At 45.1% G+C, this 264081-nt stretch overlaps 2 protein-coding genes across 5 annotated transcripts in view; both read left to right on the top strand.

Moving 5' to 3' along the window:
- The window catches only part of LOC115089460 (synembryn-B-like), a 161345-nt gene extending 142956 nt beyond the window's left edge, over positions 1-18389 (top strand). The window contains exon 8 of the mRNA XM_029597551.1: positions 18360-18389. Coding sequence (XP_029453411.1) covers positions 18360-18389 — 30 coding nt within the window. The remainder of the gene's footprint in view (positions 1-18359) is intronic.
- Positions 18390-21945: 3556 nt separating this feature from the next.
- Positions 21946-255973, top strand: LOC115089258 (synembryn-B-like). Of its 4 annotated transcripts, none has more exons than XM_029597384.1 (10): positions 21946-22059; positions 44649-44696; positions 64156-64764; positions 77009-77103; positions 110170-110320; positions 126242-126337; positions 149503-149647; positions 201896-202040; positions 212262-212381; positions 254494-255973. In XM_029597384.1, exons 1-10 carry the CDS (start codon positions 21961-21963, stop codon positions 254612-254614), a joined length of 1629 nt encoding a protein of 542 aa, XP_029453244.1. In that variant the 5' UTR covers positions 21946-21960; the 3' UTR covers positions 254615-255973. The 4 variants fall into 4 exon arrangements, with proteins under 4 accessions (XP_029453244.1, XP_029453243.1, XP_029453246.1 ...); XM_029597383.1 differs by having other exon boundaries at positions 201881-202040; XM_029597386.1 differs by lacking the exon at positions 254494-255973 and adding an exon at positions 219191-219731 and having other exon boundaries at positions 201881-202040.
- The last annotated feature ends 8108 nt before the right edge of the window (positions 255974-264081 follow it).

Genomic DNA, 264081 nt, shown 5'->3' with positions numbered 1-264081 from the left:
TGTCTTTATCACTGCTACTCTCCCCTGCACTGTCCCTGTGTCTCTCTCACTATTACTGCCATCGACTGTCAGTGCCTCTGAGTGTGCTTATCCCGTCACTATCATTAGGAGTGTCACTGTGGACTCTCCCTGCCCCTGCTGTCTTTAGCACTGCTACTCTCCCCTGCACTGTCCCTGTGACTCTCACTATTACTGCCATCGACTGTCAGTGCCTCTGAGTGTGCTTATCCCTGTCACTATCATTAGGAGTGTCACTGTGACTCTCCTGCTCCTGCTGTCTTTAGCACTGCTACCTTCCCCTGCACTGTCCCTGTGACTCGCTCACTATTACTGCCATCGACAGTCAGTCCAGTGCCTCTGAGTGTGCTTATCCCTGTCACTATCATTAGGAGGTCACTGTGACTCTCCCTGTCCCCGCTGTCTTTAGCACTGCTACTCCCCCTGCACTGTCCCTGTGTCTCTCTCACTATTACTGCTGCATTGACAGTCAGTGCCTCTGAGTGTGCTTATCCCTGTCACTATCATTAGGAGTGTCACTGTGACTCTGCCTGCCTCCTGCTGTCTTTATCACTGCACTCTCCCCTGCACTGTCCCTGGTCTCTCAACTATACTACTGCCATCGACGTCGTGCCTCTGATGTGCTTATCCCTGTCACTATCATTAGGAGTGTCACTGTGACTCTCCCGCCCCCTGCTGTCTTAGCACGCTACTCTCCCCTGCACTGTCCCTGTGACTCTCACTATTACTGCCATCGACTGTCAGTGCCTCTGAGTGTGCTTATCCCTGTCACTATCATTAGGAGTGTCACTGTGACTCTCCCTGCCCCGCTGTCTTTAGCACTGCTACTCTCCCCTCACATCCCGTGACTCTCTCACTATTACTGCCATCGACTGTCAGTGCCTCTGAGTGTGCTTATCCCTGTCACTATCATTAGGAGGTCACTGTGACTCTCCCTGCCTCCTGCTGTCTTTAGCACTGCTACTCCCCCTGCACTATCCCTGTGACTCTCTACTATACTGCCATCGACTGTCAGTGCCTCTGAGTGTGCTTATTCCCGTCACTATCATTAGGAGTCACTGTGACTCTCCTGCCCCCTCTGTCTTTAGCACTGCTACTCTCCCCTGCACTATCCCTGTGACTCTCTCACTATTACTGCATCTGCCACGACTGTCAGTGCCTCTGAGTGTGCTTATCCCTGTCACTATCATTAGGAGTCACTGTGACTCTCCTGCCCCTGCTGTCTTTATCACTGCTACTCTCCCCTGCACTGTCCCTGTGACTCTCTCACTATTACTGCCATCGACTGTCAGTGCCTCTGAGTGGCTTATCCCTGTCACTATCATTAGGGAGTGTCACTGTGACTCTCCTGCCCCTGCTGTCTTTAGCACTGCTACTCTCCCCTGCACTGTCCCTGTGTTACTCTCACTATTACTGCCATCGACTGTCAGTGCCTCTGAGTGTGCTTATCCCTGTCACTATCATTAGAGAGTGTCACTGTGACTCTGCCTGCCTCCTGCTGTCTTAGCACTGCTACTCTACTCCCCCTGCACTGTCCCTGTGACTCTCTCACTATTACTGCCATCGACTGTCAGTGCCTCTGAGGTGCTTATCCCTGTCACTATCATTAGGAGTGTCACTGTGACTCTCCGCTCCCCTGCTGTCTTTATGCACTGCTACTCTCCCCTGCACTGTCCCTGTGTCTCTCACTATTACTGCCATCGACAGTCAGTGCCTCTGAGTGTGCTTATCCCTGTCACTATCATTAGGAGTGTCACTGTGACTCTGCCTGCCCCTCTGCGTCTTTAGCACTGCTACTCTCCCCTGCACTGTCCCTGTGTCTCTCCACTATTACTGCCATCGACAGTCAGTGCCTCTGAGTGTGCTTATCCCTGTCACTATACATTAGGAGTGTCACTGTGACTCTGCCCTCCCCTGCTGTCTTTAGCACTGCTACTCTCCCTGCACTGTCCCTGGTGACTCTCTCATTACTTAACTGCCATCGACAGTCAGTGCCTCTGAGTGTGCTTATCCCTGTCACTATCATTAGGAGTGTCACTGTGACTCTCCCTGCCTCCTGCTGTCTTTATCACTGCTACTCTCCCCTGCACTGTCCTGTGACTCTCTCACTATACTTCCATCGACAGTCAGTGCCTCTGAGTGTGCTTATCCCTGTCACTATCATTAGGAGTGTCACTGTGACTCTCCCTGTCCTGCTTCTTTAGCACTGCTACTCTCCCCTGCACTGTCCCTGTGACTCTCTCACTATTACTGCCATCGACAGTCAGTGCCTCTGAGTGTGCTTATCCCTGTCACTATCATTAGGAGTGTCACTGTGACTCTCCCTGCCTCCTGCTGTCTTTAGCTCTGCTACTCTCCCTGCACTGTCCCTGTGTCTCTCTCACTATTACTGCCATCGACAGTCAGTGCCTCTGAGTGTGCTTATCCCTGTCACTATCATTAGGAGTGTCACTGTGACTCTCCCTGCCTCCTGCTGTCTTTAGCACTGCTACTCTCCCCTGCACTGTCCCTGTGACTCTCTCACTATTACTGCCATCTCAGTCAGTGCCTCTGAGTGTGCTTATCCCTGTCACTATCATTAGGAGTGTCACTGTGACTCTCCCTGCCTCCTGCTGTCTTTAGCACTGCTACTCTCCCTGCACTGTCCCTGTGACTCTCTCACTATTACTGCCATCGACAGTCAGTGCCTCTGAGTGTGGCTTATCCCTGTCACTATCATTAGGAGTGTCACTGTGACTCTCCCTGCCTCCTGCTGTGTCTTTACACTGCTACTCTCCCCTGCACTGTCCCTGTGACTCTCTCACTATTACTGCCATCGACTGTCAGTGCCTCTGAGTGTGCTTATCCCTGTCACTATCATTAGAGAGTCACTGTGACTCTGCGCCTCCTGCTGTCTTTAGCACTGCTACTCTCCCCTGCACTGTCCCTGTGACTCTCTCACTATTACTGCCATCGACTGTCAGTGCCTCTGAGTGTGCTTATCCCTGTCACTATCATTAGGGAGTGTCACTGTGACTCTCCTGCCCCGCTGTCTTTAGCACTGCTACTCTCCCCTGCACTGTCCCTGTGACTCTCACTATTACTGCCATCGACTGTCAGTGCCTCTGAGTGTGCTTATCCCTGTCACGTCATTAGGAGTGTCACTGTGACTCTGCCTGCTCCTGCTGTCTTTAGCACTGCTACTCTCCCCTGCACTGTCCCTGTGACTCTCTCACTATTACTGCCATCGACTCAGTGCCTCTGATGTGCTTATCCCTGTCACTATCATTAGGAGTATCACTGTGACTCTCCCTGCCTCCTGCTGTCTTTAGCACTGCTACTCTCCCCTGCACTGTCCCTGTGTCTCTCTCACTATTACTGCCATCGACAGTCAGTGCCTCTGAGTGTGCTTATCCCTGTCACTATCATTAGGAGTGTCACTGTGACTCTCCCTGCCTCCTGCGTCTTTAGCACTGCTACTCTCCCTGCACTGTCCCTGTGACTCTCTCACTATTACTGCCATCGACTGGTCAGTGCCTCTGAGTGTGCTTATCCCTGTCACTATCATTAGGAGTGTCACTGTGACTCTCCCTGCCTCCTGCTGTCTTTAGCCACTGCTACTCTCCCCTGCACTATCCCTGTGACTCTCTCACTATTACTGCCATCGACTGTCAGTGCCTCTGAGTGTGCTTATCCCTGTCACTATCATTAGGAGTGTCACTGTGACTCTCCCTGCCTCCTGCTGTCTTTATCTCTGCTACTCTCCCCTGCACTGTCCCTGTGACTCTCACTATTACTGCCATCGACTGTCAGTGCCTCTGAGTGTGCTTATCCCTGTCACTATCATTAGGAGTGTCACTGTGACTCTCCCTGCCTCCTGCTGTCTTTAGCACTGCTACTCTCCCCTGCACTGTCCCTGTGACTCTCTCACTATTACTGCCATCGACTGTCAGTGCCTCTGAGTGTGCTTATCCCTGTCACTATCATTAGGAGTGTCACTGTGACTCTGCCTGCCTCCTGCTGTCTTTAGCACTGCTACTCTCCCTGCACTGTCCCTGTGACTCTCTCACTATTACTGCCATCGACTGTCAGTGCCTCTGAGTGTGCTTATCCCTGTCACTATCATTAGGAGTGTCACTGTGACTCTCCCGCGCCCCTGCTGTCTTTATCACTGCTACTCTCCCCTGCACTGTCCCTGTGTCTCTCATCTATTACTGCCATCGACTGTCAGTGCCTCTGAGTGTGCTTATCCCTGTCACTATCATTAGGAGTGTCACTGTGACTCTCCCTGCCTCCTGCTGTCTTTAGCACTGCTACTCTCCCCTGCACTGTCCCTGTACTCCTCTCACTATTACTACTGCCTCGGACTGTCAGGCCTCTGAGTGTGCTTATCACTGTCATGTCACAGCAATGTTTGGGTCTGTAACATTATCATCATGTTCACTCAGTGTCTCATGTATTGTCACTAACATGGTCTCTCTGTTTCTTTTACTGAGCGTCATTATCTCAAATTTTCATCAGCTTTGTTTCTGGGCATGTTACGGTCACTGATTATCAATCTCTATCAAAAGCTTTTTGTTGCTGCGTCAGTCACGGATTGTTCTGTACCCCTTTGTCACAGACTGCAGGGGTAGCAGTAGTCAATCTGCTAACAATAATACTCCCTGAACAGAGGAATCTATAATAGTATATAGTATAGAATCCAATACAAAATTATTACAGTCAGGCTGATACAGTATAGTACAGTGCGCTCGGGTTTAGCCTATTAGTCATTCCCGCGCGATTCAGAAAGTAAAATGTGCAGCCAAGCCGCACATTTTACTTTCAGAAATTAACGCCTACCCAAAGGTAGGCGTTAATTTCTGCCGGCGCCAGGGAGTGTACAGAAAAGCAGTAAAAAACTGCTTTTCTGTATACCCTTCGACTTAATATCATAGCGATATTAAGTCGGAGGCCCCCAAAAAAAAAATTAAAAAAAAAATAAATTTAAAATCGGCCGGAAGACGACGCTCAATTATGCCGGCATCCGTTTTCCGAACCTGTGGCTGTCAGCGGGTTTGAGAACCGACGCTGGCAAAATTGAGTGTTGGCTGTCAAAACCCGCTGTCAGCCGCCGCTCCTGTCAAAAAGGCGCTAGGGACGCACTAGTGTCCCTAGCACCTCTTTTTACCGCGGGCCCTAACTTGCATAGGCCACCCTCCTGTATCGCGCGCCCAGGAGAGTGGCCTGTGTGCGCGCCGGGAAAGCGGGCACTCGCTGGCTCTCCCACGCATTTTTCTGTATCGGCCTGAAAATGTTTAGAAAATCATTTATCATTGTAATACAAAAATAGTTTACTGTCTTTACATAATAAACGTATCATAAATAACATATATTTTATCTGTAACATAATTGCGGCAACACACCCCATAGCAACCCAAAAATCCCATCAAAAATTTAAACCACATCCAAACATAAGAACATAAGAAATTGCCATGCTGGGTCAGACCAAGGATCCATCAAGCCCAGCATCCTGTTTCCAACAGTGGCCAATCCAGGCCATAAGAATCTGGCAAGTACCCAAACACTAAGAAGATCCCATGCTACTGAAGCAATTAATAGCAGTGGCTATTCCCTAAGTAAAATTGATTAATAGCCATTAATGGACTTCTCCTCCAAGAACTTATCCAAACCTTTTTTGAACCCTGCTACACTAACTGCACTAACCACATCCTCTGGCAACAAATTCCAGAGCTGTATTGTGCGTTGAGTGAAAAAGAACTTTCTCCGATTAGTCTTAAATGTGCTACTTGCTAACTTCTAGTCCTAGTCCTTCTATTATTCCCCCTAGTCCTTCTATTATTCGAAAGTGAAAATAACTGAGTCACATCTACTCGTTCAAGACCTCTCATGATCTTAAAGACCTCTATCATATCCCCCCTCAGCCGTCTCTTCTCCAAGCTGAAAAGTCCTAACCTCTTCAGCCTTTCCTCATAGGGGAGCTGTACCATTCCCTTTATCATTTTGGTTGCCCTTCTCTGTACCTTCTCCATCGCAACTATATCTTTTTTGAGATGCGGCGACCAGAATTGTACACAGTATTCAAGGTGCGGTCTCACCATGGAGCGATATAGAGGCATTATGACATTTTCCGTTCTATTAACCATTCCCTTCCTAATAATTCCTAACATTCTATTTGCTTTTTTGACTGCTGCAGCACACTGAGCTGACGATTTTAAAGTATTATCCACTATGATGCCTAGATCTTTTTCCTGGGTGGTAGCTCCTAATATGGAACCTAACATCGTGTAACTACAGGAAAAGGTTATTTTTCCCAATATGCAACACCTTGCACTTGTCCACATTAAATTTCATCTGCCATTTGGATGCCCAATCTTCAAGTCTTGCAAGGTCCTCCTGTAATGTATCACAGTCTGCTTGTGATTTAACAACTCTGAATAATTTTGTATCATCCGCAAATTTGATAACCTCACTCGTCGTATTCCTTTCCAGATCATTTATATATATATTGAAAAGCATCGGTCCAAGTACAGATCCTTGAGGCACTCCACTGTTTTACCCTTTTCCACTGAGAAAATTGTCCATTTAATCCTACTCTCTGTTTCCTGTCTTTTAACCAGCTTGTAATCCACGAAAGGACATCGCCTCCTATCCCATGACTTTTTAGTTTTCGTAGAAGCCCTCTCATGAGGACTCTGTCAAACGCCTTCTGAAAATCCAAATACACTACATCTATTGGTTCACCTTTATCCACATGTTTATTACCCCTTCAAAAAAATGAAGCAGATTTGTTAGGCAAGACTTCCCTTGGGTAAATCCATGTTGACTATGTTCCATTAAATCATGTCTTCTATATGCTCTACGATTTTGATCTTGTGAATAGTTTCCACTATTTTTTCCGGCACTGAAGTCAGGCTCACTGGTCTATAGTTACCCGGATCGCCCCTGGAGCCTTTTTAAATATTGGGGTTACATTGGCCACCCTCCAGTCTTCAGGTACAATGGATGATTTTAATGATAGGTTACAAATTTTAACTAATAGATCAGAAATTTCATTTTTTAGTTCCTTCAGAACCCTAGGATGCATAACATCCGGTCCAGGTGATTTGCTACTCTTTAGTTTGTCAATCTGGCCTACTACATCTTCCAGGTTCACAGTTCAGTTCGTCTGACTCATCACCCCTGAAAACCATCTCTGGAACTGGTATCTCCCCAACATCCTCATTAGTAAACACGGAGGCAAAGAATTCATTTAGTCTTTCTGAAATGGCCTTATCTTCCCTAAGAGCCCCTTTAACCCCTCTGTCATCTAATGGTTCCAACCGACTCCCTCACAGGTTTCTTGCTTTGGATATATTTAAAAAAGTTTTTATTATGAGTTTTTTGCCTCTATGGCCAATTTCATTTCAAATTCTCTCTTCGCCTGTCTTATCAATGTTTTACACTTTGCTTGACAATGCTTATGTTTTATCCTATTTTCTTCAGATGGATCCTTCTTCCAATTTTTGAAGGATGTTTTCTTTGCTAAAATAGCCTCTTTACCTCACCTTTTTAACCATGATGGTAATCGTTTTTGCCTTCCTTCCACCTTTCTTAAGGCGTTGAATACATATGGACTGCGCCTCTAGGATTGTATTTTTAAACAATGTCCATGCCTGTTGAACACTTTTAACCTTTGCAGCTGCACCTTTCAGTTTTTTCTATTTTGCTCATTTTATCAAAGTTTCCCTTTTTAAATTTAGTGTTAGAGCTGCAGATTTACTTATTGTCCCCCTTCCAGTTACTAGTTTAAATTTGATCATGTTATGATCACTGTTGTCAAGTGGCTCCACCACCGTTACTTCTTTCACCAAATCTTGCGTTCCACTAAGAATTAAATCTAAAATAGCTCCCTCTCTTGTTGGTTCCTGAACCAATTGCTCCATGAAGCAATCATTTATTACATCCAGGAACTTTAGTCTCTAGCAAGTCCACACTCATACATACAATAAAACATACCAAAATATCCAAAATAATCTAAAACTCTCTGAAACACTTATCGCTACTCATCCCACACTAAATCTTCAATATTATCAAACATCTCGATCCTACTGCCGCTGTCTTCAATCCCTCCCAACAAGGTTCCTCGTTTCGCCTCAGAGGGCTTCATCAGGGGATACTTCTTGCACTGCTTACATCCGGGATCTCGCAAACAAGTATTCGGCACTGTAAATTAAAAAATACAAAAAAACCTCTTAAAATATCTTCCTCAATACTCCTATATTATATTTATATCAATTTAACTACCCAAAACTTACCTAAAAAAGAGCATTGGTATGAATTTTCACATCAGTTTGAGGATCTAAAGTTTTGTGTTTTGGGGCAGAGAAGAACCGATACCATCATGGCAGTGGACATTAGCTGTAGAAGATGGATCAACAATTCATATTTAAATGGAATACTGTAACACCTAATGGTTTAAACAAGGATGTAGAGTGGGAGGCATTTTATTGAGTTCATGTTTAGGCGAGTAGTAACTCTGTTTACGTTTGTGAGATACGGGGGCTTGGCATATGAGAGATAAACTGGATTGGAATGGCAGAGTGTCATGTTTTGATTGTTGATAAGATATGTGTATGATAGGTTGGTAATCTCTTCTATTGGTCGTTTGGAGGGCTGGGGATTATTTCTGATTGGTTTGTAAAGATTTTTAAAGATTGCCGCCGGAGAGTGTACTTGGATGGACCTGGGCATCTTTTGTGAACACGGGAATGTTATGCTGATTTTGAGACATGTTTTGTTTTTTGAATGGCGCTTTTGTAGTGAGGTAAGTTGTTGTGAGAAGTTTGAGTGAGTGGTTTAGTTTTTTGAATATACATATTGTTACGCTGGTTGGCCACGAACCACACGGCCGATCCCACTCACCTTCCAGCTGGGGAGGGTTTCCGGCACGGCTGCAGGCCAGAGGAGATGCCTGCAGCGCATTTCTCTTCGCGGCACGAACCTCCGACAAGGAGCCTTATTTATTTATTTATTTAAAAACTTTTATATATCGATTTTCACGGAGAGTATCCGACCAAAACGGTTCACAAGTTCAATTTATAACAAGGCAAAAATAATAAAAAATTAATAAATAAAAATAAAAATAAACAGAAAATAAATAAAAATATAGTAAAGGTTTGAAAAAAAAATACATCGTGTAAATATAATCCCTGACTCATTTAAAGAGCCTAAACTAAAAATTATTACAAAAAACAAGAAAAAGCCAGAAAATATACAAAGTTAAAAAACCAGAAGCCATAAATTATTAAGTGATTAGAATAAGCAAGCTGTTAAGGGTCCAACATATCATAACCTGGTACTGACATTATGAGGAACTTTGAGGAAGGGTATTTTTTTCCTCAATTCTGGCATAAGCTATCGTGAATAGGTAGGTTTTCAAGCCTTTTAAATTCCTTGTGATCCGTAATAGATCTCAAGGTATTTGGAATCGAATTCCATAGAATGGGACCCGCCACAGAAAAAGCCCTCTCCCTAGTTATGTTTAGTCTAGCCAATCTGACAGTAGGCACATCAAGAAGATATTTGGAGGTAGACCTAAGTGCAGAGCCAGGTAGAATCCGGATCATGAATTAGTGTATGTATTAATGACAAAATTTTGTATTTCACCCTAAACTTAATGGGTAACCAGTGTAACCCATACAATACGGGGGTGATGTGATATCTCATAGGTACTCCTGTTAACAAACGAGCAGCAGTGTTCTGAATCTGTTGCAAAGGTCTTAAGGTGGAATCCGACAGACCCAGAAAAAGACTATTACAGTAATCTAGACCTGAGAAAATAATAGCTTGAATGACCATTTGAAAATCTGATTTAAATAGAAGAGGCTTTATCCTTTTTATTGTCTGTAATTTAAAAAAAGAAGTCTTAATCAGATGAGAAATGTGATGAGTTAAGGACAAGTTGGAGTCTAATTGTATTCCCAAATTGCGAACTACTCTTTTTATCTCAATCACCTCTGTACCTAGTGTGACCGATGAAGGTGGACAGTTGATAGGATTTTCGATCACACTTAACAGGAGTAACTCCGTTTTTTTTTTAATTGAGTTTAAGCCTACTATGGCTTAGCCATTGTTCAATTGTCTTTACGTACAAATTACATAATGAGATGGTCTCTGTCCAAGATGTTTTATAAGGGACGTAAAGCTGTATGTCGTCGGCATAAATTCTAAATTGAAAGTCCAAGGCTGACAGTATCTGGCACAGTGGAAGAAGATATATATTAAACAACACTGGTGATAGAGAAGACCCCTGTGGCACCCCTGTTTTTTGAGTGTACAATTGTGATGATTTACCTTTAAAATTAACTTGCCAGCAACGGTCTGAAAAATAGCTCTCAAACCAGTTTAATACTGTACCTTGTAACCCTATACTTTGAAGTCTGGATAAGAGAATTCTATGATCAAGCGTATCGAACGCTGCAGATATGTCCAATAACACTAACAGATAGTCTATATTGGAATCGAATCCTCTTATATAGGTATCAAATGTAGAGAGAAGAAGGGTCTCAGTTGAGTAACCCTTTCTAAATCCGTGTTGATTTGGGTGTAAGATGTCATAATCTGATAAATATTCTCTTAACTGATACAAAACCGAGGATTCGATGATTTTTGATAAAGATGTCAAAGCCGCAATGGGCCTAAGGTTTGAAAGATCCATCATAGAAGAAGTTTTTTTCTTTTGAATAGGGGTAATGGAAGCTTGCTTCAGGTGACGAGGGAAGATTCCCGTTTCTAAAGATTGATTTATGATTGAACATACCAATTCTGGGAAATGAGCCGCCAGATCTTTAAATAAGTTACCAGAACAGGGGTTTAGGTGAGAGTTAGATGGCTTATGTTTACTGATTAGTCTTTGTACTGTCTCTATAGTAATTTTATCAAAAGAACTCCAAATATGTACAAACAGGTTGATCTGGATAAACAGGGTAGGGCAAGTTCTGAAAATCAATTATAATGTTTTCAATTTTTGATTGAAAAAATATGGCTATTTTATCACAGAAGCTATTATCAATTTCAGCAGACTCATGACTCGGGGAAGAAACTAAAGATTTAACAATGTTAAATAACACATGAGGATTTTTATTTGCTAGATTAATTTTATGTGCATAATATTTCTTTTTTTTCTGCATTAATCTCAGATCTATACACTCTTAACTGAGCAAAATAACTATTTTTGTGTGAGAATTTTTATGTTTTCTCCATAGACGCTCCTTTTTTCTTAACAGTATTTTTTGCTTACGTAATGAGTCTGTAAACCAAGGGTTCTTTACTTTCCTCTTGTATCATAATAGTTTTTGCAGGAGCTATTGTATTTAGTGTATCTTTTATAGTATTGTTCCAACATTCAAGAGTATTTTCGATATCATTTTGCATTATTGTATCTAACTTGTCAGACAATTCTGTAAGAAATTCCTCATTAGTAAATTTTCTTCTAACTTCAACCATTTTTTTTTGTAGTATTGTCCCTATGTTGATTCTGTATATTTACTGGGAAAAAGATTAAATGATGATCAGACCAAGGTACTTCTTCATTCTTCACCTTATCTAGGGGTATTGTGAAAACTGTGGGATTATAAAATACTAAGTCTAATGTATTACCTTTTTTATGAGTAGGTGAAGAAATTAATTGTAGCCAACCTAAACCTTTCATAGCTTCCAAAAATGCAATGGTAGACATAGACTTATTTAACACATTCACATGCATATTAAAATCACCTATTAAAATAGTATTTTCAAAATTCAAATTCATTGTAGTGATAAGTTCTAAAAACTTAGATAACTGAGTTTCTAAGGTAGTAGGAGGACAATACATAATCACTATATTTAGAAGGGAAGTTGTGATTATGAGCATTTCAAATGGGTCTATATCTACGATTATTTTCTTACTCGGTTTAAGGGATGCTTTTCTAAGGGCAACAATTCCTCCTCCTTTACGTTTTACTCTAGACTGGGAAAAAAATAACATATTCTTTCGAACATAGACTATTTAATAGGACCGTATCTGATTCTGCTAACCAGGATTCGGTTATTAATAGGAAATCCGGTTTCTTATCTTTAACAATATCTGCAAAAATTGGAATTTTTTGTCTAATAGACTGTGCATTACAGTACATAATCGTTACAACAGTAAAAAGGACAGAGTATGTTACCATTGCCGGGCTAATAGGACACAGACATTGCCTATTAATACTTTTTGATTTATAGTATGGGTTAAGAATCTTAATGTAAGGACTGTACCGTCCCTGTCCCATTATGGTATGGATATCCATAGTGTAGATGTACTTTCTCGGTGTCTCTCGGATCTCGCGAAGGGGCTCGCCCCTTTGACTCGCTCCTTCGACGCGCGACGCCTCCAATTTCGCCGCGACTTAATCTCAGCGTCTCCCCTTGATGACGTTTCGAGTTGGGGGCGTGTCCAGCCTGAGCTGGATCGCTGAAGCGCGGGAAGGGTGTTAGGAGATCCCAGATAGCTTGCAGAAGCTTCACCACTCAATAAAATCACAGTCTCTGGTTAGTAGCAAGGAGGACAAGGCCAAAAAGTAGCCCCTCCGATTTCGCCACGACTTTATCTCAGCGTCTCCCCTTGTTTTGCGGTAAAGACCCTGCCGCCGTTCCCTGCTCTGCCCGCGGTCCTTCTTAGGTGCGTGCTCGTGCTACTAGGACTACATTTAAAGGGCCCAAGGCGGGAACCCTAGGGTGAACCCCGGTTGATGACGTCACTTCCTGGGACTACTTAACTCCTTCCTGGCTTTTCCCACTTTGACTTGGCAAAGAGATCCTTCCTTGCTAACTCCGCCTCACTTCCTGAGGATCCTGTGTTCCAGTTCCTGCTTCCAGCGTGGACGTCTCAGGTACCCGCTCCTCGGGGGCCTCTCTCTCGTCCTGGCTATCTGCTCCTCGGAGGGCCTGTTGCCTGGAACCCTACCTGCTCCATTACCTGGGGCTTCCCTGGAACTTCCCGGGTACTCCACTCTGCGGATCATTTCTGCTCTACCAAGTGCCTCCCTGGTGTACCCCGCGCTGCGGGCCATTACCATCCTTCTGAGGACCTCACTGGCGCACCCTGCCTTGCGGACCGCTATCAGCTCTGCCAACGACCCTCACCGGCGTACTCTGCTCTGCGGGCCAGTACCATCTCTACCAAGGGTCTCATCTATGTACCTCACTCTGCGAACTGCTGTCATCTCTACTGAGGGTTCCACCAGCATACCCTGCTCTGCGGGTTAGTACCATCTCTACCGAGGACATTCTTGGTGCACCCCTCGCTGCGGCCACTGCCATCTCTACAGGAGACGTCTCCAGAGTATATACTCCACAGGCCACCACCAACGCTACGGAGGTATTCTCTCTGGGTATATCCCACTCCACCGACCCTGTGTGACCTCCTCTCTGGCACCCCCTGCTCTGTGGGTAGTGGTTATATCTCTTTAATAAAGACTCTATACTGCTCCTGTGTCTTACCTCGGCTGAGACCTAGCCTGACGACAGTGAGGCTCATGGGGCTTCTCCCCGTGGGCGGTACCACCTCTCAGTGCGGTCCAGGGTTCACACACCAACTGGGCTTACAGAATCCAAACAGATTGCCAAGTCCATGAACCCGGCACAGATCTTCGCCATCCAGGCCATTCCCAGTCTGGCCCAACAAATCTCGGAACAGCAGAAGTATCTAGATACCTTGGCTTCTTCCTTCGACCGCCTAAACGCCCGCCTGGATTCTCAATCAGGTGATTTGGCGGTACTTAAATCCATTCCCGGCCTTATCCAGAAACTCCAGAATCTTCAGTCAACCTTGGAGTTGGTAGTGGCAGACGTTAACCGTCTTGCTGCCTGCCAAGTCGTGCTGACTCAACTCAATGTGCCACCTCCACTCCCGGCACCTCTCACACTAGTTTTGGATCTGGGTAGAGCGTCTATTTAGCTGCGGTACCACCGCGTTACTTGGGAGACCCTAAGCCGTGTCATGGATTTTTAAACCAATGTTACATGCACTTCACCTTGAAACCAGCATTGTTACCAGATGAATCGGTTAAAACGACCTTTATACTGTCCCTTTACCTCTATGGTGACTCCCTCCGGGTCTGATGGACAGCTGGCTGACATGGCGTCTCCATGCCGTCTCCCTCCAGCGTCTCCGGAACTTCTCGACGCTGCAACTCCGCCATCTTGTCCTGATGCCTAGGGCGTGCGCGTCCCGACTCTTGTACCAGCAAGGGCGCGAACCTCAGGGGCGTCCCCCTGAGATGACTTCATCTACTTCCAATATTTAAAGGTCTTTGAAAACGCTAACAAATCAAGTTAGCAAGGATTCATCCAAGCTACTCTGCCTCCTTGGACTTACCAGGGGTACCCATTCCTCAGGGGCCTTGCTCTTTTCTTTATTTTTTAGATTACAGATAGGAATCGGTACTCACTCCTCGAGGGCCCATGTTCCTGAACACTCTGAAGATTCTCTACTGCCTGGAAGCGATCGCAGATACAGACATGTGTGAGTTACTATTTCAGATTACAGATAGGAACCGGTACTCGCTCCTCGAGGGCCCATGTTCCTGGACACTCTGAAGATTCTCTATTGCCTGGAAGCTATCACTGTTACAAACAACTGTGAGCTACCATTGCTCTCTCAGAGCTTTCCCTGGAACCAGGTACTTGCTCCTTGAGGGCTTAATCCTTTCCAGCTCCTGAGCTTACTTGAAACCTTTCGTGAGTTTTGTCATCTAGTTCTATTCATGAACTCTGCCTATTCACTTTCTACAGTTTCTCAACAGCTCAGCCATCCTGGGATTGCTGTTCCAGTACCTGAGGGACTTCAGCCCTGCCGGGCATATCAGTTCACTACTGCCACCTCTGGTGGTTTCTAATAACCCGCTTAATGAAAGAACTAATGTGTGTCTGTCTCCATACTCCAGCCTAGCTGGTGGTCCCGCTCGGGGTATCCTCCCGGGAGCGTGGTCATCTGCCATCGGCCCAGGGATCCACCCACAACTATTACAGATTGCTCCTCCCATCAAGCATCTTCTCCATAACAGATTGCTAACTAGAGCAGCAGATATACAACAGATTGCTAACTCCAGCAACTCAGTTCCTAACAGATTGCTAACTCCTCCCTTTTCAGGAGCCCGCAACACAGATTCATAAAACCTTCTTAGGCGCGTGCGCGCGCTACTAGGACTACATTTAAAGGGCCCAGGGCGGGAACCCTAGGGCGAGCCCCGGTTGATGACGTCACTTCCTGAGACTACTTAGCTCCTTCCTGGCTTGTCCCACTTTGACTTGGCAAAGAGATCCTTCCTTGTTAACTCCGCCTCACTTCCTGAGGATCCTGTGTTCCAGTTCCTGCTTCCAGCGTGGACGTCTCAGGTACCCGCTCCTCGGGGGCCTCTCTCTCGTCCTGGCTATCCACTCCTCGGAGGGCCTGTTGCCTGGAACCCTGCCTGCTCCATTACCCGGGGCTTCCCTGGAACCAACGCTGCTCGCTTGCAAGTACTCCGCTCTGCGGATCACTTCTGCTCTATCAAGTGCCTCTCTGGTGTACTCCGCACTGCGGGCCATTACCATCCTTCTGAGGACCTCACTGGCGCACCCTGCCTTGTGGACCATTATCAGCTCTGCCGACGACCCTCACCGGCGTCCCCTGCTCTTGGGCCAGTTCCATCTCTACCAGGGGTCTCATCTATGCACCTCGCTCTGTGAACCGCTGTCATCTCAACTGAATGTTCCACCAGCATACCCTGCTCTGTGTGTCAGTACCATCTCTACCGAGGACATTCTTGGTGTACCCCGCACTACGGGCCACTACCATATTATCAAGGACATTCTTGGTGTACCCCGCGCTGAGGGCCTCTTCCATCTCTACAGGAGACTTCTCCAGAGTACATACTTCACGGACCACCACCAATGCTACGGAGGTATTCCCTCTATATCCCACTCCACCGACCCTGTGTCTCTGGGTCTGTGTGACCTCCTCTCTGGCACCCCCAGCTCCGCGGGTAGTGCTTCTATCTCTTTAATAAAGACTCTATACTGCTCCTGTGTCTTACCTCGGCTGAGACCTAGCCTGCCTACAGTGAGGCTCACGGGGCTCCTCCCCGTGGATGGTACCACCTCTCACTGCAGTCCAGGGTTCACACACCATCTGAGCTTACAGAATCCTAACACATATGCCTTTATTTTTTGATTCAGTTGCCACGCAATACTTTGAAGAACAGCGGCAGGGAAGAGCATATTAAAGTACAGTTATTGAAGGATTTGAAATGTATTTTTTGCTGACTTAGAGATGAGAATCGTTATCTGAATGAGCCTAAGTTGTTGGAGGATATTTGAATAAATGGTTTAGTTCTTTGAATACATACAAATTAAATTTTCCATTTTGGTTTAAGGATATTAGGCACACCCTGCTTTGAAGAACAGTGGCAGGGTTGTGTATATTAGAGTGAAGTCATTGAGGAATTTGAAGTGCATTTAATGCGGGTTTAATTAATTTTTTGGTATGTATCCTTTTTATATTATGTTATTGTTCGGTATTGATTATTAATATATGGGTTATGTTTTTGTGACAGTGAGTGTTCAACAGGTTATTAATTGGGTATTGTGGCTGCACTTGTGCACATCTTTTTTAGGTAAGTTTTGGGTAGTTAAATTGATATAAATATAAGATAGGAGTATTGAGGAAGATATTTTTAGAGGTTTTTTGTATTTTTTAATTTACAGTGCCGATTACTTGTTTGCGAGATCCCCGATGTGAGCCGTGCAAGAAGTATCCCCTGATGAAGCCCATTGAGGCAAAACGAGGAATCTTGTTGGGAGGGATTGAAGACACTGGCAGTAGGATCGAGGTGGTTTGATAATATTGAGGGTTTAGTGTGGGACGAGTAGTGATAAGTGTCTCAGAGAGTTTTAGATTATTTTGGATATTTTGTTTTATTAATGTATGAGGTATGAGTGTGGTATGTTTGGATGTGGTTTAAATTTTTAATGAGATTTTTGGGTTGCTATGGGGTGTGTTGCCACAATTATGTGTTAGATAAAATATATGTTGATTTATGATACGTTTATTATGTAAAGACAGCAAAAATATTTTTGTATTACAATGGTAAATGATTTTCTAAACATATTGTAATCATTTTGTATTGGATTATATACTATATCCTATTACAGATCCCTCTGTTCAGGGTGTATTATTGTTGTTGGTATACAGAGGGAGTTATTTACTCCTGAGTTTTGTACCAGTAGTCAATCTGCTGCCAGAGGCACGGGTTGAAATGGCAACCCTCTCTCCCATGGTTTGAGGACTTATAGTGAGGGATGGTCCCCCATGGGGGTTTGCTCTGCTGAAAGGGCGGGATTGGGGCCCCTGCTTTTTTACCTGCTTAAACCCCACCCGGTGTAGGGACGCTTGGGTACATCCCAGGAATCTGGACTGATCTGGGTACATCCGGGGAAAGGAAAATTGGTTCTTACCTGCTAATTTCCACAGATCAGTCCAGACTCCCACCCGAGTTTGGAGAATCCACTTGATCTGTGGTTTTTTATATATAAGCTGAAGTATTTCAATTGGCTTTTGTGGCTCAGGTGATGGTTGAGATACTCAAAAAATAATAATAATCCATAGAAGGCTAGTGAAAGATAACAACAACCAAATTTGAAAATTCTTTTACTGAAACAGAACAAAAATATTCAAAAGAATATCTTGGATTCTTGGACAAATGTTAAGAAGGAGGAAAAGACCTCAGATCTCTGGCGCATACTATCTCAGCTGATTTGAAAATATCATTGTTTTTCTGATCATGGGTCAAAAAACCTCCATCCAACATATTAAAGGGATTTTTTGAAAATTTAATTAAAAAAAAAGTTTGGATTAGAAAAACACTGACATCTTCAAGTCGGCTGAGATAGTATGCCAGATCTCTGAGGTCTTTTCCTCCTTCTTAACATTTGTCCAAGAATCCAAGATATTCTTTTGAATATTTTTGTTCTCTTTCAGGTGATGGTTGCACCTACTGACTTATATTGTTATAAGGATCGTTCAGATTTTTAGATTCTTTCTTCTACTGCTCATTCAGTGGGAAATGTTTTGTTAGGTTACGTTGAGTTTTTCCATCTGTTTTCCCTCTTGGTTTGGGTACAGGTCAATACTAATGGACCATAGGTGGCACACCAGGTTAAGTGACAGTGTCAGTAAAACTTTCTCTGTCTCCATCTGCTGGAAGGAAGGCAAAACCCAGGAATCTGGACTGATCTGTCGTACTACAGGAACAAAACTTAGCAGGTAAGAGCCAATTTTCCTTTAACTCTGTTGCTGCTGTCTGTGACTGTCTTTGCAGGTCCCTGTCACTGACAGTTTTTATGAGTAACTGGTTAAGGCTAATGACTATGTTTGTGATTCTGTGAGTGTAACTCAGTATGTCTCAGAGTCTTTGACTATCTGTGGTGTTTCAATGGATATCAGTGTCTGCGACTTTGAGTCTCTGACTCTGATTGTATTTCAGTGTCACTGTTTCCTGCAGCCTTGACATTTATTTATTTATTTATTTATTTCTTTTGTATACCGACATTCGATCGAGATATCACATCGGTTTCCAGAAAACAGGTTGAATAGAGCCGGAACTGCCCTATTTTACATTGTAACAAGCGAACAGTTGATTAAACAATAAATATAAGGAACATTGTAACATATGAATAAAATTAAAATTAAATATTAGATGTGGGTATATAGAAATGGCATATAGCCTATATACAATATGTACAATATGACTTGGTAATGAGTAGGGTGGGGGACAGGGAAGAGGGAGGTTACGAGAAGGGTGGGGGACAGGGAAAAGGGAGGAAAGAGAAGGGGGGAGGGGTTATGCGTTCATGCAGAGTAGAAATTATGCGGTAAGGCTTTCAAGAGTGTTTATTATAGGATGTTGGGGTTCAGGAGGGAATGCTTTCAAGAACAGCCATGTTTTGAGCTGTTTTTTAAAGACTTGAGGTGAGGGTTCGTTTCTGAGCTGTGGGGGGAGGGAGTTCCAGAGGGTAGGGCCAGCTATTGTAATGGCTCGTTTGCGTGTTGTATTGAGGTGAGCATTTTTAAGAGTTGGGATGGAGAGGAGACCTGAGTTGGTGGATCTGAGATTTCTTTGTGTGAAATATGGTTGGATGTTGTTGTTTAGCCAGACCATTCTGTTGTTGTTTATTTTTTGTGAAGAAGGGTGAGGGTTTTATACTGGATTCTTTGTGTGATGGGCAGCCAGTGGAGGTCTTTGAGAGTGGGTGTGATGTGGGAGGATTTTCTGTGATTGGTGATAATTCTGGCGGCGGCGTTTTGTAGAACTTGGAGGGGCTTGATGTGGATTTCAGGAAGTCCAAGGAGGAGGGAGTTGCAGTAGTCGAGTTTTGAGAAAATAATTGATTGTAGTACTGTTCGGAAATCATGCGGTTGGAGGAGAGGTTTGAGTTTTTTAAGTGTTTGAAGTTTGAAAAATCCATCTTTGATTATATTGGAGATGTGTCGTTTAAAGTTGAGTTGGCTGTCGATGGTTACTCCTAGGTTTTTTGTGGATGGTGTGAGTGAGGTTCTTGATAAGTTTGGCATCCCAGTGTTGTTTGCGCTTCCTGTGTTGTTTGAGGGGGTGCTCTCGAGGGGGGAAGCGGGACGGTCGTCCTGGATGTGAATGATTTCTGTTTTGGCTTGGTTGAGGCAGAGAGATAGTTGTGATAGCAGTTGAGATAAATTTGAACTGAGTTTGTTCCATCTTTCCATGGTGAGTTCAATGGATTTGGTGATGGGGAGGAGAATTTGAATGTCGTCTGCATAAACGAAGTAGGTGAGGTTGGCATCAGAGAGGTATTTGCATAGTGGGAGGAGGTAGATGTTGAAGAGGGTCGAGGATAGTGAAGAACCTTGAGGGACGCCATGGGTGAGGGGCACTTGGGGGGATTCAGAAGAGTTTGTCTTGACAATGAAGGATCTGTTAGAGAGGTATGATTTGAACCAGTTGAGTGTAGTGTCTTGCAGACCGATCTCTTTAAGTCTGGTGAGGAGAGTTCTGTGGTTGATGGTGTCAAATGCGGCTGATATATCGAGGAGGATCAGTAGAAATGTCTTGCCACTGTCTCGGCCTCTGAGGATGGTGTCGGTGAGGGAGAGGAGGAGAGTTTCTGTGCTGTAGAGTTTTCTGAAGCCGTGCTGTGTTGGATGGAGAAGATTGTGGGCGTCGAGGTGGTCTGTGAGTTGATTGTTGACAGTTTTCTCGATGATTTTTGCTAGGAATGGGAGGTTGGAGACAGGTCTGTAGTTTGCAGGATCAGATTTGTCGAGTTGCGGTTTTTTTATGATTGGTTTGATGATGGCGTTTTTGAGTTTGTCTGGGAAGATTCCTTGTTCGAGGGATAGGTTGATGATTTGGGTTATAGGTTTTGGCAATAATCTCTCTGATGAGTTTTAGGGTTTTGATGGGGATGGAGTCTACGGGGTGGGATGCTGGTTTGGTTTTTTTGATGAAGGGTTCAATTTCTGTAGATGCAACAGGAGTGAATTGGGTCCAAATGTGGATGGGAGGAGGGATATTTGTTGAGTCGTTGTGGGAATGGGGAATCTTGGCAATGATGTTGTCGACTTTGTCCTTGAAGAATTGAGCTAGTTTGTCACTGGAGATGTTGTTGGAGTTTGGCATTGTGTCATTCTGGATTGGGTTGGTGAGTTCTTTGACGTATGAGAAGAGGGTCCTCGGGTTGAATTGGTATTCATGAATTCTGGATGTGTAGAAATTGCGCTTTGCTGTGTTGAGGTCAGCTGTATATTTGTGTAGAAGTGTTCTATATTTGTCTTTCAGGTTTGGTGTAGGTGTTCGTCTCCATTGTTTTTCGGTTTGTCTGAGCGTTCGTTGGATGTTTTCAGTTCGGGGGTGTACCAAGGAGCATTTTGTTTAGTAGATGATCTGATTTCCTTTCTTATTGTGGGGCATAATGTATTGGCTATGTCAGCGTTGATGGAGATCCAGGAGTCTGTAGCTGAGTTGGCATCATGAAGGTTGATTGTTTTTAGTGCTTCCGGGAGTAGCTCTGCTAGGTCTTCACTGGAGCAAGGTTTGGTGTATTCAATGAAGCAGGAGTCTGTTTTTGCTGTGTTCGATTGATGTTGGAGCTTGGCTTGAATGAGGTAGTGGTCGGACCATGGAGTTGGAGTAGTAGTGGGTGATTCAGTTGCAGATATTTTATTGTTAATGAAAATTAAATCAAGGGTGTGCCCAGATTTCTGAGTGGGGGTGGTAATGATTTGGGAGAATCCGAGAGCTGTCATGGAAGATAGGAGGAGTTCGCAGGTGGGAGTTGTTGGTTGGGTGTCAATATGGAGATTGAAGTCTCCTAGTATGATGGCTGGTTCTTGTAGGTTGATGTGTGATGTGATGGCTTCGATCAGGGGGGAGAGGTTGTGTTGTAGGCAGCCGGGAGGAGCATAGAGGAGGAGTATTTGTAGATGTTTTGATTTAAATAGGTTAGTCTCGAAAAGAGGGGGTAGGTTTAGGGGGAAAGAGGAGAATTTAAGTTTTTTGTGGGCTAGGAATAGTAGTCCACCTCCCTTTCTTTTGCTCCTAGGTATGGACATATCCTTATTTGATCTTATATATTGTTGATGGGTACTGTAGATCTTTGTTGATATTGAAAAAACACGTTGCATTGAAAATTAAATTTTGCAACGTATTTTTTCAATATAAACAAGTTGTTGATCGCTGGACAATTTACAAATTTGATGTTGGTATCTAAACAGTAGATCTTTGACATCTGTGAGTATCACTGGTTGTCTCTGATTCTCTTAGAATATCATTTGTCTCTGAGGAGTTGTGGGAGCCTCTCCCTGCTGCTCCTTCCACTTTGCTCTTTTGGTGTCTCTCAGTTCCTGCTTGTTCACTTTCTTCTTCTTCTTCTGCTATTTTAGCATACATGGAAGAGAAACTAGAGCTGGACTTGGTCTTAGCCGTGCTTCTGTCAGGAGCTTCTGAAGAGGACATAGAGACTTCCCTGGCAGCCTACTACAAACAGGTAAAAATGAATAATTATGGCAGATAATATTAATATTAATAATCAGTGTCATACAGTAATTATTTGTAACTACCGGTAGTAGTCAAGGTAGGTCATTCATTGCCTCACCCAGGAACTCGTGACTTCGTGCTTCTTCTCCGTATCCTATTTTTTATATGAAACCATACCGTTTGATGATCACTGGTGCTGAGGTGGGCACCCACCTGGTCATTAGAGACATTATCTCCATTAGTGAGTACTAAATCGAGTATAGCTCCCGCCCTCGTGGGTTCCATTACCATTTGTTTGAACAGAGCCCCTTGCAGGGCATCCACTATCTCTCTACTATTGTTAGATTCTGCAGAAGGGATTCTCTCCAGTCTACATCCGGCAGATTAAAGTCTCCAACAATCACCACTTCTCCATTCTTTCCCATCTTTTGGATGACTTCAACCAGATCTCTGTCAAGCTCTTCCTTTTGATTTGGAGGCCTGTAAACCACTCCAATAAAAATAAGGGTTAGTAACTTGTGGTATCCTTCCTTGATTTTGTTAGTTATGTGGATCCTGAAAGATAGCTCGCTGTCGATGAATCCTGGGTTTCGAGCATGCGTGACTGGTGAGATGGATGTTTTTTGGTTCTCAGTTTTAAGTGGTGGTGTGGGTGATTTGTTGTTATTTCTGTCAAGGATGAGTATTTCTGTTTTCTCTATGTTTATTATGAGTTTTAAATCAGTTAATAGCTGTTTAATTTCTGTGAGGTACATAGCTATTTTTTGTAAGTTTCTTCCAAGGTGTTATTTATTGGGATAAGTATTTGTATATCATCTGCATATAGGAAGTGGGTCAGACCAAGGTGATCTAGCAGGTGACATATTGGAAGAAGATAGATGTTGAAGAGTGTTGCGGATAGTGCTGATCCTTGGGGAACTCCTGTGTTGAGGTTTATTTTCTTTGAGAGGGTATTGTTGAATATTACTTGGAAGCTTCTGTGTGATAAGTAGGATGAAAACCATTGTACAGTTTTGCCAGATGCTCCTAATTCAGACAGTCTTTGGAGAAGGATTGTGTGGTTTACTGTATCGAATGCAGCTGATAAATCCAGGAGAATCAGCAAGTAGCTTTGGCCGCTGTCAAATCCTCTGAGTATGGTGTTGTTTAATGAGAGGAGTAGTGTTTCTGTGCTTAGGTTTTTCCTGAAGCCAAATTGTGAGGGGTGTAGTATGTTGTTCATTTCTAGGTGAGCTGGGAGTGGACTATTTTTTCTATGATCTTGGCAATGAAAGGTAGGTTGGATATGGGTTGGTAGTTTAGTAGGTTTTCAGGGTCTAGGTTGTCTTTTTTATTAAGGGTTTGATTATTGCTGACTTTAGACATTCCAGGTAATTTCCTTCAGTGAGGGATAGGTTAACTATGTCAGTTATCGTTTTGGTTATTGAGGTCTCGATCAATTTGATTGTTGGTATGGGGATGCTGTCGATGGGGTGATTTGCTGGATTCATTTTTTTGATGATTGTTTGGATTTCCAGTGAGGAGGCCGGGTCGAAGTTCGACCAGTTTGTTGTTGTTTTATGTGTCACTTTTACGTTTTGGGTGTTTGTGTTGAGATTGTTATTTATTAGATTCTTGATTTTCTCGTTAAAGAAGTCTGCAAATTTGTTGCATTTATTTATGTCAGGTGGTATTCCCAGCTCAATTGATGCTTTGATAAGGTTCTGCACAATGGAGAATAGCATTCTGGGGTTATGTTGGTATTTATTTATTTTGCTCGAGAAGAATTCTTTCTTGGCATTGTGGATACGTTTTTTATAGTAGGCTAGGTGGGTTCGATAGGTGTTGAGAAGTTGGGTTGTTTTGTTCCTACGCCAGGTTTTCTCTTTTTTTCTAAGTTCTCATTTGGCTGCTCTTATGTTGTCGTTGTACCATTGGTTTTGATGTTTTGGATTTTTTAATGTTTTTTTGATGATTGGGTTTATGTTGTCTGCAATAGATTTGGTAATATTGAGCCATGAAGTTGTGGCCTTTTCAGTGTTTGATAAGTCTATGTTTGTGAGTTCTGGTTGAAGTTTTTGTTGACGTGTTCAATATCAAAAGGAGGATGGTATGTGATTGTCATTAGGCTGTTTTGTTCCATTGTTAGTTTCGAGTTGTATGTCAGGGTGGACTGTATTAGAGAGTGGTCTGACCAGGGGATTTCTGTTATCAATGAGCATTATCTTGATAGGGAAACGTTAAGGTCAATATTCAAAAGACATTTAGATGGTTAATGTAATAGTTATCTATCTAAATGGATTACCTGGCTATATTTAGCCCTTGTCCAGTTAAATTCTAGGCGGGTAACTAATTCTACCTGGCTAGAATTTAGCTGAATAAGAAGGGACAATTTCTGGGGGGGAAGGAAGCATTTTGGGGCAACCCAGAGTTAGCCGCATAAGTTATGCTATATGGCGAAAGTTGGCCGGGTTGTCTGGAGAAAGATTTGTTTTTTTCAGAAGAGGTTTCAGGATGGCAAGTTTGAGGGGGTCAGGGACTAGGCCCTGAGCTAGGGAGCAATTGATGATTTGGGCAATGGGCTTGGTGATGGCTTGAGAGCTGGTGATGAGAAGGTTGGCTGGGATCGCATTGAGAGGATGAGAAGCTGGTTTAAGTTTCTTTAGCACATTTTCAATCTCTAAAGAGGAGGTAGGCTCAAAGAACTCCAGGCTTGTGGTTTGTTGTAGAGGAGTAGAGAAGGGAAGTGGAGGAATAAGTTCTTTATTTTCCTTAAGCGGGGCCAGGAGGTTAGAGATCTTGTTCTTGAAATAGGTGGCTAGTTCAGCGGCTTTGCTTGCGGCTTTATCATCCGGAATGGACGTAGCGGGTGGTTTGGTGAGGGATGACACCATGGAAAAGAGGGCTTTTGGGTCAAAGATGAAGTGGTGGATTTTCTGTGAATAGAAGTCTCTTTTTATGCGAAGGATGGAGATCCTGTATTGGTGCATAAGGGATTTGAAAGCCGACAGGTTTGCAGTAGACGGGTTTTTGCGCCATAACTGTTCTCTATTTCTGAGTTCACGCTTTATGGTTTTTAGCTCTGGTGTATGCCACGGTTTTTTGTTGTCTTTGTTTGATTGAATGACTTTGGTGGTTAACGGGCAGGTAAGTTCTGCCACTTTTTTAGTGATTTTAGACCAGGAGGCTGCAGCTGAGTCAGCGTCCGAGAGGTCAAGATGGATTAGTTCTGCAGATAAGTGAGAGCTGAGGGTTTCCTGGTTACATAGCTTCCTGAACTGGACCGTGGTTTTCTGTGTTGACACGGGGGTAGGTTGGTGGGTCTTCAAGGAGGTGGTGATTAGCATATGGTCCGACCATGGGACTGGCAGGCAGACTGTGTGAGAAGATAGGGTGAGGCCCTGGTTTATGAAGATAAGGTCCAACGTGTGTCCTGCTTTATGGGTAGGTTTATTAATGATTTGTTTGAAGCCCATGAAGTTAAGAATTGTTAAAAAAAAGAGCAACCAAATCAAAATATGTTTAAAAGAACAACTTTGATTTTATTTTACATTATTATTCTTTATTATAAATCATATACTGCGTATAAGCAAAAATGGATACACAGGAAGCAAAAGTATACTTACATAATATACGTAGCACAGCGCTGGCTCTGGAACAGATTTGTTTTTTGCTTAGCAAACTGCTACATCCCAGCTCTACTTATATAGGTTAAAACAGCAAAGTCAGCAAGCCATCTGGTTTCTGCTTGTATGTTTCACACCACAAACTTTATTGCTTTGTTTGCTTTGTCTCCCCCTTATCTCTCCCTTCGCATTCCTTCCCACAGATTATCTGCTTCGTACCCCCAGCGCTGTCTCCTGCTTCATCCTGTGTCTCACTTTGTTGATTCTGCTGTTATCTATGAAGTCCTGCAAGAATGGTTTATAACTTTTTCTCCAGAGCCTGGCATTCACGGTCTCCGGTATTTTCTGGTATTTTGCTATCAGCAAAACTTGCTGGCAAGCAGAGTCTGCAGAGTGTTGAGGAATGTGTCGCAGCTGGAAGAGTGTGGGGTTGCATCCACATGGAGATTGAAATCTCCCAGGAGTATGGCCGGCGTGTCAGTATTGATGTGTTTAGCTATGCATTCAATCAGAGGAGATGGGTCTGCTTCGAGGCATCCTGGTGGGGCATAGGTGAGTCCTATTTGCAGGTGGGAGGATTATGACTGCAAATTCAAGAGAATGTGATGCGTTTGTGACCTGAAGCGACAATCCTAGTTTTTTGTTAGCTGCAAAAAGCAGACCGCCTCCTCTTTTTTTCAGTCTGGGGATGGAGAATATGTCGTAAGATTGAAGAGGAAGTTGGTTGATTATAGCAATATCTTCGGGCTTTAGCCAAGTTTCGGTGATGGCACAAAGGTCAGGATGAACTTCCATAAGATAGTCGTATAGGAGGTGAGTCTTTTTCGATAGGGATTGTGCATTCAGCAGAGTTAAGGTGAATAGGGTAAGGCCCAGCAGTTGGTTCAGAGGCGAGATCATGATTGGGATGAATCTTTTTTGTTGTATGGGGGGGTATAGCTTGTTTTTTTGCTGGGTTTCTCCTGATATTGTGAATAATAGGGATGGCTGAGGTGTTCATGCCAGATTCCTGTGGGGGCTGTCTTAGGTTAGGGTGGGGAGGATGAGCAGTGCCGGGTGAGCCGGATGACGCTGTGGGGTGAGAGCTGCTGTGTCTGTAAGGAGACGAGAGGAGAAGACGCTCTGGGAAGGAAAAAAGATTCTATCAGATTTCACGGGCTGTCCTACGGGGCTGCACTAAGGGGCGCACAAAGGGGCAGGCCCATTTGTCATGCGACGCCGGGAGGGAGAGCCCGGGATTTAAAGGGCTCTTACCTGGCTTCCGTTCCTGCTTTTTTTTCTCTTTTTTTACTTCCTTTTTCAGCGTGGCTTCAGACGTCTGGCTTCTGATTGGGTGGGTGGGTGGCCGGCTTCGGGTCCCACGTGGTCTGATCGGAAATCTTTGTAATCTTTTGTAAGCTGGGTACATGGGCTTCATGGAGCTTCATTCTGACCCGGAATTGCCCCCAAACCTGCGCTTAGAATCTTGTCAAAAAAGATTCAAACAGAACCTCAAGACCTGGCTCTTTAAACAGGCTTTCACCTAATCCCTTCTCGCAATCCCCCTATTCCACCCTCTCTCTCCTTGAATTTACTATCACTCTACCCAGTATGATCCAGCTTGTTCCCCCTTCACCCTGTCCACTCTCCTATTACATCTGACCCTGTCCATATCACCTGCCACCCTCCCCTCACTTCTTCCATTATCTCATCCAGGTTCTTCCCACCTCAGATAACTTCCCCTCCCCTGGCTTAAGTCTGATTTCCTATTACATATGTTACTATTATGCCTTACTACCCTCATCTAACTTAACCGACCTAACATAATCCCTGTAAAAGCTCTCCCTGCCATCTTTTCCAAATATTCATGCTTATTTTGAATTATCGTTCTCTGTATAACCAGTCAGCTATATAGCATGTTGTGTTATTTGTTCAAACTTATCACGGTTTACTTTATTTACTTTCACTTTGTTATTTGTTCTCTGTAAAGCCTGTTGCAGTTTTAGTTTTCTGTGAACCGACATGATGATCCCAACGTATCCCGGTATATAAAAACACTTAAATAAATAAAATAGAATAAATAAATTACTCTCTCTCGCTCCCCCCTCAGAGTCTCTCTCACGCTCTTTCTATCAGTCTCTCCTCCCCTCAGAGTCTCTCTTTCTGTCTCCCTTCAATCTCTCTCCCCCCTCAGAGTCTCTCTCTCTGTCTCTCCCCTCAGTCTCTCTCTTTCTGTCTCCCTTCAATCTCTCTCCCCCCTCAGAGTCTCTCTCTCTGTCTCTCCCCTCAGAGTCTCTCTTTCTGTCTCCCTTCAATCTCTCTCCCCCTCAGAGTCTCTCTCTCTGTCTCGCCCCTCAGTCTCTCTCTTTCTGTCTCCCTTCAATCTCTCTCCCCCCTCAGAGTCTCTCTTTCTGTCTCTCCCCTCAGAGTCTCTCTCTCTGTCTCTCCCCTCAGTCTCTCTCTCTCTGTCTCCCGTCAATCTCTCTCCCCCCCTCAGAGTCTCTCTCTCTGTCTGTCTCTCCCCTCAGTCTCTCTCTTTCTGTCTCCCTTCAATCTCTCTCCCCCTCGGAGTCTCTCTCTCTGTCTCTCCCCTCAGAGTCTCTCATTCTGTCTCCCTTCAATCTCTCTCTCCCCTCAGAATCTCTCTCTCTGTCTGTCTCTCCCCTCAGTCTCTCTCTTTCTGTCTCCCTTCAATCTCTCTCCCCCTCAGAGTCTCTCTCTCTGTCTCTCCTCTCAGAGTCTCTCTCTCTCTCTGTGTCTCTCCCGCTCAGAGTCTCTCTATCTGTCTCTCCCCTCAGTCTCTCTCTTTCTGTCTCCCTTCAATCTCTCTCCCCCTCAGAGTCTCTCTCTCTCTCTGTCCCTCCCCCTCAGAGTCTCTCTCTGTCCCTCCCCCTCAGAGTCTCTCTCTCTGTCTCTCCCCTCAGAGTCTCTCTCTCTGTCTCTCCCCTCAGTCTCTCTCTTTCTGTCTCCCTTCAGTCTCTCTCCCCCTCAGAGTCTCTCTCTCTGTCTCTCCCCTCAGAGTCTCTCTCTCTCTCTGTCTCTCCCCCTCAGAGACTCTCTCTCTCTCTGTCTCTCCCCCTCAGAGTCTCCCCCTCAGAGTCTCTCTCTCTGTCTCTCCCCTCAGAGTCTCTCTCTCTGTCTCTCCCCTAAGAGTCTCTCTTTCTGTCTCCCTTCAATCTCTCTCTCCCCTCAGATTCTCTCTCTCGCTCTCTCTTTCTATCAGTCTCTCCCCTCAAAGTCTCTCTTTCTGTCTCCCTTCAATCTCTCTCCTCCCCTCAGAGTCTCTCTCTGTCTTCCCTCAGTCTCTCTCTTTCTGTCTCCCTTCAATCTCTCTCCCCCCTCAGAGTCTCTCTCTCTGTCTCTCCCCTCAGAGTCTCTCTTTCTGTCTCCCTTCAATCTCTCTCCCCCCCTCAGAGTCTCTCTCTCTGTCTCGCCCCTCAGTCTCTCTCTTTCTGTCTCCCTTCAATCTGTCTCTCCCCTCAGAGTCTCTCTCTCTGTCTCTCCCCTCAGTCTCTCTTTCTGTCTCCCTTCAATCTCTCTCCCCCTCGGAGTCTCTCTCTGTCTCTCCCCTCAGAGTCTCTCATTCTGTCTCCCTTCAATCTCTCTCTCCCCTCAGAATCTCTCTTTCTGTCTGTCTCTCCCCTCAGTCTCTCTCTTTCTGTCTCCTTTCAATCTCTCTCCCCCTCAGAGTCTCTCTCTATGTCTGTCTCTCCCCCTCAGAGTCTCTCTCTCTGTCTCTCCCCTCAGAGTCTCTCTCTCTCTCTCTCTTCCCCTCAGAGTCTCTCTAACTGTCTCTCCCCTCAGTCTCTCTCTTTCTGTCTCCCTTCAATCTCTCTCCCCCTCAGAGTCTCTCTCTCTCTCTGTCTCTCCCCTCAGAGTCTCTCTCTCTGTCTCCCTTCTCTGTCTCCCTCTCTCCCCTCAGTCTCTCTCTGTCTCTCCCCTCAGTCTCTCTCTTTCTGTCTCCCTTCAATCTCTCTCCCCCTCAGAGTCTCTCTGTCTCTCCCCTCAGAGTCTCTCTCTCTGTCTCTCCCCTCAGAGTCTCTCTCTCTGTCTCTCCCCTCAGTCTCTCTCTTTCTGTCTCCCTTCAATCTCTCTCCCCCTCAGAGTCTCTCTCTCTGTCTCTCCCCTCAGAGTCTCTCTCTCTGTCTCTCCCCTCAGTCTCTCTCTTTCTGTCTCCCTTCAATCTCTCTCCCCCTCAGAGTCTCTCTCTCTCTGTCTCTCCCCTCAGAGTCTCTCTCTCTCTGTCTCTCCCCTCAGAGTCTCTCTTTCTGTCTCCCTTCAATCTCTCTCCCCCCTCAGATTCTCTCTCTCGCTCTCTCTTTCTATCAGTCTCTCCCCTCAAAGTCTCTCTTTCTGGCTCCCTTCAATCTCTCTCCTCCCCTCAGAGTCTCTCTCTCTGTCTCGCCCTCAGTCTCTCTCTTTCTGTCTCCCTTCAATCTGTCTCTCCCCTCAGAGTCTCTCTCTCTGTCTCTCCCCTCAGTCTCTCTCTCTCTGTCTCCCTTCAATCTCCCTCCCCCCTCAGATGCTTTCTCTCTCTCTCTCTCTCTTTCTATCAGTCTCTCCCCTCAGTCTCTCTCTTTCTGTCTCCCTTCAATCTCTCTCTCCCCTCAGAGTCTCTCTCTCTGTCTCTCCCCTCAGTCTCTCTCTTTCTGTCTCCCTTCAATCTCTCTCCCCCTCGGAGTCTCTCTCTCTGTCTCTCCCCTCAGAGTCTCTCATTCTGTCTCCCTTCAATCTCTCTCTCCCCTCAGAATCTCTCTTTCTGTCTGTCTCTCCCCTCAGTCTCTCTCTTTCTGTCTCCCTTCAATCTCTCTCCCCCTCAAAGTCTCTCTCTCTCTCTGTCTCTCCCCTCAGAGTCTCTCTCTCTGTCTGTCTCTCCCCCTCAGAGTCTCTCTCTCTGTCTCTCCCCTCAGAGTCTCTCTCTCTCTCTCTCTGTCTCTTCCCCTTAGAGTCTCTCTATCTGTCTCTCCCCTCCGTCTCTCTCTTTCTGTCTCCCTTCAATCTCTCTCCCCCTCTGAGTCTCTCTCTCTCTCTGTCTCTCCCCCTCAGTGTCTCTCTCTCTGTCTCTCCCCTCAGAGTCTCTCTCTTTCTGTCTCCCTTCAATCTCTCTCCCCCTCAGAGTCTCTCTGTCTCTCCCCTCAGAGTCTCTCTCTCTGTCTCTCCCCTCAGAGTCTCTCTCTCTGTCTCTCCCCCTCAGAGTCTCTCTCTCTCTCTGTCTCTCCCCTCAGAGTCTCTCTCTCTGTCTCTCCCCTCAGTCTCTCTCTTTCTGTCTCCCTTCAATCTCTCTCCCCCTCAGAGTCTCTCTCTCTGTCTCTCCCCTCAGAGTCTCTCTCTCTCTCCCCCTCAGAGTCTCTCTCTCTCTCTGTCTCTCCCCCTCAGAGTCTCCCCCTCAGAGTCTCTCTCTGTCTCTCCCCTCAGAGTCTCTCTCTCTGTCTCTCCCCTCAGTCTCTCTTTCTGTCTCCCTTCAATCTCTCTCCCCCCTCAGAGTCTCTCTCTCGCTCTCTCTTTCTATCAGTCTCTCCCCTCAAAGTCTCTCTTTCTGTCTCCCTTCAATCTCTCTCCTCCCGTCAGAGTCTCTCTCTGTCTTCCCTCAGTCTCTCTCTTTCTGTCTACCTTCAATCTCTCTCTCTCCCCCTCAGAGTCTCTCTCTCTGTCTCTCCCCTCAGTCTCTCTCTTTCTGTCTCCCTTCAATCTCTCTCCCCCTCAGAGTCTCTCTCTCTGTCTCTCCCCCTCAGAGTCTCTCTCTCTCTCTGTCTCTCCCCCTCAGAGTCTCCCCCTCAGAGTCTCTCTCTGTCTCTCCCCTCAGAGTCTCTCTCTCTGTCTCTCCCCTCAGTCTCTCTTTCTGTCTCCCTTCAATCTCTCTCCCCCCTCAGAGTCTCTCTCTGTCTTCCCTCAGTCTCTCTCTTTCTGTCTACCTTCAATCTCTCTCTCCCCCCTCAGAGTCTCTCTCTCTCTCTCTCTTCCCTCAGTCTCTCTCTGTCTACCTTCAATCTCTCTCTCTCACCTCAGAGTCTCTCTCTCTGTCTCTCCCCTCAGTCTTCTCTCTTTCTCCATTAGTCTCTCCCTCGATCAGTCTGTTCCCTCAGAATCTCTCTCCATCTGTCTCTCCCCTCAGTCTATCTCCCTCTCTCGTCAGTTTCTCTCTCTCCCCCATCAGAGTCTCTCCCTCCCTCTCTCATCAGTTTCTCTCTCCCCCCCCATCAGAGTCTCTCTCTCCCTCTCTCCCCCTCAGTCTCTCTCTCTCTCTCCCTCTCTTCCCCTCAGTCCAACCCCATCAATCTCTTCCCCTCAGTCTTTCCCTCTTTTCCCCATCAGTCCATCCCTTCAGTCTCTCCCCCTCGGTCCCTCCCCATCACTCTCTCCCCTCAGTCCATCCCCCTCGCTTCCTTCTCAGTCCTTCCCATCAGTCCATCCCACCAGTCTCTCTTTTTCCACCTCAGTGTACCCCACTTCTCCCTTTTTCTCTTCCCCCTGTCCATCCCCACCTCTCTTTTTCTCCCCTTCAGTCCATCCTCACGTCTCTCTTTCTCCCCTGCAGTTCACTCCTTGTTCCCTCTCTCCCTTCCCCCACCTGTCCATCCTCAGCAGTTTATTTCATTGATCATTACTTAATATTAAGTTTTATATGTTAGGAATTATTCTGGTTTATACAACATTAAATCTTTGTTATTGCATTAATATGTTTTCCATTTATAGCAGATTGATTGGAAAAAAATTAAAGAGAGCATGTGGGGAGTCCAAAAAAGATTTAGAAGTTGAAAAGGTGTCCATGGTATCAAAGTATTTTGGGAATCCCTGGTACAGAGTATGCACAGTACCCGTAGCATGAGATGAAAGGATGTAGCTGCATTAGAGAACAATAAATCTGAGCAATGAACGGATAGTTATTGAGTCATCTTAATCTCTGAATCCTTACTTGTACATAACAAGGTTTGCTGCAAATTGCTCGCGGGACCTAACCCTTGGGATCTGAATACGTAGCTTACCTTCTCACTATTTGTCTCTCAGTAACAAGGGCTTCTTAAAGCCGTGATACTAAGAGAAGTTGCAAATTGCGGTCTGTCCTGGGAGGGATGAGAGTCTCCACAGCTCTCCCTTTCAAGTAACTGAGACTCCTTCCTTTCAGTCTTCTTCAATTTCAGATTCAGGAAACCTTATTAACAAGACAGTTGGTACATATGCTGCTAAAATGATACATTTGAAGGTACGGAATACATTTATTATCTTTATCTTGATTTAAGGCTTATATACCGCCAACTGCCAGGGCCCAAGGCGATTCACAAAAGCAAACACAGTAAAACATAATACACAAGGTAAAAACAAAACAACAAGTAACACTTCATATAAAAACTTCAAACAATAAAATAAGATGTAAACTTATTGCATTAAAACTTGTAACCAGTAGATTGGTTTCAATCACATTCAAATAAATCAATCTTTACCATTCACTTAAAAAGCCTATATACAATGTAAAAGACATAACCACGAGATCAGATAAAAGCAGGTTTGAATAGATAAGGCTTCAGCATTCCCTTAAAAGTCTTTATACAATTTTAAAGACACAATGTTACAAGAAGGGAGTTTCAGAAATCAGGGGTGGCAATTGAGAAATAATGCTCTCTTGTCTTTGATAGTCTGGCTCGCTGAACAGATGGTACATCTAACAAGTCTCTCTCCATACAACATAAGGCCCGACATGGGTTATAAATACGCAGCAGAGCATACACCCATGGGAAGGAATCCAAGGACAGTAGATTGTGAACCATCAGCGACACTTTGTTCAAAATATGTGAACAAACTAGCAACTAATGGAGCTCTTTGAGTATCAAGGAAATGTGCTCCTGCATTGAGAGGTCTGTAATCACTCTCGTGGTGGCATTTTGCAGCAAAGTTTTCAGAGAGGATGCAGGGAGAGCATCATACAGAGCATTACAATAATCTGGAGGTCTATTTTCAGACACAGTCCGCATAGCAAAGTTAGCCAGATAAATTTATTCGGCTAACCTTGAAGGCAGATTCAGCAGTGTAGCCACATTAAGTCATCTGGCTAACTTTTAATATTGGAGTTAGCCGGTTAACTTAGCTGGCTAACTCAATTCCAGTTATGCCCCTGGACCGCCCCTAAATTATCCGCCTAACTTCTAGCCTCCTAACTTATTAGCCGGCTAGAATATAGCCGGGTAAGTCATTTAGATAGATCATTTTTACGTTATCCGTCTAAATGGCTTTTGAATATGGACCTCCTAGTATTTATTAAAACTTATTTATATTCCACCTATACTAAAGCATCTATTTTAGGAAGGTGCATACATACAAACAATTGCGATACAAATAAATGCATTTCAAAAGAAGACCAATAAAACAATATTACAAACAAAATTCAAAGTAACAAACACAATATCCATACTATATAAACAAAACAGATTTAAAATGTAAATAAAAAATAAATACAGTATAGAAAGCAAAAATTACAGTAGATGTACATTAAAAAGGTGTTCAAGAAAATGCTTGATGAAACAAATGTGCCTTTATCACTTTGTGAAAAATCTTATAGTCACTGATGTTATGAAGTGCCACAAGCAGATCATTCTACAATATGGTATTGGCCATTGAAACCACATGTTGGTGAGTGACTTGAAGACAAGTGTCTTTGGACAATGGCAAGTTAAGTAACTTATAGTTCGCAGAACACAATGCACAAGAAGGAATATATGCCATTCCCTGTACTTACCCGGATCAGGCAACAAGGTGAGAATTAGAAGCCAAAATGTCCAAATTTTGGATTCTTTATTGTGGAAATAAATATCTTTAAAAAGCCCGACTCAGGCCGAGTTTCGCCCTCTCAGATTGGGGCTGCGTCAGGGGCTGTACTTCATATAATAAGAATTCTTGATTAATTTCATAGAGTGTATAAAGAAGTATCACATGGTCTCTGGATAATGGCGCCAGTCAGTGTGGTGATGTAATAAATATTGTTGTAATTAATTACCAGACATTAATAGTCAATTCAAACAGCACATTGTATCTTTCGGTGCATCTCAGGACGTATTTTTCCGCAAACTGCTCAAGCTCTTATTATATGAAGTAGAGCCTCTGACGCAGCCCCAATCTGAGAGGGCGAAACTCGGCCTGATTCGGGCTTTTAAAGATATTTATTTCCACAATAAAGAATCCAAAATTTGGACATTTTGGCTTCTAATTCTCATCTTGTTGCCTCCACGGCTTTGTTAGACAGCCTTCCTTGTTGCTTTATCGTACCCGAATCAGTCCAGACAGTGGGTTGAGCCTCCTGTCCAGCAGATGGAGACAGACTAAAACTGAAAGAGTATCCTATATCAGGACAGAGCCTACCCTGCAGCCCTTCAGTATTTATCTGTCTCCAGCAGATGGATCAGTTCACCCTGCGGTCTCCTGATCTGGGCTGTCCAGCCCTTGTTTTCTTTCCTTATAGGATCAAGTTTTCCCATTTCTTTAATCTTAAAAAAAAAAATAATAATAATAATTATACATTTTGGTAATTTGTCAGGTATTGGACTCTGTCTCTTTTCAGGAGACGCTTCCGTCTCCTGGCTCTTTCCGGACCTAGGGGGGCTTGGCCCCTTGTGCAGGGCATAGCCTAGGTCCGTGACTGCTTCCTCGGTGGGGGGGGGGGGGGGGGGGGCGATATTGGTGGTCCAGTCACTCACCCCCCCTCCCCTCGCTGGCTGCATTGAGGGCTCCGGGCTCTCCCTTTTCTCCCCCTTAGTTAAAAAAAAAAAAAAAATTGGATAAAAGGATAATTAATTTTATTATAACACAGGCTTGCAGGAAGGGGGATGTAATTTTAATTCTCAAGCAGGCCGGTAGAGCTTGCAGGGTTCACTCTCCTGCCTCCGCTCCTTACCGGCACTTTAAAGACTTCCTCTCAGCTGTTTTTTTTCTTTCTTCTGTGCAGTTCGCGGCTCCTCTGCACTGGGGATGCTGCAGCCAAGTGCCTATCTTGCATGTGGGGAGCCCTCGGCGTGCTTATTGTGCGAGGTGCTTTGCTCCGCATGGCTGCCGGGTGAGGAGGGTCCCTCCTCGGCAGCGCTGACAAATTTAGCCCGGGGACGCGCTCCCCCCACATGGCCAGGCCGTTCCCGGATCGGCAAACCGTGGGAACGGTGGCCATTTTGGGAATTTCGGCAGCTCCCGATTTGGAGCTGCCAGGGGCTGGGGATGCGATTTTGGAAGAGTTTTCCCTCGATTTAAGCCCCGAGGCTCCTAGGGATGAGGTCCCCTCCCCCCCCCCCCCTTGGCAAGGCTAGGGCCCGTTTTTCTTCAGAATTTATGCTTCTTTTGCACAAATCTTATTTGGCCAGCTTGCAGGAGGAGGTGGACACTTCCCCAGGTCCCCTGCCGGCAAAAATCCCTCAACCGACTCCGACGCCTGTCCTTCCACCCCCGGAGCTGCAGGGGCCCGTTAGGGTGCGGGTGGTCCTGGGGGTACCCCCCATTCCTGACCCCCAGCGCCCCTAGTTGCCCCAGATCCGGATCCCACTACAGATTTAGCGGGGGCCCTCCCCCCCCCCCGGAGGGGCGATGACCCCCGAGTCCTCCGCATGTTTCAAAAGGAGGAGTTAGAGCCCCTCATCCCCTTTGTCCTCCAGGAACTAAGGCTGGAGGGGCCCCCTGTGGATACGCTTACGGCTTCTTTGCCCAAGGATATGGACCCAATCCTGGCGGGACTCAGGGCTCCAGCAAGTGCCTTTCCCTTCCACCCTATGCATAAGTTATTACTCCTATGGGAATGGGAAGCTCCCGAAGCGGGGCTCCGGGTGGGGAGGTCTATGGACAAGCTCTACCCCCTCCCGGAGGACTGCTTGGACATGCTGAGGATTCCCACTGTCGATTCTTCCGTCTCTGCGGTCACCAAGCACACCACTATCCCAGTGGTGGGGCGACGGCCCTGAAGGACGTCCAGGATCGTAAGCTCGAGACCCATCTAAAGTGTATCTTTGAGGTTTTGGCCTTGGGAGTCCGGGCGACTATCTGCAGTAGTCTCATGCAGTGGGCAGGTCTCAGGTGGGTTCAACAATTGCTTGGCACCCAGGACCTCCCGTCTGCAGGGGCGGAGCAGGCTGAACGTATGGGGCAGATGCGCTCTATGACCTCCTCCACGTCCAGGCGAAAGCAATGGTCTCGGCAGTCTTCGCTAGAAGGCTTCTCTGGCTGCACAATTGGTCCGCGGACCCATCCTCCAAGGCAAGGTTGAGCACGTTGCCTTTCAAGGGTAAGTTGCTTTTTGGAGAGGATCTTGAGCAGCTTATCAATTCCCTGGGGGAAAACAAGGTTCATAAGCTACCGGAGGACCATCCGAACAATCTCGTTCTTTTGCGCCCTCCCGTCCTCGCTTCCGGGGTCAGCGGAGATATACACCCCGCAAATGAGGTGGCTCCTCCAGCGCACCACCCCAAAGCCAGCCCCACAATGAAGTTCAGTTGACCCATTCCTTGGTCCCCCTCCTAGGCGGTCGTTTCTCCCTGTTCTTCGAGGAGTGGGTCAAAATCACGTTGGACCAGTGGGTCCTCGAGATTGTCCGAGACGGCTACGCTTTAGAATTTGTTCGAGACCTACCGGACCTCTTCGTATTCTCTCCATGCGTCCGTCTCAAACGGGAGGCGGTGGACCAAACCCTCACCAGGCTTCTCAATCTGGGTGCCATTGTCCCGGTCCCGAAGGAGGAACTCGGCGTCAGCCAGTATTCTATTTACTTTGTGGTACCCAAGAAGGATGGTGCCTTTCGGCCGATCTTGGACCTCAAGAGGGTCAACCGGGCCCTCAAGATCCGTATATTTCGACCAGGCCGTTTGCTTTTGTCTAGCGGCCTGGCTTTTGAACGGAGACACCTGAGGCGTAAGGGCTATAAGGAGGAGGTTATCGCCACTTTACTACGAGCTCAGAAGCAGTTACTTCCCTAGCTTACGTGCGCGTGTGGAAAGTCTTTGAGACTGTGTGGAGTCAGGGGTCTCAGCACGCTCTGCTCCAGTTTCGTTGGTTCTTCCTTTTCTACAGAAGGGCCTCTCCAAGAGTCTCTCCTTCAGTTCCCTATGCGTGCAAGTTTCTGCTCTTGGCTCTCTCCTCTGGCGGGTCGAGGGTCATCCCTTAGTGGGCTACCTGGATGTGGTGCAGTTCTTGAAGGGAGTCAAATACCTGCAACTGCCTGCTCACTCTATTTGCCCCTCGTGGAGTCTTAATCTCGTCCTCTGGGCTCTGTGTGGCTCCATTTGAACCTCTTCGTCGGGCTATGGTAAAGGATCTCACGCTCAAGACGGTCTTCCTTGTCTCTATCTCTTCCGCTCGGCGGGTCTCAGAGATACAAACATTGTCCTGTTGGGAACCTTTTTTGCGTTTTTCCGATTCAGGAGTGTCGCTCAAGACGGTGCCTTCTTTCTTGCCGAAGGTTGTTTCCGCTTTCCATGTCAACCAGTCGCTGGGGGCGATCTTCGCAGACTTGATGTCAAACGAGTCCTACTCCAGTATCTCCAGGTTACCAATGACTTTCGGGTCTCGGATCACCTTTTTGTCCTCTGGAGTGGCCCAAATCGGGGCAAACTGGCTTCTAAGCCTACTATTGCTCGGTGGTTGAAGGTGGCGATCTCCTCGGCCTATCTTTGCCAAGGTCAGGCGGTTCCTGAGGGCCTAAAGGCTCACTCGTTGCGTTCTCAAGCTACTTCCTGGGTGGAGAGCCAATCAGTTTCTCTGCAAGAAATTTGCAGGGCCGCTACATGGACGTCCTTGCATACTTTTGCTCAACACTACCGCCTGGATGTGTAAGCACCGGGTTTTGGTTCTTTTGGTCGGCACGTGCTTTGAGCGGGACTGTCTCGGTCCCACCTGGTTTAGGGAAGCTTTGGTACATCCTACGGTCTGGACTGATCCGGGTATGTACAGGGAAAGGAAAATTAATTTCCTGTTAATTTTCGTTCCTGTAGTTTCATGGATCAGTCCAGACACCCTTCCCTGTTACTTTTTCACGTCATCCACTCGAAGCTTTTCCTCAAGGTATTAGGATGTCCGTACTGTTTTAGTCTCTTCTCAACACTGGAAACATTGGTTATTGAGGATCAAATATATGCAAGAACGTTTCTTCCTACAGAGCTCCTTACAAAGTTATAAAGTTACTCCATTGAGTTTTTGTTGTTACTTGCTTGATCTTGTTCTTTATCTTGTTTTTCTGCTTTGACAATAGTTATACTGAAGTGCTGCAGGGTAGGCTCTGTCCTGATATAGGATACCCTTTCAGTTTTGGTCTGTCTCCATCTGCTGGACAGGAGGCTCAACCCACGGTCTGGACTGATCCGTGGTACTACAGGAATGAAAATTAACAGGTAAGAACTAATTTTCCTTTAGCAAATTAGCAGGATAGGTAGGGCGCTCCCTGACTAAGGACTTAAAAACAAAGTAATCATCTTGAACTGAATCCTCCGGGCCACTGATAATCAGTGTAACTGTTTTAACAAAGGAGTGATGTGTTCCTAATGTGAGCATGAAATAATTAAATGGACAGCGTCCTTCTGAATGGTTTTTATGGCCTGGATTGGCCACTGTTGGAAACAGGATGCTGGGCTTGATGGACCCTTGGTCTGACCCAGTATGGCATGTTCTTATGACATTTAACTTAATAGTTTTATAACATGTGACTGATATTTTGATTTTCTTTTTAAATTCCAATTTTTAGATTTTATTGCATTTTCACAAATTTTAACAGCATTAACATGCTTCTGAAATCAGGACAAATAGTATATCAATTTTTAAACAGAAAAGACAGTATACAAGAAATTATTTATCCATTATCCTTGGTAAGAAGGAAATTGGGAGATTCAAGATACAATAGAGTGCAATATAACAAAATCATATCTACTTGTTCTCCTTGACCTATCCGCCGCTTTTGATACGGTGAACCATGCTATCCTTGTAGAACGACTCACAGACATAGGCATCAAGGGATCTGCTCTCAGTTGGTTCAGATCCTTCCTGTGCAACAGGTTCTTTAAAGTTAGGATAAACAACAATCAATCTCACCCCGTCTGCTCCAACCTGGGTGTTCCCCAAGGTTCTTCTCTCTCACCTACCCTTTTCAACATCTACCTTCTACCACTTTGCCACCTTCTCACAAAGCTAAAACTAACTCATTATCTTTACGCGGATGATGTTCAAATACTCATCCCGATCACAGAATCGCTACAAAAAACCCTTAACCACTGAAACAACTGCCTTCTATCAATCAACCACCTTCTTTCCAGCCTCAACTTGGTCCTTAATGCCAACAAGACAGAGATTCTTATCATCTCTCAAGAAGACCTCATCACTCATCCTACCTCATCATTTGCTGCCCAACTAACTAACTCAAATATAAAACACTCTCCATCCGTTAGAGACTTAGGCATTATCCTGGACAATCAGCTCAACCTAAGGAAATTTGTGAACACCACCACACAGGAATGCAAGTCCTCAGGAAGCTTAAACCACTCCTTCACTTGCAATCTATCATCCTGTCGAAACTTGACTATTGCAACTCCCTTCTTCTCGGTCTCCCGGCTAACACCATCAAACCTCTTCAGATGGTTCAGAATTCAGCAGCCAGGATTCTCACCAACACCAAAAAAAGGGATCACATCACCCCCACCTTACAGAACCTCTACTGGCTACTCATTAAATCCAGGATTCTCTTCAAAGTCCTCACAATCATACATAAAGCTAAGTACAACCTCACAGCGCTCAACTCAACTATCCAACTAAGACCGCATACTTCATCTAGACCAATCAGAAGAGCTTACAAAGACACACTGTATGCCCCCCTAGCGAAAACATCCTTAAGGAAACATGCCTTATCGACAGCAGGACCCCATCAATGAAATGCGCTGCCACCCGACCTCCGGCAAGAACCTTGCCCTTCTGCTTTAAAAAAAAAAAAGCTCAAAACTTGGCTATTCAGCCAAGCCTTTCAGGATACTTAACATACCCTCTCTCTCAGCCGGACATTTCAGCCTGACATTTCAAACTTGACAGTCCATTCTGACATTTCCTCTCTCTGTTTGTTTATTCACCGCTACCTCTACCCTTATTACACATAATAATCGCTCACTGTAAACCGCCTGCTGTAGGCACTACTGTTCCCAGTCCGGAACCCTACCTTTAACAATCAATGTTTTCAAGCTCCCTATGGCTAGTGGTACATCAGTTTTTTTCTAGCTTGACTTCAATTTCGCTCACTATTGGACTTAAGCATATCCATTCATTTCTCTAACTGCATTGTAATCCTGTTAATTAAATAGGCCCTTGTTCACTTTTGGTTTTTAAGGACGGACCCTATCAAGTGGTCTTAAGACACTCATATGTTATTTGCTCAATGTTACAACCTAGGATACTCTTAGCTTTCAAGGCTGTCTTAGCCTATAAAGATTGGGATTTTCCCTTCGCCACAGCTAATTGTATCCCTTGCTCCTTGTATCACCCGAGCTAAGTTTACAGTTATTTGTTCTCTTTGTTTAATCAGTTATCAACTCAGTTGTTCTTGTAAGCTTTATCACCCCTACCACTGTTAATTGTATCCCCTGTTCTCTGTATTGCCCCCGTGCGAATTTTCGAGTTGCATTGTAAATGATGTGATATGTATTTTATACAGGAACGTCGGTAAAGAAAAGTAAAAAATAAATAAATAAATAATACAGGGGAGATTGGATACACATACCCTATATATACTGCTAAAGTCTAACTAGCCTTCTCAGGAGGTTGAAGGGAATCCAAAAAGGCAATTAAATGAGAAGGTTCAAAGAAAACATGTTGTGTATTATTAACATTTATAACACACTTACATGGGAAACGGACTATAACTCGTGCACTTAACTGTCTAGCTCAAGGGCATTGGGTGTTGTGGGAACGCTGGTAGCGGTCCCATCTCTGGTGATTTCGTGTGCCCCTGGGCCCTGACGCAGTCGCAGAGGAGCTCCGGCAAGTGCCGAGGCAGGTGAGAGATGCCCCAGCATGGGTTAAAGATGTAGGAATGCTGGGCTTGATGGACCCTTGGTCTGACCCAGCATGACAATTTCTTATGAATGATAGCCCTGACCACAGCCGAACCTGTATACAGCAGAGAGACCCAAACAACACAATGTTGGTCTAATGAATGGTCCTAGACTACTCCAAGCCCTTTCAGATCTGCCGCACGGAGCAGCAACTACGACAAGGCGAACAGTGGTCGAAGGATAAGGACATCAAACGAAGACTTGAAGTGAGACGAGACTCTGGATACGTGGAGTGGAACAACACTCTGGATACATGAAGTGAGACGAGACTCTGGAACTTGAAGAGACATGAATCTGGATATGTGGAGCGAAGCAAGACTCTGGTCACATATAGAAAGAAACTCAGGAAAGGCCACGAGTTGCTTGAAGAGTACTGAGTCAGTACTGCACATCATGCGCCCTACACAACCTAGCCAGACTGGTCTCGCCTACACAGACGGGTAGGCTGGTCACGGATCACGCTAGTGGTTCCCCACACAAGTTGCTTGCAGAATGCTCAGTTGGTACTGCCACATCACGCGCCCTACTCACCCAATGAAGCAGGTCATGGACCACGCTGGTGGCTCCCCACATAGAAAGAAGAAATGATGAGGCGAAGACTCTGACGAAGCCTGCACAAAGTATGCCCTGCAAGCCAACCAAGGCCAGGCATGGACCCCGCCAATACAGGACTGATAACAGAGTTCATTCATGGATTGGAGGCAAGAGGGGACTCCTAGGATCCAGACAAGGTTTAGGATTCGAGGGAATGCCTCAGCGACGCAGTCAGGGTAAGGAAGGTAAAAGCTGGAATCTCTTGGAGACTTGTGCTGCCATGAAGGTAGATCATCCGAAGAAAAGGAAACATCTAGATGAGAAGACATCTGACGGAGGAACATCTGGAGCACAGAAGCTTGACGAGAGACCAAGGAGAACGAAGACACGGGATCCCTCGTAGAATGAAGTGCCTTGAGAAGCTGAAGATGACAAGTCCTAAGGAGGACTGGCTCCTTACGAAGGCAAGGTTGAAGTGAAGACTGAAGCTTTTTATACTGCAGGAGAGGCAGATCCCAAGATGATGTCAAAAGAGCACCACTCCCATGCTGCCCCTTTAAGAAGGGAGAAGAGGCGCGGCTTCGCCCCTTAGGAGAAGGGCAGGACCTTGGACAGCAGCCCTGCTGCGATGCAGAGTGCAGGAGATGAGCTAGGCCGGGAACCAGGCCTAGCACGTCGGAGGCGGCCTTCCTGCCGCTGAAGGTGGACCGAGGGCAGCTCCAGCCACCAGGCGAGACCGGGGATGTCGGCCTTCTTCCCCATGGGTAAGCTCGGCGGCCACTGGGCTGCACGGGGGTGCGGGTGACGTCCTCCTGGCTGTATAGAGACCCGGGCATCGCTGGCCTCCTGCTGCAGACTGCAGTGATGTCGGCGGCCTCCAGGCCGTGCTGGATGTAGTAGCACGGCTCCAGCAGCATGGAAAATGTGTCAGCGGCCTCCGGGCCGCACTTAGTGTGCTTCGGCAGCCTCCGAACTGCTTTTTTGAAATATTTTATTGGTGTTTGGAGAATTTTTAATAGTTTTTATGAGTTTTTAATTGTTGGATGTTATTCTGTTCATAGCTGTTTTGAAACATTTATTTTGCTTATTAGTATAGTTTTACAATTATTTCTGTGTGGGGATCTATAGCTGCTTGCTAGTTCTGTTTTCCTGATAAGAGGTGTATTGGTTTTTAGGGCCTGATTTAATATTTGTAGTGTTGCCTTTTCATAGATTGGGTTGCTCCTGTTTGAGTGTATTCCATAATACAGGTGTAACTGTGTGCGGATTAGTTTATGTGCATTACTACAGATCCTGGGAGTATGTTAGGTCAGTTCTGTGTCTGTTACCGAGATATTTTACTAGATGTAAGCGTTTGTATCAGTCTTATTTGTTGTGTTTTCTCAGAGGACATGCATTGGTGGTAAACTGCTGTCTTTTCATAAGTAGGGCTATTGAGCCTGGAAGTAGGAGTTTGTGTTGCTGTTACTGAGATAACACCAGAACCAGAATATCTTTTTTGTAGGGTGAGTTGTATGGGGAATGTCGTAATTCTGCTTTACATCCATTATTGTGGGTCAGGGGGGTTCCCGTGGATACAAACTGTACTTTTACATCTAGCCCCGTGACGATCATGGGTCAGTGTGCCATGCATGTGAGAACCTATGGTGAGTTGAGTCACATTCACATTATAAATGTCATAATTAAATGATAAGTGTGCACTAAAATCCAACCCCCTCCATAACCCCGCCCTCATATGACCAAAGCCCCGCCCCTGCCCCGCCCTGCCGGGCCATGGAAAAATGGTCTTGCTTGAAGCCGGTCCCTGGTGCAAAAAAGGTTGGGGACCACTGGTGTAGAGGAGAGGCGAGAGAGGGGGTACACCTCAAAGTTATACATCATGTAACAATTAGCAAACTGTGTTAATTGTTTTTAATATGATTATGTTGTAAATTGCTTTGGGACCTATAATCAGTAAAGTGATAAATATTTTAAAAATAAATAAAAAAAATAAAAGACATAAACCTTTTTTTAGAGGCAAAACAGCATGAGGCTGTAAGGAGGTGGACTCAAGTACTATGAGAAAATACTTCTTGAAGGAATGGCCTTACAGGAGAGAGATGGTGGCGGCAAAACCCAAAACAGAATTCAAGACAACCTGAGATAAGCACAGAGGCTCCCTAGTTGTGAAAACTTGAAAGGGAAGACAGAAGACAACAGTGGGCAGACAGTGGGTTTCTGCAGTGAAAGGAATGTAATATGATTTCGGGAATGTGGCTTTTCCTATGGTGTTCGGATACAGAAGGTTTCACCTCTAGGTCTGGATGGCATTGGGGATTTGGTTCAGGGATGTAAAATCTTTCACCACCACTGCTAGTGTAATGTGGTATTGGAAGTTCCTGGTTAACAAGGATAATGTTATCGCAATCTCTTTTTAATATAATGTTTTTCTTCCGCAGAACTCTACTGTTTTCAAATTTGATGTCTCAGATGAAGAGAAAAGGAAGGTAGGTTGTGAATCTTTTCCACAGGTTACATTTATTGCTTTCCTTTCAGTTAAAGCACAGATGTACTGGGTGCAAAAAGCAAATTAATCTGATTCTCAGAGTAAGTGTTTGCAGATCTGAATCCAAGAAAGCATGGTATAAAATAGGGGATCTCTAAGGAAGTGATGGGAATTACAATGCTAAATTAATTGGACGGATGGGCAGCCTGGATGGACCATACGGTCTTTTTCTGCCGTCATGTTTCTATGTTTCTAGATAAGCCTGTTGCATAGCGGAGGATATCTTGAGCACCAGGTCTTTTTGTGGTTCTCGAGGACCAGGTTGTTCACCTCCAATATAGACTCTCTCTTTGACCTTTCTCACTGTATTCTGTTATTTAGAACACACGATTTGTCATACTGGGTCAGACCAAAGGTCCATCAAGCCCAGCACCTTGTTTCTATCAATGGCCAAGCCAGGTCACAAGTACCTTGTAGGATCCCAAAAGGTTGATAGATTCCATGCTGCTTATCCCAGTCCACCTTAATAATGGTTTATGGACTTTTCTCTAGGAACTTGTTCAGACCTTTTTTAAACCCAGCTACACTGAAATCTTTTACCACATCCTCTGGCAATGAATTCCGGAGCTTTAATTATATGCTAGGTAAAAAAATATTTTCTCCTGTTTTTTTAAATGTACTACTTAATAACTTCATAACATGACCCCTAGTCTTTGTACTTTTTGAAAGAGTAAACAACAGGTTTGCATTTACCCATTCCACTCATTATTTTATGGACTATCATATCTCCCCTCAACCGTCTCTTCTTCAAGCTGAAGAGCCCGAACCTCTTTAGCCTTTCCTCATAGGTGAATCATTTCATCCCTTTTATCATGTTGGTTGCCCTTCACTGTACTTTTTCTAATTCTGCTGTATCTCTTTTGAAATATAGTGACCAGAATTGCACACAATACTCAAGATATGATCGCACCATGGAGTGATACAGAGGTATTATGATATTCTCTGTTTTATTCTCCATTCCTTCCCTAATAATCCCCAGCATTCTGTTTGTGTATGATATATGAACACAAGATGAGGATGCACCATGGAGTGATACAGAGGCATTATGATATTCTCTGTTTTATTCTCCATTCCTTCCCTAATAATCCCCAGCATTCTGTTTGTGTATGATATATGAACTCAAGATGAGGATGCACCATGGAGTGATACAGAGACATTATGATATTCTCTGTTTTATTCTCCATTCCTTTCCTAATAATCCCCAGCATTCTGTTTGTGTATGATATATGAACACAAGATGAGGATGCACCATGGAGTGATACAGAGACATTAGGATATTCTCTGTTTTATTCTCCATTCCTTTCCTAATAATCCCCAGCATTCTGTTTGTGTATGATATATGAACACAAGATGAGGATGCACCATGGAGTGATACAGAGACATTAGGATATTCTCTGTTTTATTCTCCATTCCTTTCCTAATAATCCCCAGCATTCTGTTTGTGTATGATATATGAACACAAGATGAGGATGCACCATGGAGTGATACAGAGGCATTATGATATTCTCTGTTTTATTCTCCATTCCTTTCCTAATAATCCCCAGCATTCTGTTTGTGTATGATATATGAACACAAGATGAGGATGCACCATGGAGTGATACAGAGGCATTATGATATTCTCTGTTTTATTCTCCTTCCTTTCCTAATAATCCCCAGCATTCTGTTTGTGTATGATATATGAACACAAGATGAGGATGCACCATGGAGTGATACAGAGACATTATGATATTCTCTGTTTTATTCTCCATTCCTTTCCTAATAATCCCCAGCATTCTGTTTGTGTATGATATATGAACACAAGATGAGGATGCACCAAGGAGTGATACAGAGACATTATGATATTCTCTGTTTTATTCTCCATTCTTTTTCTGTTAATTCCTAGCATTCTGTTTGCTTTTTTGGCTTCTGCTGCACACTGAGCAAAGGATTTTAACCTATTATCCACAATGATGCCTAGATCCTTTTCTTGAGTGGAGACTCCTAATTGTGCAATGTGTAGTTATAATTTAGATTGTTCTTCCGTAAGTTCATCACTTCACACTTATCCACTTTAAGTGTCATCTTCTATTTGCATGCCCAGTCTCATAGTCTTGCAATGTTCTCTTGCAATTTCTCACAATTTTGAATAATTTTGTATCATCAGCAGATGTGATCCCTTCACTCATTGTTCTCATTTACTGGTCATTTAAACATATGTTAAAATCTAGTGATCTCAGAACAGATCCCTGGGGCACTCCACTATTCATCTTTCTCCATTGGGAAAATTTACCATTTAGGCCTACTCTCTGTTTTCTATCTTTTAACCAGTTCTCAATTCACAATAGGACATTGCCTCCTATTCTATGGCTTTTTTTTTTGTATCAGTAATTTTTATTGGCAAGGCAAAACAATCAGTACAATAACAGCATAACAAGCAGAGTAGAAAGAAGGTATAATCAAACAAATTTGAATCTAGACTGCAAAATCAAGTACAGGATTTAAACTGAATATTATTGAATAGTGCCGTATTTACCCTATCCTACTCCCTTTCCTCATAATTTTTATGACTTTGCAGTTAAACATGTTTTCTCAAAGTACCATTCACACAACGCTAACGGGCAGATAGAGGATAAGCAAAAACGCATACTTATCATAAGGAGAGAAATAGAGAGATAACACAATAACACCCAGAATTAAAAGTCATAAATCAAGCAGTAAAGCTTTAGATCGAGATGGTAAAGAATCACTTATGTAAATAATCAAACGCTAATTTTGCTCACAACTTATCATGAGGTTTGGCCTCTGCCTCCATCCCATACTCCATTGTATATAGTAATTTATTGTATATAATAATTTATCTTTCGTTCTCCCCCTCTTTTTTCCTTCTCCCAGTTAAGGCAACCTTGTTATAATGTAACTTTATGCTCCTTCTAAATGTCTCTTGTTGTCATTAGTTCAATGTAAACCGAGTTGATTTGATCTGTATCAAGAAAGTCGGTATAAAAAAGCCTTAAATAAATAAATAAATGTAATCTCCCCAAATATCCTTCATTCTGTCAAGTTTCTTTTCAGTCTCCAGACACAACAACCTATGGATCCGCTGCTGCCACTGGGCCAGCAAAGTAGGGGCCTCTTTGGTCCAATTAGTAGATAAAGTTACACATTTAGCGATTAAAGAGACCTTATCCATAAACTGTTGTTGGGGTTTGGTTAGTCTAGGCATCATATCTTCATAAAAACCAAATAACCAAACTTTAGGTTCCATGGGAACAATCAGGCCCCACAATAAGGAAATACATTTATCAATATCCTCCGAGAATTGTTGGATAAGTGTATGAGACCATAAAGCCATCCTTCTCCTTCACACATTTAATACAAATCTGGGAAGGCAAAATGCCTATTTTAAGTGCTCTGACTTGAGAAAAGTAGGCCTGGTAAGAATTTAAATTGCTTCTCTCGCAAAGGTACACTTTCAGAAAGCAAATTTATATGCTCAAAACAATTCTGTAACTCAAATATATTAATATAATAGAGGGGATATTATTCCATCGAGCTAAGAGAGCCTGACAGCCCATCCTTACTTGCAGCTCCAAAAGAGCTCTATAATATTCTGCACACGAGTGCCTCTTACCGTCTACCCCAGTCAGAAGCTCCTCCTAGAGCTGAAAATTCCACAATTGGGCATTCTCCTACATTAAATCATGCATGCAATGTCTGAGTTGTAAATATCCTTAAAAGTCTCTGGAAGAAAGGTGGTACATGTCTCTTAAATCCTGAAAGCTATAGAGAGATGAAGTCCTAAAGGAATATAACTGAGATAAACGAAGAAGACTTTGCTTTCCCCATTGAGAAAAAAGTGCATTATACAGGGAAAGAAGGATTGCCCTGAATTGGGAGATATGTCGTTGGGGTGCTTCGAATGTGCATAAGGGAGCAAATTGCCTTTCAAGCATGCCTGCAAGCAAAAACTATCGAGCTTTGTTGCACCAAAGCCGGGAGATCTTTTTGTGCCACTTGTAATATAGCACCTAATGGAAGAAGTCACACCCATCCTTGTAAATAATCTAGTGGAGTAGTAGTAGCTGTCTCAAAAATCCAATCTCGTATATGCTTTAAAAGGCACGCAATATTATAAAGGGGCAAATTTGGACAATTTAAACCCCTCACTTTCCAGGGTCCCATTAAAATATGTAAAGGTATCCTTGGTTTCTTTCCTTCCCAAAGAAGATCCCAATATGATTGTTAATCTCTTGAATAGTCTTTTTACGTAGCCATATAGGCAGCATATGGAACAGGTATAGCCAGTTAGAGATTTCCATCATTTTCAGAAGACAGACTCTTCCCGTCAAAGACAAAGGTAATCCCTGCCATAATTGAACATTTTTAAGAAGGTTCTTTTTCATGGGGCCTACATTATAATTGTATAACTTGGTTGCATCTGAAGGGATATGAATACCTAAATACCTTATTTCTTTGACAAACCATTTAAGGGGGAAATTGCCCACCTAGCCTAGACCTCAGTACACCAGAGACATCTAAAGCTACTGATTTAGATGTCTCCATCGTAACTATATCTTTTCTGGTCGCCTCATCTCAAAAAAGATATAATTGCGATGGAGAAGGTACAGATAAGGGCGAACAAAATGATAAAGGGAATGGAACAGCTCCCCTATGAGGAAAGACTAAAGAGGTTAGGGCTGTTCAGCTTGGAGAAGAGACGGCTGAGGGAGGATATGATAGAGGTCTTTAAAATCATGAGAGGTCTCGAATGAGTAGATGTGAATCAGTTATTTACACTTTCGGATAATAGAAGGACTAGAGGGCACTCCATGAAGTTAGCAAGTAGCACATTTAAGACTTATCAAAGAAAATTCTTTTTCACTCAACACACAGTTAGGCTCGGGAATTTGTTGCCAGAGGATGTGGTTAGTGCAGTTAGTGTAGCTGGGTTTAAAAAAGGTTTGGATAAATTCTTGAAGGAGAAGTCCATTAACTTCTATTAATCAAAATTTAAATTCAATAAAGAGAATCTAGGATCAACAGCTGAAAGCCAAAGCTAGTCATTTATCCAGGTCCTCCAAGAACTTCTGGAGAATCATACACCACAGTTTTCCCCTCATGCCAAACCCGAAGTTTGGCTGGGAATTGCAAGTTGAATCATCTGTTTCTGAATTGAAGATGTACAGATTAGGGAGAACTCCTGTCGCAGCGCTCACACTGAATAGTCCTGAGCAATTCGTATCCGCTGTTCCTGAAACATTAGGTCTGGGTTTCTTCGAGAGGCCTGCAAAATGTATTGCTTATGCACAGAGTTTAAAATTTTTGCAGTGACTATTCTTGGTCTCATAACTGTTGCTCTTGTCGTACCCAGCCTGTGGTCGCCTTCGATCTCCAGAATGCCTTTCAGATCAGACATGTTCAGCGCCTCCGGTATGCAGTCTAACAATTAGCCTTGCAGATTTTTCTCAATGATGGATTCGGGCAGACCAATAAAATATAAGTTAGATCACTGTGAACCTGGAAGATGTAGTAGGCCAGATTGACAAACTAAAGAGTAGCAAATCACCTGGACTGGATGGTATGCATCCTAGGGTACTGAAGGAACTCAAAAATGAAATTTCAGATACATTAGTTAAAATTTGTAACCAATCATTAAAATCATCCATTGTACCTGAAGACTGGAGGGTGGCCAATGTAACCCCCAATATTTAAAAAGGGTTCCAGGGACGATACGGGAAACTATAGACCAGTGAGCCTGACTTCAGTGCCATGAAAAATAGTGGAAAACTGTTCTAAAGATCAAAATCACAGAACATATAGAAAGACATGGTTTAATGGAACACAATCCACATGGATTTATCCTAGGGAAGTCTTGCCTCACAAATCTGCTTCATTTTTTTTGAAGGGGTTAATAAACATGTGGACAAAGGTGAAACAATAGATGTAGTGTATTTGTTTTTTCAGATGGCGTTTGATAAAGTCCCTCATGAGAGGCTTCTAAGAAAACTAACAAGTCATGGGATAGGAGGCGATGTCCTTTCGTGGATTACAAACTGGTTAAAAGACAGGAAACAGAGAGTATGATTAAATGGTCAATTTTCTCAGTGGAAAAGGGTAAACAATGGAGTGCCTCAGGGATCTGTATTTGGACCGGTGCTTTTCAATATATTTATAAATGATCTGGAAAGGAATACAACGAGTGAGGTTATCAAATTTGCAGATGATACAAAATTGTTCAGAGTAGTTAAATCAAAAGCAGATTGTGATAAATTGCAGGAAGACCTTGTGAGACTGGAAGATTGGGCATCCAAATGGCAAATGAAATTTAATGTGGACAAGTGCAAGGTGATGCATATAGGGAAAAATAACTCATTCTATAGTTACACGATGTTAAATTCCATTTTAGGAGTTACCACCCAGGAAAAAGATCTAGGCGTCAGTGGATAACACATTGAAATCATCGGCTCAGTGTAGCTGGGTTTGAAAAAGGTTTGGAGAAGTCCATTAATTGCTATAAATCAAGTTTACTTAGGGAATAGCCACTGCTATTAATTGCATCAGTAGTATGGGATCGTCTTAGTGTTTGGGTAATTGCCAGGTTCTTATGGCCTGGATTGGCCACTGTTGGAAACAGGATGCTGGGCTTGATGGACCCTTGGTCTGACCCAGTATGGCAATTTCTTATGTTCTTATGTTCTTATTGGTGAGCGCGAGAACATCATCCTCTAACACAAAAACCCAGCCTTTGGCCTGCTCTATCAGAGATAGTTGATTTTAAGTCCGAAATTTGCGCTGATATGCCACTAAGTTTTTCATCTAGTACTGCAACTATCACTTCTTTAATCTCAGCAATTGTCATGTCCATCTGCGAGTGATTTTCGGTAGGGTCCTTTTTGGATGTCATCTTGCTTTCCCCACCACGTGGTTTTTCTTTTTCTTTCTTACTTGCCTTAGGCGGCATTCCAGTTGGTGATTTATGCATGTAAGGGACGATTGACATAAGCGTAGGCGATAAGAAGAGCAGTAGGTGGCAAAAAGACCTTTATACACTGGATTACTGGGATTATAGGAACACGGCACCCCAAGCTGAGAGAGACACGACCTCCTCGGTTCACCACATCACATACAGGTCGATACAGTAAGGCCGCGGGTAGAAACAGTGCGGCAGTGTCAGGCGCACCCTTCCTCCCCGCACGCACAGTTCTCTTCACTAAGTCCCCGATACTCTCTTCTAATTGCATGCAAATGCATGCCGTGGCTGTGAAGCGTTAGGGAAGGGTTATGCCCGCGCAACCCATTTTACTGTATAGGCGCTGAGTACAGCGCCTATACAGTAACCTGGGTGCGCTGGTACCTGTCATTTCAAATGACATTTGAAATGACAGGTACCAGGAAGTGTAAAAAACAAAAAACCAAAAATATAAAAACCTGAATGTTATAAAAAAAAAATAAAAATTTTTAAATACCTGTCACTTTCCGAATCGTGCAGTCATCCAGGCAGCAGCGGGAGCCGGAGGGCCGCGTGGGTCCAGGCGGCCGGCTGCGGGAGCCGGGTGTTCGATCGAGGCTGCGGGCGGATGGGCGCGTTTAATCGAGGCCGCGGGCGGATGGGCGCGTGTTTAATCGAGGCCGCGGGGGCGGGTGGGGCGCGCGTTGGTTTCAGGCGGGCGGCAGTGGCGGCGGGATCCGGGTGGGCGCGTGTTTAATCGAGGCCGCGGGCGGATGGGCGCGTGTTTAATCGAGGCCGCGGGGGCGGGGGGGCGCGCGTTGGTTTCAGGCGGGCGGCAGCGGCGGCGGGATCCGGGTGGGCGCGTGTTTAATCGAGGCCGCGGGCGGATGGGCGCGTGTTTAATCGAGGCCGCGGGGGCGGGTGGGCGCGCGTTGGTTTCAGGCGGGCGGCAGCGGCGGCGGGATCCGGGTGGGCGCGTGTTTAATCGAGGCCGCGGGCGGATGGGTGCGTGTTTAATCGAGGCCGCGGGGGTGGGTGGGCGCGCGTTGGTTTCGGGCGGGCAGCGGCGGCGGCGGGATCCGGGTGGGCGCGTGTTCAATCTAGGCCGCGGGCCGGGTCGCACAGGCGCGCATTCATCCAGGCGGAGGAGCCGGAGGCGAAAGCGGCCTCCGGCAGCCCCCACCGGCAGTGAATGAATGCGCGCCTGTGCGACCCGTGCGATTCGGTGCTCAAGGCAGTCACATGCCGTGACGTCACGCCGTGAGCGCCGAATCGCACAGGTCGCACAGGCGCGCATTCATTCACTGCCGGTGGGGGCTGCCGGAGGCCGCTTTCGCCTCCGGCTCCTCCGCCTGGATGAATGCGCGCCTGTGCGACCCGGCCCGCGGCCCAGATTGAACACGCGCCCACCCGGATCCCGCTGCCGCCCGCCTGAAACCAACGCGCGCCCACCCGCCCCCGCGGCCTCGATTAAACACGCGCCCATCCGCCCGCGGCCTCAATTAAACACGCGCCCACCCGGATCCCGCCGCCGCTGCCGCCCGCCTGAAACCAAGGCGCGCCCACCCGCCCCCGCGGCCTCGATTAAACGCGCCCATCCGCCCGCGGCCTCGATGGAACACCCGGCTCCCGCCGCCGCTGCCTGGACCCACGCGGCCCTCCGGCTCCCGCCGCTGCCTGGATGACCGCACGATTCGGAAAGTGACAGGTATTTAAAAATTTTTTTTTTTCTGATAGGTTTTATGTGTCCCACAGCATTACATTTTCTCGATCATCTCTTTATCGCTTTTTTTTAAATTGTTTTTTATTGTGTTTGAGTATCTTAAGTGGTGTCGATGGATTTGTTACAAGACTCACAGTCCTAACTCCTACTAGGGGGAGGCGGTAAACTAACACGTTAAGGCCGCGGCAAAACAGCGGGTTACTAAGGAGATAATATCAGCGCCCATTACAGTATCGGAGGGGAATAGCTAATTCCTTCATTATACAGCTAATTCGTTCATTTACACATCATTTACATGCTGGGTGCGGAAAGGGTTATGTGTCTATTTTAAGAAGCGCTACGGACGCGTGAAACTGGAGACTGTATTGCTGGATCGCCTTACTCGTCTGTATTGTGCGCTCCCAGCTTGTTACAGACGGGAAATCTTTAACTGCACGTTACTGTATCGACCTGATAATCTCCATCCTATGGCTTTTTAGTTTCCTCAGAATTCTCTCTTGAGTTACGTCAAATGATTTCTGAAAATCCAGATACACTAAATCCAGTGGCTCACCTTTATCTACATATTTATGTACACCTTTAAAAAATATAGTAGATTGGTGAGGCAAGACTTCCCTTGGCTAAAACCATGTTGGCTTTGTCCCATTATGACTACCTATATGTTCAGTAATTTTGTTCTTTGATAGTATCTACCAGTTTGCCTAGCACTGACATCAGGCTTATGGGTCTCTAGTTTTCTGGATCTCCCCTGAAACTCTTTTTAAAAGTGGGCATTACGTTGGCAACCGTCCAGTTTGCAAGTACCATACATGATTCAAAAGATAGTTTACAAATCACTAATAATAAGCCTGCAGTTTCATTTTTCAGTCTTTTTAGCATTCTGGAATATATACCATCTTGTCCTGGTGATTTGCTACGCTTTAATTTGTTAGTTTGCCTTATTACATATTCCTGGTTCACTGAGATTGGTTTCATTTCCACCTTTAAATATCATTTCTGGCTGGAGTATGTCTTTTTATATCTTTCTTAATAATGGCTGAAGCAAAGAATTAATTTAGTTTCTCCGCTATGGCCTTGTCTTCCCTAAGTGCCTCTTTTACTTCTTGATCATCTAATGGTCCAGCGGATTCCCTTGCAGGTCTTTTGCTTTGAATGTACCTGAAAACGTTTTTATTATGAGCTTTTGCATCTAACTTGCCAGTGCTTATGCTGTTTCCTGTTTTCATTTGTATCCCTTTTTAATTATAATTGCCTCTCTCACCTCACTTTTTAACCTTGCCAGTAGTTCTTTAGTCTTTTTTCCACCTTTTGTAATGTGCAGAATACATGTGGTATGGGCTTCCAAGATGGTATTTTTAAAAAGGTCCATGACTGCTATAAATTCTTATTCTTGGCAACTGCTTCTTTCAGTTGTTTTCTAACCATTTTTCTCATTTTCTCATAGAATTTAATTTTGAAAGGAAAACTATCTCAGATTTTGTTAGTGTCTTCCCATCAGTTATTAAGTAGTTAAATCACAAGCAGATTGTGATAAATTGCAGGAAGACCTTGTGAGACTGGAAAATTGGGCATCCAAATGGCAGATGAAATTTAATGTGGATAAGTGCAAGGTGATGCATATAGGGAAAAATAACCCATGCTAAAGTTACACAATGTTAGGTTCCATATTAGGTGCTACAACCCAAGAAAGAGATCTAGGTGTCATAGTGTCAATAGGCTGAAATGTAAATATTGTGCTGTTCAATTTCTCCCCTTCCATCCCAAGTTTATTTTCCTTGTTTTTTGTAACTTTCCCTCTCCCTTTTCTGATTCACTGTATTTAAAGTTCAAGGTTCTTATTGAAAATATTGTTTTTTACGTTACGTTATGCTTTACACTCCTTGTTATTTGTAAACCGGGTTGATGTGATGCCTATCATGAAACTCGGTATAACAAAAACAATAAATAAATAAATAAATAGTGGATAACACATTGAAATCGTCGGCTCAGTGTGCTGCGGCAGTCAAAAAAGCAAACAGAATGTTGGGAATTATTAGAAAAGGAATGGTGAATAAAACGGAAAATGTCATAATGCCTCTGTATCGCTCCATGGTGAGACCGCACCTTGAATACTGTGTACAGTTCTGGTCGCCGCATCTCAAAAAAGATATAATTGCGATGGAGAAGGTACAGAGAAGGGCTACCAAAATGATAAAGGGGATGGAACAGCTCCCCTATGAGGAAAGGCTGAAGAGGTTAGGACTTTTCAGCTTGGAGAAGAGACGGCTGAGGGGGGATATGATAGAGATGTTTAAAATTATGAGAGGTCTAGAACGGGTAGATGTGAATCGGTTATTTACTCTTTCGGATAGTAGAAAGACTAGGGGGCACTCCATGAAGTTAGCATGGGGCACATTTAAAACTAATCGGAGAAAGTTCTTTTTTACTCAACGCACAATTAAACTCTGGAATTTGTTGCCAGAGGATGTGGTTAGTGCAGTTAGTATAGCTGTGTTTAAAAAAGGATTGGATGAGTTCTTGGAGGAGAAGTCCATTACCTGCTATTAAGTTCACTTAGAGAATAGCCACTGCCATTAGCAATGGTAACATGGAATAGACTTAGTTTTTGGGTACTTGCCAGGTTCTTATGGCCTGGATTGGCCACTGTTGGAAACATGATGCTGGGCTTGATGGATCCTTGGTCTGAGCCAGTATGGCAATTTCTTATGTTCTTATGTTCATTCTTTGTCTGTTCATTCTGGCCAGGTGGATGGTAAAACACCCCATTACTATTTTATTCCCTTTTTCACCTGGAATTTCTATCCACAAAGATTCAGCATTGCATTTGGTTTCCTGCAGAACTTTTATCCTGTTTGACTCAGTGCTCTCTTTCACATATAGCACCACCCCTCCACCAATTTGATCTTATTTAATATGGAAAAATGTAAGGTGATGCATATAGGGAAAAATAACCCATTTTGTAATTACACGATGTTAAGTTCCATATTAGAAGCTACCACCCAGGAAAGAAATGTAGGCGTCAAAGTAGATAAAGTATTGAAATTGTTGGCTCAGTGTGTGCTGTGGCAGTCAAAAAAGCAAAGGGGCAGATTTTAAAACCTGCGCGAAGGTGCAGATCTGTTCATGCAACCCGGCGCGAACAAATCTACGCCCGATTTAATAACATGTGTGCGCAGCCGCGAGCATGTTATAAAATCCAGGGTCGGCACGCACAAGGGGGTGCACAATTGTGCAACTTGCGTGCGCTGAGCTGCACAGCCTGCCTCCATTCCCTCCGAGGCTGCTCCGAAATCCGCCCGCCCCTGGACAGCCCACGCCCCGCCCCTTTTTGCAAGCCCCAGGACATATGCGCGTCCCGGGGCTTGCGTGTGCCGCCGAGCCTATGCAAGATACGCTCGGCGCGCGCAGGGGCAGGTTTCCAGGGGTTGCGTACGTATCTTACATGCGCAACCCTTTGAAAATTAACCCCAAACAGAATGTTAGGAATTATTAGAAAGGTAATGTTGAATAAAACAGAAAATGTCATAATGCCTCTATATCGCTCTATGGTGAGACCGGTCCTTGAGTAATGTGTACAATTCTGGTTACCGCATCTCAAAAAAGATATAGTTGCACTGGAAAAGGTACAGAGAAGAGTGATCAAAATGATAAAGGGGATGGAACAGCTCCCCTATGAGGAAAGGCTGAAGAGGTTAGGTCTGTTCAGCTTGGAGAAGAGACGGCTGAGGGGGGATATGATAGAGGTCTTTAAGATCATGAGAGGTCTAGAATGGGTAGATGTGAATCGGTTATTTACTCTTTTGGATAGTAGAAAGACTAGGGGGCATTCCATGAAGTTAGCATGGGGCACATTTAAAACTAATCGGAGAAAGTTCTTTTTTACTAAACGCGCAATTAAACTCTGGAATTTGTTGCCAGAGGATGTGGTTAGTGCAGTTAGTGTAGCTGTGTTTAAAAAAGGATTGGATAAGTTCTTGGTCAATTTATGCTATTAATCAAGTTGACTTAGGGAATAGCCTCTGCTATTACTGTCATCAGTAACATGGGATCTACTTAGTGTTTGAGTACTTGCCAGGTACTTGTAGCCTGGATTGGCCACTCTTGGAAACAGGATGGTGCGTTTGATGGACCTTTGGTCTGACCCAGTATGGCAATTTCTTATGTTCTTATGTTCTATTTACCCAATAAAATAGATCAGATTTATGACACAATTTTCCTCAGGTAAAAACATTCTTCTTTGGATCATGCAACCCACTTTACTATTTCAGTAGGGCCTCTATTAATTTTTCCACTACCGAGGTAAAACTATCCAGCCTGTAATTTTCTGTCTATTCTCTGTTACTACTTTTGACATCCACCTTTCTCCAAAGATCTACTGAACAGATCATTCAGCAGACCTGCCGGAAGCTTTCTGAGCTCCCTTAATATTTCTCTGGGATGGTCTTGAACTGGTGAGCTCCGGGATGGGAGACTGGAGCCCGTCCCTCTGAACCACTGAGTGTTACTAATAAATCCTCATTATAAAAGAGATGAGGCCCAGTATTGGTCGTGAAACAAAGATCAGTGTTCATGTCAAGGAACTGAATCTTTGGGAAGGCTTCCTTGTTTCTAGCAACTCACTGGCTACTTAGCCATGCAGCCGGACCCAATGAGCTCCATGACGCTGGATAAAAAGAGAAGTATTGGATACTTAGCATACTTGGTTTGCAGCTGGATGATCTTTGAATTAGACCTTGCTGCGAGTACCTGTTTGCTAATTGTACTGAAGTTAACTAGAACTAATATTGAACTTGTTTATTATTATCCATGCTCAAGGACAGCTGATATACTGAAATCCTTTGATAAAATGAACTTGCATATTTGTGTTATCCCTGTGTTTAAATAAAAGTTTAGAATTTAAAGATTGGGTTTTAAATGTATTCAGGCTGAGAACCTGACAATATCCTAATATTTATTTATTTTAAACCTTTTTATATACCGGCATTCGTTGTGGACATCATGTCGGTTTACAGTAAACAAATAAGGTTTGGAAAATTACATTTTAACCGGAAATTCAACTGGGAGGGGGGGTAACGACAGGCAGCTAAGAAAGACAGGTTAACTAAAACAAGGTCCTCGAGGTGAGGAGATGGAGTATAACAAAACATAGTTCCTCAATATGAGAAAAAGGGGTAGGCCTATTGTGGTCTACTTTGGCATGGATTAAGGACTTTTATTCTGGGTAGGCTTGGATGAACAGCCATGTTTTCAATTTCTTCTTGAAATTGTTCATAGACGGTTCGAGGCGTATGTCTGGTGGTAGTGAGTTCCAGTGAGTGGGACCTTAATATGTATTCATTCAGCCCCATAGCTGTGTCCACTTGTAATAGCTAGAAGAGTATTTGCAGATCATTAGGCAATTGTGCCTCTTCCTACAATGCTTGAGACTTCTAACTTTTGTCTTCTCTATACCATGTTAATAGTTAGGTTACTACCCTTGTTATTTGTAAACCGACATGATATGATCTGTATCATGAATGCCGGTATAAAAAAGCACTAAATAAATAAATAACTGTCATGCAGGTAGTAGTCCTATCCCTTCAGACTATTGCAACTTAGTCTTTTTGGGCATTCCAAAGACCATAGCTCATCTTCAAATTGTGCAAAATGCTGTAGTTTAATTACTGGAAAAAAGAGATAAGATGGCCACTTCCTTGCTGATTTCTTTACTTTGGATTGGGTTTACTTTAAAATCTTGTGTCTAATGTTCAGAGCCCTTAGAGAGCCCAAGTGTTATCTTCCAAGCGTCCATCATGATGTAGTCAGCAGTTTTGTTGAAACTGAGAAGGTCCAGAGGAAACTCTGTCATCGGGATGGCACCCCAGTTGCTTGTAAAGCTACAAATGGAAGCTATGCTACTTGATCTTCTGCAAAACTCTTCCAACCTGGTGTTTTGGTTAGTTGACCTGAATCTCTTTGGTTTTAGCTTCTTCTCTGGTATTCTTGTTCAGTGAGAACTTCTGATTAATTTATTAAAAATCTTATATTCTGCAGTTTGCTTGCACTTAGAATTTAGACTGAATCACACAGTAAAAATTAGGAATGTGAATCGGGCTTCGGACGATTGAAAATATCGTCGATATTTTCAAAATCGTCAGAAATCGGGGGCTCCCCCGAAACGATAGGAAAACCCCACGATATTGATTGTGGGGGTTCTCTTATCGTTTTGGGGGAGGGCGGGAAAAACGGCACACAAAAATAACCCCTAAACCCACCCCGACCCTTTAAAACTAATCCCTTTGCTTCCCCCACCCTCCCGACCCCCCCCCCAAAAACATTTTACAGGTACCTGGTGGTCCAGTGGGGGTCTCGGGAGCGATCTCCTGCTCCCGGGCCGTCGGCTGCCACAAATCAAAATGGCGCCGATGGCCCTTTGCCCTTACCATGTGACAGGGTATCCATGCCATTGGTTGGCCCCTGTCACATGGTAGGAGCACTGGATGGCCCGCGCCATTTTTACAGGGTGAGAAGCCTTCTTGTTAATTCCTATATTGCTTTGCTTGAACGTACTTTGCGTTTGGTCTTGCCCATAGAAGCAGTCTTGTGCTTTCTCCCTAATGTCTGCATATCAGTCCCCAGACTGTAAAAGTCAGGGCCCAGCATTGACTGTTATCTGAATCCAGTTCCACTTCCCATCCCCCTCCTACCCCCTATCGAAGCAGAGAGCGATGCTGCAGTTGTATCAAAATCATGCAAGCTAATTGGTTAAGAATAGTAATCCCCCATGGCCTTCTGTTAGGGTAGTAGCTGCCGCTACCTTATCGTGTTGTCACCGAGTCCCAAGCTTCTCATTTTATTCATGAGACTTCTGTGTGTGACCGTATCAAAAGCTTTGCTGAAATCCATGTAAATCACATTGAGCCTTCTTCCTTGATCCAGTTCTCTAGTCACTCAATCCAAAAATCAATCAGATTTGTTTGACAGGACTTTCCCCTGGTGAATCCATGCTGCCTTGAGTCCAGCAATCCGCCAGATTGTAGATAAATGATTATCCTTTCCTTCAGAAGCATCTCCATTACTTTTCCCACCACTGAGGTGAGGCTAACCAGCCTGTAGTTACCAGCCTCTTCTCTGCTACCACTCTTGTATAGTGGGACCACAACCGCTCTTCCCCAATCCTGTGGCACCACTGCTGTTTCCAGGGATCTATTGGACAGGTCTTTCAGTGGACCCGCCAGCTCATCTCTGAACTCCCTCAGTATCCTGGGATGAACCTCATCAGGCCCCATGGCTTTGTCCACTTTCCAGGGATCTATTGAACAGGTCACACAGCGGAGCCGCCAGCTCATCTCTGAGCTCCCTCAGTATCCTGGGATGGACCTCATCAGGCCCCATGGCTTTGTCCACTTTCCAGGGATCTATTGAACAGGTCACACATCGGACCCGCCAGCTCATCTCTGAGCTCCCTCAGTATCCTGGGATGAACCTCATCAGGCCCCATGGCTTTGTCCTCTTTCTAGGGATCTATTGAGCAGGTCACACAGCGGAGCCGCCAGCTCATCTCTGAGCTCCCTCAGTATCCTGGGATGAACCTCATCAGGCCCCATGGCTTTGTCCTCTTTCTAGGGATCTATTGAGCAGGTCACACAGCGGAGCCGCCAGCTCATCTCTGAGCTCCCTCAGTATCCTGGGATGAACCTCATCAGGCCCCATGGCTTTGTCCTCTTTCTAGGGATCTATTGAGCAGGTCACACAGCGGAGCCGCCAGCTCATCTCTGAGCTCCCTCAGTATCCTGGGATGAACCTCATCAGGCCCCATGGCTTTGTCCACTTTCCAGGGATCTATTGAACAGGTCACACAGCGGAGCCGCCAGCACATCTCTGAGTTCCCTCAGTATCCTGGGATGAACCTCATCCGGCCACATGGCTTTGCCCCTTTCAGTTTACCTACCTCTTCCCATATATTTTCTTTTGTAAATGGAGTTTCGTTTACCCCACCCCCATCTACGGTCTTCTCAACCAGCAACAGTCCTTCTTTAGGGTCGTCTTTAGTGAAGACTGAACTGAAGTATTTGTTTCCCGTCAATAGGGCTGAATTAGCCATGCTGTCATGGGAACTGCCAATCAGGGCTCGGGAGGCGGAGCTTAAGTAGCAGAGTGTAGACTTTTTCAGACTCTGCGGCTGCGCGTGTTTTCCCGCGCAGGAAAGTAACAGATTCTCCTCAGTCTGTTTTTTCCGCGTGCGGGAGCGCACGCGGAGCCATATTCTCCTCACAGGTTTTTAAAAAAATGTAGGGAAAATGTCGAAAAAGCCTTTGGGATTCAAACCATGTCCCTGCAGTAAGATCATGTCCATCACCGATGGACATGATCACCGTTACCGATGTTTGGGACTGGATCGCAATCAGTCCGATTGTGATTTTTTTGGACGGATGTCCCCGCGAGCCCGGCGTCATAGGGCCTACAGGATGATGGAACTCAAGCTCACAAATAGGCCGTCGACGACTCATTCTTCACCGGGGCCGGCGTCGCGGGCGCCACCCCAGAAGAGAAGGGCCTCGTCGTGGGACCAATAAGCCTCCGGGACCGGAGGTAAGGTCATGGAACAAAACCCCGTATCACGGAAGGTTTCGAGAGACAATTCACCCTCAACTCAAAAAAGTCGGCGCCGAATGAATGAGTCTGTGCGCATCGGGATCCATCAACGCAGAGGGCAGATTCCCTATCAGAACACAAAGCCCGCCCGACGCAAGTAACATCGATGAAACAGCGGACTGGGAAGGAACTTCGGACCCCCCTAGCCTAACCTAACCTTCCTTCCCCTTCCCCTATCCTGCCCTCCCCCTATCCCTATCCCCCCAAATTCTGAGCAGGAGCAAGTTGCACGCGCAGGCAAAGCGGCAAATGGCCACTGTGCCAGGCGCCTCTAGCCCTGCCCCGGGACCGCTCCCCTGGATTTCCCCGCCCCAAGGACCTCCCCTTTCGCTAACCCCGGGACTTACACGAGTCCCAGGGGTTTACGCACGCGGCTGGGCCCTTTGAAAATTCGGCCAGCGTGCGTAAGGCCCGTCCACGCGCGTAAACGATTTAAAATCCAGCCCTTAATGTTTTGCAGCCCCTGATGGAACTCAGCCTGAGTCGGCCATATTTTATCCAATTCTGTGATTTTAAACTACAAATTTAATAAAGTGTTCCCTTCACCTAAGGCAACTGGTCTCATTCTACTTCTTTTGCCTCCCGGCTCTACTTGACCGTCTTCCATGTTGTTTTTTAAGTAGAAATGTAGCTCATCCTTACCATACAGTCATCTCTTCCTCCATGCACGCCCCCAGCTTACAATGTATCCAAATCTACTTTCTTTAGACCATGTTTTGATCCATAAATTGAAGTTATCTATATGGCAGAGCCTTTCCTTACCCTTTCCATGAACAGGTAATACTTGTGAAAAGGCAGTGGTCTTTGCCATGTGTCTAATCTTCTTCCCTAGATTTTGGAAATCTTTCCGTGCTTCAAGGATATCATTTCTAGCAAGGTCATTGGTTCCCAGATGGATAATAACATTGATACTGGAGTCTGTACTTTCTTCCATAATTGCATTGACTATGTGGTTGGTATTTCTACTGGCAGAGGATTCTGGAAGGCATTTAACTTTACGCCTCCATCAAAATGGTTTCCCAATTTGGTTCCTCTGATGACCAAGTTTCCCAGGAGAAGAAGCTTCCTCTTATGACATTTAATACTGTTTAAGGGTTTCTGGGTGCACTGGGTGACTACACCCATTTTCTATTGCATGCAGAAAAAGTATAATGTAAGAGAAACAGTGGGGAGAGTGGATGTCTCTTTATCACAGGCCTTATTCTGCCAGAGTCCACTATAATCCATTTATTCCTGGCTGTTTGACTTCTCTGTGGGGGTGGGAATTCAGGATGTGCACAGTTGGGGAAATTGGGTGGCATACAATATGATCTGCTTTTTTTGATATGAAGCTATTGATACTTTCTTTCTCCTAGTAGCATAATCTCCATTTTATCATGTATTATATATAATTTAAGTGTTGGGGGGGGGGGGGTATTATTTTTATTGTTACTCTGATCTGCTTTGAATAGGATTTTCCTAAGCAATGGACGAATACAAATCCTGTATTACTTTAAATTAAAATTTATTCAGAGTTACCTGCTATGCTGTTTAGTGCCTACATACAAAAGAAATGTTACTTTAAAAAAGAAACATTAAGTAAACCAAACTACAAAATACTGTAAATGTGGAAGCTCCTGGGCCGGTGTGATAGGCAGGCATCTTAACTAGGGGGGAGAAAATCCCCCAGTGGTGGCTGGACAAAGGGGAAAAGTCAGGGTTAGGGTCAGCAGGTGACTCGCCCTGGCTGGGTAGGTAGCATGTGATGGAGGGAGGGGGACAGGTTATGTACGGAAGGAGTATGTCGCAGTTCTAGGGCAGCCAGTAAGTATTCAAAGGAAGTGTTAGCCAAATGGCTGGAGGGTGGTAGAGACAGGTATGGGCTGGACCTGCATGGCCACTCCAGCTGCTACCTCAGCCTGACTGGCAGAGGGCAGTGGTGAGTGGAGAATCACGTGAGGGATTGAGACTGCTGGAGCATGGGATATCACATGTAAGTAAGTAAAGCTACAACCCTGTCATCCCAACAGCGCTTGTGCTGTGGTGTGTGTTGGTGAATGGGGTAGGAGGGATGAAGGGGGAGTGTATGGCTGCCTCAGGTAATGGTGTTTGTGATTGCTTCTCTTCTGTGTGCAGGAACTTTGTGAGGAATTATTAAATGTCCTTAAGACAGGCAGAAAGCCCTCCTGTCATCTCAGATGCCTGGAAACTCTTCGCATTCTCTCAAGAGACAAGAAGCTGCTAATTCCTGTAGCTTCCAAGGGAAGCCTGCAGATTCTGATGAAGCTGGCCCAGCTGGATCCTGGGCAGGAATGCCTGGGGGAAGATCTTCATTTCCCCATCATCGTGGAAGCTCTGAAGTGCTTGTGCAATATTGTGTTTAACAGCCCTGTGGCCCAGAAGCTCAGCCTGGAGCTAAATGTTGCTGCTGCACTTTGTAAGCTCCTGCAGTTGTGCCAGGATCAGCCCAATACTCAGGAAATTAAGTCCTTTACCCTGCGCCTTCTCTTCCTGCTGTCACTTTTGCACACAGACATCCGATCCCAGCTGCGGAATGAGCTACAGGCATTGCCCCTGCTGACCCATACTTTGGAGAATGTGCTCGGTATAAGCTGGCTGGGTAAATACATAGCAGCAGAGGATGATCAGGCTTCTCGCCTATCGCTGAAGGATACTGAATGTGCTATTGAGGCACTCAAAGCTCTCTTTAATGTGACTTTGGACAGCAGGAATGTACACAGTGAGGTAAGAGCTTTATTACGTTCTCTATATGACTCCCTGTTCCTTCTCATACAGCTTGCATCAGTGATCTGTAATCTGCAATCGTTTTCCTTACTGCTTGCCAGCCAGGTGTCATCAGGATGCCATCATACACAATAAAGTGGATTACGCATGTAGATAATGGATGTTAGGCACATGGCTGGGCCTTGCGTGCATTTTTGGAAGGGCCCGGCCACATGCGTAACACCCGTTATGCACAGAAGTGCCGGGCCGGGACAGCGGGTGAAGATTACTTCTGCGCCAGAGGAGCTTGGAAGGGGTTAGGGGTCTGGGAGGAGAGGGGACAGGGTAGAAAGATTAGGTAGGGGTATAGGGAAGTTCCCTCCCAGTCCACTCCTTAATTGGAGCTGACTGGGAGGGAACTGGGGAAGTCCTACTCCTGTCGCTGTGCGTGGGCTTTTAAAATCCCCCCCCCCCCCGCGCATGCGGCAGAGACCACCTGCCACATATGCGCGTGCAGATGTTAAAATCTGCCGCCCATTGCACGTGGCTATAGTATTTTATAAGACGCAGTTTGATGCGAGCGTGTTATAAAATAGCCACGTCCATGTGCGCGCGCCGGTCTTAAACTCGACCCTATGTTTTTATATTCTGCATGTTTTTACTGTAAATCACTTTGAAGTTCATGTGAACGGCACATAAATGGGCTAAACAAATACATTTCTCTTTGCAAGCTTCCTCACCACAGAACAGCTACAACATTGGCATCAGTAGTGCAGGCCACACACATTGCCCCACCACAGTACAGGTACAGTATAGACAGCAACAAAGCATGCCACCCTCAAACACTGTACCAGCACGGTCTGCAGCAGTGCAGGCTCACACTCACATACACAAGTGCACACACACACACACCATATAACAGGTACAGCACGGTCTGCAGCAGTGCAGGCTCACACTCACATACACAAGTGCACACACACACACACCATATAACAGGTAGAGCACGGTCTGCAGCAGTGCAGGCTCACACTCACATACACAAGTGCACACACACACACACCATATAACAGGTACAGCACGGTCTGCAGCAGTGCAGGCTCACACTCACATACACAAGTGCACACACACACACACCATATAACAGGTACAGCACGGTCTGCAGCAGTGCAGGCTCACACTCACATACACAAGTGCACACACACACACACCATATAGCAGGTACAGCACGGGCAGCAGCAGTGCAGGCTCACACTCACATACACAAGTGCACACACACACACACACCATATAACAGGTACAGCACGGTCTGCAGCAGTGCAGGCTCACACTCACATACACAAGTGCACACACACACACACACCATATAACAGGTACAGCATGGGCAGCAGCAGTGCAGGCTCACACTCACATACACAAGTGCACACACACACACACCATATAACAGGTACAGCACGGTCTGCAGCAGTGCAGGCTCACACTCACATACACAAGTGCACACACACACACACACACACCATATAACAGGTACAGCATGGGCAGCAGCAGTGCAGGCTCACACTCACATACACAAGTGCACACACACACACACACCATATAACAGGTACAGCACGGGCAGCAGCAGTGCAGGCTCACACTCACATACACAAGTGCACACACACACACACCATATAACAGGTACAGCACGGTCTGCAGCAGTGCAGGCTCACACTCACATACACAAGTGCACACACACACACACACCATATAACAGGTACAGCACGGTCTGCAGCAGTGCAGGCTCACACTCACATACACAAGTGCACACACACCCACACACACCATATAACAGGTACAGCACGGTCTGCAGCAGTGCAGGCTCACACTCACATACACAAGTGCACACACACACACCATATAACAGGTACAGCACGGTCTGCAGCAGTGCAGGCTCACACTCACATACACAAGTGCACACACACACACACACACCATATAACAGGTACAGCATGGGCAGCAGCAGTGCAGGCTCACACTCACATACACAAGTGCACACACACACACACACCATATAACAGGTACAGCACGGTCTGCAGCAGTGCAGGCTCACACTCACATACACAAGTGCACACACACACACCATATAACAGGTACAGCACGGTCTGCAGCAGTGCAGGCTCACACTCACATACACAAGTGCACACACACACACACCATATAACAGTTACAGCATGGGCAGCAGCAGTGCAGGCTCACACTCACATACACAAGTGCACACACACACACACACACCATATAACAGGTACAGCACGGTCTGCAGCAGTGCAGGCTCACACTCACATACACAAGTGCACACACACACACACCATATAACAGGTACAGCACGGGCAGCAGCAGTGCAGGCTCACACTAACATACACAAGTGCACACACACACACACCATATAACAGGTACAGCACGGGCAGCAGCAGTGCAGGCTCACACTCACATACACAAGTGCACACACACACACACCATATAACAGGTACAGCATGGGCAGCAGCAGTGCAGGCTCACACTCACATACACAAGTGCGCACACACACACACACACACACCATATAACAGGTACAGCACGGTCTGCAGCAGTGCAGGCTCACACTCACATACACAAATGCACACACACACACACCATATAACAGGTACAGCATGGGCAGCAGCAGTGCAGGCTCACACTCACATACACAAGTGCACACACACACACACACACACCATATAACAGGTACAGCACGGTCTGCAGCAGTGCAAACTCACACTCACATACACAAGTACACACACACACCATATAACAGGTACAGCATGGGCAGCAACAAAGCATGCCACCCTCAAACACTGTACCAGCACAGCACAGGTACAGCACGGTCTGCAGCAGTGCAAACTCACACTCACATACACAAGTGCACACACACACACACCATATAACAGGTACAGCACGGTCTGCAGCAGTGCAGGCTCACACTCACATACACAAGTGCACACACACACACACACACCATATAACAGGTACAGCACGGTCTGCAGCAGTGCAGGCTCACACTCACATACACAAGTGCGCACACACACACACACACCATATAACAGGTAGAGCACGGTCTGCAGCAGTGCAGGCTCACACTCACATACACAAGTGCGCGCACACACACACACACCATATAACAGGTACAGCACGGTCTGCAGCAGTGCAGGCTCACACTCACATACACAAGTGCACACACACACACCATATAACAGGTACAGCACGGTCTGCAGCAGTGCAGGCTCACACTCACATACACAAGTGCACACACACATACACCATATAACAGGTACAGCATGGGCAGCAGCAGTGCAGGCTCACACTCACATACACAAGTGCACACACACACACACCATATAACAGGTACAGCACGGTCTGCAGCAGTGCAGGCTCACACTCACATACACAAGTGCACACACACACACACACACACACACACACACACCATATAACAGGTACAGCACGGTCTGCAGCAGTGCAGGCTCACACTCACATACACAAGTGCACACACACACACACCATATAACAGGTACAGCATGGGCAGCAGCAGTGCAGGCTCACACTCACATACACAAGTGCACACACACACACACACCATATAACAGGTACAGCACGGTCTGCAGCAGTGCAGGCTCACACTCACATACACAAGTGCACACACACACACACACACACCATATAACAGGTACAGCACGGTCTGCAGCAGTGCAGGCTCACACTCACATACACAAGTGCACACACACACACACACACCATATTACAGGTACAGCATGGGCAGCAACAAAGCATGCCACCCTCAAACACTGTACCAGCACGGTCTGCAGCAGTGCAAACTCACACTCACATACACAAGTGCACACACACACACACCATATAACAGGTACAGCATGGGCAGCAACAAAGCATGCCACCCTCAAACACTGTAGCAACACAGCACAGGTACAGCACAGTCTGCAGCAGTGCAAACTCACATACACAAGTGCACACACACACACCATATAACAGGTACAGCACGGTCTGCAGCAGTGCAAACTCACACTCACATACACAAGTGCACACACACACACACCATATAACAGGTACAGCATGGGCAGCAACAAAGCATGCCACCCTCAAACACTGTAGCACTCTTATCATGACAGACCATTGGGTTCTCAACATTCTCAAAGAATACAGATTGAAGTTTGAAACTCTTCTGCACATTTTTTCTATTTGTCATATCAGGTCTTCAGAGGCCAATACTGAGACTAGAGCTAGCATCTCTCCTTGTGTTACATGCGATAGAACCAGTTCCAAAAACAGAGGAGGACAAGAGGTTTTACTCAGAGTACTTCTTTATTCCCAAAAAATCATTTTGCTTTCACTATATCCTGGATTTAAGAGAATTAAACAAATATCTTGAATGAGAAATGTTCAAAACAAACTCACCAACCACCATTCTTCCCCTTCTAGAAGTGGATAATTGGTTGACAACATTAAATCTCCAAGATGCGTATGCACATATTTCCCATCCATCCAAACAACAGTAAATATCTCAGGTTCACAGTAGATGACAACTATTCCCAATGGAAAGTCCTTAAATTTGGGCTTTCAGCAGCCCAGAGAGTCTTCATGAAATGTTTAGCAGTGGTAACAGCTTATATAAGAAAGCACATTGTCAGTATTTTCATATTCAGACAATTGGCTCATATTGTGCAGATCCTTACAAATAAGCCAAGATCTCACAACTCTCACAATTCGCACTCTCTTCTTGCTAAGATTTGTCTTTGATTATGACAAATCCCATTTAATGCCCTCAAATCACTTAGCATTCTTGGAAGCAGGATTCTATACTCAGGCCAGAAAAGACTTCCTTTTTAAAGGATGAAACTAGTATATTAATTTTGCAACCTGAAATCAGTCTCAGCCAGAGGATTCATGGAACTACTCAGTCCCATGCCAACTACAGTCCTTGTGACTCCTTTTGCGTGCTTGCACATGAGAATACCACAGTGGCATCTAAAATATCATTGGAACCAGCATTCTCAGCCACTTTCATACAGAATACTGATTTCTTTCCCTCTTTTGCACACTCTGTATTAGTGGAATTGCTCATCAAATCTGCTATTAGGATATTTTTTCCAGCCACCTCAGAGTCAACAAATCTTAACAACATATAGATCCAGTCAAGCTTGGGGAGCACACTTAGTCCACAGGCTGTTCACATGAATCGCTGACTTACCTTCCCCAGCCAGCTCGGTCCCGCTGCTCCCCAACACAGCTAAAAGGCTCCAGCTAGCCACACGACAGGACTCCGCTCTCAGATATGGTGAGATGCCACAGGCATGATGCTGCCTACAGCAACACACTGTGCCTCCCCTTAGGCACGTGCACTCACCACTTCCTGGCATTTAAAGGGACCAAGGTGGGAAAGTCCACGTGGCCCCTAGAGCTGATATCATTAGCACTGCTTTATATAAGGGCAGCTTCCCAGAAGGTGGAAGGAAGGCCAAACAATTTCCAGTATAATTAAAAGGTGAGGTGAAAGAGCCTATTTTAGCCAAAAGATCTTCCTTCAAAAATTTGAAGAAGGATCCATCTGAAGAAAACAGGAAAAAGCATAAGCATTGGCAAATTAAATGTAAAACATTGATAACACAGGCTAAAAGAGAATTTGAAAAGAAGTTGGCCAAAGAGGCAAAAACTCATAATAAAAACTTTTTAAATATATCCAAAACAGGAAGTCTGCGAGGGAATCAATTGGACCGTTAGATGATCAAGGGGTTAAAGGGGCACTTAGAGAAGATAAGGCCATCATAGAAAGACTAAATTAATTCTTTGCTTTGGTGTTTACTGAGGAGGATGTTGGGAAGATATCTGTTCCTGAGACAGTTTTCAAGGGTGACGATTCAGATGAACTGACCCAAATCTCAGTGAACCTGGAAGATGTAGTAGGCCAGATTGACAAACTGAAGAGTAGCAAATCACCTGGACCGGATGGTATTCTCAGGGTTCTGAAAGAAATAAGAAATTAATTTCAGAACTATTACAAGTAAATTGTAACCTACCATTAAACTCATCTGTTGTACCTGAAAACTGGAAGGTGGCCAATGTAACCCTGATATATAAAAAGAGTTCCAGAGGTGATCCGTGAAACTATAGACCAGCAAGCCTGACTTCAGTGCCTGAAAAAAGCGTGGAAACTATTAGAAAGAATAAAATCAGAGAACATATAGAAAGACATGATTTATTGGGACACAGCCAGCATGGATTTACCCAAGGGAAGTCTTGCCTCTCAAATTTGCTGCATTTTTTTTAAGGAGTGAATAAACATGTGGATAAAGGTGAACCGGTAGATGTAGTGTATTTGGATTTTCAGAAGGCATTTGACAATGTCCCTCATGGGAGGCTTCTAAGAAAACTAAAAAGTCATGGGGTAGGAGGAGGTGTCCTTTTGTGGATTGCAAACTGGCTAAAAGACAGGAAACAGAGAGTAGGATTAAATGGTCTGTTTTCACAAAGGAAAAAGGTAAACAGTGGCATGCCTCAGGGATCCGTAGTTGGACCAGTGCTTTTTAATGTATTTATAATGATCTGAAAAGAGGTATGATGAGTGAGGTGATCAAATTTGCAGATGACACAAAATTATTCAGAGTACTGAAATCACAAGTGCATTATGATAAATTGCAGGAGGACCTTGCGAGATTAGAAGATTGGGTGTCTATATGGCAGATGAAATATAGTGTGGACAAGTGCAAAATGATGCATATATGGAAAAATCATCCATGCTGTAGCTACACAATGTTAGATTTCATTTTAGGAGTTATTACCTAGGTAAAAGATCTGGGCATCATAGTTGATATTACATTGAAATCATCAGCTCAGTGTGCTGTAGCAGTCAAAAAAGCAAACAGAATGTTAGGAATTATTAGGAAGGGAATAGCAAACAAATTGGAGGTTGTCATAATGCCTCTGTATTGCTCAAAGGTTAGACCGAACTTTGAATACCTTGTGCAATTCTGATCACCTCATATCAGAAAAGATATAGTTGCACTGGAGAAAGAACAGAGAAGGGCGACCAAAATGATCTACGGTCATGGAACGGCTCCCCTATGAGGAAAGGTTAAGGCTGTTCAGCTTGGAGAAGAGACGACTGCTGGGGGATATTATAGAGGTCTTAAAAATCATGAAAGGACTGAACAGGTAAACATGAATCTGTTATTTACTCTTTCGGATAATACAAGGACTAGGGTGCACTCCTTGAAGTTAGCAAGTAGGGCAATTAAAACAAATCAGAGAAAATTATTTTTCACTCAGTGCACAATTAAGTTCTAGAATTCATTGCCAGAGGATGTGGTTTAAGTCAGCTACTGTAGCTGGGTTTATAAAAGGTTTGGATAAATTCCTGGAGGAGAAGTCCATAAACTGCTATTTATCAATAGGGAATAACCACTGCTTGTTGACAGCAATAGTACCATGGAATTTATTTAAATTTTGGGTACTTACCCGGTATTTGTGACTTGGATTGGCCATAGTTGGAAACAGGATACTGGGCATGATGGACCCTTGGTTTGACCCAGTATGGCATATCTTATGTTCTTATTAAACAACTCACCTCAGCAACAGATCCAGCTATCGACCATAGTGCATGTTGCTTCCCAAGTCTATTCCAGTCTTCATCTTCAGCCTGTTCCAGTCTTTGCGCCTGCCCGACTTGCTCTTGCCTTGCCTGTCTGCCTCAGCCCTATCCATTCATCTTCTTCTCCTCACTGGATATGCCTGACTGTCTGCTGCCTCTGACCCTTGCCTGGACCTTGACATGTCTACTCGCCAGCTGCTTATGACTTTTGTTTGGCCTTGGAACACATCTCCAATCTAGCAGAAATCCTCATCTAAGTCCTGCCACCCAAAGGCTCAACCCAAGGGGAACGTGGGCTGGTATAGGTTAAGGACCTGTTTGGTCTCTGCTTCGCCTAGGTCCACCTGCTGCTGATGAGAACCTGCAGGGCTCCTTCTTGCAGGTAGAGCCGATCTCATTTCAGCCCACGGGTCCACAGACATAACATTATGGACCAAAAAGGATCAAAGCTTCACATAAATATTATAGAAATAAAAGCAGTTTTCAAAGCACTCCTAGCTCAGAGATGAACATGATCTCAAATATTTTGTCAGTAAGCCTTATAGGTACAGAGAAATCTACACCTCGATGCCTTTCATATTCCAGGAAAAACCAACATTGCAGCAGATTCTTTGAGCCTTCACCTTCAACTTCACAAGTGGTGTATCTATTACAAGACCCTTTGGAACATTTTCCAACAATGGGGTCTTCCTTGAGTGGATCTCTTTGCAGCTCCTTTCAACCTCAAACTTCCTCTGTATTGTTCAAAGAGACTGGATCCCAATGCCACAGCATCAGATACATTTGCCATCTCTTGGTCAGAAGGGCTAATGTATGCATTTCCCCTAATTCTGCTAGTTGCCAAGTAATCCTCAAGTTGTGACAAGGGCAAAATTATTCTAATAGCTTTTTTCTGCCCATGCCAAGCTTGGTTTCATTATCTTAAAAAATTGGCAATAGCTCAATCAATACTCCTTGCAGTCTTTCCATATCTTCTAACCCAATACAACAGGTCTCTTCTTCACCCTAGTCTTTGCTCTCTAGCGTTTACAGCATGGTTGTTGAGCACAGAATCTTAGAGGGCATGCCTCTTCTTTCAGAGATAAAAGCTATTCTACTAACAGCAAGGAAGATCTCTATTACAGTCCTACAGTTTCAAATGGAAGAGTTTCTCTCTCGGGTTTAGATCCCAACATCAAAATTCCTTTCATTGCAAATCCTCCACATTGTTGCAGTACCTTCTCCATCTCTTAAGTCAGGTCTGAAGTCTAACTTGATCAGAGTACATCTATGCACTATTGCAGCATATCATCACCTTCTGAAGGTCTTCCGGTGTTTCCCCTTCTGATGGTAGCAAGAGTCATAAAAGGAATCTTCCATCTTCACCTTCCTATAACAGCCCTGCCAACTCACTGGAACCTAAACCTGTCAAGATTGATCAAGCCTCCATTTGAGCTTTTGACATCTAATAACATCAAGTTAGAAGGCTCTTTTTCTTGTAGCAGTTATTTCAGTTTGTAGAATGTATGAACTCCAGGCACCAGCAGTAGGTACTCCATATAATAAATATTAAAAAATGGAGTAGTACCGAGAATTCACCCAAAATTTCTGCCGAAGGTCGATTCTTAATTCCATTTGAATCAGTCAATAGTCTTTTCTTCTTTTTTTTCTCTAAGACTTCATGACAGTAAAGCAAAACAAGCACTCCACACCTTGGCTATAGAAGTTCTATACTCTTTAATTTGGAAAGGAAAAAGCCTTATAAGAAAACTTCTCAGTTATTCATCTCTCATAATCTAAACCAACAAGACCATATAATGGGAAGGCAAACACTTTCTTCTTGGCTGTGAGATTATATCTCCTTCTATTATAAGGATGCAGGCATAGACCTTACTAAAATCTTTGGAACTCACTCCCACCAGACCTTAGAATTGAACAATCGACTCCCACCTGTAAAAAAAGACTAAAGACCTGGTTGTTCAACCAAGCATTCTCTTAATCTCAAACTCAATATCTCAGCTTTGATCTCCAGGACTGTCCACCACTTTGTATATAATTACTCCTATTAAGTTATTATTATTTATTTTTTCCAAGTTCTTTTTACCCTGTTCATTGTAAGACATTATTCTTTATACTATCAATCTATTGTTGTAATGTAAACCGAAGTGATTAGTAACTTTGTTACCAGAACTTCGGTATATAAAACTGTTAAATAAATAAAATAAATAAATAAAAGGGTCAAGAGTAATCAGATCACAACAATTGCAACTTTAGTAGATTTTCTTTGCTCCGTGCAACTGCTTAGTCTCTGTTCACATCTTTGTCAAAAATTATTGCCTGGAAAAAGTCTCTCACACACAGGTCGATCCAGTAAGGCCGCGGTAGAAACAGTGCGGTAGTGTCAGGTAGTGTCAGGCGCACCCTTCCTCCCCGCACGCACAGTTCTCTTCACTTAGTCCCCGATACTCTCCTCTAATCGCATGCAAATGCATGCCGCGGCTTTAAAGTGGTAGGGAAGGGTTATGCCCGCGTAACCCATTTTACTGTATAGGCGCTTAATACAGCGCCTATACAGTAACCTGGGTGCGCTGGTACCTGTCATTTCAAATGACATTTGAAATGACAGGCACCAGGAAGTGTAAAAATCAAAATTTTTAAATACCTGTCGGAGGGCCGCATGGGTCCAGGCGGCCGGCGGGATCCGGGGGGCCGGTGGTCGAGTGTTAAATCTAGGCCGCGGGCGGGTGGGCGCCTGTTCCGGGCGGCGGGTGGACGCGCGTTAGTTTCAGACGGCCGCGTGGGTACAGGCGGCCGGCGGCGGCGGGAGCCAGGTGGTCGCGTGTTAAATCTAGGCCGCGGGCGGGTGGGCGCCTGTTCCAGGCAGCGGCGGCGGGGGGACACGCGTTAGTTCGAGACGGCCGGCAGGTGGTCGCGTGTTAAATCTAGGTCGGGTCCGCACAGGCGCGCATTCATTCATCCAGGCGAAGGAGCCGGTGGCGAAAGCAGCCGGCTCCTCCGCCTGGATGAATGAATTCATTCACTGCCGGTGGGGGCTGCCTCTCCGGCAGCCCCCACCGGCAGTGAATGAATGAATGTGCGCCTGTGCGACCCCTGCGATTCGGCGCTCAAGGCAGTCACATGCCGTGACGTCACGCCGTGAGCGCCGAATCGCAGGGGTCGCACAGGCGCGCAGTCATTCACTGCCGGTGGGGGCTGCCTCAGCCCCCACCGGCAGTGAATGAATGCGCGCCTGTGCGGACCCGGCCTAGATTTAACACGCGACCACCCGCCGGCCGTCTCGAACTAACGCGTGTCCCCCCTGCCGCCGCTGCCTGGAACAGGCGCCCACCCGCCCGCGGCCTAGATTTAACACGCGACCGCCCGCCGGCCGTCTCGAACTAACGCGTGTCCCCCCTGCCGCCGCTGCCTGGAACAGGCGCCCACCCGCCCGCGGCCTAGATTTAACACGCGACCGCCCGCCGGCCGTCTCGAACTAACGCGTGTCCCCCCGCCGCCGCTGCCTGGAACAGGCGCCCACCCGCCCGCAGCCTAGACTTAACACGCGACCACCCGGCTCCCGCCGCCGCCGGCCGCCTGGAACCACGCGGCCCTCCGACAGGTATTTAAAAATTTTTATTTTTTCTTCTGACAGGTTTTATGTGTCCCACATCATTACATTTTCTCGATCATCTCTGTATCGCTTTTTTTTTAAATTGTGTTTTATTGTTTTTGAGTATCTTAAGCGGTGTCGATGGATTTGTTACTAGACTCACAGTCCTAACTCCTACTAGGGGGAGGCGGTAAACTAACACGTTACGGCCGCGGCAAAACAGTGCGTTACTAATGAGAGAACCTGAGTGCCCGTTACGGTATCGGAGGGGAATAGCTAATTCCTTCATTATACAGCTAATTCGTTCATTTACATGCCGGGTGCGGGAAGGGTTACGCGTCTGTTTTAAGAAGCGCTACGGACGCGCAAAACTGGAGACTGTATCGCTGGTTTGCCTTACGCGTCCGAATTGTGCGCAGCGAGCTCGTTACAGACGAGAAATCTTCAACTGAACTTTACAGATAGCACCTTTGGCCAAACAGTATTTTAAAACCTCTTCAAATAGCAGCTTCCACTGTCCCATCTTCTCCTTTCTAAGGGGTTGCATATTTATTATAAGAAAACTAAAAACTATTTCATGCAACCTTCAGCTGGGGAGTTTTCACTTGTGTGGCTGAATTTTCTCCTTCTTGTCCATGTGCAAAGTGAATTTGCTTACCTGTAACAGGAGTTCTCTGTAGACAGCAGGAAAATTCAGCTGCATAGTCCCACCCTTCTCCCCTTGGAACTGAAACTCAGCTAGTAAAAAGACTTAGGAGACTCATCCAACGCATGCTCAGAGAGAGCATATCCATATCAGCGCCATCAGATAATATCACTCACTGACGCAGCTGATTTGTCCTGCTGTCTTCAGAGAACACCTATTACAGGTAAGCAATATTCCTTTCTCCTGAAAAGCCTTGATTTTGTTTTCAGTTTTGTTGTTGAATGATTGATTTTGAATGATATATGTGATGCTATCCTCTTAGCCAAAATTATTTGCAATGCAGAAAATGAATGTATTCCTTGTTGCATTTTGTGTCACACAGAATGATGCTCAGCAGTTCCGTTCCATGACTGCCATTTTACGCCACTGCTTACTAATAACAGGTCCAACAGAGGACAAAATGGAGGAGCTGCACAGGTTGGTGTCCAATAGCTTGTGATTCTTTTCTATAAAACTACAGAGTAATCATTAGATCAGGTCCCAAATGTATCCTATTGACCCCACAGCCAATCTATTTTTCAGGATACCCACACTGAATATGCATCCGAAAAACCAGACTGGCCATGAGATCAATAGGACAGGCCTCTGCAGTTGACTGCAGTAGATCCTGATCACTGAAAGATTGTTTTTTGTCGAGCAGTATTCTGAAAATGAATTGCCTCTTGTCCTGATTTTCTTCTCATTTAAAAAAATGAATTCCTGTTTTAGGAAAAACAGTTAATGAGAGTAAAATATTTTCTCTGATGACACCAGTCATATGGATGAATGATGTTACCTACAGTGCCAAAGCATAAAGTACATTTTCCAGAACTTTCTATCAGAAAGGTTCCTGCGCTCACATGACTGCACAGCATGTCCCAGTTCTTTTGTTTCCGATGCCAGCAACAGATGCATTTTGTGCTGCAGAGTGCATTTTTCTTTATTTTCTATGACTCTGTGTCTTACTGTTATTTTTTCATGCCCTTGTGCCCTATTTAGGTTTATAGTATTTTAAGCTTTTTAGATACTCTTGTCTTTAGGCCTTCACCAATTGGGAAACCTCTTTTTTCTTTGCCTTGCCTTTTTTAAAAGTTTCTCCGTCCGTTGATTTTACTGACGATGTCAGAGAAGACCAAAGACCAACGATGTCAGAGAAGACCACCAGTGGATTTCAGATTTTGCCTAGTGTGCAGGCAGAAAATGTTCATTATAGAGGCCTGCGTGAGGGATATGATGTGTCTCATTGTGGAGGGCAGGAAGGACAGCTGTACTAGGTCTCCATTGTGAAGGAGGCCCCACTGCCAGAACTTCTCATATGCAGGGACCCCGGCAGGAAGAGCATCAGGATCAGGCTCCCTCCCGTGTCCTCCTCTCCTGCTTTCTCAGGCTGGCGATGGAAGGCCTGCTGAGCTTCTTCCCAGCCTCCCACAGCTGATTGGCTCATTCTGTTCACAAGAACTAAGCTGCAGGATGTAGGAGAAGGAGCCAGTGCTGAGAAGTAGCCTCTCTTAGCAAGTGGGAGCACTGTTGGGGAGAGGTAGAGAGATGTGGGACGTAGGAGCAAAGACCAAAGGAAGTGGAAGGTTGAAATTAGGGGAAGAAGAATAAAAGCATGGGATGTAGAAGGATGAAAGTGCTCGTGGGTGAAAGAGTGAGGAGAGCACAGGGTAGAGGAGAGAACAGTGAGAACTGGGCAGGGTAGGAGAATGATGCAAGAGTATTGGCTGTAGGATGAGAGCACTGGGGGGGGGGGGTGAGCACACTAGTCAGAGGAAAGGGGGAGAGGGCACTGAATGGGGGAGAGGAGGAGGAAACCCTTGAGCAGGGGGGAAGGTGGAATGAGAGCACTGTGCAAGGATAGAAAGATGGGAGTGCTCTAAGCAGGGGGTGAATGTAGGGTAAGAGCACTGGGAAGGTGGGCATATGGGCTGAGAGAACTAGGCTGGGAGGAATGTGAGTGAAAGAACTGAGCAGGGGGAAGGTTAGGTGAGATCCCTAGGCCGTGATGGGGGGGGGGGGGGGCATTTTGGTGTGAGAGCCCTGGGGAGTGTGGGGTGAGAATCCTGGGCTGGGGAGGAAGAGGGTGGGAGAATGTTAGGGAGAGTGTTGAGCAGTGGACGTGGGAATGGGGAGGAGAGTGGGGTGAGAGCCCTAGACAATTGAGAGGGAGAAGTGTGGAGGGAGAGTCTTGGGGAGTGGACGGTGAGAGTCCTGGACTGAGGGAGAGAATACTTTCTCCATAAAGCTATCATTTATTCCATCCAGGAACTTTATCTCTCTAGCGTGTCCCGATGATACATTTACCCAGTCAATATTGGGGTAATTGAAGTCTAAAAGTATATCAGAGCAGACTGCACTTTAAGATAATCTCACATCAAACGAAAAGTGCAGGGAGAGGGTCAATCCTGACAAAAGACTCCAAATGGATTTCAAAGTTGATAAAGATTTTTATTCATTTATGAGGCAACTCCGTAAAGCATTGCTTGGGATTTGAATCAGTGGAGTTGCCTCATAAATGAATAAAAATCTTTATCAACTTTGAAATCTATTTGGAGTCTTTTGTCAGGATTGACCCTCTCCCTGCACTTTTCGTTTGATGTGGGTAATTGAAGTCTCCCATTATTACTGCACTACCAATTTGGTTAGCTTCCCTAATTTCTCTTAGCATTTCACTGTCCGTCTCACCATCTTGACCAGGTGGGCGGTAGTATACCCCTATCACTATAGTCTTCCCCGACACACAAGGGATTTCTACCCATAAAGATTCGATTGTGCATTTAGTCTCATGCAGGATGTTTATCCTGTTGGACTCTATGCCATCCCGGACATAAAGCGCCACACCTCCTCCCGGGTGCTCCTCTTTGTCACTGCGATATAATTTGTACCCCGGTATAGCACTGTCCCATTGGTTATCCTCTTTCCACCATGTCTCTGAGATGCCAATTAAATCTATGTCATCATTCACTGCTATACATTCTAATTCTCCCATCTTACTTCTTAGACTTCTGGCATTAGCATACAAACATTTCAAAGTTTGTTTTTTGTTTGTATTTTCATTCTGCTTTTTAATTGATAGGGATAAGTTAAAATGTTTTAGCTCAGGTGAGTTTTTAGTTACAGGCACTTGGACTACTTTTCTAATTATTGGAACCTCACTGTCGGGATGCCCTAATTCTAATGCGTCATTAGTATCCTTTGAAGATACCTCCCTCCAAACCATGCGCTGCTAAGCAACTATCGGTTTTCCCCTTTGTTCTAGTTAAAAATCTACTCTATCTCCTTTTTAAAGGTTAACGCCAGCAGTCTGGTTCCACCCTGGTTAAGGTGGAGTCCGTCCCTTCGGAAAAGACTCCCCCCTTCCCCAAAAGGTTCCCCAGTTCCTAACAAAACTGAATCCCTCTTCCTTGCACCATCGTCTCATCCACGCATTGAGACTCCGGAGCTCTGCCTGCCTCTGGTGACCTGCGCGTGGAACAGGGAGCATTTCAGAGAATGCTACCCTGGAGGTTCTGGATTTAAGTTTTCTACCTAAGAGCCTAAATTTGGCTTCCAGAACCTCTCTCCCACATTTTCCTATGTCGTTGGTGCCCACGTGTACCACGACAGCCGGCTCCTCCCCAGCACTGTCTAAAATCCTATCTAGGTGACGCGTGAGGTCCGCCACCTTCGCACCAGGTAGGCAAGTTACCAGGCGATCCTCACGCCCACCAGCCATCCAGCTATCTACATTCCTAATAATCGAATCACCAACTGTGATGGCTGACCTAACCCTTCCCTCCTGGGTAGTAGGCCTTGGGGAGATATCCTCAGTGCGAAAGGACAATGCATCACCTGGAGAGCAGGTCCTTGCTACAGGATCCTTTCCTGCTACACCAGGTTCATGCTTTCCAATTATGAGACCTTCTTCCTCCAAGGCAGCACCAGGACTGCCAGTCTGAAGTTGGGACTTGGCTACTATGTCCCTGAAGGTCTCATCTATATACCTCTCTGTCTGCCTCAGCTCCTCCAGGTCTGCCACTCTAGTCTCCAGAGATCGGACTCATTCTCTGAGAGCCAGGAGCTCTTTGCATCGCATGCACATGTACAACTTCTCACCGGTGGGTAAAAAATCATACATGTGACACTCGATGCAAAAGACTGGGAAGCCCCCCTCTTTCTGCTGGACTGCTGCCTTCATCTCAGTTTTGATCAGTTCCTAGTTAAGTTTAAGGTTGCTAAGGGAGTAGGAATGTGTCTAATTAACGTCCTTTAAATGTATTAGTGAATTCGCTATAATTCTGGTAGTGGCCTACAGGGGTCTGATCAAACTCTCAATAAAGTTTTTGTTGTTTTTTGGGTTTTTTTTGTGAAAGTGGCACCTGCCTATAAATTAAAGGATGAGCTAGGGGTGGGAAATACAAACAGTCTAACTTCAGTTAGTCAGCCAGAGTGACTCGCTGCTCTCTTGATTAACAAATGTTGGTACTTATTCAAACCAAATCACACTACCTCAACACCTTTCCAAGGTGAGTAACTGAACTGAACTTTTCCAACCTTTTTACTTAGGTATACACTGCTTCTTGCTTATTTCTAGCTTCTGGCTACTTTTTTTGTTTTTTGGGGGGGGGGGGGGTTGGTGTTTTTTGTTTTTTTTTAATACAAACACTCAGTTCTGCTTACTAGCTGCCTTCAGACTTTTAAAAATAAACACACTACCTACTGCTTACTAGCTGCCTTATTGACTGACTATTTAAAAATACAGTCTAACTTTTTTTATTCACTGCCTTACTGACTATTAAAAGCACAAACACACTAAATAATATTTCCAAATAGTTAACTTTGCCCCAATACTTTTAAAAAAGACAATGTCCCAAGCAAAAACTTACTGATTCCTTTCAGCCACCAGCAAGGTGATCTCTCCTCTCAGTGCTCCCACTGGAATGTGGGAGACTGGAGGGTGCCAGTGTAATGCCGATTTTTAAAAAGGGAATAAGGGATGATCCAGGAAACTACAGATCAGTTAGTCTGATATCTGTGCCAGGCAGCATGATAGAAACTATCATAAAGAGCAAAATAGTTGAACATATAATTAGGCATAGTTTACTGGGACAAAGCCAACATGTTTTTAGCCAAGGGAAGTTTTGCCTTACAAATTTGATACATTTTTTTGAGGGCATAAGTAAACATGTAGATAAAGGTGAGCCAATTGATGTAGTATATCTAGATTTCCAGAAAGCATTTAAAGTCCCTCATGAGAGACTTCTTAGGAAATTAAAAAGTCATGGGAGAGGCGTCCAGAGGTCACCGCAAGCGATCCAGGGATTGAATTCCACGCCCCAGCTTCCAGATGCCCCGCACCCTTTGCAGTAGAAGAGGACCGGAAGGCTTATCTTCATACTGCTCCCAGCATCCCCCAGGAGAGGCGTCCAGAGGTCACTGCAAGCGATCCAGGGATTGAATTCCACAGCCCCAGCTTCCATAGGCCCCGTACCCTTTGCAGTAGAAGAGGACCGGAACGCTCATCTGCATACTGCTCCCAGCATCCCCCGGGAGAGGCGTCCAGAGGTCACCACAAGCAATCCAGGGATTGAATTCCACAGCCCCAGCTTCCAGAGGCCCCGCACCCTTTGCAGTAGAAGAGGACCGGAATGCTCATCTGCATACTGCTCCCAGCATCCCCTAGGAGACGACTCCAGAGGTCACTGCAAGCGATCCAGGGATTGAATTCCACAGCCCCAGCTTCCAGAGGCCCCACACCCTTTGCAGTAGAAGAGGACTGGAAGCGTGCGCCATTAGGCGCGCAAATCTCAAACCCTTTAACTGAGTGAAGATCAATTTAATGGTGGTTAAAGATGATTGGTAAGTATATCTTTGGGAAATCTTTGGACTTATAAACGTTTGGTGAAAGGTGAAACAGAGGGATCTATTCTTTAGAGTTTGTGTGTGTCTGAGGTAATAAGCAAGCCAGAGATAGTTAATTCTAGTGTCTGTCTTTCCCACCCACTCTTTTAGGCAAGAGACACTTTCTCATTAAAAGTCAATCTGGGTCTTATCTAAATCATACTATTGTACCAGCCCTTATTATTTATTTAGATTTATATTCCACTTTTTTCAGCACTTCAAAGTGGATTACATTCAGGTACTGTAGGTATTTCCCTATCCCCAGAGGGCTTACAATCTAAGTTTATAGAACTTGAGGCAATAGAAGGTAAAGTGACTTGCCCAAGATCACAAGGAGCAACAGTGGGACTTGAACCCTGGTCTCCTGGTTCATAGCCCACTGCTCTAACCAATAGGCTACTCCTCCACTCGATTCCACTCCTACTGAAAGTTTTGAAAGTTTAATCATCCCCTTGTAGGACACTAGCTGATTAGTAAATTCACCTGGAAATTTAAAGTAACCGCCGGTGAGAGATTGAATATGTGCACTTGGTACAAAGAGCCCCTGGCACTCAGGGAACGAGTCTAATCTCTGGAGGCTAGAGTAGCAGACTTGGAGGAGCTGAGGTAGACAGAGAGGTACACTGATGAGACCTGCAGGGACATAGTAGCCAAGTCTTAAATCCAGTCTGGCAGCCCCAGTGCTGCCTTGGATCAGAAAGGTCTCCCAGTAGGAGAACATCACCCTGGTGTAGCAGGAAGTGATCCTGTAGCAAGGAACTGTTCTCCAGGTGATGTATTGTCCTCTTGCTACTGCCCAGGAGGGAAGGGTTAGGCCGGCCATCATAGTTGGTGATTCAATTATTAGAAAAGTAGATAGCAGGGTGGCTGGTGGATGTGAGGACCGTCTGGTAACTTGCCTGCCTGGTGCGAAGGTGGCAGACCTCACGCGTCACCTAGATAGGATTATAGACAGTGCTGGGGAGGAGCCGGCTGTCGTGGTACATGTGGGCACCAATGACATAGGAAAATGTGGGAGAGAGGTTCTGGAAGCCAAATTTAGGATTTTAGGTAGGAAGCTGAAATCCAGAACCTCCAGAGTGGCATTCTCTGAAATGCTTCCTGTTCCACGCGCAGGTCCCCAGAGGCAGGCAGAGCACCAGAGTTTCAATGCGTGGTTGAGACGATGGTGCAAGGAAGAGAGATACAGTTTTGAAAGGAACAGGGGAAACCTTTGGGGAAGGGGGAGATTTTTCCGAAAGGATGGGCTCCACCTTAACCAGAGTGGAACCAAGCTGCTGGCACTAACTTTCAAAAAGGAGATAGAGCAGCTTTTAAACTAGAACAAGGGGGAAAGCCAACAGTCACTCAGCAGTGCATGGTTCGGAGAAATGTATCCTTGAAGGATACTAATGAAACAAGAGAGTTAGGGCATCCCAACAGAGAGGTTCCAATAAAAGCAAACGTCCATGTACCTAAATGTAAAAAATCACCGAAGCTAATGATTTCCAAATTATCCCTAACAACTGAAAAGCAGGTAGTTAATACAAACAAAAAACACACTTTGAAATGTCTGTATGCCAATGCCAGAAGTCTAAGAAGTAAGAGGGGAGAGTTAGAGTGTATAGCAGTCAATGATGAGATTGACATAATTGGCATCACAGAGATTTGGTGGAAGGAGGATAACCAATGGGACAGTGCTATATCAGGTTACAAATTATATCACAATGATAGGGAGGATCAACTTGGTAGGGGTGTGGCACTTTATGTCTGGGAGGGTATAGAGTCCAACAGGATAAAGATCATACAAGAGCCTAAATGCTCAGTAGAATCTATATGGGTAGAAATCCCATGTGTGTTGGATAAGAGTATAGTGATAGGAGTATACTACCGTCCACCTGAACAAAATGGTCAGGCAGATGATGAAATGCTAAGAGAAATTAGGGAAGCCAACCAATTTGGCAGTACAATAATAATGGGAGATTTCAATTACCCCAATATTGATTGGGTAAATGTAACATCAGGAATTGCTAGAGACAAAAAGTTTTTTCCTGGGCATAATTATAGCACTGTATCTGGGCTAGCATCTCTAGTTTCTTCACAATTCACCCACAAGTTATTTCTATAGTTTTATATGTTAAGTTACGGGGGTGTTTAGTGTGCCCTTGGGCCTCAGCCCGACCCCAGATGGATCCAGGACCGAACCGAGGGTTGACGGCGTGATCCACCATGGCAGATGGTCTTACCCTCCGCCAGGCCGGCAAACTCCCAAGGCCAACAACAGGATGATGTTGGAATGTGAATGGTCCTCCGACCATTCCAAGCCCTTTCGGACCTGCCGCTTGGATCGGCATGGAGCAGCAGGCCTGGCTTGAGGTCAAGGGCAGACGGGCCTTGACACGAAGACATGGCAGACTAGGATTGATGCGACGGCATCACAGACGAAGACTTGGGTTGATGCAACGGCATCACAGTCGAGACTTGGGTTGATGCAACGGCATCACAGACGAAGACTTGGGTTGATGCAATGGCATCACAGACATGACGAGGAACTGGAAATCCAAACAAGAGAAGACGCAGGGCAGGAGGACATTGGCGCTGTCTCTCAGGGCGCCCTACTCAGTCCACCTGTGGGACCAGTGGCGGACCACCCTGTACCACTGCGCGCCCTACACAGCCCGAGGAGACTGGTCACGGACCACGCTGGGAGCGGGACAAGCGCAGGAAGGATCCAGTCGAGGTGGGACTCTGACGATGAAGTCGATGTCATCCGAAGCACCAACACGGCTGGCAGGACGAGACTGCTCAGGAGATCAGGACACCAGTCCACCTGCAGGCCTCTCCAACCTGGGAAAGACGTCATCCGAGGGAGCAGGACTGACAGGACCAGAAGGCTCAGGAGCGCAGATGTGAACACCAAAGAGGGCATAAGAACATAAGAAATTGCCATGCTGGGTCAGACCAAGGGTCCATCAAGCCCAGCATCCTGTTTCCATCAGAGGCCAAAACCAGGCCACAAGATCCTGGCAATTACCCAAACACTAAGAAGATCCCATGCTACTGATGCAATTAATAGCAGTGGCTATTCCCTAAGTAAAATTGATTAATAGCCATTAATGGACTTCTCCTCCAAGAACTTATCCAAACCTTTTTTTAACCCAACTACACTAACTGCACTAACCACATCCTCTGGAAACAAATTCCAGAGCTTTATTGTGCGTTGAATGAAAAAGAATTTTCTCTGATTAGTCTTAAATGTGCTACTTGCTAACTTCATGGAATGCCCCCTAGTCCTTCTATTATTTGAAAGTGAAAATAACCGAGTCACATCTACTCGTTCAAGACCTCTCATGATCTTAAAGACCTCTATCATATCCGCCCTCAGCCGTCTCTTCTCCAAGCTGAACAGCCCTAACCTCTTCAGCCTTTCCTCATAGGGAAGCTGTTCCATCCCCTTTATCATTTTGGTTGTCCTTCTCTGTACCTTCTCCATCGCAACTATATCTTTTTTGAGATACGGCGACCAGAATTGTACACAGTATTCAAGGTGCGGTCTCACCATGGAGCGATACAGAGGCATTATGACATTTTCCGTTCTAGTAACCATTCCCTTCCTAATAATTCCTTACATTCTATTTGCTTTTTTGACTGCTGCAGCACACTGAGCCGACGATTTTAAAGTATTATCCACTATGATGCCTAGGTCTTTTTCCTGTGTGGTAGCTCCTAATATGGAACCTAACATCGTGTAACTGCAGCAATGGTTATTTTTCCCTATATGCAACACCTTGCACTTATTTATTTATTTATTTATTGTTTTTGTTATACCGAGTTTCATGATAGGCATCACATCAACCCGGTTTACAAATAACAAGGAGTGTAAAGCATAACGTAACGTAAAAAACAATATTTTCAATAAGAACCTTGAACTTTAAATACAGTGAATCAGAAAAAGGGAGAGGGAAAGTTACAAAAAACAAGGAAAATAAACTTGGGATGGAAGGGGAGAAATTGAACAGCACAATATTTACATTTCAGCCTATTGATACATTAGAATAGCAAGTGAAAAAATAAGACTATGAAATGGTACATAGGTAATCAAATGAATAAATATGACACAGTTGTGAATGGTAATAGTATGATAAATATTCAGCAGGAATTAGTGAGAGAGGGTTTGAGGTTGGTTGATTCGTGTTTACATTCCATTATTGCATACGAGTTAGTGCTAGTGAGAGGAGGTTTTATTCAAGGCTTGGAAATGCTTTTTTGAAAAGCCAAGTTTTTAGTCTTTTCCTAAATGTTAAAGAGCATGGCTCTTGTCTCAAATCAGGTGGGATCGAGTTCCAGAGAGCTGGACCTGCTGATGAGAAGGCTCTGAGACTCAAGGATTTATGTTGGTAGGTTTTGGCCTTTGGAATTTGGAGTGACTCTTTGTAGTGTTCCCTGATAGGCCTGGCGGAGGTGAATTTTTTAAGTGGTATTTGTAGGTCGAGTTGCGTGTGTTGGTTGATAGTTTTGTAAATGATGTTAATGGTTTTGTACATGATTCTATAGTGGATCGGAAGCCAATGGAGGTTTTTGAGAATAGGTGAAATGTGGTCAATTTTCCTGGAATTTGTAAGGACTCTGGCTGCAGAGTTCTGAACCATTTGTAAAGGTTTGGTGTAAGAAGCTGGGAGGCCTAATAGTAATGAGTTGCAATAATCTAGTTTGGAAAAGATTATTGCTTGCAAGATTGTTCTGAAGTCCTGAGTGTGAAACAGCGGTTTTATTCTTTTCAGGATATGTAATTTGTAGAAGCAATCTTTGGTGGTTTGGTTAATGAATGTTTTGAGGTTGAGACGATTGTCTAGGATGGCTCCTAAGTCTCTTATGTGGGTTGTTTGAAGGAGTGTGGGTGGTTTAGGAAGTGTGTTATTGTTTTCCTGTGATATGAGCAGGAATTCTGTTTTCGAAGCATTGAGTACAAGGTTTAGACTGTTGAGGAGAAGTTTAATTTCTAATAGGCAACTGTCCCAGTATTCCATTGTTTTTGAGATTGATTCTTTTATAGGGATTACGATCTGTACGTCGTCTGCAAAAAGGAAATGTTTCAGGCTTAATTTTGTAAGTAGTTGGCAGAGTGGTAGCAGGTAGACATTGAAAAGGGTGGGTGAAAGTGATGATCCTTGCGGCACTCCTCTATTAGAAGGGTGGTATTGGGATTCTTTATTATGAATTTTGACTCTGTATCCTCTGTTTTCTAGAAATGTTTTGAACCAGTTTAGTGTGGCACCTGTTAAACCAATGTTTGCCAGCTGTTTTAGAAGAAGTGCGTGGTTGACGGTGTCAAAGGCCGCCGAGAAGTCAAGGAGGATTAGTAAATATGCTTGGCCTTTATCAATACCAGAGAGTAGGTAGTCCATGAGTGAAATTAGTAGCGTTTCGGTGCTTGCGGCTTTGCGAAAACCATATTGGTTTGGGGACAGAATACTGTGGTCCTCTAGGTAGTTGGATAGTTGGGTGTTTACCAGTTTTTCCATGATTTTAGCTATAAATGGTAGGTTGGAAATAGGGCGGAAGTTGTTGGGATCACATGCATTTAGATTTGGTTTTTTTAGCAGTGGCTTGATTGAGGCAGTTTTTTAGGTCATCTGGGTAGATGCCATGTGATAAGGAGCAGTTTATAATATCTGCTAGGGTTTTTGCTATTGTGTCCGGGATAAGAAGAAGCATTTTGGTAGGGATTTGATCAAATGGGTGTGATGACGGTTTCATTCTTTTTAATACATTTTGTATCTCTGTGATTGTGATGGGTTCAAAGGCATTAAGCTGGATGTCTTTATTTTGGGGAAGATATGTGTTATCTGGAGACGTAGTGTTTGGAATCAGCTGATTAAGGAGATCCGATATTTTTTTGTTAAAATGAAGAGCCAATTCGTCTGCTTTAGTCTGGGCTTGTTCGGGTGATGTCTTGTTCGGGTGATGTCTTGTTCGGGTGATGTCGGTTATATCTGGAGTGATAGGTTTAGTGAGGCTGGAAACGAAGGCGAATAGAGCTTTTGAGTCAAAGCTGAGATGATGAACCTTTCGGGCATAGTAGTCTCTTTTGATTTTCAACGTGGTACTTTTGTAAAGATGGAGTGATCGTTTGTAATCAGAGAGTGAGGCTGGTGAAGGGGCTTTGCGCCATTTTCTTTCTTTTTGCCGAAGTAATTGTTTGAGTTTTCGTAGTTCATCATTATACCAGGGATGTCGTTTGGATGTATTAGCAGACCTTGTTTTGGTTGTCAGTGGGCAGAGAGTGTTTGCTATAGATTTTGTTATTTTGGACCAGGATTGGAGGGCAGCGTTAGGGGTAGATACTTCAATGAGTGGTAGATCCGAGGTTAGAGCTTTACTTAGATGTTCCGAGTTGCAAGGTTTTCTGTATAGGAAAGAGGGTCTTGAGTTGAGTTTGGAGTCTGATCGAGGTAAGGAAAAGCTGGTGGAGATTAGAGAGTGATCTGACCATGGGACTTTTTTGCAATTTGGTTGTTTTGTAAGAGAAATACCAGTGTTTGTAAAGAGTAGATCGAGCGTGTGGCCTGCTTTGTGGGTGGGTTTATTGATTTGTTGTCTGAATCCCATCGCTGACAGTGCGGTGAGGAGGGCTTCACAGTTTGTAGAGAGGGGAACTTTGTCAACATGTAAATTGAAGTCACCCAGGATTATAGCAGGGGAGTCAAGATTGAGATGCAGAGTTATGGTTTCGATGATAGGAGAGGAGTCTGACTCTAGTAAGCCTGGAGGGGCGTAGACTAGCAGGATTTGGAGTTGTTCTGATTTGAACAATCCTAGTTCTAGTTTAGTTACTGTACTGATGGGGTGGTGTGAGAACCTTAAGGATTTTTTTGCAGCTAGGAAGATACCCCCTCCTCTTTTTTTTTTGTCTTGGGATGGAGAAGAAATCGTAAGTCTGCGTTGGTAATTGGTTAATGAGTGTGATGTCCGTGGATTTGAGCCATGTTTCTGTTATGGCGCAAACGTCTGGGGTTGTGTCCTGCAGTATGTCGTTGAGTATAAGAGTTTTGTTGGTGAGAGATTGGGCGTTGAATAGGATTATGGTGAATAGGGTGAGGCCTAGTAACTGTGTAGTGGGGGAAATCATGATTGGGATGAGTGATTTGTAGGTGCGTGGTCGGTAGTACATTATTGTTCAGGTTGGATCGGTGCTGGATGAGTGCTACTGGAGTTTGGATGTGCTGCTAGAGACTGGATGTGTGCTTCTGTAGCCTGGATGAGTGCTGCAGGAGATTGGATGAGTGCCTCTGGAGACTGGATGAGTGCTGCTGGATGAGTGCCTCTGGGGACTGGATGAGTGCTGCAGGAGACTGGATGAGTGCTGCAGGAGACTGGATGAGTGCCTCTGGGGACTGGATGAGTGCTGCAGGAGACTGGATGAGTGCTGCAGGAGACTGGATGAGTGCCGCTGGAGACTGGATGAGTGCCTCTGGGGACTGGATGAGTGCCGCTGGAGACTGGATGAGTGCTGCAGGAGACTGGATGAGTGCTGCTGGATGAGTGCCTCTGGGGACAGGATGAGTGCTGCTGGAGACTAGATGAGTGCTGTAGGAGACTGGATGAGTGCTGCTGGATGAGTGCCTCTGGGGACTGGATGAGTGCCTCTGGGGACTGGATGAGTGCCGCTGGAGACTGGATGAGTGCTGCAGGAGACTGGATGAGTGCCGCTGGATGAGTGCCTCTGGAGACTGGATGAATGCTTCTGGAGACTGGATGGGTGGATGTGTGATCGCTGGATGGATGGATAAGGGTGGGTAATGGCTCTTGCTCTGGGATGCTCCAAGGGGCGCGCCCCTTAGGTCACGCTCCTTCGGGTGCGCGACGCCTGGTGCGCGACGCCCCAGGGAGCGTCTGCAATTTAAGGGCCTGAAAACAGTGCTGGGTTAGACGGCTGGGTTGGGGGTGGGAGCAGTATCACTCACCACGTGGTCCTGCTGCTTCTCTTTATTTTGCAGGTTTCTGAGCCCTCTTGTCCCTTTTTTTCTCTTAATTTCCCGGTTCACTGTTCACTGCTGGCTCACAGAAGGGAGGGGTGAGCGGGCTCTTGCCCCGACTGAGCTGTGCCGACCGCACGAGCCCCTGCAGTGGAGGAGGACAGAGACTGAGAAAGGATCCTAGCAGAAAGATCCTAGCAGAAAGCACTTGTCCACATTAAATTTCATCTGCCATTTGGATGCCCAATCTTCAAGTCTTGCTAGGTCCTCCTGTAATGTATCACAGTCTGCTTGTGATTTAACTACTCTGAATAATTTTGTATCATGCGCAAATTTGATAACCTCACTCATCGTATTCCTTTCCAGATCATTTATATATATATTGAAAAGCACCGGTCCAAGTACAGATCCCTGAGGCACTCCACTGTTTACCCTTTTCCACTGAGAAAATTGTGCATTTAATCCTACTCTCTGTTTCCTGTCTTTTAACCAGCTTGTAATCCACGAAAGGACATCGCCTCTTATCCCATGACTTTTTAGTTTTCTTAGAAGCCTCTCATGAGGGACTTTGTCAAACGCCTTCTGAAAATCCAAATACACTACATCTACCGGTTCACCTTTATCCACATGTTTATTAACCCCTTCAAAAAAATGAAGCAGATTTGTTAGGCAAGACTTCCCTTGGGTAAATCCATGTTGACTATGTTCCATTAAATCATGTCTTTCTATATGCTCTACGATTTTGATCTTGAGAATAGTTTCCACTATTTTTCCCGGCACTGAAGTCAGGCTCACTGGTCTATAGTTACCCGGATCGCCCCTGGAGCCTTTTTTAAATATTGGGGTTACATTGGCCACCCTCCAGTCTTCAGGTACAATGGATGATTTTAATGATAGGTTACAAATTTTAACTAATAGATCAGAAATTTCATTTTTTAGTTCCTTCAGAACCCTAGGATGCATACCATCTGGTCCAGGTGATTTGCTACTCTTTAGTATGTCAATCTGGCCTACTACATCTTCCAGGTTCACAGTGATTTCGTTAAGTTCGTCTGACTCATCACCCCTGAAAACCATCTCCGGAACTGGTATCTCCCCAACATCCTCATTAGTAAACACGAAGGCAAAGAATTCATTTAGTCTTTCTGCAATGGCCTTATCTTCCGTAAGAGCCCCTTTAACCCCTCTGTCATCTAATGGACCAACCGACTCCCTCACAGGTTTCTTGCTTTGGATATATTTTAAAAAGTTTTTATTATGAGTTTTTGCCTCAATGGCCAATTTCATTTCAAATTCTCTCTTCGCCTGTCTTATCAATGTTTTACACTTAGCTTGACAATGCTTATGTTTTATCCTGATTTCTTCAGAGGGATCCTTCTTCCAATTTTTTAAGGATGTTTTTTTTGGCTAAAATAGCCTCGTTCACCTCACCTTTTAACCATGATGGTAATCGTTTTGCCTTCCTTCCACCTTTCTTAATGCGCGGAATACATATGGACTGCGCCTCTAGGATTGTATTTTTAAACAATGTCCATGCCTGTTGAACACTTTTAACCTTTGCAACTGCACCTTTCAGTTTTTTTCTGACTATTTTCCTCATTTAATCAAAGTTTCCCTTTTTAAAATTTAGTGTTAGAGCTGCAGATTTACTTATTGTCCCCCTTCCAGTTATTAGTTTAAATTTGATCATGTTATGATCATTATTGCCAAGTTGCCCCCACCACCGTTACTCCTCCTGGTGTTTCACCAGGAGGCGAAACACCAGGAGATGAACACCAGGACACCTGGACGAGGTCCTCAGGCACGAAGACATAGCATGAAGACATAACTTGACATGGCGAGACGAAGCGAAGAGGAGCTCCACGAAGAAGACCTGACGGAGCACTGGCAGGCAGGAGCCTCCAGAGTGAAGTAACTCCCATGCAAGGCGAAGACGTAGTGACGGAGCAGCCCTTTTATAGGGCTGGAGCAGGAAGTCCAATCAGAGGTGGGGCCAGCACACTTCCTGTGTCTGGCCCTTTAAATACAGAAGACCGCGGACAGCGGCCTGCACCGACGTCCTCACGCAGAAGGCAGGGCTGGGCCTGGAGAGCAGGCCCTGATGACGGCAGTGGCTCCAGCTGCTGCAGGAAGCCCCGGGGGCGGCTCCAGCCGCCACTCGAGCCCAGGGACGCGGCCTTCGCACCGTGAAGAAGGAGTGACAGCGGCGGCTTCTAGCCGCAAAGAGAGGCAGAAAGTCTGCGGCTCCGGCCGCGGTCAAGAGGACATGCCTGGGCGGCCTCCGGGCCGCAGAAAGAACTTCAGTCTGTGACTCCAACCGCGCGGCAAGGCCCGACTTTGGCTGCATCCGTGCCGCGTTGGGTGAAGAGGCAGCATGGGGTGAGTGCCTGCTCGCGGGGGGACCCGCAGGCAGGGATCCATAACATTATACTTCTGTCATCAGAGTTATGTGGCCTCCAGTTTATATAAATATATTAAGGATGCTAAATCTTCTCAATGAAACGGTTTGAAGAAACGGTGGGATATGATTTCAACTAAGTAGTAACTTTCTATTGGAGATTTTCTGTTCGCATATCACTTTCTTCTCCCAGTGTTTTTTGCTGTGCATTGTGCTCTATGGTCCCCCTGGAAATTGCATAAGTCTGAGTTACTCTCATAAGTGTTGGTCTTGTGCTTCTCTTTATGCTACATTCTGTCTACTATTGATCTACTATTGTTCTTTAAGATTTTTTTTAGCAGGAGTTATGGGAGGAAATATCAGCACTTTTGAATATTAATCATTCACTTTCCTATACTATTATAATTTTTATTATTCATTTTATTTATTATTTATTATAATTTTGAAATCTTTGGCCATGCATTCTCCACTAACTGTTTCTCAGGGGAAGCTGTTGGATTTTTTACTTTCTATTTCTTTTAAAGCGGTTTTGACTAACTGGAAGAATAATACTTGGCTTAATATATATTTCTGGTGGAACTCTGCATGTTTATTTTATAACTATGAAAAATAAGCGGCTGTCAAGTATAATAGACTTGCCATATGGGTAAAAATGTGGGGACCTGTAGATCACTCTTGTAATCTTTTAAGTATCTGGTATAATGGTGGCCATGTTATCATTCTTTATGTCTGAAGAAGAAAAGGGAGGACATTTTTGTGTATAGTGGTGTGAATCTCTGAATATTGTTCTATCTTACTTTACCTGTGTTACCAGCAGAAGTTTAATTATTATCATTTCTTCAATTTTCCAGTTATGACTTTAAAACTCAATAAAGAAATGTGAACTAAAAAAGAAAATACCACATATTGGTACCACAGGGTGTTTAGTGTTTATGGCTTAGTAAATGACTCCCTAAAATCCTAGGTGTAGCCTTCCTATGTCACTGGTGCTCCTCCCCAGCAATCTCTAAAATCTTATCTGCCACCCCCTGAGTGGCTGCCAGGAACTGACCCCATGGTTCCTTATGATACTGATAGGCACTGAGACAGGAAATTCTCCCAGATTTAGTCACTCTTCCTCCTGCTGCCCCCTTCCTCACAATTTTGTCAGTCCTTCCCATATTTCTTCTTGTGTTCCTTCCTTCTCACTTTCTCCCCCTTTCCTTATTTATTCTTGCTTCTGTCTTTGTCCTTCCTGTAGTAGTTATTTAGGTAAGAACAATGTAAAATTCTGCACTTTGAATAGTTAGACAGGGCCATTTGTGCTGTTGGCGGTGTGGGGTTGCTTTAAGATGTGCGGCTCAGGAGGCTTGGGAGCTGATGGGGCAGTGTGTCAGATCTTAGTGATTAATGATCTCTGGGAAGGGAAATGGAAGAGGGTCTGCCTGCCCCCTGCAGTAGGAATGCAAACACCATTGTGTGCTTTTGCACACTGCCAGTCACTTCCCATAGCTGGAGATTTTCATACACTCCTTTGCCATAAATAAACCTGTCAGAGGATGACAGAGATCAGAAAGTCAGGCTGTTCACTCTGAAAAGAATAACTCAGGCACAGTCACCCAGAAAATTAATTTTGTAGGTCTTTTGAGAACTTAGTTCTGTAGAAAGAATAATATATAAACAAAAGGATAGCCTCACCAAATATTGCTTGACCAGAAGTTGGCAGATTTATTCCTTGCTCTTTCCTGATCTTGGGAAAGTCTACTACACAGGAACATAACTTTCACAAAATCAACCATCAAGAAAAGCTCCATGTTAGTATAATTTTTTGTTAGTTTTATATTCTCTGGATTGTAATTTATAAATTGCATTAAGGCTTGATGTATTGCAATAAATGTAACTAATAATAATAAAGATGGGTGTGCATCTGACAGTGGATCTTGATTTTTTTTTCTATTTCTATACTACAAATATAAAGAAATGCATATTAACTACATCAGCCCCACAGTGTCCCCACTCCAGTGCCACTACACTGCATATTGAGGTAGTTAAGCATAGTTTTCTACTGTTCTTTTATGGTTAATGGTGTTAACGGGAGAGTTCCAACGTGGCCCAATTAAATTGTGGCATATGCAGCTGCAAGCAGGGTAACCCAAGAACAATAGGGTGCATGGCCTTCTCCAAAACAGAGAAGGAAATTACTTCAGTATGGAGAGCTCTGGTGCGGAGGGATACCGTTTCGGTACAACAGGTAACATTACCCGGTAAAGGCTCCCCGTGTATAGATGATAAGAGTAGTGAAGTCTTCAGAGTGGTGAGGTGAATCCTCAAATGTTCCACTAGTCGTTGAAGAATAAAATTACCTCCTGCCCCTAAGTCCACCAGGGCAAGAGTCTGAAATTCCAAGGTCTGCAGATCAAAGAGACCGGGAGAGAGAGCGGAGGAGAGGGCGTAGTGAGGCCTAAGAAGAGTCCTCCCGCAGGACTTCGGCCCGTCCGTTTCCCGGACATATCGTGCATGTTTGGACTGCATGACCAGCTTGTCCACAGTACATGCACAATCCATTCCTTTTCTGAAGTCTTCTCTCTTTGGATGTCAGGTGACTGCAACCTAGCTGCATCGGTTCTTCCCCACTGGCAACAGGAGTCAAAGGAACCATCCTGAGTGCAGGTTTAACACGAACTTCCTTCTGAACAGGTCCTTTACAAGGCTTGAGTTCTTGCACCTTATTTATTTATTATTATTTATTTAAACATTTTTATATACCGGCATTAGTTGTGGACATCATGCCGGTTTACAGCAAAACTGGTAAAGTTTGGAAATTACATTTTAACAGGGAATTAAAAAACTGGGAGGAGGGGAACAAGAAGTAGGATAGAAAAAAGAAATAACAGTAACATTAACATTAACATGGTTCCTCGGTATGAACGAGGAAGGAGGATAGCAACATATGGTTCCTCAGTATGAGGAAGATGGAGTAGACGCAATGTGGTCTATTTTTATTGGAGACTGTGTAAGTTTTTTGTTTTTTTTTATTCTGGGTAAGCTTGTTTGAACAACCATGTTTTCATTTGAAAACCATGTTTTCACCTTATCACGAAGCTGGTGATCAGTCCTAGTAGCTAAGGCCACTAGCTCATCCAGTGAGTCAGGTGTTTCACGAGCAGCCAGCTCGTCCTTCAAGCGGGAATCCAAACCTTTGAAGAAGAGAGTTTTCAGGCATATAGGGTCCCAATGTAATTCAGCCGCAAAAGTCTTGAACTCTATAGCGAAATCAGCCAGGGGTCGGTTGCCTTGCTTCAGGTCCACCACTGTAGAACCAGCGACAGTATATCGGGCAGGATCATCAAAAACAGATTTAAACAAGTCCATAAATCCGGCAGTATCCTGAAGTATGGGGTCTTTGCATTCCCACAGCGCGGAAGTCCAAGTCAAAACCCTTCCATCCAGGTAGGATAGAATATAAGTATTCTTGGCGTACGCTGTGGGGCAATGAGTGGGTTGTAATGCAAAATGCATACAACACTGATTTAAGAAGCCTCTAGTTCTCTGAATCTCCCCAGAAAAACGTACTGGAGCAGCAAGAGGCACAATAGTCTTTATAGTTACTTCAGGTAACTGATCTTCATTACTAGATGTAGAACCTTGATTCCTCTGTGCGTGCAGCTGATGAAACGCAGTAGTCAATTTCTCCAATGCGTCTTGTTGTTCAGCAAGGCCAGGCCTGGAATGGCCTAGGCGTTGAGCTGAGCCGGATCCATGGAATTAGCAATCTGTTATGGTTAATGGTGTTCGGGTGGATCCTTGGACATTGTGGCAGCTGACCATGCCCACAGAGGCAGTCCCGTGAGGGACCATGGTGTCAGGCTAGACTCCGAACAGACAAACACAGATTTGAATCTTCTGTTAGAGGTGGCAGAAGTGAGTAGTGGTTGTAGAGCCCAGCTGGGCATGTCTCACACAAAACGCTGGAACAGCGGATCCTCTGCAAGGCAGTGTTGTAGCGGAAAGAGACTGGGAGTTATGAGCACACAATAAGAATAACATTCAGAGTCCCAGTGTAGAAATAGGAGAAGCTCCGAGGCAGGGAGAGCAGGCATTCGAGGAGCGAGTACCTGATCCCTTAGAGCAGAGAGACTCAGTAGCATTGTACTCACTTAGCAGTAACAGAGATTCCACTAGACGAGAGGTCTGACACTGGAGCAGAGAGCAGGCCCTCGAGGAGCGAGTACCTGATTCCAGTGAAGCAGTACTGTGGAGAGAGATGGTTTCTGTACTCAATGATGGTCACTGTAAGTTAGTTCTTCCAAGTAGAAGGGTAGAGGTTGCAGGCAGCAGCACAGGGAACATGGGCCCTGGAGGAGCGAGTACCGGTTTCCTGATAGCACTTGAAAGAAGCAAAGAGGCCCCCGAGGAGCGGGTACCCGGTTAGAGACCCCGAAGGGTAGTAAGAGTTCCAGATAGCGCTGGAGTGGCAGAATAGCTTAGGAACAGAGAGCAAATCCCATCCGTACGAATCCTGTTGCTAACTCAACGAGCTAGCAAATAATGTAGACAGATATACCCGGACGTCATGACGTCAGAACAGGGGGACGCCCCTGAGGGCGAATGGCGGGAGGCAGCACTAAAGCCGGTCCGGGGACGCTGGAGAGAACGGCAAGAACATAAGAATATAAGAACATAAGAACATGCCATACTGGGTCAGACCAAGGGTCCATCAAGCCCAGCATCCTGTTTCCAACAGTGGCCAATCCAGGCCATAAGAACCTGGCAAGTACCCAAAAACTAAGTCTATTCCATGTTACCATTGCTAATGGCAGTGGCTATTCTCTAGGGGGTAGATTTTCAAACCGCGCGATTTGGCGTACTTTTGCTGGCGCATCAGGCGCAAGCAAAAGTACGTGGGATTTTAGTAGATACGCGCGTAGCCGCTAAAATCCTGGATCGGCGCGCGCAAGGCTATCAATTCCGTATAGCCGGCGCGCGCCGAGCCGCGCAGCCTACCCCCGTTCCCTCCGAGGCCGCTCCGAAATCGGAGCGGCCTCGGAGGGAACTTTCTTTTGCCCTCCCCTCCCCTTCCCCTCCCTTCCCCTACCTAACCCACCCGCCCGGCCCTGTCTAAACCCCCCTTACCTTTGTCGGGGGATTTACGCCTCCCGGAGGGAGACGTAAATCCCCGCGCGCCAGCGGGCCGCTAGCGCGCCGGGACGCGACCTGGGGGCGGGTCCGGAGGGCGCAGCCACGCCCCTGGACTGCCCGGGCCGTAGCCACGCCCCCAGGCCCGCCCCGGAACGCTCCCGACACGCCCCGAAAACGCCGCGTGGTTCGGGCCCGCCCCCGACACGCCCCCCTCAGAAAACCCCGGGACTTACGCGAGTCCCGGGGCTCTGCGCGCGCCGGTAGGCCTATGTAAAATAGGCTCACCGGCGCGCAGGGCCCTGCTCGCCTAAATCCGCCCGGATTTGGGCAGATTTAGGCGAGCAGGGCTCTTAAAATCCGCCCCTAGGTGAACTTAATAGCAGGTAATGGACTTCTCCTCCAAGAACTTATCCAATCCTTTTTTAAACACAGCTATACTAACTGCACTAACCACATCCTCTGGCAACAAATTTCAGAGTTTAATTGTGCTTGAGTAAAAAAGAACTTTCTCCGATTAGTTTTAAATGTGCCACATGCTAACTTCATGGAGTGCTCCCTAGTCTTTCTACTATCCGAAAGAGTAAATAACCGATTCACATCTACCCGTTCTAGACCTCTCATCATTTTAAACACCTCTATCATATCCCCCCTCAGCCGTCTCTTCTCCAAGCTGAAAAGTCCTAACCTCTTTAGTCTTTCCTCATAGGGGAGCTGTTCCATTCCCCTTATCATTTTGGTAGCCCTTCTCTGTACCTTCTCCATCGCAATTATATCTTTTTTGAGATGTGGCAACCAGAATTGTACACAGTATTCAAGGTGTGGTTTCACCATGGCATGAAACAGAGGCATTATGACATTTTCCATTTTATTCACCATTCCCTTTCTAATAATTCCCAACATTCTGTTTGCTTTTTTGACTGCCGTAGCACACTGAACCGACGATTTCATTGTGGTTATCCACTATGACGCTAGATATTTTTCCTAGGTGGTAGCTCCTAATATGGAACCTAACATTGTGCAACTATAGCATGGGTTATTTTTCCCTATATGCATCACCTTGCACTTATCCACATTAAATTTCATCTGCCATTTTTATGCCCAAATTTCCAGTCTCACAAGGTCTTCCTGCAATTTATCACAATCTGCTTGTGATTTAACTACTCTGAACAATTTTGTGTCATCTGCAAATTTGATTATCTCACTCGTCGTATTTCTTTCCAGATCATTTATAAATATATTGAAAAGTAAGGGTCCCAATACAGATCCCTGAGGCACTCCACTGTCCACTCCCTTCCACTGAGAAAATTGTCCATTTAATCCTACTCTCTGTTTCCTGTCTTTTAGCCAGTTTGCAATCCAGGAAAGGATATCGCCACCTATCCCATGACTTTTTACTTTTCCTAGAAGCCTCTCATGAGGAACTTTGTCAAACACCTTCTGAAAATCCAAGTATACTATATCTACCGGTTCACTTTTATCCACATGTTTATTAACTCCTTCAAAAAAGTGAATGTTCTGATTTAGAAGGCGGACCCTTGGTCCGGCGATGAAGGTAGTTCTATCGTCGGAAGGCGAGGCCAAACACAAGGATCGCTGGAGAGGCTCGATGAAGATCTGGATGCAGGCGCCTCCTGCAGGTCGTTTAATCCAGATAGCTGGCGCCTCCAGCAGGTCGTGGAAACAGAAGCTGGCGCCTCCAGCAGGTCGTGGAAAATAGAAGCTGGCGCCTCCAGAAGGTCGTGGAAACAGAAGCTGGCGCCTCCAGCAGGTCGTGAGGGCAAACGGTACCACAGCCAGTCCAGGGATCAAGAGCCAGAGCACTCTGCAGCCAGTCCAAGGGTCGAGAGCCAGAAAGTACCACAGCCAGTCCAGGGATCAAGAGCCAGAATATTCCGTAACCAGTCCAGGGGTCGAGAGCCAAGCAGGAACGTCAGCCAATCCAGGAATCACCACAAGGAGGAACAAAACAGGAACAACGAGCAGGAAACACCACCAGAGCCACGAAGCCAAGGCAAGGTCTGACAGCTCAGACCTTGCCTTAAATAGTTTACAGAAGATGGAGCCTGCAGGAAGGGAACCCCCCTAACTTCCTGTAGGGGTTTCTTTAAGGCCAGGTTCTTGCCGCCCGCGCGGCCCTAGTGAGTTTCAGGGGGCGGGGCTTAGCCGCGGAGAGAGGACGCCGTGGCCATCTTGGAAAGTAGCAGCACTGCCGCGGAGGCGGCCTGCCGACGCCAGCCTCGGCGTCCGTGCTTGGGCCTTCTGCGAAGGTGAGCGACCGATCCCCGGTCGCGGTCTGCCGCGGCCGGCGGTCATAACAGTACCCCCTCCTTTAGGCCTCCCCCTAGAAGGCTTGGGCTTCCCAGGATGACTGATGTGGACATTTTTGAGGAGATCCTTGTCCAAGATGTTCGTAGCAGGCTCCCAAGAATTCTCCTCTGGGCCGAATCCCTCCCAAGCCAGAAGATACTCCCATTTACGACCTTGCCTGCGAACATCAAGAACCTCTCGAACTTGATAAGTATCTTCTTCTGCCCTCAATGAAGAAGAAACAGGAACCTTCCGAGAGGGCCAATTGAGGAGTAACAGCTTCAAGAGGGAAACGTGAAATGAGTTGTGAATGCGTAGGGTAGCCGGGAGGCGTAATCGATAAGTCACTGGACCTAATTGTTTGATTACCGGGAAAGGCCCGATGTACCGAGGGGCTAGGTGCTTCGAGGGAACCCGTAAACAGATATATCTGGTACTGAGCCAGACCTTATCTCCAGGACGAAAACATGGTGCTGGTCTCCGATGTTGGTCGGCGAATTTCTTAGCGGTCAGGGCCGCTCTCCGTAACATTCGTTGAGTACGTGTCCAAAGTTTTTCAAAGTGGGTGGCGGTGAGCTGGGCCGCCGGAGAGGGGGCAGGCAGAGGTAGTGGTACTGGCGGAGCAGGTTGGTGACCAAAGACAATTTGAAATGGAGAGACCCCAGTCGAAGTACAGGAATGGAAATTATGGGAAAATTCTGCCCAGGGCAGCAAAGCCGCCCAGTCATCTTGTCGGGTGTTGACGTAAGAGCGCAGGAATTGTTTCAGAGCTCGATTAGTTCTCTCTGCCTGCCCGTTGGCCTGAGGGTGGAAAGCAGTGGTGAAGTCCAGTGCAATCTGAAACTTGGTACAGAGGCTTCGCCAATATCGAGCCGTGAATTGAGACCCCCGATCAGACGTGATGTGCTGGGGTATACTGTGGAGGCGAAAAATATGTGACATAAATAGCTGTGCCAATTGGGGAGCGGAGGGAAGGGCGGGCAGTGGTGTAAAATTGGCCATCTTAGAGAATCTATCAACCACTACCCATATTACCGTATGTCCCTCGGAGACTGGGAGGTCGACAATAAAGTCGGTGGAGATGTGTGTCCATGGTCTAGTGGGCGTTGGAAGTGGTTGCAACTGACCCCAGGGTTTCCCTGTAGGGTTCTTGTGCTGCCCACAAACAGGGCAAGAGTCAACATACGCTCGAATGTCCTTGTGCATCCCCGGCCACCAATAGTGTTGTTGAAGCAGATCCTGCGTTCGTCTACGTCCAGGGTGCCAAGCCACCTGAGAGTCATGTCCCCATTTTAAAACTTTATTGCGGATCCTCTTGGGTACCACTGTCTTGCCGATAGGAACTGTGAAGGTCGTCGAAAGAATGAAACGGGCCGGGTCAATAATGTACTGTACAGGTTCTTCTGCGTCTTCTGTGATAAATGATCACGATAGTGCATCGGCTTTAATATTCTTGCTTGCTGGTCGATATCTTAATTCAAAGTCGAAACATGTAAAAAATAACGCCCAGCGGGCTTGACGCGGGTTCAGGCGATGGGCTTGTTGCAAATACGTCAGGTTTTTATGATCCGTAAAAACTGTGATCCGATGTTGAGCCCCCTCTAACCACTGACGCCACTCTTCAAATGCAAGTTTGATGGCTAACAATTCTTTATCGCCAATGGAATAATTGCGTTCCGCAGGAGAAAATTTCTTTGAAAAATAGGAACAAGTGTGGAATTTCCCAACTGCATCGTTCTGACTCAGAACTGCTCCAAACCCCTCTGTAGAAGCATCCACCTCCACCGTGAACGGATGTCTGGGATCCGGGTGGCGGAGACAGGGTTGCCGTAGGAAAGCGTCCTTGAGAGTTTGGAATGCTTCTATAGCTTCTACTGGCCAGATTTTGATGTTAACCCCCTTACGTCTTAGTGCAGATAGCGGTGCGGTTAGTTTAGAAAAATTCTTGATGAAATGACGATAATAGTTAGCAAAAACTAGAAAACGTTGGAGTGCTCGTAGACCATTGGGTTGAGGCCAGTCTTGTATACATTTTACTTTGGTCGGATCCATTTGGAAACCTTGTTTTGAGATAATATATCCTAAAAAAGGTAATGACTCCGCTTCAAAGATGCATTTCTCCAGTTTAGCATATAAACAATGTTCCCTTAAGCGTTGCAACACTTGCGTCACATGTTGGCGATGCAACTGTAGGTCCCTGGAAAGGATTAGAATATCATCGAGATAAACAATCACACAGATATATAATAAGTCTCGAAAAATCTCATTAATAAAGTGTTGAAAGACAGCAGGAGCATTCGTTAATCCAAAGGGCATAACTAGATATTCATAGTGTCCATGTCTGGTGTTGAATGCCGTTTTCCACTCGTCTCCTTCCCGAATCCGAACTAGGTTATAAGCCCCTCGCAGGTCCAATTTGGAGAATATTTGAGCTCCTTGCAGACGATCAAACAGCTCCGCAATAAGAGGCAGGGGATAACGATCCTTAATGGTGATAGCGTTGAGCCCACGAAAGTCAATGCAAGGGCGTAAAGTCCCATCCTTCTTTTCAACAAAGAAAAAACCGGCCCCGCAGGAGAGTTGGATTGACAGATGAACCCCTTCTGTATATTGTCCTGGATGTATTCCGACATCGCCTGTGTCTCCGCGGCAGATAAAGGATAAACCTTACTACGCGGTGGTGTGGATCCTGGAACCAATCTGATAGCGCAGTCAAATTCTCGATGCGGGGGTAAGATATCCGTGGCCTCTTTGGTGAAAACATCTGCGAATTGTTCGTATTGAGGGGGTAGTTTCTGCAGTACCGAGGTGCAGACGAAACCAGAATCAGAAGTAGGTCTCTGTAAGCAGGTCCCATGGCATCCGGACCCCCATTGGGTAAGTCTTAAAGATGTCCAGTCAAATTGAGGATTATGGCGTTGCAGCCAGGGGATACCGAGAACTATTGGGTGAATGGCTTTGCTGAGGACGTAGAAGATGATTTGTTCGGTATGGTCAGGTGCAATATGGCAGTTAATTGGTTCCGTCTGATGCGTTATCTTCCCTGGTAATGGTTCGCCATGGATAGATGAGATGATCAAAGATGTGGAACAGAGTCGAGTGGGAATCTGGAGTTGATCCACTAGTTCTTGTAATATGAACTCTCCCCCCGCACCAGAGTCTATTAAAGCCAAAGTGTTAAACTCATGTCCATTGATGTCAAGGGTAACTTGTACAGTGAGTGGGGAAGATGGGGATACAAGACCTAGAGTAACTCCCCCTGAGCACCCTAGGCTTTGGAGTTTCCCGGCCGATTAGGGCATGTGGCTATACGATGACCAGATCCCCCACAATAGAGACAAAGGCCAGCCTTGTGACGTCTCAGACGTTCTTCGGGGGTTAGAGGTCCTCGGCCTAATTGCATGGGTTCTGCTGCAGGTCCCTCAGAAACGGAAGGCTCTTGTGGAGTAGTGGAGGTGAAGGGCGGGACATAAGGAATAGCCGGGCGTCTCCGTGATCCTAGCGCTTCCCTGGCCCTTTCTTGCAGCCGTCTGTCAATCCTGGTAGCCATTTCTATTACAGCATCTAAGGAGGATGGAAGTTCTCGATCGGCTAGCTCTTTAATTCTGGCAGATAGTCCGTTCAGATAAATTGATCGCAGAACAGGTTCTTCCCAATGAAGTTCCATGGCCAGCGTCCGAAACTCAATGTTGTAATCCGTAATGGATCGTCCTCCTTGACGGAAATGCAAAAGGTCAGAACTGGCAACAACTTGCTTCCCTGGTTCCTCAAACGTTGTTCGAAACAGTTCGAGGAATCGTGGTAGATCCTGCAATACTGGATCCGAGCGCTGCCAAAGTGGAGAGGCCCAGGCCAGAGCTTTACCTTCCAGTAAAGATAAAATATAGGTGGTTTTGGTTATATCATCCGGAAACAGAGTTCTTTGTAGACGAAAATGCATGCCACACTGATCCAGAAATCCTAAGCAAAGACGAGGATCCCCGGCATATCGAGGAGGAGCAGGTAGTGGAATAACAGGCGGATGGTATCCTTGTGTAACCGGTGGAACTGGTACCGGCGGAGGAATGGGAGCCGGAGGGCTGGAATGAGTTGCGACTACAGCGTCAAGCCGAGCATTGAGTCGTTTTGTGGAGGCTGCCATAGATTCTAACATACTCTGTTGCTCCATGATCCTCTGAGCCAAACCAGGAACTGCTCTTAGGGTGGAGGCCTCGGCCGGGTCCATGGCCTTGGCTTACTGTAATGATTTGGAAGGTGGACCCTTGGTCCGGCAATGAAGGTAGTTCTATCGTCGGAAGGCGAGGCCAAACACAAGGATCGCTGGAGAGGCTCGATGAAGATCTGGATGCAGGCGCCTCCCGCAGGTCGTTTAATCCAGATAGCTGGCGCCTCCAGCAGGTCGTGGAAACAGAAGCTGGCGCCTCCAGCAGGTCGTGAGGGCAAACGGTACCACAGCCAGTCCAGGGATCAAGAGCCAGAACACTCCACAGCCAGTCCAAGGGTCGAGAGCCAGAAAGTACCACAGCCAGTCCAGGGATCAAGAGCCAGAGCACTCCGCAGCCAGTCCAGGGGTAGAGAGCCAAGCAGGAACGTCAGCCAATCCAGGAATCACCACACAGAGGAACAAAACAGGAACAACGAGCAGGAAACACCACCAGAGCCACGAAGCCAAGGCAAGGTCTGACGGCTCAGACCTTGCCTTAAATAGTTTACAGAAGATGGAGCCTGCAGGAAGGAACCCCCCCTAACTTCCTGTTGGGGTTCCTTTAAGGCCAGGTTCTTGCCGCCTGCGCAGCCCTAGTGAGTTTCAGGGGGGCGGGGCTTAGCCGTGGAGAGAGGACGCCGCGGCCATCTTGGAAAGTAGCAGCACTGCCGCGGAGGCGGCCTGCCGACGCCAGCCTCGGCGTCCGTGCATGGGCCTTCTGCGAAGGTGAGCGACCGATCCCCGGTCGCAGTCTGCCGCGGCCAGCGGTCATAACAGTGAAGCAGATTTGTGAGGCAAGACTTGCCCTGGGTAAAGCCATGCTGACTTTGTTCCATTAAACCATGTCTTTCTATATGTTCTGTGATTTTGATGTGTAAATATCGCAGGCTGCCCTTTGGTCTAGCATCATACATTTTCACAAAATGACTGGCAATAGTGATGGTGCATCTATGCAGATTGGAGGTGCAGTGTTCCTCTATCTGGATGACTAGCTTATCAAGAGCACTTCTCAAGGCAGTGCCTCAGAATCAGTGACATCTCGCTGACAGTCCTGGAGACCTTGGGCAAGTCACTTCACCTTCCATTGTCTTAGGTACAAATTTAGGTAGTAATTTTCAAAAGGATTTAAACCCTTAAAACTAAGTTTTATGAATGTAAATGCACATTTGAAAACTGCTACAATATATGCCCTTGAATTGTCAATAGGTTTTACATATGTAAGTGCACTTTAAGGGGCAGATTTTAAAAGGTTGTGCGTAACCTTTTTAAAATCCGGCCCTAAGTGCATAAATGAGCTTTTGAAAATTGCTACGATATATGCTACTTTTACATGCATGAATCCTTCTGAAAATTAACCCCTTAGATTGTAAGCCCTCTGGGAATAGAGAAATACCTACAGTACCTGAATGTAATCTGCTTTGAAGTATCACAAAAGATAGAATTAAAAAAATTATTATGAGCAAAACCATCCTGATATTGGAATTACACAGTTTGTCATTAACTACCCCACTTAAACCTGTCATCTGAATTAGAATTTATAGGAGCACTGCTAGACATGACTCGGGCAAAAGCATCATCATTCTCAGACCTTAAGCTTGGATAATCATTTCAGCAAATAGAAGGAATGACTGAAAATCCACCAGCACCTGAATGGAAAGAAGAGAAAAATAGCTTTAAAGAATTAGACTAACAAACAAGGAAAGATAACTGACAGAAGCACAAATATAGTGGGAAGTACAAAGAGCTACTTCAGAAAAAATCTAAAAAAATATTTAAAACCCTCGTGGATCAAGATTTGACAAGGCAGTGGTTAAGGAAAGGTAAACTCAAAGCTATAGTTGAGACATTGATAATTGCAGCACAGGTTAGTGGACTGTAGACAAGATGGTTCACAGTTAGCATAAAAATTAATGGCAAAACGGACAAATGCAAATTGTAAAGAATAGAACTGGAAAGTTACATATCTCATCACTGATGTGACGTGCTGATGTCAGAAGGCCTGTATACAGAAATGCACAACAAGGTGGCATAGCTTATCCATTAGAAACTGTGTAACATTATAACACTGATGTACCAAAAAAATACTGGGAGCATAATGCTAACAAAATAGAAGAGAATAAAGAAGTTGTGATCACATGGGAGATTCCTATTCCAACTGATAGGAAGATTGAACCTAGAAAATTGGATATTGTGGTAAAGGAGAAAAACACAAGAATGGCATTGTTGCTAGAACTGTTTATATCCACCGACTATTCTGTGGATTGCATGAAGAAAGCCATGATCCTTAAATACCAAGAGATGTAATCAAAGACCAAGAAAATGTGGCAGAAAGATACAGAAATAGTCTCAATTATATTGGGTGCCACTGATTAACAAGAATTTTCAAGTGCACCTTGATATGTTGCCTATAAAAATTACATGCTATGAATTCCAGAAATAGACACTCTTTAACGCAGTGCAAGTACAAAGAAGAGCATTAGCAGTAAAATTGAGAGATTGAGATTATTCCCAGCATACCTTGGTTTACGAATGAGGTTCATTCGTGTCGAGGTATGCACAAAACAAACCTATTTGGAGACATTGTTCCAAGAGGTTTATCACATTTATATCCACAGGCCGAGTATAAGAATGAGTCAGCATGTATTAGCATGGAAAATGTTGAGGATATTAGGCCTCATATTAATAACAGGACATGTCTGATCCCAATAGACCCTCAGAGTACAGTGGGTTCAAGCCACTCAAGATCTTCAGGGCAGCATATGAGTCTCCCAGTCTCTGAAGGGACTACCTTTCCTGGTGGCTGATCCAGGGGTATTGCCTTACAAATTTCCCCAATTCAAACTGTTTTAACTGCGGATGAGTCCAACCTGAGATGGGAAGGCCATGTAGAGAGGTTGTACATCCAGGGTCTTTGGTCTGCTGAGGAAAAGCTTTATCAAATAAACTTCTTCAAGATAAGGGTGGTTTGGTAAGCTCTGAAGGCTTTCAGACATCAATTGGCCAACAAAATTATCTTTGTCCAGGCAGACAATTAAATAGCAATGTTCTAGATCAACAAGCAGGGAGGAGCAGGATTGTACCTCCTGTGTCAGGAAACTGTACTGTGTGAGATTTGGCCATCTTTCAGGGGATGATCTCAAAGCCATTTAGCTGGCAGGTGAGGAGAAGGTCCTAGTGGAGGCTGAGTCACATGAATGGTTCCAGATAGGAAAGTAGCAAACCAGATAATTTGTAAGTAGAGCACACCTGAGGTAGGTGTGTTTGCATTTCCTCTGAACAGAAAGGTCCTGCTCTTCTGCTCCAGAAATGGGACCCAAGCAAACTAACCTCAAATGCCTTTGCCCTAAATTGGGGCCAGGGTCTCCTATACATAAATCCTCCAATCCCTCTTATCTCAAGACCTTGTTGAAGCTTAGAAGAGACTGGGGGATTATGATTCTCATAATGACCTTTTGGCTGAGACAGATTTGATTTCTATTGCTGCAGGGGATGTCCATTAGAAAACCAATTAGGTTGGGGAATTCCCCCATCTCTAATCACTCAGACTGTTGTGCCATCCCAGCATCAGATCCTTGGCCCTTGCAGCTTAAATGTTGAGAGGGTAGCTCTACAATCCTTGAATCTTTCTGAAGATGTATTTTGTGTTCTTCTGGCCTCCAGGAAGGACTCCATGGGGAAGTGTTATGGCTGCAAAGTGGAAGAGGTTTGCCTTTTGGTGTGAGGGAAGACACTGGATACTTTCTCCTGTTTGACACAAAAACTGCTTGATTACCTTTTACATCTTTCAGAGTCGGACCTATCGCTGCATAGCTTTAGTTATCCGTTTTATGTGGGATTTGTTTCATTTGAAGCCTCCCGTTGTGTCAGAGGATGTCAATGTATTATTGACCCAATTGATGAAAGCTCTTGCTGAGTCTGTAGACTCTTGCAAGCTGAAGTATCTGATCTGGAAGGTCATATTTTCGGTGATGGTCACTTTGGCCCACAGAATCAATGAGCTCCAAGCCCTATTGATTTATCCACCTTATACCAGATTTTACACAATAGGATGGTTCTGTGCATGCATCCTAAGTTCCTGCCTAACAGGTAAATTTAAAAATGCCGGTGTGCATAAAAACCCAGAAATATGGGTGGCTAGGCTGCGTGCACGCTGCAGGGATTTTTAAAGGGCCCAGGCCATGTGCATATCTCCTGGTATGCGCCAAAAACTGTCTCAATTCAAAAGGGGCAGGCCGGGGTGGGGTCTAGATGGAACGTGGGTGGGCCTTGAGTGGGCTGGGTCAGCACCATTGGGCGCTGTCCCACTGAAGTGTGCGCCGATAGCCAGCTGGCCAACCCGCGCAACTTGCAACTTACTACTGCTCGGGAGAGCAGGTAAGTATAAAAACAAAAAAAACTAGCTAGGGGGGTTTTAGGTGTCGGGGCAGAGAGGGGAAAAGGGAGGCAGGGTAGGTAGGGGGTTCCCTCCCAGTCCGCTCCTTTATTGAGGCGGACTGGGAGGGAACTGGGGAAGGCCCTATTGCGTCGCCATGCGCTTCTAAGAAAATTCCCCCTTAATGCGCGTGCCGATATAAAATCGGTGCATCCATGTGTGCGCGCCGGGAACCATGCACACATGGGCGCCCGCATGCCGGTTTAAAAATCTACCCTAAAGAGAGAACTGGACTCCCACCTTAACCACTCAGTCATCCTTCTAACATTCTTTGCCAGGTCACATGTCCAGAAAGCTGAACAAGAGCTACACAGTTTAGACTGCAAGAGAGCCTAGGCTTTCTATTTGGAGCAGACTGAAGCCCTTAGAAAGTCCACCCAGCTTTTTGTTTCTTTTGACACCAACAAACCTGGAACTGCTGTTGCCAAACACTTTATCAAACTGGCTTGTGGATTACATTTTCTGTTATGCCCACTTAGGCCTGAATCTGGTGGATCATGTCAAGGCTCGCGCTCAGAGCCATGGCAGGATCAGTAGCCCATCTAAGATTGTTCTCCATGGAGATGTGCAAGGTTGCGACATGGGGTTCTTTCCACACATTCACATTGCACTGTTGCTTGGACAGGGACTCCCAAAACAACAAACGTTTTGACTAATCTGTCCTGTGGGTCTCTTGAGGTGTAGAATCTAACTCCATCCCTCCTAGGGCCTGCTGTTTTTATTCCAAGCTGCCCCTATAAAAAAGACAGAACAAAATAAAAATGGCTTGTTGCCACCAACAAACAATTTTTGCCTGTTGGCACTGTTTTAGGTTTTCCCCTTTTTCGTTCAGGGCAGTTTGTAGCTAGGGATTCCTCATGTGTAGGGGCTGCTATCCTGCTTGTCCTCGGAAGTAGACTTGCTTACCTAACAGGTGTTCTCCAACTTCATCAGGCTGTCAAGCCTCACAGAACCCAACCACTTCCCTTGGCGTTTGTTTCTCCCTGCTGGACAGGCCCAATAGGACATGCTCAAAGTTTCTAAACATTTTGAAATCATATTTGATGCCATGTGCGAGGCTGACATCCTGCTGTCCTTAGAAAACATCTGTTACAGGTAAGCAGGTCTGCTATACCTTAACAATGGAACCATATGAAGGCATATGATTGTTGATATTCTAGCATTGATTGATTTTAAGAAAAATCTTTTATTTTAAATTTCTGTTTCTCAGTAATTCAGTCAACCTTTTAAGCAATGTTCCTGTTTCCTGTCTGGATGTGTTGATCAGTCCTGAAGCCCAGGAAGGATCCTTGATGTATAATGGGATAAATATGGAAGCCATTCAGGTTTTGCTGGATTTCATGGAGAAGAGGATAGATAAGGTGAGCTGCCATATCCAAAAGAAAAATGAACATAGTTTCTGGAAACCTGTAACGAGCTTCACCCTGCTATGAGCTCTTGGCCTCACTAGCTCTAAGACCTTATAGCTTCCTTTCATCTTCAGAGTGTTACCCTCATTCTAAAGCAACCCCATTCACCTCTGTAGACTTCACTAGAATACTGTACATTTTACACTTAACCCTTCAAAACTGTCTTTTTATCTTAAAAAGATACAGGTCACGTATATCTGTTTCATATGTTGAAAGATAGCAAATTATCTGTTTCCTACTTATATTTTAGTACTCATGGCCTTTATTTTCACCACCTTCTTTGCTTCAAACACTTTTTTCAACGATCATGCTCTCATATTGCTGCTTCATTTGCCTTGTCTCTCAAACCGGCAAACTTGAGTTCAACAAAGCATGTGTGGTAAGTTTTATGATACTTAAGAAAAACAACTCCCAAATGAAAGTGAACAAGTATTGTTAATGCTGACATCCACCAACCCTGCTGCTGTTTAGCATTTTGATGCCTATCTTTAAAAGGTTCCCATTATTGCATTTCTTATCACAATCTATATATTGATTTACAAGAACTGTGTTAGAAAAAATGTTCCAAAGAAAATTCAGGAACTTCAGTGTTATGCACACTAACTCGGAGACATTCTACACGCTCATTTACTGCAAATGTTTTTCTCTGACATCATAAAACAAATTATATAGAATCCAAAGTTTGATTTGTTCAACTGAAGAGTTTTGGAATCCTCTTATGTACTCTTAGGACAATTTTCAAAAAATGGCTGTGTGCCTGATTTTCAGCAGAATCTAGCAGACTAGAATTTGGCTGAAAATCATCCCTATATCTAAGCATCTAAAACTTAGCCACTATGTTAACCCTGACCCCTACCCTAACCGGGATGCCCTTCCTTCTTTGTGCACTTTTAAAGTAAAGCCAGTGGTTTGCCAACCCTCCAGAATCCCCTCACCCTCGCCCACAATTAAACCATTGATGCTAATGGGGATGGGAGCCAGAAACCCCTCCCCCCATGCCCTCTTGCATCCTCTCCTGACTGCTTTTATGGACACTACAAAGCAGATTACATTCAGGTACTGTAGATATTTCCCTGTCTCCAGAGGGCTCACAATCTAGGTTTGTATCTGAGGCAATAGAGGATGAAGTGATTTGCCCAAGGTCACAAGGAGTAGCAATGGGATTTCAGCCCTGGCTGTCCTCTTTCACAGCCAACTTCTCTAACCACTAGGCTTTTCCTCCACTCCTTGGAGGGCCCCTCCCCCCTGAATACAGCCATACCTAAAGGGAGAGAGGATGCCAGGGTTGTGTGGCTTAATGAGAAAGGGTCAACACGTTTTACAAAGGGAAGTCTTGCCTTGCAAACCTTAGGTTGTTTTTTTTTTAATATCTAGACTTATTTGGTACACAATGATCCTTGAAGTACATGTCCTTTAGATCTCAGTATCTTGACAGTTTGTTATTGCACATGTCCTATATCTTATATCTGTTTCATTTCTTTTATAAGAAATGAAACTGATTTTTTATACTTTTTTTAATACTTTTCTTATACAGATTTTTTTATACTTTTATACTACTACTGTTATAATATGTTATAATTGTTTTTTTGGTTACCATGTTATAATGTAAAATAGGGCTGATATCGCCCTATTCTCTTGGTTATCTGGAAACCGATGTGATATCTCGATTGAATGTTGGTATATAAAATAAATAAATAAATAAATAAATAAGGATTTAGGGCAGCTTCCAAAATCAATGCAAAGAAAAGGTTATGTGGAATCATACAAATGTTGCAGTATAACGAGAAAAGATAGAAAGAGAAACCTTGAGAAATGTGACGGTAACTTTCAAACTGGCGTCCAGGTGTTGCGCCCATCGGTCGCAGATGGCTGCGCCCTCTGATGCTCACCTCTTTTCTGCCTATCTCATCTTACCTGGGATCACATAGGCGCTCGCGCACACAAGGGCCTCCTCTAAGTACACGTCATGGCGGGAACCTCGGGGGCATCCCCTCCCAATGACGTCAATCTCCACCAGTACTTAAACTGATCGGCTCTTGACTGAGACAAGTTAACAAGGAGTTTCTTATTTATTTATGTATTTATTTATTTTGCATTTTTATATACCGACATTCTTGTATCAGATACAAATCATACCGGTTTACATTAAAAACAGAGTATGCAGGAAAATAGGTTTCCTAAGTCAAATACATTGAACATATTTAATAAACAAAGGATTACTAAACACTATGAAAAAGGTTAATTAACAAAGGAAAACTTAAGGGAATTAAAATAAGCGTAGCACAAAGGATTGCACGAAGGGGTGCACAAAGGGGAGTGCCCCTTTGGCGCACCCCTTCGGCACGCGACGTACGGTGGAATGTGGCCGTTTACCGGCTCGCCGCTGGGCATGATGATGTCAGGGGGGGCGGGTCTCTTCATCCCTGAGTTCACAGCATTCTTAGTTTCAGCGCGAAGTGTTTTTTCAATTTTTTTGGTCTTTTTGGTCTCTTTTTCTCTCAGCGATTGCCCCTAAAGGTGCCCGGTACTGGTGGGCTGCCCCTCCGCATCACTGCCTGGTGGAATGTGGCTGTTTACCGGCTCGCCGCTGAGCATGATGATGTCAGGGGGGCGGGTAAGATGAGATAGGCGTGTCTCTTCATCCCTGAGTTCACAGCATTCTCCTAATTCCACTCTACTGGGATTCCTGTTCCTGTCTCCTCGTGGGTCTGCTACGCTGGGTACCCGCTCCTCGGGGGCTCACTTGCACTTGGGCTATCAGCTCCTCGGAGGGCCTCGCTGCACTTACACCTACCCACTGCCTTGGAACCATCGGGACTTCCTCCGTGAGTACTACTACTCTTCTTCGCTTGCTGAACCGTCTGACTGTGTACCCCGTTCCTCGGGCCACTACCGCCTGCTTCAGCTACTCTTCATTCTCCTGCGCAACCAGAACCTGCCGCTGCTCTACAGCTACCACGGGCTACCTTGCCTCCGCTCTCTGCCAGCTCAGATCCTCGGCATACCCCGCGCTACGGGCCACTACCGGATCTGCAACAGGAGGTACCATCTCCTGTAAGAACTCTTGGTGTGCCGCGCTGCGGTCCCCGCCAGGCCTTCATCTATCAACAGAGTCCTTGGGGAATCTCCCCAATACGCAAGACTATGTCTCTCTCTTCTCTCCATTAATAAAGCTCGCTCAATTGATTCCTGTGTACCGAGACCAAGCCTGCCGACAGTGACTTCCACAGGGCTCCTCCCTGTGGGCGGAGTCAACTTCACCTCGAGCAGAGGTTCACATGCAAAACCATAACAGATTGCTAACTCCATGGACCCGACTCAGGTCTCAGCCCTCCAGGCCATTCCTGGCCTGGCCCAATGCCTTGCTGAACAACAAAGGACCTTGGAGACGTTGGCTACCACTTTCAATCAGCTAAACTCCTGGCTGAATGCCTCACCCTTGGGATCACCTGCACGAGTCTCAGTGCCCTTGCCTGCTCCTACTCGTTTCACTGGAGATCCCCTGGTATGCAGGGGGTTTTTAAATCAGTGCTGTATGCACTTTTCTCTACAGCCTAGCTACTTTCCTATCGTGGTGTCCAAGACTACATATATGCACTCTTTTAGATGGGAAAGCCCTTGCCTGGGCTTCACCCATTTGGGAGCGCAATGATCAGATTCTCAGTGATTTGACAGGATTTCTTGCCTTCTTCTGGTCTGTGTTTGATGACCCTGCCCGCAAGACTGTTGCTGGATCTGCTCTGCTACACCTTCAACAAGGTAACAAAGCTATGACTGATTATGTCATAGAGTTTAAGACATTATCTTCTGAATTACATTGGGATCTGGACTGCCTCAGGACTATTTTCTTGGAGGGTCTCAACACATGCATCAAAGATGAATTGGCAGCTCGAGAACTCCCTGAAACACTAGACGCCCTCACAGATCTTGCGGGACAAATTGATCATCGTCTACAAGAAAGGACCCAAGAACAAAAGGGGAGTAAGAGACCGGTATCCGGGGCTCCACATTCTCGACCTGTGCCTGTTACTCAGACCATGACTGCATCTAGTCCAGAGGAAGAAGAACCCATGCAACTTGGCCACAGCCGCCTATCACCCAGGGAAAGACGTCATCGCAGATGCTTGGGCCTTTCTATGTACTGTGGCGAGCCTGGCCATGCGGTTCAGTCCTGCCCCATCTGTCCGGGAAACTTGCAGACCTAGGATCCGCTGGAGGACTCTTCCTAGGTGTAACCTCTCCATCTCCTCCACTTACTCTGCCAGTTTCTATCATCTCGGAGACCCTTGAATTTCAAACTCTAGTATTAGTGGACTCTGGTGCTGGCGGAAATTTTATTCTCAGGCGAATCGTAGAGCACCTACGAATTCCTTCCATCCGGACTCCCACTCTGTTGCTGCTATCCTCTATACACGGAAAGCCACTACCTGGTGAGGTATCTCTTTCCACGCAACCCATCTGCCTACGCAGGGGCTCTCTCCACTCAGAGACTCTCATTTTTAGTGCTGGATAAGGCCATTCATCCTGTGGTACTCGGGTTACCATGGTTACAGACACACCAACCCCAGTTCGACTGGGAAACCCTTGAATTATCACAATGGGGATCAACTTGCATGGAAAGTGTCTGAAGGAAGTAAAGCCAATACCCTGTATGACAATGACCACTTCTTTTCCTGGCCTACCACCACAATACTCATCATACCAAGATGTGTTTTCTAAAAAGGTAGCTGATATACTTCCGCCTCATCGGTTTTTCGACTGTGCCATCAATTTGAAACCCAATTCGGAACCACCAAAAGGTAGAGTATACCCGCTCTCTTTAACAGAGACTAAGGTCATGTCGGCCTATATCAAAGAGAACCTAGAAAAGGGGTTTATTCGTCTATCCAAGTCAACAGCAGGAGCCGGATTCTTTTTTGTGGGCAAAAAGGATGGATCCCTTCGCCCCTGTATAGACTACCATGGACTTAATGAAATAACAGTAAAGGGTCGCTACACCCTTCCACTGATCTCTGAACTTTTTGACAGGCTCCAGGGAGCCAAGATCTTCACAAAACTGGACCTCAGGGGCACGTACAACTGGGTACGCATACATCAAGGAGACGAATGGAAGACGGTATTCAATACCCACGACTGCCATTTTGAATATTTGGTCATGCCGTTTGGCCTATGCAACGCGCCTGCCATATTCCAAAATATGATGAATGACATCCTGCGAGACCTACTATATCGGAGTGTTGTAGTATATCTGGATGATATACGGGTCTTCTCCCAAGACACTCAAAGCCACCAACGAGACATCATAGAGGTTGTACAGAGGCTGCGTGAGAATCGACTCTATGCCAAATTGGAGAAGTGCTCGTTCCACCAAGAGTGTCCCTTTCTTGGGTTACATAGTATCCAGTCGGGGTTTCATATGGATCCTCAGAAAACCAAAAGCGTCCAGGACTGGCCCTAACCTACCGGTCTCAAAGCCTTACGGCATTTCCTAGGTTTCACAAACTATTATCGTTCATTTATCCATCATTACTCCACCTTGACGGCAGCACTGACAGCCCTGATGTGGAAGGGAGCTAATCCATCACTGTGGTCTCCTGAAGCGGTAGATGCCTTCCAGAGGTTAAAGAAAGCATTCCTCCAGAAGCTGCGTCTTCGCCATCCAGACCCTCGAAGACCTTTCATTGTTGAGGTAGACACCTCTGACATCAGAGTGGGTGCTGTCTTGAGTCAGCGTAGTGACACCCAAACGCGCCACCCTTGCTCCTTCTTCTCTCGGCATTTCTTTCCAGCCGAGAGGAATTATGGTATAGGGGACAAGGAGCTACTCGCCATCGAGTTAGCCTTCGAGGAGTGGCGCCCTTGGCTCAAGGGGGCGCAACATCAGATAACCGTCTACACGGACCACAAAAATTTAGAATACTTACGTCATGCACAACGCCTGAACCACAGGCAGGCCTGCTGGTCCCTATTTTTAAGTCGTTTTGATTTCCTGGTAAAATATCGTCCTGCTCACAAGAATATCTGAGCAGACGCACTCTCACGCTCCTTTTCCACTGAGGACACTCCAGATGAGCCACGTCACATAATCGATCCTGCCAAAGTGATGCTCTCAGGTACCCATGTGGTTCCTACCGGGAAGACGGTAGTTCCCCGAAACCTTAGGAGGAAGATTCTTAAGTGGGCGCATGACCCTTTGCTTGCAGGCCATCCCGGCCAATCCCGAACCTTGGCTACCATTAACAGATATTACTGGTGGCCATCAGTGAAGGAGGACGTAAAGGCCTATGTAGAGTCATGCTCAACCTGTGCTAAACAAAAACCTCCAGTTGGTCATCCCTGGGGACTCCTGCAACCGTTGCTGCCGCCAAGCGAACCATGGACACACATAGCTACAGACTTTGTGGTCGATTTACCAATATCCAGCAGAAATAATACCATTTGGGTCAACATTGACCGTTTTTCCAAAATGGCACATTTTGTGGCAGTACCCGGATTGAACTGGCGAAAGTTTTCATTCAACACATATTTCGTCTGCATGGCATGCCGAAACATATCCTCTCAGAGGGGTTCAATTCACAGCTAAATTCTGGAGGAGTCTCTGCAAAAATTTGATATCTCACTGGATATGACGTCAGCCTACCATCCACAAGCTAACGGGCAAACCAAAAGAATAAACCGCACACTAAAGCAGTTCCTGAGATCATATGTCAACTCCAGACAAAACGATTGGTCTGAGCTGCTTCCCTGGGCTGAATTTGCACTAAATTCAAATCCCTCCGCTGCTACCGGATCATCACCTTTTCAGCTCGTGTATGGCCGTCAGCCTTTGCCTCCACTACCAGTACCCTTGTTAGTCTCATCTCCAGCAGCTCAGGCTTCGGCACAAGAACTACATTGAAAATGCGAACATACAAAAGGACTTCAACAGAAAGCAGGGCAGCAGGCCAAAAAGTTCTACGATACACATCATCAGGCCGCCCCACAATTACAACCCGGAGACAAAGTATGGCTTAGCACCCGCTCCATATGTCTCAAGCTACCATCCGCATGATTCGTGCCACTCTACATTGGGCCTTTTGCTGTGCTCTGCTGTCTAGGACCCATGACGTACAGTTTGAAGTTACCATCATCACTTCGGATCCACAACGCCTTCCACATATCTCTGTTGAAGCCGCTCTCTAAGAAGACAGCTGAGCCACAGCCCTTCTCTGCAATGGACAACATCACCTACCAGGTAGATGTTATCCTTGATGTACGGAAGCATGGGAGACACTGGGAATATCTCATTTCGTGGGAAGGATATGGACTGGAGGAGAACAGCTGGGAGCCGGCAAGTAACATCCTTGACAAGGATCTCATCAAGCAATTTCATATGGCTCACCCAGAAAACCGAAACCCCGGAGGGGGGGGGGGCCCTAAGAAGGGGGGTACTGTTGCGCCCTTCGGTCGCAGACGGCTGCGCCCTCTGATGCTCACCTCTTTTCTGCCTGTCTCATCTAACTTGGGATCACTTAGGCGCTCGCGCCCAAGGGCCTCCTAAGTACACGTCATGGCGGGAACTTCGGGGGCATCCCCTCCCGATGACGTCAATCTCCACCAGTACTTAAACTGATCGGCTCTTGACTGAGACAAGTTAACAAGGAGTTTCTTACTTGCCTAATTCCACTCTACTGGGATTCCTGTTCCTGTCTCCTCGTGGGTCTGTTTCGCTGGGTACCCGCTCCTCGGGGGCTCACTTGCACCCGGGCTATCAGCTCCTCGGAGGGCCTCGCTGCACTTACACCTACCCATTTCCACCTACCCACTACTCTTCTTCACTTGCTGAATCGTCTGATGGTGTACCCCGTTCCTCGGACCACTACCGCCTGCTTCAACTACTCTTCATTCTCCTGCGCAACCAGGACCTGCCACTTCTACAGCTACCACAGGCTACCTTGCCTCCGCTCTCTGCCAGCTCAGATCCTCGGCATACCCCGCGCTGCGGGCCACTACCAGATCTGCAACAGGAGGTACCATCGCCTGTAAGAACTCTTGGCGTGCCGCTCTGCGGTCTCCACCAGACCTTCATCTATCAACAGATCCTTGGGGAATCTCCCCAATACGCAAGACTGTGTCTCTCTCTTCTCTCCATTAATAAAGCTCACTCCATTGACTCCTGTGTACCGAGACCAAGCCTGCCGACACTGACGTCCACAGGGCTCCTCCCTGTGGGCGGAGTTAACTTCACCTCAGCGAAAGGTTCACATGCAAAACCATAACAGCAGGCACACATGTGCACATGTATCAGCCCACACCCAGGGACATGGCTATTTTATAACTTATGCACATATATGCGCACATGTTACAAAATAGCCTGGCAGTGCACACCAAATTTTAAGTAGGCACGCGTATGGGCATGCAAATCCTACTTCTACCACGTAAATCAGGGAATTTTTAAGAGAAGCGCGTGGCCATGCCATTCCCAGCTTTAACACTTTGTCCCCAGTAGGCCCAGTTTAGAGATAGGCCCTCCCACCTCTCCTGGTTTGATAGCTTTCACTTCCCCCAGATAGCCCCGACCTTTAAAACCCCACATATCTGCCTAGTTTTCTTTATTTTTTTAAGTTTCATATCATCCATAGCAGAAGTAAAGTTATGTGGCCGGGGGCCTCGGCATTCCGGAATGAGTAAGTATTTATGCACACATCTCAATTTCATGCTCTGAAATGTCCGTGCCCCGCCCAGGCCATGCCTAGTCCCCGCCCCTTTTTGAAAACTTCCGAGATGTACACGCTGCAGGAGATACATACATATCTCGCCGGCTTTTAAAATCTGCTCAGCACATGCAAACCCAATTTATTTGCGCATCCACTAATTAATGCACCCACTGGGCTTTTAAAATTCACCCTTATGAGTTATCTACCTGGATAAGCAAGCCTGATAAGATGGGATTTTTAACTAGGAACAGAAGAGAGATAAAGTGGATATCAGAGATAAAGAGGAGACAGACCATGTTGGAGATGATGCCAGTGATTAATGTAAATAACTAGGTGGCTGGTGGCCATGAGGATTCCTTTTTAACTTCCCTGTCTGGTGCAAAGCTAGTGGACCTTGCACATCACCTAGATAGATTTAAAGACTGCAGGAGAAGAGCCTGCTGTTGTGATCCATATGGGCACCAGTGACATAGGAAGATGCAAGAGGGTGGCTCTCGAGGTTAATTTAGGCTTTTAGGTAATAAATTAAAATCCAGAACCTTTAGGGAAGCATTCTCAGAAATGCTCCCAGTTCTATGTGCAGGACCCCAAAGATAGGCTGAACTTCGGAGTCTCAAAGTATAAATGAGACAATGCTGCAAGGAGGAGGCTTTAGATTCATTAAGAACCGGGAAACTTTTGGGGAAGGGAGGAACCTATTCCAATGGAATGGGCTCCACCTTAACCGAAACGGAACCCAGCAGCTAGTGCTAAAAGGAAATAGAGCAGATTTTATACTAAACCCTGGGGAGAAAGCCAGAAGTTGCTCAGGAACGCATATTTCTGAGCAGCTAACAGAAAAGGATACCTTTAAACAAGGGAAACTAAATTGTTACGATCATGAGGCTATGGAAAATGCTGATTCCAAATTACCTAAATCAACTACCTGTAAATGGGGTGTAAAAAAGAGTACTGTTAGGATTCACAGCTCATCCCGATGCTGCTGGCGGGCCCTGACCTCAGCGCAGAATGGATGCCACCAACTATGGCCCGACACACAACGATGCTGCTGCCATCCTGATTTTCTTTAAGGCATGCGCTTACAGCCCCTACCTTTAAAGAGTCCTCAGTGAGAGAATCCCCGCAGCACTCTCTGATGACGCCAGCAGTCTCTGACTACTTAAGGGCTCCTCGGACTGCCTCAGCAACGGGTCTCCTGCTTCCAGCAGTGTGTGTTGCTCCAGCATCTTTCTTCGGGTCTATTCCTGCTTTCTGTTGTTTCTGCCTCTTCCTGCCCTGCCTCATCCAGCCCTGCCTTCCTCTGCTTATCTCATCAGTATCTTTGTGTGTCTTTATCCACTCTGGCCTGATCTCCTGGTATCAACCTTGTGCCTTGGACCTGACCACGTTCACCTGCCACCTGGGCCTACTACAACTACTACTACTACTTAACATTTCTATAGCGCTACACGACATACACAGCGCTGTGCAAACATACAAAAAGACAATCCCTGCTCAATAGAGCTTACAATCTAATAAGACAAACATACAGGGCAAGAGACTTGGGGTATAAAGCAAGACAGTGTTTAAAAAGAAAAGAAAGTTAGCAACGATAAAAGCAGACAATCAGGCATAAGATCCCAGCATGCTCTTGGATTCTTGCTCTCTTCACTGCCCTAGGCACCCACCTAAATCTTACCAGCCACCAGAACTCATGGACCCAACCTGCACAGCTGATATAGGTGAAGCTCCACACTGTCCCGCTCCAGGGCATATGTTCGTAGGTTCGCTTATGAGACTGCATCAACTATGCTGCAGTATAGAGGGCTCACTGTTATGAATGAGTGGTGTTTGGGTGGATCCCTGGGTACTGTGAAAGATAACCACGCCCACAGGGAGGAGCCACGTGAGGAGCCACAGTACTAGGCTAGACTCAGACGCACAAACACAGATAGTTCTGTATTAAACAGCTTTGAAGTGTGCCACCAAAGGTGGCAGTAGTGAGGCAGTCTGGTAGTTGCAGTTTCAGGGACTTCGGCAGAGTGAGCCCTTCTCACTCCATTGGTAATGGGAGGTTCCGAAGCAGGTTTCCCAGCAAGGAAGTACTGTAGATGAGATAGACTAAGAGTTAATGTACTCACTAGGTGTTTGCTGTAGATAGGCGATTCCACCAGGTTGAAGAAGTAAGTGCAGGCACCGAGGCAGGGAGAACAGGCCCTCGAGGAATGAGTACCTGTTCCCTGTAAGGCACCTGAAACAAAGCAGAGGGCCCCCGAGGAGCGGGTACCCAGGTTAGCAGTTACCCCTAAGGGCAGAGAGAGAGCTTCCAGCGGCAGCACGGAAGCAGCAGAGTAGCGTAGACAGGAACGTAACGTATCCAGAGTCAAGTCCAATCCAAGTCCTTGTTAACTCAATGAGCAGTAGGACAGGAAAAGCACAGAAAGTGTAGGATCCAAGCCAGAGAAGAAGAGGGTGAGAGATTATTAAGGGCAGTGCTGTTTTTCTGGTGTTATTCCAGTAAATACCGAGGTCAATATTCAAAGCTGGCCATTTAAGTAACTTAGGCCTGGATTTTCTAAGTTCGCAGAACTTAGAGAATCCTTTGGTAACGGGGGCGGGGGGGTTGGTCCTGCGAAAGCCGGCAGCGATCGCACCACCACCATACTTTGCATGGGTTCTTTTATCACATGTATTGTTATGTACGGGTTTTTAGTGTGCCCATGGGCCTCAGCCCGACCCAGACCTTCAAGGCCGGGCCGAGGGTTGACGGTGGCTCCGCATGGCTGACAGTCGTACCCTCTGCCAGGCCTGCAAGCTCCCAAGGCCAACATCCGAGGATGTTGGAAGTTGAATGGTCCTCCGACCATTCCGAGCCCTTTCGGACCTGCTGCGAGCAGCATGGAGCAGCAGGCCTGGCCTGAGGCTGAGGGCAGACGGACCTTGACACGAAGACAAGACTATGAAGATTGATGAAACGGCATCACATGGCACGAAGACTTGGGTTGATGCGACGGCATCACATGGCACGAAGACTTGGGTTGAAGACATGACACCAGGACTATGAAGACGTGACACCAGAATCGATGCAACGGCATCGCAGACGAAGACTTGACACCAGGGCTGATGCGAAGACATCACGGACCAGTGGTCGATGTGACGGCATCCTGGACCAGGGTCGATGCAGCGACATCAGAAACATGACGCTGAAGTGCAGACACAACAAGGAACTTGGAATCCAGACGAGACTAGAAGCCAGGAAGGCGGACATTGGCACTGTCTCTCAGGGCGCCCTACTCAGGCCACCCGCGGGACTGAGTCGCGGACCACCCTGTCCCACTGCGCGCCCTACACAGCCCTTGCAGACTGGTCACGGACCATGAGGAGAACGGGACAGCGCAGGAAAGATCCAGGACATGACGGCTCAAGAGCACAGGACACCTGTCCACCTGCAGGCCACTCCAGCCCGGGAAAGATGTCGTCTGAGGGAGTCCGGCCCACAGGACCAGAAGGCTCAGGAGCGTTGAAGAGGAGACGTAGGAATGAACATCCAGGAAGGCAGGAACACCAGGACTAAGATCATGAAGACACCAGGACACCTGGATGAGGACCTCAGGCATGAAGACATGACATGATACAGAGGAACGAGACGAGGAGCTCCACGAGGACTAGAAGACCTTACAAAGGCTCTGGCAGGCAGGAGCCTCCAGAACGAAGTCACCTCGATGCAAGGCAGAGAACGGATTCACGGAGCAGCCCTTTATAGGGCTGGTGCAGGAAACAGTTACAGAGGTGGGGCCAGGACACTTCCTGTGTCTGGCCCTTTAAATGTAGCAAGAAGATGCAGCCGCGCGCCTAGGAGAGAGCAGGAAGCTGTGCAGGACCGCGGACAGTGGCCTGCACCGACGTAATCGCGGCAGACGCAGGGCAGGGCCTGAGGAGCAGGCCCTGATGTCGGCAGCGGCTCCAGCCGCTGCGGGGAGCCCCGGGAGCGGCTCCAGCTGCCGGGCCAGCCCGGGAATGCGGCCTTAGCACCGCGAAGATAAAAGGCAGCGTCGGGGGTGGTCCCAGGCCCCAAAGAAGGCTGAAACGTCCGCGGCTCCGGCCGCGGTGAAGAGGAGAGACGGGGGCGGCCTCCGGGCCGCGTGGGCAGGCCGATGGCGGCGTCCTGCCGTGCCGGCGACGAAAACAGCATGCTTGGTGTGAGTAGCCTGCTCGCGGGGGAACCCACGGGCAGGAGTGTTCCTAACATGTATATTACTTGGTCACTTTTAGCACACATACTTTCCATAGGTTCTTTTAGTGCACACTCTTTGCATGGGTTCTTTTATCACATGTATATTACTTGGTCACTTTTAGCACACATACGTTCCATAGGTTCTTTTAGTGCACATACTTTGCATGGGTTCTTTTATCACATGTATATTACTTGGTCACTTTTAGCACACATACTTTCCATAGGTTCTTTTAGTGCACATTCTTTGCATGGGTTCTTTTATCACATGTATATTACTTGGTCACTTTTAGCACACATACTTTCCATAGGTTCTTTTAGTGCACATACTTTGCATGGGTTCTTTTATCACATGTATATTACTTGGTCACTTTTAGCACACATACGTTCCATAGGTTCTTTTAGTGCACATACTTTGCATGGGTTCTTTTATCACATGTATATTACTTGGTCACTTTTAGCACACATACTTTCCATAGGTTCTTTTAGTGCACATTCTTTGCATGGGTTCTTTTATCACATGTATATTACTTGGTCACTTTTAGCACACATACTTTCCATAGGTTCTTTTAGTGCACATACTTTGCATGGGTTCTTTTATCACATGTATATTACATGGGCACTTTTAGCACACATACGTGCCATAGGTTCTTTTAGTGCACATTCTTTGCATGGGTTCTTTTTATCACATGTATATTACATGGGCACTTTTAGCACACATACTTTCCATAGGTTCTTTTAGTGCACATTCTTTGCATGGGTTCTTTTATCACATATATATTACATGGGCACTTTTAGCACACATACTTTCCATAGGTTCTTTTAGTGCACATACTTTGCATGGGATCTTTCATCACATATATATTACATGGGCACTTTTAGCACACATACTTTCCATAGGTTCTTTTAGTGCACATTCTTTGCATGGGTTCTTTCATCACATATATATTACATGGGCACTTTTAGCACACATACGTTCCATAGGATTTTTAGTGCACATACTTTGCATGGGTTCTTTTATCACATGTATATTACATGGGCACTTTTAGCACACATACTTTCCATAGGTTCATTTATTGCACATACTTTGCATGGGATCTTTTATCACATATATATTACATGGGCATTTTTAGCACACATACTTTCCATTGGTTCTTTTAGCACACATACGTGCCATAGGTTCTTTTAGTGCACATACTTTGCATGGGTTCTTTTATCACATGTATATTACATGAGCACTTTTAGCACACATACGTTCCATAGGTTCATTTATTGCACATACTTTGCATGGGTTCTTTTATCACATATATATTACATGGGCACTTTTAGCACACATACTTTCCATTGGTTCTTTTAGCACACATACGTGCCATAGGTTCTTTTAGTGCACATACTTTGCATGGGTTCTTTTATCACATGTATATTACATGAGCACTTTTAGCACACATACGTTCCATAGGTTCATTTATTGCACATACTTTGCATGGGTTCTTTTATCACATATATGTTACATGGGCACTTTTAGCACACATACTTTCCATAGGTTCTTTTAGTGCACATAATTTGCATGGGTTCTTTTATCACATATATATTACATGAGAACTTTTAGCACACATACGTGCCATAGGTTCTTTTAGTGCACATACTTTGCATGGGTTCTTTTATCACATGTATATTACTTGGTCACTTTTAGCACACATACGTTCCATAGGTTCTTTTAGTGCACATACTTTGTATGGGTTCTTTTATCACATGTATATTACATGGTCACTTTTAGCACACATACTTTCCATAGGTTCTTTTAGTGCACATACTTTGCATGGGTTCTTTTATCACATGTATATTACATGAGCACTTTTAGCACACATACGTGCCATAGGTTCTTTTAGTGCACATACTTTGCATGGGTTCTTTTATCACATATATATTACATGAGCACTTTTAGCACACATACTTTCCATAGGTTCATTTATTGCACATACTTTGCATGGGTTCTTTTATCACATATATATTACATGGGCACTTTTAGCACACATACTTTCCATAGGTTCTTTTAGTGCACATATTTGTATGGGTTCTTTTATCACATGTATATTACATGGTCACTTTTAGCACACATACTTTCCATAGGTTCTTTTAGTGCACATACTTTGCATGGGTTCTTTTATCACATGTATATTACATGAGAACCTTTAGCACACATACTTTCCATAGGTTCATTTATTGCACATACTTTGCATGGGTTCTTTTATCACATGTATATTACATGGGCACTTTTAGCACACATACTTTCCATAGGTTCTTTTAGTGCACATACTTTGCATGGGTTCTTTTATCACATGTATATTACTTGGTCACTTTTAGCACACATACTTTCCATAGGTTCTTTTAGTGCACATACTTTGCATGGGTTCTTTTATCACATATATATTACATGAGTATTTTTAGCACACATACTTTCCATAGGTTCTTTTAGTGCACATACTTTGCATGGGTTCTTTTATCACATGTATATTACATGAGTATTTTTAGCACACATACGTGCCATAGGTTCTTTTAGTGCACATACTTTGCATGGGTTCTTTTATCACATATATATTACATGGGCACTTTTAGCACACATACTTTCCATAGGTTCTTTTAGTGCTCATACTTTGCATGGGTTCTTTTATCACATGTATATTACATGGGCACTTTTAGCACACATACGTGCCATAGGTTCTTTTAGTGCTCATACTTTGCATTGGCTAGTTCTGAACAGAGAAACTGCCTGCAGAGTTTTCCTTTGAAAATTGTCTGCACTGTATGGTAACAAAAGCATCCTTCTACTTTGCAATTCTGCAGGTTACACAAACTTCCCCGTATGTGTAATTGAAGAATAGGTGTTGGTTTAGTGGGGTGGGGGGTTCTGTTTTTGCTATGATTCATTGAACTGGTTTTGTTGAATTTCATTTGATCGCTTTTCAGGGAAGCAGCTATCGGGAGGGTCTCACTCCAGTGCTTACACTGTTGACAGAATGCTCCAGAACTCATAGGAACATCAGGAAGTTCATCAAAGCTCAGGTAAACTCAAAAGCATAGACTTTTGTTTTTTAAAGGAAGTGGACATGTTTGCTGGTTATTGTGTAAGGCCAGGAATGAGGAACTCTTGAGTTTTAATCCCAGCATTGACTTCCTGTTTTATCTGGAACATGTTAATTTATCTCCCTATGTCACACTCACCGATTTTAAGAGATTATTTAACTGTACTTAGGGACCTTCATTTATCAGCTTTCATTTTATTTTTCCTGGAATTTATCAGTGTTTATTGTAATGGACAAAATGAGAGAACATCAGTGGCAGAAAAATAAGTCATTATTTTTCCACTGCTGTCCATTACAATAAACACTTATAAATCCCCTGGAAAAATAAAATAAAACTGAAAATGAAAATCCCTTCCTATCCTCCAGGTGTGGTATACAAGGACAAGATCACCCATAGATTACACAAAACATTGAGGGCTCAATATTCAAAGGGCCTTCAGTGCTGTTTAGCTGGATAAGCAGGACTTGTATGGCTAAGTAGTTGCCACTGAATATGCACTTATGTTCAGCAGCTGCCACTTAGCCAAATAAGTCCCAGATCGAGTTAGCCGAATAACATATATGATATTCGGAGTTAGCCACATAAGTATAGACGCGCCATAGAGCAAGTCTTAACTTAGCTGGAAAGTCTACCAGGCTAAGTGCATATATATATATATGTGTGTGTGTATATTCAGCAGCTTCACCATGTTACTGAATATACATCTTAACAGCCAAATGCAGTAGAAACAAGGGTGGATTTTATTTCGCAATGTGCGCTACATATAGGCATCGATGGCTGAGGCAGAACTCCTGATGGAGGGATGTGAAACGGTGTTTCTCCTCCCAATGATGCTGTCAGAGGGGAGGGCATTGGAGCCATCGGAGACCCGGGATCCATCGTTGGAAAAGCGGCCATAAGCGCTTCCCATCCTGGATAGCAGCGGTGCCAGCGCTGCCAGAATCGGGTCGATGATCGGTTACAAAGGCGATGCCGGTGTCAGCCAGCGAAACATCTTCTTCCTCCTTCATCTTCGACCAACGGACAGGCCTGCACAATCGGCGCCGGCGTCCCACCGGGTAAGGCCTCTCAGACCACCACTCACCCAGGCTGGGCCGCCGCCGACCGCAAGGCAAGCCTAGCCTCTGAATCCGGGCCCGAACTCTTCTTCTTTCCGCAACTGAAGCCCGCCCCTCCACCGAACCAGCCAATCATGCGACGGCTGCAGGGCAGCCAATCAGCAGAGGCCCGGCTGGGCTTTAAATTTTAAGCACCAGCTAGGCGCTTGCCCCTTTGTGCGCCCCTTTGTGCAGCCCCTAAGTGTGGAGAGATTTTATGACCTAGAGTTGTTTTGATCCTGGGATTTGGTCTATCTCTGTTCACCTATCTGTCCACCAACAACTTAACATCGGCAGGAGCAATTCATCCATATAGCAGGAACTCTACTCCTTCTCAACATATTGCCCCTCATCCTCAACACATAGATTCACCCCCTCGTTATACCCAAAATCTGGAACAAAGGCAGAATGCTTACAAACCTACATCTCATCCCTTTATACGACAACAAAGGCTTAGTCCAATAATGATATCTCCAATTACACAATTTCTGGGTCTCTCACTGTTTACACTAACTCTATTTAACGCACAGTCGCTCTCCAAAAAAACGCACATTCTCAACGACTATCTTATAGAAGTGAACCCAGACATTTGTGCAATCACAGAAACATGGTTTAAACCTACCGACACAGTACTAATGAACCAGCTTCCCACGCAATCTTATGACCTCTTCTCAGTCCCCAGACCCAAAAAAAGAGGAGGAGGGCTCCCCTTGGCGGCGAAAAAAGGATTAGGCCTAACCTTACAACAAACAAATACTACAACCAAAATCGAATTCTCCCTCTTCAAATCGGAGCAACTACAATTAGTCCTCATCTACACCCCACCAGTAACTTTAGAATCAGACCCCTCTCCTTTGATTGAGCTAATAGCCAAACACATTAACACCGATAAACCTACCATAATCTTAGGAGACTTCAACATGCATGTGGACGCTTACCCTCAATCCATCAACTGTGGAACGTTCCTCTCCTTGCTCAGTTACATGGGTTTCACTCAAATTGTCAACAGCCCCACCCATAAAGCAGGCCACACATTAGACCTCATCTTTATTAACGATAGCTTCTCCATCCACTCCAACCCCACTTGCTCCCAAGTTCCGTGTTTGGACCACCGAGTCATCTACACGACACTTAAGATCAAAAATCCCCCACCTCAAGCCTCCACTAAAACCACCATCCATTTCAGGAAACCATGTTCACTAGACCTACTCAGTGAGCAGCTATCCAAAGAACTAAACCAACTAGACCTCTCAGATGTAACCACAGCCACCACCTCATGGATCAATATCACCAAGAAAATTGCGGATCAAATCTGCCCGAGCACCACTAAAGTCCTACAACCCACGGTGGACAACAGAAAACCTTGGTTTACCCCTGAACTTAAGTCCCTTAAACAAAAACTAAGAATAAAGAACATAGCTGGAGAAAAAAACCCTCTACCTCGTCACAAGCCAACTACAAATCCCTCCTCAACACCTACAGGAACGCTATCCTTAGAACAAAGAAAGATTTCTACGCAAAAAAAAAATACACAACTTCATCTTTGATTCAAAGGCACTTTTCTCCTACGTCTCATCACTTACCAAACCTTCACCTCCCACCATTCCAGACTACCAAGCACTCAACAAAGCCAAGGAACTTGCCAATTACTTCAAGAAAAAAATCTCCAACCTAACCCACCCTCTTACAACTCTCAGCCTCCCTCCAATTCACCCTTTCATCATCCCGCCTCAGCAAAACATTAGTCTGGAGTCCTTCGAGCCCACTTCTTCTCTTGAGATAGAAAATACACTCAAGAAACTCAAACCATCCTCCCACCCATCAGATCCTCTACCGACAAACTTGCTCATCGCCATCCCGAATACCATCGCTAAACCAATAGCAGAAATTATAAATTCCTCTTTATCTCAAGGCACGGTACCAAACCAGTTAAAACTAGCAATTCTTAAACCGCTCCTAAAAAAGCCAAACGCCTCTCCAACGGATCCTGCTAACTTCCGCCCCATTGCAAACTTACCACTGATTGCCAAACTGATGGAGAAAATTGTAAACAAGCAACTTTCAGAATACCTTGAAGATAACAACATACTCGCCCCGGCTCAATACGGCTTTCGCAAATCTCTAAATATCGAATCCCTACTTCTATCACTCATGGACACTATTCTCTTAAACCTGGATAAAAAACAATCTTACCTCCTGGTTCTTCTAGATCTGTCTGCAGCATTCGACACGGTAAAACACACAATACTCTTAGATCATCTAGCGAACATTGGCATCAAAGGTTCAGCACTCAGTTGGTTTAAGTCCTTCCTATGCAACAGGTTCTATAAAGTCAGGATAAACAATAAAGAATCTCATCCAGTCCTCTCAGACCAGGGAGTCCCTCAAGGATCCTCACTCTCACCCACTCTCTTCAATATTTACCTTCTCCCGCTCTGCCACTTACTCTCAAACCTTAAGCTAATTCATTACCTTTACGCGGACGACATACAAATTCTGATCCCGATCACAGAGTCCCTTCAAAAAACTATCTCCCACTGGAATGATTGCCTTCAGCCAATCAAGGACCTTCTCTCCAACCTCAACCTAGTTCTTAATGCCAACAAAACGGAGATGCTCTATATCTCCCATGATGACAATTTCGCCCCTATCAACCCAACAAGCCCCTCTCAACCTACCAGCTTAAACATCAAGCTCTCACCTGACGTCAGAGATTTAGGAACCTGGCTCGATAACCAACTAAACCTAAAAAAATTTATAAACATCACCACAAAGGATTGCTTTTACAAATTGCAAGTCCTCAAAAATTTAAAACCACTCCTTCACTTCAATGACTTCCGCTTGGTGTTACAATCCATCATCTTAACCAAGATCGACTACTGCAACTCCCTTCTACTCGGACTCCCTACCAGCACCATCCAGCCTCTACAGATTGTTCAGAACGCCGCCGCTAGAATCCTCACAAACTCCAACAAAAGACAACACATCACCCCTATCCTCCGTAACCTACACTGGCTGCCTATCAAATACAGGATCCTCTTTAAAGTTCTCACAATTATTCACAAAGCGACACACATAATGTTAAGCACACAACTATGACCTCATACTTCATCCAGACCCATCAGAAGTGCATACAAAGGCACACTGTATGCCCCTCCAGCTAATACATCACTAAGGAAGTGCGCACTATCTACAGCAGACCCCCATCAATGGAATGCACTCCCCCCAGATCTACGACTAGAACCAAGCCACCTGGAGTTTAAAAAAAACTAAAAACCTGGCTCTTCATCCAAGCTTATCCTGACACTTAAAACTACCACGATGTGAGATCAGACTTAAGTCCATTTTCCCATCGGTTATACGTTCCATATTCTTTCACTGGCTATATGTTTTCATTCATCGGCTATTATGTTCCATATTCATTATACAGCTTTATGTATTCAGGCATTTGTTACATGTTCCCTATTCATTCACTTGTTATATGCACCGTATTCATTCTCTCTTGTTATATGTAACGTATTTAACATATTTATTTATTTAATTTATTTATTTATTTAAGGTTTTTATATACCGGCAATCATGAAAACATATCTTGCTGGTTTACATAAAACAGGAGTGCAGTAGATACATCAAAACTGGAACAGAGGTGCCCGAAGGTGCGTTTACATTTAACAAGGGTAGCAGAACTGGGATGAGGAGGAAGAGAGAGATAAATTAGTAACGCTTAAACAATATACAACTTAAATACTATGTACAAGAAGGATGGTTGAGGGCTGCATATTCTACTGTTCTATGTACATATGTTCTATGTACATATTCTACTGTTCTATATACAGCCTCTGGCTAATGTACAGTTCTATGCACAGCCTTTGGCCAAGTTACAGTTTTCTGTAAACCGGAGTGATTTGTATTTCATACAGGAACCTCGGTATATAAAAATTAAAAATAAATAAATAAAAATAAATGATACAAAATTATTAAGAGTAGTTAAATCACAAGCGGATTGTGATAAATTGCAGAAGGACCTTAAGAGATTGGAAGATTGGGGATCCAAATGGTAGATGAAATTTAATGTGGACTAGTGCAAGGTGATACATATATGAAAAAATAACCCATGCTGTAGTTACATGATGTTAGATTTCAAATTAGGAGCTACAACCTAGCAGAAAGATCTAGGTGTCATAGTGAATAATACATTGAAATTACCAGCTCAGTGTGCTGCAGCAGTCAAAAAATCAAACAGAATGTTAGGAGTTATTAGGAAGGGAATGGTAAATATTTATTTATTTTATTTATTTAACACTTTTCTATACCGACCTTCATGGTAATAACCATATCAGATCGGCTTACATCGAACAGGGTAAAAAACTGAAACAGAAATAAACATATGAACGGAGGCGGCAAAGTTACATTCAACAAGGAGGGTGAACTTGGAGGCTTAATCAGCTGGAAAGAGAGGCCTAGGATGGCAGAAAACTAGTAATATAATACAATAGGGTAAGCGGGCTAGTGCTTAATGAAATTAGAGGTACAAGGTTCCATCGCTCATGAAGGGAATTAGGTCATCTAGTGTGTATCCGGGGGATCTGAGAAGGCTTGGCGGAAAAGCCATGTCTTAAGTTTTTTACTAAATGTTAGGAGGCATGGTTCCAGCCTAAGGTCTGAAGGGATGTTATTCCAAATAGTTGGTCCTGCTGTCGAGAAAGCTCGGTCTTTGGTCGAGGTGAGTCGCGTGGCTTTAGTTGGAGGAACTTGCAAAGTTCCTTTGTGGATTTCTCTAATCGGTCTGTTGGAGGTATGGAGTTTGAGAGGGATAAAATGTAAATAAATAATGTAAATAAATAAATAAATAAATAAAATAGATAAATACATGTATTTATTTGTAAATGTAAATAAATAAATGTAAATAAATAAAATGTAAAATGTCATAATACCTCTGTATCGCTCCATGGTGAGACCTCATCTTGAGTACTGTGTACAATACTGATCACCGCATCTCAAAAAAAGATATAGTTGCAGTGGAGAAGGTACAGAGAAGGGTGACAAAAATGATAAAGGAGATGGAACAGCACCCCTATCAGGAAACGCTAAAGAGGTTAGGGCTGTTCAACTTGGAGAAGAGATAGCTAAGGGGGGATATGATAGAGGTCTTTAAAATCATAAGAGGTCTAGAACAGGTAGAAGTGAATTGGTTATTTACTCTTTAGGATAATAGAAGGACTAGGGGGCACTCCCTGAAGTTAGCAAGTAGCACATTTAAAACTAATTGGAGAAAATTCTTTTTCACTCAACTTATAATTAAGCTCTGGAATTTGCTGCCAGAGGATGTGGTTAGTGCAGTTAGTGGAGCTGGGTTTAAAAAAGGTTTGGATAAACTCTTGGAGGAGAAGTCCATTAACTATTACTAAAGTGGACATAATTGGCATCTCAGAGACCTGGTGGAAGGAGGATAACCAATGGGGATGATGCTATATCAGGGTACAAATTATATCGTAATGATAGGAAGGATCAACTTGGTGGGGGTGTGGCAGTTTATATCCAGGAGGGAATAGACTCCAACAAGATAAAAATCGTACAAGAGACTAAATACTTAGTAGAGTCTATATGAGTAGAAATCCCTTCTATGTGTTGGGATTCCCGGCCGCGGCAACCCGCAGCTGGTCCCCCCTACCTGCCCCGACGCTTGGCAGGCTCCCTGGCACTCGGCACGGGCTGCTCCGGGCTTGAGCCGGCCAACGGCATGGCCTACACGGCTCTGGATGCCGCCAACCTTCCCTTCGCGTGTGCTTCCCTAGGCGCGCGCGAGAGTCAGCCCGAATCTTAACATAGAAATGACAGCAGAAGAAGACCAAACGGCTCATCCAGTCTGCCCAGCAAGCTTTCACACTTATTTTTCTCATACTTATCTGTTACTCTGACCGCTGAGGTCAGGGCTCTTATTGGTAACTTTTTGGCCTTTGCTACATACTAATGACTTTAGAATTGTATTACAGGCTTTGATTCTACCGAAAATAGATTATTGCAATGCGTTGTTCCTTGGAGTTCCATTATCTACCATCCGCCCATTGCAATTATTGCAGAATGCTGCGGCCCGTCTTTTAGCTAATTCAAATAGATGCGATCATATCTCACCCGTGTTGATGAAGCTACATTGGCTTCCGGTACAGTACCGTATCCATTATAAGTGTTTTACACTTATTCATAAAGCCATCTACAGTTCCAATTCTGATTGGCTGAATGCCTCCTTACGTCTACATGTACCATCTCGGAATTTGAGATCATTGGGGCAAGCATTATTAACAATTCCATCTCCCAAACTGGTGCGCTTGGGATCAGTCAGAGAGAGGTCTCTCTCCCTGGCAGGTCCCAAGTTATGGAACACTCTTCCAGTTGATATTCGCCTAGAGGACAATTTTCTTAACTTTAAGAAGCAGATTAAGACCTGGCTATTTCAGCAGGCTTTTAGTCATATTAATTGACCTATTCAGGTTATGTGAGGAAGTGAGGATTTTACCATTAAATTGGTTGGAGGAATAGGGATCTGGGAGGTTTGGGTAACTTCTTTGTAGGTAACAGAGGTCTATAGCCTCATTTATTTTAGAATTATTTTATACTTATTAGTTTTTAATAGTGTTTTATTGTTTAAATTTTAAATATAATTTTATTTTATTACTGAAAGAATGTAAACTTAGATAAGTTTTTTATAACAATTATTACTAGTTTGAATTTGCTACTGCAATTTCGATAATTGTAAACCGGCTTGACATGTATTTGAAAGTCGGTATATAAAGTTGTATAAAGTTGTATAAATAAATTGATTTAGAGAGCAGTGCTGGAGCTGCATCAAAGTAAAGTATCAAGCCTAATTGGTTAGGAGTAGTAACCTCCGCAATAAGCAAGCTACTCCCAAGCTTATTTATTTACCCAACTTGTGCAATTTAGTCCTCTTTTCTTCATTCCCCCTGCCATTGAAGCAGTGAGCTGCGCTGTATGGGGAAGATTTTAAAAGCCCTGCGTGTCGACGCGCCTATGTTGCATAGGCCGCCGGCGCACGCAAAGACCCGGGACACGCATAAGTTCCGGGGCTTTGCTTGGGGGCATGTCGGGGGCGTGTCGGGGGGTCATGTCAGGGGGTGGCGTGGCATTCGGGGGCATTCCAGGGCGGGGCCATGGGTGTGGTGCTGGCCAGGGGGCGTGGCCGAGGCCTCCGAACCAGCCCCCGGGCCGGGGAATGGCGCGCCGGCAACTGGCCGGCGCGCACAAGTTACACCTGCCTCAGGCAGGCCTTATTTTCTGAACAAAAGTAGGGGGGGATCGGAAAAAAGTTCCCTCCGAGGCCGCTCCCTTGTCGGAGTGGCCTCGGAGGGAACGAAGGCAGGCTGCTCAGCTCGGCGTGCGCAGGTCGCACAATTGTGCATCCCCCTGCGCGCGCCGACCCTGGATTTTATAACATGCGAGCGGCAGTGCGCGCATGTTATAAAATCGGGCGTAGATTTGTTCGCGCCGGGTTGCGCGAACAAATCTACGTTAGCGCATAACTTTAAAAATCTACCCCAATATGTATTCAAAGTGAAGTATCAGGTTTAATTGGTTTGGGGTAGTAACCGCCGCAACAAGCAAGCTACTCCCATGCTTATTTGTGAATGCAAATCCTTTTTCCCACATTTCCTCTTGCCGTTGAAGCATAGAGAAATGTTGGAGTCACGTTAACCGTGTGTATGTTTATTGAATAAGGGTATTAATCTCCAGGTAGTAGCTGTCATTCCCACAAGCTACCCCCATGCCTCTTCTCCTCATTTACATCCTCAAGACTTTGTGGATCCACAGTGTTTATCCCACGCCCCTTTGAAATCCTTCACAGTTTTGGTCTTCACCACTTCCTCCGGAAGAGTGTTCCAGGCATCCACCACCCTCTCCATGAAGAAATACTTCCTGACATTGGTTCTGAGTCTTCCTCCCTGGAGTTTTAAATCGTGTCCCCTGGTTCTGCTGATTTTTTTCCAACGGAAAAGGTTTGTCGTTGACTTTGGATCATTAAAACCTTTCAATTATCTGAAAGTCTGTATCATATCACCCCTGCTCCTCCTTTCCTCCAGGGTATACATATTTAGATTCTTCAATCTCTCCTCATAAGTCATTCGATGAAGACCATCCACCTTTTTGGTCGCCCTTCTCTGGACCGCCTCCATCCTGTCTCTGTCCCTTCAGAGATACGGTCTCCAGAACTGAGCACAGTACTCCAGATGAGGTCTCACCAAGGACCTGTACAAGAGGATAATCACTTCCCTTTTCTTACTCGATATTCCTCTCTCTATGCAGCCCAGCATTCTTCTAGCTTTAGCTATCCCCTTGTCACATTGTTTCACTGATTTCAGATCATTAGACACTATCACCCTAAGGTCTCTTTCCTGCTCGGTGCACATCAGCCCTTCACCCCCCATCGAATACATTTCTTTCGAATTTCCACACCCCATATGCATGACTCTGCACTTCTTGACATTGAATCTCAGCTGCCATATCTTCAACCAGTCTCCAGCTTCCTTAAATCCCATCTCATTCTCTCCACTTCTTTCGGTGTGTCCACTCTGTTGCAGATCTTAGTATCATCCGCAAAAAGACAAACTTTACCATCTATCAGTCTGCTGTGTCGCTCACGAAGATATTGAACAGGACCGGTCCCAATACCGACCCTTGCGGCACTCCGCTCATCACCGCTCTCTCTTCTGAGTAAGTTCCATTTACCATCACACATTGTCTTCTGTCCTTCAACCAGTTTGCTATCCAGGCCACCACCTTGGCACTCACTCCAAGCTTCTCATTTTATTCACAAGCCTCCTGTGTGGTACCGTATCAAAAGCTTTGTTAAAATCCAAGTAGATGACATCGAGCGCTCTTCCTCGATCCACTTCCTTAATCACCCAATCAAAAAAGTACGATTCGTCTGACAGGACCTTCCCTTGGTGAAACCATGCTGCCTCTGATCCAGCAATTCTGCTGCTTGTAGAAAGTTCACTATTCTTTTCTTCAGCAGTGACTCCAGTACTTTTCCCACCACCGAGGTGAGGCTAACTGGCCTGTAGTTTCTAGCCTCCTCTCTGCTCCCACTCTTGTGAAGAGGGACCACCGCCACACTTCTCCAATCACTTGGCACCACTCCCGTTTCTAGGGATCTATTGAACAGGTCACACAGCAAAGCCATCAGCACATGTCTGAGCTCCCCCAGTATCCTGGGATGAACCTTATCAGGCTCCATGGCTTTGTCCACTTTCAGTTTTCCTAGCTCTTCCCATACATTCTCTTCTGTAAACGGAGTTTCATCTACTCCAGTCCCCTCTAGTTTCTTGTTAACTAGCGACAGTCCTTCTCCAGGGTCCTCTTTAGTGAACACCGAACTGAAGTATTCCTTTAATATTTCTGCCATTTCTTCATCTGTCTCCACCCATTGATCCTTTTCACCTTTCAATTTCACTATACCACTTTGGACTTTTCTCCTTTCACTGATGTATCTGAAAAATGTTTTGTCACCTCGCTTTACCTCTTTGGCAATCCTTTCTTCCGCTTAACTTTTCCCTTTCTTGATTACTTTCTTCATCTCTCTCAGTCTTACCAGATATTTCTTCCTTGTGATCCTCCCTTTGCAATCTTTTATATTTCTTAAACGCCGTTCTTTTATCTTTTATTTTATTAGTCACCTCCTTTGTGAACCAGATAAGTGTCATTCTTTTCTTGCTTTTCTTTACTTTTCTAACATATATATAAGTCGCTTCAGTAATTGCTCCTTTTAGTTTGGCCCACTGTTCCACATCTCTCGTTTTCTCCTATCCTTCTAGTTCTTCTTCCAGGTTCTTCCCCATTTCAACAAAGTCCGTGTTTTTGAAACACAAAACCCTTGTCTTTGTGCGACTTCTCCGTTTCATATTAGTGATATGAAACCATACCGTTTGTTCATCACTGGTGCTGAGGTGGGCACCCACCCGGACATTAGAGACATTATCTCCATTAGTGAGCACTAAATCGAGTATAGCTCCCTGCCATGGCGGGAAACGATTGTCCGGCCCTTGAAGATGACGTCAGGACTGAGGGGTATTTAAACCGTGGCTCAGTCCTCAGTTCCTTGCCTTGGCAACTGGTCCTTCTCCATTGGAGTGCGTAGTTGCTGTTCCTGATCCAGTATTCCTGTTGTTCCTGACTCCATGCCCTTCCTTGTTCCTGGTTCCTGCTTCCGTTCCCTTGGCTTGATCTCCTGGTTCTGACTTTGGCTTGGCTTCTCATCTCTGCTCATCTGCTGCCCATCCTGACCTTGGCTTGGTACCACGTCTCCGCTCGTCTGCAGCCTGCCCCTGACTTCCAGTTCGGCTCTTCATTTTGATCCTTCGCTGCCTCCCTCGATCCGAATTCCTGACACCGCCTCAGCCTGCCGCTGGACTCCACTTCTCCGAGTAGACCCACACCTAAGACCTGCCGGCCCAGGTACCCAAGGGCTCAACCTGAGGGAAACTAGGGCTGGTATAGGCGAAGCTCCAGCTGGGTCATCCTCACCAGCACCGCCTTCCGGCGACGAGGACCATTGGGGGCCGTCCCTCGTTGGTGGCACCAACTCTCGTCCCAGCCCAAAGGTCCACAGCGCTAACAGTTTGCCAAGGCCATAGACCCAGCAGACCTGTCCGGCCTCCAGGCCATTCCAAACCTGGCTCAACGACTCCAGCAGCAGTGCCTAGACGTTCTGGCGGCCACAGTCGAACGCTTGGCCAACCGTCTGGACTCTACCTTCATGCCAGGGGCTTCTCCTCTGCCTCCTGCAGCAAGGCCACAGCCTTCCACACCGCTGCAACTTCCGGCACACACACACACACACACCCCCGCTTTCTGGGGATCCGAAGCAGTGTCGTTGGTTCCTGAACCGCTGTTTCATGAGGTTCTCTCTTCAACCTACTCAGTTCCCCAGCGATCAAGTCAAGACAACGTTCATTCTGTCGTTGGACGGCAAGGCCCTGGCCTGGGCTTCTCTGCTGTGGGAGCGCAGGGACTCTCTACTTGGGGATCTTCCACATTTCATCCAGACTTTTAAACAAGTTTTTGATGAACCAGGGTGACAATCAACTGTGGCTTCGGAGCTCCTCCGCCTCCGCCAGGGGTCCCATTCTCTGGTCGAGTACGCAGTTGAGTTCCGCACCTTAGTCTCGGAGTTGGGCTGGTGGGAGGACAGCTTGCGGAGCATCTTTCTTGAGGGCCTGGCTTCCAGACTAAAATATGAATTAGCCGGTCGAGAATTGCCAGAGGATCTGGAGGCACTCTTTGATCTGACGGGCCAAATTGATCGGCATCTACAACGTACGAGGGAGCTGAAGCTGGGGCATCGGGCAGTTCTGTTGGCACCCTCTTTCTCTCGACCCTGGTCTCCCCTGCAACCTCCGAGTCAACTCCTGCTCGCAGCGAAGAGCCCATGCAACTCAGCCGTAGTCACCTTTCACCCGAAGAGAAGCAGCGACGTAGGTCTCTCGGTCTGTGCCTCTACTGCACCGGCAAGGGACACCTACTGGCTCAATGCCCTGATCGGCCGGGAAACTCTCGAGCCTAGTCGTCACAGGGGAGCTGACCCTAGGCTGCGTAAATCCTGCTCCCCAATGTACTGTTCCTGTAACACTCCAGTACTCTGGTGGGTCTTTTTCAACTTTAGCCTTCATCGACTCCGGGGCTGGAGGAACTTTATCTTAGCAGTACTGGTCAGACAACTACAGCTTCCTGTGGTTACCCGTACTCCTCCACTGTTAATTTCATCCAAAGGGATCCACTACCGGGCCGAGACATCTCTTGCACTGCACCTGTGGTTCTTTGCACCAGGGTGCTTCACGAGGAGGAGATCACCTTCTTTATACTTGAGAAGGCTATCCACCCGGTGGTACTAGGACTTCCATGGCTCCAGAAGCATACTCCTCGTATCAACTGGGAGACCCTGCAAGTAGCCTCTTGGGAGTCCAATTGCTTCTCCTCCTGTCTTCGGGGCTTATCCTGACCTCAACTTCTGCTAGCCACCACCACTTCGTCCTTGCCAGCCCAGTATGCAGACTTTGCTGATGTTTTTTCTAAAGAGAAAGCAGAGACTCTCCCGGAGCACAGCGGGTACCGCTGTCTCTTCCCAAGACCCAAGTGATGTCACAATACATCCGCGAAAATTTGGAAAGAGGGTTCATCCATCTCTCTACTTCCCCGGCAGGGTTCTCTTTTGTAGTCAAGAAAGTCAACTCCTTAAGACCATGTATTGACTACCGTGGACTTAACATGATCACTCGCCAGGACAGGTATCCGCTCCCGCTCATCTCGGAACTACTGGACCGCCTTCAAGAGGCCAAAATCTTCACAAAGCTGGATCTCCGCGGGGCCTACAATTTGGTCTGCATTAAGCCCGGGGACGAATGGAAGACAGCCTTTAATACGCGTGATGGCCACTATGAATAACTGGTAATGCCATTTGGCCTATGTAACGCACCGGCGATCTTCCAAAACCTTATGAATGAGGTCTTCCGGGACATGCTTCACACCAATGTAATTGTCTGTCTGGGCGATGTATTGATTTACTCCAGAGACCTGGCTTCCCATTGCTCGGAGATTCGCTGAGTTCTTCAGCGTTTACGGGATCACCATCTTTATGCCAAATTAGAGAAGTGCCTCTTTGAGCAGGAGTCCCTTCCCTTCCTGGGATTCACTGTTTCTACCTCAGGATTTCGTATGGACCCCGAAAAGCTGATCAGAATTTGGGACTGGCCTTGACCTGTAGGATTCCGCTCCCTGCAGCGCTTTTTAGGCTTCGCTAATTTTTACAGACACTTCATCCTGCGATATTCACATATTGTGGCACCTCTTACCGCACTCATGAGGAAAGGATCAGATGCCAGACACTGGTCCTCAGAGGCCATCCAGGCCTTCGAGGAGTTAAAACAGGCCTTTCTGCGCGAACCCTGCCTCCATCATCGCAGTGTGGGAGCAGTCCTTAGCCACTTTTCCAGCCATAGAGCCCTTTTCGCATGCTCCTACTTCTCCCGCTAATCAAATTTGCAGGTGATACAAAATTATTAAGAGTAGTTAAATCACAAACGGATTGTTATTTACTCTTTTGGATAATAGGACTAGGGGGCACTCCATGAAGTTAGCATGTGGCACATTTAAAACTAATCGGAGAAAATTCATTTTCACTCAGTGCACAATTAAACTCTGGAATTGGTTGCCAGGGGATGTGGTTAGTGCAGTTAGTGTAGCTGGGTTTAAAAACGGATTGGATAAGTTTTTGGAGGAGAAGTCCATTGCCTGCTATTAATTAAGTTGACTTAGAAAATAGCCACTGCTATTATTTTTTATTTATTTATTTATTTATTTAAGGTTTTTATATACCGGCAATCATGAGAACATATCTTGCTGGTTTACATGAAACGGGAGTGCATTAAATACATCAAACTAGAACTGAGGTGACCGAAGGTACAGTTACAATTAACAAGGGTAGCAAAACTTGGTGAAGAGGAAGAAATAGGAAAGAATAAACTGGTTAAACGATATACAAGTCAAATTACAAGTTATGTGCAAATGGCATGATTAATGGCTGAATGTTTTAGAGGAGTCCTTGGATTGTGTCCTTGGATTGTGTCATTAAATTGTGTCTGGGAAAGCTTGCTTGAATAACCAAGTCTTAAGTCTTTTCCTAAAAGTTAGGAGGCAGAGTTCTAGTCTGAGATCTGTGGGCAAGGAATTCCACAGAAGGGGGCCAGCTGTGGAGGTGGCGCGATCTCTTAGGGTAATGTGTCTAGTCGTTTTCGCAGGGGGAACTTGGAGTGTGCCTCTATAAACATCTCTGGTAGGTCTTGTCGAGTTGTATACTTGGAGAGGGAATTGAAGATCGAGGGAAGTGCATTGATGTATAGTTTTGAAAATGATACATATGGCTTTGTACATGATACGGAAGTATATGGGTAGCCAATGTAGCTCTTTCAGGCAACAGTAACATGCGATAGACTTAGTTTTGGGGAACTTGCCAGGTTCTTATGACCTGGATTGGCCACTGTTGGAGACAGGATGCTGGGTTTGATGGACCCTTGGTCTGACCCAGTATGGCATGTTCTTATGTTCTTATTGTGATAAATTGCAGGAGGACCTTAAGAGACTGGAAGATTGGGGATCCAAATGGCAGATGAAATTGAATGTGGACTAGTGCAAAGTGATGCATGTATGGAAAAATAACCCTTGCTGTAGTTGCACGATGTTAAATTTCAAATTAGGAGCTACCACCTAGGAGAAAGATCTAGGCGTCATAGTGAAGGCTAAAAAGGTTAGGGCTGTTCAACTTGGAGAAGGGATGGCTAAGGGGGGATATGATAGAGGTCTTTAAAATCATGAGAGGTCCAGAACAGGTAGAAGTGAATTGGTTATTTGCTCTTTAGAATAATAGAAGGACTAGGGGGCACTCCCTGGAGTTAGCAAGTAGCACATTTAAAACTAATTGGAGAAAATTCTTTTTCACTCAATACACAATTAAGCTCTGGAATTTGCTGCCAGAGGATGTGGTTAGTGCAGTTAGTGTAGCTGGGTTTAAAAAAGGTTTGGATAAGCTCTTGGAGGAGAAGTCTATTAACTGCTGTTTATCAAGTTGACTTAGGGAATAGCCACTGTTATTACTGGCATCAGTAGCATGGGATCCACTTAGTGTTTGGGTACTTGCCAGGTACTTGTGACTTGGATTGTCCACTGTTGGAAAAAGGATGCTGAGCTTCATGAACCCTTGATCTGACCCAGTATGACAATTTCTTATGGACTTGGAGGAATCCACTGCTTATTCCTGAGATTCGCAGCATGGAATCTAACAACTTTTGGGATCCTGCCAGGTATTTGTGACTTGGAAACGCCACTGTTGGAATGGAAACAGGATACTGGACTTGATGATTTTTGGTCTTAGAAACATAGAAACATAGAAACATAGAAATGACGGCAGAAGAAGACCAAACGGCCCATCCAGTCTGCCCAGCAAGCTTCACATTTTTTTCTCATACTTATCTGTTTCTCTTAGCTCTTTGGTTCTATTTCCCTTCCACCCCCACCATTAATGTAGAGAGCAGTGATGGAGCTGCAACCAAGTGAAATATCAAGCTTGATTAGTTATGGGTAGTAGGGGAAGTAACCGCCGCAATAAGCAAGCTACACCCATGCTTATTTGTTTTACCCAGACTGTGTTATTCAGCCCTTATTGGTTGTTTTTCTTCTCCCCTGCTGTTGAAGCAGGGAGCTATGCTGGATATGCTTGTAGTATCAGTTTTTTCTTCTCCCCTGCCGTTGAAGCAGGATATGCATTGAAAGTGAAGTATCAGGCTTATTTGGTTTGGGGTAGTAACCGCCGTAACAAGCCAGCTACTCCCCGCTTTGTGAGTGCGAATCCTTTTTTCTTCTCCCCTGCTGTTGAAGCAGAGAGCTATGCTGGATATGCGTGAAGTATCAGTTTTTCTTCTCCCCTGCCGTTGAAACAGAGAGCTATGCTGGATATGCGTGAAGTATCAGTTTTTCTTCTCCCCTGCCGTTGAAGCAGAGAGCTATGCTGGATATGCGTGAAGTATCAGTTTTTCTTCTCCCCTGCTGTTGAAGCAGGGAGCTATGCTGGATATGCGTGAAGTATCAGGTTTTCTTCTCCCCTGCCGTTGAAGCAGAGAGCTATGCTGGATATGCATTGAAAGTGAAGTATCAGGCTTATTTGGTTTGGGGTAGTAACCGCCGTAACAAGCCAGCTACTTGGTCTAACCCATTATGGCATATTTTATGTTCTTAACAGTGTTTAAAGCCTTATTCAAGTACAGAGAGACATGCAGTATTTCACAAACATTTCTAGCCCAAGGCACACCTAATGTTCTATGATCTCTAATGTTTTATGACACCCCACCCTTCATGCGGCAGGCAGTACAGATAGGAAGTGGACTCCTATGGCCAAAAGAAGAACTAGGGAAGTTCTTGAAGTCCCACCAATTTCCCTTTCAAATTTGAAAAAGGGAGAGAGAGGGCAGAGACACACACAAATTGATCACGATAAGCCAGTTCTCTTTATATACAATGTTGCAGGCGTGGACCCTTGGCGTAACCTGCAGGGAGGAGCCCTACAGTTCCCCACCCTTACCTGGTGGAGCTGGTTGTAATAGAGGCCCAAATGAAGCTTCACCTATACCAGCCCTCATTCTCCTTAGGTTGAGCCTATTGCGTCCATCGGTGCTAAACGGCTTCACCCTGTTTGCCTCATCTTATTCACGGCTCCTCCCGCTTACCTAGGAAAGATGGCTACCGCCGCGTCTACAAGCCGACCTCTCTGGCGTCCCCGGAACAGCTATGGTACTGCCTCCCGCCATGCTCCTCCCATGTACCTACTAGGGTGCGCGTGAGCGCGTCACCCACGTCTTTATGCAACCCTTGGCGCGAACCTCAGGGGCGTTCTCCCTTACTGATGTCATGCCATCCGGGTATATAACGTCTACTATTTTGCTAGCTCGTTGACTTAGCAAGGACTTGAACAAGAACTTGGATTGGACTTGTCTATGGATACGTTCCGACCCTGTCTACACTACTCTGCCGCTTCCGTGCTGCCGCTGCAAGCTCTCTCTCTGCCCTTTGGGGTAACTGCTAACCTGGGTACCCGCTCCTCGGGGGCCCTCTGCTTTATTTCAGGTGCCTTACAGGGAACAGGTACTCTCTCCTCGAGGGCCTGCTCTCCCTGCCTCGGTGCCTGCACTTACTTCTACAATCTGGTGGAATCACTTATCTACACCAAACACCCAGTGAGTACATTAATTCTCAGTCTATCTCATCCACAGTACTTCTTTGCTGGGAAACCTGCTTCGGAACCTCCCATTGCCAACAGAGTGAGAAGGGCTCCCTCTGCCGAGGTCCCTGAAACTGCAACTACCAGACTGCCTCACTACTGCCTCCTCTAGTGGCACACTTCAAAGCTGTTTAATAAAGAACTAACTGTGTTTGTGCATCTGAGTCTAGCCTAGTACTGTGGCTCCTCACAGGGCTCCTCCCCGTGGGTGTGGTCATCTGCCACAGTACCTAAGGATCCACCCAAACACTGCTCATTCATAACAGAGCCTTCAGGTGCCAGGGCTGACAGGTCTTAGCTGCGGGCCTCTGCTGATGAGCTGGATGTCCAGAGAGATGTTTGGGTCACAGGCCAGGGTCTGAGGTGTATGTAGTCAGAGGCAGACAGTGGTTGAGGCAGGCAGCATTCAGGCAGTATTGATCGATGGTCAAGACAATGGTTGAGGCAGGTAGCGTTCAGATGTGGTCAATGGTCAAACATTGTCAGTGGCAGTCAGAGTACAGACATAGTTAAGTGTCAGGCAGTGCTCAGTGGCAGGAGTTCAGGCAAAGTTGAGAGTCAGGCAGGCCGCAGTCAGAATCAGGGATCCATCCGAGGGGAGGTGGGACAGTTAGGCTGGCAGGGAGTTGAGGAACTGCACAGATGGACAGAGATGACACAGAAGAACTGAAGACTGAGCACAGGACGAGGAACTGAAGAAGAACTGAAGAGTGACCATAGGACTAAGACAAAAACCAGGAATGAAGATCAGGAATATGCTGAGGCAACTTGCTCGACCAAGGTAGTGGACACTATTACCGAGAGGTCTTTTAAAGGTCAAGGTTGTGAGGTCATCGAGAAGAGCTGCGTCCTTTCACATCATGGTCCCTTTAAATTTAGCAAGGAGGTGCATGTGCCTAAGGAGGCTGCGTCTACATGGATCAGCGGCGGCTGCCTGCCATGAGAGGGTTGCTGGTGGCGTCTTGCCATGGGCGGCGGCATGGTATGTTGGGGAGGCCTCGCCACGCCAGGGCACGCTGCTCTTGGATAGACCTGGGTAAAGGTGAAAGCAGCAGCCTGCGGAGCTTACAAGTGCAGGAGAAAGGAGAAGTTGGTGCAATGCAGGCAACCAACTTGGTTAGTTACCTTGACCCTTGCATGTGGCTGCCAGGGCTCCTCCAGTGCTGCAGCTTCCAATAATCAAAGTAAGTCACATCCATTGCTCAGTGTACTCTCTCCTTATCTTTCTCAGCCTGAAGAAGATAAGGCAGAGGGTAGAAGGAGTCACAGGAAGAAGATCAGGAGGGGGAGGATGTGGAGGTTCTGTGCACACTGTGGTGCTGAACAAAGCGAGATATGGCTATCTATGCCCTTCATGCTGCCCATTAATTACCATACTCCAGGACTCATAGTATAGTTAGGAAGAGGCATGCATGATTACGTATATTCTGAGAAAGGAGTTCCTAATCGTTTAAGAGCCACCGCTGGTGATTCTTGTTGTGAGGTGCTGAGAGCAGAGCTCAGGTGTGGATCTAAGCATCAGCCAGTGGTCATTTTTCCTTGGCACACCTGATCTGATCTGAAAACATACCAGTGTGCCATAGCACACAGTTTGGAAAACCCTGGACTAGAGAATTATATCAAGGAAGAGCACTTGATGTGGTTTACTCTGATTTCAGGAAAGATTTTGAAATAATCTACATAGGAGGCTTATGAATAATATAAGAAGCTTGACAATGAATCCCAAGTTGATGGAATGAATTACAAATTTACTGACTGCTAAATGAAATCAGTTCTGAAGAGAGGAGAGTGATAAGTGAAGTATCTCAAGGACCGCTTCTGTTCAATGTCTTTGTGAGCGTCTTTGTGGAGAGATTAGAGGGTAAAATTTGTCTTTTTATGGATGATACTAAGATCTGCAACAGAGTGCACATCTCTGAAGGAGTAGAGAGAATGAGAAGGTTTGGCAGTTGAGATTCAATGCCGAGAAGTGCAGAGTCCTGCATTTGGAATGCACTAATCCAAAGAAGCTATATGCAATGGGAGCGATAGACTGATGTGCTCAGACTGGGAGAGAGACCTCCGATGATCTGAAGCAGCGAAGCAGTGTGAGAAGGTGGTGGCTAAGGCCAGAGGCATGCATGACCAGCAGGAAAAAAAGTATCTCAAAAAGGATAGCAACAGGATGGAAGCAGTCCAAAGAAAGGCAACCAAAATGGTGTGGAGTGTGAACCGGAAGACATGAGAAGACACTGAAGGACCTAAATATGATACCCTAGAGGACAGGAGAGAAAGGGATATTTGTTCCAAAGTTTTGGTGCCTAACAGTTGAAAGCACAGAGTCTTATGCAGAACAATGGGCAGTAGTCAGGGGAGCAGAGGAAAGAAGAGCCATTTCGGTGGAGCAGAGTTCCCTTGGGCATGTAAGGGGAGAGAAGTTGAGAGAGGTATTCAGAGGCCTGTTTATTCAAGCATTTGCAGAGAAAGCAAAGTTTTAAATTTTATTCTGCTCTCTACTGGGAGCAAGTAAATATGATGTAGAATAAGCTTGATATGCACAGAAGTACTTTGTAGGAGCTGGAGGCGCTTCACATTATTGTGAGATGCCATGGTATAAGGAATTGCAGTAATCAGTTCAGCTGCTGATTAACGCACAGATTACAGTAGCAAGATTGTGTTTATCAAGGAATTATGTAGTTGGCGGATCTGACATAGAATGTAAATGTACATAAAAGGACTTGTGATAAATTACATTGCCCAAAGGTTCTAATTTGAATGAGTTTAAATTTAATATAATTAGTGAGGATGGCAATTAGTATTGCTTCACTAATTCACTATTTTAGCGGTCCCCCGAACCAGGCTGTGTTTCGTGCAAGACTGATTCGGGAGGGACTCAAGAACAAAACTCAAACAACTTGTGTATACATATTGAATGGCACACCTGACATAGATGCATGATACATTGCCCCATCTAACTCAGCTGCTTAACTTGGCATTATCCAATAATCGACGATCTCACAGTCAAATACAGTCATTTTGCTTGTACAAACCACCATAACTTAACCTGTTTTCTAAACTGACAAGGAGTAATCTCTTTCTGTTGTCTCTCTGCTGTGTGTATGTGTGTGTGTGTGTTATTAGGGGTTGCCTCCCCTCAGAGATGTAATCTTTCTGTTTTCCATATGCAGTAAGTGTGTGTTTCTAGATGTTATCTCCCATTAAAAATGTGAGTAATCTCTTTCTGTTGCATGTCTGCTGTGTGTGTGTTATTAGGTGTTGCCTCCCCTCAGAGATGTAATCTTTCTGTTTTCCATATGCAGTGAGTGTGTGTTTCTAGAGGTTATCTCCCATTAAAAATGTGAGTAATCTCTTCCTGTTGCGTGTCTGCTGTGTATGTGTGTTATTAGGTCTTGCCTCCCCTCAGAGATGTGCGTAATCTTTGTTTTCCTTATGCAGTGAGTGTTGTGAAAGGGGTGATTTTGTGTGCCCATGGGCCTCAGCCTGACCCCAGACGAATCCAGGACCGAACCGAGGGTTGGAGACGTATCCCAGGATGGCAGAGACACGGTCTTACCCTCTGCTGGGCCTGCAAGCTCCCAGCACCAACAACTAGATGATGTTAGTAGGGGAACGGTCCTCCGACCTTTCTGAGCCCTTTCGGACCTGCCGCTTGGATCAGCATGGAGCAGCAGGCCGGCCTGAGGATGAGGGCAGATGGAGGCCTTGACACGAAGACATGACACCAAGATTGATGCAACGGCATCACAGACGAGGGTTGAAGCGAAGACATGACACCAAGGCCATTGAAGACATGACACGAAGGCTATTGAAGACATGACACCAGGGCTGTTGAAGACATGACACCAAGGCTGATGCAACGGCATCAGAGGCAAGACGAGGAACTTGACGAAATCCAGACGAGATGAGGAGCTGGGCAGGTAGATATTGGCACTGTCTCTCAGGGCGCCCTACTCAGCCCACCTTCACGGGTGGACCCAGTGGGCTGGTCACGGACCACCCTGTCCCACTACGCGCCCTACACAGCCCAAGGAGGCTGGTCACAGACCACGAGGAGAGCGGGACAAGTGCAGGGAAGAATCCAGCCAAGGCAGACCTTCAACAATGGAGCCAGATGTCATCCGGAGCTCCACAAAGGCTGGCAGGACAAGATGACTCAGGAGCACAGGACACCAGTCCATTGCCGGCATCTCCCATGATGAAGCTGCGTCACCCAGAGATCCACGGCCGGCAGAACAGAAGGCTCCGGAGCAAGCACGAACACCAAGGAGGGCTAGAACACCAGGAAGCGAGACATCAGGAGATGAGACACCAGGACACCTGGACGGGGACTGACACGAAGACGTGGTATGAAGCAGACGAGACGAGGAGCTCCACGAAGAAGACAGAAGACCCGATGGAGCTCTGGCAGGCAGGAGCCTCCAGACTGAAGTCACTCCAATGCAAGGCAATGAACAATGGCAAGACCAGCCCTTTTATAGGGCTAACACAGGAAATAGTCACAAAGGTGGGTCCCAGGGCATATCCGGCCGTGGGCCCTTTAAATATAGAAGAGAGGCGCGGCCGCGCACCTAGAAGGCAGGAAACAGGAAGCTGACTGTGCCGGACCGTGGAGAGTGGTCCTGTACCGACGTCCTCCACGCAAGAGCAGGGCTGGGCCTGAAGGCAGGCCCCAAAGTCGGCAGCGGCTCCAGCCGCGGCAGGAGGCCCCAGAGGCGGTTCCAGCCGCCATTCCAGGCCGGGGCTTGCAGCCACCGGCTGCGATGATCACGGGGATGTCGGCGGCTGCTCCGTGCCGCGAAGATGACAGAAAGTCCGTGGTTCCAGGCGCAATAAAGAGGGAACCCGATGGGCGGCCTCCGGGCCGCAGGGGAAAAGCAAGTCCGCGGCTCTGGCCGCATGAGAGGCCCGACTTCAGCGGCGTCCGGCCGGGTTGGGCAGCAGCAGAAGCGAGGTGAGTGGAGCCTGCTCGCGGGGGGACCCGCGGGCAGTGTGCATAACAGTGAGTGTGCTTCTAGATGTTATCTCCCATTAAAAATGTGAGTAATCTCTTCCTGTTGCGTATCTGCTGTGTGTGTTATTAGGTCTTGCCTCCCCTCAGAGATGTGCGTAATCTTTCTGTTTTCCTTATGCAGTGAGTGTGTTTCTAGATGTTATCTCCCATTAAAAATGTGAGTAATCTCTTCCTGTTGCATGTCTGCTGTGTGTATTAGGTCTTGCCTCCCCTCAGAGATGTGAGTAATCGACCAGAGGTGGGCACTACAGTTCGGAATAAACTGGTGCGTTTGATGACACATGTTGATCTGGATGTTAAACAGATTGCAGCTGAGTTCCTGTTTGTTCTCTGTAAGGAGAGAGGTAAATACCATCTGTGTTTTCATTATTTTTGTATTCCCATAACAGCATCAAAATACTGATTTTAAAAATCATTAGAATCACACAGTTCAGCTAGATTGTAGTAAATTTGTTCTAATATTAATTATAGCATTGTGTTTTCCAGTTTATTTATTGTCTCCATCAATATGATCTGGATTCTTCAAAATATTATCTGGCCTGTTCCATAGTATTGTATAGTTTCAGTTCTCACAGCTCCTTGCATCTCACCATAATCACCCCTATAACCATGGTGATTCTCTTCTCCCTACGGCCTATCTCTCCTCCTCTAATCTCCCTACAGTTTGTCTCTCCTCCTCTCCAATATCCTTACAGCCTGCATCTCTTCTTCCTCCAGTATCGGAAAGGTCTATCTTTATCTCCTTCTCTATAATTAACCTGTGGCCTCCCTCATCTTCAACTATCTTCCCACTGAATCTCTCTCCTCCTCCTTAATATCCACATGGTCTATCGTTTTTCTTTTCCTTCTCTTTTTTCTTGCCATCATTCTCCTCACAGACACCTCTCTTGTCCTCTTCCAGTTTTCATAGTGTTCTTGTGCTAATTTATTTATTTATTTATTTGTAGAGTTTTATATACCTTTATTCAGTAGAGCCATCATAACGGTTTACAAAATATGCAATTATCATACAACAAAATGCAATTATCATAGTAGTTGGGCACAGTAGAGCTTTGTGAACAATATACATTTTTCTTAATAGATGAATAACAGTAGAGTGAGGAGAACATTTTCATAAAATTTAACGTCAGAGAGCAGGGAGGGGTGAAAAGGGAGGGTAAGGGGGTACATCAGGAGAGCAGGAAGAAAGAGGATTATGTATGCGAGTTCGGTTGAGAGCTGGGATGATCAGGTGTCTGATAGTTAGAATAGAATTTGCGGAATAAAAATGTTTTTAGGTCTTTTTTAAATGTTTTCAGGTTGTGCTGGGTTCTCAGGGCTTTAGGTAGGGTGTTCCAAATTTTGGGGGAAGCAATGGAAAATGCTCTTTCTCGTGTAGTTGAAAGATGAGCGTCTCTTATGGTGGGGATGTTTAAGTATCCTGCGTTGTTAGAGCGTAGGTTTCTTAGTGGGTTTTGGGGGGTTATGTTTAAGCCTTTTAGTCCATGAAGATCATCGTTTAGGATTTTGTGAATGATGGTCATTGATTTCTAGGTAATACGCGCAGAAATAGGTAGCCAGTGAAGAGAGGTCAAAATGGGTGTTATGTGCTCATTTCTTTTTTTTCCTGTAAGGATTCTGGCAGCTGAGTTCTGCAGTATTTGGAGTGGTTTGAGGGATGATGAAGGGATTCCAATAAGTAATGAGTTGCAGTAGTCGAAGGTGGAGAAAATAAGTAGTTGCAGGACGGTTCTGAAGTCAGAAGGGTTGAGAAATGGCTTTATATGTCTTAGGGTTAGTAGCTTGTGGTATCCTTCTTTCATTTTATTTGCTATGTGGGACTTGAAAGAGAGTAACTCCAAGGTTCCTGGTATGGGTAGTAGGGATTATAGATATCATTTGTTTATCTAGTATTGTCAGGGGTGGTGGAGTTGGATTGGGTTTTTTATCCATGAGTATGATTTCAGTTTTGTCGAAGTTGATTATGAGTTTCAGGGAATTTAGTAGATGCTTGATTGAGATAAGTAGATCTGATTTTTTTTGTATGTGTCTTCAATTGAGTTTTGTATGGGAATTAGAAGCTGAATGTCATCAGCGTAGAGGAAGTGTGGGATTCCATGATCTTTTAGTAGTTGGCAGATGGGTAGGAGGTATATGTTGAAGAGGGTAGCAGATAAGGCTGAACCTTGGGGAACTCCAGTTTTGAGGTCAATCATTTTTGATGGGATGTTGTTGATCACTACTTGGTATGTTCGTTCAGAAAGGTAGGAAAAGAACCATTGTAATGTAGTACCAGTTAAGCCAATATGTGATAGTCATTCATTGTGTGTGAAGGAGTGGTATGGCTATTGTCTCTTTGGATTCAGGAAACCTGTATGTACCTCTATACAAATAGATTAATTTTCACAGGGGATTATGCATGTAAATGTAACATACTATCGTTGCAATTTTCAAAAGCCATTTACCCAAGTTAAATGCATTTAACATGGATAAAACCTATTGACAATTCAATGGCATATATTGTAGCAATTTTCAGAAGTTGACTTAACACAGGTAGAATGTATTTACATGCGGTGTACTCAGTTTTAAGCATGTAAATGCTTTTGAAAATCAGTCCCTCTGACTATGGTACAGGAATAATACCAAATCCAGTACGTTTCACGTTGAGGAGGAAACAGAAAGAAGCAGTAAACAGTTGTAACCTGGTTTTACCAGAAAGTACCAGTAAACCATTGTAATCTGGTTTTGCCAGAGGAAGGTCCTGTTAAATGAATCTGAGAGATTTTTTTGATTAGATGACTAGAAAATTGGGTCAAGAAAGAGCAATTGATGTGGTTTACTTGGATTTCAGCAAGGTTTTTGATACAGTCCCACATAGGAGGCTTATAAATAAAATGAGAAGCCTGGGAGCGGGTCCCAATGTGGGGGAATGGAATTAATATTGGCTGATTGACAGATTTCAGTGAGTAATGGTAAATGGCACCTATTCTGAAGAAGGAAGAGTAATAAGTGGAGTTCCTCAAGGATTGGTTCAATATCGAGGATCTAAGATGGCCGACCTGACAGTATGCAGTTGATGTAGCTCCGTCGGATTCTTTCCTCTAATTTTCATTATGCTGCATTCTGTGAGGAAATACGACTTGACATCAGCGCTTCTCTCCCCACAAGTTACTGGGCCAATGGACGCTCACCTGCTTCAGAAAGACCGGACGCCGGGAGGAGGTTCGCTGCGGGGTGCGCGAGAGGAAGCAGAACTCGCTGCCCTTCAGGAACTACAAACATCACTGTCCCCAGCTGATTGTAGGGCCCCAGAAAATCCGGCTGAGGCAAGATTTGCGGAACAGTTTCACGGTGTGGAGCAGGGCGACAGGTTGGATAATGTTACCCTGAGCCTCTGAATAATGGTGGATCTGAGGTGAACCCCACTGAAACCTTCACTGGACCCAGAGAGGCTGCAGGCTACGGGGGAACTCGTCAACAGGAGAGTGGATTAGTTTCAACCGCTTCTCAGAAATTTCTTCTGGTAAGATCAGATTGCATTACCTTAGATTCTATTTGGGAAGCAATCCAGTCTTTAAATGAGAATTTGTTCCTTCAAATTAATCCTTTAGTTAATTGCTTTAACAAAATGGAACAGCGCCTGGATTTGGTTGAAAAGATTGTGGAAGAGAATAAAGCTTCTTATTCTTCGATGAAGAAGGAAATTCTTGGTCATTCTGGTTTCCAGCAGAATATTTTTTTAAAAAATGAGTTACTTTCGTACAAAATGGAACAGCTAGAGAATCAAATATGTGGGAGAAATCTCCGTATTTTAAATTTTCCTAAAGATCCACTGGTTCCCTCTAAAGACATGTGGAGGAAATATATGATTCAGGTTTTGAAAACTTCTGAGCAAGCTGTACCAATTATCTCTAGGGCCTACTATATCCCTTCTTTCAAGAAGGAATCTTCAAATCAAAATGGTCTACAAGTTATTACCTCGGTCTCTCCAATCCTAGATATAACAAAAGTATTTGTATCTACTCAGGAAGACCTTGTGACACCTTCCACGCTGATTGTTTCTTTTCTTATGGATAATGAAGTTATTTTTCCGTCATCGATCAGAGACTTTCTTGGGGCTTAAGATTAGTATCTATCCTGACTTGTCTAGACCAACACAGTTAAAAAGAAGGCAGTTTCTGACATTAAGATCTAAGGTGCTTGACATAGGAGCTTTCTGTCTGTTAACATTTCCATGTAAATGTGTAATTACATTTCAGAATAATACCTATGTGTTTTTTACACCTGAACAACTATCAAACTTTTTGTCAGATAAAATTCCTTCTGTATCTATTCCCACTTCTTCAACTGGTGAATAGATGTATTATGTCTGTAGCTTATATGATTTATTAATATAGTCTTCCTGTATAGTCAGATCGTGTTTCTTGTTATATTAGGTATATTTTTGGGGTTGTGTTTGGAACTTCCCCTTTTTTGTGGACTTGATTGTATAGAGATATTGGTTTTGTTTTCCCTAATCCTATTTTCTTTTTCTTTCTTTCCTGCTTTCTCTGCAGTTACAAATTCAAGTAATATTTTTCTTGAATATATATTGGATAATGTATAAATAAAAAATAAAAAAAAGGATCGGTTCAATATCTTTGTGAATAATATTGCAAAGGGTCTAGAAGGTAAAATATGGTTTTTTTGCAGATGACATTAAGATCTGCAACAGAGTGGACACACCTGAAGGAGTAGCAAGAATGAGATGTGACCTTGTAAAGCTTGAAGAGTGGTTGAAGATTTGACAGTTGGGATTTAATGCAGAGTCATGCATCTGAAGGAGTTGGATGTATTGGGGACGCAAGAGACTGATGTGATGTGCATGGACTGGGAGAGAGACCTCGGGGTGACAGTGTGTGATGATCTGAAGGCAGTGAAGCAATGTGACAAGACAGTGGCTGAGGCTAGAAAGAGACATAACCAGTAGGAAAAAGAGGGTGATAATGCCCCTCCACAGATCACTGGTGATGCCTCACCTGTCATACTGTGTTCAGTTCTGGAGACCTCATCTTAAAAAGGATATGGACAGAATGAAAGCAGTCCAGAGAAAGGCAACCAATATGTTATGGATCTGTACGGAAAGCTATATGAGATGAGACTGAAGAACCTTAATATGTCTACCCTGGATGAGAGAAGAGACAGGGGAGATATGATACAGACCTTCAAATACCTGAAAGGAATTAATGATTCACAAAAATCAAATATTTTCCAATGGAAAGGAACATAAGAACATGCCATACTGGGTCAGACCAAGGGCCCATCAAGCCCAGCATCCTGTTTCCAACAGTGGCCAAACCAGGCCATAAGAACCTGGCAAGTACCCAAACACTAAGAAGATCCCATGCTACTGATGCAATTAATAGTAGTGGCTATTCCCTAAGTAAACTTAATTAATAGCAGGTAATGGACTTCAGATAATTCTAAAATAAGGGGACACTCTATGAAGCTAACAACTAGCAGATTCAAACAAATCATATAAACACTTTTTCACTCAGCACACTATCAAGTTGTGGAGTCTGTGCCAGATGACATGATCAAGGCGACTAGCATAGCAGGGTTTAAAATAGGTTTGGATAAATTCCTGAAGGAAAAATCCATGACACGTTATTAGCCAGGCAGACTAAAGGAAGCTATTGCTATCCCTGGGAGTAACAAGAATTAGATCTACTTTATGGGATCTACCAGGTACTTGTAACCTGGATTGGCGATTGTCAGAGATAGGATACTGGGCTTGATAAACCTTGGTCTGATCCATATGACAGTTCTTATGTTCTTATGATGGAGTGAAAAGAGGGGCCAAGAATGATGGCTTCCTGATGAGAGCCATAGGAAGAAATGAGAAGAGAGGCCGATCATGATATCTTCCTCATCAGAGCCATTGGAAGGAGTGAGAAGAGGAGCCATGAATGATGGCTTCCTGATGAGAGTCAAAGGAACAAGTAAGAAGAGGGGCCATTCAGAGACCTGGTGGAAGGAGGTTAACCAATGGGACACTGCAATACTTAACATACAGCCAGATTCATTAAGTCTTTTCTCCCATTTTGTGTCTATGGGAAAAACCCTTAGTGATTCAGGTACATAGTTATGACAGCAGATAAAGACGAGATGGTCCATCCAGTCTGCCCAGCAATCTGCTTGTTTTAGTAACTGCTGCTCCGTGCAGATTACACCCATGTGTTCTGTTAAAGGTAATAACTGCCACTCCAAGCAGGTAAATGCCAGGGTACAAATTATATTGCAGTGATAGGATTGATCAAATTGGTGGAGGGGTGATACTGCATATTAAAGAGGGCATTGAGTCAAACAAAGTAAATGTTTTACAGAAAATAAAATGCAATTTTGAATCTTTATGGCTAGAAATTCCATGTGAGAAGGGGAATAGAATAGCAATGGGAATGTACTACTGGCAAGAATGGTCAGAGAGATGATGAAATGCTAACAGAAATTAGGGAATCTAACAAAAATAGCAACACAGTAATAATGGGTGATTTCAATGACCCCAGTATTGACAAGGGAAAATGTCACATCAGGGCATGCTAAAGAGGTAAATTTTCTAGAAGAAATAAATGTTTCATGATCTATACAAGAACCGACAAGGGAGGGAGCTATTTTATATCTAATACTTAATGGAACATGTGATTTGATGAAAGAGGTAATGGTGGTAGGGCCACTTGGCAATAGTGATCACAAAATGATCAAATTTGACATGATAACTGAAGGGAGGACATATACAGGTGAATTTTCAAAAGATTTACATGTGTAAATGTAAGATATAACATAGTCATTTTCTCCTGCAAATCTCCTACATTTTTTTGAAGGGGTGAATAAACGTGGACAAGTTGAACAGGTGGATGTGGTGTATTGGGATAAGAACATAAGAAATTGCCATGCTGGGTCAGACCAAGGGTCCATCAAGCCCAGCATCCTGTTTCCAACAGAGGCCAAACCAGGCCACAAGAACCTGGCAAGTACCCAAACACTAAGAAGATCCCATGCTACTGATGCAATTAATAGCAGTGACTATTCCCTAAGTAAACTTGATTAATAGCAGTTAATGGACTTTTCCTCCAAGAACTTATCCAAACCTTTTTTGAACCCAGCTACACTAACTGCACTAACCACATCCTCTGGCAACAAATTCCAGAGCTTTATAGTGCATGGAGTGAAAAAGAATTTTCTCTAATTAGTCTTAAATGTGCTACTTGCTAATTTCATGGAATGCCCCCTAGTCCTATTATTTGAAAGTGTAAATAACCGATTACATCTACTCATTCAAGACCTCTCATGATCTTAAAGACCTCTATCATATCCCCCCTCAGCCATCTCTTCTCCAAGCTGAACAGCCCTAACCTCTTCAGCCTTTCCTCATAGGGGAGCTGTTCCATCCCCTTTATCATTTTGGTTGCCCTTCTCTGTACCTTCTCCATCACAACTATATCTTTTGAGATGCGGCGACCAGAATTGTACACAGTATTCAAGGTGCGGTCTCACAATGGAGCGATACAGAGGCATTATGACATTTTCCTTTTTATTAACCATTCCCTTCCTAATAATTCCTAACATTCTGTTTGCTTTTATGACTGCTGCAGCACACTGAGCTGACGATTTTAGAAGGTGTTCGGCAAAGTCCCACATGAGAAGCTTCTAAGAAAACTAAAAAGTCATGAGATAGGAGGCGATGTCCTTTTGTGGATTGCAAGTTGGTTAAAAGACAGGAAACAGAGAGTAGGATTAAATGGTCAGTTTTCACATTGGATAAAAGTAAACAGTGGAGTACCTCAGGGATCTGTACTTGGACCAGTGCATTTTAATATATTTATAAATGATCTGAAAAGGGGTACAACGAATGAGGTGATCACATTTGGGGATGTCACTAAATTATGCAGAATAGTTAAATCTTAAATGGATTATAGTGAATTGCAGGAGGACCTTGCAAGACTGGAAGATTGGGCTTCCAAATGGCAGATGAAATTTAACGTGGACAAGTGCAAAGTGATGCATATAGGGAAAAATAACCCTTGCTGTAGTTACACAATGTTAGGTTCTATCTCAGGAGTTACCACCCAGGAAATAGATCTAGGCACCATAGTGGATAACACATTGAAATCTTCGGCTCGGTGTGCTGTGGTGATCAAAAAAAGCTGCAATTCTGGTCACTGCATCTCAAAAAGGATATAGCTACACTGGAGAAAGTGCAGAGAAGGGCAACCAAAATGATAAGGGGCATGGAATGGCTGCCCTATGAAGAAAGGCTAAAGAATTTAGGGCTGATCAGTTTGGAGAAAAGACGACTGAGGGGGGATATGATAGAAGTCTACGAGGGGGCACTCCATGAAGTTAGCAAGTAGCTCATTTAAAACAAATCAAAGAAAATTATTTTTCACTCAGTGCATAGTTACGCTCTGGAATTCATTGCCAGAGGATTTGGTTACAGCAGTTAGTGTAACTGGGTTTAAAAAAAGGTTTGGATAAGTTCTTAGAGGAAAAATCCATTAATTGCCATTACGGTAATTAATAAGCAATAGTAGCTTGTGATTTATCTAATGTTTAGGTACTTGCCAGGTACTTGTGATTTGTGTTGGAAACAGGATGCTGGGCTTGATGGACCCTTGGTCTAACCCAGTATGGCATATCTTACGTTCTTATGTAAAAGATATTTACGCACGTAAAGTGCACATACGTGAGTAAATCCTATGGTCAATTTAATGGTATATATTGTAGCAATTTTCAAATGCCTACTTACACAGGTATTATGCATTTATTGCATAAAACCCAGGCCATAAACATTTAGGGCTAGATTTTAAAAGCTCTGCACGCATAAATCCTCCCGGATTTATGTGTGCAGGGCACTCACGCGCTAGCGGCCTATTTTGCATAGGCCGCTGGCGCGCGCAAAGCCCCGGGACACGCATAAGTCCCGGGGCTTCGTAAAAGGGGCGGGAGGGGGCGTGTCAGGGGGCTGGTCTGGGGGCGTGGCGACGGTTCGGGGGCGGGCCGGGAGGGCGGTCCCGAGTCCCCCGGCACTGCGGCCTGTGCCGGGGGATGCGAGGCGGCGCACGCAAGTTACACCTGCTTGAAGCAGGCGTAACTTGCCCAACAAAGGTGGGGGGGGGGATTTAGGTAGGGCCGGGGGGTGGGTTAGGTAGGGGAAGGGAGGGGAAGGTGGGGGGACGCGGAAGGAAAGTTCCCTCCGAGGCCGCTCTGATTTCGGAGCGGCCTCGGAGGGAACGGAGGCAGGCTGCGCGTGGCTACGCGCGTATCTTATAAAATCCGGCGTACTTTTTAAAGATCTACCTCTTAATGTTCATAAGGAAGATTATGAGAAAATGAGGAAAATGGTTAGGAAAAAACTGAACGGTATTGAATTTTCAAATTTAAAGATAAGCATTAATACATGCCATATTATTTCAGACAGATTATATATATATTTCCAAAATACAATATAATAAACTTTTGGAACTCATCCAAATAGCAATACAAAAAGGAAATTATCTAGTAATATCTTAATACAGAATTTACTCATTAAACTCTGCCTGATTTAACTATGTAATATGGAGAGAACAAAAAAGGAAATTAAGTGCATATTTACTCATCCTAGTACATACAATAGTAAGAAGAGAGTAGTTGGAGATTTCTTAATTTATCCGGTACTAGTAGGCAGCTCAGGTCTAAGCTCATCTTTTGAATTCAAGAAAATTTTCAATTGGTCTGGTTCCAGAAAAACATATCTAGTGTTTTCTAGATTCAAAATACATTTACACGGAAATGTTATCCTTATTTTTGCACCTAGTTGTCGTGCTCTAGGATAGAGAGTAAGACATTTCTTTCTTTGTAATTGAGTCTGTCTTATTATATCTGGAAAAATCCATATTTTCCCACTAAGGTATAGCTTATTTCTATTACGAAAGAAACTCTTTAATACCAAATCCCTCTCAGCTGCTGTTGAAAATTTCACCAAAAGTACACCTCTCTTTTCTATTTGCTCTTCTTGTGTTGTTTCAAGAAAACCTGAGAGATCTTCAATTGGGGATAGTGACTCTGGACGCTGACCTCAATTTTCACTGTCCCCTGACTCTCCACCACTTCTCTGATCCAACCCAGGTACAAAAAAGGCTTTCAAATTTTTTGGCAATTCACAGAGAGCTATAGATAGTGACTCTTGAAGAAATTTCTTAAGCTGTTCCAAGTGGGATACTAATTTACATTTAGGAAATTAATAAATCTTAGATTGTTATATCTAAGATTATTTTCCAGAATTTCCATTCTTTTCTCTATCCTGGAGTCCCTTTGTATCAAGTCCGTTTGTAATTGCTTGATTTGGTTAATTTGTACATCCAACTCTTGAATTTTCGTCGCATTCGCTAGAACCACAGGGTTAACCACATTGAATTGATCTTGGAAACCTTTGACCATTACTGTTAAAGAAATTATCGCTTTTTCAAGTATTGATATCCCATTCCACAACGAATCTAGAGTAACAGTCTCTGGCTTATTTAAAAGTTTAATGTCCATTATATTTACCGTTGAGGTTCACGTCTCAATCTGCTGCTCAGCCTGTTCTAACTGACTCCTTCCCTCGGCGGTGGTTTCTGGCAGGAATCTGTCCCCTCCGCTCAGTACGCCAATGTTCATCTCTCTCAGGGCGGTTAAGGTCCCCTCGATCTGGGTCTGCCTTGTCGCGCTGGCAGCTGGGCCCTCCTCGATAGTTTCTTCCATTCGTTGCATCTCCAGCAACAAGGCTTCCACTGACTCCAGCGCACCGACTTGGGCAGGGTGGGAAGGTGTATCCGGAGCTCCGGATTCTGCACCTCCTCCTGTGTCAAAGCCGACTCTCCTGGAGATACCCCCACTGCAGAGAAGTATTCCCGGATTCTCGTTTGAACTGGGGTAGGTCTAAGGGGGGTCGAGGTTATCTCCCTTACCTTCCCCTTTCTTTTTGTATGCAGCATGATAATCTTCAGAGGTAATAACAGCACAAAAAAAACGAGACCAGCCCGGGAGTTCAACAAGCACATCCTCTCTTCACTCCTCCATTTTGTCTCTCCTCAAAGATCAAGTTTATATCAGGAATGGACGTTGTTTAAAAATGCTATCTTTGAAGACCAGATCAAAGGTATTCCACACATTTAAAAAAGTGGAAGCGTGGGAACAAGCAGTGATTCCCACAGGCCTAGAGACAAATTAGTCTGATTCCAGGCTTGCTTAAAACAGTATATCTTTGTTACAACTTTACACATGTACAACAGTAGACTGTCTTCCCTTCAGAACAGTGTACTTTCTTTATTTACAATTCAGTACTGCTTCCCTCAGTACCCACAATTCAACTTTGTCTTAGCTCAGTGTTTGGACAGTGTTACATTATAGGAGCTTCCTTTCTCTCTTGGTCTGACCCAGTATGGCAAGTTCTTATGTTCTTATGGGGACCTAGGCCTGGTATGGTTATCCCCACTTGGATCTCAGCTCTTATTCCCCAGTCTCTGGCAATGCCCTCTGAGCCCCACCTACCCCGCAGATTCCGCCCATAGAGCATACTCTCCTTAAGGAATTTAAGGTGGACCAGGTAAATAGGGGAACACTTGGGCCACTGCCTCACAAGAAAGAAAGTAAAATGAGTGCCGGCATGCTTAGAAGGTGAAATAAAAGAGGCTATTCTAGCCAAAAGAATATCTTTCAAAAAATGGAAAAGTGATCCAAATGAAGAAGATAGGACACAGCGGGGCAGATTTTCAAAGGCTACGCGCGTAACCTGAGAAAATATGCCCCTGCGCACATAGGCTTGGCGGCGTGTGCAAGCCCTGGGATGCACGTAAGTCCCGGGGCTTTCAAAAGTGGGCGGTCCGGGGGCGTGTCAGGGACGGGTCCGGGGGTGTGACGGTGGTCCAGAGGCATGTCCCGAGCCCTCCTCCGTTCCGGCCGTGTCGGGGGTTCGCGTGCTGGCAGTTTGCCGGCGCGCGCAAGATACACCTGCCAAGAAATGAAATAAGGTAGAGGGGGTTTTAGGTAGGGCTGAGGGGTGGGTTAGATAGGGGAAGGGAGGGGAAGGTGGGAGGGGGGCCGGAAAAAAAGTTCCCTCCAAGGCCGCTCCAATTTCGGAGCGGCCTTGGAGGGAACGGGGGACAGCCATCGGGGCTCCCCTCGGGCTCGGCGCGTGCAAGGTGCACATGTGTGTGCCCCCTTGCGCGCGCCGAGCCTGGATTTTATAACATGCACGTGGCAGTGCGCGCATGTTATAAAATCGGGCATAGATTTGTTCACGCTGGGTTGCGCGAACAAATCTACACCCGCGCATAAGTTTTAAAATCTGCCCCAGCATGAGCACTGGCATGTTAAATGCAAAGCATTGATAAGCAAGGCAAAGATATAATTTGAAAAAAAGCAACAACTGATAATAAAACTTTTTCAGGTACATTCAAAGCAAAAAGCCTGCAAGGGAGTCAGTTGGACCATTAGATGATCATGAGGTAAAAGAGATGGTAAGGGAGGACAAGGCCATAGAGGAGAGATCAAATTAATTTTTTGCTTCGGTCTTTATTGAGGAACATAAGAACATAAGAAAATGCCATACTGGGTCAGACCAAGGGTCCATCAAGCCCAGCATCCTGTTTCCAACAGTGGCCAATCCAGGCCATAAGAACCTGGCAAGTATCCAAGGCACATACCCATGCCAGAAGTGAAATTTAAAGGTGATGATTTAGAGGAACTGAAACAATTCTCATTGAACCTAGAACAAGTAATTGGGCAAATTGACAAACAAAAGAGTAATAAATCACCTGGACCAGATGGTATACATTCCAGCTTGATGAAAGGACTGAAAAATGAAACTGCAAACCTACTGTTAGTAATCTGTAAGCTATCATTAAAATCAGCTATCGTACCTGAAGATTAGCGCATGGCCAATGTAATACCAGTTTTTAAAAAGGGTTCTAGGGTTATCTGGGAAACCATAGACCAGTGAGCCTGACATCAGTGCCAGGAAAAATAGTTGAAACTATTCTAAAGAATAAAATTACTGAGCTTATAGATAGACATAATTTTTTTTTAATTCTTTATTTATAATTTCCAATTACATATTTCAAGAATTAACACTTGAATAGAAAAACTTTATGACATTGTCAAAATACTTATACAAAAAAGAAAAAACCAGGAAATACAATTTTTTTGTCAATAATGTATTTAGTCCTCAAAATTGAGATCCAATCCACTACCTTGAGGAAATAGAAATAGCTATATTGCTTAACAAAAAGCTGGTTAAACAAGTCCCTTCCTTTTTTTTTTTAGCGGTTATGCTTACAGATTTTCAAATGAAGGGGGATAAAATAGCAACTGGCGTAAATCTATCAGTTATAAAAGAGGAAAGCTGTGCTGGATTATAGAAAATATATGATGCATTTTGATACTTTTCTAGATATTTATACAGAAATTTAAGGAAATATGCAGCCCCCATTTCTAACACCTTAGGTTTTAAAATTTAAAATTGTTTCCTCTTTTTTTTAGTCTCTTTTGCCAGAAAAACTTGAACTTTCAAACCTAGAAAACTTTCAGATCTATATCGAAAGAACCTTTTGAATATCCATTCTTTGTCTGTCTCCAGAAGAATTGACACAATAAATGTAGTCGGTGTAACCTGTTCGCTGAAAGAGCTTTCAATGATATTAGTCACATCCATTTGAGGTTCTAGTGTTGAACAAATCTGTCCCCCATCTGTCTTCATTTCCCCTTTTAAGGGGTGATATATATAGTAAATCCTTGATATTAAAGGCAAAGTCTGTTCAGATATTTTAAGGATTTCTAAGAGAAACCTCTTCCACATATCCATCCCTTGGTGCAATTAAAGAATTTTTTGGAAAATTTATAAGACGGATATTTTTTGCCCGAGCCTAGTTTTCAATGGATTCCATTTTCATCTTCATACTTAAATTTTCTTTTATGATGGAATACTGAACATCTTTAATTGTATTTATTTCCTTTTTCACATTCTCACATTCTTCATGATTTTCCTTTATCTCCTTTTCTACCTTACTCATACGATCTTCCAAACCATTTAGGACTTCAACCATGGGTTTCAGTTGACTAGCAACTTTTCCATTTCCATTTAACAAACATATAGCGTCCCAAATTGCATCCAAAGTAATTAGAGTAGGTCTCACCAGCTCAACGACTTGTGACTGAGTCCTGCCGGTTGTACCTCCATTTTGTTGCTGGACTTCTGGCTGTTGAAACTCTTCACCAGTTCTCCCTGTCATTGAGGGCCCTCCATTAGGGCTCACTCCCTTTTCTCAGGCCTCCGCGTCGCTGCTTACTTCCAACGAAGCCAGCTCCCAAGGTAAGCTTAAAGTTCTAGCCTCGGCCGGATTGGCCGGGGCGCACCGCTCTTCCGGGGACAGAGATGTCTGTAGCTCTGGGGGAACACCGAGTACTGCTTCCTCCCGGTTATTCCCCAGTGAGCCCACTCCCGGAGTCTCTCAGACTCGCCGCACATGGGAATCCATTTGACTCATCACAGCAGGTAACTGTAGTTCACGTTCTTTGGCTCTCTGTTTTTGAGCGGAGTGCGACATGATTAAGGAAATCTGGACCCGCGGAACCGTTCCAAGTGCGTCTCACCAGCTCTTGGCCATCTTGGATCTGAGATAGACATAATTTAATAGGACAAAGTCAACATAGATTTAGCCAAGAGAATTCTTGCCTCACCAATTTGCTACATTTTTTTGAAGGTGTGAATAAACATGTGGATAAAGTTGAACCAGTTGATATAGTGTATCTGGATTTTCAGAAAGCATTTGACAGTGTACTTAATGAGAGACTCTTGAGGAAATTAAATAATTATGGGACAGGAGACAATGTTCTATTGTGGATTAAGAACTGGTTACAAGATAGAAAACAGAGAGTTAGGGCTAAATGGTCAATTTTCTCAATGGAAAAAGATGAATAATGGAGTGCCCCAGTGATCTGTACTAGGACCGCTGCTTTTTAACATATAAGTAACCTAGAGATGGGAACTACAAGTGAGGTGATCAGATTTGCTGATGATACAAATAAATTCAGAGTTAATAAATCACAAGTCATTTTTGAGAAATTGCAAGAGGACCTTGCAAGACTGGGAGAATTGGCATCCAAATGACAGATGACATTTAATATAGACATGTGTAAAGTGATGCATGTAGGGAAGAGCAACCCAAATTATAGCTACCAATGCAAGGTTCCACATTAGGAGCCATCACCCAGGAAAAGGATCTAGGCATCATTGTGAATAATATTTATTTATTTATTTATTTTTAGATTTTTATATACCGGTGTTCCTGTATTAAAATACAGATCACATCGGTTTACATTGAAACATAAAAATTACGCCAAGAGGCGGTACATATAACAAGGTTATAGAACTTGGAAAACAGGGAAAACAGATTCGAAAAATAACATTGAGAAAATTGTAAAGTCTCTTTGAGAAACCAAATCATAAAATAAGTCGTAATTGTCTAAGATTAATGTGATCTGCAGAAGGGATTGCGATGGTGAGAAAATCTTGATAGCTGGAGGTGAAAAAATAATCATAATTCTGGAAAAGCTTGGCTAAAGAGCCAGGTTTTAATTTTCTTTTTGAAGGAAGCGAAGCAGATCTATGTTGAAATCCTCTGCTCAGTATGTGGCAGCAGCCAAAAAAGCAAATAGAATGTAAGGATTATTAGGAAAGGAATGGAGACTAAAACAGGGAATATCATAATGTCTCTGTATCACTCCATGGTGCATCCTCATTTTGAGTATTGTGTGTAGTTCTAGTTATCCCATCTCAAAAAAGATGTAGCAGAACTAGAAAAGGTACAGAGAAGGGTGAATGGAATGATTCCCCTATGAGGAAAGACTAAAGAGGTTAGGGCTCTTCAGTTTGGAGAAGAAGTGGCTGAGGGGAGATATGATAGAGGTCTATAAAATAGTGAGTGGAGTAGAGCAGGTAAATGCGAATAGGATTTTTACTATTTCAAAAAGTACAAAGACTAGGGGACATGTAATAAAGTTACTAGGCAATACATTTAAGAGAAATAGGACAAAATAATTTTAACTCAACACATAATTAAACACTAGAATTTGTTGTTGGAGGATGTAGTGAAATCTGTTAGTGTAGCTTGGTTTAAAAATGGTTTAGACAAGTTACTATATGAAAAGTCCATAAACCATTATTAAGGTGTGTGAGGGTGTATACAAAAGATTCCATCAAACCACCTTAAAACACAAGTTAGAGCCATCTGTCCTGGTCCACCTTAAGACGCAGGACCACAAAGGATCCCTGCCTAACAGTATGGGAGGATCCCTGCCTAACAGTATGAAGGATCAGGGCCCAGATGGGTCAGGGAGGCCCCGGGGAGCTACTTTGAGCCCAAGGTATGCCCGTACCAAATATGTCTGAATTGTTTTGCAATTTTAAAAATGAGGTGAGTTACTATTTAGTTTTGCTGTTTCTCACAGGACAAGCAGGATGGTAGTCCTCACATATGGGTGTCATCAGGATGGAGCCCAATCACGGAAAACTTCTGTCAAAGTTTCCAGAACTTTGACTGGCCCCTACTGGGCATGCCCAGCATGGCACTAAACCTGCAGCCAGCAGGGGTCCCCCTTCAGTCTTCTTTTTTCCGCGCAGCAGTAGCCTCGCGATTTAGGAGCTCTGAACTGATTCCTGAAAGGAATTTTTCCTAACGGAATTAATTTAAAATACTTCGCCCCTCAGGGGTCCCCCCTCTAACTTTCCTCGACCATGGTACTCCGGTAAGTTTTTTCACCGTTTTCGTCGATTACCGTCGAGTTTGGCCCTCGCAGCCTACTGGCCGTCGACCGTACCGCGGCTCGATTTTTTCCATGGCCTCGGGGTTTCGTCGGTGCCCGGACTGTACTCACACCATGTCTATCACAGACCCTCATGCAGTCTGTGTTTTGTGTTTAGGCCGTGAGCATGATGTCCTAACTTGCACCAAGTGTGCCCTCATGACACCTAAGGGTCACAAAGCCAGAATGGAGAAGATGGGACTCCTCTTCCATGCTCACACTCTGACGCCGTCCATCGCATCGACGTCCTTGGAACCGGCACCGTCGAAGTCGCACCATCGACAACCATCCGGTGACCGCCCTCCAACGACTCCCGTATCTCCCCCTCAAGATCGAGGAGATCGTAGGGAGAAGCATCACCATCGGTATCGTAAGTCTTGGACCGTCGAGGGAGCGAAATCATCGACCTCGCCACCGTCTGAGCCACCATTGAAGAAGCCCCGTCCAGGAGTGGCACCGACCACTCCTGCGACCGGGACATAGAGGCCACCCTCACCCGATCGGGGTTTGGGAGTCGCGATTCCGCCTGTAAAGGTGGTCCCTCCAACTGTGCCTCAGCCTCCCTCTTCTGTCACGGAGCCGGAGCTAATTGCCCCAGGTCTCCGGGAAGAACTGGACCGGCTGGTCCACGAGGCCATCGACAAAGTGATGCAACGACTCCAGGTCCCTCCGGCACCGACACCGGCACCGAGAGTGGAACTGGTCACCGACCCGATTCCAGCAGCGCTGGCACCGCTGTTATTCCGGATGGAGGCGCTCATGACTGCCCTTCCACCTGTGATTCCCGGGTCTCCGATGGCTCTGGTGCGCTCCTCGATGGCTGCTTCATCGGGAGGAGAAACACCGTTCCGCATTCCTCCTTCGGGGGTAGTGCCTCAGCCATCGATGCCATGCGTCCCTCGCCACCGATTCACTCATCGGGGGCGATACGCACATCGGCGCCATCGATGCCTTCGATGCCAGCACTGATGCCCCCCAAGGTGTCCGCGGTGCCCTCGGCGATTCCTTCGATTTTCTCGGAGCCTCAGCCGGGCCCTTCGGGTATCCAACCACCCTCTCATCCTACAGGTCAGCCTTCTGATCCTTATGACACTTGGGGTGATGATACATCCACAGACACCGATGATTTACCTTCACCTCCTTCTCCTGCTGAAAGTAGAAAGCGTTCTCCTCCAGAGGACCTCTTTTTCATTAATTTTGTGAAGGAAATGTCTGAGATGGTCCCTTTTCAACTTCAGACGGAGCAAGATGATAGGCACCAGATGATGGAGCTTCTCCAATTCCTGGATGCCCCCAAAGTCATCACCTCTATTCCCATTTATCAAGTTCTTCTTGACCTCCTCAAAAAGAACTGGGAAAATCCTGGATCTATAGCCCCAGTACACAGAAAAGCTGACACTACTTATCTAGTACAGTCAGCCCCGGGCTTTCAAAAGTCTCAGCTTGACCACCACTCAGTTGTGGTAGAGTCAGCTCAGAAGAAAGCGAAAAGAACGAAACCACACTCCTCCACCCCTCCTGTCAAGGAACACAAGTTCCTAGACAATATTGGTCGACGAGTGTTCCAAGGGGCCATGCTCATCTCTAGAATTGCTTCTTACCAGCTGTACATGACCCAATACAATAGGGTCATCTTTTTTTTTTTTTTTTTTTTTAATTTTATTTTTATTGCATTATTCATATTTTAAATACACAAACATATGGAGAGCTACAATGTCACATATTACAAAACTTTTCAGCAACAATAAATTCAATTACGAATATTAAACATTGTCATCATAGCCTCCATCTTTCCAAGTAATCTTAAGGAAATTTAGAACCCCGTGCTAATTCAAATATTGGAGCTTACATAAGAAATAAATTTACCTCTACTTATCTATTTCCCTCTTCCATTTGAATACTTTCATCCCCCTTTAATACAGCTTTAAGGGGTACGATATCTAAATGGTTCTTAAGCTGATCAGGATTAGTAAAGCTATACCTTTTATCTTTATACCTTACAATACATCTACATGGATACTTAAGAGTAAATTGTGCTCCTCTATCAATCACTTCTTTTCTTAATAATAGAAAGCTTTTCCGTTTATTTTGAGTCATTCGAGCAACGTCTGGGTAAATCCTTATAGGAAATCCATAAAATTCTTGCTTCTGATGTTTAAAATGCAATTTTAGTACGGTATCTCTCTCATTTAAAGAGGTAAACTGGACTAATAATGTTGCTCTACTTTCTATTCGAGCCTCATATGATTTTTCTAAGAAATCAGTTAAATTTAAATTAGAATCTTTTTGATTTTGTATATCTTTCTCTTTATCAGTTTGTGTTTGATAAAGGTAATAGATTTTTGATAACACAGGAATATTACTACTATTATACTTCAAAATATTCTTTAAGTAACTATTAAATAAGTCCACTGGGAGTGCTAAAGGTGTTTTAGGGAAATTCAACAATCTCAAGTTGAACTTCCTATTTTGATTGTCTAGGAACTCAATCCTTGCTTCAGTCTCTCCCAGTGATCTTATTAAGTTCGTTTGTACTCTTTGAACTTCTCCCATCTGTGTTTCTGAAGATTTTACCTGTTTTTCCAAATTAACTACTTTTTCTTCTAAAGAAGAATTATTTTTTAAAGCCTCTTGTACTGTTTTAGTTAAATTAACTATAGACTTCTGAACATTTACCATAATTGCTCCCAATTCTTCCATGGAAAACTGTGTTGGTATTATAATAGGTATTTCTTTACCATAATCCCGCCGCACATCTCCCCCAGGCTGTACTGCTGCCCCATTTTCCCCTTCAATCATTGACAAGGAAATATCCTTGTAGTTCACATAAGAATGGTCTCCTATACTGCCAGGAATAGCAGCTTCTGTCTCTCCTTTGAAGGGAGGGGCTGGCTTGACTGGGGCACCGGGCGTCAAAGATATTTCTATGGCCTGTAAGCTTTTCTCCTGCTCCTGGGTTACACTTAAAGCGGCTGCTTCCGGTATTGATGTGGAAGATCCCTGGAAACAATCCTTAATACTGGGCTGGATCATCTTGCTAGGAGTAGATGTTACTGAGGTTTCCCTCAATTTTGCTTTCCTCTTGGTATGAGGCATAGCAAAACCAAGCAGTCTGAACGCCAAGGGGCCCCAAAGGATTATTCCCAGTATAGATAAACAGTTACTTAGCTTTTAGGGGGGTTCAGATGTTGGTTGCAGTCGACAGGGTCCCGTTCCAAACCGTTCCAACCCGGGCTAAGTCGGGCAAAGTCGTGCGCCCCTTGGCCGTGCGCGGCTTAGCCGTTGCGCTGGCGGCGTTGCGCCGGAGAGAGGTGATTTTTATACTCTCCGGCTCCTCCCACGGGTTCCGACGTCACTTCCTGTCTGGGCCTTTTGAAGAAAAAAAGTTCAGGGAATAGCCGCAATACTGCTGTTACCAGGTAATTTTCCCGGGCCTCTTGCGAGCACCCCAGGCGACTCAGTCAGGCTGCAGCGGCGTTGCGCCGGAGAGAGGTGATTTTTATACTCTCCGGCTCCTCCCACGGGTTCCGACGTCACTTCCTGTCTGGGCCTTTTGAAGAAAAAAAGTTCAGGGAATAGCCGCAATACTGCTGTTACCAGGTAATTTTCACGGGCCTCTTGCGAGTACCCCAGGCGACTCAGTCAGGCTGCAGCGGCGTTGCGCCGGAGAGAGGTGATTTTTATACTCTCCGGCTCCTCCCACGGGTTCCGACGTCACTTCCTGTCTGGGCCTTTTGAAGAAAAAAAGTTCAGGGAATAGCCGCAATACTGCTGTTACCAGGTAATTTTCACGGGCCTCTTGCGAGCACCCCAGGCGACTCAGTCAGGCTGCAGCCAATAGGGTCATCTTTAAGCAAATACAAGACTTCTCTGAAACCCTGCCTGACCAATTCCAAGAACATCTTCAAACCCTTGTCAATAAGAGCTTTGAAGCAGGAAAGCATGAAATAAGAACAGCTTACGATATCTTCGACACCTCCACTAGAGTGTCTGCAGCTGCCATTTCGGCACGGCGTTGGGCCTGGCTCAAGTCCTCGGACCTTCGGCCAGAAGTACAAGACAGGCTCTCCGACCTGCCCTGTATTGGTGACAATCTGTTCGGTGAACAGATTCAGCAAATAGTGGCTGAATTGAAGATCACCATGAGACCCTCAAACAGCTCTCATCGATTCCTTCTGACTTCTTGTCTAGACAGCCCTCCAAGAAGGACCCTAAGAAGTCATTCTTCCAGCCAAGAAAGTACTATCCTCCACCGACAAGGACCCGAGTGACAAGGACTTATCATAAATCCCAGCCTCGCCAGCCTCGCAAGCAAAAGTCACAAGCAGCTCCCCAGCCGGGGCCTGCTTCAGGCTTTTGACTTTCACTTGGAGAGCAGCAGCCTAATTCCTTTGCCAAGCATACCAGTTGGAGGTCAACTATGCCACTTTCATGGAATGTGGCAAACAATCACAACCGACCAATGGGTGCTGGCAATCATTGCTCAGGGTTACCATCTGAATTTTCTTGCTGTCCCACAGGACTCCCCACCGCTACAAGCGTGGAGACTAGCCAACCACTCTGCCCTTCTGGAGCAGGAGGTTTCCCTTCTTCTCCAGTTAAGAGCAATAGAACCCGTTCCTCTTTCGCAACAAGGCCTAGGGTTCTATTCCCGGTACTTTTTGATCCCCAAAAAATCTGGGGGCCTTCGACCAATTTTGGACCTACGTGCTCTCAACAAGTACCTCCAGCGGGAAAAATTCAAAATGGTAACCTTGGGCTCTCTTCTACCTCTTCTACAAAGAGGAGACTGGCTCTGCTCTCTAGACCTCCAGGACGCATACACCCACATTGCGATAGCTCCAGCTCATCGCAAGTACCTCCGGTTCTTAGTAGGCCCGAAACACTATCAATACCGGGTGCTTCCATTCGGCCTAGCATCGGCACCACGAGTCTTTACCAAATGTCTCGTAGTTGTCGCAGCCTTCCTCAGGAAAGAAGGTGTTCACGTCTACCCCTATCTAGACGACTGGTTAATCAGGGCCCCAACCCAGCAAGCAGCTCGCTCGTCCCTGGATTTGACCCTACACACTCTAATCTCTCTAGGATTTCTCGTCAATTACGAGAAATCCTATTTAGTCCCATCTCAAACCTTGTCTTTCATTAGGGCAGACTTGGACACCTTACAGGCAAAAGCCTTCCTATCTCAACAACGAGTACAAACCCTCGTGTCTCTCGCTCACCAGTTGCAGTCTCAGTACACAGCCAATGCTCGGCAATTCCTTGTCCTTCTCGGACACATGGCGTCCTCAGTCCATCTCACTCCAATGGCCCGCCTGGCCATGAGAGTCATGCATTGGACTCTACGGTCACAATGGACTCAAGCGACTCAGCCTCTCTCAACCATTGTCCACATCACCGACGCACTCAGTCTGTCTCTCGCCTGGTGGAAAGATCAGAACAATCTCCTCCAGGGACTGCCTTTTCACCTGCCAGATCCTCAACTCATTCTCACCACCGATGCTTCCAACCTCGGCTGGGGAGCTCATGTGAATGATCTACAGACACAAGATTCTTGGTCTCCAGAGGAAGCCAAACACCAGATATATTTCCTGGAGCTTCGAGCAATGCGATATGCTCTCAGAGCATCTCATCCTGATTCAGACGGACAACCAGGTGGCCATGTGGTACATAAACAAGCAGGGAGGCAAAGGCTCCTTCCCTCTCTGTCAGGAGGCTGCTCAGATTTGGGCGGAAGCCCTCTCCCACTCGATATACCTTAGGATCACCTACTTGCTGGGAGTGGACAATCTCTTGGCGGACAAACTGAGTCGTGTCTTCCAACCACACGAGTGGTCGCTCAATCCCTCGGTAGCGACCTCTCTCTTCCAGCAATGGGGATATCCCCAAATAGACCTCTTTGCGTCCCCTCAGAACCACAAAGTAGACAATTACTGCTCCCTCATTCGGAGCAAGCGCTCTCAGCCCAGAGATGCATTCTCCCTCTCGTGGGCAGCCGGGCTGCTTTATGCATTCCCTCCACTTCCTCTTCTCTTGAAGACTCTCGTGAAGCTCCGACAGGACAAGGGAACTATGATCCTGATGGCACCTCACTGGCCACGCCAAGTGTGGTTTCCAATACTCCAGGATCTCTCCATCCGCAGGCACATTCCCTTGGGAAAAGACACGCTCCTGATCACTCAGAACGACGGATGTCTACGCCAACCCAATCTTCAGGCCTTGTCCCTGACGGCATGGATGTTGAAAGGTTAATTCTTCAGCCGCTTAACCTTTCAGATTCGGTTTCTCGTGTCCTCATCGCTTCACATAGAAACATAGAAATGACGGCAGAAGAAGACCAAATGGCCCATCCAGTCTGCCCAGCAAGCTTCCCTCATTTCTTCTCTCATACTTATCTGTTTCTCTTAGCTCTTGGTTCTAATTCCCTTCCACCCCCACCATTAATGTAGAGAGCGGTGATGGAGCTGCATCCAAGTGAAATATCTAGCTTGAGTAGTTAGAGGTAGTAGGGGTAGTAACCGCCGCAATAAGCAAGCTACACCCATGCTTATTTGTTTTTACCCAGATTATGTTATACAGCCCTTATTGGTTGTTTATCTTCTCCCCTGCCGTTGAAGCAGGGAGCTATGCTGGATATGCGTGAGGTATCAGTTTTTTTCTTCTCCCCTGCCGTTGAAGCAGAGAGCTATGCTGGATATGCATTGAAAGTGAAGTATCAGGCACATTTGGTTTGGGGTAGTAACCGCCGTAACAAGCCAGCTACTCCCCGCTTTGTGAGTGTGAATCCTTTTTTCTTCTCCCCTGCCGTTTAAGCAGAGAGCTCTGCTGGATGTGTGAAGTAACAGTTTTTCTTTTCCCCTGCTGTTGAAGCAGAGAACTATGCTGGATATGCATTGAAGTGAAGTATAAGAATGGAGTGATCAAGCTAGTTGAAAGGCATCAGGAATAGAGGAAGGTGGAGGTAGTAATTTGGATATTTGGTTTGGGGTAGTAACCGCCGTAACAAGCCAGCTACTCCCGTCTTTGTGAGTGCAAATCCTTTTTTCCACATTTCCTCTTGCTGTTGAAGCTTAGAGTGATGTTGGAGTCACAGTAACCATGTGTATGTTTATTGAATAAGGGTATTGTCTCCAGGCAGTAGCCATCATTCTGGCGAGTCACCCACTCTTCATTGGCGGCCTCTTGACTTTATGGATCCACAGTGTTTATCCCACGCCCCTTTGAAGTCCTTCACAGTTCTGGTCTTCACCACTTCCTCCGGAAGGGCATTCCAGGCATCCACCACCCTCTCCGTGAAGAAATACTTCCTGACATTGGTTCTGAATCTTCCTCCCTGGAGCTTCAAATCGTGACCCCTGGTTCTGCTGATTTTTTTCTTATGGTAAAGGTTTGTCGTTGCCTTTGGATCATTAAAACCTTTCAAGTATCTGAAAGTCTGTATCATATCACCTCTGCTCCTCCTTTCCTCCAGGGTGTACATATTTAGATTCTTCAATCTCTCCTCGTACGTCATGCGATGAAGATCCTCCACCTTCCTGGTCGCCCTTCTCTGTACCGCTTCCATCTTGTCTTTGTCTTTTTGTAGATACGGTCTCCAGAACTGAACACAGTACTCCAGGTGAGGCCTCACCAAGGACCTGTACAAGGGAATAATCACTTCCCTTTTCTTACTCGATATTCCTCTCTCTATGCAGCCCAGCATTCTTCTGGCTTTTGCTATCGCCTTGTCGCATTGTTTCGCAGACTTCATATCATTAGACACTATCACCCCAAGGTCCCTCTCCTGCTCCGTGCACATCAGCTTTTCCCCCCCCATCGAATACAGTTCATTCGGATTTCCACTCCCCATATGCATGACTTTGCACTTCTTGGCATTGAATCTGAGCTGCCATATCTTCGACCACTCTTCCAGTTTCCTTAGATCCCGTCTCATTCTCTCCACTCCTTCCGGCGTGTCCACTCTGTTGCAGATCTTAGTGTCATCCGCAAAAAGACAAACCTTACCTTCTATCCCGTCCGCAATGTCGCTCACAAAGATATTGAACAGGACCGGTCCCAACACCGATCCTTGCGGTACACCACTTAAAACCGCTCTCTCTTCAGAGAAGGTTCCGTTTACCGTCACACATTGTCTTCTGTCCGTCAACCAATTTGCAATCCAGGTCACCACCTTGTCACTCACTCCCAAGCTTCTCGTTTTATTCACCAGTCTCCTGTGCGGAACCGTATCAAAAGCTTTGCTGAAATCCAAGTATATGACATCGAGCGCTCTTCCTTGGTCCAATTCCTTGGTTACCCAGTCAAAAAAGTCAATCAGATTTGTCTGACAGGATCTTCCCCTGGTGAATCCATGTTGCCTCTGGTCCATCAATTCTCCGGACTGTAGATAGTTCACTATTCTCTCTTTCAGCAGAGACTCCATTACTTTTCCCACCACCGAAGTGAGGCTAACCGGCCTGTAGTTGCCAGCCTCCTCCCTGTTCCCACTCTTGTGAAGCGGGACCACCACCGCTCTTCTCCAGTCTCTCGGCACCACTCCCGTTTCTAGGGATCTATTGAACAGGTCACACAGCGGACCCGCCAGAACATCTCTGAGCTCCCTCAATATCCTTGGATGAATCCCATCAGGCCCCATGGCTTTGTCCACTTTCAGGTTCTTTAGCTCTTCCCACACATTTTCTACTGTAAAAGGATTTTCATCTATTCCACTTCCCTCCAGTTTCTTGTTGTGTAGAGATGGTCCTTCTCCAGGGTCTTCTTTAGAGAACACAGAGCTGAAGTATTCGTTTAATATTTCTGCCATTTCTTCGTCTGTCTCCACACATTGATCATTACCACCTTTCAATTTCACTATACCACTTTGGACCTTTCTCTTTTCGCTGATGTATCTGAAAAATGTTTTGTCACCATTTTTTATCTCCTTGGCAATCCTCTCTTCTGCTTGATTTTTTGCCAACTTGATTGTTTTCTTCGTCTCCCTCAGTTGATACAAATATTCTTCTTTGTGCTCCTCCCTTTGGGATCCTTTATATTTCTTGAATGCTGTTCTTTTAGCTTTAATTTTGTCAGCCACCTCCTTTGAGAACCAGATAGGTTTCAATTTTCTTTTGCTTTTCTTTATGTTTCTAACATATAGAGCAGTTGCCTTGGTGATTGCTCCTTTTAGATTGGTCCACTGCTGATCCACATCTCTCTCGTTCTCCCATCCTTTAAGTTCTTCCTCCAGGTACTTTCCCATTTCCTCAAAGTCTGTGTTTTTGAACTGTAAAACTCGGGTCTTTGTGGTTCTTTTCCCTATTCTATTAGTGATATTAAACCATACCGTTCGATGATCACTGCTGCTGAGGTGGGCGCCCACCTGGACATCTGAGACATTATCTGCATTATTGAGCAATAAGTCGAGTATAGCACCTTCTCTCGTGGGTTCCAACACCATTTGTTTGAACAAAGATACTTGCATGGCATCCATTATTGCTCTACTATTTTTAGTTTCTGCAGATGGGATTTTCCAGTCTACATCTGGCATATTAAAGTCACCCACGATCACCACTTCTCCCTTCTTACCTATCTTATGGATGTCTTCAATCAGATCTCTGTCCAGCTCTTCCTTTTGGTTTGGAGGCCTGTAAACCACTCCAATATAAATGGACACTCCGTCATCTTTTTTTAGGTCGACCCATAGAGCTTCTTCTTTACCCCAACTTCCTTGTAGCTCAGATGCTTGGATGTTGTTTCTGACATAAAGAGCCACACCTCCCCCTTTTCTATCCTCTCTGTCCTTCCTTAACAAGTTGTAGCCTGGTATTGTTGTATCCCATTCATGAGATTCTGTGAACCATGTTTCTGTGATAGCAACAATGTCCAATTCTGCCTCAGCCATTAGGGCCTGCAGATCTGGGATTTTATTTCCCAAACTATGAGCATTTGTGGTCATAGCCTTCCAGGTACTCTCTTCACGGAAGCCTTCCACAAGAAAGTCTTATTCCTATAAATGGAAAAGGTATACATCATGGTGTTCTTCACAGTCCCTTGATCCCTTTTCCTGTCCAATCCCGAGATTTTTAGACTATCTCTGGCATTTATCGGAATCCGGTCTAAAGACTTCCTCAATCAGAATGCATGTCAGTGCGGTGGCCGCCTTTCATAAAGGTGTCGGGGATGTCCCTATATTGGTACAACCCCTCGTAACACGTTTTCTTAAAGGCTTGCTTCATATCAAGCCACCCTTGCAGCCTCCAGCCCCTTCTTGGGACCTTAATCTGGTTCTTGGTCGGCTCATGAAACCTCCATATGAGCCTCTTCACTCCTGTGACCTAAAATATCTCACATGGAAGGTGATTTTCCTTCTAGCTATCATTTCAGCTCGCAGGGTTAGTGAATTACAGGCCCTAGTTACCTATCCGCCTTACACTAAACTCCTGCAGGACCGGGCGGTACTCCGCACTCACCCTAAATTTTTACCTAAGGTAGTTTCGGAGTTTCACCTTAATCAATCCATCATACTACCTACCTTCTTTCCCAGGCCCCTTTCCAATCCAGGAGAACAGGCTCTGCACACCCTCGACTGTAAACGGGCTCTAGCGTTCTACCTAGACCGTACAGTTGCCCAGAGGAAGAGCACTCAGCTATTCATCTCCTTCCATCCCAACAAATTAGGGCAACCTGTGGGTAAGCAGACTCTCTCCTCCTGGTTGGCGGACTGCATATCTTTTTGCTATCAGCAAGCAGGCATTCCTTTTCACGACCGTGTTAAAGCACACTTGGTGAGGGCCATGGCGACTTCAGTAGTACACCTACGATCGGTGCCGCTTCCTGATATTTGCAGGGCTGCCACCTGGAGCTCACTCCACACTTTCGCAGCCCACTATTGCTTGGACAAAGCCGGAAGACAGGATTCCATCTTCGGCCAATCTGTCCTGCGTAACCTGTTTCCAACGTGACGTACCAACACCCTTCCGCCTGCCCGGTGGGGTTCCGGATGCCCTCTACCAAATTCCACCCCAGTTGTTGTGCCTGTTGCACGCCGTTGGGTACATTTGGTGCATGTTCGGACATCCTCAGCTCGGTACTTACCCATATGTAAGGACAACCATCCTGCTTGTCCTGTGAGAAAGCAAATGTTGCTTACCTGTAACAGGTGTTCTCACAGGACAGCAGGATGTTAGTCCTCACGAAACCCGCCCGCCGCCCCGCGGTGTTGGGTTCGTAACGCTTTGTTTTATTTATTTATTTATTTTTTAATTTATTTATTTTATTTAAAAGTATTTCTATACCGTCTTTACAAACAGTGTTTAGTCAAAACGGTTTACATATGTCAAAAAATAATAAAAATGAAAATAAAACCAATTAAAATTAAAGTAAAAGTTAAAGTAAGAACAATAATGATTGAAAGTGGGTTGACATATAAATATAAAATTACAAAAATTTTCATTAATATAAAATAACAAATTGTTTAAAATAAAAATAGGTAGCATAAAGAAATCCATACACAGAACAAGAGAACGTTGGGTGCCTAACTGAAGATATGTATTCTGGAAGTGTGAAATGATTATTTAGTGGGTGGTATCTGAAATGCGGTTCGGAATAGGTGAGTTTTTAAAGATTTTTTGAAATGCTTAGGATTGGATATGGATCTGATAGGATCTGGTAAAGCATTCCATAGAATGGGACCTATGACTGAGAAAGCTCTTTTTCTGGTAATATCAAGACGGGCTTGTCGAGGTGAGGGAATGTCAAGAAGGTTTTTTTCCAATGATCTTAGGTGTCTAGTCGGTTTGTAAATTCGGAGGATGGAGCATAAAGTAACCGAGTTGGGAGTGTAGATAAGAGAATGTATAATGGACAAAATTTTAAATTGTATTCTATATTTAACTGGTAACCAATGTAAAGACTGAAGTATTGGAGTAATGTGGGTTTTTTTTTAGGAGTTTGTTAGGATACGTGCTGCTGCATTTTGGATTAGTTGGAGTGAGTGAAGTGTGTTTTTTGGGAGGCCTATATATAGAGAATTACAATAATCCAGTCCAGAGAAAATGAGTGATTGAAGAATAGTCTGGAAGTCATGAAAAAAAAGTAAAGGACGTAGCCGTTTTAAGAGTTGAAGTTTATAGAAGGAGTTCCTAGTTTATTTTTTCGGCACTGCCTGTAGCTATAAAATAAGACTGAAGGGGGACCCCTGCTGGCTGCAGGGTTAGTGCCATGCTGGGCATGCCCAGTAGGGGCCAGTCAAAGTTCTGGAAACTTTGACAGAAGTTTTCCATGATTGAGCTCCATCCTGATGATGTCACCCATATGTGAGGACTAACATCCTGCTGTCCTGTGAGAACACCTGTTACAGGTAAGCAACATTTGCTTTTCTTTGAAACTCCTGTAAATAAACCTTTTGTTGCTGGCCTGAATAGCCAAGTCTTGCTGTGTTTCTTGCTGTTTTGAACGTGGTAGCCAGCCCAGCACTACACGTAGTGGCAGCAATGGGATCAGGTTTCCTAAAGAGTGAACCACAGGCACTGACTCATAGCTACAATACAGGGAAAAGATAGAGACTTTTTTCTGTTTCTTGCAGCCTTCCTAGTTTCTCGCCTAACGGCGTTACAAGCAGGTAGCCCTTCTGTATAGATAGGGTTCAAAAAGCAAGGCAGGGCTGGACAGGCCAGCAGGATTTTTGTTTTCTCTCTCTCTCTCCTTCCCCGGAGAGGTGTTGCCTAGCACTATCACTTCCCCAGAATGCAGGTAAACATGGAGCAAGGAGTACAGGTTCTGGATACTGGGCAGCAATAGCTGCAAAATGCTTTGTAGGTCCAGATCGACCAACAACACGTGTTGTGGGAGCAAGTGGCTCAGCAGAATAGCATACTGACTCGAGTGGCACAGGTGGTACTAACAGCAGTGACTAAACCACCTTCCATAACCACAGCCTTACAGACGATGACTCCTGGAGAGGACCCAAACAGCTTCTTAAAGAATTTTGAGCGGACTCCTATATTGACTGGCTGGCCCAAGGACAGGTATGCTACCTTTCTAGGTAACTTAATATTGGAGACTGTCAAGCTGTTTTCCAGACCATAAACCCTGAAGGCACAGCCACGTACATGGAAGTTAAGACCACCATTCTTCAGGAAGCTCAATGCAGTGACTTCAGAAGAGGGGTTATGTGAGAGTATAGCGACTTTGGCAAAAGATAAGTCGCATAGCTGAATTTAGGGCAGATTGTAATGGAGAGCGATGGCTTGCCCGGAGACATGTGAGGAGTAGATGCAATAGTCTAAGCGGCAGGAGATGAGAGCATGGGTAAGGGTTCTGGTAGTGTGTTCAGAAAGGAAATGTCGGATTTTTGCAATGTTATAAAGATAGAAACAACATGTTATAGCAGTGTTTTGGATATGCGTGGAGGGGAGAGAGGAGTCGAAGAGGACTCCAAGGTTACGAGAGGAGAGGATCACCATGCTGGTGGCTGAAAGAATCATTAAGTACTGCTTGGAGAAATTTTTAAAACTTTAAATTATCAGGGAGAAATAAACTATTGAGGGATATTCTTTAGTGTGTTTGTGTGTTTTGTTTTAAATAGGTAGTCAGAAAGTCAGGCAACAAACAGAAGTTTGTGTGTTTGTATGGTTCGGAGGGAGGTATCTTCAAAGAATGCTAATGAAGCATTAGAGTTAGGGCTTCCCAACAGAGAGGTTCCAATAATAAAAAAAGTAGTCCAAGTGCCCATCTTGGTGACGGGATGGCAATTTGTGTCTGGGATGGCATAGAGTCCGACAGGATAAAGATCCTGCATGAGACTAAATGTACAATTGAATTTTTATGGCTAGAAATCCCTTGTGTGTTAGAGAAGAAAAGAGTGATAGGAGTATACTACCGTCCACCTGGCCAAAATGGTGAGATGGACAGTGAAATGCTAAGAGAAATTAGGGAAGCTAACCAAACTGGTAGTGCAGTAATAATGGGAGATTTGAGTTACCCCAATATTGACTGGGTAAGTGAAACGTCAGGGCATGCTGGAGAGATAAAGTTCCTGGATGAAATAAAAGACAGTTTTATGGAGCAATTGGTTCAGGAGCCGACGAGAGAGGGAGCAATTTTAGATTTTAGATTTAGATTTAATTCTCAGCAGAAATTTTGTGAGAGAGGTAACAGTGGTGGGGCCGCTTGGCAATAGTGATCATAATATGATCAAATCTGAATTAATGACTGGAAGGGGACAGTATGTAAATCCACAGCTCTAGCGCTAAATTTTCAAAAGGGAAACTTTGACAAAATGAGAAAAATAGTTTAAAAAAATACTGAAAGGTGCAGTTACAAAGGTAAAAAGTGTGCAACAGGCATGACATTGTTAAAAAATATTATCCTAGAAGCACAGATCAGATGTATTCCACACATTAAGAAAGGTGGAAGGAAGGCAAAATGATTATTGGCATGGTTAAAAGGTGAGGTGAAAGAGGCTATTTTAGCCAAAAGATTTTTATTCAAAAATTGGAAGAAGGATCCATCAGAAGAAAATAGGATAAAGCATAAACATTGGCAAGTTAAATGTAAGAAGTTGATAAGACAGGCTAAGAGAAAATTTGAAAAGAATATGGCCATATAGGCAAAAACTCCCAATAAAAACTTTTTAAAATATATCCGAAGCAGAAAGCCTGCAAGGGAGTCAGTTGGACCGTTGGATGATCAAGGGGTTAAAGGTGCACTTAGAGAAGATAAGGCCATCGCGGAAAGATTAAACTATTTTTTTGCTGCAGTGTTTACTGAAGAGGATATTGGAGAGATACCCATTCCGGAGAAGGTTTCATGGGTAATGATTCAAATCAACTGATCCAAATCACAGTGAACTTGGAAGATGTAGTAGGCCTGATTGACAAACTGAAGAGTAGTAACTCACCTGGACCGGATGGTATACACCCCAGGGTTCTGAAAGAATTAAAAAATGAAATTTCAGACCTATTAGTAAAAATTTGTAACCTGTCATTAAAATCATCCAATGTACCTGAAGATTGGAAGATGGCCAATGTAACCCCTATATTTAAAAACGGAACCAAGGGTGATCCGGGAAACTATAGACCAATGAGCCTGACTTCAGTGCCGGGAAAAATCGTGGAAACTGTTATAAAGAATAAAATCACAAAACATTTAGATAGTCATGGTTTGATGGGACACGGCCAGCATGAATTTACCCAAGGGAAGTCTTGCCTCACAAATCTCCTACATTTTTTTTGAAGGGGTGAATAAACATGTGGACAAAGATGAAACGGTAGATGAGGTGTATTTGGATTTTCAGAAGGTGTTCGACAAAGTTCCCACATGAGAGGCTTCTAAGAAAACTATTTATTTATTTATTGATTGATTTATTTGTGGTTTTTATATACCGGACTTCATAGGATAACATCAGTTCAGTTTACATTATAACTTCAAAGTCAGCAAAACAGAGGCTTTACATAGAACTTATAGGAAAACAGTGATTAAAATAAAATTAAATAAACTATATAATGAGCGAGGCTTAAATAGAGAGACTTAAATGGAGGTTGTTGGATAACTGAGATGGTATTGAGAGAAATGGTTGGGGGATGGAGTGGGGGGAAAGAAAGAAAGGGGGTAGAGGGGGGATGAAGATGGACGGAATGTATAGAGGGGAGAGGGGTTGTATATTGCATATAGGGAGGGGAATGAAGAATTGAAAGGGTTGCATGGGGGAGGGAAAGGAGGAGTTGCAAAGATTGCAAGGAACTATTTACAATAGATGCATTGGGGAGGAAGTAGCATATATGATTATAAAACTATATACAAAGTGTACATTATTGAAGATATGTAAGTCAAGGCATGAAGTTGAAAATCCGAGATGGTAGCAACTAAGAGAGGGAGTTATCTTATGAGGGATCGTAAAGTTAGAGCTGAGGGATCTGTTAGGGGCAGGCACGTGGGAGAGGAGGGGTGGTGAGGGTAGAGGCATTGTGTGGCAGGGAGAGTGTTTTGTTGGCAAAGAAGATTGAAGGGTGAGCAAAATGAGTGAGTTTTGGTGATATGTTATTTGAATGCCTTCGTGAAAAAACTAAAAAGTCATGAGATAGGAGGTGATGTCTTTTTCTGGATTGCAAATTGGTTAAAAGACAGGAAACAGAGAGTAGGATTAAATGATCAGTTTTCACAGTGGAAAAAGGTAAACAGTGGAATGCCTCAGGGATCTGTGCTTGGACCGCTGCTTTTTAATGTAAGAACATAAAAAGAACATAAGAAATTGCCATACTGGGTCAGACCAAGGGTCCATCAAGCCTAGCATCCTGTTTCCAACAGTGACCAATCCATGCTAAAATACCTGGCAAGTACCCAAAAACTAAGTATAACCCAAGCTCCTGATGCTAGTAATAGCAGTGGCTTTTTAATATATTTAGAAATGATCTGGAAAGGGGTACAATGAGTGAGGTGATCAAGTTTTCGGATGACACAAAATTATGCAGAGTAGTTGAATCTCAAGCGGATTGTGATGAATTGCAGGAGGATCTTACGAGACTGGAACATTGGGCTTCAAAATGGCAGATGAAATTTAATGTGGACAAGTGCAAAGTGATGCATATAGGAAAAAATAATCCTTGCTGTAGTTACACAATGTTAGGTTCTATCTTAGGAGATACCACCCAGGAAAGAGATCTAGGCATCATAATGGATAATACATTGAAATCGTCAGCCCAGTGTGTTTTGGCAATCAAAATCGTAAACAGAATGTTAGGAATTATTAAGAAGGGAATGGAAAATAAAACAGAGGATGTCATAGTGCCTCTGTATCACTCCATGGTGAGACTACACCTTTAATACTGTGTGCAGTTCTGGTCACTGCATTTCAAAAAGGATATAGCTACATTGGATAAAGTGCAGAGAAGGGCGACCAAAATGATAAGGGGCATGGAACGGCTCCCCTTTGAGAAAAGGCTAAAGAAGTAAGAGCTGTTCAGTTTGGAGAAGAGAAGACTGAGGGGGGGATGTGATAAAGTCTACAAAATCATGAAAGGACTTGAACAATTTAATGTAAATCAGTTATTTACTCTCTCAGATAATAGAAGGACCAGGGGGCACTCCATGAAGTTAGCAAGAAGCTCATTTAAAACAAATCGAAGAAAATTCTTTTTCACTCAGCACATAGTTAAGCTCTGGAATTCATTGCCAGAGGATGTGGTTACAGCAGTTAGTGTATCTGGGTTTAAGAAAGGTTTGGATAAGTTCCTAGAGGATAAATCCATAAACTGCTATGACATTAATTAATAAGCAATAATAGCTTGTGATCTATCTAATGTTTGGGTACTTGCCAGATTCTTTTGACTTGGATTGGCCACTGTTGGAAACAGGATACTGTGCTTGATGAACCCTTGTTCTGACCCAGGATGGCATATCTTATGTTCTTATTTATGTTATGTTCTGATGGGATAGGGATGACGACAGGGTTATCCACAGAAATAGAGAAAGGAGGAAGGGGGAAGGTGGGCTTAGGGGTAAAGATAAGGAGTTCCATCTTGGCCATGTTGAGTTAAAGATGACGGCAGGACATCCAGGCAGCAATGTCAGACAAGCAGGCCAAGATCTGGGATTGGATTTCTGGTGAAATTTCTGGTGAACATAGGTAGATCTTGGAGTTATCAGCATAAAAATGGTATTGAAAGCCATGAGAGGAAATCAGAGCACCAAGGGAATTAGTATAAAGTGGGAAGAGAAGAGGGCCCAGGACGGAGCCCTGATGCACACCAACTGATAGTAGAATGGCAGTAGAAGAGGAACCACCAGAGGAAACGCTAAAAGTGCGATGGGAGAGGTAAGAAGTGAACCAAGACAGGACAGAGTCCCAAAATCCAAATGAGGATAGAATATCAAGGAGTAGGTGGTGATCAACAGTGTCAAAAGCAGCAGACACGTCAAGGAGGATAAGGACAGAATAAAGACCTTTGGCTTTAGCCATAAACATGTCATTGGAAATTTTGGCAAGGGTTGTTTCAGTTGAATATAGAGGGCGAAAATGAGACTGGAATTTATTTATTTATTTAAGTTTTTTATATACCAACATTCAAGACAATAGTCCCATCATGCTGGTTCACATGAAACAGGTGTGCAAAATAAACTTAAACTTGAACAATAGTGCGGAAAAAGCAGCAGTTACATGTAACAAGGAAAAATAGAACTTGGAGAATTAGGAAAAAAGGAAAAGAAGAACCAGCTAATTACATATAATTACATTTTAAGAGGTGGCTAATAGTGATATTCAGTGTGAGGTGTGTTGATTGATGGGAGTTAATAAATATTGTAGTTAGGAAAGGCCTGCATTAACAGCCAGGTCTTGAGTCTTTTCTTGAAGGTTGAGAGGCTGGGTTCCATTCTAAGATCAGGGGGGATGGAGTTCCATAAGGTAGGACTGGCTGTGGAGAAGGCCCGATCTCTTAGCGTAATGTGTCTGGTAGTTTTGGCTGGGGGGACTTGAAGTGATCCTTTGTAAGCATCTCTTGTCGGTCTTGTTGAGGTGTGTAATCGGAAGGGGAAATGAAGGTCAATTGGGGCTAGTTGATGGATGTTTTTGTATATGGTGAGAATGGCCTTGTAGATTATTCTGAAGTGGATGGGTAGCCAGTGGAGGTCCATTAGGATAGGGGTTATGTGGTCTCTTCTCCTGGTGTTAGTGAGTATACGGGCAGAGGCATTTTGAACCATTTGTAGTGGTTTGGTGTGAGAAGAGGGGAGACCAAGCAAGATGGTGTTACAATAGTCCAGCTTTGCGAAGATGATTGATTGTAGAATCGTTCTAAAGTCATGAGTGTGGAACAGAGGTCTTATTCTTTTCAGCACTTGGAGTTTATAAAAGCAGTCTTTGGTGGTTTTGTTGATTGTAGCTTTCAGGTTCAAGCGATTGTCAATTAGAACTCCTAGGTCTCTCACTTGTGTAGTTTTTGGTATGTCTGGCTGAGTGGGGGTGAAGGAGCTGTTCTCTGGTGTGATGAGTAGTAGTTCCGTTTTGGATGAATTTAGTACCAAGTTGAGGCTTGTGAGAAGCTGTTTGATATTTTGGAGGCATGTTTCCCAATGAGACAGTGTTTTCGCGAGGGACTCTTTGATGGGGATCAGGACCTGGATATCATCAGCGTAGAGAAAATGTTTGAGATTGAGGTCAGTGAGAAGTTGGCATAAGGGTAACAGGTATATGTTAAATAAGGTAGGAGATAGGGATGAGCCCTGAGGGACTCCTACTGACGCGGGGTACAGTGAGGATTCTTTGTTATGAATCTTAACCTTGTATCCTCTGTTGCTGAGGAAGGTTCTAAACCACGAGAGGGCAGTGCCTGAGATACCTATAGCTATTAGTTGGTTGATGAGAAGGGAGTGATTAACGGTGTCAAATGCTGACGAAAGGTCCAGTAGGATCAGAAGGAAGGCTTGTCCTTTGTCGAAGCCTAGGATGATGTGGTCAGTCATGGAGATGAGGAGGGCTTCCGTACTTAAGGTTTTGCGGAATCCGTATTGTGATGGGAATAGGAGGTTGTTGTCTTCAATGTAGTTTGAGAGTCGTGAGTTTACCAATTTTTCCATAATCTTGGCTATGAAGGGGAGGTTAATGATCGGTCGATAGTTGTTGGGGTCGAGATTTGGTTTTTTGAGGAGGGGTTTGAGTGAGGCCAGTTTGAGGTAGTCTGGGTAGAATCCTTGAGTGATGGAGCAGTTTATGATGTCTGCCAGGATTTTGGAGATAGAATCTGGAATTGATAATAGAAGTTTAGCTGGGATGTGATCCGAAGGGTGCGAGGAAGATTTCATTTTCCTTAGAATTCCTAGGATCTCAATGGATGAAGTTGTGTCAAGTTCTTCTAAACGAGTATTGTTGGTTGGGGATTGAGGAGTGGTTAATGGTGGAGTGGTGTTAGTAGGGAGCTGAGATAAAAGACTGCTGATTTTGTTGCTGAAGAATAGTGCTAATTCTTCGGCTTTCGATTGAGCTTGGTCATGTGCAATCTCTGTCTGGTTTAATTGAGTGAGGTTGGCTACATAGCTGAAGAGGGCTTTGGCATCGAAGACAAGGTCGTGTATCTTAGAGGCGTAGAAGTCCCTCTTGGATCTTAAGGTGCTTGCTTTGTATTGATGAAGAATTGATTTGTAGATTGAAAGGGTATTGGTTCCTGGGTTTTTGCGCCATTTAGCCTCCTTTTGTCTTAGTTAGAGTTTAAGCTTTCTTAATTCTGATGAGAACCAAGGCTGTCTTTTGGAGGAATTGGGGTGTGGTTTTTTTGTTATTGGAGGGCATAGCTTGTTAGCTATAGTTTCAGTAATTGTATTCCATGATCGAAGCACTGAGTTCGGGTCAGTGAGGTCCAATTGGTGGAGGTGTGGTGATAAGTGATTATTGAGATCTTCTAGGGAGCAAGTTTTCCTGTATGTGAAGGAGGGCGTAGGAATGCAAGCCTGGCTAGTATCTTTTATTGAGAATGAAGTTGTTATGAGGTAGTGATCTGACCACGGGACCTTTGTGCAGTTGGGGAGCGACGCGGGCTTGATTGCAGAGTTAACGAAGATAAGGTCTAACGTGTGGCCGGCTTTGTGGGTGGGTTTGTTAACTAATTGAGTGAAGCCCAGCGCGGAGAAAGCTGTGAGTAATGCTTCACAGTTGGGTGATAGTGTGGAGTTATCAACGTGCAGGTTGAAATCACCTAGAATGATAGCTGGAGAGTCTAAGTTAATAAGGGAAGTGGTTAATTCGACCAGAGGTGAGGCATCTGATTCCAGGAAACCTGGGGGAGCATATACGAGTAGAATTTGGAGTTTGTCTGAAGTGAAGAAGCCGATTTCAAGTTTTGAATTAGAATTGGTCTGGTGCAGAGAGAATCTGAGGTCCTTTTTGGTTGCTAAGAGAATTCCTCCTCCCTTTTTTTTATGACGAGGAAGCGAGAAGAGGTCGTAAGCTTCTGTAGGTAATTGGTTGATTATTGCGGTGTCTGAAGGTTTTAACCACGTTTCAGTAATTGCACATATATCAGGCTTCACATCAATGAGGTAGTCGTTTAGAATTACGGATTTTTTTGTTAGAGATTGAGCATTGAATAGGCTTAAAGAAAATAGGGTGAGGCCTAGAAGTTGAGTGGTAGGAGTGATCATGATTGAAGAGAGGGATTTGAGGTTGTGGTGTTGAGCGTGTCGGAAAGATTGTCTTTTGGGTGGTAGATTATGTTGGAGAATTGGAATTGGGAAAGATGGGGACATTGGTTGGAACAATGTTGCGAGATTAGAGATACTGTAATAAAAGTTGGAGAGGTTGGATGAGTGCTGGAAGCAAGCTGGAAGGCTGGATGAGTGCTGGAGGCTAGCTGGAAGGCTGGATGAGTGCTGGAGGCTAGCTGGAAGGTTGGATGAGTGCTGGAAGCAAGCTGGAAGGCTGGATGAGTGCTGGAAGTTTGCAGGTGAGGCTGGATGAATGCTGGGAGTTTGCAGGTGAGGCTGGAAGAATGCTGGTGGGGCTGGCAGAATGTTGTAGAAGCAGGTGAGGCTGGATGAATGCTGGAAGTTTGCAGGTGAGGCTGGAAGAATGCTGGTGGGGCTGGCGGAATGTTGTAGAAGCAGATGTGAGTGTGAAACCTTGAGGATGGAGTCACTGGCCAAAAGCTTGGGTGTAGCTGACTTTGAGTGCTTCGTTAGTAGAGGGTAGAGTGGCAGAGGCGTTAAGGGTGGGTGGTTACTGGTTATGCTCAGTTCACACGAGAGGGCACGCAAGGTAGGGGAGGATCTTGTCGGCGAATTTGCTAAGTCGGTCGAGCAGAGAGAAAGGGGCTTCCTCAGGGCTGCACGAAGGGGCGCACAAAGGGGCGGGCCCCTTTGTCGCGCCCTTCGGCGCGCGACGCCGAGCAGGGCGTCGAATTTTAAAACCCCCGGCTTACCGCTGACGTGCAGGTAGGTTCCCCAATCGTCTGCTGTTTCTCTGAAAGGGGCGGAGCGGAGCGGAGGAATCGGCCGCGTGGCCGGGGCTGGAGCCTCGGGGTGCTGGGCGTGTTTTGAAGGCCTTGCCCCGACGGGCTTCAGCACCGGATGCGCAGACCTCGCTGCCTTTAGTTTCGTGTGCGGCAGGATCAGCAATCGCTGATGGATCAATCAGAATGGATCAATCGGAATGGATCAAGAACAGTTTGAGATGTAACAAAGTCAAGACAGTGGCAGTGAACAGCACTTTCAAGTAGTTTGGAGACAAAAGGGAGAAGGGATATGGGACGATATTTGGCAGGACAGGTAGGATCCAGTGAGGGTTTTTTTAAGGAGTGATATGATTACAGCATGTTTGAAGGCAGCAGGAACAGTGGCAGTGGAGAGTGATAGATTGGTGGCTGTGAGAGATAGAAGGGATGACTGCAGTGGAGATGGAGCTGAGGAATTGGGTGGGGACAGGGTCAGAAGAACAAGTAGTGAGTTTGGAGGAAGAGCAGTTTCCTCCACGGTGACTTCAGGAAAGGAGAAGAGAGTGGCGGAGGCTAGTGGAACGGTAGAGGAAAGAAGTGGGTGAGAGGCAGGTAAAGGTGAAATAGTTGAGAAATCAAGACTAATTTTGTGAATCTTATTATGGAAGTAGTCAGCCATAGTCTGGGCAGAGAGAAGGGGAGGAGAGAGACGAGGGAAGTTTGAGGAGGGAATTGAGAGTGGCAAAAAGACAGTGAGGGTTGGATGTAAGAGAATTTGTCAGATGGACATAGTAGTCTTGTTTGGCAAGTGCAATATCATACTGGAAAGTGGTCAGCATGAATTTTAAATGTATGAAGTCTGCATGGGCACAAGATTTTAGCCAGAGACGTTCTGTAGAGCAGGCACAGGAATGTAGGTAGCGAATTGTAGGGATGAGCCAAGGCTGGGGTTTACTGCATCTTGCAGGACAAGTAAGACAAGGGGCAAAAGCTTCTAAGGCTGAAGAGAGTATAGTGTTGTAAGTAGAAACTGTTTCACGATTCAGGTAAAATTGTGGAGGAATTGAGAGATGAAACAGCAGTGGAAAAGATGCAAGGGTCAACAGCTTGGAGATTCTTAAAAATGTAAGAGGTGACTGGACGAGTCTGTGGTGGAGGGTGGTTTAATGTGAAAGTTATCAGGTCATGGTCTGAGATTGGAAGAACTGAGGTGGCAAAGTCTGAGAGACAGCAATTGGAAGCAAAGACTAGGTCAAGGCAGTGGCCATGCTGGTGAGTAGAGGTGGTAGATCAGTTAGAAATCAAATGAAGAAGTTAAAGAAAGGAGTTTTGAGGCATAAGAGTTAGAGGGATCATCAACATGGAAGTTAAAGTCACCAAGGATAAGGGAAGGGAAAGATCAGTCAATGAAGAAGGAAAGCCAGGAATCAAAGTCTGTGAGAAAAGAGGGAGTTCATAAATGACAGCTGTCCCGAGAGGTAGTGGAGTGAATAGACAGATGGAATGGGCTTCAAAGGAAGAAAAAGAGTGGGATTGAGGTGGGAGAAAGGGTTGAACTCTGCAGGTAATTCTCTTGGAGCAGTTCCTAGATGGCCTTGGATGCCCCAGGTGGCAGTGGGTCTACCAACAAACAAATATGACACTGAAGAAAGCCTTAGAAGTGGCTAAGGCCTACTACCAGGCTTCTTTAATGCCAGAGACACAGCACTCCTCTGAGAAGATACAGATTGAGCATAGAGCCCGATGAGATCCTAAGATTCAGATGCTCCAGCTGCTGGAAGATCCGGCTCAAACGTGAGTCGTAACCCCAGTGTCTAACTTGGGGAGTTTTGCTTGTGAAAAAAGTGGCCATTTCACCCGGAACTATCCACATTGAAGAAGAAGCCATGGACATGAATGCTGTGACTCCACATTATTGTCATTTTGTGGACATTCTCTGGCAAGAAAGTGACAGTTTTATAATTTCCGTAGGAATAGATGGCATTCTAACACAGGCCTTGGTAGATTCAGGAAGCTTGAAGACCCTCATTTGATGTGAGTTGGTAAAATGGGTTCAAATTAATTATGAGAATGTGGTATTGTTGACATGTATGCATGGTGACCACAGACAATATCCAACTTGCTAACTGGAGTAAAAGACACCTATCAGTCAAGGTGAAATTGAAGCGAGTGATCTGCCCTGGCTCACCTACCCTGTCCTAATTGGGTGAGATTGTCCAAACATCAACAATCTCTGGACCCTGCTCACAATGGAGACACCCAACACCAACAATGTGCAATTACCATTCTCCGAACTCTTACCCATAAAGGATATGGACATTTTTCCTAAAATCTCAAAAACGCCAAAATCCCGGAGACAGAACAGGTATAGTTTTGCAGCTGACCAAGAGACCAAGGGAGCGGCTACCTCAGAGTCAGAGGAAGATTTGCCAGCCAACTCGAATCTAATTGCCTGACCCCATCAACTGGGAAAAGGAGGGTAAACCAGGTGACTTTAAACAGGCCCAGAAGGAGGATGAGTCTTTTAAGTGGGATAGGGATAACCCATAGAGGGTAGATGGTAAGGTGGTTTGGGGGCCTTCGGAAGCTACGCCGGATTCTCCATATTTCATAATGAAAAGAGACTTGCTATATTGAGTCGTAAAGGGGAGTGTGGAGGGAGAACTGATAGAGCAACTCCTAGTGCCCAAGTCCTATCACCAGAAAGTCATGCAGCTAGCATATAATCATCTGCTAGGGGTCACCTAGGCAGATGATAAAAACCCGAGAGAAAATTTTGGCCCAATTCTATTGGCCAAGGATATATAAACAGGTCCAGTGGTATTGCCAGTCCTGCTCTACCTGCCAACTAACTAAACCTGCCGATGTTCGGGCAGCTCATCTCATTCCCATGCCCATAATTGAAATTCCTTTAGAAATGGTGGCTATGGACCTCGTGGGGCCGCTAGAGAGAACCACTCGAGCTAGCAAGTATATTCTTTTGATCCTGGACTTTGCCACGAGATACTCTGAGGGCCTATCACTGAAAAGTATGAAAACCCCGACAGTGGCGACTACTTTAATGAAAGTTTTCTCTCAAGTAGGACTACCCAAAGAGATCATGACAGACCAAGGGACCCCATTTGTCTCTAAAGTAATGAAGCAACACTGCAGCCTGCTTAAGGTGAAAACTCTACATACGCCAGTGTACCATTCACAGACCGATGGCCTCGTGGAATGTTTCAATAGAACATTTAAGCAAATTTTGCGGAAGTTCGTAAATGAGGATGACAAAAATTGGGACTTGCTACTACACTAAGTGCTGTTCACAGTCCACAAAGTGCCCCTAGAATTTGAGGAGCTTCTCACCTTTTGAGTTGTTATATGGTAGAAGTCAAGACCAAGAGGTGTATTTGATGTGGCTTGAGAGATAAGAGAAAATGAAGAAAACTCTGGACAGAATCTCGTGGACTATGTTATAGGCATGCAAGAGTGCCTAAAGAAAGCCAGGCAGGTGGCCCGCTTATGATTAGAGAAGGCTCAGGCAGCTCAGGCCCAGGCTTACAATTGTCTCACAGTTCAGAACACCTTCCAGCCTGGAAAGACGGGGTTCTGGTTTTCTTGTCCTCTTTGGAAAGCAAGTTGTTCACCCATTGGCAAGGTCCCTGTGAGGTCTTGGGAAAAATAGCCCATGTGGTTTGGAACATCTTTCACCTCTTTCATCATAGTTCTAGTACCGAAGCGAGATGAGAGCATAAGATTTTGTATAGACTTTAAAAAAATCAACGGAGTCTTCCAAATGGACGCATTCCCATTGCCTAGGGTGGATGAGCTGATTTGCAACTGGGATCGGCTCAGTTCATTTTGACCCTGGATCTCACTAAAGGATACTGTCAAGAATCCCTCACTCCAGCAGTGAAGGAGAAGACAGCCTTCTCAACATCAGCGGGGCTCTTCCAGTTTACAGTCCTCCCATTTGGCCTTCATGGCACCCCTCAATGTTCCAGCGCTTGGTTGACCGTATGCTCCACCCACACCAGGGCCATGCTACCACATACCTGGACAACATACTGGTCTACAGCCCATATTGGAGGACACACCTGAGCCAACCTCAAGCTGTACTCTCCACTCTGAGGAAGCTGGGCTGATGGTGAACCCGAAGAAGTGTTTGTTGGGAGAAGTCCAATTTCTGGGCTATACTTTGGGGAAGGATCAAGTCCACCCACAGTCCAGGAAAATTGAGGCGATTACCAAGGTACCGGTCCCGCAAAGGGAAGGTAAAGGCATTCCTAGGCCTGACAGGCTACTATAAAGGATTTATACCTAACTACGCCAAGAAGGCAGAGCTACTTACAAGGCTCTTGCTGAGGAAATCATCGGAAAAAGTACAGTGGTCAGTCAAAACAGAGAAAGGCTTCCAGGAGCTGAAGGGAGCAATCTACTCCAACCCTGTCCTAATAACTGCAGACTTTATGGAACCCCTCTACGTTCAGACGGATGCCTCAGAGGTAGGACTGGGGGCAGTTCTCAGCCAAACAAAGGATGACCAAGCACATCCGGTGGCCTATATAATTTGGAAGCTCCTGACACGGGAGGAAAAGTACTCCACAGTGGAGAAAGAGGCCTTAGCAGTAAAATGAGCCCTCAAAGCATTATGATATTACCTTCTGGGACTGCAGTTTACCCTGGTGATGAATCAACAACCGCTCATATGGATAAACCGGAACAAAGAGGCCAATTCCAGGGTGATGAGGTGGTTCCTGCTTTGCAGCCCTTCAGTTATAAAATTCAGCATAGGCCTGGGAAGGAGAACGTCAGTGCTGACTTTCTGTCAAGAGAGGTGTCCCTGACATAGGCAGGTGCTCACCCAAGAAAGGGTGAGCTGAGGGGGAGGGGATGTCAGGGCCGCAAAGGATTCTGGGTCCTAGGAGAATACAGGCTCGGGGCCCAGAAGGGTTGGGGAGGCCCTGGGGAACTGCTTCGAACATAGCCTGAACTGTTTTAGAACTTTAAAAGCAAGGTGAGCTACTGTTTGGTTTTGCTGTTACTCCTGTAAATAAACCTTTTGTTCCTGACCTGAACAGCCAAGCCTCGCTGTGTTTTTTGGCTGTTCTTAATGCTGTGGCCAGCCCAGAGCTACAAAGTGGAACTGGGGAAAGCCCTGGGATAAGCAGCTTGGAATATAACCTTTTGGGATCCTGCCAGGTACTTGTGATCTGGATTGGCCACTGCTGGAAACAGGATGCTGGGCTTGATGGACCTTTGGTCTGACCCGGCATGGCATCATGAATATACTGGGGCAGATTTTCAAAGCGCTATGCACGCCGGGCCTATTTTCAAAAGGTCCGGCGGCACACGTAAATCCCCGGGACGTGTGTAAGTCCCGGAGCTTGAAAAAAGGGGCAGGGGGCGTGGGCGGGGAGGTCCAGGGCGGGGCCATTTGCCGCTGTGCCTGGGATCGTGGGCCGGCCATCAGCCAACGCGTGCAACCTACGCCTGCCTGGAGGCAAGCGCAACTTATAAAATAAAGGTTGGGGGGGTAGGTAGGGCTGGGGGCGGGTTAGGGAGGGGAAGGTGAGGGGGGGGGGGCGGAAGGAAAGTTCCCTCCGAGGCCGCTCTGATTTCGGAGCGGCCTCGGAGGGAACGGGGAAAGCCAGCAGGGCTCCCCAAGGGCTCAGCGCACGCAAGGTGCACTATTGTGCACCCCCTTGCACGCGCCGACCCCCAGATTTTATAACATGCGCACGGCTGCACGCGCATATTATAAAATCAGGGATACATTTTTGCGCGCCGGGTTACACGCATGAATGTACGCCCACACGTAGGTATTAAAATCCGGCCCACTGCGTATATTCATGATGGCTCCCTAATGAGAGATGGATGGGTAAAAGCAAAGATAAATGCCATGAAAAGCATGTTCAGCAAAAAAAAACAAATTTAAGATTGAGTTTTAATCTTCAAATATTGTTATCACACACCCATTTCATGTTATCTAGCTTAGATCATTCACTTAGAGCAGGGCTTCCTAAATTGTGGGTTGTAAGTGAATGGGATCACAAAACCTTTATTTGGGGGTCATGAGTGCCTGTTCTTCAGACACAAGCAGAACAGTAGAGGTGGAAGTGAGCAGGCACTCACAGGTCCTGCAGTGGCCCTGCATGAGGCGGGATTGGGCTGCTCCAGGACCTGTGACCTTGCAAACTGACTCTTATTGCTAACTCTGCTGCCGCTTGCAGCTCACACCCGACTCTGGTCCAGCCTTGAGGGGAGGAGAAGGCTGAATGTGCATGGACTGGGAGAAATTGTCATTACCCATCAATGAACTTAAGCAAGAGAAAACGGTTGCCTCTGTCGTCAGACTGCCCTTTCTTCCAAATGAAAATGTTGCCGTTGACCCTGGCCTGGGGATGCTTGAAGGAAGGGGAGGATCCAATGCAGGAGGAACTTCAGAGTTGGATCAGCTGACGGGGGCTTCAGAAGGGGGATCATGTGACGGGGGCTTCAGAAGGGGGATCAGCTGGCGAGGGCTTCAGAAAGGGGATCAGCTGACGGGGGCTTCAGAAGGGGGATCATGTGACGGGGGCTTCAGAAGGGGGATCAGCTGACGGGGGCTTCAGAAGGGGGATCATGTGACGGGGGCTTCAGAAGGGGGATCAGCTGGCGAGGGCTTCAGAAGGGGGATCAGCTGACGGGGGCTTCAGAAGGGGGATCAGCTGACGGGGGCTTCAGAAGGGGGATCATGTGACGGGGGCTTCAGAAGGGGGATCAGCTGACGGAGGCTTCAGAAGGGGGATCAGCTGACGGGAGCTTCAGAAGGGGGATCAGCTGACGGGGGCTTCAGAAGGGGGATCATGTGACGGGGGCTTCAGAAGGGGGATCAGCTGGCGAGGGCTTCAGAAGGGGGATCAGCTGACGGGGGCTTCAGAAGGGGGATCATGTGACGGGGGCTTCAGAAGGGGGATCAGCTGACGGGAGCTTCAGAAGGGGGATCATGTGACGGGGGCTTCAGAAGGGGGATCAGCTGACGGAGGCTTCAGAAGGGGGATCAGCTGACGGGGGCTTCAGAAGGGGGATCATGTGACGGGGGCTTCAGAAGGGGGATCAGCTGACGGGGGCTTCAGAAGGGGGATCATGTGACGGGGGCTTCAGAAGGGGGATCAGCTGACGGGGGCTTCAGAAGGGGGATCAGCTGGAGAGAGCATGGGAATAGGAAAGATAGTGAGAGAGGGGGAATTGCAGAAGATGTAAGAAGGGTTGGAGGGAAAGAGGTGAGAGGGAGTGGTTAACAGAGGAAGAGTTGGTAATAAGAGCTTGGAGGTAAGAGGGAATCCGCTGGAAAACTGCAAAAAAGAATGGAGGGGTAAGAGAGAAAATAGGGATGAGCAGGAGGGAAGGAAAGGGGCCTCTAGAGGGAGTGGAGTGATTGTTGGACGGGGGCAGTCCCTTCTCCTAATTTGTTCCTGTTATCATTCATTTATTTATTTATTTATTTATTTATTTATTTATTTAAGGTTTTTATATACCGGCAATCATGAAAAACATATCTTGCTGGTTTACATAAAACGGAGTGCAGTAGATACATCAAACTGGAACTATGGTGACCGAAGGTGCAGTTACATTTAACAAGGGTAGCAGAACTGGGAGAAGGAGGAAAAGAGAGGATAGATTAGTAACAGTTAACAATAAACAAATTAAATACTATATACAAAAAAAAAAACAAAAACATGGTTGAGGGCTGCTTGTTTTGAGAAGGAGACAGTGAAGTCATTAGATTGTGTCCGGGAAAGCTTGCTTGAACATCCAAGTCTTAAGTCTTTTTCTAAAGGGGATCCTGTGAATTTTCAAGTGATAAAATGGGGTCCTATTGACTGAAACATTGGGAAACCCTGAGTTCCCTGTACGTACCAGGATCAGTCCAGACGGTGGGTTATGTCCCCCGTCCAGCAGATGGAGTCAGAACAGAGCTCGAGGGCACCGCCTCTTATACCAGTGCACCCTCTGCTGGAGCTCAGTATCTTTCTGACTCCAGCAGATGCGAGTTGGGGAAACAGTGCTTCCCCAGTGTGACAGGATTTGAGTTTGTTTTTATTACTTTGAGTCTCTCCTGTCATTTATTTCTTTTGTCTTTAACAATTTGGATCAAGATATATAAAAAAAAAAAAAAAGGTAAAGGGATTTTTTGCCTGTCAGTAATTTTGAGGAGGCGTGCTGGCCTGTTCTGTCTCCTCCTGCAGCTTGTTTTTTGTTTCTGTTCGGGTAAGTGTTTGCCTTTGTTTTCAGCTGTTCGCGCTGTGTTTGCCGGTTCAGCCGGCTCCTGCACACGTCTTCCGACGGTCCCTCGGCCCGGCGAACTCTACCTCGGGCCTGGGCGCGCCGGCAGCGGTTTTTTTCCCGCCGGCGCCCAAGGATCAGTCGGACGGGTGGCATAGGCCTTCAGGCCCCCCCGCGGTGTTTTTTCAGCGTCGGCCCCCCCCGAGGCTTCCCCGTAGCGGCGTCTGTGTCTGATGCCGCGCCTGTCTCGTTGTGAGACCTGCGGCGAGGCAGGGTCTCATGTTTCGGCGGAGGGAGTCTGCTCGCGCTGTCTCGCCGATGGGGACACTTCTGCGCACGGTGCGGGTTCGCGCCCAGAGCCCCTCTCGCCGCAGCCAGGGAAGCGCGGGCCGGCCACGTTCTCGTCAGGGGCGGGAACGGCGGCCATTTTAGATAGAGATTTTACTGAGGTACTCTCTCCAGATGCGGCGGATGCAGGTCGGGGCGTCCCCCGCCTGCACCGAGGCCCTGAAGAGGGCCCCTCAACCCGGCCACCACAAGGGGACTCTACTACTTCGGCTTCACCCGGTCTTCCGTTTTTCTCGCCGGACTTCATTTTGAAGATGCACACAGCCTATCTACAGGGACTGGCGGACCCGGGGGCTGCTACCACGGGACCTCCGGCATCCAAGATCTCCAAGCTCGCGGTCCCCGTCCCCGGGCCCCTGGTTCCACCTGGCGCGGCCCCAGGGCCCTCATCTCTGCCATCCCAGCCGCTTGCGGTGGGAGGGGCTTTCCCGCCGGGCCCTGACCCCTCGGACCCTCCGGATCCTGCGCATGCTGAGGGACAAACCGAGGGCGACGACCCGCGAGCCCTGCGCATCTTCCACAAGGAAGAGCTGGAAGATCTCTTGCAACGGACTCTACAGGAACTGGATCTGGATCCACCGCCGGACCCCCCGGCCCCTGTGGCCCCAGCGGTCGCGACATGCTCCAAGAAGGGGGATCCGGTACTGGCTGCTCTTAGGCCTAGGGCCAAGGCTTTCCCGGTCCATGAGTCCTTTCTACAGCTCCTCACCGGGGAATGGGACTTTCCGGAGGCGTCCTTGAGGGTTTCCCGGGCCATGGAGAAATTATATCCATTGCCGGAAGATTTCCTGGATCTCGTCCGGTTTCCGAAGGTGGACTCTGCGGTCTCGGCAGTGACTAAGCGAACTACGATCCCAGTTACGGGCGGCACGGCCCTACGGGACACGCAAGACCGCAAGTTGGAGACGTTCCTCAAGAAAGTTTTTGAGGTGTCGGCCTTAGGGATGCGGGCCGTCATGTGCACCTCTTTGACCCAGAGGGCCAGCCTTCTCTGGGTACAACAGCTTCTAACGTCGCAGCAGTTGCCTCCGGACGAAGCCGCTCAGGCTGACAGCCTGGAGTCTGCCATCGCTTACGGAGCGGATGCCCTATATGACCTCTTTCGCGTCCTGGCTCGGTCCATGGTCTCGGTGGTGGCGGCTCGTAGACTCCTGTGGCTCCGAAATTGGGCTGCGGATACCTCCTCTAAGTCGAGCCTGGGATCCCTTCCTTTCCGGGGGAAGTTCCTCTTCGGAAATGACCTGGATCAGATCATCAAGTCTCTGGGAGAAAACTCAGTGCATCGCCTGCCCGAGGATCGGCAAAGGTCTTATCGGGGTTTTGCCTCCACCAGAACCAGGGCTCGGGCTCAACGGCGCTACAGATCTTACCGGCAGACAAGCTCTCGGACAACCTCCAGTAGACCACAGCTGTGGTCGCGCTCCTTTCGAGGCAGGAGGCCCTCGAGGGAGGGTTCAGGGCAGGGGAACACCCCCGCCAAATCTGCTCAATGATGCCAGACCGGCCCACTCCTCCTGCCCGACCATCGGGGGTCGACTCACACAGTTCGTCGAGGAGTGGGTAAAGATTACTTCAGATCAGTGGGTCCTGGACACCATTCAAGACGGCTACGCTTTGGAGTTTGTCCGCCGCCCTCGGGACAGGTTTCTCTTCTCTCCTTGCGGCTCCGACCTCAAGCGGATGGCGGTTCAACAGACACTAGATCGGCTGCAAGCCATAGAAGCTATCGTTCCCGTGCCCTTCGCAGAGGTGGGCTCGGGCCATTATTCCATCTACTTCGTAGTGCCCAAGAAAGATGGGTCATTCCGACCCATACTGGATTTGAAGGAGGTAAACCGCTCGTTGCGGGTCAGCCGGTTCCGCATGGAGACTCTGCGGTCAGTGATTGCCGCGGTCCACCACGGCGAGTTTCTGGCGTCCCTAGATCTGACGGAGGCGTACCTGCACATCCCGATACATCGGGACCACAGGCGGTACCTACGCTTCAAAATTCTTGGTCAACACTTTCAGTTTCGGGCACTACCCTTCGGGCTCGCAACGGCCCCGCGGACTTTCACCAAGATCATGGTGGTAGTGGCGGCGGCCCTCCGGAAGGAGGGTATACTAGTGCACCCTTACCTGGACGACTGGCTGGTACGGGCAAAGTCTTTCTCTCAGGGACAGGACTCGGTGGCCAGAGTCTTGGAAGTGCTTCGCTCCCTGGGTTGGGTCGTGAACCTCCCCAAGAGTTCTCTCGTTCCATCGCAACGCCTGGATTTTCTGGGAGCAACTTTCGACACACAACTGGGCATGGTCTTCCTTCGTCCGGACAAGGCCATCTCTTTGAGGGAGCACATCCACCGCTTTGCGGCCCTGTCGGAACCCACAGCGTGGAATTATCTACAGCTTCTGGGAGTGATGGCTTCCACCATCGACATGGTACCCTGGGCGTTTGCTCACTTGCGACCTCTGCAGGCGTCCCTCCTGTCTCGCTGGAAACCAGTGTCGCAGGAGTATCAGGTGATCCTGCCTCTCCCTCAGGCGGCTCGGGACAGTTTGAAGTGGTGGTTGGTTCCTTCTCACCTGGCCCGCGGCGTCTCGCTCGACGTTCCCACTTGGGTGGTGGTGACAACCGACGCCAGCCTCGTGGGATGGGGCGCAGTCTGCGGCCGGAGCGCCACACAGGGGATGTGGTCTCCGGAGGAGGCGAAGTGGCCGATCAATCGTCTAGAGACCAGGGCGGTGCGCTTAGCACTTCAACGGTTTCTACCGCTGGTTCGGGACAGGGAGGTGCGAATTCTCTCGGACAACGCCACCACAGTGGCTTACATCAATCGTCAAGGCGGAACGCGAAGCGAGCAGGTCTCCGCGGAAACCACGCTCCTGATGGAATGGGCGGAACTCCATCTCGCTCGTCTTGCGGCCTCCCACATCGCCGGGGTGGACAACATTCAGGCAGATTACCTCAGTCGTCAGCGCTTGGACCCCGGCGAATGGTCTCTCTCCGCCGAAGCGATGGACCTCCTGGTTCGGCGTTGGGGACCGCCACGGTTGGACTTGATGGCCACAGCTCTCACCAAGGCCCCGCGCTTCTTCAGTCGCAGACGGGAGCGCGGCGCGGAGGGGGTGGATGCCCTAGCGTTACCGTGGCCGTCAGGCCAGCTCCTATATGTGTTTCCCCCCTGGCCCTTGGTGGGCAAGATTCTTCGACGCATCGAAAATCACCACGGTCCTGTGATTCTCGTGGCTCCGGAATGGCCGCGGCGGCCTTGGTTTGCGGATCTGGTTCACATGGCTGTGGACGGTCCACTCCGTCTGGGTCATCTTCCACGGCTACTACACCAGGGTCCGGTATTTTTCGAGCAGGCGGCACTCTTTTGTCTTGCGGCCTGGCTTTTGAACGGCGCCGCCTCCGACGCCGAGGATATCCGGAAGCGGTGATCTCTACGATGCTTAGGGCTCGTAAGCCCTCGACCTCTGTTGCCTACGTGCGAGTGTGGAAGGTCTTCGAGTCCTGGTGTGTCGGTCAGGGGACCCGGCCGACGGAAGCAACGGTTCCTCTGATCCTTCAATTTTTGCAGGACGGATTGGATAAGGGTCTAGCATACAATTCTCTTCGAGTACAGGTGGCGGCCCTGAATGTTCTGGTACAGACACCGGTTTCTCTGCCCCTTCAAGCGGATATCGCTCGTTTCCTGAAGGGTGCTAAGCATCTCCGACCTCCAGTTCGAGATCCCTGTCCGTCGTGGAACCTTAATTTAGTTCTCCGGGCGCTGGTGAGTGCCCCTTTCGAGCCCCTACAGGATGCTTCCCTCAAGGACCTCACTATGAAGACGGTGTTTTTGGTCGCGATCTCTTCTGCCCGGCGCATCTCGGAGCTCCAGGCCCTCTCCTGCAGGGAACCGTACCTCCGTCTTTCGGAGGCGGGAGTTTCACTACGTACCGTACCATCTTTCCTGCCGAAGGTGGTCTCCCCCTTCCATTTGAACCAGACGGTGGAACTACCGGCGTTTCCCCCAGGAGAAGAGAGGTCTCTTCGTCTTTTGGACGTCAAACGTGTTCTGCTCCGTTATCTGGAAGCTACCAATGATTTCCGGATTTCCAATCATCTCTTTGTGCTCTGGTCGGGTCCTAAGAAGGGCTCCTCCGCATCGAAGACGACGATTGCCCGCTGGATTAAGGATGCCATTTCAGCGTCTTATATCGGAGCGGGGCGTACTCCTCCTGCGGGCGTCAGAGCTCATTCTACGCGCTCGCAGGCGACTTCTTGGGCGGAGGCCCGGTCCGTCTCTCCACAGGAAATCTGCCGGGCAGCGACATGGAAGTCGTTGCATACCTTTGCTCGGCATTATCGGCTACACCTGCCGTCTTCGGATCCTGCGCTTTTTGGCGATCAGGTTCTCCGAGCAGGGCTCTCAAGGGCCCACCCGGTTTAGGGAAGCTTGGGTACATCCCACCGTCTGGACTGATCCTGGTACGTACAGGGAAAAGAAAATTATTCCTTACCTGCTAATTTTCGTTCCTGTAGTACCATGGATCAGTCCAGACGCCCACCACTCTGGGTTTGTGCGCTCCTGCTCGGAATCTTATGCGTCTTCTGTCTCTCTTCTTCTCTGGTTCTCTATCAGAGTTGTACAGCTCCTCACAAATTAACTGGGGCGACCTCGTTTGGGTTCGTGCCTATTCATTGTTCTTGATGTTGACTTAAGTCAGGTTTTTTGATCCAAATTGTTTTGTTATTGCTCTTTTGGGCTTTGTTATTCATGATACTGAGCTCCAGCAGAGGGTGCGCTGGTATAAGAGGCGGTGCCCTCGAGCTCTGTTCTGACTCCATCTGCTGGACGGGGGACATAACCCACCGTCTGGACTGATCCATGGTACTACAGGAACGAAAATTAGCAGGTAAGGAATAATTTTCTTTTAGAGGTAGGTAATCAAACTGCTTGTAGTTTAGGCAAATCTGCCAAAATACTGAAAGCAAAACTTTGAGTAGTTTTGTTTTGTTTACTGCTCCATGAAAAGTACTGGCAGAAATCTGTGCCAGCTTTTTGTGCAGGTACTTTTTTTTAGGAAAACGTATACAGGTAGTTTGAGAAAATGCCTCCCCGAGCTAATCCCATTCATGAATGCCTGCAAAGATATTCAGGGAAAAGTAGCCACATTGCTGACTGGTGAGGGTATTTTTACCTGCTTAGAGAGCGGGCCTAGTCTCTGGGTAAAGCTCCAGAGGAATATTTATTCTGTTTTTTATGTAATAAACTGTTACAGCTCTGTTTTATTCAGTGGACAGCCTGCTGAAGTACACAGGCTATGGAAATGCAGCAGGACTGCTGGCAGCCAGGGGCCTGCTGGCAGGAGGAAGAGGCGACTACTGGTACTCAGACGATGAAGACACAGACACAGAGGAGTACAAATCAGCAAAGCCAAAGTACAGTATTCCTCATTCATTCATTTATCCTCAAAACTCTTCTCAGATTTTAGTTTGGTTTTCTTGTTTGCTGTCCGATTTAAAATTTTTCATTTCAAATTGTATTTTTATATTATGGGCCCAGCAGTTTCCTTCGCCTCAGTCAGAACCACACTTCAGCACCATGAGCCTTCATTTAGAACTATCTGGCAATTTTCCCCTATTTTGCATCCCATCCCAATTCACTTAACCCAGTCCTCAGCCAAGGACCATGCAGCAAGGCTCCTCCTGCAATCTTGCAGTTGTAGGCCCTAAATTTGGCCAGCAGGTGTCACCAATGTGCATTGACTGAGACTTCCTCCCCATCAGTGGCTATGAAATCTGCTTCTGCAGTACTCCCAGTCCCAGCTGGTCTGGGGAGTAGAAGACCCAAGTCAGGAACTGACTTGGGTCTTCTACTACAGCCAAAAGATCTTCATTCAAAAATTGGAAGAAGGATCCAACAGACGAAAATAGGATAATGCATAAACATTGGCAAGTTAAATGTAAGACATTGATAAGACAGGCTAAGAGAGAATTTGAAAAGAAGTTGGCTGTAGAGGCAAAAAATCACAGTAAAAAGTTTTTTAAATATATCCGAAGCAGAAAGCCTGTGAGGGAGTCAGTTGGACCGTTAGATGATCGAGGGGTTAAAGGGGCACTTAGAGAAGATAAGGCCATCGCGGAAAGATTAAATGATTTCTTTGCTTCGGTGTTTACTGAAGAGGATGTTGGGGAGGTACCCGTAATGGAGAAGGTTTTCATGGGTAATGATTCAGATGGACTGAATCAAATCACGGTGAACCTAGAAGATGTGGTAGGCCTGATTGACAAACTGAAGAGTAGTAAATCACCTGGACCGGATGGTATACACCCCAGAGTTCTGAAGGAACTAAAAAATGAAATTTCAGACCTATTAGTAAAAATTTGTAACTTATCATTAAAATCATCCATTGTACCTGAAGACTGGAGGATAGCAAATGTAACCCCAATATTTAAAAAGGGCTCCAGGGGCGATCCGGGAAACTACAGACCGGTTAGCCTGACTTCAGTGCCAGGAAAAATAGTGGAAACATCAAAATCACAGAACATATAGAAAGACATGGTTTAATGGAACAAAGTCAGCATGGCTTTACCCAGGGCAAAGTCTTGCCTCACAAATCTGCTTCACTTTTTTGAAGGAGTTAATAAACATGTGGATAAAGGTGAACTGGTAGATATAATATACTTGGATTTTCAGAAGGCGTTTGACAAAGTTCCTCATGAGAGGCTTCTAGGAAAAGTAAAAAGTCATGGGATAGGTGGCGATGTCCTTTCGTGGATTGCAAACTGGCTAAAAGACAGGAAACAGAGAGTAGGATTAAATGGGCAATGTTCTCAGTGGAAGGGAGTGGACAGTGGAGTGCCTCAGGGATCTGTATTGGGACCCTTACTGTTCAATATATTTATAAATGATCTGGAAAGAAATAAGACGAGTGAGGTAATCAAATTTGCAGATGACACAAAATTGTTCAGAGTAGTTAAATCACAAGCAGATTGTGATAAATTGCAGGAAGACCTTGTGAGACTGGAAAATTGGGCATCCAAATGGCAGATGAAATTTAATGTGGATAAGTGCAAGGTGATGCATATAGGGAAAAATAACCCATGCTATAATTACACAATGTTGGGTTCCAATTTAGGTGCTACAACCCAAGAAAGAGATCTAGGCGTCATAGTGGATAACACATTGAAATCGTCGGTTCATTGTGCTGCGGCAGTCAAAAAAGCAAACAGAATGTTGGGAATTATTAGAAAAGGAATGGTGAATAAAACGGAAAATGTCATAATGCCTCTGTATCGCTCCATGGTGAGACCGCACCTTGAATACTGTGTACAATTCTGGTCACCGCATCTCAAAAAAGATATAATTGCGATGGAGAAGGTACAGAGAAGGGCTACCAAAATGATAAGGGGAATGGAACAACTCCCCTATGAGGAAAGACTAAAGAGGTTAGGACTTTTCAGCTTGGAGAAGAGACGACTGAGGGGGGATATGATAGAGGTGTTTAAAATCATGAGAGGTCTAGAATGGGTAGATGTGAATCGGTTATTTACTCTTTCGGATAGTAGAAAGACTAGGGGGCACTCCATGAAGTTAGCATGGGGCACATTTAAAACTAATCGGAGAAAGTTCTTTTTTACTCAACGCACAATTAAACTCTGGAATTTGTTGCCAGAGAATGTGGTTAGTGCAGCTAGTATAGCTGTGTTTAAAAAAGGATTGGATAAGTTCTTGGAGGAGAAGTCCATTACCTGTTATTAAGTTCACTTAGAGAATAGCCACTGCCATTAGCAATGGTTACATGGAATAACTTAGTTTTTGGGTACTTGCCAGGTTCTTGTGGCCTGGATTGGCCACTGTTGGAAACAGGATGCTGGGCTTGATGGACCCTTGGTCTGACCCAGTATGGCATTTTCTTATGTTCTTAAACTCAGGTCCCACTGTATGTTAATGCTCAGCATTGCTTCTGCCCCACTAGGCCAGCCCTGAAGTTGTTTTTTAAATCTTCCATAAATTTCTATTTTGTACTTTTTCATGAGTATAGAAATGTTGAGTCAAGTAGAAAGCCTTTAGGACTGCTGCTTTCATTGGCACAACATGCAAAGTCATGGACCTGCACAGGGTAACAAGCACACCTTAAATATATGATCTCGGCTCAGGGATTTGGTGACACCCTTTTTTTTTAACTGCAGTTTTGTTCTCCCAGAAGTAAGTCTTCCTCTCATCCTGCTGTATTCATGCTTGGGTGTATCAGGTGCTGTGGTCTCCTTCCCTAAAGTTGGATTTCAACTCTGTTCATACTTTGGGTATCAACAGAGTGATGCTAGATCACTCTTTCTGATGACAATTATTGCCACAGTAAATTAGTTTACAAAATATAGAATGGTAAAAATAGATGACCAATCAAGAACTTCAAACAATTTTTTTTATCCCAGGTATAAATTAAATTCAGAAGGGAGACTTGTTATTGTATTGATTTTATTTGTACTAATACCACATTTCTGAGTTATGAAATAATCCATGAAAATCTGTGTCATGACGAGAGATCAACCCCAAAATCAAATGACAGGTATTGGTTCCATGTATTTCCTGCCCTTTGGAAAGAATAAGATTTACTAATAAATCTCTAGAGAGAGAGTAATAATGGTCTATAAAGAGAATGGATAGATGGGTATCATGGATGTGATGGTTGACGGAGCCTAGTAGGCGAACCTACTAGGCCCATGCCGACAGCAGGTGAACTCGCTCTTACTAGGGCTGGATCTAGGGCTTCACCTATATCGGCTCCTTTTCCTGCAGGTTGAGCCTTTGGGTTCCAGGGCTCAGACAAAGTTGAGTATCAGGCAGAGATCAGGGCAAACAGCAAGCAAACAGTGGCTGGATCTAAGCAAAGGTCGGGGGCAGGCAGCAAGCAAACGGTGTCCGAGTCCAGGCTAAGTTCTAGAGCAGGCGGTAATCCAGAGGAAACTGGGGATGCACCGATTGAGTCACTGCACGTTTCTTAATAAAATCCACCCCCTTGTGCGTCGCCGCGAGCATGTTATAAAATTGGGGCAGCCATGTGCGTGCGCTGGGAACCGAGCGCACGTGGACACATGCGCGAGCATTTGAAAATCTGTCCCAAGCGCTTGTTATCCCCGGAACTTTATTTCTGGTCCTAATGAGGAGCAAGTCTGGAGATCTTGAGTTTTAGGCCGTTCAGGGTTAAGTGGGGGGTTTGCTGGATGAAGAACCAAAAGGGTCTTGAAAACCTCAATATGGACTGGGAAAAATGATGGACTATTAGGAAAAACTGGGTTTTCTCTTGCGCAAGCATGTTTTAAAATCCGCTTGCATACGCGCATAAAAGCTGCTAGAAGCCTAGCTGTAATACGCGCAGGAGGGGTTCTTAAATAATTTGCAAATACTTGCGAGCACAATTTAAAATTGCAGCATCTCGCCATTCACACACCAATGCACATGTATATGGTCACACGTGCGTTGCTTTTAAAATCGATCTGTAAGACAGTAACTTTAAAATGAGTGCATATGCACCCACATATGTGTGTATGCAAGCACGAGCACACATATGCAGGAATTTTAAATCATCCACAGAAGTACACATATAAAATTTAAAATATACCTAGTGCTCATCTGTGTGCTTCTACTTTTGAGCAGGTACACAAGCAAATGTTAATCGCGTATCTTCCTTAGGAATTTGTCATCTTTAATGTGTGCAACTATACAGATTTTAAAACATGCACGCATGAAGGAAATACCCAGTTTGACAAATGAATTCACTAATTGGCCAAGTCTATCTCTAGGTCATCCAGACCCCTCTGGTTCTTCAGCCTGCACTCCCCCCAGTTTACTCGGAACCCTCACCCAGTCATTTTAGGCCTAAAACGAGTTTTCTTCAGACTTACACCTCATCAAGAGCAGAAGTAAATAAGTGCAGGTAACAGCCCGACGCACGCTGCAGGCATGGGATTTATAATCCATATGTACATGGTAGAAGGAGGACAACCAATGGGACAGTGCTATACCGGGGTACAAATTATATCGCATTGACAGAAAGGAGCACCCAGGAGGCAGTGTGGTGCTTTATGTCCGGGATGGCATAGAGTCCAACAGGATAAACATCCTGCACGAGACTAAATGCACAATTGAATCTTTATGGGTAGAAATCCCTTGTGTGTCGGGGAAGACTATAGTAAAAGGATTATACTACCGTCTACCTGGTCAAGATGGTGAGACTGACAGTGAAATGCTAAGAGAAATTAGGGAAGCTAACCAAATTGGTAGTGCAGTAATAATGGGAGACTTCAATTACCCCAATATTGACTGGGTAAATGTATCATCGGGTCACGCTAGAGAGATAACGTTCCTGGATGGAATAAATGATAGCTTTATGGAGCAATTGGTTCAGGAACCGACGAGAGAGGGAGCAATTTTAGATCTAATTCTCAGTGGAGAACAGGATTTGGTGAGAGAGGTAACGGTTGTGGGGCCGCTTGGCAGTAGTGATCATAATATGATCAAATTTGATTTCATGACTGGAAGAGGGACAGTAAGCAAATCTTCTGCTCTCGTGCTAAACTTTCAAAAGGGAATCTTTGATAAAATGAGAAAAATAGAAAAAAACTGAAAGGAGCAGCTACAAAAGTAAAAAGTGTGCAAGAGGCGTGGTCATTGTTAAAAAATACCATCCTAGAAGCACAATCCAGATGTATTCCACACATTAAGAAAGGTGGAAAGAAGGCAAAACAATTACCGGCATGGTTAAAAGGGGAAGTGAAAGAAGCTATTTTATCCAAAAGATCTTCATTCAAAAATTGGAAGAAGGATCCAACAGAAGAAAATAGGATAAAGCATAAACGTTGGCAAGTTAAATGTAAGACATTGATAAGACAGGCTAAGAGAAAATTTGAAAAGAAGTTGGCCGTAGAGGCAAAAACTCACAGTAAAAACTTTTTTAAATATATCCGAAGCAGAAAGCCTGTGAGCGAGTCAGATGGACTGTGATGACCGAGGGGTTAAAGGGGCACTTAGAGAAGATAAGCCCATCGCGGAAAGATTAAATGATTTCTTTTCTTCGGTGTTTACTGAAGAGGATGTTGGGGAGGTACCACATTCAACACCAAAGACCCCCTTCTCCGTGTCTCTTCCATTCAGGGGAAACTCCTTCCAGGCACCATTGCTACCTGAACCAAGCCTCTCACGTTACACACTGCCATTCTGCATCATCCTGTCATCCTGGGTCTACCGTGGCTTCGGAAGCACTCGCCTGTAATCTCGGATTCCCTCCAGGTGGCATCCTGGGGACCATTTTGCTTTGATTCCTGTCTGGCTGCGGTTCCTCGACCACAGTTACCTCTCCTGACAACTCCCTTGGCCCTGCCTTCGCACTACCAAGACTACCTCGACGTCTTTTCCAAACAGAAGGCCGAGATCCTCCCGGAGCATCGCCCCTTTGACTGTGCGATCAATTTGCTTCCGGGTACCACGCCGCCCCGGGGACGGGGTATACCCTTTGTCCCTTCCGGAGACGCAAGCCATGTCCGCTTATATCCGGGAGAACCTGGACCGAGGACTCATTCGATCCTCCAAGTCCCCGGCTGGAGTCGGGTTCTTCTGGGTAGCAAAGAAGGATGGATCCCTTCAACCCTGCATAGATTACTGGGGCCTGAACAGCATCACTCGGCGGGATCGGTATCCCTTATCCTTGATTCCTGAACTTCTCGACGCCTGCAGGGAGCCAAGGTATTTAGCAAGCTGGACCTTCATGGGGCGTAAAACCTAGTGCACATCCATCCTGGAGACGAGTGGAAGACTGCTTTTAACACAAGGGACGGCCACTACGAATACCTGGTCATGCCCTTCGGCCTCTGCAATGCCCCGGCAGTATTTCAGAACCTCATGAATGAGGTCCTGAGGGAAATGTTCATACCTCGGTAATTGTTTACCTTGACGATATGCTCATTTACTCCAAGGACTTGGAGACACATCGCTATGATGTTCGCCGCGTTCTACAGAAACTCCGAGATAACCAACTCTAAGCAAAGTTTGAGAAATGTCTCTTCGAGCAAGAGTCGCTATCCTTCCTTGGGAACATTGTATCCTCCACAGGTTTCCTTATGGACCCGGAGAAGGTCGCGGCGATCAAGGATTGGCCGCAACCACTGGGAGTGAAGGCACTCCAATGGTTCCTGGGGTTCGCTAACTTTTACCGGCAGTTTATTCCTCACTATTCCCAGATGGTGGCCCCGTTGACGGCCTTACCAGAAAGGGCGCCAACGCTAAGAACTGGCCACTGGCAGCTCTACGAGTCTTCCAGGACTTAAAGAATGCGTTCCTCCAGGACACTTGCCTCCGCCACCCTGACCCTCAATGCCAGTTCATCGTGGAGGTCAACGCCTCAGACTTTGCTGTCGGGGCCGTTCTGAGCCAGTTGTCCACCGAGGCAAATCCCTGTCGTGTTCCTACTACTCATGTAAGTTCACACCCGCAGAGAGGAAGTACGGCATCGGTGATAAGGAGCTGCTGGCCATCAAACTAGCTTTCGAAGAATGGCACCAATGATTGGAGGGGGCCCAACATCTGATAGTCGTTTATACCGACCACTAGAACCTGGAATACCTGTGCCGCGCCCAGCGTCTTAATCCATGGCAGGCGCGCTAGTCACTCTTCTTCAGCCGTTTCAATTTTTCCCTCCGTTACCGACCAGCATCCAAGAACATCCGGGCGGATGCTCTCTCCCGTACGATGGAGACTGAAGACACCACCAACCCACTTCAGTATATTTTGGACCCAGCCAAAGTCCTGCTGGCCGCATCGAGGTGGCCCCCACAGGTAAGACTGTGGTGCCCTCTCGTTCCCATAGGAAAGTCTTAGCGTGGGCCCCCGATTCACTGACCACCACGCATCCAGGAACTGCCAGGACCCTGGAGCTTCTGACAGAGTTCTATTGGTGGCCGGGAGGCGTGTGTCCAACTGACGACCGATCAATGGGTCCTCTTAGCTGCTCTGCCAGGAAGCTGCGCAGTTCTAACCTTCGGCCCTTGCACACTCCATGGACTCCCGGGCCACTTATCTAACAGACTTACCGAAGGCACTAGCAGACCTTCTCCATAGATGTTTCTATCCTTTCGAATGGTCTCTGACTACATGTGTAGCGAGCAAAATCTTCTAGCGCTGAGTTCAACCGAATCAAACCATACGGTGGACAGATTCTACTCCCTACACATGTATCGGAATGCGTTCCCATGGACGCCTTTGCTCGCTCTGCAACAAAGGTCTCTTATATGTGTCTCTTTCGATGCCTCTCATAGCCAAAACTCTCATTATGCTACAACAGGACAGGGTTCAATGTTTCTCAGACCCACGTCCTGACCGCGACAAGTATGCTTCCCATACTTCTCAACCTATCATTCCAGTAACCAATTCGCCTGCTCACAGCTCAGTCTCATATCACAGTTTTACCTTCTTCCCCTAGTTTAACACACTCAGTTAATGACTCCTTCAGGAACACCTGCATCTTAGCAAAGGGGTCTTTCATCAAATCGCATTAGGGCCCTTGATAAATAACACATCACAAGATGCGTATGCAAATTTTAAAATTTTTCCCAAATGGGAGGAATTTTGGCAGAGTTAGGGCAGAGTAAATTAAAATGAGGGGTGCTAAAGATTGCATGCCATAGCGTAATGTACATTATTGCAGATTTTAATGCCGGAAATAACCACACCTTTTTTCCTGGCATTATGCTATGCGATATGCCCGAAATGGGATTTGTGCTAAAAGTCATAAATTTCGTTTTGGGCGGGAGAAGGGAGAGAGAGAGAGAGAAAACGCCTACATATTAGGCAACTTTTTAAACCACTGCAGGAGGGATTACCAGTAACTCGGGCTGAGGTTTTGGGGGCAGTTTTACATGCACAGTCAGAGGTACAAACAGCACAGTACACATCAGTGAAGGTTTGATGTGATTTGGAGTGATGACAGGTACAGAAAGATGAGATTTGTACATTGTACTCTCGACCTAGCGTGATCCACTCTCTGTCTAACTGCTATGAAGCCAGATCGAGAGTATAAATCTCATTTTGTGTACCTTTCATCACTCCATATCACATCAAATCTTCACTGATCATAACTGTGCAATTCGTACCTCTGACTGTGCATGCAAAACTGCCCCAAAACCTAGGCCACCACCAAAACCTCACCCCGAGTCACTAGTTGCCCCGATACAGTGGTATAAATAGTTTTCTTATATGAGAGCCTTTCTCTCTCTCTCTTTCTCTGAAGTCCAGGACGCTCACCTTTGAATGAACTGCCTATGTTTTAATACTGAACCACCTTTCTCATGATCACTGGATCCCAGATGATCTCTGATTATGACATCAGGAACACACTCCCCATCTATAAGTACCAGGTCCAGTATCAGCCCCGCCCCCCAATTTAAAAATCCTGAACTTTCTTCTAGTGACCCTGTAATCAGCCTGACATTATATTTGAGTGTACAGAGAGATTCATGGTCACAGGAAGGTGACAGTGCATAGATGAGTTAGAGCACTGAGGGCTGGATTTTCAAAGGCCTTAAAAAGGCCCCGGGACGCGTGTAAGTCCCGGGGCTTTACTAAAGGGGTGGTCCGGGGCGGGGCCAGAGGCCTCCGATAGAGCGGCCATTGCCACTGTGTCGGAGGATAGCGTGCCGACAGGCTGCCGGCAGCCGCAAAAGGTAAGACAAAGGTCAGGGGGGTTAGAGTAGGGCTGGGGGGGGGGAAGGTTAGGGGAAGGGGGGGAAGGTCAGGCTAGGGGGAAGGGAAGTTACCTCACAGGCCGCTCCGATTTCGGAGAGGTCTGGGAGGGAATGGGGGAAGGCAGCGCGGCTCGGCGCGCGTAAGATGCACAATTGTGGACCCCCTTGCGCGCGCTGACCCCCGATTTTATAACATGCGTGCGCACCTTTTAAAATCTACCCCTGAGGTTCCAATTCCTGCACCGTGCTGAGAGATTCCTGCTTTCCGTTCCCTCAGCAGACTTTTGGTCCTCAGCTACTGTAGACATTAAGATATGTGGATTTCATTCCCAGCTCTCCCAGGGATGGACGATGGAGTGGCAAATACTCTTCTTAGAATGATATCGAATGACTGTTCAGTAGCTGCATCATGCCTGGTGCACAGCAGGGCACTGCAAGAGTTGCTCTTTATAAAGTAGTTGATACCTATAAGAAAGAAATGGAAAAATATCAATAGTTTTACATGATGAGATCTGTAGGGAAGTAGTAAGGCAGGCATAGGTAACTGTGATCCTCAAGTGCTGCAAACAGGTCTAGTTTTTCAGGATAACCACAATGAATATGCATGACATGCACATCTATCTCATGTATATTCATTATTGATATTGGCCCTTCTAGAAGAGCAGAGTTGCCTACTCTTGAAGAAAGGAGAGGCTGTGTCTGATTACTTTCCAGTAAGAGCTGATGGAGTTGGACGAGAGGAAATTTACAATGGTTTTCTGTCAAGAGTTGGATAGGAAAGAGTGAAATCCTTGGTGGCTCATAAATAACTGCTAGATTGAAAAAAAGAGAAAATATTCCACTCGTATTTGCTATAAACTGAAAGGAAATGAATGTTTTGGAGATAAATGGAAGAAATAATGTTGGTTGTGTTTGTCTCTGCAGCATTAACCTCATCACAGGGCACATGGAGGAACCGATGCCCAATCCCCTGGATGAAATGACTGAGGAGCAGAAGGAGTATGAAGCGATGAAGCTGGTCACTATGTTTGACACACTTTCCAGGTATGGCTTCTCTTTTCTATCCTCGGCCATAGAACTTCTCGTATACATTTTGAATGTACTTTCTTCCCTCTTAGTTTGGGATTTTCTCAATCACGTTTGCTGTACTTTTCTTGGAAGAAACCATCTGCTTTTCTTACAAAAGAGTTTCTTAATTAGTTGAAGTAATGCCTGGCTACAGATTTAGGGGTAGATTTTACACTTTGGACGCACCAATCTTCTACCATGCGTGCACCGGGGGACGTTAGCATTGGGGCCTTCCCCAGTTCCCTCCCAGTCCTGTCCAACTAAGGAGCGGACTGGGAGGGAATTTCCCTACCCCCTACCCACACTCCCTCCCTCTTCCCCTCTCCTCCCCACCCCCTAAACCCTGCCTTTTTTTGGTATTTTTCTTTGTTTTGCAAGTTAATTCAGCTCCAGCTGCCGGCACCCAACTCTCTGGGACAGCAAACAATGGCGTTGTCCCGGCCCTCCGGCCCGCCCCATCGAAGAAGCCCGGCACTTGTGCACGTACCGGGCTTTATGCCATGGCCGAGCCCCTTCGAAAATTGGTTTAGCGTGCGCAAGGCCCGGATTTTACGCACGCAGGGCGTTTAAAATGCGGGCTTCTGTGTGGTGGGTGCTTTCCCCTGTATTACCATGCAGGGAAAGCTGTTAGGTTGCATTTGATGGAAGTCTCTTTCAGTCATAGTCCTGCCTCAGTCCCCAAGGGCAGAACAAAGATCAGAACCCAGGAGATAAACAGCTTGCAGGCCCTTGCAATGTTATCACAGGCTTCTGGCCATCCTAAGATTTTATCTTTAGCAAACTGACATTGTAGCTAAAAACATCTTTTGTGCCCATCCTTGTATATTAGAGAGATTCTGAATTAATGACCAGGCTTTATTTATAACCCTGCATTTTTCTTTGTTGGAAGGAGTTGAATAATAAATGATTAATTTAAAATGTCAGGGTTCTCTTTTCCTAGCCAACCTCACCTCAAGACCAAGAATCCCTGGGCTGATGCTGCAAGCCCAATTACCAGTGCCTGTGGTTTTGTTCTGAATTGAGTAGAAGTCAATAAAGCACACATGTAAGAGAACCTGCTGAAACTCATTAAAACACACAATTAATTAGGAAGGAATTGTTCAGGCAATGCCATTCTCTAATCTTTTTCTAATAACAGAAAGAGACGAAGGTCCATGAAAGGATAGGAACTGTTCTGTAGCACTCAATTAGGAGAAGGTGAATAGGTCTTGTGCATGCTGTGTTACCCAAGCAGGATAAGTCATTCAGCCCCTGGGTCTCTGCTGTGCCTGGAGCACACCGTGCAGACAAGAAAGAAATGCCCTGGAAAAAAGGCAAGAGTTTCTGAGTAGTCATCAATCTAAGAGACAAGTAGGATGCTAAAGCTTGTCTAGGTGAATCCAGAAGGACTGGGAGACGTAAAAGAGAGGACAAGGAATGTCTTTGCCTTAACAATCTGCAGCTAATAAAGATACTTCATTAGAAGGCTTGCAGCGTGTACTGGAAGGATGCGACTTACAGGCAGGGATTGAATTAGGTGTGGGTCAGAAAATAAACTGTATAAGAAATTGGGCAAGTGCACATTTTATTACTTTTTATTTATTTTGGTATTTATAGGGAGGGTAATTTTCAAAGGCCTTTCCATGGCTAAAACAGTGTTTTACCCACGGAAATGCCCTCCTGCTATGTGGATAAACGTGCATGACTATAGCCTGCAGTGCTACGTGAGAAAACATGTGCATGTCTATAGCCTGCAGTGCTACGTGAGAAAACATGTGCATGCTATAGCCTGCACTGCTACGTGAGAAAACATGTGCATGATTATAGCCTGCAGTGCTCTGTGGGTAAACATATGCATGCCGATAGCCTGCAGTGTTACGTGAGAAAACGTGCATGTCTATAGCCTGCAGTGCTACATGAGAAAACATGTGCATGTCTATAGCCTGCAGTGCTACGTGAGAAAACATGTGCATGACTATAGCCTGCAGTGCTATGTGGGTAAACGTGCATGACTCTAGCCTGCAGTGCTACGTGAGAAAACATGTGCATGACTCTAGCCTGCAGTGCTACTTGAGAAAACATGTGCATGTCTATAGCCTGCAGTGCTATGTGGGTAAACGTGCATGTCTGTAGCCTGCAGTGCTACATGTGAAAACATGTGCATGTCTATAGCCTGCAGTGCTACGTGAGAAAACATGTGCATGTCTATAGCCTGCAGTGCTATGTGGGTAAACGTGCATGTCTATAGCCTGCAGTGCTACATGTGAAAACATGTGCATGTCTATAGCCTGCAGTGCTACGTGAGAAAACATGTGCATGACTATAGCCTGCAGTGCTACGTGAGAAAACATGTGCATGTCTATAGCCTGCAGTGCTACGTGAGAAAACATGTGCATGACTATAGCCTGCAGTGCTACGTGAGAAAACATATGCATGACTATAGCCTGCAGTGCTATGTGGGTAAACATATGCATGACTATAGCCTGCAGAGCTACTTGAGAAAACATATGCATGACTATAGCCTGCAGTGCTACGTGGGTAAACATGTGCACGAGTATAGCCTGCAGTGCTACGTGAGAAAACATATGCACGACTATAGCCTGCAGTGCTACGTGAGAAAACATGTGCACGACTATAGCCTGCAGTGCTACGTGAGAAAACATGTGCATGACTATAGCCTGCAGTGCTACGTGAGAAAACATGTGCATGCTATAGCCTGAAGTGCTATGTAGGTAAACATGTGCAGTGCTACGTGAGAAAACATGTGCATGACTATAGCCTGCAGTGCTACGTGAGAAAACATGTGCATGCTATAGCCTGCAGTGCTACGTGAGAAAACATGTGCATGACTATAGCCTGCAGTGCTACGTGAGAAAACATGTGCATGCTATAGCCTGAAGTGCTACGTGAGAAAACATGTGCATGACTATAGCCTGCAGTGCTAAGTGAGAAAACATGTGCATGACTATAGCCTGCAGTGCTACGTGAGAAAACATGTGCATGCTATAGCCTGAAGTGCTATGTAGGTAAACATGTGCAGTGCTACGTGAGAAAACATGTGCATGACTATAGCCTGCAGTGCTACGTGAGAAAACATGTGCATGCTATAGCCTGAAGTGCTATGTAGGTAAACATGTGCAGTGCTACGTGAGAAAACATGTGCATGACTATAGCCTGCAGTGCTACGTGAGAAAACATGTGCATGACTATAGCCTGCAGTGCTACGTGAGAAAACATGTGCATGACTATAGCCTGCAGTGCTACGTGAGAAAACATGTGCATGCTATAGCCTGAAGTGCTATGTAGGTAAACATGTACATATATATAGCCTGTAGTGAGCAGCAGGGTAGGGTTTGTATTTATACGCATACATTTTCTCACACAAATTAGCAGCTATAATTGTGTGTGGAAAACTTCCCCTTTGAAAATTTGGGTAACTTGGCCCATGTTTGATTGAAATTATCCTCATAGTACTCTAAGGCATCTGTGCATGCTAATGAAGGATAATCTGTAGTTTAAGCATTCACAACCTATGTACTAAAATGAAATAAACGGTAAGGTATTTACTGCTGATTTTTTTAAAGTTAGAAACAAGCTCACCACCTAGAAATATAAAAAGGAAAACCTGACAAGAAGACTTCTTTCATTAATGTGAAGTTACTTTTGGTGTTCTACTGCAGCAGCAGAAGCAAAGGGAGGAAGGAGCATGAGAATCAGGGAAATGAGTCAGAAATGGAGATGCAAGACTGAGAGAAAGAGGACAAAAAGTACAAAAGAGAGGAGGAGAAGGAACCAGATATGGCAAAGGAGACAGGAGAACCCTCAACAAGCATCACTGTATAGGAAAATGAGGAAAATAGAAAAAAACTGAAAGGTGCAGCAGCAAAGGTTAAGAGGGTACAACAGGTGTGGACATTGTTAAAAAATACCATCTTAGAAGGCAGTTCAGATGTATTCCACACATTTAGAAAGGTAGAAGGAAGGCCAAATAATTGCTAGTATGGTTAAAAGGTGAGGTGACAGAGGCTATTTTAGCCAAAAAATCTTCCTTCAAAAATTAGAAAAGGGATCCATCTAAAGAAAATAGGAAAAAGCATAAGCATTGGCAAGTTAAATGTAAGAAACTGATAAGAAAGGCTAAGAGAATTTGAAATGAAGTTGTCCGTAGTGGCAAAAACTCATAATAAAAACTTTAAAAAATATATCCCAAACAAGAAACCTGCAAGGGAGTCGGTTGGACCATTAGATGACCGAGGGGTTTAAAGGGGCTCTTAGGGAAGATAGGGCCATTGCGGAAAGACTAAATGAATTCTTTTCTTTGGTGTTACTGATGAGGATGTTGGGGAGATACCCTTTCCAGAGACAGTTTTCAAGGTGATGATTAGATGAACTGAACCAAATCACAGTGAATCTGGAAGATGTAGTAGGCCAGATTCACAGTTAGAAGAGTAGCAAATCACCTGGACCGGATGGTATGCATCCTAGAGTACTGAAGGAACTCAAAAATGAAATTTCAGACATATTACTAGTAATTTGTAACTTATCATTAAATTCATTGGGCCAGATTTTCAAAGGGGTACGCGTGTAAGATACGTGCGTACCCCCCGAAAACCTGCCCGAAGTTCCCCCTGCGCGCGCCGAGCCTATGTTGAGTAGGCTTGGCGGCACGCGCATGCCCCGGGATGCACGTAATTCCCGGGGCTTTCCTGGGGGGGGGGGGTGTTGGGGGGCGTGTCGCGGCGGCACGTCATTTGGGGGCGGGCTGCGGGCGTGGTTCCGTTTCGGGGGCATTGCCAAGGCCTCTGAAACGGTTCCCGGGCCTGGGAATCGCGCGCCAGCGGCTGGCCCAGCGCGCACAAGTTACGCTTACCTCAGGCTGGCGTAACTTGTGCAACAAAGGTAGGGGGGGGGGTTAGGTAGGGCTGGGGGGGTGGGTTTGGTAGGGGAAAGGAGGGGAAGGTGCAGGGGGTGGAAGGAAAGTTCCATTGGAGCGGCCTCGGAGGGAACGGAGGCAGGCTGCATGGCTCGGCGCTCTCAGGCTGCCGATTTTCCACAGCCTTGCGCGCGCCAATCCCAGATTTTAACAGATACGCGTGGATTCGCGCTTATCTATTAAAATCCCGCGTACTCATGTTTACGCCTGGTGCGCGAATAAAAGTACGCGTGTGCGCAAATTTGTAAAATTTACCCCATTGGTTGTACCTGAAGACTGGAAGGTGGCCAGTGTAACCCGATATTTAAAAAGGGTTCCAGAGGTGATCCGGGAATCTATAGACTGGTGAGCCTGACTTCAGTGCCGGGAAAAACCATGGAAACTGTTATAAAGAATAAAATTACAAAACATTTAGATAGAAATGGGTTAATGGGACACAACCAGCATGGCTTTACCCAAGGAAGTCTTGCCAGAAACGTAGCTACGTCGGGTGGATTAACATCTTCAGATAAGTCGGGACTTTGAAATTACATTGAAGGAGGCATTAGAATTTTATAAATAATAGTTAAAAAAATTCGGTTTTAAGGGATAAAAAAAAATTGTGTTGCAGTTTTCACTAGGGTTTGCACAGAATTTGAAAAAAACCCATAGGTGGAGGAGGATTGGTTGATGATTATACTTGAAAATCTAACAGACCTTATGCTGGGCTGAGAAACCTATATATGAAACCCTTCCTCTACCTTTTAAAAATTTTGTTGTTGAATTTTTGGGTAATGTGCAAGTGTTCTACGACACTTTGCAGTTTACCTTTCAAAATAATATGTAAATGAAGACTTGATTGCGAGCAAAGAATCATTTTGGACACTTGGTAATAAATTAAAACTCACTGGGGGTTTGTTCATATACTAGATTAGCAGTGAATGATGACATAGACTTAATTGACATCTCAGAGACATGGTGGAAAGAGGATAATCAATGGGACAGTGCTATACCGGGGTACAAATTATATCGCAATGACAGAGAGGAGCACTCGGGAGGCGGTGTGGTGCTTTATGTCCGGGATGGCATAGAGTCCAACAGGATAAACATCCTGCATGAGACTAAATACAAAATTGAATCTTTATGGGTAGAAATCCCTTGTGTGTCGGGGAAGACTATAGTGATAGGGTCCACCTGGTCAAGATGGTGCAACAGACAGTGAAATGCTAAGAGAAATTAGGGAAGTTAACCAAATTGGTAGTGCAGTAATAATGGGAGACTTCAATTACCAAATATAAAGAATATCTCTTAATCTATAAACCCACGATTAATATAACATCAGAGTAGACAACGTAGTTCTATGTACTTTAAATTCACAATGCTGTATGTTATTTCTAGTAGATTTAAAGAGATCACAATTATATGAAATTAGGGCCATCATATCACCCACTGTGCTTGCAAGTTGAAACTTGTATTTTATGCAGTTTGTTGGGTCACTTTTAATCATCGGAGGAGAGGAGGGAATCGAGTAAAGACTCTGAGACAATGCGAACAGAAGTGGATTTTCTATCTACAATCGGTCACTCCCGGTGGACTGAATAAAAAGATCGAATGGTTTCACTTCATGTGATTTCCCGCCGAAATCAGGCATGAATTTAATGTCAGGTGGATTCTTGAGCATTTAGTTTAAAATCAGATCCGGTCCGAGCTGTTTCACCGCTAAAATGCCAAGCGGAGAAATGGTGTCGGGTCCGGTAAGTGTCTCTATAAGTAATGCTGTCCCAACTGCGAAAAAATGCATTGTTAAAATATTTTCAGGAAAATGTTTATAAAATGCTGATAAAAGTTAAGATTGTTATAAAGATGAATTAACATGAAGCCTTTGATTTTTTAGAAATTATAGTGGACCTTCAGTCTCTACTAAGTCGCCTCAGTAACATTCGGCGATCTTAAAAGAAGCACTGACGTGAAAGATTTGCCTGTAATCCCGTCTGTAAGACGCACAGGGAGTGCTGGATCAGGAGAATCAGTAAAATTTACGTCTCTGAAGCAGCGGTATTGCAAAACGCGCGCGTTGGACAACTGACCCCGACAGTTACTTAAGTCAAGTTATACCTCCTGTACTCTTTTAATATATAAGTTTTTGGAAAAAAGTTAAAAATTGAATATTTAAATACTGGACTTTTGGACCGATGATTAAAAGTGACCCAACAAAGTGCATAAAATACAAGTTTCAACTTGCAAGCACAGTGGGTGGTATGATGGTCCCTAATTTCATATAATTGTGATCTCTTTAAATCTACTAGAAATAACATACAGCATTGTAAATTTAAAGTACATAGAACCACGTTGTCTACTCAGACTTCAATTACCCCAAGATTGACTGGGTAAATGTATCATCCGGACACGATAGAGAGATAACGTTCCTGGATGGAATAAATTATAGCTTTATGGAGCAATTGGTTCAGGAACCGACAAGAGAGGGAGCAATTTTAGATCTAATTCTCAGTGGAGCACAGGACTTGGTGAGAGAGGTAACGGTGGTGGGGCCGCTTGGCAATAGTGATCATAATATGATCAAATTTGATTTAATGACTGGAAGAGGAACAGTGTGCAAATCCAAGGCTCTCGTGCTAAACTTTCAAAAGGGAAACTTTGATAAAATGAGAAAAATTGTTAGAAAAAAACTGAATGGAGCAGCTACAAAAGGCTCTCTCACTCATTCATAAGGCCTTGTTCAATCCCGAAATGAATTGGTTCAATGACACCCTCCGATTTCACCAAGCCAATAAACCCACTAGACACATTCATCTCGCCACCATGCCCACCACCTCACCTAAACTTTACAAATTAACCTCCACGAGAGCCCGTGCATTATCTATCGCCGGGCCTATTCTCTGGAACACAATGCCAGTTGAACTTCGCCAAGAAGAATGCTCAAAAACTTTCAAGCGCAAGCTCAAGACCTGGCTCTTCACCAAAGCATATACTTAAAGTCCCCTTGCTCTCATCTACACCCTCCCTTCTCTGTCCCCTCTTGACTTGGTTTTTCACTAAAAGCGGGTGAGTCCCCGCTTGAACTGGCTTCTCCCTAAGCTTACACCATTCCTCTTCTCCCTCCCTTCTGTGTTACCCTTCCCCCCTCCATTCCCTACCTCTCCCCCCCCCTTCTCACCTCACCCCTTCCCTGAACTATTGTTATTTTATATTATTCCCTATAATTGTACATTTTGTATATACCTGCAATCTTCGCTTACAATAATTTACTAATCTAATTTTATTCTTCTGTCACTTTTCCCCCCCTTTTTTCTCTTCTTTTACCATCTTGTAATCATGTTATTCTAATTTTAGTTTAATGTTTTATTTCCCCTACCTTTCCTCATGCTCTAGTTATTATGTTCCAATATTTTTTAACTGTATTATGTTAAACTTGTTCGATGTAAAGCGCCGCCACTGGCACTAGTTTCTTGTTACGCTGTGAACCGATGTGATATCTTTGATGAATGTCGGTATATAAAACCGTTAAATAAATAAATAAATAAATAAATAAAAATAAAAGTAAAAAATGTACAAGAGGCCTGGTCATTGTTAAAAAAATACCATTCTAGAAGCACAGTCCAGATGTATTCCACACATTAAGAAAGGTGGAAAGAAGGCAAAACGATTACCGGCATGGTTAAAAGGGGAAGTGAAAGAAGATATTTTAGCCAAAAGATCTTCATTCAAAAATTGGAAGAAGGATCCAACAGAAGAAAATAGGATAATGCATAAATGTTGGCAAGTTAAATGTAAGACATTGATAAGTCAGGCTAAGAGAGAATTTGAAAAGAAGTTGGCTGTAAAGGCAAAAACTCACAGTTGAAACCTTTTTTAAATATATCCGAAGCAGAAAGCCTGTGAGGGAGTCAGTTGGACCGTTAGATGATCGAGGGGTTAAAGGGGCACTTAGAGAAGATAAGGCCATCGCGGAAAGATTAAATGATTTCTTTGCTTCGGTGTTTACTGAAGAGGATGTTGGGGAGGTACCCGTAATGGAGAAGGTTTTCATGGGCAATGATTCAGATGGACTAAATTAAATCACGGTGAACCTAGAAGATGTGGTAGACCTGATTGACAAACTGAAGAGTAGTAAATCACCTGGACCGGATGGTATACACCCCAGAGTTCTGAAGGAACTAAAAAATGAAATTTCAGACCTATTAGTAAAAATTTGTAACCTATCATTAAAATCATCCATTGTACCTGAAGACTGGAGGATAGCTAATATTATTTTATTTATTTATTTATTTATTTAAGTTTTTTTTTTATTTACCAACATTCAAGACGGTAGTCCCATCATGCTGGTTCACAAGAAACAGGGGTGCAATAAACTTTACAATTTGAACAATGGTGCAGAAAAGCAGATACATGTAACAGGGAATCAATAACTAGGAGTAAGAAGGAAAATGAAGATCAGATAATTATATATATATATATAATAACATTATAAGAGGTGGCTATTAATGCTATTACTAGCGAAGAATGTTGATTGGAGGAGGTTAAGTAATGTTGGAGTTAGGAAAGGCCTGCGTGAACAGCCACGTCTTGAGTCTTTTCTTGAATGTTGAGATGCTGGGTTCCATTCTAAGATCCGGGGGAATGGCGTTCCATAAAGTTGGACCAGCTGTGGAGAAGGCCCGATCTCTAAGCATGATGTGTCTGGTAGTTTTGGCTGGAGGTACTTGAAGAGATCCTTTGTAAGCATCTCTTGTCGGTCTTGTTGAGTAGTGTAATCGGAGGGGGATATGGAGATCGATTGGGGCTAATTGATGGATGTTTTTGAAAATGGTGAGAATGGTCTTGTAGATTATTCTGAAGTGGATAGGCAGCCAGTGGAGGCCCATCAGGATAGGGGTTATGTGTTCTCTTCTCCTGGTGTTAGTGAGTATACGGGCGGAGGCATTTTGGACCATTTGCAATGGTTTGGTGTGTGAAGAAGGGAGACCAAGCATGATGGTGTTACAATAGTCCAGCTTTGCGAAAATGATTGATTGTAGAATCGTTCTGAAGTCATGTGTGTGGAAGAGAGGCCGTATTCTTTTCAGCACTTGGAGCTTATAAAAGCAGTCTCTGGTGGTTTTGTTGATGTTCGCTTTCAGGTTTAGGTGATTGTCAATTAGAACTCCTAGGTCTCTCACTTGTGTAGTATTTGGTAAGGCTGGATGAGTGGGTGTGAGGGAGCTGTTTTCTGGTGTGATGAGTAGAAGTTCCGTTTTTGAAGAATTTAGTATAAGGTTGAGACTTGTGAGAAGCTGTTTGATATTTTGGAGGCAGGTTTCCCAGTGAGACAGTGTTTTTGCGAGTGACTCCTTGATGGGGATCAGGACCTGAATATCGTCAGCGTAGAGGAAGTGTTTGAGATTGAGGTCAGTGAGAAGTTTACATAAAGGTAACAGATAAATGTTAAACAAGGTAGGAGACAGGGATGAGCCCTGAGGGACTCCTACTGATGCAGGGTGAAGAGAGGATTCTTTATTATGAATCTTAACCTTATATCCTCTGTTGCTGAGGAAGGTTCTAAACCAAGATAGGGCGGTGCCCGAGATACCTATGGCTGTTAGTTGGTTGATGAGAAGAGAGTGATTGACCGTGTCAAATGCAGACGAAAGGTCGAGTAGGATCAGAAGGAAGGATTGTCCTTTGTCTAAGCCTAGGATGATGTGGTCAGTCATAGAGATGAGAAGGGCTTCCGTGCTTAAGGTTTTACGGAATCCGTATTGTGATGGGAATAGTAGGTTATTGTCTTCAAGGTAGTTTGAGAGTCGGGAGTTTACCAATTTTTCCATTATCTTGGCTATGAAGGGGAGGTTGGCTATAGGTCTAAAGTTGTTAGGATCGTTTGGGTCCAGATTTGGTTTTTTGAGAAGGGGTTTGAGTGAGGCTAGTTTGAGGTTGTCCGGGTAGAGTCCTTGAGTGAGGGAGCAATTTATGATATCTGCCAAGGTTTTGGCGATAGAATCTGGAATTGATAGTAGTAGTTTAGCTGGGATGTGATCTGAAGGGTGGGAGGAAGGTTTCATTTTCCTTAGAATTCCTTGGATCTCCATGGATGAAGTTGTGTCAAGTTCTTCTAACTGAGTGTAGTTGATTGAGGGTTGACGAGTGGTTAGTGGAACAGTATGGTTAGTGGGGAGCTGAGATAGAAGAGTGTTGATTTTGTTGCTGAAGAATAGAGCTAATTCTTCCGCTTTCGATTGAGCTTGGTCATGTGGAATCTCTGGTTGGTTTAATTGTGTGAGGTTGGCTACATAGCTGAAGAGGGCTTTGGCATCGAATACCAGGTCGTGTATCTTCGAGGCGTAATAGTCCCTCTTGGATCTTAGGGTGCTTGATTTGTATTGGTGCAGAGATGATTTGTAGATTGAAAGGGTGTTGGTTCCTGGGTTTTTGCGCCATTTAGCCTCATTTTGTCTTAGTTGGAGTTTGAGCTTTCTTAGTTCTGAGGAGAACCAGGGCTGTCTTTTGGAGGAATTCTGGTGTGGTTTTTTTGTAATTGAAGGGCATAGCTTGTTATAACCCAAATATTTAAAAAGGGCTCCAGGGGCGATCCGGGAAACTACAGACCGGTTAGCCTGACTTCAGTGCCAGGAAAAATAGTGGAAAGTGTTCTAAACATCAAAATCACAGAACATATAGAAAGACATGGTTTAGTGGAACAAAGTCAGCATGGCTTTACCCAGGGCAAGTCTTGCCTCACAAATCTGCTTCACTTTTTTGAAGGAGTTAATAAACATGTGGATAAAGATGAACCGGTAGATATAATATACTTGGATTTTCAGAAGGCGTTTGACAAAGTTCCTCATGAGAGGCTTCTAGGAAAAGTAAAAAGTCATGGGATAGGTGGCGATGTCCTTTCGTGGATTGCAAACTGGCTAAAAGACAGGAAACAGAGAGTAGGATTAAATGGACAATTTTCTCAGTGGAAGGGAGTGGGCAGTGGAGTGCTTCAGAGATCTGTATTGGGACCCTTACTTTTCAATATATTTATAAATGATCTGGAAAGAAATACGACGAGTGAGATAATGAAATTTGCAGATGATACAAAATTGTTCAGAGTAGTTAAATCTCAAGCAGATTGTGATAAATTGCAGGAAGATCTTGTGAGACTGGAAAATTGGGCATCAAAATGGCAGATGAAATTTATTGTGGATAAGTGCAAGGTGATGCATATAGGGAAAAATAACCCATGCTATAGTTACACAATGTTAGGTTCCATATTAGGTGCTACAACCCAAGAAAGAGATCTAGGCGTCATAGTGGATAACACATTGAAATCGTCGATTCAGTGTGCTGTGGCAGTCAAAAAAGCAAACAGAATGTTGGGAATTATTAGGAAGGGAATGGTGAATAAAATGGAAAATGTCATAATGCCTCTGTATCGCTCCATGGTGAGACCACACCTTGAATACTGTGTACAATTCTGGTCGCCGCGTCTCAAAAAAGATATAATTGCGATGGAGAAGGTACAGAGAAGGGCTACCAAAATGATAAGGGGAATGGAACAGCTCCCCTATGAGGAAAGACTAAAAAGGTTAGGACTTTTCAGCTTGGAGAAGAGACGGCTGAGGGTGGATATAATAGAGGTGTTTAAAATCATGAGAGGTCTAGAACAGGTAGATGTGAATCAGTTATTTACTCTTTCGGATAATAGAAAGACTAGGGGGCACTCCATGAAGTTAGCATGTGGCACATTTAAAACTAATCGGAGAAAGTTCTTTTTTACTCAACGCACAATTAAACTCTGGAATTTGTTGCCAGAGGATGTGGTTAGTGCAGTTAGTATAGCTGTGTTTAAAAAGGGATTGGATAAGTTCTTGGAGGAGAAGTCCATTACTTGCTATTAAATAAGTTGATTTAGAAAATAGCCACTGCTATTTCTAGCAACGGTAACATGGAATAGACTTAGTTTTTAGGTACTTGCCAGGTTCTTATGGCCTGGATTGGCCACTGTTGGAAACAGGATGCTGGGCTTCATGGACCCTTGATCTAACCCGGTATGGCATGTTCTTATGTTCTTATATTAGGAGTTACCACCCAGAAAAAAGATCTAGGCGTCATAGTGTAATAATAATAGTAATAATAATGATGTAATAAAAGCCTTCACAGTCCTCCCCTATTTAATTTCCTTGCTTTTCGCCCAAGTTATACAAACCCTATTCTCTATACTTGCTTCATCCATTTTATGTTTTCCAGGTTATTTCTTCCCTGTTCATTGTTTTATCCAGGTTATTTTTCCCTGTTCATTGTAAAACAAGACTTTGTCTATGTTATTTTGCTGGTTGTAATGTAAACCGAAGTGATAATTAATCTTGTTAATTGAACCTCGGTATATAAAAGTTATAAATAAATAAATAAATAAATAGTGGATAACACATTGAAATCGTCGGTGCAGTGTGCTACGTCAGTCAAAAAAGCAAACAGAATGTTAGGAATTATTAGGAAGAGAATGGTGAATAAAACAGAAAATGTCATAATGCCTCTGTATCGCTCCATGGTGAGACCGCACCTTGAATACTGTGTACAATTCTGGTCGCCGCATCTCAAAAAAGATATAATTGCGATGGAGAAGGTACAGAGAAGGGCAACCAAAATGATAAAGGGGAATGGAACAGCTCCCCTATGAGGAAAGACTAAAGAGGTTAGGGCTGTTCAGCTTGGAGAAGAGACGGCTGAGGGGGGATATGATAGAGGACTACAATATCATGAAAGGACTTGAATGGGTAAATGTGAAATGGTTATTTACTCTTTTGGATAATACAAGGATTAGGGGCACTCAATGGGGTACATTTTAAAAGGTGCGCGCACATGTTAGAAAATCGGGGGTTGGCGCGTGCAAGGGGGTGCACAATTGTGCATCTTGCGCATGTCGAGCCACGCTGCCTTCCCCCATTCCCTTCCCCCTAGCCTGACCTTCCCACCCATTCCCCTAACCTTCCCCCCCCAGCCCTACTCTAACCCCCCCTGACCTTTGTCTTACTTTTTGAGCAATGGCCGCTGTGTCGGAGGCCTCTGGCCCCGCCCCGCCCACACCCCGCCCCCGGACTGCCCCTTTTTGCAAGCCCCAGGACTTACATGTATCCCAGAGCTTTACGCACGTCGCCGGGCCTTTTTAAAATAGGCCTGGCACGCATACCCTCCCCCCCCCCCCCCCCCCCGCCACGCGCGCAAGGCTTTTAAAATCCAGTTCAATGAAGATAGCAAGTAGCACATTCAAAACAAATAGGAGAAAAAACATTTTCACTCAACTCACAATTAAGCTCTGGAATTCATTGACAGAGGATGCGATTAAGGCAGTTAATGTAGCTGAGTTTAAAAATGATTTGGATAACTTCCTAGAGGAGAAGTCTATAAACTGGTATTAATCAATAGGGAATAGCCACTGCTTGTTACCGGCATTAGTATCTTAAGATCTATTTAATGTTTGGGTACTTGCCAGCTCCTTGAGACTTGGCTTGGCCACAGTTGGATACAGGATGCTGGGCTTGATGGACCCTTGGTCTGATCCAGTATGGTAATTTCTTATGTTCTTATGTTAACCACGCTAGAAGTACAGAGTCTCAGAACCATAGTACAGTGCCTGCAGTTCCTGTCCTAGTTATTCCTCCATGGCATACATCTGAATGGAGCATGGCCCCTGACTCTGTTCATGTTTGGATGAGCCAGTTTGCTGCTGCTGTAGTGACTTGCAGCCCCTATAGTTCTTCTTGCACTGGTCTGCAATATATCAGGGCACCTCTAAAATGATGACAACTGTAGCTAACACCTTCCACAATGTGTTGTTTGCTGCTGTGCACCTCAGCAGACTCTGGGACCTGCTACAAAAGAAGCTTGTTTTCTTTGCCTCTGAAAAAGATGATATGGAAGTGATATCTTTCTGCTGCTCATAGCCTGTGATGCAACTTGCACATCCATGAGCTCCCTCCCTTTCCCTTTCCCTGCCCCCTCTTCTCTCTTTCCTATGTTTCCTGTTCCCTTCTCTCTTCCTGCTTTCCACTTCTTCCTTCACCATCTCTTCAATCTCCTTGTCCTCCGTCTCCACCCTGCACAAGCTTCTAGCAGCACTGACCAACAAGTGTAATTTATGGACAAGCTGTAAGAGTTGTCCAGAGAGGTTAGTATATCCCTGAGTAAATTGTCACTTTCACTTGATCCAATTACTATGTCAGGCACTGTAGTTCTGTACCAATGCCATGAACACAACAATCCCTATTTATTATAAATCAAGTTTACTTAGGGAATAGCCACGGCTATTAATTGCATCAGTAGCATGGGATCTTCTTAGTGTTTGGGTAATTGCCAGGTACTTGTAGCCTGGATTGGCCTCTGTTGGAAACAGGATGCTGGGCTTGATGGACCCATAATGTGACCCAGTATGGCAATTTCTTATGTTCTTATAAACCGCTGTATCGACACTTCTAAGTGGTTGCACAAGACAATGCCTGTAAAATAGGATAAAATAAATAAAAGCAAACATATACAGAAGAAATAATTAAATGAACCACTTCAATATATATAGAGCTGACAAGCTATGTATTACTCTGCCTATCCCCGTGCCGTCCAGTCCTAGAGGTGACTTGCTCTGTACCCCTAGGCCCATCTGCTGCCTCATCCAGTTCATTTCTCTCAGCCATACAGTCCTAAAAGAGAAAAGGTACGATATCCGTGTGCCCATCCCCTGAGCTATCCAATCCCTCTTGCTTTCTTTTTTCATATGAAATCAAAGACTTTGGCTCCTTATGACATTATTTACTTTGCCATAATCCAAATGAAATAAACAATAAGATATATTTAAGGATATGAAAGGATTAAATAAATCTGTGCTAATACTTTTCATTGGCTAAATCCATAATGAAGTGCTACAGCTTGTGAGCTAGATATAATTGGATTAGCTGTGGATAGACAGTAGGAAGCTATAAGGAGATTAAAATGCCCATCAATGCTATAATTAAAACTGCCACCAACAAAGGCGAAAAAAGAAAGAAGCAGCATAGTTAAGAGCAAATCAAGACGGTGTTGGGGCACCTCAGGAGAGAAGGCGCATAGAATGCACTCCTTGGGATGGTGAAGAGAGATCAGCTCAGCTATTCCACTTTGCAGCTTTCTTACAAAGGCAGGTGAGAGTTTGAAAACCATATTGACATAAAGGAAATAACACAAGAAAAGATTTTTTGAATTTATTTAAAATCTTTACAGTTGTTTTTATAGATTGTATTAAGGTTCTGACTTTCATTAACTGTAAGTTTGTTCTGCGAATGGAGTCATGTAACTGGCATGCAGGTAATGCATGTAATTTGAACCATGGTTTTGAATCAAGAAAGGTCTGTGCTTACATTTAGTCATATGACAACTCTGTATTCAAACCCAGTTTATGCAGCTACTTTGTGTTTGAAAATTGCTTAAAAGTAAACTTTTAACTTTCCAGTTGGATACAAATTGAAAATCTATCGCTATTAGTAAATCTTGCTGCCAATGATACTATATGCATTAAATGCAGACACAAAAATGGGTCAATTTGCTCCCAGCAAATGTTCACTCTATAGTGCCTACATGCGACCATACAGCATTATTCAAGCACGCATGCACACCATTCCTAAGGCTATTACTGCTTCGACTTATAGCACTACATGATGTATGCATCACTGTACAAATACAGAGAAGAGACAGCCCCTATTTCATAGAGCTTACATTGTTATCAAAATAAACATGCAGAACAAAAGAGACTTTCATAATGTAATTCATTAAGAAAATGGGTGACATCAATAGTTTGTATGGTAGTGCCAGAAGTCTAAGAAGTAAGATGGGAGAATTAGAATGTATAGCAGTGAATGATGTCATAGACTTAATTGGCATCTCAGACACATGATAGGAGGAGGCAGCTCTTGAAGTTGCAGGGGCGGGAGATCTCGGCCGGCCCCTGGAATGACGTCAGACACCGGCAGGGGATTTAAACCCGGTTACTGCTCCAGGGTATTGCCTTGCAACGAGGTCACTCTTGCGAGTATCTAGTTACCGTCTCGTACCCGTTCCAGCTTGTTCCTGCTTCATTTCTTGTTCCAGCTTGTTCCTGCTTTAGTCCTGATCCAGCCTCCATTCCTGATCCAGCCTCCGCTCCTGATCCAGTCCTGTTTTTCCTCGGATTGTCTGCCTGGCTTTGACTCTGGACCGCACCTGCTACTGTTCTTCCTGCCACCAGCCCTGAACTGTGTCTGCCTTCCAACTTGAGTTTGCCCTCCTAAGTCCCAGCGGCCCTGGTCCTCCCGGGGGGACCTCGGGCTTCCAGGGTGAAGCTACCATCTGTTCTCCTGGCTTGGTGCCACCTCCTGGCCTTTTTCCACCTCTGCGGAGTAACTCTTACATGCTGACGTCACTCCGCACGGCCGGTCCAAGGGTCCACCGTCTCAGTCATAACAGTTTGCAGGGCCATGGACCCGGCGGACATTTCGGGTTTACAGGCCATTCCGGGAATGGCACAATGTCTGCAACAACAACAGCATTGCCTGGATGTTCTGGCAGCAACCGTGGAACGACTAGCCAACCGCCTAGATTCCCAGCCTGCTGAGACCCCACCAGTCCATCCAGAGGCTCCCGTTCCAGACTTGGTAGTTCCCCCACACCTGCCAGTACCGCCACCTATGCTGGTGAGGCCAAACTCTGTCGTGGATTCTTGAACCAGTGCTACATAAGGTTTGCCTTACTACCCAAACAGTTTCCTACGGACTCAGTGAAGGTTGCCTACATTCTCTCCTTGCTGGATGGGGAAGGCCTTAGCCTGGGCGTCACCGTTGTGGGAGCACAGTTATCCCATGCTGGGTAGCTTCCAACAGTTCATCCTCATCTTTAAACAGATCTTCGATGAACCAGCACACCACTCCACAGCAACTTCAGAGCTATTACAGTTGCGGCAAGGGTCCCGCTCCCTGGCAAACTATGCCATTGAGTTCTGAACATTAGCCTTTGAGGTAGGCTGGCGAGAGGACAGTTTGAGAGGCTTATTTTTGGAAGGTCTGGCTTCCAAGATAAAGGACAAACTGGCCGCTAGGGACCTTCCTGAGGACTTGAATAACTTAATTGATCTGGCAGGGATAATCGACCGTCGCCTACAGCAACGCTTCCGGGAGTTTCGCCTGGCTAAGAAGCAGGTTTCGCTGGCTCCTGCTTTCTCGAAACCTCTAGTGTCTTCAGCTGTAGTGGTAAAACCGCAGGCGGAGTCATCTGGGGAGGAGCCAATGCAGTTGGGATGCAGCACTCTAACTCCAGAGGAGAGAAGGAGATGCAGAACCATGGGACTCTGTCTGTACTGTGGAGGGAAGGGGCACTTCTTGGCCCAGTGCAAAGAACGGTTGGAAAACGCCAAAGCCTAGGTGCCACAGGGGAGCTGTCCCTAGGCTGTGTAGCTTCTGCTCCTCAATTCACAGTTCCGGTAACCCTGGAATATCCCGGAGGAACCTTCGCCACCACTGCCTTCATTGACTTAGGGGAGGTGGGAACTTTATCCATTGGGATCTGGTACAAAGCTCCAACTTCCTGTACGCCCTTGGAACCCTCCGTTTCGGATTACATCCATCCAAGGCACGGTACTCCCCGGATGCATCGCGTCTACCACTGAGCCACTGACACTTCGAACGGGGGTTATGCACACTGAGCAAATATCTTTCTTGGTATCCTATAGTCCTAGGACTGCCGTGGCTCCAGAGGCACTCTCCGCTCATTCATTGGGACACGCTTCAAGTGGCAGCTTGGGGTCAGGATTGTTTTAACACTTGCCTGCCTGCTCGCCCGCAACCCAACCTTTCTCTAATGGCAACATCCCTGGTCATCCCCTCCCAGTATGAGGATTTTGCGGATGTCTTTTCTAAGGAACAGGCGGAGTTGTTACCCCAACATCGTCCCTTTGACTGCACCATCGACTTGCTGCCTGGGACCACGCCACCTCGTGGAAGGGTGTATCCGCTCTCTCTTCCAGAGACACAGGCCATGTCTAAATACATTTCTGAAAACTTGGCCCGGGGGTTCATTCGCCCTTCTAAGTCTCCAGCTGGAGCTGGCTTCTTCTTTGTAGGGAAGAAGGACGGATCCCTGTGGCCAAGCATCGACTACAGAGGGCTGAACGCCATTACCAGGCGCAATCGGTACCCGCTGCCGCTGATACCTGAACTTCTGGACCACCTGCAGGGAGCAAAGGTGTTTACCAATCTTGATCTTCGTGGAGCATACAACCTGGTGCGCATCCATCCTGGGGATGAATGGAAGACGGCTTTCAACACCTGGGACGGGCACTACGAGTACTTGCTAATGCCCTTCGGGCTTTGTAACGCCCCTGCAGTATTCTAACACCTCATAAATGAGGTATTGAGAGAGATGCTCCATTCATCGGTCATTGTCTACTTGGACGATGTATTAATCTTACAACAAATTGGCATCACAAAGACAGCCTTACAATGGTTCACCCCATTTCTACAAAACCGTCCACAAAGAATAACACTTGGAAATTCCAAATCTGAATGGTACACCACTAACACAGGTGTACCACAGGGTTCTTCACTTTCAGCACTATTGTTTAACATATATCTTCTACCACTGTGTCGTCTCCTTGATGGTCTAGGCCTAAATTTCAAACTATATGCAGACGACATACAATTCATTTTACCCGTTACCGATTCATGAAATAAAACATTTTCATTACTTCAAATTTACCTTGAAACAATAAAAACTTGGTTGTCTCACAACAGACTCAAACTAAATGCAGCAAAAACTGAACTAATTTATTTATCAACCGTTCCTGACTCCACTCAACGTCCTCCAAACACGTTCAACTTCGATGGACAATCTATAACTATAAAAAACCATGCAAGAAACCTAGGAATAATTGTTGATTCTAAACTATCATTAACTAAACATATTTTTTGGAGTGGTTTACAGGCCTCCAAAAAAAACTAAACATTTTATTGGAGTGGTTTACAGGCCTCCAAACCAAAAGGAAGAGCTGGACAGAGATCTGGTTGAAGACATCCACAGGATAGCAAAGAAAGGAGAAGTGGTGATCGTTGGAGACTTTAATATGCCAGATGTAGACTGGAGAATCCCATCTGCAGAATCTAATAATAGTAGAGAAATAGTAGATGCCCTGCAAGTAGCTTTGTTCAAACAAATGGTAATGGAACCCACGAGAGAAGGAGCTATACTCGACTTAGTGCTCACTAATGGAGATAATGTCTCAGACGTCCAGGTGGGTGCCCACCTCAGCACCAGTGATCATCAAACAGTATGGTTTAATATGACAAAAAGGACACGGAAAAGAAGCACAAAAACCCAAGTTTTGATGTTCAAAAACACAGACTTTGATGAAATGGGGAAGTACCTGGAGGAAGAACTAAAAGGCTGGGAAAACGAGAGAGATGTGGATCAACAGTGGACCAATCTAAAAGGAGCAATTACCAAGGCAACTAATCTATATGTTAGAAAAGTAAAGAAAAGCAAAAGAAAAATGAAACCTATCTGGTTCTCAAAGGAGGTAGCTGACAAAATAAAGGCTAAAAGAACAGCGTTCAAGAAATATAAAAGATCCCAAAAGGAGGAGCACAAAGAAGAATATCTGGTAGAACTGAGGGAGACGAAGAAATTAATCAAGATGGCAAAAAGTCAAACGGAAGAGAGGATTGCCAAAGAGGTAAAGAGTGGTAACAAAACATTTTTCAGATACATCAGTGAAAAGAGAAAAGTTCAAAGTGGTATAGTGAAATTGAAAGGTGGAAAGGATCAATGTGTGGAGAGAGACGAAGAAATGGCAGAAATATTAAATGAATACTTCAGTTCTGTGTTCACTAAAGAGGACCCTGGAGAAGGACCGTCACTAGTTAACAAGAAACTGGAGGGGAATGGAGTAGATGTAACTCCATTTACAGTAGAAAATGTATGGGAAGAGCTGGTGAAACTGAAAGTGGACGAAGCCATGGGGCCTGATGAAGTTCATCCCAGAATAGAGATGTGAATCGGATCCGATATCGGATCCGATTCACATCCGATATTGGATCCGATTCACATCTATAGAGATGTGAATCGGAACCAGAATCGGATCCGATATCGGATCCGATTCACATCCCTATCCCAGAATACTGAGGGAGCTCAGAGATGTGCTGGCGGGTCCGCTGTGTGTCCTGTTCAGTAGATCCCTAGAAACGGGAGTGGTGCCGAATGATTGGAGGAGAGCGGTGGTGGTCCCGCTTCACAAGAGTGGGAACAGAGAAGAGGCTGGTAACTACAGACCGGTTAGCCTCACTTCGGTGGTGGGAAAAGTAATGGAGTCACTGTTGAAAGAGAGAATAGTGAACTATCTACAGTCGGGAGAATTGCTAGACCAGAGGCAGCATGGATTCACCATTGGAAGATCCTGTCAGACAAATCTGATTGACTTTTTTGACTGGGTAACCAAGGAATTGGATCAAGGAAGAGCACTCGATGTCATCTACTTGGACTTCAGCAAAGCTTTTGACACTGTCCCTCACAGGAGACTGGTGAATAAAATGAGAAGCTTAGGAGTGAGTGCCGAGGTGGTGGCCTGGATTGCAAACTGGTTGACGGACAGAAGACAATGTGTGATGCTAAATGGAACTCTCTCTGAAGAGAGAGCGGTTTTAAGCGGTGTACCGCAGGGATCGGTGTTGGGACCGGTCCTTTTCAATATCTTTGTGAGCGACATTGCGGAAGGGATAGAAGGTAAGGTATGTCTTTTTGCGGATGACACTAAGATCTGCAACAGAGTGGACACGCCGGAAGGAGTGGAGAGAATGAGACGGGATTTAAGGAAGATGGAAGAGTGGTCGAAGATATGGCAGCTGACATTCAATGCCAAGAAGTGCAGAGTCATGCATATGGGGAGTGGAAATCCGAATGAACTGTATTCGATGGGGGGAGAAAGGCTGATGTGCACGGAGCAGGAGAGAGACCTTGGGGTGATGGTGTCTAATGATCTGAAGTCGGCGAAACAATGTGACAAGGCGATAGCTAAAGCCAGAAGAATGCTGGGCTGCATAGAGAGAGGAATATCGAGTAAGAAAAGGGAAGTGATTATCCCCTTGTACAGGTCCTTGGTGAAACCTCACCTGGAGTATTGTGTTCAGTTCTGGAGACCGTATCTCCGAAGAGACAGAGACAAGATGGAGGTGGTCCAGAGAAGGGCGACCAAAAAGGTGGAAGGTCTTCATCAAATGACTTATGAGGAGAGATTGAAGAATCTAAATATGTACACCCTGGAGGAAAGGAGGAGCAGAGGTGATATGATACAGACTTTCAGATACTTGAAAGGTTTTAATGATCCAAAGACAACGACAAACCTTTTCCGTAGGAAAAAAATCAGCAGAACCAGGGGTCACGATTTGAAGCTCCAGGGAGGAAGATTCAGAACCAATGTCAGGAAGTATTTCTTCACGGAGAGGGTGGTGGATGCCTGGAATGCCCTTCCGGAGGAAGTGGTGAAGACCAGAACTGTGAAGGACTTCAAAGGGGCGTGGGATAAACACTGTGGATCTATAAAATCAAGAGGCCGTCAATAAAGAGTGGGGGCTCGCCAGAATGACGGCTACTGCCTGGAGATAATACCCTTATTCAATAAACATACACATGGTTACTGAGACTCCAACATCGCTCTAAGCTACAACAGCAAGAGGAAATGTGGAAAAAAGGATTCGCACTCACAAAGCGGGGAGTAGCTGGCTTGTTACGGCGGTTACTACCCCAAACCAAATAAGCCTGATACTTCACGTTCAACCCATATCCAGCATAGCTCTCTGCTTCAACGGCAGGGGAGAAGAAAAAATGATACTTCACGCATATCCAGCATAGCTCCCTGCTTCAACGGCAGGGGAGAAGAAAAACTGATACTCCACGCATATCCAGCATAGCTCTCTGCTTCAACGGCAGGGGAGAAGAAAAACTGATACTTCATGCATATCCAGCATAGCTCCCTGCTTCAACGGCAGGGGAGAAGAAAAACAACCAATAAGGGCTGAATAACATAGTCTGGGTAAAACAAATAAGCATGGGTGTAGCTTGCTTATTGCGGCGGTTACTTCCCCTACTACCCCTAACTAATCAAGCTTGATATTTCACTTGGATGCAGCTCCATCACTGCTCTCTACATTAATGGTGGGGGTGGAAGGGAAATAGAACCAAAGAGCTAAGAGAAACAGATAAGTATGAGAAAAAATGTGTGAAGCTTGCTGGGCAGACTGGATGGGCCGTTTGGTCTTCTTCTACCGTCATTTCTATGTTTCTATATGTTTCTATATTTCGGAAACTGTTAAAAAATCATTCTTCAAAATACATATGCTCAAAAAACTTAAACCACTGATACTATCATCTGACTTTTGAACTGTCACACAAGCTCTAATATTATCAAATCTAGACTACTGTAATGCACTATACATAGGACTACCTTTATCCACACTACATCCGTTGCAATTAATTCAAAATGCAACTGCTAGACTAATCTTCAATTTACCAAGAAAAGAACACATCACCCCTATACTACAACATTTACACTGGCTTCCCATAACTCACCGTATTAGATATAAAATCTTGAACATCATTCACAACTTGCTTTATAACCCCAGTTCTGTATGGATCTGCACTATGTTACACATATACAAACCTACAAGACAGTTACGATCTATAGACAAATGTGTATTAGAGATTCCATCAGTTAGAACAACTAGCTTAGCCTTAAGGAAAAGAGCCTTCTCGGTTATAGGTCCAACTCTGTGGAACTCCATTCCCGATTCTATCCGCATGACATCTAACCACAAAAAATTTAAAAAGATGCAAAAAACTTACCTGTTTAATGATGCTTATAAATACAATAACTGACATTAACTTTTACTGCTACCTAACCTTAACCCCTTGATTTGATAACCTGTTAAGAATGTCAAGTTTGTTTTATTATGTATGTATGTTGTAAACCGCCTAGACGGACAAGTAATTGCCCAAGTGTGCGGTATATAAAAACTTTTAAATAAATAAATAAAATAAATAAATAAATAAATAATCTATTCCAAGGATCTGGCAACGCATCGTCAACACATACGACATGTTCTACAGATTCTGAGTGAAAATAAGCTGTTCGCGAAGTTCAAGAAATGTCTCTTCAAGCAAGAATCACTTCCCTTTTTGGGTTACATTGTCTTGGCCACAGGGTTCAGGATGGACCCAGAAAAGGTTTCTGCCATTCGGGACTGGCCTCAACCTATAGGAGTAAAGGCGCTCCAAAGATTCTTGGGTTTCGCAAATTTCTATAGACAGTTCATTCCTCACTACTCCCGTAAAGTGGCTCCACTAACAGCACTTACAAGGAAAGGAATGGACGCCAAGAATTGGCCTTTGGAGGCAAGTCAAGCCTTTTTGGAGTTGAAGGACGCGTTCTTGGAGGATGTTTGCTTACATCACCTGGATCCTCTAAGACCGTTCATCATAGAGGTGGATGCTTCTGATATTGCCGTGGGAGCAGTTCTCAACCAGACCTCTAAGAACGGAGGGTTGATTCCATGTTAGTGCAGTTAGTATAGCTGTGTTTAAAAAAGGATTGGATAAGTTCTTGGAGGAGAAGTCCATTACCTGCTATTAATTGAGTTGACTTAGAAATAGCCACTGCTATTACTAGCAATGGTAACATGGAATAGACTTAGTTTTTGGTTACTTGCCATGTTCTTATGGCTTGGATTGGCCACTGTTGGAAACAGGATGCTGGGCTTGATGGACCTTTGGTCTGACCCAGTATGGCATGTTCTTATGTTCATACTTCTCCCGTAAATTCTCTGATGCGGAGAGGAACTATGGAATTGGCGACAAGGAACTGTTGGCCATCAAACTGGCCTTTGAAGAATGGAGACAATGGTTGGAGGGTGCCCAACATCCAATAACAGTTTATACAGATCACAAGAATCTGGAGTTCCTGTGTAAAGCTTAGCGCCTGAACCCCAGACAAGCCCAGTGGTCTCTGTTCTTCAGTCGCTTTAACTTCTCCTTGCACTATCGGCCAGCTACTAAAAATGTATGAGCAGATGCACTATCTCGCATCAGCGAGATAGATGAACAAGACAGTTCTCCCAAATATATTCTTGATCCTGCGATAGTCAGTATAACCAGTACCATGGTTTCACCAGGAGACAGGACAGTGGTACCTCGTCATCTTAGGAAGAGAGTATTAACATGGGCTCACGATTCCCTCACGTCCAGGCACGCCGGTAGAGCTCGAACTCTGAATCTATTAACACGATTCTACTGGTGGCCCCACATGAGACAAGATGTCAATCTTTATGTCAGTTCCTGTCCCACCTGTGCCAGACAGAAACCACTAGCGAGTCATACTTGGGGATTGCTTCAACCACTGCCTATTCAAGTGGAACCCTGGACACACCTTGCCACGGACTTTGTAGTGGATCTTCCTCCGTCCGAGGGGAAGACTGTGATCTGGGTGATGGTGGACCGTTTCTCTAAGATGGCCCACGTCATTGCCTTACTCAAATTGCCATCAGCACCAGAGTTGGCACAACTCTTTGTACTTACTTATCAAAAAAACAAGAGAACATAAGTGTTCTGCTCACCTATTTATCTATCTATCCTTGTACACTGTATCATGAATGAATCTTTTATTTCAAAATATATGTATAAAATTTCAACTATATCAAACTTTTCTTCTGTTTAGATTGACATACCTGTACCTCACTCGTACTATTAAATATCCTTTGCTTACACTATCCTACCCCACTAAATATATTGATTTATTCAAAATCAAACTACACCCCTTATTCATACAATCCCGCCCCACTTCTCCCTTCTTTCCCATCTTTTGATGTCTTCAACCAGATCTCTGTCCAGCTCTTCCTTTTGGTTTGGAGGCCTGTAAACCACTCCAATAAAAATGGATGCCCCATCTTTTTTTAGGCCTGCCCATAAAGCTTCTTCATTGCCCCATCTTCCTTGCAGCTCAGATGCTTGGATATTGTTTCTGACATAAAGAGCCACTCCTCCCCCTTTCCTATCCTCTCTGACCTTCCTTAACAAGTTATAGCCCGGTATTGCCGTATCCTAATCATGCGATTCCGTGAGCCATGTCTCTGTGACAGCAACAACATCCAAGTCTGCCTCCTCCATTAGGGTTTGCAGATCTGGGATTTTATTGCCCAAACTACAAGCATTTGTGCACATAGCTTTCCAGCTTTCATCATTCAGGTTACTGTTGTTCCTGGACTCCTTTTGTGACTTTAGTTGAGTTTTGTTATCCACTTCACCCTTTCCCTTCACAAGATTAGTGCCTCTGATGTCAGATTCATCCAGCACAATGAGCTTTTTCCTTTGGTTACTGATCTGGAACTTCTGTATGCATTGGGTTTCTTCTTCCTTTTCAGTTATCACTTCAATCTTTTTCTCAAGAACTTCTTCAGTATTTAATACAGAGAAGGCATTTTGTACTTGTTGCACTTGATACAGTGTGTGTCTCTGCATCACAGGTCTAATTCTACCAGAGCCCACTGTAATCCTGTTCTTTTTTGAGTTCCTTAATGCCCTGTGTGAGTGGGGGAGGGGGGGTAGACTTGTGTGCTGCACAGCTGTCAAGAATGGGTGTCTGTGGGTCACAGGTCTTATTCTACCTGAGCCCACTGTAAATCTCTTTTTCCTTGACTTTTGGTTTTTCTGTGGTAATGGGGAATTAATTCCTGAATAATGTAAAGTGGGTGAGACTTTCTTCATTGAAGCTAATTCAGCTTTAACTTCAGCCAACTCCTTTTTCAAGGAAGAGAGGTCTGCACAAATGGGGCAAGCCCTAAGTTTCCAGATGATTTCCCTCAGAATAAAGGCTCCACAATAGTTACATTGGATAGTCCTCATTTTGGTAAATTTATTTGATGGATAACACCTAAGGGATTACCAAATTACTAATTTATCTAGTTGCCAATTATGTATTCAGGCAGACTATATCAGAAAAACAAACCTAGGGGTGGGTGGGTAGAGGAGCAGGGTGGGAGGGAGTTAAACAGTTAACACTTGGCCAGGGCTGCTCACTGGACACTGTATCTGCTATTGATTTTGAACAGACCCTCCCGCAGATTTGGCTAACTAATTTAAGCTTTTTCCTTATCTCTCCCCAAGAGTTTGTGCTTCTGGCTGTCTCCTTCAAGTTGAAATGGCGCATTACTTTGTTGTACAAAGAGGGCACTGCACAACTATTCAAAGTTTAGTGACACAAAAGAACCATAATATGAATAGTCTCGTTAAGCCCTTACCACTGAGGATCATTTATGACCCTCAATACCCGAAGAATCAAATTAAAATCAGAGGACAATGCAGTAATTGCCACAGAAGGTGATTTAGCGACCATTTGAGGGCTAGAAGCTAAAACAAATACACGGCGCTTAGCTATTTCCAACAGATATCACGGGTGACTTTAATACCCTATACCTGTACACAGATATTGCAGAGCATCAGCTGGTGGGAGACCATTTTGTGCAGCTATTTTGCTGTGCTCCTGTTAAAGGCATTAAGGACAAATTTATCACCTTTCCTTATGATAAGCCGCATTATATCCCTGTGAACAAGCAGCGCATTGACACCATAACGTTTGAAATAAAGACAGACCAAAACCAACACATCTCATTTTGTTACAGAATGGTGATTCTTAAGCTACACCTGCAACCCCGGAAAGCTGTTTTTTTGAAAATGCTTGTGGTTAAAGACTACGGTGACCTCAGCACATACAGAAATTGTTGCTGAGCACAGGCTTTCGGGGTATTACAGGGCTCTGGTCATGTATGATGTGAGGATAGGCAGTGTGTTTTGTAGTCTCTTTAGAAAAGCAATACCGCTTTTGAAAAGGGGTTTTGAGATTGTTAAACTTCATGTGAAAAGTGCAGCAAAAAACATTGCCAGAGATGTTATGGGCCGTGTCACAACAGCTGTTCTGAAAAAAAATGAATGACATCACTGCGCAGTCAGGGTCAGGATTAGTGGTGATTAGAAGAGCTGTTAAAAGAAAGAGAACCAATCATCAGGGGCCTCCTGAATCTATTAAAAGAAAATGCTGAAATGTGCCAAATCTCAGAAGCCTAACTGCAAGTCTAAGAAGAGAAAGCTCTCCACCAGGAAGCAAGATATATTCTAAAGTACTGTGCCATTTGTACATCTGGGGTCTGAAGAATGCTTGAAATCAGAATTGGATCTGTTTCAAGTAGCCCCCACACAAACCAGCATTGGGAAAGGTATTTATGTGGAAACTCCACCATTATCTGCCTTGTCAGAAACAGCCCCTTTAGATTTTTATATAGCCGGACATGGCGAGGATTACTTGGAATTAAACAGCACATTGCTGTACCTGATCTGTAAAATTGTGAAAGAAAGTAGTGCTTGTGAGCTATCCAGGGGTCTCTGTTTTTAGCCATCTGGATGTCACTCTCAGAGCAACAACTGCTGCCCTTACAGAGCCCTCATAGAGTTGCTTCTCAATTACGGTGAAGGACCTCTCAAAACACAATTTACAAGCGGTCTGTTTTATAAAGACACAGCCGGAAACCACGAAGTGAGAGAATTGGGAACCCATAATGTCTATCTTATCGAAAGACCTTATTTTACAGCAGCTAGCAATAAGGTAGAGGAACTGGGGCATTTACATAGTGATCATAAATGGCGTGGATGTGAAAATTAAACTAACATGGACCCAAAGGCCAATTCTTTTAAAGAGCGGCAATGCCGATGTGCACTAAAACTCTTCATTTTATCTGCAGCCCTCTTTGTAAGGAAAGTGTCCCTGGGAGTGCGTTTGTGGCATGCATAAGCTCTAATGAAAGCTGATACCAAATATGACTAAAAGTCTTCAGCATGCCTACCGGAGCCCCTGTGGCTAACCAAGAAAACCTCTTTTTGGGTGGGTTTGTGGATAGTGATACTTTCAGCAGTAATTACACTAAAAACCCCTTCAGTTTTAAAAATTACGATATTAATTTTGCTGCACCGTATGTGGATGGTGAGCAAGTTCCCACAAGCCTCTCCATCTGGATTTCGAGAATGGATGCTGTGTCCAAATACGTGCAGCTGGTTCAGGCAACAGGTAAACATTATTGATTGATTTTCACGAGTTTTACAAAGGCTATACCTTACTGGCCTTTGACCAGGAGTGCACTGACCACTACTCGATTAAAACTGGTAATCTGTGGGCTGAAATCTATTTTACCAAAGCTTTGCCCCACACAGTGAATATGATTATGTATGGTGTCTTTTACTATGTAATAGAAATTAATCACAGAAGGAACATTCTTTTTGATTATTTATGCTAATGAACATCATGCAGATCTTCCGTGTTTTAAAGGAGGACCCATATGCTACAAATAATTTTTAGATGTACTGCCTGGCGACTGGCTGCATGCTTAGTAGTAAATATCCACCCCATGACCTTCCTGGAGAGCACTGGTTAACCATCTATGTGACTGAAAATGGCCTAGGCAAATTTTTTAACTCCTATGGGCAACATCCTGAAAGTTTATTCTTCCCTAACAGTATTATGAACTTTTTCAATAAACATTCTGAGGATGTTTTATACCACAATAGGCAATTGCAGCATCTGCCAATCACAGCCTGTGGTTATCACTGTGTGTTTTTCCTACATCAGCGCTGTAAAGGTTTGCCTTTTGACAATATTTTAAAATTGTATTCTGAAGAACCATTCCAAAATGACAAAATTATGTTACAATTTGTAAAAAAAAAAACTATAAACAGTGAAAATAATGTATGTCTAGATCTTTATGCTGTCTGTTTCTGTTGCGTCCGTCGGTCACAGACGGCTGCGACCGCTGTGCCTTACCTCTTTTTCTCCTCTTTCACTCTCCTTGGGCAAGATGGCTGCCTCCGGTCCTGAGGGTCTCGGCGTTTCCAAACTAGCATGGACTTCCCAGTCCAGCATGCTCACTCCCGTGGCCTCCTAGGGCACGAGCGCGCACATCTCTTACGCTCAAATACACGTCATAGCGGAAACCTCGGGGGCGGTCCCACCGCATGACGTCAGTACCTCCGGGTATAACAAGCCTCCGCTTCCGCTACCACCGTGAGTTAGCAAGGAGTTCAGTTTAGCTACTCTGACCGCTCTAAGCTGCATGCTTAGACGCCGCTATCACTCCAAGGGCTTCGCTCCTGTAGAAGCTCTAGACAACTGCTCCTTGGGGGTCTCTCGCTTCCAACTACCCTTCGGGGCCCTCACTAACTAAGACAACCGCTCCTCAGGGGGTCTTTCTCTCTCTCTACATTTCAGGATATCGGATTATCGGGTACTCGCTCCTCGAGGGCCTACCAGCCATTATATCCTGCACTACGGACCTTCGGTACCACCATTCTACCACCAGGAAGACGCCTTCATTCCGTGAGTACCTCTACGATCCGGTGCTCCAGCTCCACCCACCAGCAGTGGCGTTACTCGCACTGCGGGTTCCCGCCTATCGTGAACATCTGGGTGAGACTTCACTTCTCAGCCTGTTGAACCTACTGGCACTTGGTGGATCAGTGCTTTACCTTCCTGCTTTCACCATCTATCTACAGCAGTACAATAAAAGCCTCTATCCATACTGTGTCTGCTATCTGAGTTCAGCCTATCGCAGTGGTTCCCCACAGGGCCCCTCCCTGTGGGTGGAGTCATCTCCATTGCGACCAAGGGTCCACAATGGCACAAACACAACAGTTTCACAACCCCCAGGTGTGTGTTCCATACCAAGAATGTTATGTTAATCCTAAATAAAAGCCCTAAATCCTAAATAAAAGCCCTCTCTCTTGAGGGTTTTTGAAAAATGAACCAAATGTCCATAGTCTTTTTTTTTTTTTAAGTATTTTTTATTGAAAAGATATCATTACACATTCAGCCATTTGTATGTGTCAAGCAGTTTACGCTCTTTATGGGGAAGGAGATCTTTGCGCTTTCCATTCTTTGTGGACATTTCAGCAGTTGTCGCAGAAGGATTTTCCTTGAGTCGTGCCAGCAGATCCCTGTTGGATGGGTTACCCATGACGGTGGAGGACGTGTTTAGTTCTGCCAGGGTTTGCATGAACTCTCCCTAACCTTCGGGTATCCTCTGCTGTGAAAGAGCTTGGGTCTGTGCAGCACCACAGGTGTAATAGGTTAGAGCCACAGAAGTCCCTTATTCTTTGGCAGTTTATTGAGCAGTACTTCTGCATTTTTTTCTATAGCACCATGCTGATGCTGTTTAACACTTCCTGCAGGATGGGATCTCGGGGGCTGTGTCATTCTGCACCGCTAGAAACAGATTTATTTTTTCTTTTTCCATTTCTCCATGTCTGTTAAGCACCACATTGTGCTTCTGAATAACACTTGGCCTTTTCATATTTGGACATACCAGAACTTTGAAGTATATCTTTAATTTCTTCATCTAGTCTTTGAACCGTGGTGGTTCTAATATTTTCCTCTAGAACTGAAGGACTTCTTTAACCATCGAGTTGCTGACTTGGCACTGAATACATTTTTTCTGTGTATTGCATTAGTTCTTAGCTCAAAAGGCCTGTGATGAGCGGCAATGCAAAACTTAGCAGGGGCTCGATAAACCCCCCCCCCCCAACTGTTTCAGCAGCTTCTTTTTCTTTTCGAGCGGCTCCCTTTTATCGCTCAGAATCCTTATGACTTGACGTTTCCTTTTCAAGACCTTTATCTGCTGCTGTGATAAAGGAATATTACCTTTCACAGTATTTAGCGCAATCTCCGCTATGGCCCCCACTAAATCATTAGAAGCTGTGTTTAGGAGGCTTGAACTAAAAGTTTTAAAAGGCTCAGGACACACAAAACAAATATGAGGGGAAGGAATACATATTCACTTCTTTTTATGGGGGGCATGTGTTTTTTCACACTATACCGTGGTCCAGTCTGGTGGAAAGATGTTTGTCCTCTGTCTGTAACCCTCCAGAGTCATAGCATTTAAATCCACGATGAGATATCTGTACAGTTTTCTGGTGGTATCCTCAAAAGCTTCTAAAAAGAAGCGTGATTTACTGGGGTACATCTGACTGGCTAAAACAGCAATTTGTAGCTTATCTCTAGGATATATTTGGTATTTAAAACTACGGTTCTGCTTGTTTTGCCTTGACAGAAACATTTTGTACAATATATATATAATACTCAGATTTCTGTGATGTACGTTCTGAATAAAAGCTTTCTCAGTTTTGCCACTTTACAAGCAGAATCCATCAGATCATTTACAATAACCATGTTTACTTTATTGGTTGGAAACAATTGATCATGATTAAAAGTATCAGGCAGGGAGGTGTTCGGCAGGAGAGACCTCTCTGAGGAGAGGTAAGGCAAAAAGGGACTGAGCCTGAGGCTTTCTTACCACCTGGGAGCCTGTAACATCGTAATTGAACCGAAGCCACGCCCCCTTTGTGACGTCATCAAGCGGGGACGGAATGCTGAATAAATTCGGGGGCAGTGCGGCGCGCAGACGAAGCCGTGCGCCCCTTATCCAGATTTTTTCTTAAGTCCTTTTCTTAACCTGTATGGAGAGGAAAAGGAAAACAAAAGTTTGGACATCATCACCGGCTGTTCCTGTGGCCAGAGGACCTATGGACTCCCATGTTATGAGGACCCGAAACTCAATTCCAGATATATCATTTTCATCAGGATCCTCTGAGAGTCCCTGCCTGATGCAGCAACCTCAATTATTGAGAGAAGTGCCCAGCCCCTCAGCCCAAAGTATTTTACGAGGTTTGGTGGAAACATCAAATATTAACTCTGTACAACCCGCAGTTAATGGGGATACAGCGGAACTGGGAGAACAGGGGGATTCTGGTCTACAGGTTTTAGTACCAGAGCCCATGGACCCCCAAAATGTTACACTGGGAGATGTTTGGAGGCCAATTATCGAGTTACAGAAAACTATGTCCAGTTCTATAACCCAGAATAATAAGACATGTGCAGAGATTAAAAATGTTCTTGAATCACATAATAATCGTTTAACTCAACTAGAGGAAATTGGTAAAACAATGTTGGTACAAATAACTGCGTTACAGACTGCAAATAATTCTTTTATTAAAGATAGTTTAATAACTGAGAGGCAGTTGGAAAATCTGGAAAATGTTAATAGGGTGAGAAATTTAAGATTTTTAAACTTTCCGTTCCAATTAATTTCTGCCAATGAGTTGTTCAAAAAATATCTATTAGAAGTTTTGTCCATTACAATTGTGGATGATAAGAGTATATCCAAGATATATTCCTATCACCAGATTAAGGATTCAAGAGGGCGAGGAAGGAATGCTTCAGGTCCTGCAGGAATCTCCTGATTTAACTTCCTTTTTAGAATCATCAGTTGATGATATTCCTCAAAGAGTGACTTTATTGGTTACTTTTTATAGAGAAAGTGATAAAAATCTAATATTGCAGACATTTTTCAAGAACAAAGGACAAAGGATCCAAGTATTCCCTGATGTGTCACGTAGCACACAGCTAAGGAGGAAACAATTTTTTACTTTGAAGCCGAGAGTTTTATCTTTAGGGGCAACATTCTTTTTAAAATATTTATTTAAATTCTTTTGATATACCGATACTCAAGACTAGGGTCTTATCGTACCGGTTTACAGCGAAACAAGGGGTAACCAATTAACTAGAAAGATAAAGTTACAATGAACAGGGATTTACAGAGTGGGAGAGATGAGAGCAAAAAGAATAAGATTAACATAACAAAGTTTAACATAACAAAGTTTAACAAAAGGAACGAATGTAGCAAGCTTTGACAATGGCTTAATCTTTAGATCAAGAACTGAAGGCAAGAATGTGGGAGAAGGTGGGGGTGGATCTGTGAAAATGAAGTGCAGGACTGTGCTGTTAGTGGGGTGTACATCAAGGGAAGGCTTGAGTGAACAGCCATGTTTTTAGTTTCTTTCTGAATGAAAAAGGGCATTGTTCCTGCCGAAGTTCCGGGGGAAGAAGATTCCAATGATACGGTCCAGCCGTGGACAAGGTTCTTTTCTGGATGGAGGTGTGACTAGTGGATTTGTTAGGGGGGGCTTGGAGAGTTCCTTTGTATGCCGATCTGATCGGTCTTGTGGGAACGTGAAGTTCGAGTGGGATTTTGAGTTGTAGTGTAGATCGGTGATAGATGTTTTTGTGGATGATGGATAAGGTCTTAAACATTATTCTGTGGTTGATAGGTAACCAGTGTAAGTTTTTTAGGATTGGTGTGATGTGGTCCATGCGACGAGAGTTTGTAAGGATCCTTGTTGCTGTAGTGGTTTCGTTGAGGAGGACGGAAGGCCGAGGAGGAGCGCGTTACAGTAGTCGATCTTTGAAAACAGTATGGCTTGTAGTACTGACCGGTAGTCTTGGAAGTGAAGGAGAGGTCTTAGTTGTTTCAAGACATGAAGCTTATGGAAGCATTCCTTGGTGATGGTGTTGATGAACTTTTTTAGGTTCATTCTGGTGTCAAGTGTGGCTCCTAGATCTCTCACTTGGTTTACAAATGGTGAGAGTGGGGTGCTGGTTAGGGGGTTGTTGTCATTAGGAGAGATGAATAGAAGTTCTGTTTTGGATGTGTTAAGAACTAAATTGAGACTTGAGAGTAGACTATTGATGGAGCAGAGGCAGTTGTTCCAGAAGTGCAGGGAGTTGGAGGTGGGATCCGTGACAGGGATTAAGATCTGTACATCGTCAGCATATACGAAATGAGTTAGGTGAGGCTCTCTAGATGCTGGCATAAAGGTAACAGATAAATATTAAACAGTGTGGGGGATAGTGAGGATCCTTGGGGAACGCCATGGTTGGAGGGGATGGGTTGGGATTCTTTATCATTTATTCTCACCTTCTATTTCCTATTATTGAGGAAGGATTCGAACCATTTGAGTGCCAAGCCTGTGATGCCGATTTCCATTAGACGGTTGATGAGGATTGTATGGTTTACCGTTTCGAACGCTGCAGAGATGTCGAGAAGGGCCAGAAGGTAGGATTGGCCTTTGTCTAGGCCCATTAGGATGTTGTCCGTTAAGGATAGTAGGAGTGTTTCCGTATTTAAGTGTTTATGGAAACCTTATTGCAACGGAAAGAGAATGTTGTAGGAATCTAAGTAGTCTGTAAGTTGGTTGTTGACTAATTTTTCCATTAGTTTGACGATAAATGGAAGATTTGCTATGGGGCGAAAGTTTGCATGGTTGGCTGGATCCAGATTAGGTTTCTTTAGTAAAGGTTTTAGAGAGGCGGTTTTCAGAGAGTCTGGAACGTATCCTTGTGCAAGGGAACAGTTTATGATGTCTGCCAGTGGTTTGGTTATGGTGTTTGGGATTGTAAGGAGGAGTTTGGTGGGTATTTGATCAGATGGATGTGACGATGGCTTCATTTTCTTGATTAAAGATTCAATTTCCAGGGCAGATGTGGGTTCAAATGATTCTAGAGGTGGTTTGTGTGTGGATGGGGATGGTTTGTAGATGGGTGGAGGTTGGGTATTTGAATTAGTCAGTGGTGCCAGTAGGTTGTGGATTTTCTTCTCGAAGAATAGTGCTAATTCTGTGGATTTGTTTTGGGCTTCATCTTCTGGGATGACTGGTGGAACAGGTGTAGTGAGGGCTGATACATAAGAAAATAGTGTTTTTGGATCGTACAGGAAGCTATGTATTTTTTTGGCAAAGAAATCTCTCTTCGTGCATAATATGGTAGTCCTGTAGATGCTCATAGCGGTTTTGTAATTGGCTAGAAGGGCAGGGGTGGGATCTTTGCGCCAGCGTTGCTCTTTGTGTCGTAGGTCTTGTTTGAGCTTTTTCAGTGTTGTAGAGAACCAAGGTTTCTTGTTTGAAAGAGCTGGGTGTTACGATCCCCCCTGCTGCTGCGCTGCAGGAGGTCTCTTACCTTCCTCCAGAGGCCGCTCTGAAGCCAGGGCCTCGCCTGCGCATCATCCAGGACTTGCTCCAGGGCCTGAGAGGCCTAGCTGTGCCTGTGGCTCGCATGCCTCTGTGTTTGGACTTCCTGTTTGGCGACGCCCTTCCCTAGGGGCTGGCCCGCAGCTCTCTACCCTAGTTATAGGACCAGCGGTGGGCGGTCCTGGCAAGCTCCTCCCAGGGAGTTGCCTTCTACCTCCAGTATTTAAGGACTGTCTGTTCATTTGCACCGGGCCTTCGATCAGGCCTTACAGTTGGCTGTAACCGTGCTGATCCAGGTCTTCCATGGTTCCTTGTCCAGTGTCTTTGCCTGATGTCTGCTCCTGTGCCTGCCAGCCGTAAGGACTTCGGATGTGAGTATCCCAGCATCGGAGTTCCTGTGCGCCTGGAGTTTCCCTGCACCCTCCTTCTCAGCGTGGTCCGCGACCAGCCTTCCTGGGCTGTGTAGGGCGCGTCTGGGACAGGGTGGTCCGCGACTCAGTCCCACGGGTGGGCTGAGTAGGGCGCCCTGATGGACAGTGCAATGTTCCCGTCCAGCCTTGTCTACAGTGTCTGCTTCAGCCCTTGCCCGGATGTCTTCCTCTGCCAGCCGAGGGGGCTTCAGATGTGAGTATCCCAGCATCGGAGTTCCTGCTCGCCTGGATCTTTCCAGTGTCTCGCTTCAGCCCTTGTCCTGATGTCTCCGTCTTGCTTCAGCCTGCTTCTGCCCCGTCTGATGTCTTCTGTTTAAGGACTCTGTCTGCCCTCGCCTCTGTCCGGCCTGCTGCCCATTGCCGTTCCCTGCGGCAGGTCCGAAAGGGCCGGGAACAGTCGGAGGACCGTTCATTAGTCAACTTCCCCGTGTTGGCTACCATGGGCATGCAGGTCTGGCTGAGGGTCGGACTCCCTGCTTCTGTTCCTGCCTGCCTCGCTCACCATGCCTGCTCAGCTCACCTCCCACGGTGTGGCTTCGGGCTCCTCCTGGGGTCCTGCCGTGGCCCAAGGGCTCACCACCCGCCCGAGACGACCGCGCCCGCGCGCGCTCGTAACACTGGGTTGATTTCTTTAGAAGTCAAAGGGCAGATTTTATTTGCTACTGAGAGAGTGATGTTAAGCCATGACTTCATAGCAGTGTCGGCGTTGGTGAGGTTCAAATTGGGTAGGTCCTTGGCCAGGTTTGAGCTAAGGTCATCCATTAAACATGGTTTTCTGAACCATATTGTTGATTTGGGAATGCATGGAGTCTGTTTTCTCTTTATTCATAGTTCGGTAGAGATCAAAGAGTGATCTGACCAGGGGATGGGGGTACAGGTGGGAGGGGTATTGGGCGAGATGGGTTCATTTATGAAAATGAGGTCCAAAGTGTGGCCAGCTTTATGGGTGGGTTTATTTATAATTTGCTTGAAGCCCATGGCTTGGAAAGAGGATAGGAGGGCTTCACAGTTGGGAGTAGGAGATGGGGAGTCAATGTGTATGTTGAAATCCCCTAAGATGATGGCAGGGGCGTCCATGTTGATGTGTTTGGCAACAATTTCGATGAGCGGGGAGGGGTCAGACTCTAGAAGCCCAGGGGGGGCATATATTAGACAGATTTGTAGCATGTTCGATTTGAATATCCCAATTTCTAGTTTGTTCGTTGAGATCAAGGATTGATATGATATTCTCAATTCTTTTTTTGCAGCTAGCAGTATTCCTCCTCCTCTTTTCTTTTGTCTGGGTAAGGAGAATATGTCGTATAATTGTAGTGGCAATTGGTTAATTAAGGCAGTGTCAGTGTTTTGCAACCATGTTTCAGCGATTGCGCAGATTTTGGGTTGAGAGTCCAGGAGGTAGTCATTGAGGATATGTGATTTTTTTGTGAGGGATTGGGAGTTGAGGAGCGTTAGGGTAATTAGTGAGAGGCCCAGGAATTGAGTAAGGGTGAAGTCATGATAGGGATCAATGATCTCTTTGAGCGTTGATGATTGAGGATTTATCCCTGTAAATGCTCGGTTGTATTTCAGAAGAACAAATTCATATTTCAAGATCCCGCCTACTTGGAATCCTTTCTGGTGGATAAAGAATAATATAAATATTGAGGTATAAAAATGGCTGCATATATAAAAAAAAGTATCTCCTGATTTTGTAAGTTAATTATTTACAGTTTTCCTTGGTTATTTGCTTTTATAGAATCCTCCCATTATGGGGACTAGGAATTTTGATGTATTAGATGGAAGCTAAATATATTTCCTTTATGAATGCCTGACATGCAAAATTTTTTCTTTTTTGATTTTTCACAATGTAATTTGTTTAAAATCTCAATAAAGTATAAATTTAAAAAAAAAGTATCAGGCAATGAATCCATAAATGTAATAAAAGGATATTTACATAGCATTTCTTTATACAAAGGCTGCCAGCAACTATAGCACCACACAGTATTGTTAGGCATGTCAATCAAAACTCAACCTGCGTATTCTAATAGTTTAACAAGGAAGCTTTTGTCACTGTTTGTTGGTCCAGCTAAAATACATGAAAATGGATGCCTCCAGCGCACAACCACAACTTAAATATCCATAGGGCAGTGTGTTAAAGCCATCTTATCACCCTTTAATCGTATACAACCCTTTGTGTTTTCTTAAGTAAGCCAGTCTCTGTCGTCCAGGTCTTTTTGTTTCTTATGGTACCTGTTTGTTGTACTTGTATCTTTTTTGGACTCCTATCCACAGCCTCAGGTTTATAGTTAAAGACGAGATCTTTCAAGCTAATGAAATTGATCTTTTTACAGTTTTCTACATTTAGTGTAATCCCTTTCACTTTCTTCCCTTTCACTGTCTTTCCGCTTGACAGTTTGTAGCTGTAAGTTTTGTGATATGCTCATCTGCAGGTAGCTTGCTCATCAGCTCACCTTAATAATCCCACAAAAGGGGGTCCCTGTCACCCTCATGACTCACAAATATCACAGAATCTGTATCGTGGTATAGACAACGTTCTTGCAAACTGTCAAGCAGATTTTACAGTTCTAAACGAGCATAAGCAGTTGTAAAACAGACAATGAAGATGTTTGTATTACCTGACAACATGCTGCGTTCTTTTGAGTGCTTCCATGACATACATGCTGTTTCATCATCAATAAAGTCACATGATGAAACCCCAAATTCAGGCGAAAACAAATACTTGTAGACATTGTCAGGATTTCTCACAATACTTGTACATGTAGATTTGTTCTTTGGCCAAACTTCCCCCACAAAGAATTTATGAAAACCTTGGCATCACATTCTTTTTTTTACGCCGATGACATTCAACTACTCATCCCAATAACCTCCACTATTGAAGATGCAATCAACCTTACAGCTAAACACCTCATCTCTATCAGAAACCAACTAAACCAATTAAAGTTATGCCTCAATATGAACAAAACAGAATGCATACTTTTAAAAAGAGACAGCTCAGTTCAAATAACCACAATGCCTTGCTTACAAATTGATAAAAATATAACCACCCAAGAAAAAGATCTAGGCATCATAGTGGATAATACTTTAAAATTGTCGGCTCAGTGTGCTGCAGCAGTCAAAAAAGCAAATAGAATGTTAGGAATTATTAGGAAGGGAATGGTTAATAGAACGGAAAATGTCATAATGCCTCTGTATCGCTCCATGGTGAGACCGCACCTTGAATACTGTGTACAATTCTGGTCGCCACATCTAAAAAAAGATATAGTTGCGATGGAGAAGGTACAGAGAAAGGCAACCAAAATGATAAAGGGGATGGAACAGCTCCCCTATGAGGAAAGGCTGAAGAGGTTAGGGCTGTTCAGCTTGGAGAAGAGACGGCTGAGGGGGGATATGATAGAGGTGTTTAAGATCATGAGAGGTCTTGAACGAGTAGATGTGACTCAGTTATTTACACTTTCGAATAATAGAAGGACTAGGGGGCATTCCATGAAGTTAGCAAGTAACACATTTAAGACTAATCGGAGAAAATTCTTTTTCACTCAACACACAATAAAGCTCTGGAATTTGTTGCCAGAGAAGGTAGTTAGTGCAGTTAGTGTAGCTGGGTTCAAAAAAGGTTTGGATAAGTTCTTGGAGGAGAAGTCCATTAATGGCTATTAATCAATTATACTTAGGGAATAGCCACTGCTATTAATTGCATCAGTAGCATGGGTTCTTCTTAGTTTTTGGGTAATTGCCAGGTTCTTGTGGCCTGGTTTTTGGCCTCTGTTGGAAACAGGATGCTGGGCTTGATGGACCCTTGGTCTGTCCCAGCATGGCAATTTCTTATGTTCTTATGTTCATCTGAAGAGCTTTGTAAAAGACCTCGGTCTCTGGATAGACAATGATTTAAACTTCAAAAAATGTATTACAATGAAAACAAAAGAAGGCTTCCACAAACTTCACATACTAAAACACCTTAAACCACTTTTACACCCACAAGACTTCAGAACCGTTCTACAATCTCTCATCTTCTCAAGTCTTGATTACTGTAATTCACTTCTCATTGGCCTCCCCAGATCAACATTAAAACCACTTCAATTACTTCAAAATGCTGCGGCCAGGATTCTCACCGGCAAAAAGAAATTTGATCACATCACTCCGGTACTGATGAATCTTCACTGGTTACCGATCGAACAAAGGATCAAATACAAGTCCCTAACCATTCTGCACAACGAAATATACAAATCTGACAACAATGCCCTCAACCATATGATCCAACTTCACAAAACACCTCGCTCGACAAGAAATACCAATAAACTGAAACTAGTCATACCTTCCCTACCCTCTGCTAAACTATCCAACACCAGGAATAGAGCCTTCTCTATAGCAGGACCAAACGCATGGAACTCTTTACCAGACTACCTAGGCTCTAACATCGACAGTAAATCTTTCAAAAAAGAACTTTAAAACTTGGTTATTTAGACAAACTTTCACAGACGGTATTGGGTAATCTATTTTTCTCAAGCCCATTTCTACCTCCCCTCCCTGCTTTTTCATCTTCCCTCCCTCCCTCTTTACTTCTCTCACTTAATCTCTGTCTATTGAAGAGACTTACCTGCTATCTATTCCCTCCCTGATTCCCCTTAACTCGTCCAGCCCTCTAACAAATATCACCTTTGAAAAGTTTCTTTAACTCACTTTCGGTGTAATATCGACATCTATACTATTTCCTGATCTACCAACCTTTCACGACCATACTTGATATAACTGACTTGGATTATATATTTTATTGGCATGTTCATACATCATGACTACAGGCCAAAATGTATATAGTTGCTGGTTACAGCCTGAAATATCTCTAGTTGCTTACAAACATGTTAATTTTCATTCGAATGTGTTATATGTAATATGTTGTTTAAAATGTAAACCGGAGTGAAGGCATCATGCTATACTTCGGTATAAAAAAGAGTCAAAAATAAAAAAAAAATAAATAAATTTGGCACTTTGTGGGGTTCATGCTAACCTGGTCTGGATGTAAAATCATACATTCTTTTTTGTAAAAATCAGATATATACAGGTTTTGTTTTTCCACATCGGTATACTACTGAATGTAACCAGAAGCTTCCTGTTTTTGACAAAGATGCATTTTTATGTATTTAGAAAACAGACTGTCAGATTTACGATCAAAGTGCCATATTTCACATATTTCTGCAACCATATACCATTTTGCAATAAACAGCGTGCACCAAATCCCTATGAGGGCTCTCTCCTCATCCATGTGGGTGCACGTTTCCTGCTGCAGGTTGTTGCTTAACCGGAAGTGAACACTGATTGGCTGATATCAATTTTGAGTGACAGGGTACCCATTATAATACTGTAAACAACTCTAAGTATTGCTATATATGGTAATGCTTTGGCTACTAAAGAATTTATTTATTTTCCTAGCATGCTGTAGCTACATCATGTTCAGTTCTCTCGCCTTTAGCTGCTTCTATGGCAGCCTCAGTCCTTATGACAGCTAGTTAGCATAACCTAAGCAAGGAACTGAAGCCAGAGTTCCTGAAATCTTTGGCAGCTGCCCGAATAGCTATTATCTTGAATGCCTTTGTGGTCTCTAAATGGGTGAATCAAATCCAACATATTTATTGTTTTCATTTTATTGTGTTTGTGTTATTTATAAATTATTTTGTAATCATCTCAGGTGCTTCAAAGGAAGGTGGTTAAAAATATGCTTAAATAAATGCATAAAATTAAATAGTGAATCAGTAGGACATTTTTCATGGGGCTACACAAATTAGAACAAGGCACCTGCACAGTGGAAAGGTCCTAGTGAACTAGAAATTGTGTAGAAATACTTCTTGCTTTCTTGTTGCAGGGAGGAAGTTATTAAGCCAATGGGAATGAGAGTGGATGGCTCGATGGCTCCTTTGGAAGAAATAGCCTGCAACTCCCTGACCAATGAACCCAATGAACACAATGACTCAGACGTAGACTAAGCCATGGCCTGCATCATCACATAGGTCTGCAGGTTTCTGTAGATGCAAAAACATATCCGAAGGGAGAACAGAAAATCAAGTCCTAACTGCGGATCTCAATTCTGCCACCAAGTCTGTGTGATCCTGGCTAGTTATCTTATTTTTCTGGTGCCTAATTTACAAACCCTGCTGTACTACTTTCTCTGTGACCTTGAAAAAGGCAATTACCTCCGTACGGCTAAATTCTAATCCCAGTTCTGATACCGACTCTCAGTGTATGACCTTGGGACAAGTCACTGTACTTTATCTTGCTGTGCTTGTGCTAATCTCATTCTGTCACTGATTCTCGATCCTTAGCAAGTCCCCTTCTCTCCATGCACCTCATGTCTAATCCCCGACTCTGCCCCTATCTCTCTGTGACACTGGACAAATCCCCTTCTCTCCATGTACCTCATGTCTAATCCCCGACTCTGCCCCCATCTCTCTGTGACACTGGACAAATCCCCTTCTCTCCATGCACCTCATGTCTAATCCCCGACTCTGCCCCCATCTCTCTGTGTGACACTGGACAAATCCCCTTCTCTCCATGCACCTCATGTCTAATCCCCGACTCTGCCCCCATCTCTCTCTGTGACACTGGACAAATCCCCTTCTCTCCATGCACCTCATGTCTAATCCCCGACTCTGCCCCCATCTCTCTCTGTGACACTGGACAAATCCCCTTCTCTCCATGCTCCTCATGTCTAATCCCCGACTCTGCCCCTATCTCTCTCTGTGACACTGGACAAATCCCCTTCTCTCCATGCACCTCATGTCTAATCCCCGACTCTGCCCCTATCTCTCTCTGTGACACTGGACAAATCCCCTTCTCTCCATGCACCTCATGTCTAATCCCCGACTCTGCCCCTATCTCTCTCTGTGACACTGGACAAATCCCCTTCTCTCCATGCACCTCATGTCTAATCCCCGACTCTGCCCCTATCTCTCTCTGTGACACTGGACAAATCCCCTTCTCTCCATGCACCTCATGTCTAATCCCCGACTCTGCCCCTATCTCCCTCTGTGACACTGGACAAATCCCCTTCTCTCCATGCACCTCATGTCTAATCCCCGACTCTGCCCCTATCTCCCTCTGTGACACTGGACAAATCCCCTTCTCTCCATGCACCTCATGTCTAATCCCCGACTCTGCCCCTATCTCCCTCTGTGACACTGGACAAATCCCCTTCTCTCCATGCACCTCATGTCTAATCCCCGACTCTGCCCCTATCTCCCTCTGTGACACTGGACAAATCCCCTTCTCTCCATGCACCTCATGTCTAATCCCCGACTCTGCCCCTATCTCTCTCTGTGACACTGGACAAATCCCCTTCTCTCCATGCACCTTATGTCTAATCCCCGACTCTGCCCCTATCTCTCTCTGTGACACTGGACAAATCCCCTTCTCTCCATGCACCTCATGTCTAATCCCCGACTCTGCCCCTATCTCTCTCTGTGACACTGGACAAATCCCCTTCTCTCTATGCTCCTCATGTCTAATCCCCGACTCTGCCCCTATCTCTCTGTGTGACCTTGAGCGAGTCCCTTTGTGAGCAATTTTCAAAAGATTTTACCCAGGTATCTAAGCAGTTACCCAGGTAAAATTGCCCTCCACTGCAGATAAAATTACCCACACTGCAAAAGGATAGGGTCATAAAATCCCCAAATGTGATTTGCAGCACGGACCTTGCATCTGCTGTACCCATCATGCTGGCTGGCCCTACCATGGGGCATTTCCCCTTTCTAATATGCTTGCAGTCTGTGGGTACAACATGAGGATTTATAAAAATTGCCTCCATAATATCCTTCTGCCTCATTTACTCCAGTGTGACTGAGTGATGATAACATTATTTATCTTTGCACTGTAAAACAGTCTGACATAAGAACATGCCATACTGGGTCAGACCAAGGGTCCATCAAGCCCAGCATCCTGTTTCCAACAGAGGCCAATCCAGGTCATAAGAACCTGGCAATTACTCAAACACTAAGAAGATCCCATGCTACTGATGCAATTAATAGCAGTGGCTATTCCCTAAGTAAACTGATTAATAGCAGTTAATGGACTTCTCCTCCAAGAACTTATCCAATCCTTTTTTGAACTCAGCTACACTAACTTCACTAACCACATCCTCTGGCAACAAATTCCAGAGCATAACAGTTGGCCGCATGTTTGATTTAAAATACTCTGATTGGAAAGTGCATTGGGACCTTCTTTGGGGAACGCATGTTATGTAAATCTGTTTAAACCTGACATTGATTTGACTATTTTCCCTGCTACTGAGTACTTTATATTGGGCCTGAAGTTTTATTTCTAACAGTTAGGCAGACTGAGTGGGCCAAATGGTTCTAATTTACTGACATCTATTATTAATATTTGAAATCTAATGTATGGGTATATCAGTTTAATAATAGTAATGTTTCATAATGATGAAAATTAAAATACATACCTTAAAGGATTCATTAAATTAGTCTGTTTTTCTTTGCATATTGTTATTTCTGTTTTAGGTTTTCATGAACTGTGTGAGACACAATTCAAAAAGAATTACAAAGGTGTAAATATAACCAGCCAATCAAGTGTAAGATGGACATAATTCATGGAATCATAGAAACATAGAAATGACGACAGAAAAGGACCAAACGGTCCATCCAGTCTTCCATGCCATTTAAGTCACCCCTATAATTATCGGGTTCCCAGACCTTCAAGTTTAGGGCCCTTATTGGTTGCTGTTTGAGTCCAATTCCCCGTTACCTCTTGCTATTGAAGCAGAGAGCAATGTTGGAGTTGCATCAAAAGTATCAAACTCATTGGTTAAGGGTAGTAACAACCACATCAGCAAGTTACCCCCATGCTTATTTGTTTTGTTTTCCCAGACTGTAAAATTCAATGTCCTTGTTGGTTGCTATCTGAATCTAATTCCCCTTTTCCTATTTTCCCTCTGCCGTTGAAGCAAAGAGTAATGATGGAGTTCCATCAACAGTATGAAGGCTTATTGATTAAGGGTAGTAACCGCCACCCAGCAAGTTACCCCCATGCACTCTTCTTCATTCTCATCCTCTAGACCAGAGCTTTCCAAACTGTGTGTCGGGACACGTTAGTGTGTCGCCTGCAGTGTGCAGGTGTGTCGCGCAAGCCCGCTCAACTCTGATGCGAGTTTGGGCTTTTTTTTTTTCTAGAGATTCACTTTTTTTTTTTCAGTTTATGGGTTGCTTATTATTGGGTGATTTTTGCTGTCAATCGCGTTTTTTTGGGGGGCTTGGTGGGTGGAACGAGCCCAGCCATCCTTGCATTAGCTGCTGCTGCCGATGAGGCCTGGCCATGAGGAGTACTGACTGCAAGCAGCAGTGTCTGGTGATCATGGAAGGGAGTGAAGCACTTAACTGGCAACAATCAAAAAGACGAGGTACATGAGTGTGGGGGCCAGACATGTGCTGGGGGGAGAGAGATGAGTGAGTGGGGGGCAAACGTGCTGGGGGGACAGACATGTGCTTGAGGGGGAGAGATATGAGTGTGTGGGGGCCAGACATGTGCTGGGGGGGAGGAGAGAGATGAGTGTGTGGGGGACAGACAATTTGTTTTATTATTGTTTCTCATAAATTATAACAATAACATGAATCTTGGAATATATATTTTTAATATAAATTTAAGGTTTTCATGAGATAGGTTGTGTCGTGAAACATTTTATTTATGTATATATTTAAGGAAACATACATAAATTGTCGAAATATGTTTCATTCGTTTAACCTTTAACCTCTGGTTTACTAGTAGACTGAATTACCGTGTCGTGAAATTATGTTTGTCTAAAAAGTGTGTCACCAACATGAAAAGTTTGGAAAGCTCTGCTCTAGCCTTTAGGGATCCACAGTGTTTATCCCATGCCCCTTTGAATTCTTTTACTGTTTTTGTCTTCATCATCTCCTCCGGAAGGGCTAATGGGGGGATGCTAGCAAGCCACCAACTAGTATGCTTTCTTGGCATTATCTCTCTCCTTCCCTAGGATTTTAGAAGAAAAATATCCAATGCAGAATGCTGGGAAAGTAAGAGGTTGATAGTCACAAGGCTGGTGAGCAGTAAAGTTACCCGGATATTCAGTGGAACACACTCAGATAAGTGTTCTGCTGAATACAGCCAGATAAAATTATCCAAGTAACTTTTGGACAGGTATTTTTCCAACCAAATGTACCCGGCTAAGTTTACCTAGGTAGGGGTAAATATCATCAATCACCCAGAATGCATCCATCACCACCTCTTTATTTTTTAAACTTTTTTTTAACAGAGGATACGCATACCAGAAGCAAAAGATATATACAGACTTAACAGTGACCATCAGAGAAAAAATTATATCCCAGTGTCAATTCAATAGTTAACGTTCAAGAATAGAGCAAGGCCCAGCAAGTTTAAAAAGTATTCATGCTGTGAAGTGTTTTCCTCAAGTTCTAACAAGCTGAGCTGCTTTTTCATTTCTTTTGAGGAGCTGTTTGTTTTTTTTTAATTGGTTATCAACATTTTTTTTATTTTTGTTTGTTAGTGTTTATGTTTTACATTGGTGAGCTCTTGTCTTTTCTTAAGTAAATGTTTGGGTGTTTGATATATTTATTTATTTATTTATTTATTTAAGGTTTTTCTATACCGGCATTCATGATAAGATCATATCATGCCGGTTTACATAAGATCATATCATGCCGGTTTACATATATGATATTATGAGTATTTGGATATGATTTGGGTAGTTTTAAATATTATTTAGGTTATTTTAATCTTTGTTGGGTACATTGTTTTGGAAACCTATGATATTAATAATCATTTATTGTTTAAATATATATGTGCATTCCTCTTGCTTAGTGATTTTATTTTCATGCACATTATAACCAATATTTTTCTTTTCTTAAAAAGGAATGAGGGGGGGGGTCACGTGATGTGGTGAGCCGGGAAGGCAGGTTTCTTCACGGTTCCGAGGGCCTGCTCCCATAATCTACTAAAATCCTCTCAAATACTGGTGCTATGACCTCCCGTCTACAAGATCATTTTGCCGCTTATGTCAATTGTAACTTATATGCAGCGATCCTCCCCTAACATGGCATCAAAAGGAGGTAAGAAGGATAAAGATAAACCTCGCGGCCCAGACCTTAAGATGGCGGCCGGGAGCGACAGCACAGAGGAAGCCTTAGGGTCGGAAGTTACGCCAGCCGACATTAAAGAGGCAGTCCGCACCGCACTGGATGAAAAATTAGCAGGGATCGCGACCTAGCTCACAGAAGTTAGTGCAGCCATTAATGAAATTAACCCTCGGATCGAGCACGCAGAAGGGAGAATCGTGCCTTTAGAAGACAATTCGACTGCAAATGCTGTCAAAATGGCTGCCCAGGAAAAAAACTTTCTAAGCTTCAAGACAAAATAGACGAGCTAGCGAATAGGGCACGTCACTCAAATCTACGGTTCCTCGGGTTCCCGGAATCGGTAGAAGAGAGAAACTTGACCTCACTATTGGAAACCTGGCTACCCTTGGGTCTAGAACTCCCAGACCTGCATGGGAAATTAGTAGTAGAGCGCGCTCACAGGCTGGGTATTAAGAGGGACGCGCAGCATAGGCCGAGACTGGTGATTGCAAAACTTTACAATTTTGCTCACAAAAGTGAAATATGGCGCGCCTATCGACGGAAATAAGATATCTCCTACAATTCTCATGCCATACGCATCTTCCAAGATTACTCGACAGCAGTCTCTGAGCTACGAAAAAGTTTCTTCCCAGTATGCACTGCCTTGCATAACTTGCAGGTTAAATTCTCTCTACAATACCCGGCCAAGCTACGAGTGTGGCATAAGGAGAAAACCTATCTCTTTGAGACCGTGGACAAAGCACGGGCCATTGAGGATGCGTTACCCAGCTGAGTTTCGCAGCTGATTGGTTGCTGTTGTGGGGTTTGTTTTTTTTTAATTCTTTATTTTCAAGTTTTCATATTTAGCCAAAACAAAATTGACATTCATGCAATACTGAACAAACATTTCTAAAACAAAAAATAGGTGGAACATTATATCACATAAGCAATCCGTTCATATAAGACCTCTATCGGGGACTGTTAATTATTTATTTACAGAAACTCAGGAAATTACCAGATATTTTCTATGTATCCGCTTGTATTTCTTTTTCTCCTTCAACACTTGAACTAAGAGGAAATAATTAAGGGGATTTCTCTTTTCTGTAAGAACCTTTCCATCTGTTCTGGATCAAAAAACAAATACTTTATAGTACCTATTCTTATTAAGCATTTGCATGGAAATTGTAATTGAAATATTGCTCTAATATTTATGCTCCTAACTGCAATACATGTGAAAAGAGCTCCACAAAAAAAGTATGCTTATATTTATTTGGTTTCCCACTGTGAATAGAACAATTAGTATTTTTTTTAAAGCAACCATCATAGGGCACCAGGTTCCTGACAAGTTTATGGGGTAGCCTGTCAGAGCTAAAAAAGCTTCTGAGTGCAATGCAGTTTAATCATTGGTTGCTGCAAATAATTAAGTTAGTAGTGTAGTTAACTTAAGGATTGCTGTGAAATGCCGCGGCAAGCACTCAGGGCCGGATTTTAAGAGGGTTACGCGCATAAGGTACACGCGTAACCCTTTTAAAACGCCCCTGCGCGCGCCGAGCCTATTTTGCATAGGCTCGTCGGCATGCGCAAGCCCCGGGACGCGCGTTAGTCCCGGGGCTTCGCAAGAGGGGCGTGTCAAGGGCGTGTTGGGCGGGCGGTGCAAATTTAGGGGCGTGGTGGGGGCGTGGCGCCAGCCCAGGGGCGTGGTCGAGGCCTCCGGACCACTCCCCAGGTCGGGTGATGGCGCGCCAGCAGCCCACTGGCGCAAGCAGAGTTACGCCTGCCTCTGGCAGGCGTAACTTTACCAACAAAGGAAGGGGGAAGGTTTAGATAGGGCCGGGGGGGTGGGTTAGGTAGGGGAAGGGAGGGGAAGGTGCGGGGGGGGGGGTGTGAAGGGAACAGGAAGCACGTGTAGGGCTCAGCGCGCGCAAGTTGCACAAATGTGCACCCCCTTGCGCGCGCCGACCCCGGATTTTATAAAATCCGGCTTGCTTTTGTTCGCGCGCGCGTAGATTTATAAAATCTACCCCTCAGTATTTAAAGTGCTTGCCTTCTGCCGCGATGTGTTGCAATTTTAAAGTTGAGGTCCCTGTCAGGTTTGCTGGTGTGTGCCCCGTCCGGGGTTACAAATTAAACGTCCTGCAATGGTATCCCTTTCACGTCCTCTTTCGCTGCTCGCTGTCTAAACGCCCGACTCTGCAGGGTTTCGGAACTTCGCTGTACATCACATCATGCTGTCTTGTATGTGTGATTTATAGTCTAAAAGAATAGCCGCTTATTACCAGCTTGCTGCACCCCTGAAGAAGGACGAATGTTGAGACTGGAAGGTGGATCCTTGGTCCGACCGGATGGAGATGAAGTAGAAGAACTCTCTGGAATGGAACTCGGTCGGAAGGCGGTAGCCAGACGAGAGCTGATGATCTTCACCCTGGAAGCCCATGACCCCTCCAGGAAAACCTGTGGAGATCCGGGCCGCTGGGACTTAGGTGGCTTCGCCCTGGAAGCCGAGATCCCCCCGGGAGGAGCCAGTGGAGATCCAACCGCTGGGACTTAGGAGATCCGACCGGAGACGAAGACGGGAGAATGTACCAGGGTCGAGGCAGGCGGCAGGAGGCGGACTGGAAGACGGGCCGAGGTCAGAGCCAGAAGAGAATCCAAAAGAGGACTCCAAAACCAGGGCTTGGAGCGGTCAGGAACAGGAACACAGGAACTGGCTGAGAGGAACAAGCAAGGAGCAGGCAGGCAGGCAGGAACAGGCTGGCAGGAACAAACAGGAACAGGTAACAGCAACTAAGCACTCTAGCGAGTCAACCACGTAGCAAGGCAGAGAATCGGGATCAGACGCCAGGTTTAAATCCCCGCCAGCGTCTGACGTCAACACAAGGGGCTGGCCTGAGTTTCGCGCCAGAGACCCTTTAAAAAGGGGCTCTATGCGCGCGTGAGCCTAAGGGGCAGGGCCCGGACCGTGTACGACGGTGTCTCCCTTGAGGAGACGCCGCGATGTAGGCCTGAGCAGGCCTGAAGGATCGGCGGCGTTCCCCCCAGGCAGAAAGGTAAGGGGCCGGCCGCAAGTTTCGTGGCCGGAACTGCAACAGTACGCCCCCTTCTTACGCCCCCTCTTTAACAGACCCGGTTTGCCAGGATGGTCCTGATGAAACTGAAGTAGCGGGGACTTGTCCAGAATATTTCGAGCAGGTTCCCAGGAGTTCTCCTCAGGACCACAGCCCTCCCAGGCTAAAAGGTACTCCCAGCAACGATGGTAAAATCGAACGTCGAGTACTTCACGAACTTGATAAGTCGGATCACTCTTTACCATCGTGGAAGCAGGGTCTGGTGAAGGACGATGGAATCTGGAGAGTACCACGGGTTTCAATAAGGATACGTGGAACACATTGTGCATACGCAGTGTGGTAGGAAGATGAAGCCTGTAGGATACCATGCCCACTCTCTCTGCGATGCGAAATGGACCACAATACCTGGGTGCTAACTTCCGGGAGGGTACCCGGAGGTGCAGGTTCTTTGCGCATAACCAAACCTTGTCGCCGAGTAAGAAGACTGGCGCCGGGCGCCGGTGTCAGTCAGCAGTTCTTTGTGCTAAACTGGCCGCCTTGGTGAGTCTTGGTAGTAGAGGAGGACCGGAAGGCTCATCTGCATAATACTCCCAGCATCCCCCAGGAGAGGAGTCCAGAGGTCACCGCAAGCGATCCAGGGATTGACTTCCACGCCCCAGCTTCCAGAGGCCCCGCACGGTTTGCAGTAGAGGAGGACCGGAAGGCTCATCTGCATACTGCTCCCAGCATCCCCCAGGAGAGGAGTCCAGAGGTCACCGCAAGTGATCCAGGGATTGGCTTCCAGAGGCCCCGCACGGTTTACAGTAGAGGAGGACCGGAAGGCTTCCTTTGACTGAGTGAAGATTAATTTAACCGTGGTTTAAGAGGATTGGTAAGTATAGTTTTCAGAAATGTTTGGGCTTATAAAAGTTTGGTGAAAGGTGAAATTAAGGGATATATGCTTTAGAATTTGTGTGTGTCTGAAGTAATAAGCAAGCCAGAGATAGTTAATTCTAGTGTCTGTCTTTCCAACCCACTCAACCCCTGATTTTTAGACACAAGACACTATCTCATTAAAAATCAATCAATCAGGGTCTTATCTAAAACATAATATTGTACCAACCCTTATTGAAAGTTTAATCATCCCCTTGTAGGACACTAGCTGATTAATTACTAAATTCACCTGTAAATTTAAAGTACTCTCATTCCAACTCCCTTAGTATCCTAAACTTTAGGAACTCAATAATACTAAGATGAAGGCAGCAGTCCAGCAGCAAGAGGGGGGCTTTCCAGTCTTTTGCATTGAGTGTC

This window comes from Rhinatrema bivittatum, chromosome 4, assembly GCF_901001135.1.
Source record: "Rhinatrema bivittatum chromosome 4, aRhiBiv1.1, whole genome shotgun sequence".
NCBI lineage: Eukaryota > Metazoa > Chordata > Amphibia > Gymnophiona > Rhinatrematidae > Rhinatrema > Rhinatrema bivittatum.
Note: the sequence above shows the minus strand (reverse complement) of the source record. Positions and strands in the feature narration are given on the sequence as shown.

What these genes read in the sequence shown, in the direction of transcription:
- LOC115089258 (XM_029597383.1), top strand. Translation starts at nt 21,961, where the DNA reads ATGGAAGAGAAACTAGAGCTGGACTTGGTCTTAGCCGTGCTTCTGTCA. An exon ending in TGTTCTCTGTAAGGAGAGAG is followed by an intron (nt 149,648 to 201,880) that starts GTAAATACCATC and finishes AAACTGTTACAG; the next exon opens with CTCTGTTTTATTCAGTGGAC. An exon ending in ATGTTTGACACACTTTCCAG is followed by an intron (nt 212,382 to 254,493) that starts GTATGGCTTCTC and finishes TTCTTGTTGCAG; the next exon opens with GGAGGAAGTTATTAAGCCAA.